This window comes from Ursus americanus, chromosome 1 (assembly GCF_024610735.1).
Source record: "Ursus americanus isolate L20-20 chromosome 1, mUrsAme1.1.p, whole genome shotgun sequence".
In the NCBI taxonomy this organism is placed as follows: Eukaryota; Metazoa; Chordata; class Mammalia; order Carnivora; family Ursidae; genus Ursus; species Ursus americanus.
The window spans coordinates 91673820-91962177 of NC_142127.1; the positions used below are offsets into that span (position 1 = coordinate 91673820).

The 288358-nt window shown below is 41.3% G+C and overlaps 2 protein-coding genes across 4 annotated transcripts; both read right to left on the reverse strand.

Annotated features, from left to right (window-relative positions):
- Positions 1-31506: 31506 nt before the first annotated feature.
- Positions 31507-173757, reverse strand: EPHA4 (EPH receptor A4). Of its 3 annotated transcripts, none has more exons than XM_087863885.1 (18): positions 173621-173757; positions 170452-170519; positions 165636-166299; positions 107841-107996; positions 91323-91661; positions 66588-66712; positions 65398-65557; positions 64135-64246; positions 55627-55685; positions 53678-53791; positions 53234-53419; positions 48832-48893; positions 48173-48382; positions 46203-46352; positions 42576-42769; positions 39170-39325; positions 37909-38841; positions 31507-34003 (listed from the first exon to the last, which is right to left on the reverse strand). In XM_087863885.1, the coding sequence occupies exons 1-17, from the start codon at positions 173709-173711 to the stop codon at positions 38727-38729; spliced, it is 2961 nt and encodes a 986-aa protein (XP_087720011.1). In that variant the 5' UTR covers positions 173712-173757; the 3' UTR covers positions 31507-34003; positions 37909-38726. The 3 variants fall into 3 exon arrangements, with proteins under 3 accessions (XP_087720011.1, XP_087720017.1, XP_045631287.1); XM_087863891.1 differs by lacking the exon at positions 31507-34003 and adding an exon at positions 34011-36834; XM_045775331.2 differs by lacking the exon at positions 31507-34003 and having other exon boundaries at positions 38747-38841; positions 39141-39325.
- Positions 173758-177340: 3583 nt separating this feature from the next.
- On the reverse strand, positions 177341-177785 carry LOC123778104 (large ribosomal subunit protein eL31). Its single transcript, XM_045775309.2, has one exon. The coding sequence runs from the start codon at positions 177765-177767 to the stop codon at positions 177390-177392; it is 378 nt and encodes a 125-aa protein (XP_045631265.1). The 5' UTR covers positions 177768-177785; the 3' UTR covers positions 177341-177389.
- Between the last annotated feature and the right edge of the window lie 110573 nt (positions 177786-288358).

Consider the following 288358-nt stretch of genomic DNA (forward strand, 5'->3'; position numbering starts at 1 on the left):
TTTGTGACTATTACATGTGGATTTCATTGTGGTGACCCAGCCCTGCCTTTTGCACATTCAGGCTTTGATAAGCACTCTCTCAGTTGATGTGCCCATTGCTTAATTTCAAATTCCATTTAATGTCCTCCCAAGGTGTTTTCAAAAGCAATAAACTGAGTTTCATTTAACTATAACTTGAGCTTTTAAAGTGTTTAAAATCGAATTTGTCATAACATAAATGAAGATCTCTGGCTGAGCTAAATGTTCTGTCTGGGGCTCCACACACATTTTTCGGTGAAACACCAGAGTAGGAAATATTTTTGGCTTTGTGTGCTACATGGCGTCTGTCACGTCTACTCACCTCTGCCACTGCACCATGAAATATACATGATAATATATAAATCAGTAGGTGTGGCTCTGTTCCAATAAAACTTTATTTACAAAAACAGGCAGCCAGCCCAGGGTCGCAGGTTGTTGACTTCTAGTCTAGGTCTTTATATGCTGCCACAGATATCTTTGTTTTGTGATGTCGTTGTGTTCCTAACAATGGCACCTGCTTTTGGCGGTGACGCATGAGTAGAGAAGAGACAGCAGATTTCAGAAAATGAGCGCCGAGCCATTAGAACTGAAATGCCTAGCTCTGTACAAGAACATTACATTCTAAACAAACAACAAACAGCTATTTTCATAAACAGACACTCTTCCATGTTAAGAAAAAAAAAAATCACAAAGGGCAAACTCTCGGTATGAAGAATGTAAAATAAAGATCAGGTAAATCTGTAGCCTAATTATAAAGGTGTATCCATACCCACGGTGAAAGGATGACGTCATACCAAAATGATAAAGGAATTACCTTATTATGTAGATTGATGAATATTTGAAATGCATGGTTTCAGAAAGTCCTATCTCACCATGAAAGCAACAAAGCTGTCTCTTGATTGCTGATTAAGCCCATAAATTCTCGGGAATGATAGGCATGAACAGCTAGGGCCAAAGAGAGAAGCAAAATAAAAGGAGCCTGCCTCCCTCGGCCCTGGTGTCTAGCCACGGCAGCCCCGCTCAAGGCTCTAAAAGGTAGGGACGCACACTTGCCTATGGAAAGCAGCTGACGGGTTTTCACTAGCAAATGTCATTTCCAAAGATAATATGTTGATTTAAACCTTCAACTTTCCTCAGGAAATATTTTTTATAGGCCCACATTTTAGAAAAACCTCTTTTTCAAGCAATGAATATGCAAGGGGGGAAATGTGGCTTCCCTGTGGTTTCTGTCATAATATAAACACCAGTCCCTCCTGTCATTCTCAGTTCCACAGATCAGAAAACGAGTTTTATTCAAACTTGAAAAATAAAGTGACACATTCCTGGTAGCTTATCTCGGTATTCTGTAGTGTCTGTGGCTTCTTTGTGCAGCTAGAAAGAAATCCTTTTGCACTGGTTTCTTTGGTAAAAATTACACTTAAGATCTAAACAAAGAGTGGTTCATGTTAGATATTCTGTCCTGCCCATCTTCTTAGCACTTTTTTTGAAATTTAATTTTTAGTTAACATACGGTAAAATTGACTCATTTGGCTGTAGAGTTCTGTGAATTTTAACACATCTATAGATTTATGTAAATAAGACAACAGACCTTTCCAGGGAGCCCCCAAATTCCCTCATGGTATCCCTGCGTGTCCACTCCTCTCTCCGCCTCTGTTCCCTGCCAACCTTTGATCTGTACTCCGTCACTATAGTTTTGTCTTTTCGAGACATTTCATCTAAAACAAAGCATGTAAAAAAAAAATCGTGTAATATGTAATCTTTTGAAACTACCTTCTCTCTTTTTTTTTTAAGGATTCTTTTTTTTTTAATGTTTTTTTATTATATTATGTTAGTCACCATACAGTACATCCCCGGTTTCCGATGTAAAGTTCGATGATTCATTAGTTGCGTATAACTTCTCTTACGTAGCATAACGCTATCGAGATCCAGCCAACCTGTCCCATGGGTCGATAGCTCTTTTCTTTTTATTGCCAATGAGTTTTCCATTTATTGATGTACCATGGATTGTACACTTTCATGCATCGAAAGACATTTCATTTTTTTCAGCTTTTGGTGATGCTGAATGGAACCCTGTAAATATTTATGTACAGGTTTTTGTGTGAACATAAGTTCTAACTTCACTTAGGTAAATACCTAAGAATGGGATGCCAATTGATAAGTGTATTTTTAACTTTATTAGAAACCACAAACTGCCTTCCAAAGCAGCCGTAAGGTACCATTTTGCATTCCCATCAGCAATGAATGAGTTCCTATTGTTCCTCATCATCACCAGCATCTGATATTTTCAGTATTTTTGTTTGTTTTTAGTTGTTCTAATGGATATGTAATAGTGTCCTTCTTTAAAAAAAAATAGTGTCTGCTTTCTTAGCATTTCTATTTTATACTCTTACTAAAAACTTTGCCTTCTGACTCCCTATTTTGTTCTAGCTCTAAAGAATCTATGCTTTAAGAAAGATCACTCTCATTCCTTTAACATCTTTCTTCCCTTTTCCCCATTCTTAGTGGTTCTGAGCTATTTGTGGATGCAATTCTTATTTCAGAAGGAGTAGTGAGTAAGTGGCTAATAGACAGTGAATCACCTACTTTGGACCAACACCCTATTTACCAGGGATTGGCCATGTTGATTCAGGTGTGTGTATATTATTTTTTAAGAAGCAGAACTGGATTGCCCCAGTAAGGCAATGCACCTACGAATTGTCATACATATCCAGGCTTGCCATCTAAAGGAGATTCCTAACAAATACAATATAGCTTCACATATGTTGACAATCTATTCTATAACATGGTTACATAAATAGCTAAACACTAGAAGGCCAAACTTGACTGTGTATATCAGATTTGGGGACTGAACTCGTGTGCACTAACTATCAGAGGAAATGACAAGAGGGTATAACTGGAGGTTTCAGTGCAAGGATTCATTCTGAAAACTGCCAAGGTAGAGAGGATAGAGGGAAGAAGAGTGACCAGGTGGAAGAGGGACCAGCTGGGGAATGACTAAACACAGTTCTGGATCCAGTTCCTTGGTTATACATTTGTTTAAAGTGGATGGACTTGGGGAAGGCTACAAATGGGCCAAGGACAACTGGGAGGTGAACTTTGCAGAAGTGTGGTGGTGAGAACTCACATGGGGTGGTGTAGAGAAAGTGTGTGCTCTTTACTCATTGGAGGTCATCAAGACTGCAAATAAAATGCAATTAAAAAATTATTTTAAAGAGGGATAGCTTCACAGCCCAGGATAACATGAAAAGTGTAAGACAAAAAGAAAGGAAACTAGTTGGAAGACTCAAAATAACCTTGGCCCGAAACTCTTAATGTAGACCCTGCTTTTTTTCTCTTTTTCCATCAGTGTCAAATTCCTCTCTATTCTCTTCTTTTACATTAATATCAATCCCACCTCAACTACCACCGTGATACTGCAATCTTGGGTTACTTATGGTTCCATGTTTCCTATGTTATTCCCTCCCAGAGAATGTTTGGAACAATTATCTCATGTAGCCAGCATACATATGGATACCATTTAGACAGTGAAGGGGCAGTGGTTTAAAAGTTTTTCTTAATATTTTCAGTGTAAACTTTTTGTTTCATACTTTGTTATTTCCCAGTTAAAGAGAGATTCAAGTTCAGTGTGATGTGAGTCAGCAAAGCCCCTCAAGCACTCCTGTCTGCTGGGGAAGCAGGCTGCTGATGCCACCTTGACCCCCCACACACATCCCCAAAATCCTTGGAATAGACCAAGCACCTTTCTCAGGGTTACTTTTTCCTGATGGATTTAAAGAGAGAAAGCTGGACTAGAATCTGGACATTCCCTGGATCAGGATCCCAAGAACTGTATAAACAAAGTCCACAAAATGACTAGACTCAAAATTCCTGGTACGTTGGAAAATGTAGCACAGGGCCTTATACGTAGTCATTACCTAATGCGTGCTTACTGAACTGAATTGGATCTCACCATTTTATTTGATGTAGCCCTTTTCTCTGCTCCATTTTTCCTTGCTATAAGAACAAGTGAACATGAGTAGTTGGAAGAAAAGGGCTTTTGAAAGAGAAAAACACTACACCAACTACATGTAGAAATTTAAAATAACTGTAGAACTCATGGCTTGTGGAGACACAATTGTCATGGACCCACATGCGAAGGCACTGCGCGGTGTGTGTATACAGTTCCCTGGGTGGTAAGTGTGTTGACGCACAATGTGTTTTTATTTAAAGTTCAAAGGGAAATTTTTCATTAGAAAATATTCTGATTGGCTGCCATTGTCAAGTCATTCCTTCACTCTTATTTTCCGTCTCTAAGTAGCTAGAGGCAACACACAAGAAAGAAGCATTTGAGGGGAGCCTGGGTGGCTCAGTCGGTTAAGGGTCTGACTCTTGGTTTTGGCTTAGGTCATGATTTCGGTCAGGCTCTGAGCTCAGAGGGGGCATCTGCTTGAAGATTTTCTCTCTCTCTTTCCTCTCCCTCTGCCCCTCCCCCTTCAAATAATAAATAAATCTTTAAAACAAACAAAAAGAAACATTTGGAAACAAATCCCGAATCAGCTTCTCTTCATTAGGCCATGCTTAATGATATACCCTTGGTCAACAATTTGTTGAATAAGACCACCAGAAATTCAGGTGATGTTCATGCTACTTTGTTAGTATTACTCAGCAGTAAGTACTAACATTCTCCCAGTCAATGACTCCCGTAGTCCTTGACTTCATCATTCTACAGTTTCTGGATGAATCTGCCACCTAGCTGCTTACAAACCAAGGAAGCTTAATCAATGTATTAACATCCAATAAGAAATGTGTTGTGTTAGCATGGCCTTTTAAAAATATCTGAAAGTAAAACTAATCTCACCATTTTGGAGGTAGGATGGAAGACTTCCTTTTTTTTTTTTTTTTAAATAAGATTATGTAAGATGAGTGAGCTAGATATTACAATAAGGAATACATTACATGCATCCGCAGTTCATCTCTCTATCTGGAGCGGATATCATATGCAGTGCTTCCCTACAAGATAACCTAACCACGACCAGACTGCCCTGGACAGCCCACATCGGCAATGATATCTAGTTTTCTTACTTACTAGGGAGTATGTTTTTAATTGACCACATTTTTAAAAGCTTCTACAGCATCAGTTCTATCATTTTCAGTGTGATGACTACAAAAAAAAATTTTAAAGGCTCTTTTTTGGAAAGCCACAGCATTTCTCATTTTGTTTCCGTTGTTAGAATCTGAGTGACATTTCAGAGGAGTTGCAAAGAACTATTCCCCACTCATTTTCCCCGTTTCTTTATCCCATTCGCCTCATGTAATTGTATATGTGCATATAATCTATCAAAAAGATTACCAGATATAACCCCGGGAAAAGCCAGGGTAGATGCCCTTCCACAAATATTTACAGGCTTTGTGTCTGAGGCGTTGTACATAGACATTTCCCATTTTCATTTGTGCCAAGTTTGAGTATGTCGACATTATCAGATGCTAAAAGAAGAATTAAACAGACATGGATTCTGAGTGACTTTGGGCAAAAACTTCCTGAATCCCAGTTTCTGTTTCTATAAACCTTGAGGTGGGAGGGAAATAGCTCTGCTACGCAGTCTTCAAGGCTCCCTGCCTTAGCTGTAGTCTGAGACTCCAAAGACAAATTTCTTTCTGTTGTCGACCGATTGGTAATTATTACCCGTTAATTGGTAATAAGTACTGATTGGTAATTAATTACCTGTAATTATTTACATGTGCAGCAAACAAGCCAAGACAGTTACACACACAGCTTCGTGGCACTATTCTTTCACTTGCGCGCCAGCTCCTGGTGTCTCTGCATAATTTCCAAGCCTAGTTCGTCAACCATAAGATGGCTCCCTCGACAAAATCCTGTGCTTAGCTCTAAGTCTGTTGAATTCATGCTTTTCTTTCCCCCTCTGCCTCCATCTCATAACCTTGAAAATAGCCAGGTGGCCTACTCTAAATCACCCAGGGTTAATTAGTCACTGTTTATTTGTAAGCGTCGGTCCTCTCTGCTCCCAACATCTGCTTCTTGTACTCAATGTTTAGCATCTATCATGCTCATCGTTACCTCTGATGAGGCTGGTTGGTCACTGGGGCAAAGTTTCAGCCAAACTTTAAGTGAGTTTTCTTCATGTTGGCACATTGAACAAATATTTGTTGAATAATGACTGATTTGGTTAGGGAGAAATACAGGCTCATGTAAAGTCCATGGTTTCCACTAAATTGAGTGTAAATTTCATCTGTTGATGTTATTCACAACCACTGTGTTGACATAATAGTGGTAAAGAAAGATAATACAGTATTATGGAGTTCTTTTATTATCAGCTGGAGTGAATGAGTACTGAAGAGTTGGGTCCTCTTACCTTGACATAAACCTGAGAGAAAACTGTGGACTGGACCTTCTAAAGATTTGTATCCTGGGACAAGACACACCTCCCACCCCTCTCCAAAGAGTTCTTGATGGGCCTGTGAGGCATCTTGGCTGCACACTGGATGGGGGAGTGTCTCATCCAGTTTCCCAAGAATACTTTAGTTAAGGTGTTCTCCAACAGGCACCTGGAGGGATGTGAAACTTCAAGAAACTTCAGTTCTGCCCATCATAAATATGGCTCAAAGTGGCAATCCAAAAGGATTTTGCTCTCTACTCCCAAGAAATGTGGAGCTAGAGTCCTCCCATGAGGAGAGAGTGGGAGAGAAAACAAATACTTCATGTATTTCTAACACTACAAATTTTTTTAATTGGTGACTGACGATGTGTCCTCCACTCCATCCTCCCAGAATTATAAAACCATTTACCAAAAATTGCAGGACTTTTGATTTGTTCTGTTATGGGTTATTCGAAGTCTTAACTCCAGAGAATCAAGTCTGAACTAGTAGCCAACAGTGATTCCATGCTCCCTTCCCATCAGCCTCAGCCACGACCCAGGAATTCAAACACAAGTGGGAGCGGAACTCCGCTTGTCTCAACATCAGTGAACATGTCTTTATGAAAGACAAGACTTGTTTGCCAGACCAATGAGGAAAACATATCTGTTTTGTGTCCTGCAGACAACTGGTCCATGGACGGTGTCACTAGTTGAAGGCAGAGGCCTGTCATGCCACAAAGAAAGACCTCATGAGTATCAGCTCCTTGGCCATTGGAGGGCTGCCTGATTGCGCCAAATGCTCTCAGCTGCTACCCTTCAAAAGATTAACCTTTTTCTTTTTTTTTTAAATCTACTGATGTTTGTCCCTTTTTAACTGGTCTTGAAACTTGTTTCAGTTTTGCCAGCCACAATCCTGGGGGTTGATACCAAATCAACACAGGCTGATTGATGCCAGTTTGGAGTTTATACAAAGTAGGAAGTGTACATAAGTTTTCCATATGATTTTTGACAGAAAAACATCTGACCCCGACTATGTTAATTTCTCAGTGAATTCTTGAGATAGATTTATTTATTTACTTACTTATTTACTTATATATGTCTGTCAGTTCTTGGAAGAGGAAGAAAGAGGAGAGAGAAGCTGATTGCCTTTGCAACATGAATTTCACAGAAACTCTCCAAAATGGAGTAAAATGAGTTGTTTCAAAAAATCACAATGTGTATGTTGTTGAACTATCAAAAACTGTGTATGTTGTTAAGCTATCTTGCTAAGGTTAGTTGGCTGGGATAAGAGAAAAAATCATTTAATTAGGAAAAGGAACTAAGAAATTGCATTAATTTAGCGACCGAAGTATGAACATTAAGGTAAAAAAAAAAAAAAAGTACATCATCCAGGTGCGTTTTCCTAGTCAAGAAATGTCCCATTGTCTTGTTTTCCCTTTTGGCATTTTGGAGAGTTCCAGGAGCTAAGTGGGAAGGACTGATCTTTGTAGAAGTGAGAGCCTAAGTCAGGCAGGCGCATTGGGCTGATTTTTCTGCCCTGTTGCTCTATATTCCCTGCTTTGAAATTCAACTATTCTGTATTTCATTTCTTTCATTACAGGCATGAAAAACGGACACCAGATCTCTGAACTTCAGATAGCAATCATGTGTCTGTCCCATCTTGCAACATAAGTTGTTCCAGTCGGCTAGTACAGTAGAGTGGAACAGTTAGGCCTCCGAAGCACAAAACCCTAATTTAAATTCTGGCTCAAGCACTACTCTGGATGAACTCAGGAAAAATGTTTTCAGCTACCAAGTGGGAGTAAGAATTCCCATCTCAGGAGGCTGTTAGGAGGACTAAACAAAGCTCGGTTCGGTCACTTGTGAGCTGTTCCCCAGGACCCGGCACATGAGCTAGGCTCTGAGTTTGGCAACGATGGTGGAGTGTGTATTCTTTTATGTCATTCCAGATAGGAGGAAATCAGAGACTCTACTAATCCCTTCTTTTCCGTAATACTAGTCTACATATCCGCGCTTCTCTTCTAGCTATCGTTGAGAAGCAAACAGGGAAAGCTCGCTCCCATAGGCATGAAAAAACTGAGATCTGTCATTGGAGGAGCCGTGGAGAAGCAACCTGAATGTAGTACATATAGTAATGGTCGAAATAGGACTAATCAAAACAAGAATGTATTTTTTTCCTTTGTTCCAACTTAAAGTAATGGGAAAAAAACAGAAGCAGATTTCTCATGAAGACAGAGATACTCAATTTCTGAGCCCTTCCTTCCTAAACCCTTCCTAAATCAACATTGATTTACAGGCCTAATTTTGCATTATGTTCCTCAAGGAGGGCCCTCAACATCGTATCCCCATCAGCCTACACAGCACCCAGCTCCACCCCTGCGCAAGTTGTCGTCAGTTAATTTGCCTCATGTTATTCCTGCTCCTGTTCCATACTGAGCTTTCGACGGAAATTCTGAATCTGAAATTTGGAATCTGATGTGCAACACAAACAAAAGGAAAGTGATCGTCTGATTAATTGGCAAAATCCTCGCGCTCAAGAAACACTGAGCCCTGGCATATGTTCACTCAGCAGTGTAACAATGCGTCACATGTGGGTGTTTCTTGCTCAATTATCAAGCACCAGTTTAAATCATTCGAATTGACGAACAGCATACATACAGAAGAGTGCACAGATTATAAGCGAATAGCTGGGCAAATCTTAGAAATCAAAGACGTCCTTGCAACAATCCCCCATGTCTAAATATACGACATTACTGACTTTCTAGAAAGCCCTTCTGTGCTCCATCATTTGTTTTCTCCAAATTTTTTTTTGTGAGACTTCAAACCTTCAAAAAAGTGAAATAATACAGTAAACACAAACACCCCTTTTAGCTAGATTCATTGATTAACATTTGCTCTGCTCTTATACCGCCTTCCCACTCGCTCCTTTGTGTAACCATTTGAGGATTGTCATAACACCTGACTCCTAAAAATCGATGTATTCCCTGAAAGCAAGACATTCTCCTGGTATTCACAATACCATTATCACAATAAACGACATGTCAATTCAGTGACATCACCTAATATCAAATCCATATTCAAATTTGTTCCCCAAATGTTCTTTATGATTTTCTTCCCACCCAAGACTCAATCCGTGTTTCTGTATTACTTATATCTGTCATGTATCTTTAGTCTGCTTTATTCTGTCACGGTCTCAGCACCATTTTTGCCTTCGGTATATTGAAAACACAAACAATATGTCTTCCAGAGTGTCCCAGAGCCAGGTTTTGAAACTGGGTCTTCTGACTGTTTTTCTTTGTTGTTGTGTTTGTTTGTTTCTACTCCGGAGGGTGGCTACCTCAAATGTCACAGACAAGACCAGCTACATAATTTATGGAACCTGTGCAAAATGAAAATGCAGGGCCTCTTTTTCTAAAAGCAGAGGAGAAAATGCTGTTTAAGAGAGGAAAATAATAAGTTTTTATCTTTAAAATTATTTTATTCCTGTGAAACACAGTGGAGTAGCAGTAATATGTCAGTAACAATGCCAACTTAGAAAACGCAAAAAAAAAAAAAAGGCCTTTGGCATTATATTTTATATAAGAAATAATAATCCTAATAAAGTCAAAACTTTATTAAGTACTTATATGATATCTTGAGTGATCATAAAAATTTTTCTGGCCTTCTTCATTTATTCATTTTATTAGATCAATCAAACTTTTAGCAACTTCATTTTCAATCAATATAATTGAAAGTAATCATTCTCGGCAAATGAAAGGTAGCAAACGATAGTTGAGCTTTTTTAACTTTAAGAAAGATCTTTATGCTGATGCAAGTGTTACTATAGTTAAGGACATTTTATAGACTGTGACAATATTGGGAGACATTTTTGATGTTATTTTGAAATACAAATTTTTGTACATTTAGAGCTAATGATTCTTGAGAAACAATTTTTCTAAAAAGATTTAACTCTTCATACAAATCAGTTTTGTGTAAGTTTGAGTTTAATTGTAAGTGTAAATTTATACAATAGCACTTTAATGTTTCCTCTGACATTTTACGTAACTTGTAGAGGTCATACAAGAAACTGAAAGCGGCTTCACGGTTTGTGTGTAATTCAAGTGCCTGTATATGCATCGTATCACTGTATCTTCAATTACAAGGAAAGATTCATCTTAAAATTGTTTCCTTGGTAAATCCAAAGCTTCGTATGAAAATAGTATTCTTTTTCATTCAATGTGATAATTTTTTAATTTAATTTCAGTTTCTAAGCCTGTAAGTATTTGCTTTGCAATGGTGCCACGGGTTTCAAATCCAGAGATTCTTAACTCTTTTAAGAGTAATTCCTTGATACGTTTTATTGCAATGTCCATGCATATGCTATTATTTTGTAGTAATTTACTGACAAAGTTTGCTGAGTGCACGCCAGTAGTCCCTGTGCTGGTATATAGCTTCAAGATGGCTGTTTATGCATTCTGTTGCTTCCTTGGGGATCCATGGTGCCCCGACTGCCCCAGGCATGCACATGTGCACTGGGCAGCCAAGCCAACTGCTCAGCGTGCATGCTGCCTGCTACTCTTCTATGCCCATCAGCCTGAGTCCATGCTTGCTGCCAACTGGTGGATTTCCTCTGCTCACACACATGTTCAGTTTTCCCATCGCACTTCACTTACCAAACATGAATTCAAAGATAAAATGATTAAGAATTTCAAGACAGAATAGCAAAGCATTGAACCAGACTCAAGCCTCTCCTAAGAGTAGGGCCATGTGACTGCATGGGTCACACACCCATGAAGCTGGCTGGCCCCAGGGACTGACTAAGAAATTGCCCCCTAGAAGGTCAAGGGTAAGAGAGTATGTGTACACACAGTATTTCCACAACAGGGTTAGTGGCAAGCTGGAACATCAAAGACCAGTGGGAAGATGCCTGCTCCCAAGGAAATCCTAGAGGGCTGCCACAGGGCAGAGGTCCTCAGCCATGGTGTACAGCAGAATGACCGAAGGGTCATGAATATCACAGTGTTTCTGACTGAGCAGGTCTGGGAGGACCCATGAATTTGCATTTCTAACAAGTTTCTAGGTGCTGCTGGTGCTGCTGGGACCCCAAGCATACTCTGAGAACCACTGCCATAGGGTACGGTAGGACCAGTTTGCTTGACAGTCCATGTTTGTAAGGGAAAGCAAAAATCCAGATTTTATGTAAAATATTCCAATTTTTACAAAAAAATATTTACTTGAAAGTTATCGAACACCAAACAAAACATTTATAGGTTGAGTTTGACCTGAGTGTTCTTGGTTTATAACTCTCCTACTAAGAAATTATGCTAAATTAGAGGGAAATAGCGCTCAAAACCTTAATGTTTAAAAGTCTAGTAGGAAACTGAGTCAGGGATACAATTCTTAAAAAGCCATAACCAGTGGAAGTATTACTTGTTTATTATTTATTATTTACTTTACTTATTTTAGATAAAATTGCATTATTTTCCCTCAGACCCTTAAACACACACACACACACACACACACACACACACACACACAGTATGATGGGTAAATGCATGGATACCTTCAGACTTACATTATCAAATTAAAAGGAAAACACACCTCACAAATCAGGTAAGGAATTTCCCATCGTGGGTAGGAGTTACAAGGCAAAATGGAGGTGCATTGTCTTGGTCTCGTTTTTATCTGAAATGTGAAGTGCCGAGGATTAAGCCATCTCTCTCCCGCACCTTTGCCTTCCTTTCCTTCCAACTCTCAGACTTCTCTTTATCACCAATACTGTACATTTGGCTTCACAAATCCAATACTCAACAGTTATAATTAGAATAGGGAGAAAAGAATGAAGGCATCTTTTTCTTACAGTGAAAACCTACAGCTGAATTCATTTTACTTAGCAGCAATTAAAACACATTTGTGAATTTATAAATATTTTGTAGCATGGTTCTGCAAGTGTTTCTAATTTGAGCAATGACAGGTGTTTGTTGTTTAAAATAAATAGTGATCCTGGGGTCTTTTACTTAGGATTCAAAATATGTCATTGTGGAAGAACAAAATTGAATGCCGACTAAATTTTCTTCAATAACAAGTTGTGATGAGCTCTGCTTAGTTCACTTAGTTGACATATGTCAGACTAGCATGTGAAGTGCCTACTATGTGCCAGGTGCTACTTCAACTACTGGCGTGTAATTTTCAGAACAATTCTGAGACCTAGGTCTTAGTAGCCCCATGTTATGGATGAGAAAGCTGAGCTCAGAGAGCATAAGTGACTCAGTCAAGATCACACTGTCAAGGAGTGGTGGAGATGGTACTGAAACACAAAGTCTGAATCTTACCCCGGGGACTGGTCGCTGGGGATGATCTTTGTCTTCAGCTCAGCTCAGGATCCCTGAGCTGAAGAATACCTGCAGGCAGCATCACACTGGAGAAATGCCAGTCTTACATGCAGCTTCGGGGAGGACGCCCAGTGGGCTTCGAGTGAATGGTGTCCAAATGCATTTTCAGGGGGCAATTGAAAAATGAAATCCTAGACTCTGAAGTCAAAATGTTTGTATTCAAATCCTATCTCTGTAACTTAGTTTATGAACTTTGGCAAGTTGCTTGCCTGCCCAAAGCCTCATTGGCCCACTGCCCCCCCCCCCCCCCGCCTTGGTAAAATGAGGGTGATAACAGCACCTATCCCTTGGAACTGCATTGAGGATAAAAATAGATGAGTAGTACTCAGCACAATGTGAGCATAGTACTCGGCACATTGTGAATGCTCAATAAATCTTTGGCATTGTAATACTGCTTAATTTAAGGGGATCTTTGGGAACACTCCCACTCCCAAATATCTTATCTGCCCAAGAGTCACATCTGAAACCCCAGCAGGACAAACTCAGTCTTAGAGGCCACTAACTCCTCCTCCTATTTCAACAATCAGTTCAGGTGTTTGTTTGTTTTTATCTCCCAGGAAACTTTCCCAAACGTCCCGTACACATTTGCCTAGCATTCTGCCTATAAGATTACATGCCATGTGAAATTGTATTATACTATATTACGATGTATACTATATCTGTTTGACCTTTGCCCTACCAGATTGTGTGCTCTCTGAGGGCAAGAATGTCTTTCTATCTTACCCACCTTTGAGTATATCTATGAGGGCTGGCTCTTGCTCTAATCTGCTGGCATAGACACCTACCTTTGCAAAACACCCCCTCCTGTTGCAAAGCATTTCTTTGAATCACTAACAAGTTCAGTCTGTCAGGTAGGCAACTTGGACCTACTAATGTCCGTGGAGATACCTGGCCCTCCCTCTGGGTACCACTTCCTCTGTCCCCCACAGTCACTCCCTGCCAGGCTCTGCTAGAACCTTCTGAGTAGCAAAATTGAGCAGTGGTCTGTGAACAAATGGGAACCTTCCTCTCTCTGTCTGCATTTTGCCTTGTTATATCTTTCCCAAAGTAGTAGGGGAGTAGGAATGGAGGGAAAATGGCAGGGGTCCCCCTTCAGAGAAGGCAATACAGGGATGTACTCCCTGTGGAGAATTAAAGAGAATTAAAAACAAAACCGTCTAAAAGTCAACCGGCTTTTTACTATTGCTGCACACTGACAGTCCTAACAATGAAAAACTACTCCTCCCTTTAGTGCATCTAAGTTCTAAACAACCGCTGCAGTTTTTGTTGAGTTTTAATAATAGTAATAGCAAAACAACAGTGGCAATAACACAGACGTCAAATTAGCAAGTTTTGTCACTTGTCTTTGAATAAGCGTGGCATTCCACATGAACGTTAACGCAGAGAACGCCCAGTTATACAGTCACCCTCAGAATACACAAACTCAGCTACATGATTTCATTTGAAGAGTAAAGAATCATTTGAAATCAATCCAGCTCCCTGTGGGTGCAGTTTGTGTCTTCAATTTCCTAAATACTTCATATTTCTGCATTTAAACAGTAGGTTCAAATTAATGACAACATGGTGGTTGGAAAGATGAAGAGATAGGACTTGAGTTGCTTCAGCTCCGTCATTCTATCTGATCTCTTGGACTTTTTGGGGTTCGAAATTTAAAAACAATGAAATATAGCGCAAATAGCAAGCTTTGCTGGGTAAGTGCAAATTTCAGTTCATAGATTAAATAATTTATTGAATTTTAATACTATCATTAAGGTGAAGTTTCTTTTTCAATTGTTTGTCAATTAAAGAAAGAATTGAGAAAATAATGAGTATTGTTATTATATGATTATTACAGAAGATAATTTTGTTGAACTGGAGAGGATTAATAAGTGATCTGCTCCAGGTGTCAAATATGTTAGGAATGCCATAAAAAGTTGTGCTGCCCGGGCCATGATATTTTACAAAGAATGATCTTTCAGATACTACTGAAAGTCAAAAATCCACATTACAGAATATACATATATGTAAATATGTATATATACATATGTATACATATTTATATATGTGTGTATATATGTACATAGAGAGAGAGAAAGCCATGTTACTGAACATACATATTACTGAAACATATCATGTAAGATATGTGATATTATTAAAATCCAGACCAGATGCAACAAAGTCTAAGTTGGAGACAGAGGTCAAAACCTTTGTTTCTAGGTGAAGCTTGTCCTGCTCCCATCTTCCTCCATTCCCAAGTTTTTCTGGGGCTTTTTTGCAAAGACTCCTGAAGAGCCTGCCCCACCGGTTCTCCCAGGTGCTCAGATATGTGGACACATGGCCATTCATGCAGCTAAGGCTCAGACTGGAACCCCTCCACCTTTGTAACCAGGTTAAGTATAGAGCCCAGAGCGAGCAGGTGTACCATAAATTTTAAATGGATAAATGAAAGAATGAAGTGCGTGAAATTAAACCACATTGACATGATCCCATTTATTCAGGGCTGTTTTTCCTCCTGGCTGGATAGGGAAAGGGAAAGGAGGACAGGAGGGTGTCGGAGGTGGTCGAAGGGTCAAGACTAATGCAAGACACTGCGGGACTGGAGCTCACTTCTCGGGCTGGCCAGGCTGGAGCCTGAGCGGGCTCACGTTTCAAGAGCTGTTCTACCGAGCGCTGGAGTTGAGCAACCAACAAGGAGAGTCCCGTTATTGTTGCTTTTCTGTTTCCATAGCACTTTAGGTTTCATGCTTTACAACCATTAATTATTTATTCCGCAAGACACTCCAGAGAGATTATAGACTAGGAAACACGCAGAGCAAGATTGAGTGCCTTGCCAGGCCTGCGGAGCACTTCAGTGAGAGTGAGGAAGACTGCCTCATGGTTTCCACTCCTGTACTCAGGTCCCCACGGCCCTTCCACCAGCCTTTTCTGCCAGAGGGAAAAAAAGCACAGTCTGGCTTCCAGAAGCCGTTCGAAAAGTTGAATCCACTCACTTTTGTTTCATCATAATTAAGACTTTCAGGAAAATGACTTTCGCTTTTGAAACTAATTTAAAAGGGAACTAATTAAGAGGAAAAACAAACAGTTCAGTATAAAGTATTGAGCCTTGACTCGATTTTCCATTCCTTATCAAGTAATGACCAGCGGTGAAGCAGGAATTTATTGAGCTCCAGTATTTGAACCCTAAGGATGTGTGGTATTTTGATCTATCAACAGGGCAGGCAGTTAGTACTCAGCAAATAATAATTTCAGCAAGACTTCCGGAGTTCTGTGGAGACCTCCAACAGTGGGCATCCTGTTGTTTGGACTGTGGCACCACTGGCTGCCTCCAGAGCATCTCCTGTAACCCCTGCACCAGCCTCAGGGGGGATTCAGCAAGTCCCATGAAGCTCCTTGCACTCCTGGTAAGATGGCCTCTCCTGCAGCCACGCCACTACCCGCCTCACCCCTACAAACTGACCAAGAACAAATCTAAGAAAAGACTAGAAGAGTTTATTAGTTACCTTCATCAAAAAGGCCATCACAGCTAATCTGACCACACTTTAAATCTCTGCCTACCTCAACCACTTCCAGAAGTTTAGGGCTTCCCATCATCACCTGGGTTTTTATGCTTCTGTAGCCTCATAACCTCCTAATCTGACACAGCCTCCTACCACTTCTCTGCCTTCCACTCTAACATCTGGAATTTAGAGTGTATTGTGAGCTAAATTCCCTTTAATCACAACATTTCCTCTGGGGGGGGTCTCTTTCTTTGTCTAAGTGGAATCTGGCTATTGTCTGACAGCTCTACTTCCCCAAAAGCCCTCACCAACCATGACAATGTTTTTCTATGGCTCCCTAGCACCCTAGGGCCTGGACATGCAGCATTATCATCCCTGTTCCTCTTGGCTGTTTCCACATAATTTCTCATCCCTTCTTCCTCAAACGCACAGGCTCCTTTGAGCCACATCAATCAGGCAACACTCTCAACTACCCCTCCTTATTTTACTCATCTAACAGTATTCAATTAGGCTTCCATATTTATTGAAAATATTAGCACCCAGCTCACTGCCTTTGTTGCCAAAATTAATCCTGTCTCCGTCATCACTCTTGGCAGCTTCAACATCTAACAAAATAGTCCATCCATCACTCTAGCCTTTCATTGCCAATAGTCTTTCCTCCAGTTCACCTTAGCCATCAAGTCTCATGATCTCAACAACCTAGATCTCACAATCGCCATATCCATAACTATATTACTTCCACTATCCTGATTGCACTCTCTGACCATCAGCTCTGTCTTTCTAACTCACAATTCTAACAAGCCCCCTCCCATTCCAACAATTCTTTGATCTTCATTGGGACTTCCAATCTATTGACTCTAACACACCTATCAGTCCCCCTAACGGGCTTATATTCTTTTTTACTCAACTCAGATTCTGTGGATCACACAGTTTCTATGGATCACAATCCAAGAGAAGCGGGGTATTTCTGCCTCAGAGTCTTTCATGAAGGTGTTATCAAGATATCGGCCAAGACTATGGTCATCTGAAGGCTTGACTGGGGCTGGAGGGTCTGCTTCCAAGTTGGTTCAATCACATGGCTACTGACAAGAGTCTTCAGTTCCTCCCCATGTGAATCTCTCCATGGCACTATTTGAGTGTCTTCACCGCAGGCCAAATGACTTCACCCAAAGCAAAGAATCTAAGAATGAGAGAAAGAGGAAGCCACAACACTTTTGGTGACCTAGTCTTAGAAGTCACACACCACTACTTCCACCATATTCCTTCAGAAAACAAGTCACTAAGCCCACTGTACACTGAAGAGGAGGAAAATTATACTCTACCTTTTGAAGGGAGAAGTATCAGAGAATCTGTATACATATTTTAGAATAATTGTTCCATTTTACAGATGAGGAAATTGATGTGCATGGTGGACAAATAGCTTGCCTGTGATCATACAGTCTCAAACATGAAAACATTCTATTTCTCACTCACGTGAAGTCTCCATCAGTGGGTTCTTCTCCAAGTGGTAGCTCCAAGATCTAGTACCCTTCCATTTTACAGCTCCACCATCTTCAACACATGGCTTCCAACGTTAATATTTGTGTCTTCATCAAGCCCTGGAAGGCAAAGTTATATGAAAAATCAAACATGAGAGGTTTTTGTGAATCAGTCCTTAGAGTGACATAACATCATTTCTGCTCCTATTCCATTAGCAAGAACTTGGTCACATGGCCACAACTACCAGCAAGGAACTGGTGAAATGTTATTTAACTTGTATAGGAGTAAGAGGAAATGGAGTTAGTAAGAAGTTAGAAGTCTCTGCCACACCCAAATCCCATGCTCATCCTGTATGCACTGTGTTGTGACAATGTCCATATGGGGTTACAGCAGGGTAGTAGGTTTCACAAATAGTCTATTTCACAAATAGAAAAGATGAAATTGAAAAACTACATTGTATATTGTATCCCTTCAAATTGTTTCCGTTATTATTTTTATTTTTTTATTTTATCTTTTTATTATTTATTTGTCTATTTATTTATTTTAACAAGGGAGGTGGGGAGGGGCAGAGGGAGAGGGAGAGAGAGAATTTTTAAGTAGGCTCCATGCCCAGTGCAGAGCCCAACACAGAGCTTGATTATCACAACCCTGAGATCATGATCTGAGCCGAAATCAAGAGTTGGCCACTTAACTGACTGACCCACCCAGGCGCTCCAATTGTTTCCATGTTTTAAAATTGTTTGTTCGATTGTTTGTTGACTGAAACCACCAGTGGATCCACATATCCATTCCATTGTATGTCTAAATATAAGCTTTCTAGGCTGTCTGATATATAAACATGTAGCTCCAGGCCAGACATGTTCTTTTCATCTTTACAATATAGATAGGACTTATTTGGAGCTCTATTTTAGGATTATCTGGAAAACGCCTCCAATCTCTCATTTCATCTATGGAACACAATGTTCAAAGGCGGTGAATACAAATTAATCTGTACCAATTATCCTGCCTGTTCAGGAGTTAAGCACCCCTGAAATTCTCCCACAGGTATTTTTTTTTTTTAGATTCCCCAGGGGTAAGTAGCATCTCACATGTGCTCAGCAACAAGGTCGTTCCTGGTCTGCTGCTCCAACATCTTGCCCAGGCACCTGGCCCCTGACTGTAGGCAGGAGGCCCCAAGAGAAATACTGCTTCTCCATGCTCATCAGTGCTCCACTGATGGCCGCTCTAAATGCTGGGAGTACCAAAGCTGCAGGAGGGTCCACGGCACTGTTTGGACCCTGACACTCATAAGTATTTCATGAACACACGTCCTTTACTTTCTGGCCTTACAACTTGTGGTAGATGATGATATTGTTCAGGAAATATGTCCTCACTTCCCCCTGCCTCATCACAGGAGAATATACCCCTACCCACTGATGTTTGCCCTAGCCGTGTGACTCGCTTTGACCTCGTGGTGGATGGAATGTACTTCCTTACCCCTTGATCTTGAACTCAGCCATGTAACTTGGTTTTTGCCAATAGGATATTAGTGTGTATGACATACATAGAAGCTTGAAATGCAAGTAGCATTTTAGGATGACATGTACGCAGATTTTATGTGGCAAGAGCCAACTTCTAGCCTCTTCTGTGATCTCAAAGTTAGTCCCTCAGTCTAAGTCAGGGGAGTCAACACCAATCCATCCATTCCAGTGTGTTTCCACCTGTTCTGTTCCCTTCAGACACTCCAGGACCAAACTAATCAAAAGGAAAGATGGACCTAAATCCAGTCTGGGACTCAACTCAGATATCTTGGTACATTTGACTAACACTTACCTGTCCATGTTCTTCATGAATCCACTTGTAGGATTGCTTTAAAATCACATTTGGAAATAAAACCAGAACAACTTTTCACTACCACCTTAAAAAAAGCAGGCTTACCATTTCCTATAGAGAGAAGTTTACTAGACTTTTCTCAGTTTAATTAGGCTCTCATGCATCATAGGTCTTTCATATACATGACCTCACCCTGCAAGGTTAGTGGTATCTTTCCTGGCAAACATTTTACAAAGAGGGCATTTGTTTTGGAAATACACATTTAATTTAGATGAATTTTTATAGCCACAGTGCTTGATTCTGATGAAAATGTTTACGAGCAGCATTTCTGCTCTGGAAACATTTGTTTCTATTATTCTGACAGAAACAAAATTTGGTTGGTTGTTGTTTGGGATGTGAAGTGGTTTTGTAAGCATTTCAGTTTGAGGCCCAGGCAGGCAGTCACAATAATTCTTCTCCAAATAAATGGGAACCACTGTTTTTGTATTCATTACTTCAATAAGAAAAGTTTAACCAGTGAAAGGATTTGCAAAACATCACATCACAAAAAGCCTAAAGTGAATCCCAACAAAAGTTAGCACATTGTAAATATTTTGCAAAGGTTTGAGCAATCTTTTCTTTCAATAAATAGTTGTCTACACAGTAAAGGAAAGAAAAGTCGAAAGAGGAAAGTGTGTTGTCTCTTTTATAGTTGTGAACAGCAAATATTCCTGAATTCAGCAGAACGTTATTGTGTGCCTTACGGGTTATACATAAGGAGGAAGAGTGGAGTAAATTTCATGCCAACATATTAAGTGAGATAGAAGTGACTTCTGTAATTAAATCATTTTTTAATCATCAAAATTGAAAATAAGAGAAAACAACTTCTGAAGAAGTCCAGGGTCAATCAGCTAAATAAACTAAAGTCATTCAGTCAACTAACATTGATTGGATTTTAGCAAGATGAAATTGACTTTGCTCCAACTCCACCCACTTCACAAACTAATTAAAAGAGCACATCAGCAACATCTTCAATCAGCTAAGCAAGATAAGTGGGCTTCAAAGCAATCAACTCCAAAACTCTGTCAAGAATAGCAAGAGATCCTCAAAGAACCTCCCAGAGCTTTCTGAAAGTTACTCGTGTCAATCAGAAGAACAAAAACTCAGAGCCATGTGGTTCTGATTTGGGGGGACCTTTTTGGACAAGGTGGCTGACATATAAAAAAGAAAATCACACACTGGCAGGGCATATGCTCGTATGCAAGATCTCCCTCAACTTCAGCCCTCCTAAATTTCCATCAAGCAAGAGTAATAACAGTGCTTAGATCAGAAGGGCTTGCAGGGTCATTGGGTAAATCATTTAAAATGTCTAGAAACGTACAAACTCCTATAGTCCTTAAATGGAATAGAGGATTATTAGATTACCTTTTGCAAGGAACACTAGCTGTGGATCAGTGAAAAACCTTGCATTGTAAGCATCCCATTCTCTCTACCATTCAAAGCACCACAGAACATTTCGTTCATTTCAGAATAGAGCAAAGAATAAAAGAAGCACTTTGAGTTCACTTAATGGCACAAGCAATGTTTTTTCTTCTTTCCATGTGTTTCCGTTCTCAAAGTACCAGAAATCTAATTTTTTAATAAAAGATATCTAACTATTCAAAGCTCTGTTCTATTGACAAGCCTAGGTAAAAAAAAAAAATTCAGGAAAAATCTGAAAACAGAAATTTCTTTCCTTTAACTCTTGGATGAAAATAAGAAAGGAAAAAGGAAGGAAGGAATAAAAAGAAAGAAAAGACACAGAATGACATAGGAGACCATCCATGTCTAGTATGGTGTTAGGTTTTCTGGTCAACTTCATTGATCCTTCATGGTAATCCTTTCTTTTCTCTCTGGCTTGCTCTCTTTCTATCCTTTGTGTCCTTTTTTTTTTTTTTTTTTTTTTTTTTAGGGCCCGTGTCTCTATTCAGAATTTTTATTGCTTTAGATGCATGAAAATATTCTTAAGCCTTTCAAAAAATAAATTTCTATGAAATGCATGGATTCAGTGATTGCAGGGCTGCATGGGGAATAATTAGAAGAGCCAGGGTAACAGGGACCACTCAGGGTGCTTCAGAACACAAACCGTGCACCAAGTAGCTTGAAAATACTTATATATCATCACAGCTGCTACGGCGGGACCAGAACATACCTGGTAAATATCAGTGCTGCCTCTTTTCTGTGACTGCATATAAACCTTCTTGCATTCAGAAGCTCATACCTAGGAACCAAGAAATTTAAAGCATATGTTGAATTTTTGAGCTGAAAGATAGTAGAGATTAGGGAGCCCGAGTCCTGGTTTTAGAACAAGAAGTCATGAGTGACATATTCCCACTCACAAAGCTCTTTGTAGCAGAGTTCAGGCTAGATCTAGTATCTTCTAAACTGTATGGTATTATTTTCCAATGACATCAAGCAGAGAGTACCTATTACACTAAGTAGATTTCCTATCACACTGGTGTATAGCTGGGGGAAATCAATTTCAGGTCATCGACCAGAGAATTCAAAGTCTTACTTAAGACGTGAAATTTTACTGCTTCTCATGAAAACACAAATTTCCCCATATCCCAGTCCTCCATCAAGACGTTTGGACAGATAACAATAATGGGCAACTTATACCAAAGGGACTGCTAAAATGACGGGGAAGCAATACTCCGTGTGGAGATGCTACAGGAAGTTAACCAGTGAACCACATTCTTCTCCAGCTCTTCTTCATCCTTCAAGAAGCCTGATGGTATTGTAGGAAGAGCATCATCTTCGGAGGCAGTTGGATCTGATCTCTTTCCAGCCAAGTCCTGGCAAATAGCCTTCTCAAAGGTTTCTGAGTGTTTCCCAGCATTCCTGCCTCCCATAGAGTCTGGAACAAATCTGTCAGGTTCCCCTTGGTTTTTCTCCTATGCCGCTGACAATCTTCATGAGAGCAGTCTCTTCCAGGCAGCTATTTTTCATTACAAGCCCTTACTCCCTTCTCCCTGATTTTACCGTGAGCTTACTGCTTAACCCGATTCCCCACATCACAGTTGGGAACGGATTAAGGAAGACGTGGTTTACCCTAAATTTAATTGAAGTTTAGGGTTACAGGGAATAAATTACAACTGCTAACATCCTGCCTACCCAGGTTCCTCATTAGATCTCCTTATTAGGTCAACACCCTGCCTATCTCTAGCCTACTTCTTTGTGTAGAGACCCAATAGTTCTCACCACTGGAAATGCTCCTGACACTCCCATGGCTCAACTTTACTTTGCCATCTGAGGCCCTACAGAAGAAAATATCCTCTCTACTAGTCCAAGAGCAACATTCTGTTCAGCCCTAGAGAATCCTCCTTTCAGGTTGATTGACCATGATTAACCTTCCATCCAGGGCAAAATTGTCACCTGTTGTATGTGACCTGGCATCATGACTCAGACTTGACATTCACAAGAGTCAATGGGATATTTCCCAAAGTCTGACATATTCGATCTTAACACCACATAAAGGATAAGAGTTACTCAGTCCAAGTTGCTAAGACCAACCCAGTTGATTTTTTTTTCTCTAACCGAAGTATGTCTTCCAAATTAAAATATGAAAAGATGACAGTTTTTACATTGTTCCTATCATGGTCTGGTCTCACATTCTGATTTCCTAGGAGCAAGTTTCAATGGCATGCACATGCACACGTAGGACTTAATAAAAAGGGAAAGAATGGGAGGGATTCAAAGACAAATCATAGCCAACCCTAAAAATAAGAAACTTCTTAGAAACCTGTGAGTGACAGGGTTTCAGCTTGGAAAAAAAAAAAATGTTTTGCCTCTAATCCCCATGGGGATATATAGTAATATTCATGGCTGTTGTTAGTCATCATTGGATTCATAGGATCCAAAACTAGTTTGAAATATTCAAACAAAGCAAATGGAAGTCAGATTCTAAATCTTAGGTGATAGTTCTCAGGAAAAAATAATGCAAAATATGGTTAAGATTGTAGGACATGAAGGTAAAGAGTTAACCATTTCTTAACTATCTATTACCATGCACCTGACCATTTACCAATCATTTACTTTCACACAGCAACCTTAAATGGTAGACACCATTCCCATTTTACATATGAGGAAAGCATGCAATTTGTCTAAGAAGACCCAGGCAGTGAATGGCAGGACTAGAACTCATGTCCCATCTATTTGATAAATAAGCCAAGGATCTTTCTAATATCCCTCAACACACTCATCCACTTGCCTGATACCTGGGCGGACAACACATGGTGATAATGATGTTGATACTAAAGATGAGAAAAATGAAGAAGGGAGAAGTCAAGGAGTTTTGATGGCATTATGATGATTCACATATTTAGTATAAGGATATGTACTAAGGGTAATGACAGAGTATTTCTTCTTTCCTTGAATTTCAATGCAGTTAAAACAAATCACGAGGATTTACTTATTCATCCATTCAAGTAACTCAGCCAGCATTGGTTGGGAACCTATAATATGGCAGCCATGTCTATATCCATGAAGAGGTAGACAAGGAAAATGAAAGATTTCTAAGATTTTTAAGATGCTGTTGATTTTAGAGTCTAGCAGGAGAATCAACAAGAAAATCAATAGTACTCTCCATTGCTAAAAGCACTCCAGACAAAGTAGGCACAGGGTGATATGAGAAGGGACTTAGTGACTCAGACTAAGAGGATAATGAAGAACTCCATGAGGCACTGACTCAAGATCCTGAAAAACAAGTAGGCATTAACTAGGTGGACACGGTATATAAGAAGAGGAAGGAGCATAGGTGAGGCGTGGAAAGGCTTAGTATATCTGGAAAATTGTAAATAGGTCTCTTTGAAACTTGGGTAAGTAACACTTGTACTCTAAGGTTTGATCTCTCCATGTGCGTTAGAAATAATCAAAGTACCTTCTTTGTAGAAGTGGATGGTTCCTTGGTGCAAAGCAGATCACACTTAGCACAGTTCTTGGTCCTTGGCGAAGGCTTCATTAATGTTAGCTTTGTTATGGAGAACTTCGCAGGCCATGACTGATATGGTTAATTGTCACAGAAATCATCTGGGTCAAACTGACTTAAACAATAAAGGAGATTTCTAGGTTTCCGATATTAAAAGTGCAGAAGCAAACCAAGCTCCAGGCATGATTCAGAGGCATGGCTAGTGCAAAGCCAGGAAATGTTTACCACACAGCTCTGGGGGCAGAGCGAGGAGGAGGAGGAGGAAGGGGAGGAGGAAATAGAGCGGAGGAAAAGAAGCAGCAGCCCGGACTTCTAGCATTTGCCCATGTCCAAGGTATAAATACTCCCAACTGTGGCCAATTGCCGCTCCCAACATGATGTTAAGCAGCTCACAAGCATCCTACAACTTTAACAATCAGCTCTCGAGAGCTGGTTGGTACAAACAGGCTCTGTTTCTTCAAGGTTCTCTTCATCTATGTGTGTGTCACCTTCACCCTGAGGCTAACTTTTCTCATGATCCAAAATGGCTGCCAGAGCAAATGGCGCCTTTTGTTCATGTAGGGGGCAGGGCAGAGTTCAAGAAAGATTGCTTCCTATGCTATGCAAAAGAAGTCTCAAGTTTCACTCTGTTTGGACCTCCTTTGAATCAGTCATTGGTTCAGAGGTTTGCTCTGGTTTGGACCCACTAGCACAACTCCAGATGGAGATGGGTCAGTCCCACCCAAGTGACATAAAGAGAGAACGTGGATCCTTTACTGAAATCTGTTAAGTGCTATGAGGAAGAGCACCAAGGGGGAGTGGATGTTGTGTGAGCTACCAGCAAAAGCCCAAGACACAGCCTGGGAGGCTTATACCTTATCGAGAGGGTGAGGCAGAGATCCTGGGAGGCAAATGATTGGAAAATTAGTCTCTTCACATCAGATGCCAATCCTTATTTAACCAGCTAGTTCTGCTTTTACTATCATGGCAGATGACATCAGGGAAAAAATGTGTATTATGTTAGCTCAAGTTTTAACTTCATATATTTTACAAACAGTCGGGACCTAACTTATAAAGAGGTAATTTACAAGGATCTTCTCGTTTTGCAAATGAGAATTTGTTTTGATTCTCTCAGTTCCTGGCCATTTTGAGGAGGGGAAAAAAAAAGATGAACTCAATTAAAACCTTAACTGAATGGTAAATGAGGTGGTGACGCTATTATGTCACCCACGAGATAATGCATAAGCAAGAGCAACCTACGGGGCAATTAGCCCCCTGAGAGCTTCTAATATTTCAATAAGTCACAGAAATAAATTCTGAGCAATTTAAAGACTAAGAACTCTATTAATTGTAATGTTCTTTTGCCCGTATAAAAAAAATTGTTGTGCGTGTGTGTCTTTTTGCCATTTCCTATCAAGTCTTTCTTGAACTTCCTTGCAACTTTTCAGCCCTACGCATTTGCCTCTGGCTGATTTTAAATTATGCTAATTGGAAGAGGGAAAAATGCTGGTAATGGAATAAAATGGAATGCCATTTCTTATAGCATCTGGTGCAATCTGAGCCATTTAAAAGTGCATCTTATGGAATAGGGCTCTGAATAAGCAATGCCAGTCTGATTACAAACAACATGGGTCTCATTAGAATCCGTCAATCTGATTGCTAGGTAGTGATACAGTGCAGATTACTAGGCCATAATTGCCTCTTACATATTATGTGTATAATATATAGTTTCTCTGGTGTATGTTTAAGCCACTTTCTCTCATGGCTATCTTTTCCAGCTCTACACAAAGCAATGTCTATGTTCTACTAAGTTGATTTTAACTGGGTCCTTAGGTCCTAATTCTATTTTCTTCTAAGTATTCATCAAGTTTTCTACAACAGTGCTGTAAACAAAGAATTATGTTCAGGGCAATTGCCAGAAATAAGATATGTCGGGGGTCTATTACCCATTCAACCGGGAACAGTCAAGGGCCCAAGGCACTTCCTCCGAAGGGAAGGGGAAAATGACGGAGGCCGAAGCCCTCAATATAGCTACGAGTCTTAATGAGGTTGTTGATTTAAGTGTGGGGTGCATTTTTGCATTGTCAAAATCTATTTGGTTCTTTACGAGGACTAGAAGAATTCAGACATCTTAGCCCTGGACTTTGGCTCACATGGTTCAGTTCGTGAATTAAAGCCTGCGATATGGGCTCTGAAATCAGGACTTGAGATTCATACTTCCGAGTAGCATAATCTCTCCCACCCCTGCTTCCCACCTCACATGCTCCATCCCCAAACAGTACTTGCAGCCACAAGGCCGAGGCCGTGCTGGAGAAAAGTCAAATCTCCACGCAGCCGCAAAGCTAGAGAAGTACTTGGAAAATGCCTGGGGTTGTGAAGGTAGAATGCCTTGTGGGCGGTGGATCAGGATACTTAAGCTAAACATTGTACAACAGTTGTTTGCCTATCTCCTTCAGTTTCCTCATACGAAACTCCAAAGGGTAGACTGAGAGCTTTCATTCCATGGAGATGTGAACAGGGTTTCATTTTCAAGTGTCTTTGGAAAATGCTAGGGTAAATGGGCAAAACTGGTTTCCTTACTGCAGGATTTCTCAGAGCCTTTAATACACCAATGTGCTGTATGAATCTCCAAAAGGGAATAATAGAATGCATCATGGTTTTCTCATCTTATTTGGCTGTAGAACACTTCTTGCCCCAACCTACCATCTACTGAATAATATTTATTAACATCTGATCAATCTAATGTTTTATCAAAATCTTTATGTGTTTTCTGCTGTGCTACATTTGGACAGTTACACTCGTTCACATAGCCTTAACTGGCTCCTTAGACATCCGTGTTTGCAGCTCCTGCTTTCTGGTTCGGACCCACTAGTATAACTCCAGATGGGGATGGGTCAGTCCCACACAAATGAATTGATTACACTGAATTCTTACAAGACCCTGACAAAGTAGGGAATTCTTACTTTCCTTTTAAAGGTGAGTAAACTTTGTTTCAGGAAGGTTAAGTGAATTGCCCAAGGTCACATAGGTAGTAAGTACCGAGGGCAGGGTTCACATTAAATTGGTGTACTTTTTATTACGTGATCCTCAGACTCCACTTCAGTGAATTTTTCTTTTGTCCTTGGACCCATCCTTTGTTTCTGTTTGGTTAATGACTAGCCTCTCTGTCACAAGCCATCATCGAAGTGAAGAATGGCACTTGAGAAGTTTCATCCGTGACTCTTATACTTAGGATACAAATGTGATGACTAAACGAAAATCACTACTTCCTCCCCCACTCTACATCAGATGGTAGTATTTGAGTGATAATAGATTACACTCAGCTTTTAAGTGAAAAGTAGACTTTGGAAATTAATTCTTACATAACGCAGCGTGTAAGGTCGACGTTGTATGTAAGTTACAGTTTCTCTCACTAGAGCTTCCCAAAAACAATCAGCAGGACTCACCGATCGAAAATGAGCCACCTGGCAACAGAAGAGGCAAGCAGTGTTTAAGGAAGAACGTCCTGGCATGTATACCTCCTACCAATGGCTTCAACATGAAATTGGAACATACCCACCTGGCAAAATGTTTCATCAGATTGAGTTTATCACACGCACGGCGTGGCGGGGGCTGCAGAACTTACAAGCAAATTGTTGGAGTGCAGCTACTTGTGTTTAAATCCCAACTTCCAACCCTTTTTAGCAAGGTGGCCTTGAACTAATTGTCTAAGCAATCTGTACTTTAGTTGTTTTCATCCAGACAGTGAACATATGAGGACTTACGCCACAGACACGGGCTGCTGCGTGTACATAAACAGAGCGTAATACATGTCTGGCGTGTCGTTAAGTGTTCAAAAATGCTAAAGAGAAGGAAACCCCATAAGCCTGAGCTTTAGCTCCAGTTCTTCTGATGCTTCAGACAGAACAAGACTTTAATTAAGGTCTTGCCCATCTCACAGATGGCAAAGGGCTAAGGTGGTTTGGTTTTCACATTCTAGTTGTATCCTGATTCGGAGGAAAAGTACTGCTTGAAATCTCATGCCTGGGATTAGGGTTTTTTTCTATGCTCCCCACTCCCTTCCCCCGTCCTAGGAATACTGAGTAGCTAAGGCCATTTAAGCCTGAAGAGGCAGCACTTTTGTATATAAACAGAAGCTTGTGGCTACAGAAAGCATAGAGGTCTGTGATGCGGGAAGGAAAATGTTATCTCTGAAGCATCTGGGTAGACAAGGATGAGGATGCAAATAGTATAGCAAGTCTGAACACTGCTCGTGCTTCTCTGCATCTCTGGGAAAAGCATTAGACACATTAGTGGGAGGAGATCAAACGAAGCTTAGAGATGCATTTGACTTGCACAAGAAGCTTTCCCTGACCTCCCCTTGGTGCACGGGGCTCCTTGTCCTTGTGGTAGAGACTGGATAGCTGCTCGACAGATTTAATTCATCTTCCCATGCACACAAGACTCTATTTGCCACCCTCCAAAAAGCTTAGGCCATGCAATAGGTTCTGACCAATAAAATAAGGGAGGAAGAATACAAGCCCTTCCCCAGTCTGGCCATAAAGCCTTCAGCACAATCACCCACATTCTCTTAGGTGGTGGCCATAGATGCCACCTGTTGACAATGACAGCCTCACAGGAGGGAAGGAGCTTGGATCCTGGTCACTGCTTGCCAAGTTGCCAGAAAGAGCCTCTGGATCTTCATCCGGCCATGATGTTCGCTAAAAACAACACTTTAGTGTGTTGAACCCTGAAAACATGGGGCCTTTTATTGCAGAAGCTAGCCTTCATTACCCTAAATAATACAAAACCTCATATTACGCTACACTGAAATCAATCTCAAAATTATTGTTAAGATTATGCGTGGCAATTTTGATACCACTCTGCCAGCTCATTCTAGAAAATGGGGGGGGGGACTACTTCCCTGGTCAATGTGATGGTTAATTTCGTGTGAACCTGACTGGCATGGGGTGCCCAGATTAAACATTATTCCTGGGTGTGTCTGTGAGGGTGTCTCTGGATGAGATCAGCATTTAAATTAGTGGATTCAGTAGAATGCCCTCCCCAGCGTGGGTGGGCATCATCCAATATATTGAGGGCCTGAATAGAATGATAGGTGGAGAAAGGCGGAATTCCCCTCTTTTGTTCCCTGCTTAACTCTCCGAGCTAGAACATCTCATCTTATCCTGCCCACAGACTGGGACTTCCGCCATTGGCATGGCCGGTGCTTAGGCCATTGCATTTGAACCGAACCACACCACCGACTTTCCTGGGTCCCTGGCTTGCAGATCATGGGACTTCTCAGCTTTTGTAAATGCATGACACAATTTCTCATAAAAAGTCCGTATCTATATTTCTATAATATAGATTTATCTCTAATACAGTTGACTTTCTTTCTAAACAAGTGGGACAGAAAATGCCAAGCCTAGTCTGCCTCAAACCATAAATATCTCATCAATGACTCAATTAATAGAGCTGATTCTAGAGAGGTATTTAAGAAATAAACACAAAATAACCAGATGTAACCCAGATTCTTTTTATTCCAAGGTCTATGTTTTAAAAGATCTCTGGTAACACTAAACAGCCTGCTCTCATTCTCTGAAGCCAGCTGCTCCTAAGGGCTTTAGTTCATGCACTGTAGTAAGTCTTGAGACTGATTTTCAATTCACAGGGGCTCAGTCAATTGACAGTTTGCTTAATGAAATGGTGTAATGATGGGAGCATTCATCCTTAAAACTATGGCTCTTATTATTTTTGTATCCCACACTCATTATAATTTGCTGAAATTTAGGAACTTTCTCTCCATCAAAACCCATATATATAATCATTGACATTTACACCATGTTTTAGGGACACTCTTAGACCTCTTGGAGCCCCAATGCACTCTCAAGAGTCCAACAATCCAGGATTGAAAGCTTTTGGTAAGGATGGGTGGCCCGTCACTAGCAAAGATGTTCAAGGGAGTATAGAACTGGGGATGTTGGAGAAGACAGGTTGATCACTGAAAATGCTCCTGAGAATACTGTAGTCCCCTCTTATCCACAGGAAATACATTCTAAGACCCCCCAGGGGACACCCAAAACCACAGATAATATCAAATTCCATATATAGTATGTTTTTTTTCCCCCAACGTGTATCTACCAATGAAAAAGCTTAATTTATAAATTAGGCACAGTAAGATGTTAACAATAACTAATAGTAAAATAGAATAATATAACAATACACCATAAGAAAAGTTATGTGGGTATGGTCTCTCACTTCTTCAAAATATCTTATTGTATTCACCCTTCTTGTGATGATATGTAGATGATAAAATACCGAGGTGATGAAGTGAGGCGAATGACATAGGCACTGTGACATAACGTTAGGTTACTATTGACCTCCTGATGCTATAGGAGAAGATGGGTCATCTGCTTCCAGACCGTGGTTGACTGTGGGTAACTGAGACCATTGATAAGAGGGAGGAAACAACTGTAGTTACCATTTGCTGAGTTCTGGCTAGATGTTAGACACCCTGCTACAGCTCTAATATATTTAGTCTTTATAAAAGTTTGTGGGGGGCTTAGTTAACTGTTTGACTCCATTTCGGCTCAGGTCATGACCTCAGGGTTGGGAGACTGAGCCCCCTGTTGGGCTCTGTGCTCACCCTGGAGTCTGCTGGAGATTCTCTCTCTCAGTCTCCCCCTGCCCCTCCCCACTGCTCACACGTGCTTGCTCAAATAAATACATAATTTTTTTTAAGTCTATGGTGTTATTATTGCCATTGTACAAACAAGGAAACGGGCACAGGGAAGTTAAGAACCTCGCCCTAAATTGCATTATCAGTAGTAAGTGGGGAGCCTAGATTCCAACCAAAGATCATAGTCTTAATTACACTGGGCTGCATTCAGGATCTCATAGAACCTAAGTCTGATTTGCTAATGTGTTGTTTTCAAGGGCAAGGGCTACTTAGAAGTCAATGCTTTTTATCCTCTAACTAAGCACACTCAATTAGAACTTAAGATTTTATGTTCTCGCCAAATGACAACCTAGAATTAATTTAGAAACAGCAGGCATATGGAAAAATTATTGAAAAGAGACAACTGGATTCCAGGTCTGTATACGGCAACTACTTTATTATTTTCAAATGCAAACTCTTTGCATTTAGTTTGCTATTTTACAATTTTACAAACTAGGTATAAAAGACCATAAATAAATGACATAAGTTATGTGTACCTAAAGTTCATGAAGGGAAGAAAAATACCTTGACAAAATAAAACAAAATAGAAAATCTATGTCTAACTCAAGAGATCGCTCAAATTTCGGAACATGTCGGAACCAAGCAAAGTTCTGTTAATTTCCTTTTCGGTATGAACTAAATTATAATATGCCTTATACATTCTAATTTTAACCACAGTCCTTGCATATTCCAACATACTTGGAGTGATACAAAAAATAAATGCACTCTTCAGTGTGTATCAATGCTTGATGTTGTTTGGAGAATGTTAAATAAGTGAAAATATTGCTTCTAGAACTTTCCTTTACTGGTCAGAATTTGAGTGTCTTCAGACAAATACTGAGGCTATAAGCGTGTATGGATTAATACACATATCCTTCACAGATTGAATACAAGAGTTCTCAAAACACACACACCAGCAGTGTAGTGAGCACAACCTGTCTTGAAAATAACTTTTTCAACACACCAGAACATCTCACCCATGACTGTTAAAAATAACTTGGGGCCGGCAGACACATGGTGAAGCTACTTGATTTGGTGCAGGGGAGCAGCTTAATGCTGCCTAATGGAAGATCTGAGCAAGATTGAGCATCCGAACTCACTAGGCCAGCACGTGCTTACGGGGCTAGATACAGTCCCTGAAGTTGGCCTCCTGCCCTGACCCCTGGGGAAAGATGACCAGCTCAGAGATTCAACCTCATTTCTTTATACATATTTTTCAGGCATCAATGCATAGGCACATCCCTTTAAAAATATATTAAAGTCCCCAAAAAGGGGTGAATTAACTTTGTCACTCTGGCATAGCTATGAGAGTACAATGCCACACACCCTGTCAGAATATAATAAGTATTTATTGACGATTTTCTCTACTTAATTCAACGACATAGGGTTCAGAATCTTTTTTCCCATTTTTTCCCTGATTTGATGTTAGAGCTTATGTAAATGGCCACGGTTTCTGCAACCATAGCTTAGAATAAGCAAGGCAGCCACTCAGATGATGAAAAATGGCAGTACGTTGGCTGGAGTTTGGTATACATATCCTATCAGAACTGAATCTTCACACACCGGACCTCAGATCCTAGAAGGCTAAGGGCCATCAGAGTCAGCTGCACATTGGTAACTGTAGAACTCTTCCTGTAAATTGGGAACCTGAAATTGCTTGAGGACATTTAATCCCAACTATGCTAACCTCAAGAGTCACTGGCATGTATTTTTCTGTGACATTGAGAGACAAAGTATTAATCCAGGACACATCATCTCAAAGCTGACACACGCGTCTACGTTCATCTCCGGAAGTATATGAATTGCATATATTTTGTTCGCACTCAACGAGTCCATTTATGCAGGAAAACAAAGGCTACTTCTATTCCATTTGGGGTTACCAGACAAATCCCACGCCCTTCTCTCTCTCCATCAAGAAACTGGTGATTCAGGTGAGAAGTTCAATCGGAATTAGTGATTTTGATGATGGGTTGTCACCTGAATGGATTTATACTCTCAAATGACCCCACCGCTAAGGTGAAAATGCCTCCATCCAAAGCTGTAGACCTACTTATTAAGGTTAGTGTGGCAGCTACAAAATACACTTCTAAGATACAGGACATCGAACATTTCCGGGCTGTCTTTCTAAGGGGACGGGTGCGGTCTTCCAGGCCCACCAACTCATGGGGCTCTTCCTCTCCGAACTGGCGAGAAACCAGAACTCTCCAGGTGTCGCATTCCACAACATTCACAGGCAGTTCTCAGCAAGAGGCTCTACACTCACACGCACATACACCCGCGGACACGCACAGGCACACCTATGTACACACATCAAAAGAGATAGTCAGCTCATAGTTAGTCTAGGAAAAAAAATATATTTATATCACGGCAATGGCACACCCTGGGTAAAATGTTACTTCAGCAATGCATATCATAGGCAGCTCATGGGAACTGGCTTTGTTCTGTGTGATGGCACCGAACCTGGTGTCCATGGTACAGCCTGTAGCCTTGGGTCACTCGCTGTCGCGCCAAGGCAGCGGTGACGTACAGGAGCGAGAGATGGAAATACATATAAATAAAACCACAAGGAGTTTAGGAACAAGGGCTCTGCAGAGCTGGTGCTGCGAGACAGTACATCCCTCAATGCAACCGGAGAAGCTGTGCAGAAACTCGCACGGTCGCCGTTTCTTTCACTGGGCAAGGAGATGCGGACGTCACACATGTATTCTTCTCGGGTAAGGGTGTTGTTTCATCAGTGTCTTTGCTCCAGAACGGGCGTCGCAGAAGCAGAAGAAATGCATTTCGGAGGGACTAAGGAAGGCGTGTTCTGTTTTCTTCTGTGGGCTTTGTAATCACAGGAAGGGCTGTGAGGCCAAGATAGCAGAGTCTACTCCCTGTAGAGAAAGGAACAAGAGTTTAGACAAAACAGCAGCCAGTATGGCCAGCCCGTTGTCAGCCAGTATTGCAAGAAAGACGAGAAGCACGTAGAAGTTGGTATGGCTCAGTGAGGAGTAGTTCAGGAGGGAGAGTGCTGAGCTCTTGCTTTCCTCCTCGGAAAAATGACCATCAGCGTAGCAACAGGCATGTCTGTTAATAGCTTGATTGCACAACTCGAGGAAGGCACCGGTCTTCCCCTATCATAGGGATGAGGCCGTCGAATCAGAGCAAAGTTGAACTCCCTGCTCAGGGTCACGTCCTACGTTGTGAAGGAGCAGAGCTGGGATGAGAACCCACACAGTGTGGAGTCTATGAGCCATGCCTTAACCACTGTGTGAACAGTCTCTCTGTGGAAACGAAAAATCTGACCTGGGAATTGTGCAAGAGGAGAAAGGCTTAGAGTTGGTAAAAGGATGTGAAAGGAAACTGTAGTACCGGAAATGCCCCAGCTCCTTAGCACCCAGCCTTTCCAGAAAGGGAAATTATGTATCTAGGGATCAAATCTGGAAACAACACAATCCGCCCTTATTCAACACTATGATTGAAAAAATGCAAAGCAAGAAATAAAAAGTACTGGGTTTTTTTCTTAAAAAGTAACTTCTAATGAAGGAGAGTACCTAGTAAAGGATTCATACATGCTGCATTTAACAGGCACAGGGAGGGAGTGCTGGGGCTTTGGCACTGGGAGACGTCTGGTACGCCAGTGAGAAAGGTTTCGGAGGTTTGAGCCCACCAAGAACTAATCAGTCTCAACTGTCCCATCAGTCTAGAAGAGAACAAGATCAGTCCGACACAACAGAATCACTGTGGCTCCTCATTGTCCTCTCAATAATCAACACGGACCACAGTAAATAATTTCTCCTCTTTCCTTTGTGACAACTGACCACCAAGACTGCTTCAGACACTGTGTCTCCCACCGCAATGGCTGTGTTTGGCAGTGGATGACCTCAGGTGGAGAGCAAAGGATTAAGACCAGAATGTATCCTCACAGACAATTTTGCTTATTTTCTTAAACCAATTCTTTATTTGCTTGTTTTGTACATTGTGAGCTATAAATCAAATTTAGTTCTTTGAGGTAAATAACCATTAATTAGTCTTGTAGGAAACAAGAAGCCACTTGTCAACATCATTCATTTTGACAATTATGAGGAAAATGAAAGAAAAGGACCCAGAACTACTTTTCTAGCTGCGTCTTCTCTGGAGATCAGTAAGTCTATCAAATGTGCAGAGCTTGCACTGGCAGGCATGGATTTACTCAGTCATGAGAGGACAAGAGAACATGAGTATGACCTTAAGACTGACGCAGTACAACCACCACCATATGGATATGCCCACTTTTTGAAGGTGATTTTGCTTTGCTGCCAGAAATTCCATTCTTAGAGGAGACAAAGGACTTCCCAAAACATGTCTGTCCCATGTCAGTTCACCAACACTCTTCTTCAATAATTTGCTATAGGAAGTAGGCTATTGGGGGACTCAGCGTGTATGTCAGAAGGGTTGGACTTTTGAAGTGGCAAGTGTGGGAATGTGAAGGCTTGTATCTAGTTGATGCCAGAATACTCTAGAACAGAGAAAAGGAAACCTCTGCTCCTTTGAATTCAGACAACTCCTTATTTGCGGGGAAGTGCTTGAACAAAGACCAAAGCATGTGGTCTGCGTGGTGTCATGAGGGAAAGATGTAACTTTTGTTGTGACTAAATAAACAAAACATGGTTCCTTTGAATCCCTTACAAAGACCTCAAGATGTCTTTACCATCCATTTCATTACAACAGCATCTTGCTTGTGCATTTCACCCTTTTCCATTGTGAAATAACAATGTCATGGATGTCGAGACTAAATGATAGAGGAGTGTCGGGTAGGTCTGCCACCTTTTGTATCAAACCCTCATAAATCCACTCAAGGTGAAGCGGCCTTATCTGCATGGCTCCTACCAGCGAACTTCATTTCACCCCACTCTCGCATGTCGCAATACAACATTTGGGTTCGAGAATGAAAGATGGATGAGTAACACTTGGAAAACATTGGCGGAAGAATATACCTTCCTTCTGTGAAGTTCAGCGTGTTCTACATAAGAGCATTTCATATACACTTACAACAACGCCACGTGTTAGGAAAGGTGTTATTATTAAAGTATCATTATCTCTAATTTACAGGTGGAGGGACTGAGTTATAAAGAAACATGGAGTGAATTTCTCAGTGTCAACATCTCAGTTGGCTTTAGAATCCATAGCTGTCTAAATGCCAGAGCCTGGCTCCATGCCCTGGGAAACAATGGAACATTCCTATTGTCCTCCTCTTTCTCTTCAAAAATGTGTAACTTCACGGAAGCAGTAGAGTTTCACTTCGACTATTACTGGATATTATTTTAGGCACTTAGAAAGCCCTTTTTTGGCTTTTCCATTAGCCTGACTCTAATTCACACAATGTGTTAAAATTAAGATCCAGAATCAACCTTCGAATGTAGTAAGATTTCGAGCCTTGCCTCATTATTCTGCACATACAGAAAATATGCACTGAGAAGTAAAACCACGACCTTGGCATAGTGTCCGACATTAACTTGGTAGGATATCTTACAACTGACACACTCTCTCTCTTGAAATGTTCTGCTTTGGTATGTTCAGTGTGTAGAGAAATACCTCATCTCACGTTATCGCCTTGAAGAAAGCAAGACTTCTAATTATTCAATGTATGCAAGGAAACACTCTTTTGACTTCCAAGATAATGCCATCATGCTCCCTTATTTGAACTGGTCCGTGGAGATTGAAAACAAAATACTCCACAGCTTTCCTGAAGGAAAAAAATACATAATTTTTTTTTACAGCAAGCAGAAAAACCCACCTCTATTTGTCACCTTTGAACATGAATATCCAGAACTCTTAGGGTTCAGCAAAAGTGGTGATAAGACAAAAACAGTTGGAGTAGTTTTTAAAAAAAAAGAAATTTCACGTTCCTTCTGAACAGAAAAGCTTTTACAACCAGTGTTGCAAAAAGGTTTTTACTAAACTGTCATGATTTGACAGCATCAAATTGAACATGCCTTGCTCTGTAAGAAATAGCTCTCAGCATAAAACCAAGGGGGGGGGGAAGGTCATTAAAATCAGCCAAACTCATGTTTAAAAGTGGTGAAAATGGAAGAGTTTAAGAAGTTAAAATTTGTCCAGTCAAAAAAGTTAGGCTGTTCGTTTCTAGGAATAAACAAAGCCATTTAATTCACATTTCAAGAAGAAAATTCTGGGATTAAAATGGAAGCATCTAAGGCTAATGGTCTTGATGGATGAGAAGCATGTTTTCCAGGAGGTCACATTCTGATAATGGGATGTCAAGGTGAATTCTAAGTCTCACTATTGACTTCTAGGTAAATCCTCCCTGACTGACCCTGTTTGGTGCTGGGGTTACTGGAGCAGGACAGAAAGTGAGAATAATGGATGGATCTTCCAGTACTTCTCAATTGCAGCAAAGTCTCCAAAGAGTGAGGCATGACCCAAGGTTAGCGGTACCCAACAGATACCTAGTAAATATTTGTGGCATGAATGGAGGGCACCAAAGGGCAAGAGGAACTCTGTGTGAGAGAAAGCAAAGCGAGCGAGGCTCTGGGTGCCATGTCTCCAAACCTGCCTTCATATATCTCCTAACTCACTTCTTCCCAGAACAGCAGGGAAGCCATACTGGTTTCCACACTGGTCTCTTCTCCCATTGTCAAGAGAGGACTGAAATCTTGAAAGAACCCCAAACTAAATGATAGACATCAAAGAATATTTATTGGTCAGTGTTTCAAATTAGATCAAGTTAAGAAAAAAGTTTTCATTGGAGAAAGATTCATTGCTGTTTTTTTTTTTTTTTCTTTTTTCTTTTTTGCCTTACCTTGTAGGTTCGGGTTTGCTTCTTTAAAGGAGGGAAGTGTGAAAGTTCCCTACTCAAGATTGTCACGGTCCGCTATCCATAAGGTAGTTACAGTAAGTTTGTAGAGTCCCAAAATACGATTTCATATGGCACAGCCTTAGGCCCAAAGAAGCAGACCTTGTTTGTCCAGTGAGGGGGAGGTGCTTGGGTTTTATTATTAATTATTATTATTATTATTTGAAATCCACTTTCCTTCTTTCCAGCCCCTTATGTCATCGTAGGCCACCAGGTGGCCTGAGCACTGAAGGAGCAACACTGATGAGCCATGTGGTTTTCACCTAGGTTGTTTCCCACGGTATGAACCAAGCCTTAAAAGCTACAACTGAGTCCTTCCAGAATGTTCCTGGGCATGGTATCCATTCCAGTGAAAGCAGGATGACGGTCATTTACGCCACAAACAAAATACTGCAGTTGTAATTCCCAATGGAGAGAGGATCAAGGATGTCTCAGAGAAGCTCAGTGTCTGGCAGCAAATGTGGCATCAAAACTCGGAGGTGGTGTTCTATTTATATAGGGACATGTATTTTACAAACTGGTGATGGACGGAGTACTTCTGAGAAACACTTTGTTCCAGGTCTCATTTCAAACGACGGCTGTCATCTCGGCGAAGCCCCACAGGTTCGGTGATCTGTACACCAAGCAACACTGCAGGTGTTCGATTTTCTTTTCCTTAATTTCAGAGGGCGAAGACGAAGTAAAAAAAGTGCAGTTCTTCAATTAAAGTGCATGGATGAGGTAAACTAATTTTTCAAGAGTTTCGAGTTTATTCAGTAACTGGCTCAGACAGGAACCATTCTGCCGTGGATCTGTTGCATTTGGGTTCTCATCGCCTGGACGCTGCTCAAAATCTTATTCTGGTGTGTGACGGCTGTGATGCCGATTCTTGCCAGGTCACTGTAGGTACGGGGAGAAAAAAGAGGGAGAGCAAAAGTTACGAGGGCGGAGAACCTCGTTTCCGGGCTTCATGCAGACACACATTTGAAATCAGCCACAATTCATAGAGCACGACAAGGCAGGTGTATTAAAATGTTTAATTAAGCAATTGAATGCAACAATGTAGGTGCTTTAGAGGCGCTGTACAATTATACTCAACAAAATGAAAGGCATTCCGGTTTTTCTTTTTTTTTTTAATGAGGAGGATGATAATGCAGCTCAAAGCAAAAAAAGAAAAATACTATTAAATCTAGATTTACCCTTTGGTGTTACATCGCTGAGTACTTACTCCTGGTTCATGTGCACTACAGCCTCTAGTGTGGTATAACCAGCAGCCGTGAAGTTATCCTTATACCGGTCCATTTTAATGGCCTGGAGCCAATCGCCCACTGATACCACGGCGGAGAATTCAGGGGAGCTTGGATCCAACAACGCAGTGTTAGGTCTGGTAAGGGAATGAGGAAGTGGAGACAGACAGGACTTATCAGTGAGACAGGACAGACTCAGGAGTCAGATTGCCTAAGATAGGCACTGAAATGCCGAGGACAAGCTTTTTAGAGGGACTACCTATCATCAAACGGCATCACGTGGTTTTTTTGCCCCTAATTTCAAAAAATTGCAAAAAGCATGTATCCAGCACCTTATCTGTTCTTAATTCCACTTCCTGCATTTGTTTTATGTGGACCTCTTAGTACATTAACGATCATACAGGTCTTTCAATATCCCCGACTGGGGTAAAGATTGCGAGAGACCTTGTGGCGGAAACTGGTTCAGTCTTCGCAGGAAGAGTGAAGTATTACATACTTCGGCACAGCGACTTTGGAAACCCTAGTGAAGTATGAGTAAGGAAAACTGTGAGCTTGCAACCTGGCAGACTTGGTGAAGCGGAGAAAACAGCAAGAGTTCAAGTCCAGCACGCTCCCAGCCAGGTTCGTAGGCAGGCTCAGTGCCTTGAAACAAACTTGGGACAGCAGGGGGTTAATGCCCTCTTTAATAAACCCATTCCTGACCAGCACGGGTGCCAAGATGGGAAGGAAGAAGGGCCACTTTGATCACCGCTTGGGTTGTGGAATGTGCTTCTCATGTTCCCTCTTAGATCATTTCAACGAATTCTAAGCACTTTTTATGAAGTTATTTATTAGTTTACGCATTTCTCAGCCCAGGTGTTTTATGTTAGGACATCGTCAAGAGCGACAACAGTTGAAGGCAGGAATTTTGCCATTCCTCGTGGTACTGATATACAATAAAACATCTATCTATGGAAGCATTTACTAAGAGAAGTATAGTCATCTTCAACATCAAACTACTTAATAATTGTTGGGTGGACCTTCTCAGGGTATTTTATACTGCCTTTACTTTAAGCACCTGGATAGCGACAGGCTACTTGTTTAGTTTAATTTCCTTGAACTCCTATTTCCCTAGAAATTGTAGAATGCGGCTGATCTTAACATTTGACCTAATTTTCATCCTGAGACTGTGCTGCTTGAATATAAACACTAAATCAGAATATCATCATTACTGAATTTTTAGCCAAAAAATTATTTTCCTCTGAAAACAAAATTAAGTCAGTGTAATGCCTTGATTAATTTTCTACCTAGCAGAATTAATCCAATTCCATTGTTTGTTTTGTAATTTTAACCTGTGACTTTGACCCGCATTACTTCTTTCTTATGTGACTATTTTACCAAAGACTTGTTTTATCAGTTTTGTGTCCAAATAGTAGCTTGCCTTTGTGACCTTTTATGTACATTACTTCAATGAATTTTCTGAGTAAAATCCTGTAAATTTTTATGGCAAGAATAATCAGGATTTAATTCTTCCCCCAATAACAAGTATCACCACAGAGGATTTTAGACATTAATATTAAGGTTTATAAATAATATTCGTCATTAGAGAAAGACCAATAGTTTGCATTTCTAACTTTAAGCCAAGAGCATTAATGGGTCGGTCCACATGTAGGCTCTAGGTACCTGACTAGGTCAAAATGACCCGAGGATGAAAATAGCCTCAGTCAGTATCAGTGAACTGCAAGGGTCATTCTCAGGCTTGTTCTTAAAGTCTCTGTGCTCTCTGTGGAACACCATGACATGTGCCCAATTTTGTGCTGAATCACATGCAATGTTATATTACATCCCATTATCAGCAAGCAGTAATAAGCATCAAAGCTACTGAAGTACCATCAGTGAGAAAATTGAGAAGAGTATATCCAGTAACTCAATTTGTTCTCAATTTGTTCTGCCTAAATGGCACAAAACACACATTATGCAATATTAGTAAACTGGAGAGCTTCCGCCGGCAGGAGAAGCACCAAGTACCAATGAACCAGCCTTAGGATGCTCAAAATTGATGGGATCCGGAGCTGGAGCCCCAGAAGCTGAAGGAAGATCACCTTGGAATAGAAGAGGCCAGCTACACCTCTCAGAGAACGGAAGAACAAAAAATAGTCCAGAAATGCCAGGAGGTTTTTTTTTTTTTTTTTTAAGTCACTTGGCTATCAAGTGGCCGAAGTAAGATGTGATATGAATTCAGCCCAGTGTGATTTCAGAAGACAGAAGAGCTTGATCATGAAGCTCCCGGGACTGTGGCCAGTGCTTAAGGGATCTGAAAGCCTAAAAGAATAGAGTGTATCTCTGCTGTCTGATCCAGACTCTTTTCTTCATGCATTGTAACAATCAGTATATACCTTCTCTTCCACAATCATTGGGCTGTCTTCAGAAGACAGGAGGAGATGCTCATAGCACTGTGGAAGGTCTTGGCTATCGTGGCAAAAACATTCTCCTGTTTTTGACTCATGTTGAAAGAGAGTCATGATGAAAGAGAACCTTGGAGAAGTACAGATTTGGAGGTGAAGCAGCTGGTCGTAACAGCAATGGTGGTCTATACCCTTCCGGATGGGACAGGTATGGAGGGATCCTGACCCTTACACTAGTGAGGTCCAGTCCCCAGGTAGAGAAGTTCCTATTGAGTTATAGGACTTGCAGTATCCTTACCTCCTTTCTGGGCTGATAATGCTTCTCCCTTTTGCTCTTTCCAATGAAATAGCTAACCTCTTTCACAGGTGGTTCAATCTATTCATTTTTTAAAACCCCTCTCAAACATTCATCCGCATGCTTTGTAACCTGATCAGTTTCTGTTTTGGTCCTGTTTCCTTCTACCGGTGAAAGACTCAAAACAAGAGAAACTTTAAGAACTGAAACCGAATGAATTTCTTGCTTGAAAGCCTATAAGCACCTACAACACTTTATAAGTCAACTTAAAACTACAGTGCATGGAGAGCTGTCCTCGACTCCTTATTTTTTCCTAACCCTGTGTCCTTTCCCTTCCCCCAATATAGCATCTGGTGATCTGCATGTCTTCCCAAAGTCCTTTTCATCTCTCTTCTCAGGTCTAGAATCATCAAATAAGCACCTTTGTTCTTTCTTTGTTGCTGGTTTGTTTTTGTTGTTATTTTGGGCCTTTTTTTTTTTTTAATTTATTTTTCTTATGACTGTTTGAGGCCTGACAGGTGCTAGGCTCTTCCATGTGGTGAACAAAACCATCACACGTACTCCATTAACTGAGAAACAAGCCACCCTGGTTGCAGAAGAGTTGTGCAGTGACCTCTGACAAATAGGCAGGAATTCCAGGGAGCCAGCGCTCGCCTGCCACCTCTAATGTACCCTTTCATACATCACTGTTAAGCAAGCATGGCCGACCTGGAGCTCTCAGTCCCCGTCCTCTTCAAGCTGTTGGGGTTGCGGATAAGTTTGTCCAACATGTTGACAATCTGCCCGAATTTCGGCCTGTCACTCCGCTCCTTCTGCCAGCAGTCTAGCATCAGCTGATGGAGTGCAATGGGGCAGTCCATGGGAGGGGGTAGCCGATAGCCTTCCTCAATGGCTTTAATCACCTACCAAAAACGAGAGAATGATACGGAAACTGTCAGGGAAGGGGCCGTTGGAGATCCGCCCTCCTGACCGCCAAGTTCTCCGTGCATCCAGCTGCCAGCAAGCCTGAGCATGAGAACAGCACCCATGTCTTCACAGAAGCCACAGCTGGACCTGAGTATTGCTGGCAACAGGCAGGGAAGCCAGCTGCTGCTACCTGGTGTTCTCAGATGGCAGCCAATGCCAAGCTGACGTTCTAAAGGGAAGATGCATCAATGTTCCCCAGTGGTTAGAACACAATCAGATCAATAACCTATCTGGTGGCAGCCTGGCCCTCGGAGATCATGTGGCAATGACCCTCCCCCTTCCGCTAGCCAGCATCAGCCAAACCCTCGTAGCCAAAGAGACTCTAACCTGCTGTTAAAGACCTTCCTTAAGAAGCTTTAATGGTTGCGTCCAAGATGGAAGTCCCTTTGTATCATTTTAAGCCTCTGTCCTCTTGCTCAGACAGCTCATGGGTCAAATACAGGAGCCCACCTTCCAGATTTCCCAATCCAGAAGACACTACCTCTCTCTAAAATAGCACTCGCCCCCAACCCTCCAGATGCCCAACAATTTTTACTTTTGGAAGACCACAATATGCCAATATGCCAATTCTGTATCTCATTCTTGGTTTCAGCTGGCTGTCAACTGACCCTGTTAAAAGGTGTTAGTAAGGAGATTTGAAAAAAAGTGTTAGCAAAGAAAATTAAACAAACAAATTTCTTTCAGGGCGTTCACATTTTGAAGGGGACCCTTACACATCAAGGAAACAAGTTATAATGGTAATGATAATTGTCTTATTGCCCAGGGTTCTCCCTGCTTAATAAGACATCAGTAGACCATTCAACAGTCTGTCTTCTCATCCTAAATTTTCCAATCTGTCTTCACAGGTATTATGGTATTTTTATTATTGGCATTTTGCTAAGCCCCCCTTCTTCAGGGCATGAATCCCAGTAATGTAATATCGTATGACTCATGCCAAATTTAAGGAGGGGAATTATTTCCTAACTTCTTGGCTACTCATCAGCAGTATTTACGGGGATCCTATGAAATTCTGGACGTGCTTTTGCTTGGAGAATTTTTAGAAGTTTTATTTGTTTTAAATCAGTTTTTTTTTTTCTCTCTCTCTCTACCAAAATGGTAACTGCTAGTGACAACAGAGCTGTAGCCATCTCAATGACTGTGCTGGATTCACCCTGCCATGGGGTTTATTTACTGCCCAACAATTGGTCTTCAACAGAAAACGGTTAATTCCCAGTTTCTATGTATCAGTATGACTATTGTCTTTTTAGCCAGCACACAGTTTAACCATCATCTTGTGACTTATTAAGCCCTCTGATCCTTTTTTCTCCCACGTATCTTTGCCAACATCCTGTTGTATGAGTACTATTTACCACTCCTTGTAGTGTAGACTTCTATATGCTATCTTACTAAACATTATTCTATTTCTTTCTAGCAATTACATTAAGTCATTTTGATCTGACTTTCTTTTATCTTTCCAGGTGCATGGTGTTGACTCTAGACTTGATGAAAACATTTCACATTGAATTGATGAGAATGAGAGCAATACTGGGCTAATGCCAGGGTAACACAATTTGTTATAAACCCTCAGACTGCTTAATACTCTTTCGTTAGCTCCCTCTCCACTGCCAGCTTGGAAGATGGCTTGTGGGTTAACAAAGCATATTTTCTCAGTTTGCTGCTGAATGTTTTGGGGGGAGCTGAAGAGCAAAACAAACAAAAAACTTGGTAAGTTTGCCATATTTTCAACAGCTATTTTGATTCTATTCACCATATGCCAAATGAATTCTGATGAAAGTAATTCCCCAGTTACATTTCCTATTGATCCCTGTTCTACACAGAACCCAACAGAGACAAATACACGTGAATGACTGATCAATATTACTTGTGGGAGAGAAATGGCTTCAGATGTTCTTCATGGATAAAGCCAGACAACTGAAAGTTAAAAACAATAAAAACTGTTTTCATGTAATATAGAAACTGTCAAAGCTACGGGCCTGAAAATATTTAGGACAGGAAAATGGACAGCATCTTTAGATCCTCTGCTTTTATGAGCATTTGGTCATGACTCTCCACTGAAATAAAGTTGAAGTATCAAATCATTCAATGAGTATACATATGCACTACGGGCTCACGCAGGTTGCTTTTGTCCCTCTGAAAGTCTCTAATCTGAAACCAAATGTTGCTACAAGATAGGACCTGGAAGGTGTCTGTGACATAATCACACCAAACAACAGATTACACACCACTCACCTCTACAGTTTTCCCAGCCTGCAATTACCTATCGGTTATGCTAGCTGCTGGCTTTCTTCCTATCTGCTATGAACCTTTCTTTGTAACTTACAGATAACACAATGTCAACACTATCATTCCTTTTAATCTGGTTAGAGAATTCTTTTTGCCCCAGTAGACACGAGTACATTAGCTTCTCTATTGCTCTGAACAGTCTTTTATTGATAAGGCAGCCAGCATCCTATTTCCTGAATGCACCTGCTTCTTCATTTAATTGTCAAGCCTTTGCAGCTTCCTGTTGGTCCAGGACAAGGCAGATGGGCACGGGGCATTCCACATAGAGAGAATTTTCTAAAAGAAGGTTTTTTTCCCAAACTATAATTTTTATCAATGAATTGAATACCATGCCTTTGTAATCACTCTCTGCTACTTCATGTTTTACTTCACATACGTAAGTAACTAACAAGTGCTCTGGGAAGATCCCCTGGTGTAAGATTTTTGTTTTTGTTTTTGTTTTTTTTTTCCCCTTTTGCACCGGAGATGTTTGTAATTAAATTCTATTACTCTGGAATCTTATTAGTGTCATTATCGAATGCTTTTCTGAAATTGCAGGCATTGTGGATACTCCCTTCCGAACTAGTCCAGATGGCACATTTAAAGGGATGTGCATAATTTACAAAGGGTCATTTAATGAAGCTTTATTTTAGAGTCCTCAAGGGGCAAGCTCTAATTACAACTAGGCCAGCTTTAAAATACTCACTAGTTTTCTTCCAACAAAGCTTTGGTGTCAATTTTTTCACACGTGAAATTTGAGTTTTTCATATATCCTTGTATTTTCTTATGATTCAAAGTTGAATTTTGTTTCAGTATGGATTTGAGCATTGATCAAGTACAATACAGTTCCTTATCACTCCTCTGTCCATCTGTGCATCTATCTATAAATCTATTGAATCTGTCTCCCATACTATTCCATGTAAGCTATGTAATTTTGGGCCTTGAAATCCATGACCATAAGGCTTAACGAGATTATTACATGTGTTTGTGTTGAGAATCTTGCATTTCATGTATCATTTCAAGCTCAGCGCTCACTCCATCATACGCTGACGCGATCCTTCCTGAATCTCAATGCAAAGACATATATTTTAGAACGTAAAGACTCACGTCTTGATTGGACATATCCCAATAGGGTCTCTCTCCATACGACATCACTTCCCACATAACGATTCCATAGCTCCATACATCACTCGCTGATGTGAATTTACGATAGGCAATTGCTTCTGGCGCGGTCCACCGGATAGGAATCTTGCCACCCTGTGAACATTCAAGCCGTAAGTTATTCCCTAAGTACATCACTGATGTGCCATTTCAGTCACTGAATGTTGTTACTGTTTGCCTAGCAGGACAACAGCATTCCTGAGTTAGCTCTCTAAACAATAAGAGACTTGTTTATTTTAACTAGTCTTCTAGGTTGAAACACTTCTCCTCGTATGTTTTCTTTAGTCACAGGAAGTGAATAAGTAATCTGTTTAATTATTTTTAAAAAGTCTACCTACTATCTGAGCTCTGCTTCAGGCAATACTGTAGGAGAAAGGGAATCGCAGCTTTTACAAAATGCGTATGTCATCACGGTGTACCCATGGACATGCTACAGATACTCACTTTGACTTCTTGTTGGATTCTCTCGCTCAACAGCACAGAGGCAGTATTTAATATTGCTTCTAAAATCAGGAACTAAGGAAGTTAGATATGAACATTTCTACCCACCACACTCATCCTACTTTACATAGCATGAGAAACATGTTTAACGTGGTTAGAAGATACTACATTCCATAGGTTCTTAGCAGAAGCCAAATACCAGATGTTAGAGCTGTTATTGTCTTTAATGGAGTGAGGGCACCTGCAAAAATGGTAAAGCAATTGAATATCCAGGAAAAAGTTTAAAATACTGTTTTCTTGTTTGGTTTTGGGTTTTTTGTTTGTTTTGCCTCAAATATCTGTTGTTTGATTACACTTATGTGAAAGGTGTTTTTAATTGAGTTTCACATTTCTTAAGGTTCCATCTGGGGAAATTAATTCAACTTAAATTCAGACCCTCAAGCTCATTTGAAAGTTTGCCTTACTGAGGCTACTAGAGAAGACAATGACTTGTACTAGAAATTGCATTGATTCAAGGGAGTTTACTCTGAAAACCCAGTGTGTTACATTTCTACTTGTTCCATACATAAGGACACTTGTGTTGCCTTCTACCTTCCTTATTTGGCTAAGGTTTTATCTATGCAAATGTATCATTCTAGAAGCCTCCTTTAACTTTCCTCTCTCCAAATACTAGAAAAAGAATTAAAGATCTTTAGGATTCACGAAGATGCATTCTTTCCCAAGTGAATGGAATTAGAATTCAAAAGTGGATATATGTGTAAGAATCAAAACTAGAGCCAAAGAAACCATACACTATAAGGAAAAAAAAAACCAACCAACCAAACACAATGTTTAGGATTGCTAATGCAGAATGAGCATCAAAGGGGGAAAACGGCTGGTAACTATCTGCTTCCCACTTATTTTAGCGGTGCCAGCCCTGATGGCCAATAACTTTTATGATTCTGTTTATTCCTTTAGTGTCTTATATTCAGATTGTCCAGCCAAGATAGATAGCCAGTAACTGAATACTGATAACTCTGAACTGTGCCCTAATCCAGCGTATCTACCAGGAGTAAAATGAAGGCCAATTAGATACTAAAAATTCTTGCCCAGTGTAAATGTTTTATAAATCCTCTATCTACATTCTCAGATTCAGTAGCCAACCAACTAGAAACATTGCTCTGTCTTCTCGAAAATAAGAAAATTTTTTAATAATAGAAAAGAACTGAAGAGAAAATCGAAAGAAGGAAGGAAGGAAAAATTAAGTGTAAAAAATGCAGTAAGTAAAGCTCTAGTTTGCAGATTTTAAAGTAGTCACACATCTTGAGGCGGTTTCAAAATCCCTCAGAAACATGGCTTAAAAATGAACACATGGAAACGAAGAGGCTCTGAATGATGAGGAAACTTACAAAAACATGAAGGGTTTAAACATCAAAGTGAGAAAAGAGGAACAGTTTCATCAGAGTCAAAACCCAGAGGTCACAAATCCTCCTTACCCTGGTGGTGTAAGCTGCTTCCGGATCATCCTCAAGCACTCGTGACATGCCAAAATCAGATACTTTGCAGACCAGGTTGCTATTTACCAGAATATTCCGTGCAGCTAGATCTCGATGCACATAGCTCATATCAGATAAGTACTTCATCCCGGACCCGATGCCACGAAGCATGCCCACCAGCTGAATGACAGTAAATCTGCCATCATTCTTCTGTGTAGGAAAGGAATGAGAAACAATCTCATTAGCATTAGGCCAAATTAATTTTCACCAAGCATTTATTACTTGAATCTTTTTTGATATCTGTATCGAGTAGGCAATGAAACTCAACATTATTTCCGGGCCTTTCTGATGAAAAGTCACTAATTCTTTGGTAGAGTGTATCCTAGGAACTGGGTTTGCTTCCTGTAGTAGATGGAAATTATCCAACTGTAATGAATCTACGGCTCAAACAGCCCCACAATGCAAGAATAAATCTAATACTACCTCCGTTGAACACGGATTATTTAATAGCCTTTAAAAATCACATCGTTCTCTATGTCTTCTCTTCTTCCCTCGCCCCATTACAAAAGTCCATGAATACAACCAGAGTGGACACAAGGAGTCTGTGAGAGTCTTCTAAATACCAACATTCTTGGGTTTAATATGAAGTAGTCACGTACCCTGAGGAATGCATCCAAGGAGCCATTCTCCATGTACTCTGTTATGATCATTACTGGTTTACCTAGAGTTTTCAGAAAGAAAAACACAAACCCTTGATGAGCACTGCAGTTAATGAGATAAAAATGGGCTGTGCACAATTTTACTGCCAAGACACCTGTCTTGCGCGATCTAATTTAATTAAAACAAGCCAAGCTTATGCCTCAGCTGTGGGGAGCTAGGAATGAAATATTAAAAGGACGGGTAGGTTTAAATTCCATCTGGAAGGTTAACCCTTTGGGTGGCTTGTTGACAAGGTCTTTAACTAAAGTGGCCTCCGGTATCCAGGGAGCACATGAACGGATAATTGCTCTCTCAAGCAAAAGGGGAAGAAGATAAATGGGCAGGCCTGTGTAAAGGCGAAAAAAATCTTTAGGATAATTAATTTATTTTGTCCCCAGAAGAGCCACTTGTGTGATGCTAAAGCAATCAATGGACAGAGGAACTTTTTTACTTATTTAGAGAAACCCAAGTTTCTGAGAGCAGTGACTACGTCAAATACTCCTTTACTCAGACACATCTTTTTTTTTCCCCAGAGCTAGCTAGCTAGATATTTATTTATTTATTTATTTTTATAATGTTATGTTAGTCGCCATACAGTACTTCATTAGTTTTTTTTATAATAATTTTTTATTATATTATGTTAGTCACCATACAGTACATCCCTAGGTTTTTATGTAAAGTTTGATGATTCATTAGTTGCGTATAACACCCAGTGCACCATGCAATACATGCCCTCCTTACTACCCATCACCAGCCTATCCCATCGCCCCACCCCCTTCCCCTCTGAAGCCCTCAGTTTGTTTCCCAGAATCCACAGTCTCTCATGGTTCATTCCCTCTTCTGTTTACCGCCCCCTTCTTCTTCCCTTCCTTCTCCTACCGATCTTCCTACTTCTTATGTTCCATAAATGAGTGAAACCGTATGATAATTGTCTTTCTCTGCTTGACTCAGACACATCTTAACGCTCAAGCGTGCACAATATTAAGCACCCCCTTCCCCGCTCTGCTCAGGTCAGGAGTTGTACCCTTTCTTTTCCCTTTCCTTTCTACTACAAACACTTTATTCTATTTGCTCCCTTAAGCTGACAACCTCAGCAACAACAAACAACAACAATCAGAGTAAATGTTTGGTAAATTATTTCATCTGAGACAGCAAGTTAATTCGGTACTAGAATATTCTTGCTCCCCCTCACCTGCTCCCCCCACCCCCACAAAGAGAAGAAAATTATTTTAAAATTTGGGAGAAGTAGGAGAAAACAATACTCTCATTTCACTTTGGTTTTCTTTCTGAGAAAACTTAGGAAGTAAGAACCATTCTTAGTTTCTTAATTGCTGGCAATGGGCTCAAGGTCTGAGATTCCTTCTTTCTAAATGTATTTGTCAGAGGGGTAGGAGTGGAAGCATAAATCCTCCATATGTTACGAAAGGATGGGTTAAAGCAGAGAGACCATAGAAGATTCCCCGGGAGGAAAATAAAATGCTAATTTGATAAATAAAAAGACTCACTTTCATTGCCATACTTGGGGAATGTTTGGACTTAGACATTCAGCTAGGGAGAATGACTAGGATATGTCACTGCTGAAAAGTTCCTGCTATTATTCTAAACTGATACCTTTCCCACCCAGAATAGACTCTGTTCTGATGTGGGGAGAGGGGAAATATCTTCATTTCAGAGGGAAAAGTTAGGAAGAACAGACGTTTTCCATTTCAAAGCTGTCCAAGTTACCATTTTCCCCCCACTGTGTGTTCGGTGTCATGTCTAAGAAATCTTTCCAAGGTAAAACTTTTGGATGAGGAAACAATACCATGGAGACTATTTTCAGTGATGAACAAAAGCTGGCAGAGAAACCGGGAAGTGTGATGTAGGTCAAAGGATGAACAAACACCACTTCCGGTCTCTCCCCTTGGCTGGAGGGAGTGGTCTCTCTACACCTTTTCTGTCCTCCCTCAACATAATGCACAGGAAGCTCTTAATTTTAGATTCGTTTACCCTCTACGTCTGTGGCCACAGACAGAGCAAATGCATCTAAATGAGTTTTAATGAACCCGCCTCAATCAAAAGATACTTTGTCAACTAATGAGAAAGGTTGACTCTCTTGCATTAACACCTACTCCAATTTCACCCGAGCCCTCTGGAGGTGTGGATAATAAGAGAAGATCCAAAAGTTGGGGGGGGGGGGTAGTGGAGAGAACGTACAGTCTCCCCGTCAATTTAAAAAGTTACTCAAGTAACTGCTGGTAATGAATTCACACGCTTCCACGTCACCTTTGCACCCTCACACCTCCCTCCTCTGACGGTAGGCACTGTCTTTACAATTTTTCTGCATTCCTTCTTCTGTTTTTATGAAAAGTATCCATTTGTCAGAATCTTTATGAGCTCTCCAAGAGAAATAAAGATGAATGTCTCCATAAGCAGAGGGGCTTATAAAATGGGTCTCAGCTGGGCTCATGGATGGACGTGGCTCCCTGCTACCCGCCGCCCCCCCCCAAAACAGGCAGGGGTGCAGTGGGGGAGGCCAGAGTGGGGGGAGGGGGACAACTCCTCTGGTGGAAATTTTAAATCATTTTAATTCAGTGACAACTGCATTATGCAAATGCATCCAGTCGTTTATAACAGTTACAGCTGTAATAGCTACGGGTTTTAGAGGCGCGGTGGGACTTTAATACAAAGATCCCCTGTTTCTTCTCTCTTCTGCAGAGGTGCTATGAAAATCACTGTCTGCAGCAGGAAAAACACCCCAAGCTGAACAGAGCCTCCTTTTGAGAAAATGGACCTGCAGAAGTATTTAAACAGAATGTTATCTTTCAATTAAAGTAGCGGAGGGCTTTGGGCGGCCCTGAAGGCCACGGGCAACAGAAAAATATCCTGTCTGTAAAACTAATCTTAAAAGGCAAATAGAGCTATTCTATGCTAATTACAGCCTTTGCCTTAGGTAGAAAATTATATACCCTTAGCACCGAGGTTCCGTTTCTGAAGGATTTGAAGGATTCTGAAGATGGAGAAAGATGTACTTCTTAGGACCTCATAATACGAGTTAACACTTAGGGAAGTTTTTTGTTGTCGTTGTTTCCAATTTGCCAAGCATTATACTAAATACGGAAATACTTCATCCAAAATAACCATCTAAGTTCTATTTTGATCTCTATTGTACAGAAGAGGAAAGTGACAGTTTGAGCCACGCGTCAAGGCCATGTGTGCCTTAGGAGCAGGAGTGTGGACAGGCACGTCTCTGGTCACGGGGCCAAGGGGTCTCTCCGTCTGGTCCCAGGAACCGCAGCTCTGGTTTATCTCCCCGCCCCACCCCACCTGCCGAATCAAACCGGAGGATGTGGTCCAGGAAGCCGTTTTAACAAGTTTTCCAGAATTGTATGTTCGAGGACCTCTGAATGAACGTACACTTTCTCTCACTTTTTAGTAACCTCCTTATTTTCTCTCTGTAAAGGTCACGGACCCTTGTGTCTCACTTTCTGCTCTGCCCAGACCGCCATGTCCTAAGTTGGCTGGTTAACCTCCCCTTCCCTCCCCCCTCCGCACATGCTGACTGGGGATGCTTCCCACAGGCACCTTGGATCAAGTTAGAGGCACCCCGGCCTTCCAGGAGACATAGCCCCGGGGCTTACAAGATCCTTAACTTGTAGTCAAGTCATAGGTCCCGCGGCTCCTGGAACAGAGCCACGTTCAATAGCAACCGGTTTGGCTGAACTGTCCATGTGGTGCTTTATAAATTGGTCTTAGCCAGCCTTACAGATGTATTCGGGGTTTGCTTCACAAAGTGCATCTGTTGAGCTGTGTCGTATTTTAACTGAAGCGTGGTTCACAGGCTCGGCGAATGCTAATGGCCTAAAAAAAGGGAAGGTTCATCCAGGTGTTACCGTGAATAAGGTGCTGAATAGCAACAGCCATAAATCAGGCAGAGCAGACAAGCAAATCCCCCAATATAATAAAGATTTCCAAGATTCACTCCTTGCATCTGGAACTGAAGCTTCAAGCACAAGGTGTGGCGAGGTTTTGTTGTGGTTTATATGAAAAGTACTTAAATTTTATTTTGCCTACCATCTGCTTGCGCCTACCCTGTGACAATCAGTTTGGTCTAGCGAAGGTTTGGAAGATGGCGAGGCATACCAAAAATCTGCAATATTAATTTCCCTAAAATCTCACACAAGCTGCCTTGGAAATAGGGAATCAGCCTAAACCGTAGACCCATTGAGAGCTGACTACAAGATTAATGACTTGTCCTGCACTGATTTCCTCCTATTAGCAATCAGTGGGTCCGCTCCATCTGTCATTTCCCTGGAAAGAAAATGTGTGTTTAATTTGCCAGGAACTTCTAACTCGGCTTTGTAAAGGGAGCGACCCGCGTACATTTGGTAACAACGCCTTCCAGGTGAATTATGTTCGGGTGGTCGAACTGTCCCATGATGCTGGCCTCACTCAGGAAGTCTCTCCTCTGTTTGTCTGTATACCCAGCTTTCAGGGTCTTGATGGCCACACAGATCTCTCTCTTGCCAGGCACTTTGAGACGCCCGCTGCATACCTCGCCAAATTCACCTTTGGAAGAGAAAATGAATCAACTATGGGCCAGAAACACGTTCAAGATGAAAGAGTAATCGCTAACATTTGTTGAGTGCCTCTTACAGGCTGGGCACTGCGTTCATGTTTTACATAGATCAAGGAACTCTCATGTAACAGATCCTTGCATATATACAGGCATATACAACATGTTCATACACATTTGTAGAATCCACATATGTATATTTAATATCTACAAAGAAAATAGGCTTATTCCAGAGACATTCAGATACTTACCAACTCCTATGACTTTTTCGATCTTAATGCAGGATGCGTCGATTTCTTTGGCAAATTCTCGAACTGCTTGGTTGGGATCTTCATATGTAAAGGGATCCACGTACGTTCTAACACCTAAGAAATAAACATGGGATAGGATGGCTGAACACTTCTCAAAGACCACCAATAAACTTAAGTTGTCCAGGTCTAAAAATACTCAGTACAGAAAGTGTTCTTAGCATGACAAAAATACTTAGCATCGACATACGAAAATGTTTCAATTCTTGGTCTGGTTTTCATTAGTGAGTAAACAAAGAATCGTTAGCTACTTAAGAGGTTACAGCTCTACTGACTTCCTGGAATGTCTTCACACTTCAAGGATGAAATCTGAAAACCACCCATCCCATGGAGGAAAAGAGAATCTCTGCAAGAAAAGTGGGAATGTGTTGGCTGAATCCTGTTGTCCAGATCAGTTGCCTGTGTCCTACCTACATCTCCAGCTATCCTTTCTTAGGGAAGATAATTGGAACGTTCTTTCTCAACTGGCCATGTCTACACTGAGCCCCCTTTTGCCCAATAGCTGGACCGATTAAGCATGTGACCAATGATTAACCAATGAAGATTAAAGCCAGGTTAAAATAGGTAAGAGGGATAACACCAGCTAGCACATTTGAGAGTATCATAAACTCTGTATTGGACCTGCACTTTTATTCTGCGTTGCAAAGAAGGTGCTATTAGTAAAGACGCTGAAGTTCACCTGGAAGCTTCAGCTAGAGAAAACGTTGTTGGCTCATTGTGAATGGTTTGAATACCAGGAAGTGTAATTCGGCCAAACCCCACAGTCAACTTGCAGCCTAAATTCAGAATCTGAGCCCTGAGCCCAGAGATTACTAGGACAAGAAGCGTTAGTAATTACTGGGAACGCTCCTTTCCCTGCTAGAGCTCCTAGGGTTTGGGGTACAAAGGGTGTAGGGCACTGGTTGACTTAATCCCCTTGATTCTTCAGAACTGTCAGTCTTGTCCTCAGCTCAAAAACAAAACAAAACAAAACTCATTTGTTTTTGAAAATACATACCACATGCAAATTTTTAAAATATGGTTTTGGAAAGAAAACCAGGTGAATAAATAGAAGGTTGTCAGATATCCCATATCCTTTAGCCCTTTACATGCTGTAGCCAAGACACTCTTTCTCAAGATGATTCTTCCTACCCCTCGTCTCTCTCTTCCTTCTACCTCCCTGTGTTGTCCAATAGGGTAGCTATTACCCATAAGTTGCTATTTAAATGTAAATTAGTTAAAATTAAATAAATAAATTATTTCGATTAAATTATTTCAATTAAATTTAAAATTCACCTTCTCCTTCACACTTGCTACTTTTCAAATACTGAATAGTGCACATGGCTCTCGGCTAACGAATGGGATGACGCAGACAGACCACCGCCATTTCAGGAGGGTTACTGGATCGTACTCCTCTGGGAAAGGCATCAACCACCGTCCATTTGAGAGTCTTCTATCTTGCTCAAGTCATTCTAGGGCCAGTTCTTCAAATTTATTCTTCAACCCCCAAATAATCAGAGTATACTGAAGAAATATTAGTGGTCCTGAATGCCGTAGCAAATATTCTTGGGGTAGAGCAATTACTGTTCATTCCTAGAAGTTCTTTCCTCCCCCCCCCCCCCGCCCAATTTTGTAACATGAGAAAGACTGTGACCTGTTAAGCCTTGCCACCCAGCTACAAAAATGAGCCAGCAAGACCAATACTTTTTCAGGGTGGGGAATAAAATAAGGCAAAAGAAGAATCTAAAGGAGTTTCTCCAACCCCATCTTTAATCTCACTTGAAACAATCCCAAATCACTATTTAGATAATTCTGTGGAAGGACTATAATATTAATAGTCAGATGAATTTAATTTAGGCATTTCTAAACTGAAAACATGAGACATGCTCTAAAATTTAATCCAATTTTCGTACCTTGATTCAAATGTTTCTCTTCATCTGCTTCTTGTTTAGCTTTACTGTATTTACTCCGTCTATTAAAGATTAAGAAAAAAAACACACAATTATTTTCAAAAGTTGTACACCGGTTATGTTCTTTGCTACCATACTGTAAGTCAGGCAAATAACACTGTGCACATTTCACAGATGAGTAAAACTGAGGTTTATGGGAAGTAAAATAATAAGGTGAGTAACTGTCACTTTGGTGGCGAACACTGGTTTCAAGCACAAGCAGTCAGAATCCAGAGTCTCGGCTCTTAACCACGATACTAAACTGAGGCGATAAAGCAAGTATTTTATAATATAATTTCAAGTCTCTAGAATACATTTATCTTACTGAAGACAGATTGTAAGTTTCTTGGCTAATTTTCCCATACATATACTGAGTTGAAATAAGTTTCCATGGGCAAATTCTGCAGAAATCAGATGGTGACAGTATTCACTACATGATAGGTAACAGTCAGTCCTGTTGCTGTAACCACAATAACCACTACCACAGAAGACTCATTATCATATTATATGATATTCTTAAAATAATAGTTTTGTGGTTATTGGTTTCAGCTGCTGCTTACAAACTCCTAAATTATTAATGAAAATTTAAAAGGTAAATATTTGCTTTTTTTACTGGATTACATTCCTTAAGAGTTTGTAGAAAACTTGCAAGAGTAAAAATGAGAAGTTTCCACTTGCAGCAGGATTCTCTTTCCAAAGAAATGGTGTATGGTCTCAGCATCGGCATTCTGTTCTAAATGTCCTACAGAAATGAGATTTGGGGGGGGCGGGGGGGGGGGCTGGCTCACCGGCTGAGTGGCTAAGCCTATGACTCTTGATTTCGGCTCAGGCCATGATCTCAAGCCTGTTGTCAGGTTCCATGCTCCCTGGGGAGTCTACTTAAGATTCTCTCTGCCTCTCGCTCCGCCCCTCCCCTCCCCGACCTAGTTCACACTCACCCTCTCTCTCCGAAACAAACAAACAAACAAACAACAACAACAAAAAAAAACTGAGATTTGGGTGTTATGAAAGTCTTGGGAATCAGAAATCTTATAAATGTTAAATCAATAATTTTCATACATGACATATGTATGCATGTGTGTGTGTATGTGTGTGTGTGTATGTCACTTATGTGAAACAAAAAATAACTTGGTACTACAGCTTTCTGAAGTTCGGGAAGATGAGGACAAATAAGTGAATAAAATGTGCACATTTATGTTTCTGTCCAAAATGTGAAGATCACATTGGAGTTCCTCTTGTGTTTTCTAGTGAATAAGCCAAGGCTCTCGCAGATGAGGAAGCTGACCCAAGATCCCCGCCAGCCCACAGAACATCTCGGCAGTGCGGCCCCATCAGATTCTGAAAACCTGAACCCTTGGACTCCAAACAAGCAGAGAAGGGTGTTATGATCTCATGCAGAAGAGAGAACAGCAGGGAAACTGACAGGGCTGCCCAGGGAGACCGGAGAGGAGCCCCAGCGCAATCCCCATCCCTCTGGCCTGTCTGCAGGTGTCCCTCCAAGTCATAATACCTCGCACTTTCACACTGCATTTAACTTTACAAGCTGGTCTGGACACATTCTCGTGCCCTCCCCGGACCATTGACGAAGCAGGAACCAGCTCGATAAACGGAGACTCAGTCACTCGAGTTAGCTGCCAAGCGTGTGGAATGCAGTCCCAAATAATAGCTTGCCTTTTTAACTTTTTAAAGAGCCATCATGTCTATTATTTAATTGCATCTTCCCAGCAAGCCCAGAGAAGTAGACAGACACACACACACACACTCAGTTTCACTGTACAGGTGAGGCAGGGTGGGGGTGGGGGGCGGTTTCCCCCAGGACCCTCTTTACAAGGAGAGGGGTGCGCCTGCCCTGATCTACTCACAATCTCACATGCCTCTCATAGTACAGATGAACTTACATCAAGATCTCTGATGAGAGTTATTGTAAGTAATACTACATTTTATGTCAGTAAATCCACTTAAACTAGATGCCACTGCTTTCAGAATCCATTGCTTCATCAAAGAAACCAAACACGTTGAAATGTCCTGAAACCAAACATTTGTATGAAAGATGTAGTCCCCTCCACCCCTCCCTGCTCCCTCTCCTTTTAAAGGAAATACAAGAATGTAAGGTCAGGAACTATGAAAACAAGATTTTATGTCAGGGAAACGCATGGCTGGGTCCCAGGGGTGTGATAGGGTCCTGCCAGCCCGAGCGATTGTATCTTATCAGAGCTCCTAAAAGCATTATCTAAAATTACAAGTATATCTCTTGAACCACTTTAGATCTCCAATACTGATTTCGAACGTCTTTCCTTTGGAGAAGCGAAACAATGCACTGAGCAGGAGAGCTTTGGTACCAACTTGAAAATGCCAGTGAGTTCGTCAAAAACCCAGTAGAAACAAGGGCCTCCCTCGGCCCAGGAGGGCAGTTATCTGCTTCACATCAAGCACAGCCATTAACTGTGTGCGAAGCCATGGAAATGCAAAGTGGCAGGGATCATTAATTATAAGGCTGACACGCCCAGCCCCTCCTCAAACTTCTAAACGCAGGAGGAGGAATTAAACAGGGGGTGAAGGTGTATTTTTAAAGAAACGTCTTGACTTGCAGTATTACGTGGGGGAGAGGACCCTCCAGGAGTACAGAAAATGCTGGAAAAGAAACACAAGGAATCACTGTTCAAATGCTAATGGTAGCCTATTAGCTTTTTCAGAAGACATTGGAAATGAAAATGCTGAAGTCAGGCTCTACCTTTGTCACCTGACGACCCTTTCTCCTTGGCTCAGGGGAGGACAATGTGTCTGTTATTGTCCCAAGAAAGAAAGCCCATTGAGGCTGGCCAGCCAGGCTGGAGGCAGCCCCACAGCCTGCAGAAGTGCTAACTCTAAACTGACCTCCACGGGGGCATCACCTGAATGGCAGAGGAAACCTTTGTGGGAGATTTTCTAATTACTGGGACTCGGGCAAGCTGATTAAAGACAGGGTGGGAGGGGAGTGGTTCGTTAGTGAATGCTCCAGGGACCTTTCATCTGCAGGACTGAGAGGGAAGAGCTGCGCCTGCAGGTGAAGCGAGAGTGGGAGCTGAGCCCTCCCCAGCCCCGGTCAAAGGGGGACGGAATCCGGGTATTAGGAGGCATTGTGGAGGAACAGCGTGAGCCCGGAGAGCTGCCCTCCCAACCAATGTGTCCTTCTGGCACCTTGACTATTCAAAAAAAAACAAACAAAACACTGGAGGGGGAGCGTGGCAGGGGCCCAGCACAAACCCCGCTTTTATTAAAATACTAACTTCCCGTGATCAAGTGGATGGATTTGATTGATGTGGTTCACTGTTCCAAACTAATTAGTAAAAGGTAAGTAATTTATTCGGCTAAAGTGCAGATTAAAGAAGATAAAGCAGTGTAATAACTAGCACGGCTCCAGGAGGACCCTCTCCAGCGTTTAATGGCATCACCCATGAAGATTCATGGAAGCCATCCTTCTTTTCCCCTTCCTTAAGCTGTCATTGTTCTCACACCAAATGATGTCTAAATGCTCTACACCAGCAACATTTTGAAACGGGTGGAATGGAACTGTACAATTGCACGCAAGTTGTTTAGAAATGTTCCCGCAGTACCATCTGCCCCCTAATTGTATGAATTTACATGACTTCATCAGAGCCAATTTAGGCCAACATTTGAGTGTATTCATTCTTATGTGATCATAATATTCCAATTAGGACACCAGCGAAGATGGATCCAGCCTGAATGGTAACTGTTTTTGCATTATGTGAACAGTCAGCTCCGAAGTGGAAAAGCTTAGGCTTCAGATGAAGACAAAACCAACGCACAAAGTCCGACGTCACAGTGTGCAGTAGCCCGGCACGGTAACTCACAGATCACACAGGCTGCCAACAGCACCGACGAGACCCCTGAAATTTTCGTCGGCTAGGACGGTCAGTGTGGGCTTTCGACGGAGGTCCGTTTTTTTCAGTCCAGAAGACATGAGAATCATCCGTGCCAGTACTGGAAGTCAGGTAAGATGGACTCCTGTCCCAATCAGGCAAATAACTAGCCGTGTGACCTTGGTTTAGTCATTGTTTCACCTGCTCTCCAGTATAGAAGGTTTCCAGTATAGAAGGTGTCAGTGTTAGAATGAGGCAGTTTCGTGTACCCGGGTCGTTTGTGTACTTCTTCACAACTTTTTACCACAACCACCTCATTTTTTTCCTTAAAATCAATTCACTTCTTTTTCTTTAATTTTAGTAAAATGGGTACAATATACCCTAACATAAACGCACATAACAAAAACCCAGTAGCGATCCTCTATGCCTGGTTATCAGGCAATACTTGCCTCTCATCACCAAACTGTGCTTTAGAATGAGATACTCGTCTTAAATTCTAGTCCTTTCAAAAGTTTCTTTTGCACAATAAAATGGTATTTGAGGAAGACACACTGGCCTCCAGCAACCAGGATTCATAGTATTTGGGACAACCTGATGAAATCATTTATAATGGGGCAGGGGACCAGGGAAATGTAACACATTCGATCATTAGTCCTGGAGGTTGTGACCCTATCATTTCATTTTATGATGTCATTGTTAACACTCCTTTCAAAAATCACTTTAGAAAGCAGTGAAGTGGTTACATGGTGGAGACCACAAACAGATACAGGAGTATGGGCACATGGTGCCACATGCTACTGAGTGGTTTGGGATAAACTTTCCAGGGACAGCAACGCCTAAGTACAAGGCACGCAACACCTGAACCACCCCACAGCAGTACAACTGCGTGCTCGGAAAGCTGACGTAATACTTGAATTACACATCAAGGGATAAAGGGCACTCTGATGGTAGATGCTTGTAAAAAAAGTAAGTGAATTTGTTGGGGCGCCTGGGTGCCTCATTCGGTTAAGCAGCTGCCTTCAGCTCAGGTCATGATCCCAGGGTCCTGGGATCGAGTCCCGCATCGAGCTCCCTGCTCAGAGGGAGAGCCTAATTCGCCCTCTGCCCCTCCCCCCGCTCATTCTCTCTCTCTCTCTCAAAAAAAAAAATTAATTAAAAAAATAGTAAGTGAATTTGCTTAACATAATGTGGGTGGTAAAAACATACAATGGGTCTTAAGTCAACTTACCTTGTAAATCATTTTAAATACATAAATAAAATTGATAAATGTGGGAGTTTGATTCTTTTACTTAGATCCCTAAATGTTTACAACACATCCAAGCTGGCCAAAAGGAAAAAGCGATCTCATTGAAAAAAATGGAGATTACCCTGGCTTGCCTAAGGCTCAGGCTTCCCAGTATAAAGAAGAAATAATGAAATAAATGAAACAATTACTCTCAAAAAAAAAAAAAAAATCTAGCAAGATACCAGCTGTGAGCCTGAGGCTGTTTCCTCTTTCCTAAATGACAAATTAGCACCAGACAGATTTTTCTTTGAGGTAATCAGGAGGGTTGAAACTTTTCTGTGTGGGTCCCTGTCCTCTACTTCTGAAAGAAATCTCACATGCCATCACCTGGTGGGACTCGGCTGGAGGGAATCACCTTATAAGGGATCCCTCTGTCTCTAGCACTGACACCGCCACCAACATTCTGGGGCTCTACAGGGCGAGAAGCAGCCCTATCATTTCCCGGGCCAGGCTGTTCCATTTGCTGCCTTCCCAGAGGGCTGGCAAGATTATTCGGGGGGTGCTGTTCACCACCGGGGACTAGACTTTTGTCCGCACCACTGTCTCCTCTCTCTTCACCTGTTCTTGTCGCATTGAAACATCTGTAGTCCAATGTGACAGAGCACACAGCCTGCGTGCGGGGAAAAATCAGCTGAGTGTGCAGCAGCCTCCGCGAAGCCTGTCAGCTACCTGGCTCCAGGCAGCCTTTCCCATGACAGCTTTATGGCCGACACTAAAGAAGAATCAATAGGAGGGCAAGGGGTTGACATTTCATTTTCTAAAAAGTGATCCATTGAGGACCAATCACCAAGCAGTGTTTATCAGCCTTGGGAAGTGACATTTTTTTTTTTAATGGGGGAGAAGGGACAAGAATCATCGCTAGGTAACTCGACAGGCTCAATTCTCTAAGGTGGGGACTCATAATTGGAAATTCGATGCATCCTCCTATCAATTCTGCCTTAAAGAATAAAGTGATCAATAAAAGCAGAAAGGAAAAATTAAGTCATCAAGTGTGCGATCCTATTTCCTATAGCTACAAGCTTTTAATAAGCTCATCTTCCTGCATTACATTTTCTGGTGCTTTTGCTTTCTTTTCGTCAAAGCAGAACGTCCAAAAGAAACTTATAATGAGGTGACTTAATCCTAATTATTCTGATTTCACTGGTATATTTAAAGTAAGTTGGGGGGAAAAAAAAGGTAACTCTAAAGAAAAGCTGGACAAGTAGACAAAGCTTCCCTTCAACATCAAAAAGAAGGTTGAGATACAATATGAGACCCACTGTCCGCAAAGGGGTGTTCCCTCAAATGGTTCCAAGCATCCCATGGTACTGAATTTTAGCCAAAGATCATTTTGACGTGGAGGTAATTAAGAATTTTTTTTCTAGTTTTAGACTTTTAAACATCTTTTGTGATAAAATTTTATTGATATATATACTATAAAATTTTCACATGTAGAAAGACATTAATAATGAAAACAAAAGCCCAAGTAATTTCTACAAAGTCTCCCATCCCACCCCTGCCCCCCACTATGGGATGGATATGTATTATTGCATCCCGTTCCCCTGGGTTTGTGTGCCCAGCATGTGTACGTATGCAGAACCACAAGGCAATGGACAAGAAGGAGGTCCATCCTGATTGACTTCCAAAATCAAATGCCAGAAAAGGAAAGAACACTTGAGATTCAAATTCTGTTTAAGCCAAATTAGAGTTTCCTAGGACGGAGCTCTAATAATACACAGGATACAGTGGGTATGTCTATGTATGCTCTACGGGTGCAGTCCAGTGACAGGGAGAAGTGTTCGCGGTGGACTTCGCTTCTTCAGGATGGAACTCACTGCTCTAATCACACACACAGTGATAGACTTCGCACCAAAAAGAACACACACAATGACCAATGTAGGTGGGGTCTGCACATAATGAGCTCTTGTTGCATACTGCATTAGAGTGACCGAGATGGATTTCTATAATACCAGCACATTTTGGAGCATGGGAGTGGGGAGGCATGATATTAACAGATACATGTGACAACTGAGACCATCCCGGCAAATAAGGATATACAGTCGTCACCCTAATTATAATGTACCACAAAGTGAGCAAAGAGCATGATGGCTTGCTCAGGCCGGGGGCAAGAGCCAGAGGCATTGTAGTGACACCAATGAAATCACCAACAGGAGGGGCAGAGAGAGAGGACACAGCAGACGCTGGCCAGGGAGCTGAGCATGCTCCTGGGTGCCCAGTAGTAGCTCTCCCACGAAGGCCAACTAATGACCCGAGACAAGGACTACGTCTTCCTGAGTATCAAGTTCCTCTTCTGTAACGGGAAAAGGTTTATACCGAAGAGGATCATTCTGATGTCCCCAGGTTCTGCCCTTCTTTTGCCAAAAGCCCCACCTTGTGATATAGTTATGGCACAGGGGAGTGAAAGCTGAAGAAACCTCGATCTGGGCACATATGGGACACGAGTGGCTGTCCCTCCTCCACCCCATTCCTCTGGAGCCTCTCAGTAGTGTTAAAAAGCAGATGGGGGCAATAATAATAAGGAAAACTGGTTCAAAAAAATAAGCTGCCAAGCCATTTTTATTTCTCTCTTTCTTTCCTAGATTGGTTCTCAAGTATCAGGGTAGACTGTAGACTTTCACAGAATTAAGTACTCTGCTGTTTTAGATTCATTTCCAAGAACAATGTCATGCCCACAGCGTGCTTAATGGAAACTCTCTAGAAATGGCGATGGCCTCTCCTGAAAGATGACTAAACACAGTGCCCGATTATTGGCTTTGGTTGCGATTATTATTCACCAAACTCAAGCTGAGCCACCTGCTGTTGTGCTGGATTCGCTACTTCACCTATCAAACTTCTCCTGTCGGTAACTCTTCAAGGCAGATCTTCTGCGATCCTCTAACCCTATTTTATAAAAGGGTGAAAAAAAGGCTCAAGCGTTTAAGTAATGTAGCTGACAAATGGCAGAGCTTACATTTTGGACCCAAGTTTTATGTGGCTTCTTTTTTGCCTCTGGCAGTAAGTCCAAGCTTAAGAGAGGTATAAATGTAGCACCTTACAGCTTAGAGAATGTAGACATCTCTCCCTGGCTTGCTTTTCGGCTGCGTTTCCAGGAAATAGCTGGGTCTTTCCAGGACTCTCAGCTGTGAGGGCTGCCACCAGGGCCCAGCCAGCAGCTCCAGGAGGGGTGTGGGGAGATCAAAGCCAAGAGGAAGGAGCTGGCCATGCACATGCCCTGTTTATGATGCTAATCAAAAGCCTAAGCTTTTTGGGGAGGAGACAAAAAGCTCCCTCATAAAAACTGGGATTGGGGGTGGGTGGGTGGGCAGTGAGTGGCTTTTAAGTGCTTACCTCCTGCTGATGACAAAAGCTGCGATGAGAATGACCACCAGCACCACACTGCCTGAGACGGAGACCAGAAGGACGGTGGAGTTGGCCCCATCTCCAATGATCCGGGAAGGCACTGGCAAAGACAGTTACACAAGGATCACCTCTGGGAAGTCCTAAAGCTAGAACTTCTGACTGGGTCACAAACGTCAACGTTCTGGAGCCACCGAGAAGGCTCACGGCCTCTTTTGGCTTTTGATTAAGTATTTATGTGACAGCATTTCTACGACAGCCTTAATGAGATTTAGAAATCTCTTTTATATGTTTGTATGAAGAACTTCAACCAGACGACTCTTACTAAAGCCTCTGGTAAACCTTACCGCTCATTGCTTTTTCTTCTTTTCATTTCTAGTTTTAGCCCTAACACTTATTTAATGATCTGATGTGTTCCTTAGTGAGAAAGACACTTAATTTCAAAAAAGACAAGCAGTTTTGAATACCTACCGATGCCCCACCCCAAATCTGTCAAAAACCTGCTCATTATTGACTGCATCAGAAGCTACTTCCCCCTTGAAGCCTTCCTGGAATATCCCCCCAAAATGTCAAACCGCATCAGATTCAATCCTAGAGTACTTTCTTTTCTGCTTTTTCATTCTTACTTTATTTAGTAATTCATGAAGAAAATGACTTTCTAAAATTGATGTTGAAGATTCTTCTCCACTATCTCCTTATTGGGTAAGCTTTGTTAATTATATAGGTGGAGTCATCTTATGTAACCCACTTATTCAATGGGCATGTCCTTTGTTAACATTTTCAAGTCAATCAATCAGTCCAACTCACAGGGTCAAGAATTGATATGTTTGTCCGAGGAGTCATTTAAAAAAAACTGATCTGACTTGACTTGAACAGATTCCTAGAAATAAATAAAAGAAAATAAATTTGGTCCCTTCTTTACTCTTCCCAGGGAGAAAACTTCCTACCTTCTTTAAGATAGCTATGCAACCCTCAATTTACCTACTTATCAATCCCCTTTTCCATGACCAACAGAAGACTCAAAATAAGAAAAAGAAGAGAACATTTTCTAATCACATGAAAAGACGGGTTCGATAATATGAAAAGTGATCTTCTCCAAAGAGCATGAGCTTTTCTAAGTTACAGACATCGTCATTTCAAGCCGTGTTCATCGCCAGCAGAATGTTCGCCTAACCAGAAATTAGGTACAGCTCCTTGGATTTCAATGTAATAGCATTTCACCTGGACCGTAAAAAGGGCCTCAGAAGTTGGTACCTGTGTTGGTTGTGACCTCCAGGGGCTCACTGAAGTCTCCATAGCCAGCTGCTGTCCTGGCTCGGACATGGAACACATAGGAAGTCAGAGGATTCAGGCCTTTGATGTCCGTGTTCCTGGCAGCCGTCCGGACGATCCGGTAGCTCCGCTCATTCTGATCCTGCATCATGGGACGATAAAATCAGGCAAGGTGGCAAAAGAGAATCCCCCACTTACTCTAGGCCCATAGTTAAAGGAACCAAGCCAGTGTACTCAGAAGTTAAAAGTTACTAGAGTTGGATAAACTCGAAACCTCCTATTCTCTTTCATGTTGGAAGTACCACTGTAACATCTCGGACCCTGAAGGCCATGTGGAGTTTAGGTGTGATCCCTGTTGACACCGACCATATGCAGATCTTCACTTATGATCTTTTTTGAAAAGAACTCAGAGGACGGTTGGTGGCTTTTCCCACTCCACAGCCAGCAATTTAACAGAAATAACCACAAGAAGGTCTCTCATCTTTTTCTATTTTCCGTCTAGAAAATGTCAAAAATGTTGTAATCTGGTTTCAGTGAAAAATAAATCCTGTCCCCTTTCTGCTTTTAATAAGGAAGCCAATAAGTGATTATCTTTAAAAAGAAAGAGAAGTCAATTGTTCATTTTCTAGACAATCTTGAATGCAAATAGCTCTCTTCAGAATTCTGTCCTTTAAGAGAGACAAGTTATTTGTAAAAATAATGTCTTTCTATAACTTTAAGAGGCTGAAAAATGTAATTTTCCTTCCCTGATTTTCTATTAAAAGTCATCAAAACCCACACCTTGATTCTGAATAGCAGTGATCTACTTAAACAGATCATTATTTCGACTTTTATGAGTCACTCTCACTGATAGAAGGCTTATATATAAGAACCTCTTAGTTATCTTGATTTCCGTTACTAGAAAGAAAAAATGGTTATATTAGAATACAGTGCATTTTTCCTATTTTTCAAGATAACCAACTTAATACATAAAATCCATAATTGGATTCGATTGGGGAACAAAATACATTTGGTTTTGAGATTCGCTGGTATTCTGGATTTATAACTGGCTAAAAACTAAAGAGAAAAAGGATGGACGGATGGAGAGAAAGAAGGATGGAAGGGACGACAGGGGCGGGGGCAGGGAGGAAGGAAAAGAAAGGAGGAAGGAAGCTTGCTCATTCAAGCAATACCTTCTCATAATACTTGACTTCATACTCCAAGATCACCCCATTGGGCCTATCTGGTTCCAGCCAAGCCAGAGCAACACTGTATCTTGTAACTTCTTTTGCCTGGACCAAAGCAATGGATGACGGTGCTATTGGGAAAAACAACAAAAAAACAAAAGGGGAAAAGACATTGGTGGTACCAATCGATAATTTCATTTTACTTAAGAAAAATGTGAAGGATTGTCTTGTCTTGCCCAGATTTCCATGTCAGTCTTCCCCAGTACACAAGCATACCATTTTTATGGTTCTCTCCAATATGTTGGTATATGGTTTGTCTTAGAAAAATAATCTTTGAGGTAAAAGCCTGTATACAGCATCACCTCCACAGCACCCGCGGCCATTCCTCACAAAATCTATAGAAAATGCTACCGTCTTCTTTATTTTTTTTGCAAGCCTTGAAATCCACTGGAAGACCGCCTTTTACGTTCAGTAACACTGCGTCTCCTCCTACCTTCCAAGTTTACAAGTGGTCATCTTACTGGTCTTTAATTTTATACAAGCAGGAGAATTTGCGACTCTTCCCGGGGGACTGTAGGAAATGCACACAATTTCTATCCTTTCTAATATAAATAAAAGTACTGCTTAATTGGAGCTAAATTTCTGGTTTGACACAGTGATGCAAATAACGAAGAACAGGAATAGAACAATGATGCTCTCTCTGGACATGGGTGACGTCGTGCAGCTATTTTTACAAAGGCTGAAATATTGCTTTTGCCTGTGGAGTAGCAAACTTTCTTCTTTCCACGAAGAAAGACGCAAAAGCAGTCCTGTAGTGGCTGTGTTCTCAGGGGTCCTGAGATTTATAAAACCAGGCTGCCCTCTTCTTCACTGTGACGGTCCCGTCTCCAGCTGTTGTAAGCTCTGCTGGGACTGACAAGGACACAAATGTGCCATCTCCGGGGAAGAGAGGAGCATTCGTGAAATCCGTAATCTTACCTAACAGAGCTGGTCTGCAGAACTAGAGATTAGGGGGCCTGCCTCAATTGAATGTATATTCCCGTTTGTTACCAAATTGTGGACGTAGGTGAAAACATCACAAAATGGCCACTGAGGAACAACAGCATGGTGTCAGGCCATCCTCCTTTTCTTTCCCAACACACACACCACTGCCAAACCCTAACTCAGAGGAAAAAAGAGAAAAGTAAACTAAATTGTCACTGAAAACGGGCTGGGACTAACTTCAAACATGCTTGACCATATCTGACAGGTGTACTGATGGAAAGGAAAGCAACCAGACACACCACAGTCACACAGGGAATCCTCCAGCTGAAGTGAATCCAGCAGGGAGCACCTCTCGGACATGGTTATTTGACAGCCTGGCGTCTCCGTCGGGGGCACTTCAAGATGGCATGTGCGCATGCGCGTGCGCGCACACCCCCTGCCCTACTTCTCTCTCCCACTCTTTTTCCCCCAAAGCTATTCCAGATTGAATCTCAGGCATACACACAAGTGAAAGATACAGTGGATACACATGTCCTCCATCAAAGGCAACCCCAAGGTTAGTAATACCAAACTGGGTGAACGGAGCTGCATGCAGACATATGGAAGCCACTGAACATCTGAGGAAAATGAAAAACGGAAATGTGCTCATTAGCTGCATTAAGGCTTCCCTCCCCCACCACACACACACACACACACACACACACGCACACATTTTCTCTCTCTCTTTCCTTACCGGTTGACACCGAACCATCGTCCAGCAAAATGTAAGGAGTGACTCGTAAATACAGAGACAGCAAGAAGGCTAAGCAAGCTGCCTGGCTGTGAAAAGCTATTTCACTCCAGGTAATAAATATATTGTCTAACACAGCACTTGAGCATACACTCCATAAGAAGGGGCTCTTTAAACTCTGCTGTTCAGGATTGGGAAGTGAAATAGAAAAGTGAGGATTTTTGAAAGAAAGCGGCGGCGGGGGCAGGGGGATCATAAAGTTATAAAACGGACTTTCTCTCAGAAATGGTCTGGGTCAGATCCTGATAATCAATAGATTCCTCGGGAAAGACCTGCCTGGCTGCCCTTGGGGCGCACTGCGTAACGAAGCTTGTTTCTCTCTGGTTGGTTCATCACGAAACTGCTGCACACGGGCAATGAATCTGGTTTTAGAAACTGGAGCAGCAGTGTTCCCCATGCCCATTCGAGGGGAATAGGAATGCAACTGAAGGGCTCAAAACATCGCAGCCAGGGTGTCCACCATAGAATCGTGGTAACTGATAGACTCTTTCTAAGGCAGCCCTACTTGGAAAAATCCATATGCACCAGTGTGTAAATAAACCAACCGTGTGTGCTGACTCGGCCGTCAGTAAAAGGGAAGAACGTGAGATGAGAGAGTCAAGTAGAATAGTTCTAATTCCCGCAAGGTGTTACGGTGTGTGGCTGTCATGTCTGAATTCTTTCTGGACAGATGTCTTTCAGAAAAGCATTTTTATCAGGCTACAGTGACAAAAGCAACCCATGACCAAGTGAGATGGAGAAATAGACCTACTACAACACGCAACTGCACTGTAGTCTATCATGGCAGCCATTCCTCCCCCTGCGGAGAGCGTCTTACCTTCTCTGGTACAAAGAACACCAGTTTAGAAAAAAAACTGAGCTTTACAGCCACTCTGGAGGGAAGAGGCAACTGGATGTGTGCTCCACAATATAAGCCACATAGGGGTTCTTCCCTCGTCCTTCCTACCCTGCTTCCAACCCAGCCAGCCTCCAAGTCCACATCTGGAAGCCATCACTCTGCCACGTGTCCCCAGCTGCGGCTCGCTTCCCCAGATGAGGCATTTGGCAATGGCATTTCTCAATCATTCTCCTACCCCAAAGGTTCCCAAGCTTGTCTTCTCATGCCATTCATGTAATTGCTGCCACATCCCTCTGCATCTTGTGCTATGATCTCAGTAGAAGTTTTCTTGAACTCACATGCTATATTGACTTGAGTTATATTTATATGAAAAAACTCCCCATTACTGATGTAAATAAAACCCCGTTAACAGCAGGTAACCCTAAAAATGAATATGTGAATAAACAATGCTATTAATGTTTGCTGGACAATCTTGCCTCTTCCTACTTTATCCAAGATAGAGATTAGTCAGTGTGAGAGACGCAGCAAGGATAATTCGAGCACCAACTTAAGATTCTGGCCTTGGAGTAACTGCAAGAACTGAGAGAGAATTGCAAAGACTCTTGAATTTTCACATAGGGCAATTCAGTATTATAGGACGTTCCACATGGGTCTTCACTGAAATCGTCTCTGATGTCACCATTGTTAGGTTTCCACATTTTGGTAAAGACTACCAAGCCTTTCTCAATTTAGAAATGTTTTGGCTCCTGAGTCCCAATACCCCAGGGCTCTGCCCTTTGCTAACAAAATTACAAGATAATAGACAAACAGAAGGACAGATTGAACACTCTCGTCCCTAAAATATGGTTCAGAAGGAGCTATGACAAATCAGTGCCTTAGTTCAAAAGAGGGCTTCTCACCATAGTGGAAATTTTAGTCAACAGAAAAAGACCAAGCAGAGAAAAGGTCCTGCTTGTCTCTCAGTTCTCTAACGTACATTCTGAAACCTGTGGAGACATAGCTTTTCCTCAGGACTGACTCATCCACTAAGCACATACTTCACGAGCACCCGTGGAATAAGGCAAAGATGGGAAAGTGCAGACAGAGCTAAATCAAATACAGCCTTGGTCTCAAAGGAAGACCCATCTTATCCTTCAGCCTTTTCTGAATGAACAACAACAAAATAGATGAGGAAATTTTTCTAATAGTCTTACAGAGAAGACACCCATTTTCTAGAACTCAAGAGGGGGCAGTTCCTGCTAACCCTCTTCTTACCCAGATTCTCTCGTGGTGATGGGGGGAAGGATGGGGTGGGCGCTTCCTTATTCTACTGTGCGATTACACATGCAATACACCTGTCAAAGGTGAGAGGAGAAGCCAGGAGGAAGATGAAGGTTGACTCACTGTAAGAAAGAGACACATCTTAGATTGGAAACATTCCTACCTACCCACAGACTTTCTTCGTAAAAGAGGTATTTGCTTTAAGGAAAGTTTTGTGCCCCTGGACATAAGCAGGCATTCTTCGGTGGCTAGAATTTTGGCATAACACACAACAAGGAGAGCTGGCCGTGCTAGTCGACAGTAGTACGGTTGAGAAAGATGACTGATGGACATAAAAATCACAAAGGCAAGAACTACTAGAGGGTAGTTTTAAAGAAAATTTTGTGACTTCATTTAATTAAGTCCTTAATTTTCAAATGTTAGAAGCAGTATTTCCAAGGACTGACAGATGTCCATTTTCCTATCCTGAGATATTGTTATCTGAGACCACATCCTATGACTCTCAAGGGTAGTTTAATAGTTTTAATCCAAACCATGTTCTCGATTTCCTTTTCTCTTCACTTATAAATCACGCTGACGTACCCGTTCAATCACTCAACAAATGCCCCGTAAGCCTCTGCTCCAGGAACTTAAAATCCAAAGTAGAGCTAAAAAGATATTTATGTTGAAACAGTTAAATATTTGGCTAAATAAAGATAGTGGCTGAGATAAGGAGCCAGAATAGGGAGGAGGGCATTGTAAATTGCAGAAAGAACCGTGGAAGGATTTGGAGTAAGGCTAGTGAAGTAAGGTCAAGATTTACAGTGACAAACAGGAGGCAGAAAGGTGAAAGATGGCCGAACACAGGTGCACCTGCCCCAAGTATCACTGGGATTTTCAAGAAATTACTAGTATTCTAACTCTGTGAGCGTCGAGGGCTCAGCTAGGACATGTGAAATGAGGTAAAGATGAAAACATATTTGACTCATATACTTAAAGTATTTTCTACTTTACTAATTAGGTGGGAAGATCAGTAACTGTTAGAAGGATTTGGGATGTAATTCTGGGTTTGAAATTTACCAGTTGCCATCTTGGCCAAGTCACTCAATCTTCTTGCCTCCATTCTCCCATTTGTAAAACACCTTCCTTCCAGATACAAGCATGTGAGCTATCAGAAGGTACGCTCCATAAAAGTAGGGCTTTCCCTTGTCCATATCGATACCCGAACTATTCAAGATCATGTCTGGCACATAATGAGCACTTAATAAATTTGTCAAACAAGTAACTAAATGTTAAAATAGACTTAAAGAAATCTTTGTAGACATTGAGACATTTTCTAAATATAAAGTACCGAAAATAAGTCATCCCTAAAACAACTTTTTTATCTGCACCTGTTTCAGATGACCTTCTGTGGGTTTGGTTTTGCTATTTAGGTTAACTAAGATATTGACAATTAGGAGTAAAGTAAATGACAATTCTAATTATAAATGGAGTCTCTGTTTTCTAAGAGATATGAGAGGCTTCTGAGCTTTTCTTTTCAAAGACACAGGTTGTAAAATGTCATTCAAATGTGAATTAACATTAAAACTAGTTTTCACTGCACCTGTTACAGACAGCATTTTGAGGGGCTGCTCTTTTGGCTGACGGAGGTGTTGACAATCCTCTCAGCATTTCACCTCTGTATCTGGAGGGTATGTAAATAGTTCTCCTCATCACAAAGGTATAGTGGCATTGAAATCCCCCCCCCCATGTCATGATCCTAAATCCAGAAAGGGCCCTAAGCAGCTCTCTTGTTTTATAAGACCAGAGTTATCTCCAAAGATGCGTTAATGGAAACAAGTCAGTAACTGCCAGGAGAAGCATGTATCCCTGAAATCCCACCAAAAGGACATCATTGATGAAGTGTTGAGGGTAACAGAGTGCAGAGCCCTTTGCGGTCAAGGTTGGGACAGCAAGATGAAAACACGTGGAAGATATCTTTTTCCACACACACTGGAAACAAGTAAAATGGTAGCAGAGTATCATTTTCTGAAGGTGGAGCAAACACCATAGAGGACGAAAGAAAAAAACTTACCAAAGCTTGAAGGCTGAATGATCTGAGCTTTCTACTGGAAAGCCAAGACAAATGATCCCCCCTTCAAATAGTTCCGTATTCAAAATTCCACATATCCCTGAGAAACTGAGAATGCTTTCTGAATAGAATCCCCATTTGCTATGTACCTGTGGTTACATTTGGTGGGCAATCTGGCCACATGCATGCAGAAGGCACATGTGGGTTTTATCTCTGTGTGTGTTTCCGATAAACAGAAACAGCACAGATTAGGGGCTCGATCATGACTCTCTGACAGTGGTACATTTCACAACGAAGAATAACAGGAGATGCTTTGATGTCAAACAGAGGAGGCTCCTTTTAAGAAAATGGTAAATTTAACTTTCTTTGGTTCAAAGCTCAGCAGTTCTCCTTGCTCCCCACCGATTCAAGTGCTACAATTTTCTTTTATTCGCTTCCTCAATGACTCGCCATTAAACACCTACAAGTCATTTTACTGCAGCAGTTTGGCACTTGCGACACCCAAACAGGATGGAAAGGAGGAAAAAAAAAGATACGGAGCCAAGAAAGGCAGGAAGGAGTCTCAGCAAATCACTGCAGGCTATCAAACTGTTTGCTTGGGTCCAGCATCACGAGCAATGAATTAGAAACAGTTTGGGAGACCCTGAGTGAGGGAAGGAATGCCGCCAACGAACAGATCGACTACATTTCACTACTGGCTCAAATTAGGAGGGCGGGGGGAGAAGGCAGGCAATAAGCAGATGCAAGGAAAGCTCTCCAGCCTGCAGGCGAGGAAGAGTGGAAACAGCCCTTTATGAAAGTCAAGAAAGCTGGGGATGTCAGTGGTACAACAATGCCCACTGCTTGGAGGGAAGAGGGCTTCTTAACCACAGCGGGGTGCCCCCTCCCCAGGATCTGAATTTAAAGAAACAGTGTTTACTCAAGGGGGTCTTTCACTGATAGGAAAAATAACCCCACAGTTTATACATATCTCTGCTTCATGCAAACGGTATATTTAAATTTAATTACTTGGGGCTTAAGGTGGTTTTTGTTTCTTCTTTCTTTCTCATTTCAACACCGCAGCTCTGATTTGCTCTTTATCAAAGGTTTGTGCATTTTAAAATGCTGTCAGGCATCAAAATTAAATGCTTCAGAGCACTAATGATATCCTTGTGATTAAGGGTTTTGCCGTCACAGAAATGCTAAGAACGCCGGTGCTAATATTAATTGCTTTCTTCCACATCCCACCAAAGGGGGGAAGGATTTCTCCTCTGAGCTTTGCACTACCTATGGCACTAAAACACCAGTGAGTAATTTATTTTTTTTTTTACTATTATCATCATGGTATTTTATAGTACTCAACAGTGTGAAGTGTTTTCATAGACATATGATGTCGTTTGTACTACATTCAACCAGCTGGCTTAACCCTCTGCTATTTTTTAGGTAAAAATCATTAAAAGACTCAAGCCCCATCCACCCTCCCTTACACTGGTGATACATCACCAATGTTAACAACTCTTCTTTGCACCCCCCAGCGTTTAGCTGCCGTATCATGGATAAGCACCTAAGCACATTTTATCAGAGTCAAGAAAAAAAAAATTGTAAAACTGTCAAAAAAAAAAAAAGAAAAGGTACAGAAAAAGTTGATTATTCCGAAACAGATACAGAATTACTTCCCTACTCAACAAAAGACAGAGAACCAAATACTCAATTAAAACCTTTAGAAGACTGAATTCAAGGAAGTTCATTTATATTTAAATATGGATATATTAATATTAATTAAGTGTACAGTTAAAATATAGAAGGGATGCGTTTTTTCCCCCCAGAAAGTGATTTCTTTCCAAGGTCAGGACACAGAGTTGATTTTAAACAAATACTATAAAATAAAGCAGGGCACAGTAACACTTAACCAAAGGATTCAAAAAGACCCACGCTTCCAGTGGTTTTCAGAATCTGACTGTGGACACTAATGGTGACCCAAGAGCAAGTCTTTACAAAGCATTAAACTCAGACTCCTCTTTTTCCAGAGAAATGGGTGGCAGATAAATTTTAGAGAAATCTTTTTCTCGAGAGCTGTTAACCACATTTTAAATAATGGAACGTGACGTTATCCTTGGTCTTCATGGGACGTGTTGGCACAAGCAAGGGAAAGGTGCTGGGATTAGCCTCTGGGGCTAAGTGTCCGAAGATGTGAGCACCCCTCCCCGAAATGACTGTTTCTGGGCTGGAGAAGCTCAGACAAGGACACGTTTCCTTTGCATGTGGGAGGGTTCATATGACTGAATTCTGGACAATGGGGTGTAGGTTTAAGTGATTATTCCTTTTCTAGACCCAACACACAAATAGTGTCCTTGGGTCTTTCCATCCTCTCCAACCTACACTCGTCAGCTGGATGTTGACGCCCAGGCCCACATGTCCCCTCATCACCACCAAATGGCTACAACTGGGGCAAGGAACAACTTTCTATTGTGTTAACTGACATTTGCGGTTACAGTAGGTACTCATTCAGGTAAAGGGGAGCCATTCAGCAACAAAGAGGCCTTTTGCACGTAACATTTTCATATGATAACTAATGGAAGTGTAGTAGTAAGGGGGCTCCAGAAGATTGGATGTGGTCCAAGCTGCCTGAATGGCCTTCAGATTCCCTCGGGGCACTCTGGCCCCAGCAGGGGTAGGGTGAGCAGAATCCACTCATTTGCGCCAGAGACTGGGGAGCGCTGCCCTGCAGTCAGTAATGCCAGGAGCAGATGGTGCAGCTCTGCACGGACACAGGCGGCCGCAGGTCTTCTCCCAGCGAAGGAATTCAGAACAATCACAAGTTACTGGGCTCAAAGACTCCACTGAGCTTGTCTTAATGTTCAATGGGAAAAAGACAGGGGGGTTCTCAAAATGGCTTCGGTGAATTTTCTTTTCAGAAAAGAGTTGGTCTCCACTGCCTAGTTAACAGCTGCCACAGTTGAAGGCTTGGGCTATGTCAGTCAGAGGAAAACCGAGAAGAATGGGCAGGTGAGCAAATCTGACCTCCGGAAGGCGCTGCCATACACTGACCGCCATTTTGACTGAGCAACTCTCTGAGGTACTTACAGTTATCACCTTTGAATTCATATTTGCAAACTTAGGCAACTACAGAAGGTAAATAATTGGGCTGGAGCTATAAAATGAGACTGTAAACCCAAGTCTGCCTGACTCAAAAGTATACAATCCTCTTACCATACCTCCTACCTATAAACACACACTCACTAAATTAGCATTTACTGAGGAACTACCGTGTGCCAAGCACCGTTTTAAATGTCTTGCATGAATTAATCCATATAATCCTCACAACAATCCTATGAGGCAGGTACTACTATTGTTCTCATTTTATAGATAAAGAAACTAAGGTACAGAGAGTTTGAATAACTTGCCCCAAGTTACAGCATGTAAGTGGTGAATTCACAAGTCAAGTCCTGGAGCCCACATTTTCAACCACACTGAACCATAAGAAGCCTCTAGTCTCTCCCCTCCTTACACTGGTAGGAAATGAGAGATCTGAGCATTAAATGGCTTGCTCTCCCGAAGCACCAGCAGTATTAGGAACAGCAAATGCTATGTCTGCTATATGTTACTTAGGTATAGGACTGTCCCTGTACATTCTAGGTTGCCAATAACTTAGGCATGACCTTTGTTCATAGACAAACCTTAAAGCTTTCAGAGATGAATCACCTCACAAGAGAACTACTTAAAGAGCTAAGAAGATAATGATCTAAAACAGAAGAATTCAATCATGAAAGAAAATGATAGTATTTGAAGTTAGGGAAGGGGTAGGGGGTATAGGGCAAGCTTCTGGAAGATCGGTGATGTTCTACTCTTTGCTCTGGTTTATGGTTACACAGGTGTTTGCTTTGAGATAATTCACTGTACATTTGTGGCGTATCCACTTTTCTGTGTATATTTCATAATCAAAAGGCTAAAAGTCAAAGAAAAATGTTAACTAAGGGTATTAAGGATGGAATAGGAAAAGTAGTATTAGAAAGACCCATCCAAAATTTTTAGTTAACCCTCTGAGTAAAGGTCTAAAGGTGTCATGAAAGATCCAAGCTTTTGCAAATTAGGACTTTTGTAACTATTTAACTGCTCTGTTTCATATCTGAGCCATATAGCAATCCCTGCTCTCTGCAGTAAAGAAAATATATTACTTAAATGCTTGTTTTACTTTTTAAAAACTACTACCTTAAATTAGCATTACTACATATGTATAGCTGTACCGTTAGTTATAGAATTACAAGTGAGTGACAGCTCAGACTTGGAACCGAGGCTCATGTCCCCCAGAAGTAACTGGGGATGACTTTGGGCACCAAGTGTCTCTGATATAGGATGTCTTCTGTTTCATCTGACAGCTGCTTGTTTTACTTTCTATTTGCTTCCTAAGAAACTGATTGGTAGGTTCCAAGCAAGGGTAGCCCAATATTTGCCAACAGAAACATTGCAGGATTCAGGGTGTATTTCCTGGTAAGTAAGAATGCCAGTTTGAGGCAAATAGGAAAACAAGTCTTTCGACTGGAAGGCAATTTATAAGAATTTGCCTGAGAAAGACAACCGTTTTAAATGGGCAAAGTTAGCAAGAATAAATAAATTGGCTAATTTTTTTTCTTCTCTGAATGCCTCTAGGAAGATGAGCCTTTCCATTGCACCTCCATAGGTCAAAAAGTATCTAGGATAAACTCTTGGCTGAAATTATTTTATATGCATCTTGATCGGAGAGGATGACGCGCCTTGGGCCAAGTGAGCCCCTCCATGACCGCCGATGCCTACCAAAATTATTGTGGGATTCGGAGGATGGTATCAAGGAAAGGTTCTCCTCTGCTGAGCAGAAATACAGCATAGGGAGTGGAAACGGATTAGCTGCTGTGAATCGAGGCTTCTATTCCTTTAGCTGTCAGCTCCACTGGAGAGCTTGAGGCATTCCAAATCTGGAAAATAAAAGCCGTGCTGTGGGCTTCAGGTTCTCTTTGTTACTCAGACAGCTGCTAATCGTCCTGCTGTGTTTGGAACCAAGGAGACAATGCTATAACATTTAGCTTTTTGACATCCGAAGCATCTAGATCAGTCCCCTATTAAAGATGAATTAATCACAAAGACTCTAAAAGCCAGGAAGATAGATGTACCTAGTAAATCTCTGCGCTTGCCTTTTACTTCCCACACTCTACGTTTCTACGTTTACAGGCAGAAATGCTTAACAGCCTGTTCCAGAAACTGACCGATAAAAAGCCTTGTTCATTACTTTATATCAGATGCTTGACGATTTCCTACACCCCCTGGAAAAGCCTTTCAGAAGGAGGTAAGATGTTGATCTGCTAAAAGAGCCTGTCTGTGTCAATAAATATATCCACTGTGACTGTTGTCATCTGGACTTTTTAAGTGTGATAACTAATTCAGGAGTGTGGCTTTGCCACTTGCTACAGGGACATCCAGATCATCTGCGTAGTTAAAAAAAAAAAAAAAGCCATTAGATAAACCTGGGAAACTTTAGAGAGCAAAATATTACTACTAGTAGTACTACTAGTACTAATTAGCATCACAAATACTAATACTAGTGCTACTAATGATACTAATGATACTTGGCCTCCAAGTCAGGCCACATTATCCCCTCAAGTCATGGCCCCAAGTGAGAGTGAATAAATGGGAGCTTATTCTGGGTTTGGACACCTGGAAAAATGGAAAGAGTGCGCGCTGGATGAAGCCTCGGAATTCTGTGCACCGAAATTTAGGTTAATAAAAAGGTCTCAGAGTTATTTCTTCACATTCGTCTTCATTTCACAAGAGCATTGAAGAGGGACATCAAATTCTCCATCAAAGAGCAGACCGCCCACAGCATCTGTTATGAATGGGTGCCCGGGTCATGAACCCCCAAACAAAGAAAAAATTAAAAAATAAAAGCAGACAGCCTGACTGATATTATCACGGAGGCCCAGAATCCAATTTTCTTTTTTCCTTCCTTCCATATACTCTTCATAGGAGGCATCTAATCACCATAACACAAGATGAAGAGAAAGTCTCAACACAAGGAGGATCCTATTAAAATACTACAGAAAAGCAGCATTAACCATTCTGAGTTATTGGAAATCTTTTGAAATCAGATTGCTATTTTTTATTTCCCAAGCTAATGGAACCAGTAAGAGGCTAGTACAGTATCTGCAAGGTGCCAGGCTGGTGCCAGCTCAAGGCGCTGAATTCCTTGGCTTTCGATGGAGTCTGAATATATCATGACTAACTCCTTCCCCGTCACTGTCTCAGTGACAGTCCACCGTCTTCCAAATTGAAAGAGTAGGAAGTCAATTAGTGTCACTTATGATGTGAACACCTGTCGACTAAGACCTGGACTGAGACCAATTTCATTACCATAGCCACTCAATGGCTGCCAGATGGCCAGGCCTTGGACCACTTATGATATAGTCCAGATTCAAGGAGGTGACCTAAAGACAGAAAGGTCTAGAGTCCCATTAGTCATCTCCTGAGCCATCCAATTCCCCATCACATATACAATTGCAATAGGATACCTATTTTTCCTAATGGTCATTTAAAAAGACCACAGAAGCTGCTAAAAAAAAAAAAAAATAAAGTTATGGTGACCAGAAATTGAGGATATTAGCTCCTTAAGTGATAAGCAATTTTATCACCCATTGTTATTTTTAAATCTGAAACTCCTTTTTAATAACTCAACTTTCTCTTTATTGCATTTGAAAACACGTGGACAGAATGGAAAAAAAACACAGAAATGAAAAATATCAGACAAAGAATAAAGAGGAGCATGAAATTATAGGCTACAGATTATCACTGACAGGATAAGACAGACAAGCAGAGGGTACATTTCAATACAATTTTGGTTGCAAATCTATGTGTTCTATGCTAGCTGGAATGTTTCCAAGTCCAAACGTTGCTTGGCTTAAAGAACAATGGCTATGCTGAGAAATGATGGCCATAGATGGTAAAGTAGAGTGCTGCAGGTTGAAGGGGTGGGGGGGAGAGACAGACAGAAACAGGAAGAAGACCAATGCTGAGACTCTCCCTCGTATTCCCAGTTGGTTTCACTACATGGAAATTTGGGAAAGTTCTGAACACAGGGAAATCAAATATTCAAGGGGCAATATGTATGAGCCATAGAACAAACGCTGAGGAGCTGATTTTTCAGTAATACCTAAGGAAGCCTTCGTTTTACTTGGAGTCAAATCTTTCCCTCCCAGTTTCTTGCTTGCTACAAAGACAAGCACAGAGTGACTGTTAAGTGGAGAGAAGTGATGGAGACCTTTGGGTTAAATTACAACCAGCACTTTTTGCAAATGCTTCATATACAAATGGTCACCACATGCTATGCTCTCAAAAATGTGTCCATGAAATGATAGTCTTGAAGCCCTCATATCTGAAACTCTATCTTTTTGGCAATTGTCATAAAAGCTATGATCAAGGTTAGAGAAAGGAGCATAATTTATGAGAAGGAATTTTAAGCTTGGGAATTTGCAATGATAGAATTAATTTGTTTTTAATATTGGGGTATCAGCCAGAAACGAAATGTATGTGCCAGATAGTTTAAACTCCTACAGGCATTACAAGTCTGAAGCTGAAACAACCGAGCTATTAAATTTTAAAATGTTATTAAGGCCAATAGATGTCTCCAACTGGATCTGTGTTTGAAGATCCAAGATAACTTTTGTACGCATAAAGAATAACAAAATCTGGGAAATCTGTAATTGTTTTAGGACTTAAATTTTCTTTTTTCTTTTCTTTTCTTTTTTCTTCTCTTTTTCAACTAGGAGGTTCACAGCATCTCACTGGGGCCCCTCTTTTAACACAACCTGCTGAAATGTGAAATGCAGTACTCCTGGCTCCGCCCAGAAGTCAATCTGTAAATACCGGGAAGGACCTCAATCGAAAAACACATTGCCTAGAAATAGTCCCACAGCATGGTCTCCAAGAAAGACATCGGAGCGGGGCTCCCGCACACTACAGGCAGTTAATGGGAGTATTTCGTGTGTGTTCTGAAATATGAAGAGAAGAAAAACTGGAGGGAAAGTGAAAAAGCCATCATCCAAAGCCCACATGGAATGAAGGTTATATTCTTGAAGAGTTGACAGGAAGATTTAAAGGGCTTCTCATCTACCACTCTTCCCCAGACAATACCCTTTGATATTACACAAAGATTCCTTAAATATATCACCAGTCTCTTAGAGCCACACCTGAATTAGATGACTACTCAGCACGGGTGTCTGCAATGAGGACAGTGAACACAATATATGCTTTTTAAGTCCTATGACCTGTGCTCTGATTACAAGACACTAATTTTCATAGGCTGATATCCTGCCATATTTGTACTCTCTGCTTGCAGTGGAAAACAAAGCAACAAGAGCCCCGACTATATACTGTAATGATAACCATGCCCCTATTTTAAAATGGGGAGAAACAAGATGACTTTAGCTTCAAGAATTCCCAAGCCTCCCAAAGCAACCTCCTAGAAAGATTCCTAAATCACACTCTCCTAGAGCCTTGTAGGATTCAGTGGGTTTCAGTGCAAACAAGGGCTACACCGACAACTCGTAAGATCATCTAAAATTTTCAGATTAAAAAAAAAAGTCTTTGAGTATCTTGGAAAGTGGAAGGAACACTTGATGAAGCTTAGTTGCATATTCAAAATCCCTGGCCCGTCTCTATGCGTGTCCATGGCTTTGATAAAGGAACACGGAGTAAGCTGTGCTCTTGCCCATCTTTACACTTTCTATGCTCAAAATACATACTTGTTTTGCTAAAAAAAGAAAAAAAAAATTAGGGTTGATTCAAGAGGCAGATTTCCAGCTTGCAGTACCTTATCTAGAGAACCGCCACCTCTCCAGGGAGCCATCGTGAGCTTGCCCCTCTCAGTGTTCGTGCTAATGGATGGATCTCCTTACATGCACTGAACCTGTTGGTGGCAGGTCCCTAGTTAATACCCACTGAGAAGCTGGGGCGCCTGGGTGGCGCAGCGGTTAAGCGTCTGCCTTCGGCTCAGGGCGTGATCCTGGCGTTGTGGGATGGAGCCCCACATCAGGCTCCTCCGCTATGAGCCTGCTTCTTCCTCTCCCACTCCCCCTGCTTGTGTTCCCTCTCTCGCTGGCTGTCTCTATCTCTGTCAAATAAATAAATAAAATCTTAAAAAAAAAAAAATACCCACTGAGAAGCTGAAGCTACTATTTGTCTTGTTTGTGTCACCGTCAAAAGGTCCCGAGATAAGGATTTTCTTAAAAATCATCTGCCCCAGAATCTTCATTAAAATGGTCTTTTTGACAGTGAGGACCAAACTGCCTGAGAAATTCATAGACAAAGGTTCTCAATGGAAGGTGCCAGGCAAAAAGGAGGCCCACTCTTCCCTTCTTCGCTCTCCCTCTCCTTGCAAGAGTGATCACAAAATAGGACAAATATTTCAAATCACTGTCATTTTACCCATAAGATCTTCTAGATGGATTATGTTTTGGTAAGTAACCCTTTGCTTTGTCATAAAATAAAATAACATAACATAAAATAAAATCAGGTAAGACAAAATTAAATTTAATTTTAAAAAAAAAGATGGTTCAGGAGAGCCACAAAGAGCCCCTTTAGAACAAGCTGACCAATTAATCAGAATAGAAGAAGAAGGAATTTAATTAACATTTGTTTCTTCAGCACTGTGCCTGAATTGACAGCCATTTTGCCGACTGTTCAGCCAAATTCCCACCGTACTCCGGGTACCCACCTTCCCATGTGAGACCAAATCATGAGTGACGTTCTCCAATGAAGCCATGGTGTTCACCAGGCAGGCGACCACACTGATGTCTGGCACCACCTTTCTTTTCTGTTATTGTAGTTCTAGGGAAGCCTATGGAATCTTTTTCATTTTTCTGACACAGCCAAAGGAGGAAAAAGTATGCCTTTGTTGGGGGCGGGGGGTTGGCAAAAGGTGGTTGCTGGGGGTTAAGACATTAAAAGAGCTGTTTTTAATACTGATGGATAGAGCTTAGGCTTGCTTATCTTAACAGATTAAAATGTAAAAACTAAAAAAAAAAAAAAAAAAAAAAAAATCCTCCCAAGTCTTTACCTGAAGACAACATATGGAATGCTCTCTTACTGTATACCCACATGGAAACAGCACGCAGACGCTGGCGTGCAGAGAAGGCTCTGTACATTGGGCATGACGTGGACACGCACTTTAATGAGTCCCTGTAGATTTAAGATCTCTCAATGCAGGATTAGTCCTGCAGCACGGCTCTTGGTTTTCCTGGTGTTTAAAGGGAAAGAACTCTCTAAAGACATTAGTAGGAGGTTAATGGGAGGTTTGATAAAGTTTCTCTGGATCTTTTTATTAATGCTCAGTGCAAACGACTTCCAGAGCCTCTCCTGGCTCCTCGAAGGAGGTAGTCATTGATTTAGCCAGTTGGACTGATAACGAATCAAGGTAGAAGCCCGTCTAAAACTTTCGCTAGTCTTGCACTGTTCATGTCTCATCTCAGCCAGGCACTTCTCAAATCTCTTGATGGCTTCTCCAGAGGGTGCAGACTCAGTGTTAGTGTCCGAAGTAACGAGCACAGCACTGAGAAATGAAAAATGAATCAGAAATAGACTGTCAAGTGTTTGGGAGTGAAAGCTGGTGAATTAATTACCCTTCTCACCAAAAAAAAAAAAGTGTACATGATATGTACATTTATGTAAGAGTGAAGGGATAGGAGTGGAAACCAGTGTCCTCAGTCTTGGGTGCAAATGAACTTTGATTCTCTTAGACAGAAAAACAGTTGACTATCGAACAGCATGGGTTTGAACTGGACAGGTTCACTTATGCATGGATTTTTTCCAATACAATACTGTCCTGTAAATACATCTTCTCTTCCTCAAGAATCCCTTAATAATACTTGCTTTTCTGTAGCTTACTTTAAGAATACAGTATATAATATTCATAACATATAAAATATGTGTTCGTCGATTGTTCATGTTATCAGTGAGGCTTCTGGTCAACAACAGTAGGCTATCAGTAGTTAAGTTTTGGGGAATCAAAAGTTATACGTGGATTTTTGACAGTATAGGGTAGGTGCCCTTAACCCCTGCATTGTTTGAGGGTCAATCGTATTAACATCTTTTTAAAAATGAGAAGGAATTTTTATCTATATATAATAATTACTAATACGCCCTATACACACACTATTTATCTATGCTACTCAGTCGGCCTTGAAGCTGGATAATTTAGTAGGTTCTTCAATTTTTTTCTCCTCCCTAGGACTTGAAGCACCCATACTGAATACAAATTCATAGATCCCAGTGCCACAAACAAGAGGCTGTGTACTACTGTACATCTCCCAGTTTATTTTCTTAATTATGATCATAATTAGTGAGTATGCTTAATAATTACAGAGGTGGCAACAATATTCAATAGACATGAAATTATTTTATGGATAATGTTAGAATCAAGAGACTATTCCCTTTTTCAAAAAAAATATACTCCATGTTTTCAAATGTATATTTCCTAGGCATTATGAACTAAACCAGGAGCCCATAGCTGGATTGGGGCTGTTAATGAGAAAATCGCCGCCTGGCTTCTCTGAAGCCCATTGTGTGCTTGTCTGGGTCTGTAATTACTCAGGCACAGAAAGGACTCTCCAACCAGCTTCCACTGACAGCTACTCATGATCACATACCAACCACTAGGGATGCGAGAACAACTTCCCACCAAAATCTCTGGACACAATCGCCCTACAATTTGTTTAAAGAATTTTAAAATGTGTCTTTAGAAAGATATCCGACTTACATTGAAGTAGTTTCATTGTGTGTCTTTCCTTTAACTTTCTTAGGAGTAAGAAAAATACAACATATTTACTTGAGATGAAAGGCAAACGAGAAATCATCTCAGTGAGGGGACAATGTCAAAGAGCAGTGCCTACGATTATTTAAGGAGAAAATTGCTGCCAGCATCCAGCCAGCCTACAACACTGCTCAGAATGCACGTTTTTAAGAGAACTGAACGCTGCCTTATCAGAACACTCAAGCATGTTCCACGTTATATTTAAACCTGTCACTGGGAAAAGATCTGCGGTACAAGGCAGCGAAGACGTGCATGAAATTCGACTTGATTCCCTGAAACCGTGTTTAGGTAGTCAAAACCTCTAAAAAAGGCATCTTGCCAAATATTAAAATTGTTTCGAGGGGCGCCTGGGTGGCTTAGTCAGTTAAGCGTCTGCCTTCGGCTCAGGTCATGATCCCAGGGTGCTGGGATGGAGCCCCACATCAGGCTCCCCTGCTCGGCAGGGAGTCTGCTTCTCCTCCTCCCTCTGCTACTCCCCCTGCTTGTGTTCTTTCTCTCAGTCAAATAAATAAAATCTTTGAAAAAAGATGTTAGTCCACCACAATCTTCCCCAGTGTGGTTTCTGACAAATGACCCCAGCACCTCAACATCTTCTCAACCTCCTTTCTGACTCGTGTTCTTTCTCAATTTAGTACTCCAGAACAGGGATCGGCAAACCTTTTCCACAAGGGGTGAGGTGGTGACTATGTTTGCTGTGCAGGACGTTCACGCCCTGAGCTGCTCCACTCTGCTGCTGTCCCGTGGAAGCACTCTCAGATCACACACCGACGACAGAGTGGGGCTGCGTCCCTGTGGAACTTCTCCACGGACACGGAAAATTGAGTTTTCTAGAATTTCCAAATGGCGCAAAATGTTATTCTTCTCTGGGTTACTGTCAACCCTTGTGAAATAGAGAAACCGTTTCTAGTGGGTGGTACCCCACCTGGTAGAGGATCAAGATTTGGCCCCGGGGTTACAGTTTGCCAACCTCTGCCCCAGGGCACTCAGAAGTCAGGTATTCGTGCTTTAGAAGTATCAACAGAGCTTCCCCCCTTGCTCCCCTTCCTTTTCAAGCTTCAGATGCGGCCCCATCTTATTTGGGTTCCTATTCTACGACCATTCTCAAAATGACCAGGACTGTGCTTTCTGCCTGTTAATCTGATCACGAACCACACTTGAGGCCACTGTGGGGCTGCCTGTCACACTCAGCTGTGGTTCAGACCACTCCAGGATGACCTTGCTCTTCAAGGCCTTTCACACCAGGCCAAACCGGACCTCCAGACATCCCCCTCTCCTTCCTGTTCCTTTCCACCCCTAGGTATACAATTACACGACAGCCCTGTTACCCGACAACGGCATTCACTTCAGTCTCATCAGAGGCAGAATTATACACACTGAAGCTAAAGAAGTTAGCACAGGCCCTTTCTGAAGCTCTTTCCCTCATCTGATATTTATAACTTTGTAGGATTTTTTTTGAAATCACACAAAAATTGCCTAAGCTTTACACCCCACAAAATCCGGTGCCACCATGCCCAGAGCACATTGCCTAACTCAACTGCTCTAAGATGTTTCCCTTTCTCCCACCGTCTCCCTGAAGCTTTCCTCTTACCAAGTACAAGACAGGTAGCAATTATACCCAGTGGGGATGAGAATTCCCACTGTTCTCCATTATCCTACTCAAATAACATAATATGTCTAATTAAAAGATGACAGAGAAAGAGAGAATGGGAACCTACCAGTTGAGTAATAAAAGACAGTCTGCCTCCTGTACTTAGTTATTTTCCTTTCTGTACTCATTATTTTGGTTTTATTAAATTTATCGCTACTTGAGAAAGAGTCCACTGATTGTTTTTACTATAAATAAATGTGTTGATCGACAAACAGATATTGAGTACTATGGACTGTGCAGTGGCATTCCATCGAAGTGTTCTGTCACTTCATCGTTGATGTAATATTTTCTTTCAGTCTTCATTAAGAGCAGTGTTGGGAGCATTCTGTTCCCAGCATGCAGCAGTGAAACCAAGCGAAGGCAGGATCTTGATGCAACCCTTGGAAGGCTGGCATTTCTATGAAGTCATGAAATCTGTTTATCAAACGTATCACTAGAGCAGAGTTTCTCAATCTTGGCACGATGGCCATTTCAAACCACATGATTCTTTGTCGTGAGGGCTGTCCTGTGCATGGTAAGATGTTTAGCAGCGTCCCTGGCTTTCACCCACTAGATGTAACAGTGCTCCCAGCTGAGATAACCCAAAATATCTCCAGACATTGACAAATATCTGGGGAGGCACGTTGAACAGCTAACTATACCCAAGATTTAGCTGGCTTACTGTTTCGCCTTTCAAAGGACATACCTTGGCAGGTGTGGGTTTGGACACGTAGAGAGGAGGCAGGATTCAGGTGCGTTCTGCTAACTCTGCAGGAGTATTTACTGGAATTTTCCCCACCCTTGACATTGCCGTTAGAGCCCATTTCTTAACATCCTATGGAAATAAGCCCTACTTCTTCATGCTCATCGCTCATGACTATATTCTTGGAATTACAGACTTTTAGAATTAGAAAAGATCGTAGAGCTCAGCCAGGTTCACATGACTATGTAATCCACCAAGTATCTATCTGAACTTCAGACTCTGTGTTAACAAATGTTTGTCACTAGGATGCTGCAGCTGTGCCAAAGAGAGATCACCAGATGCCATCCCATTGTCAAGTATCTAGACTATGACCTCACGCAACATAAAAATCGAAAGTGTGATCATCGGGGCGACTGGCTGCCTCAGTTGGTAGAGCATGTGACTCTTGATCTAGGGGTCATGAGTTTGAGCCCTGTGCTGGGTGTAGAGTTTACGTACATACATACATATGTAATCATTGTACCAGGTGCAACTCAGGGTTATTAGGGAATACAACCCGTGGCAGTTCATAATGATTTAAAACCAACAAAACAACCTTGCGTATGATTCGGGCCCAGAGCTGGAAGACGGGGGGCGGGAAACGTGCAACTGGCTCGGTGATATTAACATCTACTGCTGGCTGCCATCTCAGCATTTTTAGCAAAACTATTCACAGTTCTGTTGCTTGGCCAGGAAAACCTTGTTTCATTTAGACAGCATTTCTCTGTCCCAGTGACACATCCTGTATTCATTTACCCGAGATGGTCCACTTAAGTAAAAGTAAACCAAAGAAAAGCCATTTAGAAAACAAATCACCCAGCAGTCTGCTTATTCATTTTTCATAAACACCAGAACCATCTCCTCCTGAACGAAAAACACAACAGTCACTGGAGGATGTCAGATGGGGGAGGGGAAACATTTCTTGAGGAACCTCGCTTTGCTCCTTTTGGAAGATAACGCAGGAAAGTGACAGGGTAGGGAGGAATTGCCTTTTCCTCGTCTGTTCTTTTCCTAGGGTGACTTCTGGAGTGTCCCACCCTCACTCTCTTCCCGCTGCTCCTTCCCACTCCTGGCATCGAGGTGAGGCACAGGGGTGGGGGTGGGAGCAGTCCTATGCCCTCTCTGCCCCCACACCTGCCAACCTGTCCAGAATGGACAACTTTGGTAGCACAGGCTTTATCCTTGCAGGGAGCCTGCAGTCAGCCAGCTGAGCTAGAATCTGGGTGACACCGGGCAAGTGTCATTAGAGCCAGCCCTTTTGGCCACAGAAATAAAGCTCCCATCCTTCAATCAGATGGCCAGCAATAAAGCTGACATCCTGAGTTCCCTTTGTCTTGGCTCCAGTGTCAATTGGGTTTGAACTCGGAGGGGGAGGAAAAGCATGTTATTTACCTCTTAAGACCTTAACAATAAGATTTGGGTTAGAATGGTTTAAATAACCATGTGAGAACACCGGCCCATTCACACCACATTCCAGAACTAAATGATCAAAGCCTCGTCAAATGTCCATTTCCGTGCCCAGATACTCAAAGTCTGGTTTCACCAATGAGGCGCATGCCAAGCTGGATGCGGGGATGCTACTAATTATCCAATCAGTGTAAAAGAAAGCAACTTTGTCCTTTTGGGAGCGGGGAGGAGGGTGCTGCCTAGTTTCAGGTACTGGCCCAGACATTAGCTTGGGTGAGTCAAGTCACCTTCACGAACCTGTCCAGCCGTGGGAGTCTCAGAGGTGGTGGTGATAAAACCAGGTATCCCAGGAGGGTTTGTGTCTGTTTGTTAAATAAGTTACTGATGACAGAAAGAACCCTGTGAAAACAGGGCAAAACCAGAGAGCCATGGGGGGCGCCTGGGTGGCTCAGTCATTAAGCGTCTGCTTTCAGCTCAGGGCATGATCCCAGCGTTCTGGGATCGAGCCCCGCATCAGGCTCCTCCGCTGGAAGCCTGCTTCTTCCTCTCCCACTCCACTCCCTGCTTGTGTTCCCTCTCTCGCTGGCTGTCTCTCTGTCAAATAAATAAATAAAATCTAAAACAAAAAACAAAACAAAAAAGAAACCCAAACAACAACAACAACAACAAAAAAAAAACAGGGAGCCATGAAACCGTGGCTCTCAGGTGGTAATGTTAACCACCATTTATGCTACGTCTTCCTTCCAGAGAGTGAGCCATCGCTGTCTACCGAAGTCCCTAAGGAATTTAGTTTAATGAAATGATAGGAACGACTTCAATTAGAATATAATTGTGTGTATGTAAATATGCTTAGGGGAGCTTTGGCAGAGTTTATCGTTGCTACATTCACCCAGAATTTGGGCCTATGTTATTAATTTGCCCTACCATGAAGAAAGGGCTGTTCATCACAGATGAACTATTCCGCTGATACTGAATTAGGGAACTCCAAGTCGTAGTAGGGTAATGAGGCAGTGTTACGCACATATACAGCTCTCTGCGAAGCGAAAGCTTTCTGGCTGGCCACATCGGAGGTCTCCTTATTGAAAGACTTATTTTTAATTTTGAACAGCTTCCCAGCATTACCCTTCATGAAAATTAAAACAGGGAGCTGGAATTTTGTCCTGTTCAGCAAACCTCCTAGCAGGGCGCTCGCCATGGCAGAGAAAACCTCATTGCGTCAGAGGAATTCCCCGTCCACCTTTCCGTTAGATCTCAAAGAATTGCACCTACATTTTTTAATAAAACTTGGGACTTTTTTCCTGCCTCTCTCATCATGTTTTTGCACATTTTCTTCCTTTGGAAGATTTTTTAGCCTGTGTTCTTTGTGCTCCTTGGGCCTTCTGGCCTGGTAGAAACTGACATAATCCCTTGGCTCTATTTCTTACGTATAAAGAGAGTCACAGCCGTTCTCTCCCTCCCCCGCCCAAATCTGGGGGAGCCAAGCCTGTCCTCAGCACGTCTCTCAGAGGCTATTCTCTGCCAAGGAGAATGACTTCACCTTGTACAGCCTCAAAAGGTCCCTTCCTACTTTTAAATCAGTTAAGAACACGAAGTAGTGATGTGTTTGAGGATAAGTACATCAGGCTGGACGTAAGAATATTGACCGAATCATAAACCAGATTCCCCCAGCGGGTGCAGAGAGGTTGGCTCCGTCTAACTCAGAGACACCAGTAGCACCAATATGTCTCCCAAGATCTATGGGCAATATTTCCAAAAAAGAACTACGAAAAAGCTGGCAAAGTCAGAGTACTTGTGATGCTATCAGAACCTCCTAAATCACACTAGTCTTTGTAGAAAACTGAAACCGATTACCACGAACAGTGCTTACCGCCTATTAAGCGCAGAAATAAAAGACAAAAGCATAACCAGATGATCTGTTCACACCGCGTATTTTAAAAGACTGGTCGTATTTGTGGAGTTGAAGCTGCCCTCCAGTCACATTTGCCATCCTAGCTCCCGCTTAAAATCTTGCCTGTGTTGTAACTTTGTATTTATTCTAGAGAGTTCAGGGCAAAGCAGAAAAATAATGACTTTGCATTGGGACACTGGAATACTTTTCACTATAGGATCAATTAATACGGATATATTTAACTATGGAGTGCACTTACTGAAACATTCATTTAAGAGAGAAGTGCAGTAAGAGGGGACAAGGCTGAGGGCAATTTATAATCCTTTTCCAGCGAAGTGTGTTGTTCTGAAGAGCCTCATGAACGAGTAAACCACAGTGCTTTTCTCCTACTCCCCTTGAACTCGCCAGAAATAAATAACAGGGAGCCAGCAATGTGAGGCAGAGATTCAGGAAGGAAAAAAAGCTCGAGAAAGTGTGGAAACGTTTTCAGGGGAGCACCCGGAATGAGGGGGTCAGGAGCGGGAGCCTAGAAATGCAGACTGTGATTTGCACTTTGAAATATCTGATACCCAAGACTTTGTTAACAGTTCTGCAACTAACTCAGCAGAAACTCTCTTGAACAGAGGTTTTCACGTCTACGGAATTAGAACAGGAAAGCGATGCCGGAAATGGGGTAAATTAACTCTCCTCCCCCACATGTCAATTATGGATTCAACTATGAAAGTGGCTGCAAAACCAGTACTTGTTTTCAGGAAAATATTGTCAAACCGCACAGAACACCCATTAAACTATTCACTGTTCACAGATTTCCATGATGATTCTAGTAGAGGACTTTATACATTTTTTAAATTCTAAAATACCAAACAAGATCAAAAGATAGCCACTGATGCTTTGGTTGGAAAGGGCAGCAAATGCCGATACAGCACTCTGCATTGGTAAAAATCAATTTTACAATCCAAAATAATCTTTTAAATGCTCTGATGTCTAACCATGGACCTTGTGATTAAAATGGCTGATACGAATCCCTTACAAGAAAAGTCCAACATGGAGTGACCCAGCTCACTAAACTGTCATCCCCTTCCAATCAGATACTGTCTTCCATCTCACTGAATCACCACCACTTAGTATAGGTCATGCTATGCAGTTGGTGCCCAAAAAAATATTTACTGAACGAATGAACATTCTCCTAAGTATCTTTTGTATTACAAAGCAGCACACGGGTTTATAATTAGATCCATGTGGTTCTACTTCGATTGTAGAACTTTAATATCATTCATGGATACCAACAGAGAAGCCCTTTCTCTCTCTAGATTCGTATTGTACAACAAAGGAGATCTGATTCCTACCTGCTTGGTTGGTTGTCACAGTGACGGACACTGACTGGTCCGGGCTGGGGTTATACTTGGACACTCCATTCACCGCCCAGATTTCAAATGTGTAATTGGTGTGAGCCAGGAGGTCAGTGATGGAAACTTTGGTTGTCTTCAGGCCATTCTGCTGTGGCGTATAGTGGACCCCACTTCCACAGGGTCGGCACTTGCTGAAATCACCAGCTCCACATTTCTTGCACACCACATTGTAGGAAATATCCTGGCGGCCACCTGTGTTCTGGGGACTGCTCCATTCCAAGTTCACCGAAGTCTCATTGACATTCGAGATCAAGTTGAGGGGAGCAGATGGTGGGCCTAGAAAAAGAAAAAAGAAAAAAAAAGAAAAAAAGACACACACATTATCACCCCAAGAACTTAAACTATCCTTTTGGAATCGCTCAGAGTTTATATTATTCTCTGCAGTAAGGTGGGCCCATGTAGCAAAGAAAGCCAAAAGCAAATCAAGCCAGCAAAAACAGATCTTTTCAAAGAACCACATGAAAGACGGCTGCCTGTATGTCATTCTCAATCCTGTGCAAACAGCAGCAGTGCTGACTGCCACTCGGAGACGTCGTGCATTTCGACATCAAATGGGCTTCGAGTGCAGGCTTCTCTTTGAAGCAGCAGGAAAATACCAGAACTTATCTAGTTTTTATCTCATCATCTGAAAACAGGCATATGAATGTGATTCTAGTTCCCAGGGCCACGGTGGGCCTGGGGTAAAGTAATAGTTAGGTACCACTTTTGAAGCTACAGCATGTCCTCAAGCTGGAATCAAATTAATTGAATTGTATTGCTATGCCTCTTCGGTTCAACACAGCAGTTGAGAGTTCAGCTTTTTATAGGTAATTTTTAGGAACTGGTGTGACCTGGTTGCAGAGATGTCAAAGGTACAGTCACTGGGAGATCCCAACTTGAGGCAGAGATTGCGCAAAGGCTCCCAGACCCCGCGACCTGCCCTTCCGCGACCCAAGGCTGCACCGGGCCCTTTGAAGCATACTCATTCCCACTGACATCAAAGAGTTTATGAAACACGAATGATGCTGGTGGATGTTTTGACACAGAACAATTGACTGCAAACAACATAGTGGTTGGTTTTAAAGATAGTTTAAAAAACAGAACAAAACAAAACAAAAAACCCCAGAGAGCCATGCCGAACCCTCCTGCTTCTTGCTGTTGCTTCATCTTCACATGCCAAGAAGTTGTCATGCCTTCAAGGAGAAGAATCAGGATGGGAGACGGGAGGGAATGCTCCTGGTCTGAGCCACCGCCAAAGGTTGTAAAGACACTTGCCACACTCTCATGAAAAATACCTACTCAACGGAACACATGGAAAGCCCTCTCTTTTCTTTCCTCTTTCCCTTGTGGGTCTTTCAAGAAAAGAACCAGAGTGAGTGTTAATGAAAATCTGAGGTTTCTTGCTCACTGTATCTATTCGATTTTTAATTTACCTGCAATGGACTGCTTTGAGGGAAATGTTTTGTGTTCGTTAGGAAAAGGAAGTGAACTGGAGGCCTGTAGGAACTGGGAAGAAGCTTTAGCTGGTCAACCATAATGGAATGTGCTGTTCCAAAGTAGCCATTGAGAGGGAATTGAAAGAGGTAACCTATTAATCAGGAGTCATACTCAATATTTATGACTTCGCTCACACTGATGAATGGTGAAAGGATTTTGGTGGTAATGCTGAAAAAGGGTAATCCACCCTCCATTTCTCTTCACAGAGCTTACTTGAAGACTGTCACAAAGCTGGCAGGAACTCCCAATCTCCCCTTGAGACTAATTACCAACAATCTCTCTTAGTTTTGAGATCTGCTCCCCATCCAGGGCTGTAAAATGTGTGTTTCAAAGTAAGATTACCCCCCACAGAAGTCTGCAGGAAGAAAATGCAGATTTCTTTCTTGTTTAGATTTCAAATTTATAGCTATGGTCCTTAGCTCACTGACTGGACTATAATAAAGATAAATAAATGGTTTCTGACTAAACGAACACAGTTATTTAAAAATCACAGTGTCCTAGAGCCAGACAGGATGTTAAAGATCATTTGGTCCAATAAGCTCATTTTAAAGATGAGGGAATTGAGATCTAGTAAGTGGATCTGCTAATACTGAAATTTCATGCAATTTAATTAGTGACAAAATCGGACTAAGATCCAAACGTACTAACTCCCACTCTGGGGTCATTTCCACTCCCTTACGGGAGCCCCATTAAAGGTATATAGCAACCAAATCCATAGTTTCAGCCAAAGTTTGCGACATAAAGGTAGGAAAAAGGGAAGGTGTATTTTCAGTTCTGCTCAAATTCTAGTGATGCTCGCCACCACGGTGAAATTCATTAGTCATCTGCCGCTAAAGCTGACCACAGCCTGGTTTATAAAATGCGTCAGCCACTGGTTCTTATTTTGCTGTGACTTCCAGGGTTAAATACGAGTGACTCTTAAATCCATTAACCTCCTTGCCAAGGTTCCTGGTCCACTTTCACATGGGAAAATGTGACACAATGAATCAAGCAATGCAGAAGCAGAAAGTCAGTAATTAGTATGTAGGACGGGGCACAGCAGTGTCTAAACAGGGAAGAAATGGAGCAGAAAAGGAAATGGTCACAGGACTCCAGAGATAGAACACTGCCCCATGGAAAAAAAAAAAAAAAAGATGCTGCAGGATTTCAAAATGGAAGGCTGGACCAAAACAAGGGGTAACCTGGAAGAGCCTTCTTCCTTCGGGCAGTGATTCTTCGAGAGGACCCTGGGGTCGATGCTAAAGGGAAGACAGAGAACAGGACGAGGCAAGTTCAGATCCAGTGATGCCTCCGTGAGCGGTCTGGTGAATTGCACTGCACGTGTTTTGTGTGTTGCTGCCGCAGGAGTGATATTATATGGGCTTCAAAACTGGACAAGGGCAGAGTTTTGTCTTGTGGGTTTTGGGGGTGGGGGCAGAGGTAAAAATGCCCACCCAGTATGATTATAACGGCGTTCTGCCAAGGCCTGGGAAAGAGCTCATGCTTTATAAATTAGAATCATTATGGCGGTTGTATTTTGTTTACGGGACCGTGGTTTTCTTTCTTCTTCTTTTTTTTTTTTTAAACTCGTGTCAATTAAAAGATGATAGTATATTTCCATTTATAAAAAGGGGCCATCTTTTCCTCAGAAAAGACAGTATTCTCCAGACAAGGAGAAGTCCAGCCAGACCCAGCAGTCATACTTAAATATTAATAGCAGCACCTTAAAACCATTTCCTATAGAAACGGCTATCAGGAAAAGAAAACAGTGTTCTGCATAACCTGGGCTCTCTCAGTAAATACAAGGCATCCAGGAAGGAAAAACTTAACTCTCCAATTATCCTGTCTTCTGTTTACGTAAGTAGTGTATCTGGATATTTCGGAACAAGTAAATTTCTGACAAGTGATTACGCCTTTCTCGTCAGAAATCTGTCCACCCGCAAGTACTTCTCCAATTACAATAGGAGATCTAGAACAAAATGGGTTAATCATGCCATTTGTTTAAATTTTCTAGTCGCCATATTGAGATCGTATCTACTGACCATACAGTGTCAGGGAGCTTACAGGACACATGCGAGGCAGGATTCTGTCCTTCCCAAAACTCCTCACTACTAGCCCATATACAGGACTGGCAGCAATCCTGCTTATGGTATTGTCCCGCGATTCAGGTCATCTTTCTTTCTGTCTTACTCTGGAACATGCAATGCGGGGGTCTCGTTATTCAGACATACACTGCGCATCTGTCTATATCACCAGTCTATGTGCTCCGTAAGAGAGTTGTGTCTTCACCATTTCCCAGTGTCTCCCCTGATTCCCCGTTCAGAGCAAGCTCAACACACGTTTGAGGAGTCGACAAATGAATGACTAGACAGAAAACTAAGAAAGTCCTGTAGCGCATCTGAGGCCCACTACCTACAGTGTGTGAATTAATACAGCCTTCCCTGAGCTAAAGCTGCAATAGTCAGCTCTTCCCAGAGAGACGCATGAGCACTAAGCCCTGTAAAGGAGTATCTCAATGCACCCAGTTTAAGTCAAGTTCCCCTTTTCTAGAATTTAAAAACACTTTGGAAAAAGTCAGTAGGGCTGTATGTCCTATCTTAGTGGTTAGTCCTGTTGGGAGGGACTTGTGGACTCTCCATTTATTCAACAAGGTCTTACTGAGTATTTGTCACCTGCTTTAGAAGATGGAGGGAAAAAGAAATCTGATCCCTTTTGACGCTTTCCTGGATAAGCAAAGCAGCAGAGGGCAGGAAATCGTGGGGGAGGGGAGAAAAGAATAAAGGAAGCTAAATATGGGGGGCACCGGAGGCGCAGAGCAGGCTCTCTGCCCAGTCTCATCATTCTTTAGCTCCCTTACCAGCCAGTGTGGCTGGGAGAGTAAAATGTGGGCTCCGTGGGGCGCTTGGCTGGCTCAGTTGGTAGAGTCTGACTCCTGATCCCAGGCTTGTAAGTTAGAGCCCCGTGTTGGGTGTAGAGACTCCTTAAAAATAAAATCTTAAAGGGGCACCTGGGTGGCTCAGTCTGTGAAGCATCTGCCTTCAGGTCAGGTCATGATCCCAGTGTCCCAGGATCGAGCCCTGCATTGGGCTCCCTGCTCCTTGGGGAGGCTGCTTCTCCATCTCTCTCTGTCCCTGCCCCCCATATGCACTCTCTCTCCCTCTCTCTGTCTTCTGTCAAATAAATACAAAAAAATCCAAAATCTTAAAAATAAATAAATAAAATGAAAAAAAAATGTGAGCTCCGTCAATCAAAGTTTTGATAATTTAGGACTGGTTATGACTTTCTTTCCCCATCTTGGTTCCAGGTGATGGTCTATTCGGGTTTGAAGCTGTGGAAAACTTCGGATCTGAAGAAAAGTTAATTTTCACATTTTCAAAGGCAGGCTGGTATTTTTCTTATTATAGCCTTTGTAGAACCCACTTTTCCTTTACATTTACATTTTATTTTTATCATCAAAATCAAGACATTTTTAAATAGAAATCAATCAAATGCTGAAGTGTATGTAAGGAGAAAAAAATGTCCTTCCTTTACATTTTTTTTTTCACTTCCTTGGAATTCCCATGTTAAAATCCCTCTCTGGCTCCAAGAATAGGGCTAGAATGTTAAACTCTTTTAAATTTCCCATGTTTAGAATGCCCTTCATATTTTAAATATAATTTAGTGACACAGAGAATAATAGCTCTGCTCCCAGAACCAAAAGCCAAGCACCATAATCCTTAACCTACGAATCGGTAACAGCAGGATTCAACAGAATTTTCTCTGTGAAGGGCCTGATGGAGAGTCAGTATTTCAGGCTTTATCGGCCATTCGTTCCCTGCAGCCACTATTCCCCTCTTCACTGTCCCTCGAAAGCAGCCAGAGACAACACGGAAACAAATGGACGTGTCTGTGTCCCCAAGAAAATTTTATTTGCCAAAACCGGGGCCAGTGGAATTTGGCATTCGGACTATAGCTTGCCAACCCCAGCTACAGAGAAGTCGTTGGGAGCAATGTACCCTCCCCTCAAAAAGATGCTCAGATGAAGCCTCCTAATTCGGCACATTAATTCTAGAGAGTTCCAGCACATCCCCGCACCTGTCTAGGCAGCTCCATCCAAGAACCCCTGATTTACACCTTCATACGGCCCTGGCTTCTGAGCTGGAAGTTACATCTACCTTCACTGACTCAGGAAGAAATAAAATATGTGAAATATTATAGCCCATTTCTTGAGTTTCTCAGTGCTCTGAAAGAAATGGGCGCTGTATTCCTGCCACTGTGGATAAATTGAATGAACATCCATTTGCTTCACTGGTGTGAAATACTTTCTCTCTGGCACAGCAGGTACTGGTGAAAGGTGCTACAATGGGTAATTATTATTTTCTGCTGGGATGTCAAGTTGCATTCACTTGACAGGAGTTTGACAGCATGAAGTCCCCAAGAAGCTGTAGCCAAATTACAGCAAAAGCAAAGGGCTATCATATCATATAATAAAATATCATATCATGGGATATCATAAAAAGAAGGCTGATCTTCCCTAACCCATCATGTGCTCTCTTCTGGGAAAAAGACAACCTTCCAGAAATAAAGCACACACTATCTGGAGAAGCTGAGTGAATGTGATATTTAAGAAGGACGATATTCCAAGTATAAAAGAAAATTCTAGTAATTCTACAAATCTTAGTTCTTCTCTCCTGTGTATTGGACTAAAGTATCATTCCTGAGTAGTTCAGAGAACACACTTACTGGCTTATGTCAGGATTTAAAGTAGCCCCATGCAGGAGAACCAGTGTTAACACAACCACATGAAATCTCTATGAGCCTTACTTATATAATAAGGTCATTGGAAAGGGACTCAGCCAACACCGAACCTAAAGTCCTAAATGCCTCCAATGTGAAGGAGGACTTTGGTATGAACCGTTCCATGGAAAGTCAAGGTTAAACTAAGTGCTCCCTATGTACCCCACCCCCAACCCACAAGTCTGATTAAACACATTTTTTCGTTCTTACAGAAAGCAACTAGAACTTCAGCAAAAGACAGAAAGCAAAAAGGGGGACACTGTGATCACTGCAGCTAGAAGTGGGTTCTGCCAAAGGGTTTAAATCCAAATGGACACATGGTCTAATAATATGCCACATCAGCCTGAAATCACTATTTCTTATAGCAACTGTGAAAGTGCTAACAGACTCTAGAGCCAAGGGGAAAAAGAAAAGTTGAAAGTACCCATTATTGGGGCACCTGGGTGGCTCAGTGGGTTAAGCCTCTGATTCTTGATTTCAGCTCAGGTCATGATCTCAGGGTTGTGAGATCAAGCCCCATATGGGGCTTCAAGCTCAGCCCCGAGTCGGCTTGGAATTCTCTCTCCCCTTTACCCCTCCCCCCACTCACGCATGCGCTCTCTCTAAATAAATACATAAATAAAATCTTTTAATAAAAGAGCACAACTCTAGACATGCAACTCATAGATTTTAGACTTGGTAGTTCTGCCAGGAATTCTCTTCCCTGACTTTTCAACACCTGCCTCCTTACTCCTTGGGGGGGGGGGGGGTCTCAGCTCAGATCCTCTCTCCTCCCTCTTGACTACTCCATGCAAAATGAAATGCTCCCCTTTCCTCCATTGTGTGCTACCCCATCATCTTGTCTTTTTTCCTTCTTGTGGGAATTTTACATCATCTTATTTATTATTTATATTCCCATTAGAACAGAAATACTATTTCCTGGTTCATGAAAGTACCCCTGGCCCTTAGGAAGATGCCAAACATACAATAGATACTCACTAAGTACCTGCTGGATAAATAAATGAATTAATGATGATCCCTTACCCAGTCCAGCTCATTCCTCAGGAGCATTACCACTATAGCACTTGTGTATGTTGTGAAAGTGTATTCGAAAAAAAAAAAAAAAAAAAGACAATCACAGGCTAGAAAGTTGAAAAAATTCAAGGCTGCAACCAAAACAATGAGATAGTTGAGAGGAAAACATAGTAGCCGGGCTCCTGTAAAGACTGGTTTCCAGAGCTATCACAGACATTTAATATGTAACGGATTTTTAATCACCATTTTAAAATTCAATGTCTGAGCCATGAAATTAATTCTGGATGTGGAAAGAAACATTCCCCAAGAGCATGGGCAGAAACCTGACTCTTAAATGATCAATTTCTTCAAATGCTACTACTGTCACCCTACAAAAACACTAAGGCAACCAGTACAAGACGGATCTTCTGAGGAAGAGGCGCCATGGGTCTCAAGTTCCACTTCCTATGGCTTCATTAATCATGTACGACTTTGGGATTGTCAGTAATACTTCAGTGCCTCCACTGTAAAACCCCCCGACCCTCCAGATAAGCCTATGTTAATCTCTCTCCAGCTGAAAGACAGGCTGTAAGGCAGAGTCAACAGTCGGGGTGTGTACGTTTTGACGGAAATGAAGCCCACGCTTCCTCCCCGGACAGCTGTATATGTTGCCCCCATTAAATTGCTTTCTCTCTCCTCGCTGCTGTGGGTCGGTTTACATAAAGACTGCTGTTCGGGGACACCTCTCCTGAGATCGATGGACAGTGCATAACCTTTGCTCATGGCAGTTTGTGTGTTTTAATGATGAAGAGAGTCAGAGCATAACTGCCTATTATTAAAAAACAAAACCATTTTGGATGCATCAATCACTTATCACTCCATGAAAAGCTCTTGGCTTCCAATCAGGGTAACTCCTTGCTGCCATTTTGCCACTACCTATTTTTCTGGTGCATCTATTTTAACACCCTCCTCTCCAGGAACCTTTGTCCTTCCTGGGTTAATGGAGGTTTTGGTTTATTTATTTTAAAATGACTAGTTTATGGCTGAAGTACTTTTAAAAGTAAACTCCCAGTTAGCCATGAGGAAGCTGTAATGTGAAAGACTGAGAAAAGTGATTTTTTTTTTTTCAAAATGAGCTTTAGAATTAGTTAGCCTGTGAATTAATTGACATTTCTTGCAAAGCGGTTTTTCCTACATTATCTTATTTAATCCTCATAATAAAATCTGACAAAAAGTATTTATTAGCCTCAGCCATCTGATGACCAAAACGAAGAAACCTTATGCACGTTGCCCCAATTACCACCACCCAAACGTGCAAAGCTATTATGATCAGAATGCCTGATTCTGAGGCTATAATGGCCCCTGTCAGAATGATGTAAGCAATCCGAAGGGAAAAAAAAAAGAAAACACAACTATGATTTTTTTGTGGAACATTCCTCACTTTCTCACTTCACCCCCGAGTCACCAGTTCTTCTAGCTTCCCTGTCCTTCATGCTGAAGCTTGCTGGCATGACTTCCTGGATGGCGCACTTATCCTAGATGAGTTACCCTCTTTCTCTGGGAACTTCTCTGTCTCTAAATTCCACTGAAGAGGGTAATCATGAGTTTCTGTTAAAGGCTCTTTCCCGGGGGGTAGGGGTCACAGGAGGGTGGGGGGGGCAACCGTATCTATGCAATGAGACTCTTCTCTCAGTTTGTCTTCTGCTGGGCTGTAGATAGCATCTATAGCTGAGCTGTAGATAGAACAAGAGTCAACTCTGGGAAGAAAATGAAAATGCTGATAGCAAAGAAGGTAACCAGTGCTCACCCCATGGGATGGCAGCAAAATGTGTAACCAACCCTGTTTCACAGAAGCATGCTATGCACAACCACTGTATGACTTCCATGAACAGTGTCAAAAATGCTACCCAGAAATGATAGTGCTTAGTTGATAACAAGCCACTCGTAATTATTCATGGTGGAAAAACTGCAACGACCTGACTAAATGGCATTGGCAGATTATTCAAGCCTTTCACATGGGAGGTTCCTCAAACCTATGGATTTTCTAGTTTAATCCACATTATACTATGAATCCCTATAAAATGTCCACATTGGACTATTTATCTGTATAAAATGAGAAATAGGTTGGAGGGTAAAGAGAAGGCTAGAATAGCATTGTTTTAAAACAAGTAATTTGGGGGGCCTGGGTGGCTCAAACAGTTAAGTGGCTGACTCTTGATTTTGACTCAGATCACAATCTGAGGGTCCCAGGATCGAGCCCCAAGTCAGCCCGCTCAGCAGGGAGTCTGCTTGAGGTTCTTTCTCTCCCTCTCCCTCTGCCCCCACTTGTGCATGCTCTTGCTCTCAAATAAATAAATAAACCTTTAAAAAATACATAAATAAAACAAATAATTCCATGAAATGATACTTGATTCTTATTAAATATCCTGACGCTTTTTAAAAATTTTACGAACAACCAAATGGCAAGTCATGAGCCTGGGATCCATCCAGTTCCTTCCAGGAAGCCTCCCTGGTGATCTTTCCCCCTGTAGCCCTGTCTCTGGACAAGAGTCATGCACTTGGGTTCTCTAGAGGTGCTTTTTTTCTATTAGTCAAAATACTGAAAGGCAATCAGAAAGGAAAAGACAAGGATGTGGGTTACTCACTAGCTGATGTCAGACTCTTAACTACTGAGATCTAACCAAAGAAGCACCTAAAAATGAAACCTGTTGAGGACCGCATATGAATCATCAAAATCTTTGGTTGTTCGTATCTGTTTGGTATGGTCCAGGGGCAGGCACATTAATTGGCTTATCAATGGATTACCAGACAGCAAGACCATACATTCTGAACCAAAAACCCTGTCACAGAATCTGGCAATGAGGGAGCTGGTGTTTCAATCTGAGTTTTTATCCCATGACAAATGGAATGTAGTATGAAATCATACTCTCATTATCACAAATTTGATAAACGATATGAAATAACAAATTTCCCTATAAATCTCGGATCCAAAAATTTTCATAAAAATATGTTCACAAAAATGACTGATTACATGGATGATAAAATGTAATATGGTTAGAGATCAACCAATGGACCTTCTGAAACACCTGGATTAACAAAACTTTAGGAATCGTTGGCCTTTGTTCTCACTCTTAAACCGACTAGTCTTCCACTAGAGCTAACTATGCTCTCACTGACCAATTTCACAGAGCGTCCTTCCTCCCATCATTATATTATTAGTTACTTGAAGCTCTAGAGCAAAGAGATATATGCTTTGGGGTGGGAAAAAAAATGTAATTTACTTGAAACCAAAGGCTGCCTTTTATGCTATGGTTTATACATCAAAGACTCATGGTAGACATCCCTCCCCAAATCCCTTAGCCAGACTGTAAAGCACATAGATCTTTGGGGCAGAGAATTGAATCGAACATCAGTGGCACCTTCAAGGGCTTGCTTGAAAATGGATGTGAGATTTCCAAAATTAAAGTACTTAAAAAAAAAAGTGTCTCTCTTCTCCTGACCTTGGAAACAAGTAAGGACGATATTATTTTAATTTGCATTCAAATTTTAACAACACAGTCACACAGCACCACTGGGACCCACATTGGGTTTCCACTGAAGATTGCTCATCATTTCATTATGGTTCATTATGTTGATAACTGTCAGAAAGCATTAGAAGTGAGGGCTTTGAGTAATAGAACTGAAATGGTAATTTTAAAACAATACACTTTCTGGAGGAACTACAGTGGCGCACTAAATTCAATTAGAAAAGGCAAATGTAAAGACAAAGTAAGTGGTGTCTGCTGTTTGGAGCTAAGCTATTTCAATTTCTCCATAACCCAAACCTGCAGAAAGCTTTTTCAAATCAGGACCTTTTGTCATAGATCTTGGTAAATTTGCCCTCATTAGCTCCAAGCTTCTCCGGTATGAATTGTCTTAAAAGCTGCAAATTTGGAATATTTTAGGCCATGCCTAAGTATCAATCAATCACTCTTTGTTTGTTTGGCACAGCTGACTGAATTATTCAAGGCCGTTTACTTGGAGACAGATTTGTGAAGGCCCTTCAAGTTGGCAATCTAAAATAATAATCTCTTATTTACGGAGGGCTCCAATCAGGAGGTTCTAATAAGTTTCATCAAACAAGTTAAATAAAGAGTACCCAAAAGCACAAGGACAGATTTCCAATTGAAAAATACAGAAAACCATCCTGGTAAATGGCGCTCGGAAGTAAAGGTGGTGAAATAGCAAATTAGCTATTTCTCTCCAGATATGCAAGGCCAATTTACTTCTTCTGTAAGGCATTTTTTTTCCTAGTGCATTCTGAAGCACAATAAGGGGTTACAATGTTCCCTTAACTGTAATATTGGTTCGGTCTCCCCAGTGGGGGGAACAAAGACCTTTCTCACCATCATCACTGAGCAAGCAACTCAATAACTAAGGTAATCAAAGTTTTCCTGCACAGGCATGTGGCTGACTTCTCCCAACACTGCTGACTGTCGGACAGACCACATTCCTGACTACCAAGAAAGGTAAGCAGAAGGTGAAGGAGATCCGGAGGGGAGGGGCTGGGTCTCCGTAGAGCTAAAAGACAATGATTTCATTAATAAAAATCACATTCGAATTCCTTCTAAGAAATGATTCAAGACATCAAAATGTCTTCATCAGCTTAAACGGAAGCCTTGTGTGTAGAGAGGTCTCGGTGTCTGCCTCGTTGGCAGTGCCACAAAACCACCGTCACCTTTCTTGGTGGACACACGTGTCTCAGGCAGTAACTTGGTGGAGACTCGAGAAGAAAATACAAACAAACAAAGCTCCACGGTGAGTGTTTTTGATTATGTAATTCCGAACCGGGTTGGGTTTTCTTCTGGGAGACAAAGGAAGTATTCCATTTCCATCAAGGGAGAATGTTCACGACCCTTGAAATTATATTCCCAGAGTCACCGCTGAGCTGAACCACAGCCATGGAAAAAGGGCCTCTGTCTCCTGCCATCCAGCAGGAAGCCTTACCACCTGAACACCGTCCACTGACCAGCAGTATCAGCAACATCCAGGAACGTGTCAGAAATGCAGAAGCCCAGGCCTGACTTCTACTAACCCCCAGGTGACTCCCAAGAGATGTCTACACCCATTCATACGTAACGAAGCATTTTTCTGACTCTATTCTAACACGTGTGGATTCACTTCTTGCAAATACTCAAGGATGCTTCTACGGAAGCAGTGCCTAATCCACAGGCAGCCATTTTTGTGAACCTTAACCAGAAGCTCCAAGAGAAGTCTTCTTCAAAATCAAGATTATTTACCATTCAATGCTTTGAAGTTCTCTAGCAGTATGGATGGTATGAAGAACTTCTTAAGGGTTTCCTCCCAAATTAGCCAATGCCGCTTGTATTCACCTGGTCTAATCGTTCTCCAAGTGAACAAAAACCTGATTTTACAAACCAGTGGAGCGGAGTCTTTCTTTGGCTAGAAGAATGAGTCTCAGAGAGTGTGTTTTATTTCTTCATTAGTGTGCCGTCACAGTGAGCGATCACTAAATGTGGGGCTGCATAAGAATGCTGGGGTTAAAGATAGCATAATGAACAAAGAAGGTGCCTGATTATCATGGCTGTCAGCACAAGGGAATTGGCTTTGTCACCTGGCTTAACCAACTGGTAAGAACTGATTAAAGGCTGGAATCAGTTTGAAAGGATCCCTGATGTTTATGTTCCTTTCCATCCCCACATCTTGTCAAAAGAATCCGATAAAGCTCGGGGTGAGGCATGGGGGAAGGGCTTCATTCTGTTGGGTTATTTGAACAACAGTTTCTTTGAGAAACTCCCACTGGCTTCTCTATCGAAATGCCTACTAAGCTCTGTCCCACAGAACTTTCTGCGCTGGCAGAAATACTCTGTGACTGCCCAGTATGGTCACCACTAGCCACATGTAGCTATCGAGCCCTTGGAATATGGCAAGTTAAGCGAGACACTGAATTTTAAACTTGACATTAATAATTTTAAATTTAAAGAGCCACATGTGTCTAGTGGCCACAGTCATGGACAGTGCAGGAAGAGAGAAATCTAGAGTGAGCCATAAACTAGAATAGATTATTCTGTTGCTTAACTTACTAGTATACCTATTAGCAAAATATGGTCACCTCCTTAATGATCCCTGTCTCAAAAGAGGTCTTAAGAGTCTTCTGTAGTTAATGTTTATTAAATTAAAAAATGAAAAAGAACTTAAAAATAAACTGTGCAGAAGTGGTCTCAACTTTGCCTTTACAGTACAATTTACGGGCACAACTTTTAAAAGTGCCGATGCCCGAGTCCTATCCCCAGAGACTCTGGAGTGCTGTGCAGCCACTGGGTAATTCGATTGCACAGTCAGGTGAGAAAAGCAGCGTAGAAAGGCAGTCAGACGCACTGGCAAGGTGCTCTGGAGCTAGTCTGGCGGAGGCAGTGACCAACTGGAGATAAAAGAAGAGAACAAACATTTGCTAGATTCCTACCATGTGCCAGACCTTTACAAATATTTTCTTATTCAACTCTTAAAACAACCCCACAGGTAAGACTCTGAGAATCCCATCTGACAAATGAGTAAGCTGGGGTTTGGAGCAGTTTAACCACCTTGGAACCTGGTGGTGTTAACAGCACTGTGTTCTTCCTCTTCACTCAATAAACATTAGAATAACGCAAAGCGCTTGAGTCAGTGACGTGTAGGTGGCGTTCCAAGGGGATGGAGCGGGAGAAAAAAAGATCACGTATTGCTTTGGTATTTTCATGGAACTTTTATCAATGACACAAAGAGCCCCCAGTCTTCCTCTCTTAATGTCACTGAAAGCAATCTGTGAAAAATGCAAAAGCTACTTTTGTTCTTACACTTTTTGGTACCCCCAATCGCTGAAATCCGTATTTCCCTTTCCTCATTTGTAATCTCAAGATAAAGCCAACAATTGATTCCTACACAAATGTAAGAATCCCAAGGACTCAGCTACCACACTTAGACACACAAGGCAAAGCATTCCAGTAACTCAGGCAGGTGGTGACCTTTGGGGTCTCCCGAAACTCCCACGTAGCAAAGCTGCAATAGTTATGTGATTGGTCCATGGTCCTAGAAGACTGCATGACAGATCTGAATCATGAGACTAAATACCTGGGAGCAAGACCCAGGCCATCTTGCCATCAAAGATGAATCTTAGGAGGTTCATAACACAGTCAGCCCCAACCTGGGAAGGCTCTCTCTGTATGAAAAGTAGGTGGTGGACTGCATGCTGTAAGTTAAAGGCAACCATCACATTGTCCACCCCCTGTACTGCCCTTTGAGTTGGCTGCTGTGCCCTAAAATCCCACACCTGGTCAACTGTTGGCAGCCAGAGGAGGAGAGTTTACCATTACCCTAATCACACATCGTGGAACTCAGGATGAGGATACTTGGAAAAGAAAAAGTCTGGGACTTGAGCTCGTCAAACATCCATGGCTATCCAGAGAAAGTACTTAGTCTAGGGAAGCAAGAGAAAAGGAAAATGAGAAAATCCGTGCCTGGTATTCTGGGCTGGCTCTAGTTTACTCCTTCCTTCTGGAGGAAGTATGTGTTTGATCTGGGGCAGTGGGCAAGAGAGCCTGCCAGTGACCCGAACTATTGAGTCTTCTGGTCATGCGGCTCTATCATCAGGCTGGCGTGGAGCTTTGGGTGTGTTCCTTAACATCTCTGAGCTGGCAGTTACCTTGTCTATAAAATGAAGATAATGTCTGTTTTGTAGATTTATTTTAATATGAGCCCTGTGATAAGGTTTCCTGAAAGTGCCTGATACCTTACCTGGGCCATCATTATAAAACGGTTCTTACTGCTGCTGTCGTGGCCATTTCTGGCTAGAAATGAAACTCTGGGGGCACATGGGTGGCTCAGTTGGTTAAGCGTCTGCTTTAGGCTCAGGTCATGATCTCAGGATCCTGGGATTGAGCCCTACGTTGGGCTCCCTGCTCAGTGGGGAGCCTGCTTCTCCCTCTGCCTCTCCACTCATGCTCTCTCTCGCTATCTCTGTCTCTCCCTCAAATAAGTAGAATCTTAAAAAAAAAAAAAAAAAAAGGAAATGTCCAACCTCAGCACAATTGGAATGGATCTGAAATCTCTTCCCACTCCCTTTACAGGTGATACTTGACTGAATTAAGACAATGGCCTCACAGCCAGCCCAAACCAGAAAATGCTTCTGTTTGGAGGGATGCTGGCTCCAGGGCAGCCATGATGGAATTTATAATAGGCAACAAAACGGTATTCGTCATAAAACACAGAAGAAGCTAAAATACATTGAGCACCATCGCTTTACGCTTTTATACACTACGTCACCAACATGGGGGCGCTGAATACCAAAGACCTTAGTGGAGGTACTGTTATTAACTCCATTCTACAGATGAGGAAACAGGAGGCTGAAATTTAAGAGACTGAACAGTCAATCAGCTCCGAACTGGGCGGGCTGGAAAACAAAGCCCAAACCTGTGGGAATCCTGTGTGCCTGGCCCTCGGCTCCATCCCTCCATCCACTGACTCACCCAATCGGGACACCATGGGTAGAACCGCCTGGGCCCACCACTCCCTGCTCTGGTCAAGGTCACAGCCATCGCAGTGTCTGTGAAGCCCACGGTGCACATGAAAAAAATGGCAACACTACGAGCACTGTCCATAGAAAGTGTGAGAACAGATTTCCCTGCTCCTCTGCATACCAAGGTGCCAACCCCATCCATTCATTAGCCCAGCACTTACTGAGTGCCTATCATTAAACAGGCGTCTGTTAGGATCCGGGCCTAAATGTTATGAACACAGAACTATGAGGAAAGAAGGAAGAAGGGTAATGACAACGCAAGCCATGACGTCAGTGCCCAGGACTGAAACCACAGCCCACACGTGATCCCATCCCCGGAACCCTGCCCTGTACCGGTTTCCCCCATAGCTGTCAGGCGTCCCCAAGAATCCTGGAGGAGACGGGAGAGCCATGTAGAAATTCCAATCTCAGCTCTAATTACACTGTCAGACAACCTCTGAATGCTTCACCTCTGCTCCAGAAAGTAGTCTGTGGGCAGCTGTGCGTTTCAAAGGCAACCAGAACAGCGAGAGGAGCCTTGCTTCTCATAAGCACCTCCCCTGCTAGGATTAAGAAAAGATTCATATTTGATCTAATTTGCCCCCTGCGCGGTTATCCTGGGAGAAGGCCTGGCAGTGCCCTGCTAGGTGTTAACGAAAGCCGTTGGCATCGAAGAAACAGGACAGAGGCACACAACTTACGGGTGCAGGGCATAGAGGCTGCATCGTTGTCGGCTCTGAAAAAGCCTCGGTCACAGGTGCATGACGTGGCTCCTTCCCAGACCGAGTAGCTGTGGGGTGGGCACTTGGCACAGGTCGCATCCGTGGAGAGGGCCTTGTAATATCCAATTTTGCAGGCTACAGGAAAGGAGGAAAAAAAAAACCAATAAAACCACTGCTCACAGAAGAAAGCAAAATGTCATCTCTTTGATTAAGAAGGGAGACATTTCTGTTAACCGCCAGTGATCACCTGGCTTCAGAGGCTGGTAAAGCAACTGGAAACATTAATCAATTATAGTCACTCTAAATCGTTACATTCCTGATCAGGTGGCGAGGAGCCCTATAGAGGAAATGTTCTTAAAACCAGTAGTATCAATAAAATTACAGCTACGTTTACGGAGTGCTTCCTATGTGCAGGTACCCTGCTTATATGCACAATGCTGTCCCATCCCTACAGCACCTTTCGCACAGGCACTGGGATAAGCTCTACCTTAGAAATAAGGAAGACCAGGGGCACCTGCGTGGCTCAGTCGTTAAGCGTCTGCCTTTGGCTCAGGGCGTGATCCCGGGGTCCTGGGATCGAGCCCCACATCAGGCTCCTCCGCTGGGAGCCTGCTTCTTCCTCTCCCACTCCCCCTGCCTGTGTTCCCTCTCTCGCTGGCTGTCTCTCTGTGTCAAATAAATACATAAAATCTTAAAAAAAAAAAGAAAGAAAGAAAGAAAGAAAGAAATGAGGAAGACCAGCTTGGAACAAGACATTCTTGGTACTGGACCATGCATCCAGGAATGCCAGGATCCAGCTTTGAGCCAAATGTTCTGCCCCCAAAGCCTATACTCTTGGCCACATGCTATGGAATCTGAGAGCCTGGTCTTAAACCAACAGTTGGAAGTGTATCCAAGTCCTAACAAAAAATTATTGCTGATTATTTCCTAATTGCAGGTACAGAGGGAACCAAAGCAAAGACCAACAAAGGCAACCAAGCATAAAAAAAAAAAAAAGAGTTGGTAAGACATGGGTCATAATTTCAGGGGAAAGTCATATAAAGTCCCAACTGCTGATTCTGAAATATAATATGCTAAGATTTTTTAAGATCAGCAGATATTTTATGTTGATTTTCCAATTAATAAAACCCTCCTGTTTTTCCCTCTCTCGATTTTTTCAACATCCCCCCTTCCTCCCTATGTACGCACACCCTAAGAGCCTGCTGCAGAGAACATGGGCCATATAGTTCTTTACCCACCTGACGTGCTTTCCATGACTTCATCTTTGCAAACATCACACTGACACCAAGAACTGCTTTTACTAATGTGGAAAATCTCAATAATTCTGTGAAACCTCACAATAAAAAATAATTAATAGGACCTTGCTCGCTCCTTTTTCTCCCCTATGCCCTTCACCATCACCTCCCAAATCTGTCTCAACCTGAAATAAAAATTGACCAACACCATCAATATTAAACCCACAGTGACAAGGCCATCCAAAATCACGTTTTTTCATAAGACCAGCGGTTAAAAAAAAAAAAAAAAAAAAAAGGTGACAGCTACCCACAATTTTTCCAGTATGATTTGCTTTCAATTTTCTCCAAGTATCTCATCCTTAAGATGTTCCTTAACTAACAAAAAAACACCAGCTGGGAGAAGAACCCATCAGGCATTTTCCATCAGCTTGACCACAAAAGGAGACCCACCATGCCAGCAACCCAGCAGATTTTACTCAACTGAGTAGATTAAAAAAAAAAAAAAAAAAAAAAAGAGCTCCACGAAACTGCTTGATTCTCTGAGATGTGGCCACTTGGCTTGTCTCATGACTCATCCATCAAGCATCTGTATGGCTTCCAGTAGAAGTCTGTTCCTCCCTCTTGCACATCCTGCTGGTATTTTCTTAATCACGCTCGTGTAATGGCAAGCGGAAAGGGAGTTGAGCAGAAGCTCCAGAAAGGTACACAGTTACTTCACGATGATTAACTAAAAGTTGTTTATGGAATTTCCTTTAACGAGCCAAAACTTTATGACGTGTGGAGCGCCAACAATAAAATGCACCAGGAGATCAATCTCTCCCTTATTTGCTTTCGTCTTTCACTGGACCGGAGAATCTTAGAAAAACAAGTTGCTCCAATGACTGAGATTTATGTGTCTCAAGCTTATACACATCACATAATTAGGAATGGTTCAATATGCAAGGCGCTCTTTGGTCATGCTCAAGATGGCCCTAGGGTTTCCATTAAAATCAGCAACGCCAGCTTGGGGAGGAAGATACACGGAGGGTCAAGCTTGTTCTTCCCACATCAAACACAACAGGTCCCTGAACTCAGAAACAAACCCACTGGGACCTGTGTGTCACTCAGTCACAGCCAACAAAGGCAAGCTGTAGAAACCTGGCACTGAGTCTGGTGGTGCTAGGACTGCTAGGAAGACAGGAATTGCTTCTTATTTTTTCACATCTGGACATTGGATGAAAATTCTCCACATTCCTGATAATCCTTATGTACCTCCCTTCCATCAGGCATCAAAATCTAACATCTCACCATGGAAGTGGAAGACTGACAAGAAAAACTGGCCCATGGTAGATTCACTGCCACGTGAAAAAAAGAGCACATTCAAAAAGTGGTAAGGAAGAGAAAAACAGAGTATTGCTATTTCCTCAACTTCTACGCTGATCAGACTACTTCCATTTAAAAAAATCAAATTCATCATTCACAAAAGTCAAATTACAGGATGTTTTGAATTGTTTGAAGTTCAAAAATGAGTTGTATGTTTATGTTAATTTAAGGAAAAAACGAGATCGCGACTTTATACTTTTTCTCTGTGTCCTTGAGGCTGGCATGAATGTATTAGCGAGAATAAGTATATGTGAATTCATCTGGGGAATACGGAGTTTTATACCTATTTGGAAAATTGAAGGCTGCCCTTCTTTAAACACCCTGACTATTTTTACTCACTTTTCCTCCAGTTTTTACCAGCGCAGGCAAAAGTACAAAATTGTCATTGTGCTATTCTCGGCAACCTTGCTGCCCTTAACACATTCCTTTGTCTTCAACTACATCAAGATCATCTTATTAATATTTCAGGATTCTTAGAAAGGATCTCTCAAAATATAGTAGTGGTTTTTCATGCACACGGCCATTTTGCTGCCTACATTCAAAATGACCTACTAAATTGATGGCTGAGTACATTTCTTCGCTCTCGTGGTTCACAGCCTCCCAACCTTTGGTGCATGAATGTGTAAGAACATCCCATATTTATTTATTCACCACTTATTTGCATCCTGAAATTTTCACTACATCTTTCATTCTAAACAAAATCCCCATGAAAGGTGTGTTTGGTATAGCAAGCATTGACACATGTTGTGATTTTCCATCACTCTCCTGTAGGTGAGAACTATTACACTGTGTTTTGGAATGGTAATGGCTTGGTAAGCGAGTCAGGAGTGAGTCAAATTGTATACCCAAGAGTCCCTGCACTTCCTTCTGCCCCCTGGCTGGAGTTACACTATGAAGGGGCGCCTTATTTGGCCTTTCAGATATATCATTGTGGGAAGATTAGTTCACATGTGCAGTGCAAACTTTGAGTTCCTTTGCTGTAGCTTTGCCTTAATTAGTTCTTTCTGCTGACTTTAAATAAAAGAAGAAGATAAATGAGGACAAGAAGAGGAAGAAAAACTCTGTTCTTTTCTTTCATTGGCTCACCCAGTACCATAACGAGTTGTATTTTAGGACAGTATTCTATAGAAGTTTCCCTATGGAATACTTAAACATAATAATTTCTGGTTAAACAAAACCAAAAATCTTCTGAAGGTAATGAAGCATCTTCAGGATTTCTTGGTGCATAGATGATTTACATGCAATGCCCAATTTGAGCAGCTAGTTAAACCTACTCCTTAAAAAGATTATATATCGATGTTATGGTCATTTTCCTCCTTTTTTGCAGAAATAAAAAAAGACTGTCTTTATAGTTCATCTTTAAGCAATTTTGATTTGTAAAAATTGTTAATAACAGCAACAGTGATGACATGTCAAGCATTTTTGAGCATTTATGGTGTTAATGTGCATTATTTTATTTAATCTCCACAACAACCCGGTGAGCCTGAGGCTTTATCGGTATTCCCATTTTGCAAGTGAAGAAATTGAGGGTTTTACGTAACTTGCCCCAGGGCACACAATTAAGTAGTAGCGTCACCACCTAACCCCAGCTCATGTTTTTCTAAAGTTTTTCTGTAGTTACATGGGGTTAACACTGACCTTCAGCAAAAATGTGACACTGATATAACTGAGTACAAAAGAACTGAGGACGGTCCCAACTTTCATTTGTCCCCGCTGTCCATCCCGTGGTCGTCTTCACCAGCCACGCTTTGCAATCTGCGAACCAGTTTCCAATTCAAGGCTCCCAGAGCTGCGATGGCCATTAAGATGGCTAATTTATGCCATAGGCAGCTGCTGACCACTTGAAATGTGGCTGGTCCAAACTGAGACAGGCTTTAAGTGTGAAATACACCCTGGATTTCAAAGAGTTGGTATTGCAAAAGGAAATGTCCTATTGATAATTTTTATATTGATTATATATTGAAGCAATAACACAGTGGCTTTATCAAGTTAAAAACTGTATCATTAATTTCACCCTTTAGAGCTTACCTTTTTTTTTAATGTGGCTACTAAACTTAGAATTATCTGAGTGGCTTGCATTGTATTTCTGCCGGGCAGAACTCCTCTCCAGTTGGCCATATTGTCGCGACTGGATGCGCGCATGCGCACAGGGACTCCCGCAAATGCTCGGTGCCAAAAGTGCTGGGGCTTGTATCACAATCACCTGAGTCCCTAATAAAGGTTAGCCTAGTCCACTTCAGAGAATCTGATTTGTTTCTACTTAAGGGCGGCTCTCAGCCACCCAGCTAATTTGAAAAACCTAATTTGGGCTAAAGTACTAACAAATAGACACAAATGGGTTAAAAATTACCTTCCTAGGTAACAAATTTGCATTTTACTACAGAGTCCCCTGAAGGTCAAAGCTGAAATTCCAGCAGTGGCTCTCTAGGGGAAAGCTGAAACTTTTATGCAAACTAGTCTCTAGGTAACTTTTGGCTCATGGGAGCCTCTGGGTCCCTCCAAGCTCTTCATGTAGGTATGGTATTAGGCACGCACTTCCAAACGGGTTCTATGGGAACTCTGCCTCGTGTGTACTAGCTACACTGTAGATTCGGTAGGTTTAGGAATCTGCTTTGGAAATATCAGAGTCACTTTTAAAGGGCATTATCGAATCAGTTCTCTGATTAATTGTTCACTTGCTAGACTATTTTTTTTTTAAAGATTTTATTTATTCGACAGAGACAGCCAGTGAGAGAGGTAACACAAGCAGGGGGAGTGGGAGAGGAAGAAGCAGGCTCATAGCGGAGGAGCCTGATGTGGGGCTCGATCCCATAACACTGGGATCACTCCCTGAGCTGAAGGCAGACGCTTAACCGCTGTGCCACCCAGGCACCCCCACTTGCTAGACTATTATATGAATAATTTAAGAAAAACTGATGGGAAAGGGAAACATCTGTCACATAAGTTTCCGCTTTGAGGTTTTTATAACAACACACAAGCCCCAGCCATCTTTGGGGAAGCTGTGGACATGAACAGATTTCCCATATATAGAAGGGAAAACAGGGGCAAAGAAAATGGAAGAATTTGCCCCAGGCAGGGTTGGTTTTCTAACCCAGACAGTGTGGCCTGAATTACTATGCTCATGGGTGAAGATGGGTAGGGAAATTGTTCAGAGGGAAACAAGGGCTCTACTTTCGGGTCCTTCTGATTATACTCCACACCCAAATAGCAAAACATGACCAAGCGCTGGCAAGTCCACATGGCCCAATTCTTCTGTACTCCACAACTGGTTTTACTGATGATATGTGTTGAGAATGTCTGAACACTGAGTCTCTGATGGAACCTTAAAAATCATCTAGCCCAGGAACTGGCACACAGTTCTGTAAAGAGCCAGAGAGTTAAAGAATTTAGGCTTAAGAGTTACACCAAGAATATTAAGAAGGTGCTTACTTATAAGATAAAATTCTAACAAATTTTCTTTAATTTCTTTTATCGATGGAATTCAAAATATAATAGTAATAACGAAGTCCTTTTTTTAAAAAAATACAGGTTTACTAATGATAAGAATGAAATTCTTATCTAGAGAGATAACATTTCACTTAGTTAGCTTTCAAAGAAAATGTTCCATATTATCAAATTGACTGCAAATGCCGTCTGTAAAAAACATTCTTAGCTCTCAGACCATACAAAAACAGGTGGCAGGCCTGAGGGCCATACTTTGCTGACACTTGATCTAGTCCAACATACTCCTTTTCGAGATGAATGACTTGCCAGCAGTTCCTTCTAGAGCATTCCAGGACTAAGTCTGGAATCCAAGGTTCTGTAGTCTCTGTTACCTTGCAAGGCCTCCCTTCGTTTTGAACAGTGAAGCTTAACAAAAAAACACCTTCTTACCATTGCTGCAAGAGTAAACTTTCCATCAACCACCATCCTGGAAACTGATTTGACTCAGTACTATTATTAAGTAAATCAACTTTTAAGTTGATTTTCTTGGTTAAATGATGTACCCTGATTTGGGGGATATCCCTTCTCCATTTTGGGGGCAATACCTCTTAGACTGTTTGAATTTTCACAATCAGTCATTACGATTGATTTTAACTTTACATAGTTTTCAAGGTCAGGTTAAGGTTTTATTTCCTGGGAATCCTGACCTTGGCTTGTTTTTCTATATACAGTTAAAGAATGACGTTGATTTTTGCTTTCTGGGCCACTAAAATCATGGAACACCCAGAAGAGCAGTGGATACACTTTGCATTTATGACACCTGTGAACAAATGTTGCCTTAACCTTCTGCCAGTGGAGATGGGTTTACTCCCCACCCAACTCAAGGATATGCATAGGCCAGAGGAGTGTTCAAGCACTTTGAAAGATTTATCAGTTTCTCAGGTCATTCTTACTGAAGCCTAAGCTCTAGTTTGGGACACCAGTTGATTTAAAAGGAGACATCAACGTGAAGACGACCTGAGCCCAAATTCGGCTGGGAGGTTGAGCTTCTATTCCCCATAGCCATCACTCTCAGACTTTAACATACATCAGAATGATTTGGACGACTTGTATAAAGACCAGTTGCTGGATTCCAATCCGAGTTTTGAATTGTCTGACCAGGCCTGAGAACTTGCAATCCTTACATATGTCCAGGTTGATGACAGTGCACCACACTTTGAGAACTCCTGCCCAAGAGTAAACAGACCCATCTCAAAGTAAAAATGTCAAAGAACACTACATTTCAAATTATGTCAAAGTATCTCATCCTTTTCCAGTACCCAGTTGCTACAGGGAATGAAAAGAGGGCCTAATTATTATGAGGGGGGTTGTAACTAGTTTTGGAGATGGGAGAGAATATCCCAGAAATTTGAAATTTTTTGAAATTTAAAGAATGAATGATTATGAATGATTTCCTTATGAAATTGAAATTATTCTTCAAACCAGTATAACTGCAGCTTGTAGTAACCCGTTCTAGAACAGAGCCTGCTGTGAAATGTCTTTATAAAAATGGATTAATCTGGCACGCCTGGCTCGCTCAGTCGGTAGAGTGTGTGACTTTTTTTTTTTTTTTTAAGATTTTATTTATTTATCTGACAGAGAGAGAGAGAGAGAGAGTGCGCATGCACACAAGCAGGGGGAGCAGGAGAGGAAGAAGCAGGCTTTCCGCAGAGCAGGGTGCCCCATGCGGGGCTTGATTCCAGACCCTGAAATCATGACCTGAGCTGAAGGCAGAGGCTTAACTGACTGTGCTACCCAGGCGCCCCAGAGTGTGTGACTCTTGACCCTGGGGTTGTGAGTTCCAGCCCCACATTGGGGGTAGAGATTACTTAAAAATAAAAACAATAGGGGCGCCTGAATGGCCCAATGGGTTAAGCATCTGCTTCTGTTCAGGTCCCGATCTCAGGGTCCTGTGATCAAGACCCAAACCTGCTTCTCCCTCTGCCCTTCCCCCTGCTCATGCTTTGTCTATCTCCCTCAAATAAATAAAGTCTTAAAAAAATAAATTTAGAAAATGGATTAATCCAAAATCCCAAGGAAACTTGCTAAACTCGCACAATCTCAAATAAGTAGTTTTCCTCTGCTATCAGTACTATGAACCGATCACTGTTTCTTTTGCCACTGTGCTTCAGATCTATTAAATGGAATTTTTAATTCTTGTTTATTAGATTTAAGAACACTTGTTATCTGGATAGTAAGTTCAGGATGGTAAAAACAGGTGTTTGGGGTTTTTTTAAATTATTAAATAGTGGAATAATTATTTAGAGATTTTTTTTTTTTTTACATACTCTGGAGAAAATATTTTCTGCAAGACTGTTGTTCTGGTTCTGAAAGACCATAAAATCAGGTTTATCCCATGCATGCCACTGCCTCTACCAAACTGAGTAATACATGAGAGATATTGTCATGAAGGTTTTGCCCTGATGCTGGTGACTTTCGATCTTCAGTCTCCTCAGAATATGATTTTTTTTTAAGATTTTATTTATTTATTTGACAGAGAGAGAGAGAGAGACAGCCAGTGAGAGAGGGAACACAAGCAGGGGGAGTGGGAGAGGAAGAATCAGTCTCCCAGCCGAGCAGGGAGCCCAATGCGGGGCTTGATCCCAGGACCCTGGGATCACGCCCTGAGCCGAAGGCAGACGCTTAACGACTGAGCCACCCAGGCGCCCCAGAATATGATTTTTGAAGTGGCTTCTGGGGAGATGGTGAAAACAAAGTTTCAGCTAAAATGAAAATATTTCATTGCATACTCACCAACAACGAGATCGTAAGTGAACGTGAAGGATGACAATGGCAAAAAGTAAAGCAGAAACAAATCACTGGTTATTTTTCTAGGTCACATTTCTCCTCACTGTCTGATTTCTTTTTAGAGTGTGTCATAATTTATAGCGGGGCAGCAGGGGAAGGTATGGGAAAGGCCCACACTTCGGTCCTGAGTCGTACAGACCTGGATTTGGTTCTTGGTCCTGCCATTTATTGGATATGTGAACTAGAAGAAAGTTTACCTACTGACGTCGACGTTCTCCTCTGCAGGGCTGGCGTGAGGAGGAAAGAAGACACCACAGAAGAGTGAAGCTGGGTTCCTGGCCTGTATCAGCTCCTCCCTAAAAGGGGCACGTGTTATTGCTACAGTCTCCTGTAGGGGGCCTGCACCAGATCAGAGTGTGGATAATCCACGTATCTTATGTACATAGTACTGTATCTCAGCTCTAGAACACTGCACGACAACTTACCCATATTATTTCATTCCCCCTGCTAACACGTTGTAGCAAACTTTCGAGTGAGTTCTCATTCATAGCACCTGCAGCTTATTTCATGATGACACATAAGATAGGTTATTGGGTAAATTTTTAGAATGAAATCAACGATTGGGTTGGGTTTTTGAGGTTTCGTCTTTTTACTGATCGTTTATGATCCAGACCATCTCTTCCAGAAAGCCACAATTCTATCCTACTCTCTATATTCCATCTCCTTCTATTGTTTCCACTCTTACTTGGGAGCTAGCTTTCAAAAAAACAGACAAAGGGAAAAAAAATGACCGAAAAAAATCTATGCTGAAAATTGACTTGCTCTTTCAAGAACAGAATGCAGCATAATCCCATAAATAGGTGGGTAATTCTAAAATGTCAGATGTAGACGGTTTCCACATAAGATGCAGTAAATCCTCTGGAAGGAAGTTCACATAAAGCTTGCTCAATTTAAATTAACTCCATAAAAATTATTGAACACAAACAAGAAGAATGCAAGGGAGAAATAACTTATTATTTTCCCTGCTTGCCTGGAAAACAGACAATCTAATTATGCAAGGAGCTATTCCTCTTTGGTGAATTTGGAGGGAGTCAACTTGAATAGCAGGAAGGTCCAAAGTAGACAAAAGTTTAATTAAACATGGAATTAATTAGTAGACTCCACGCATGAACAAGACCTCATTCTATTGTCAGAAACTGCGCGGCCCTCCTCCGTATCATGTAAAGGTACTGATGGGAATGAAGATTGTTGGTTGCCATCTTTGTACCTGCAACTTTGGGCTGGTACGCCTGGGGCTCTCCCTCATGGGGAATTTTTAAGGGCTCCAGCAAAGGCAATCAGCCTTCCAAATACAGATGTAAGTCACTTGGGTGATAGATAAAGTGAAGGGCGGCTTTGGGATTTTGGGAAAAGACATAATCTCTGCTGTTAGTTCTAAAGCCCAGAGGTTGCTACCAGGTTTGATCGTGGTGCGGTCAGAAACTTTTACTTAGTTTGATCATGACAATTCTATCTAAGATGAAGTTACTATAACTTCGTAATGCATCACAACAGAGCCTTGTTAGACACAAATTATTTCAGCTTGATAAAGGATGACAATTTTTAAATAGAAGGCAGCACAGCAAATTACTACTTGTGATTATTATTGTAATCACAATAATTTCTCTTTTAATAATTTATCTTTTCTTTTCTAGTTTGTTCAATAAAGATTCCTCTAAGCCTTGTTCTTATTCTCCCACCAAGGGCACTGACAATTTTCTACGTAAAAAAAAAAAAAAAAAGACAGATTTTAATATTGCCTTGAAAAACAATATTCAGGGAAACATTCTAATCCCTAGATAAACTACAAATTTTTATTTTCCGTCTTTATCTCATACCTAAATTTCACATATCAATGACCCCGACTTTTTTTAGTAAATGTTGTGATTAAGGAAATGTTAATTTAACTTTTGTTTTCAATGTATGGATCCTACTGAAGATATAAATTCAAGTATATTGAGCAGAACTTAACTGAATGACTTACAATAATATCTTAAGGTTATGACAAACTTTAAGCTTGTCGGCTTTTCTAACACATTAAAGTTTATATTAAGAAAGTGCTAAAAACACAAATGACCACACTATAAAGAAAAACAATCAAGAAAAACTAATACTTTAAGATGAGCTAAATGCAGAAAGTGTTTAATCATGTTTTTAAAAACACCTAATCCTCTGCCTTGAATCTGAGTATAAAATTACTGAAAATAGAAGGGAATACTTTTGCAAGATTTAAATAAGCCCGGCCATATAAACTATCAATCCTCACCACGGACAGTACAACATTCACAGCGAAGACATGCAAATCTGAAGCCATTAGCACAGAACTTGATTACCCGTGACATTTCAGAGAGCGCCAGGCTTTTTGATGAGTTCTTATTGTCTTCTTCACCCTTCGGTATTTGGGGTCCATAAAGACTAAGCGGCTCATTACATATCCACTGATTACAAATACCAGGTCAAGGCACTGAGTAAGGAAAGCAGCTGGTCTTCCCTCTCACACCTAACACTACCCCATGTGCACTTAATACAGTCTGTGTGATCACCTATCATGTAAAAGTTCCCCCAATAGGAGGTATGCGTATTTATTCATTCACTTGGCCACTCATGTTTTAGCAAACATTTATTAAGCCTTCACATAGTAACAGTGAAAGTAACAATGATAGTGAATATTTACTGAGCACGTACTAAGCGCTAAAAGGCGAGGAATGTGTTCCTGCTTTCAGGGACAGAAGAGTCCATTGCTCACCCTCACATCTTTGGGAATGTTCTCTGGCAGACGTGTCTGTAGACTATTATGGGGTCCTTCCTTGTGCACCTGCTAGTAGAAGGAATGGACTAGAAAAATGGTACCTGAAAGACTAAGTGAGCCCTGTGTGGAATACTCCTGGAGAAAAAAGAGTGTAGACAGGAAGCTCCCCCTTCCACCCCAGAAATTGAAATGACAGTGATTGCCAACTGGCAGCAAATCGATGTGGGGAGCACTCCAGGCATCCAGCGAGCCGATTTAGACAAGGACCCTCTTTCTAGGGAGATCACAGCCCGCCTGGAGAGGGAAGTGGTTTCCTCATTAACTGCACACACATCCTATACTTGCTCATTTTCTCCATTTGAAAGTAAAGGTGGTAAAGAACACTGGGAAAGAATGAAATATGTTCTGAAGGCAGGGCCAGATCAAGAGAAACACGTGTTAAATAATTATTTGATTAACTCCAGCAGCGTCGCTAGTCATTGTCATCCAAAGGACTTTATAGCCCGAGTTGTCACAAATCATGATTTACGCTGGCTGCAGTAATAACTGCTTGGCGCCCCTTCTTCTTTTTTGTTATGTTGATGGGGACTGAGGATCTCAAAAAAAAAAAAAAAAAGCAGTTTTAAAAGACCAACTTCCCCCATGTTAGTTATTAGCAATGCATTACGATTCTCTGCTGAGGTTTTTGATCATGGGTCCCTTTGCTGTTTACTCTTTGAAAATTATTGTATTAAGATTTTTTTTTTAAAGATTTTATTTATTTATTCGACAGAGATAGAGACAGCCAGCGAGAGAGGGAACACAAGCAGGGGGAGTGAGAGAGGAAGAAGCAGGCTCATAGCGGAGGAGCCTGATGTGGGGCTCGATCCCGTAACGCCAGGATCACACCCTGAGCCGAAGGCAGACGCCCCACCGCTGTGCCACCCAGGTGCCCCAAGATTTTTTTTTTAAAGAGGATTTTAAGATTCTGAGTACCCCTAATAAAAAGAAAGTGATTTATGCTTCACAGGTAGGACCAGGTTAAACATCTGTTTTTGGCATTCCATGCAGTGGATTAATGATTTTTTTTTTAGAACTACCTGCCAGCATTTAATATTCTATGTGTTTGACTATTCCAACCCTGCTTAAGTCTGAGGAGAACAAAATAAAAATTCCCAAGGAGCTCCCAGAAGAGTCCTCGTCTAGACCAAGTGAAATTTATGGGCAATCTTGCACTGTCTGTTTTTGGTGCAGTCTAGTAGGGACCTCAGAGATCAGAGCAAGACCCAGCCGACCAGACACGAAATAACAGGGATGACTTTGCTGTTACACAAAGTAGTGTAGCACCAACCCACTCTCTCCCACTGACTCAGTACACTCGTGCAGGTGAGGGAGGATTTGATCACTGATTTAATGCAATTCTGAAGGCATCAGGTCGGCAGACCAGTGCCCTAAGAAATCAGGTTCAGCTGCTGGCAGGATTGAGCAGTGTGGTGCAGACAGCCCACAGGCACCTGCCTGGACAAGGATAACCTAGGAAGTTCGAAGACAGGGCTTACCGGTGAGCTTCCTAAAGACCCACACGGACAAAAGAGGGGAGCCGGGGAGCCGCACCTTCACAGATCTGAACTCCATGGCACTATGAGAACATCCTTGCCTTCATTTGATCTCCTGTGGTAAAGCATAAAGGGCCAGTCTCTAGATCCTCCCGATGGCAGGGCAGGTCGGGCTGGTCCCACCCTTAGGGGCTCTGGGAGGTTCTCCTGCGGAAAGTGCTCTGGCAGCCTCGGCTTTCTCTGTCATCAGTCTGGATCCGTGGGAAAGAGTAAGATGCCAAAAGTGCTTGCAGGTGAATTCTTTGTCCCTTTCAAGTGCATCTGACTTACACTGATGACTTACAAGTGTGTTTATCTTTTGTTGGGAAGGATTATCAGTTCAGTTGGTAGATCTTTCCCAGGTATAATTTCTAAATCACGAACAGGGACGCTGGGGGAAATACCAAGTCACAATCTGCTCCTGTGTCTGTGTCTCATCCCCAATATCAAACACGAGCAATCCCGATGAAAACTGGTGTGAATACAAACAAAAACGAGACCATGATGGTGACATGTTCCCACAGGCCTGGGTCATGAAGGAAGAAAAAGTGCAACTCCTCCCATTTGAAGAAAGCAGGGGAACAAATCAGGTTTATTAATAAACACGAAAAAACTGCATATCACCAACATAGCCTAAATTCATCTCGACGGAAAAAGAAAGCAAAAAATCCAAAAAACCCTTTACTTACCCAAAACCAACTTCTAGACCAAACTTCAAAAATGACAATGAACAGTACAGGAAATTGAAAACCTTTTCTAGGATTCTATTTAAAGACCTGGCTTACCTACATGTAGGAAACCGGCTTAATCTCTTTGCTAATTACTCTTCCTTTCTATACAGCACAAAGCAATGAAAAATCATTAGCAAGTCCTTCCAACCAGCCATCAAAAGTAGATCACTTTGTGTCTGGAAAGCTGAGACCAAGAGAAGACCTGCATTTTATTTATTAGAATATGAAACTTTTTTCCTAGCCCTGAGGCTGAATCATTCTGAAAGAGGCTTGGATTTGAAGGGGAAAAAAAAAAAAAAAAGGAAAGAAAGATGAAGTCATAAATCTTCCCCCGGGGCGGGGGGGGGGGGCATTAAAAAAATTTGGCAGGGAGACGATCATCGGCATGAACAAAATGAAGGTTTTTTTCCCTCAAGGCTATGTCAAGGTTACACTTGGTATGTCAAAAACACAACCAAGAATCCATTCCACGCCGATGCGGAAGGGCAGGAAGTGAGCTCAGACAGCAGGCTTGCCAGGAGGCCACGCTCCACGGGGTCCAGACCCGGAGTCCAGTCCCAACATTTACCAACTTAAGATCTCTGGGCCTCTGTGTCCTCCAAGGACACCAGACTAAATTTCTACGATCTACCTCTAACCCGTTCTGTGACCTGACAGACTCGATTCTGAAGTGGCCAAAGATGTTTTAATAAACACTGAAGTCATTTATAATTTGGTTCAAATGCCATTCATCAGATCAGTTGAGTATGTTTATCTTCCGCCTTCCGGAACTGGTATGGCCTCATGCATGGAACTCAGGTTCTAAGCTCTGCCATCTACCAGCTGTGGAACCACGAACAAGGGACTGACCTGACTGGCTTTACATAAACAGCTCTTTCCTTCCAAGAAATTCATCACTTCAAACTCTTTATTGAACTCTCTCTTTACCCGTCTTAGCAGAGATTTCTGAGTGCCCCCTATTTCCTTTCAGCCATTTACTAAAATCAAAAAAAAGAGAACAAAGGAAAGAAATGTCTTTATGGTGTCCCAGTTCCCTTGATCTCCATGTATTGTGGACACATACACCTGCCTGGCAAAGGAGAAGGACGGACAAGGTCTGTGCTTTCAAAAAGCACACATTCTAGTGGCAGGGTGTCAGTCCACACAACAAACCTTGTGATGGGGAAGATACTGAGGGGGATGGGGGAGCAGCTTAGAGCAGGCGCTTAGGAACCGCCTTTCAGAGGGGACTCATGAGTTGGGCCCTGAGCTAAAAACAGGCCAGCAAATGTGAAAATTGACATGGAAAAGCATTCAAGGAAAAAGAGAAAGTTGCAAAGGCCCTGTGGTGAGTGTGTATTAGAGGAACGGAAAGAATAGTACTGTGTGGGGGGAATGCTTCAAGAGAAATGCTAAGACCAAGCTCAGAGTCCAGCAGTGTTCTCATTATAAGACCTAAACTCAATGAACAGTTTAAAGTTTATTCTCAATAGGGCGATGGGATTTGCTAGAGATTTTTGAAACATCATTTTGGCCACCAGTGGAACACGGATGGTATAAGTACCAATAGAAGCAGGGTGACCAGTGGGAGGCTGCGGAGGCCAGGGAGAGGTGGTGCTCACCTGGGGCTGGGGCAGCCAGTAGAGCTGGGGTTCATGGTTGGGTTCCAAGTAAGTGACACAGGTGCTCACGCTGCTCTCCCCATGGTCACAAGATGTCCCTTTCGGTGGACATCAGATACCAAACAAGTGACATAAGGAAAAAAACTTAGATTTCCCCCTCGGCTCTGTCCCTCGAAATGAGTCATGTCTAGATCGAACTAAGCAGACGGGGCCATCACTTCCACCGCTGATTACAGAACAACTCTTGCATCTGCTAGCACAACAGGCTTTAGGAGGCCGGTGCCCAGGCCCCGGATTTCGCCACACCTCGGTGGCAGCCACCTGACAGCACCCCCTGACATCAGCCAGCCGAGGGGCCGGATTCCTGAGTGTGATACAAACTGGAACTGAGAGTGCCGCTGACAAGAATTTGTCAACAGCAGCAAAAGTTATTAGGTTTCCAGTTGACATCAGGTAGCTGTTGGTGTGGGCCGTGCGCTGCTGTTTTGCAAGCGACAGCTTCCCTTTCCTGTTTCCAGACAGAACCAACGTTGACCTAATGGGGAGACTACAGAGAGCTTGCTGGTTACCAGGAAAACTGAAAAATGAAAGTAGATTTATTCGGACCTGGCACCATCCATGCCCATTTTTTTTGATTGCCTCTGTGGTCATAGAGCTCAGTCCTTATCCTTCAGTGTAAAATAGTCTATGTCTCTAGATTGTCAGAAACAAGGAAACTTCTCCAACACCCACACTCGCCACAAGGAAGTCTCTCTCCTATAGACTCTTACAGAGCCTCTCTCTACCCCCTCCTTCTGCATAATTGTGATTAAGTCATGAACCGTATGTTTGGAGATTTACTGCCCATTTCCCCCATAGAACACATCTTCCCCGGTGCCTACCCCATTTACTACGAAGCTCTAACAGTGAGTACAGGATCTTGTGACGCTAGCAGCTCAGTATATGTTTGCTGAGTGAATAAATGGATGACCAAATGATGCCTTTAGCATCTGAACTCCGATGACCATCTCAAGAAGTTTAGACACAGGGGACGCCTGGGTGGCTCAATCAGTTAAGCAGCTGCCATCAGCTCAGGTCATGATCCTGGAGTCCTGGGATCGGGACCCCACATCAGGCTCCCTGCTTAAAGGGCAGTCTGCTTCTCCCTCTCCTTCTGCTCCTCCCCCAGCTCATGCTCCCTCCCTCTTTCTCAAATAAATAAAATCTTTAAAAAAAAAGAGAGAGAGAAGTTTGGACACGGAGGGTAACTCAGACCACTTTTGGCTGTGACTTTACAGAGATCATTCCGGGTTCACTTTCCTGTTTCTGTATTTCTTGGCCGTCGGGGTTTCGATTTCCCTTCAAACAGCCCGGCAACATTACAGGCTCTGCTGAAAGTTGCCAACAGGGAAATAAGACAATCCTTACACAAGCAAGCAAGAAGGTCTGCAGCTAATCCTTAAATGTAGAGGAGTAGGGGAGGCAGGATTTTCAAGCTTTCTGTTGGTGAGTACCTGCCACTCAGAGAAGTAGGAAAGCTGTGGTTCAGATCACCCAACAGAAAATGAATCCAGAGAGCAGATTAGTTTTGAAAAGCCAAAATATTTAGATATGAATAATTTGGGGAGGAATGATAGCAGTAAAGGTCTGAGGGGTTGGGGCTCGTGGAGGAAGAAAGAAGTCCTATCAAAGGCAGCCTGGAGAGCTTAGGCAGATAGAATAAGAGATAAGTCCCTTCGCTAAGTTAGTCACACTCTCCCACATACAATTCTCTTGGCAAAAGCTTCTTGCTAACAAAGCAAGCACATACTTTAAACATAACACAGTGCAGTATAACAGCTAGGGTGCCTGTAAATGTAGTTTTAAATACATTTTTAAAAGCATCAAAGGAGGGGCGCCTGGGTGGCTCAATCAGGTAAGGTGTCCAACTCTTGATTTTGGCTCAGGTCATGATCTCAGGGTCACGGGATCGCGCCCTGTGTCTTGCTCCATGCTCCGCACGGAACCTGCTTATCCCTTACCTTCTGCTCATCCCCTTCCCTCTGCTCCACCCCCGACTTGCCCACACTCTCTCTCTCTAATAAATAAACAAATATAATCTTTTTTAAAAAAGCATCAAAGGAGTGGAAAACCAAACAAGACCCACGGTTTGAGAATACTAGAATACTACGATTCCCCGGGTCCTGTGGCCACAAAGGCAATCGGGTTTCCTCACTGCACTTGAAGTAAGCATAGTTTCTGAAAAGCAGTGTGTGGACCTTGAGTCCCAGACAGCTGAGCTGGGGCTAATCCCGATGCACTAGGAGGTGGAATACAGCTGGTGATTCAAAGCGGGACTCCGAGGGAAAGACAGGAGAGAAGAGGAAGGGTCAATTGACAGGGAGAAAACTCATTCCCTTTTCTGCAGCTCTTCAGGCAAATCCAACAGGACCTCTCCTGTCAGCTCTAAACACATCCTACCCGGGAGGCTCTGGTCCCCGATGGTATTAATGCTGCTGGCACTGCCATTCAAAGCTAATCTTACAGCGCTCCCTTAGGAAGGGAGTCTGTCAAGTTTTATGGCTAAAAGAACATTAAAGACCTGTGCATCGTGGGAGAACCACCACATTAACCTCTCAAATGTAAGGCAAAGGTAACATTCTAAACTCGCAGTGTAAATACACAACAGCAGGTTACCTCCAACACGATCTGGAGTTCCAGCCATGCCTTCTCTATCTCTTGGCAGATTGTTTTTCTTCCTCTGTAATTGCTCCGTTTTTGTCTCTCTCCCCTTAACTCTTTTGTTTCCTCTCCCATTGCCTTCACTGGCCATTAGCGAGAGTGAAGGCTAATTTTTAAATACTCATTTTATGTAATAGATAAAATATAATGCCCATGCTGAGGGTGCCAAGCCTGTTTAAAACCTTTCACGTGCCCCATTGTGTATACCATGAAATTCAAATGGAAGAGTACAGAAACCCAAGGTCCCCCATATGCAGCCCTAATTTGTCCCTCAAACATCCTACGCTCAATCAAACCAGACTGCATACCATTTGATCTTACTTGGGTGGTCCACACATTCCCAATCACTTACAAATAATAAAACCTTAACCTTTCTTCAAAGCCTAAAATCAGGGGCACCTGGGTGGCTCCATCGGTTAAGCATCTGATTCTTGATTTCGGCTCAGGTCATGATCTCAGCTCCTAAGATGGATTCTTGCTTCAGCACCCCCCCTCACCTCACCCAGGCATGAAGCCTGCTTAAGATTCTCTCTCTCCCTCTCTTTCTGCCTCTCCCTTCCCCCCTCCACTATTCCCCACCCCACTCTCTCTCTAAAAAAATAAAACAAAAAACCAAAATCTAAACCAACCACCTCCTCTTCTATCAAGCATTACTACCTTCAGGAATCAGAACTCAAGTTTATGTTTGTGTATACAACATTTGTACCTTGATGCTGATTTTCACATTTATTTTTTCCCCTTATTATCCGGCAAGCAACCGGTAAAGTCAGAAGACAACACTTATCCTAGACACAGTCACGTCTCACGCACACACACACACACACACACACACACACACACACATAGAGCGTAGTATCTTACCTTGAATATAATAAATATATCTTTAGGAAGTGAGAATTTGAAACTCACTATTCAAGTGTTTCAAGGTTTTCAATTCCAATTTCTCTCCCCCAAACCTTATTATGAAAGCTCATGTAATCTCTGATTTTTTTTTCCTATGTATTGGTGACTGAACAAATAAAAATAAAGTCAATCATCCTTGAAATCCATGTTTCATAACGACATCATAACATTCTGACAGTTGCACTTACAGTATGCAGTATTTGAAATATTACACAATGACAAAAAGTTACTACTACACATTCAGTAACTCTTTAAAATGTATTTGCATTTTACTAGCCATAGTGGTATCTGCATGTAGAGACTCTGAGTTACCACCCAGAGCAAGGTTTGGCTTGGTCCACAGCATTAGCCCAAGGACACCTTGCAATAATTCCCTCCCTATTCTCGTCCCCTCAGACTGTGACCTACTACTGTGAATGTCAGTCAAGCAGCTATTGCTTGGCCTAACTTCAAACAGCCAACATCACTTCCAAACTTGCCCTTGAATGCAAAAAGGAATAAAGCTCTATCAAGACCAAACCAACAGCAGGACCTCACTTCTGATTAGATGTTTCAGAATATAGAAGTGTGATTGAAACTGGCTTTAAGGTTTCCAGGCCAACTACCTGAGAGAGTAGAGATCTTATAACCAAAATAGGGCCTAGAGGAAGAGGAGTCAGATTTGGAAGGGCATGAGGTCAGTTTGGCAGTCACTGACTCTGAGATTTTGTATTGAGATGTTCGGGAAGCAACTGGAAATACAGGTATGGAGGTCAGCATGACCAAGGATGGAGATCTGAAAAACATCTGCAAAGAGCACAGGAGTCACAGGAGTGGAAGAGCTGAAGATTCAGAAAAAGTTCCAGAAGGAATTGGAAATAACCATATTTCAAAGGCAACTGGAGAAAAAGTAATAAATAAGGCAGGGCAGACAAGAGAACATAGAGTAAAAAGGGAACTAGAATTTACTGAGCACCACCAGGGACAAGGGCAGACACTTTACTCTCACCATTTGCTCTGGTCGTGGCCATTGTCAGTTATACCCACTGTGCATACAGAGGACCTGAGAATTCTGGTGCCCACTGCCACAGATCAAAGGCTATATTCATCATGGAGGAACCAGGAGAGTTCATGAAGAAAGTCAGATCAGAATTTCAAACAGTCAAGGAAGGTGTCAGGGAGGATGAGGCTTAGGAAGAGACCGGGATTGTTAAAGTCGAAGGTGTCTGTAACCTTTGAGAACAGTAACAGAGGAGTGGTGTGGGGGAGGTTAATGGCAGGAATGGTCCAGTTGGTAAGTCACAGTGAATCAAAAGAGTTGGCTAACAACACCTATGCAAGGACCAATCGAGCAATTCTATAAAGACAACAGACTGCTATTAAACAAAGCTCCTATGACCAGAATTTAAACCCAATAAACACCCATCCCAGAACATGGCTCAAGGAGGGTCCCCACACTTCATTTGTGTTCCATTTTCAGGAATTTTACCTTCTGAGAATTCAATCACATTCTTAATCATTCAAAAGCCAATACCCTTTGCTATAAATTAAAGGTGATAAAAAAATGTAAGGATTTAGTTTTTATTAACTGTCCATGACCATCTAGAATTTGAGAATCTGGCTCATAGCCTGAGTAATAAGAACGACAAGTAGTTACTGGGACTCACTATGCACTCTTGTATTACTTTAAACGATCCTCCCAAACTCTGAGAAGTATGAGCTATTATTTACTTAACCAATTTATTCCACAAATACTTTTACACACCTGGTATGTGTCAGTTAGTGTTCTAGGTGGCAGGGATAAAGCGATATTCCTTGACAAATTGGTGGGGAAAGAGAATAATACATACAATTAAATTAAATGACATTAAATTAAATGACATTAAATTAAATGACAAATATATTTTTAAAAAGTGGTAGGTGGTGAGAAGTGTTTTGAAAGGGCAATAAAAAAAATAAGATATATTTCAATTGAGAAAAATGAGGCACCCAAGCAATGTTTGACCTGTAGAGGGCAGTGAAATGTTTACTGCATGGCGGACTCTGTGGTGGACTGGAGGTCAGATGCAGAGAGAATGACTGGACCAAAGGCTTCTGGACACTCCTGCGTGCTGTGCTGCCTCCCGCCAATGCCACCCTCACTCCTGAGCACCGGAGCGCCACAACCCACAGGTCAGCATGAAACCCATCAGATGCTGCCCAAGTGACATCCAGTGCTAGGCTTCTGGATAGAAGAATGAAAAATAAAACTTGAGAAACTGAGGAAAGCCTAATCCCGCATCTACTACAGTCAGTAAGGCAAGGTTAAATGATCCTTCCGCTATACCTCTGCAGGCATTTTTGCCAAACTGAAATTGAGCATGTAGGGCAAGGGTTAGTCCGTGTTAATTCCTGGTGTATCCAGAAGTCATTATGACCCACTGAGTTAACCTTATAACCAGTCTTATCTGAGGGTGAACATTAGCTGGGACGTACAATTGTCACTGCCTGTATCAAATGGAAAGGCAAACTAGAAAAGGTAAGAAAAGATCATCCTACATGCTTACCTTTCAGAATTGCCCAAACGCTACATAAACCTTAAATATAGTTGAGCCTTGAACAATGTGGGAGTTAGGGGCACGAGCTCCCACCTTCATGCAAGCAAAAAAACCTGTGTCTTGGGGCGCCTGGGTGGCTCACTTGGTTAAGCATCTGATTTGATTTTGGCTCAGGTCATGATCTCAGGGTTCTGAGATCAAGCCTGCAATTGGGCTCTGCACTGGGCATGAAGCCTGCTTAAGAGTCTCTCTCTCTCTTTCTCTCTGCTCCTCCCCTCTCCAAAAAAAAAAGGGGGGGGGAATCCTGGGTGGCTCAGTCATTAAGCATCTGCCTTCGGCTCAGGGCGTGATCCCGGCGGTCTGGGATCCAGCCCCAAGTCAGGCTCCTCTGCTAGGAGCCTGCTTCTTCCTCTCCCACTCCCCCTGCTTGTTCCCCCTTGTTCCCCCTCTCACTGCCTCTCTCTCTCTCTCTCTCTCTGTCAAAATCTTAAAAAAAAAAAAAAAATCTGTGTATTACTTTTCACTCTCCCCAAAACTTAACTGCTAATATCCCACTGTTGACTGGTAGCCTTACCAAGAACACAAAGGTCAGTAACACATATGCTGTATGTTATATGTATTGTACTGTATTCTTCGAATAAAGTGAGCTAGTCAAAACACAATGTTGTTAAGAAACTCATAAAGAAGGGGCGCCAGGGTGGCTCAGTTAGTTAAGCATCTGCCTTCTGCTCAGGTTGTGATCTCAGGGTCCTGGGATCCAGCCCCATGTCACTGTACTGAATTCACTGAAAAAACTCCACGTGTAAGTGGACCCACGCAGTTCAAACCCATATTGTTTAAAGATCAATGTATATCTTAATGACTTTACTTAAGATAAGAAGATACAATATGTAAGAAATTTGTACTTGGGAGTGCCTGAGCGGCTCAGTCAGTTGAGAGGCTGACTCTTGGTTTCAGCTCAGGTCATGATCTCGGGGTCATGAGATAGAGTTCTGGGCCTGCTGGGAGTTTGCTTGAGATTCTCTCTCCCTCTCTCCCTCTCCCCCTCCCCCAGCTTGCACATCCTCTCTCTCCCCCTCTTTCTCTATATAAGTAAGTAAAAATATAAATAAGATAAAATAACAATCGTATTTTTATAATTCTTTAAGTTCCCAAAAGTGTGCTATCTTGTCTCATTTACTGGGATAAACGGTAGGGAAAGACAAAAAAAAAAAAAAGAGGACAAATTTCCTGTCAATAAATATGTAATTTTATAACCTTCTGAAAGAGCTTACTATTTTCAATACTCACCAAATTACATGCCCACGGTAGAAATTTCTATTTCATAAGAGAATGCGATAAAAATTGATGATGTAAACTAGCCCAATCTGTCAAGTAACCTGGCATTCACCACGGCCTCAGGGCAAAGCGGCTGCAAACCACCCGACCCCTGCCCTGTGTAACCCGAGGGGACGTTCATTATACTGCGTGAAATTTACCATTTAGGCAGATGAAAATGGGGACTAGACTCAATGTGCAATGTATATATTAAGTTAAAAGGTTAATTTTCTGACTCATGGTCTGGATATTAGAGCTGTGAAGGAAAGCGAGTCATCGTATGCTCCCTAAATTAGCTTTCAGTGAAACAAGACGCGGGATGGGAGAAAGGGATATGTCTCCTGTTTAGGTCCATTAGTTCCAGCAGCAGGGATGCTCCCGGTCACACCTGTGCCGCCTGTCAGGGGTGGAGGCGCGGCGGCCAGGCTCCTGCCTGGATGTCAGGCTGGGATGGAATGACCGAGCTGCCACACACAGCGAGGTGGGACACCTGACCCTCAGCTGTGGCTCCGTCCATGAAATGGGGACATTATGTGAAGAGCAATGAGAAATGGGCCACAAAGGACTTGGCTGGGCACTCAAAATATGCTGCCATTCAGTGGCCCTGAGGTCTTCCCCAGGAGACGTAAACTTAGAGCCTATATCCTCCATGTAGAAGGGTTTCCTCCCCCTGAAAGAAGATCCCCTGAGAAAATGTTGCCAAGAAACAGGCTAGGAGCAGACAAGGGAGAAAAATCCTACGGAGTATTTTTAGGCCCTGTGTCCCCATTAGTGCTGGATATTGCCTACGATCCTATTGTAACTCCGAATCGGATGCTATACTGTATTTCCTATTTTCTGGATTACAAAACAAAGGTTTGGCAAAGATGCCAACTAGTTCAACAACCAGAGTGGGGGTCAGATTGAGGTTTATCACATTCCAAATATAATTCCAACTAATATTTAGTGTATGGTTATAGCTCAGCACTTTTCATAATCTTACTAAATACTTAAGATGATCTTACAAATAAGGAAATACATTCTATTTTAGACTAGGGAAACTGAGGCAAGCAGAGTTCATCAGCTGCTTGAGAACACTTGGCTGCTAAGTTTTGGAGTCAGTTTGAACAAAGCGGTATAATTCCAGAACCACGGCATAAAATACACACATGCCTCCCAAGGACCCGTCTTTCCCCTAGGTGCTCAGGGAAGAGGGTCCACAGTCAAGAAAAATTCACACACACACACACACACACACGTACATGTTTAGATTGAGTGAAAAGAGGTATTGAAGTCCCAGTCTACTCATTTGTCTTAGAACAACATAAAAGAATAAATTAGAATGGTGTGGAAATCAAGTACATTCAACATGTCCCATTTCTCCCGCTTCAGAAGATTTTTATTAAAAAATATGTTTGACTCCTCAGTAACAAGTGTCTGATTAACATCCATGTGCACCTGCCCAGTAGCTCACGGGAAACAGAAAGAGAAAGGGAACAGAAAGGGAGAAAGACAAAACCCTGCAAAGAGGCAGCAGAAATGAATAGACATTTTCCCCCAGAAGCCCCCTGGACAGACCTTTATGGTCTCCAGATTCAGGACAATGACTCGGCCTCACAGGACGGAGGGGTCATCCGCTGACGTGAAGCCCTGACCTCTACCCTCATTCCCCACCTGGATATGTACAGCCAGGTGTGGTGGCCTCCAGCCTGAAGAAGAGATCCTCATGGGTCTGCTCAACACTCAGGTGTGCTCAGAGACAGTACCTGGAAGCCTGTTCCTTCTGAGGACCACCTTCACAAACCCTCCATAAGGATTCAGCGCCAAGGAGGCCTGGATCGGTCCTGAAGACACTCGTGGCCATGAATGTCTTACAATTACTCCACAACAGCCCAATGTGGTAGATACGATTATTATTACCTTTTTTGCCAAAGAGAAAATGGAAGCACCACAGAGATAAGGTCACCTGGCTAACTAATGGGTGGGGCAGGGCTGAGACTGAGGCCCTCTAACTCCAGAGCTCACAGTGTTGCCCTGCAAACACCTTCTTCCAATATTCCTCCAGTTTCTGAGGCTCAAGAGCAGAGACAAATTCTCTCACACGTTAAAGTTGTCTCTGTATCCTTCCCAGGCCTCACCTCCACTCAACTACTCCCTATTTCCCCTCCCCCTCCCTTCCCCACAGAGAAGACAAACCTTATCTGTGGTTTAAAACACAAATCTGGGCCTGTCCTGTTCACTCTTGTGTAAATGCAGCAAGATTCCTGATACAGTGGCCTGTAATCCCTAGTAAAAGTCTGATAAGAGTCTCTTAGGTGAAGAGAGTAAACATATTAGCTTTACAGGAGAATGTACTCATCGAGTTAAAAATACACAGACTGAAGAAGAGTGGCTAGCCTAAAATAGCAACTAAAATAATCCCAATTTCAGGCTGGATGACCACCTTCACAGAAAGCATACAGAAACCACTGGATGCATTAACAACCACAGAGAAATCAAATAGCCAATTAAACCGTTTTACCCGCCCGCTCACCCAGATCTGCCAGCCACCTTTGCTCACGTTATCCTTACTCCCTCTGAATCCCCAAGGTCAAGCCTGGGATCCTTTTTCATTTAATATTAATATTATATTTAAATATAATTTTATTTATATTTTTATTATATTTATTTTATAATGATTTATTGTATTTATTTTATAAATAAAAATAAGATTTAATATTATCATCTGCTTCTTGCAGCGCTGATCTGCAGATCATTTTCACCAACAGCACCTCATTTCATAAACTGAATCATCAACTTAACCTGGAGAAGTAAGAGTTCTCCCATTTCCCAGATTAGGAAACTGAGCTTCAGGGAGGTTACCCAGCCAGCAGAGCAGGAACCTGAGCTGACTGGAAATGAGGTGCCACTCCCGTTCCGCCATTTTCAACCCCTCTGAGGTGGCAGCAGGCCGCCTCTCACACCCTTCTTTTTCGACCCTAGCCTTCTGGTCCCGTGCTCTTCTGTGCCATCACCAAACGTGCGACACCCCAGAATTTAAAATAGTTCTCAGTCACGCAACTAAAGGCAGGCTCTCAGCCTCTGTCAGATACGCCCCTCTGATACAACCAGATAAAGAATCAAATTAGAATGTGCAGCCTCAAATACACTAAAAGCAGAGAGTATTAAAAAAAATTCTATCCATATGCCAAAAAAAGGAAAAGAAAAGGAGAAAGAGATACCCCAAGAATATGCACAATATATTAATAGTGGTTCTCTCTGAGTGATAGAATCGTGGGTAATTTTTCTCACTCTGGTACTGTCTTTCTAAATTTTCTGTAATTAGTATATATTATCCTGTTTGACATGGGGAAAATGATGTGAAAAGCGATAAGCAAGGAAAACACTGCAGTGAGGAGTCCCCTGAGGAAGGAAGGAAGGAAAGGGACAGGCGGCCATGGTGGTGGGGGGGTGGATTTTGCCGGGTCCTGAGGAGGCTGTGCGGACGTGGGGGTGAAGGCGGCCACCCCCGTTCCCAGAGCACGGGCGACCCTGAGTCGAAGGCTCCCTCTCCCCCTCAGGAACTGTGACTTCTGGGAAACAGCCACCCCTCCCTCCCTGAGGGCTGCCAACCCTTTCCACATCCACACACGCTGACTTGTCCCAACAGAGAATGCCTATCCTCTAAACAAGTCTGCGGATGGCTCGGATCTGGGCTGGGGAGGAGCTGATTATTCTGCAGGCAGAGCTAATTATGGTGACCTGATGCTTGGAGATCCCCTGGTATCAAACGTCTGACTCAAATTCACCTCCAAGGTCATCCCACACGGTCTTTAATCCTAGTCTTAGAGCAAAATGCAAGTTTTCGTAGCTTTGCGGTCACAGCGCTAAATGGCTGAAGTTGGCATGGGCTGTACAGGTTTCTAGGCACGACTCTTGGAGCTTTTAGACCCAAACCCAGAGCTCTGTTTTCCTTCATGGGGGCAAACCCTCGAGTATATTTCCCTCAACGTGAAGACAGAACACTGGAAACAGGAAAGGTGTTTTAATGGGAGTGTTGTTTTCCTACGAGGAAATCCGACCTACCACAAAACCAACTCATGAAAAGGGAGAAAAACGGATTCAGAAAGTGAAATGATTTCAAGTGTTATGTTAACTGAATATCAAAATAATAAACACCCAAAGCAAGCAGGCCAGTAGGAGCAGGTAATAAATCAAAATACTTGTGGGAATGGGACCTCATTAGGCTTGGAAAAAGGAACAGTGTTGCACAAACTGGTTATTAGCACAGGGTTCTCGCTCCCTCCCTCTTTTTCTTTTTTCCTCTTTAAAAAAAAAAAATGGGACAAAGTCCAATTCTTTTAATACGTAATTTCTTTCCTTATTGTACATGTCTCAGCAAGCTGCCATCAGCTGTTATTTGTTGTTAAGGATTCGTGTAAACATTAAGGCCAGGAGACTGACTCACCCATCAGAGCAGGAAGAGAAAGGATGTGATCACACTGTTACTTTCAACCGCCCTCACGGTCAGCATTGTCCATTACAGGAGACGGCAGTTACCCTTCCCTAACGTGTATTTGAGCACAGTCGGAAGCAAACTCTAGAAGGAACAACGCAGCAGCAGGTACCCACGGTGGGCTGGTGCGCTCAGGTCTGGCCACGTGCACTAGAGGTGGCTCTGCGACACGGCAGAAGCAGCCTGTGGGGCTCCCGGGGACACGTGGACACCGGACATCCTTCTCAGGGGCAGAGCAACCACCAGGAAAAGCTGCTCCCCTAGGAATCCTTGCATATGTGGGCTGAGCGCTTGGTGTGTCTGATTCGGGAGTGGGACACAGAAGGAATGCTGTTTTCCAGCTCCACTGGGCGTATCCACAGCCCCGTGGAGCCAGGAAGGGGGGAAGTACAGCAGGACATTGTGGTCTGCAGGCAGGCAGTTCCTTTTGTTGTCAAAAAGTTGTATTTCCTCCACTCGGCAGAGTCCCCTACCTCCACTGTACGATGGGTAAATGCGATTCTTAGATTTTTTTTTTTTTTTTTTTTTGAGAGAGAGAGCACCCAAGCAAGAGAGCACAAGCAGGGGGAGTGCCAGAGGGAGAGGGAGAAGCAGACTCCCTGCAGAGCAGGGAGCCCAAGGCGCGGCTTGATCCCAAGACCCCAGGATCATGACCTGAGCCAAAGGCAGATGCTTAACTGACTGAGCCACCCAGGCGCCCTGGTAAATGTGATTTTTTAAGCACTGCCCCCGGCCACCAAGTACCCTGGAAGGCCTTCAAATACCAGCCATAAGTGGCGGAAGGCCGAGTCCACACCTCAAGGGCCTGGGAGTTCACTTACGAAGGCTAATTTAGAATCACTTGATCACCCCAGCGCACCCAGCTACAATCGAGTTAAGAATCAGATGTTCACTGGACTTACTGGGGTGATCATTTCGCAATACATACAAACAGCAAATCATTGCATCGTGTATCTGAAACTAATATAACGTTATGTCACCTAGACCTCAATAAGAAAATCATTTAAAAAAAGAGAAAAGAATCAGTGAAGGTACAACTGCTCCAACTGCAGCAAACAGCTGTTCTAAGACCACCGGAGAAACCAAGGTCAAGCAAGAATTACCAGAAACGTCCAACAAGGGCTTCTTAACCATGCTTAGTACTGAAAGTGAAAAATTAGAAATGCTTTTAAACTTTCTCTCTGAGATAAACTGAACACGAAAATCTAGTTAGAAAATGTTTATGCGGGCGGGTTTATTACTCTAGTATAGATTATAATAGATTAACCACTTCAATGCTTCTGACATGCTGATCATTTCTTACATTCCTCAAAGCATTAGACCTGTTTCTGCTTGCAGAAGCCATCTGTACTTCTTGAGCTCAGAGTCAATTTGCCTGGGACTCAAAATCATCTTTCAACTAACTTTTGCTTTGTATAATTTATACAAAATTCCTGGCAGTCCTCAGGCAGGAATTTCATAGCAAACACAAACGGAAGCAGAAAAACAAGAGATACTCTAATTCAAGATTGAACTGTGATAGAAAGGGAAAAATGTGCAAATGTACTTCCTCTATAAATAAGGCCTTTTGCCTTCCAACTCAGGGCTGATTCTGGAGGATATCTCCTTTTTCTTCACTGATGTATGTGAAAAGCTTTTTTTTTTTTTTTTTCAATTTAAGAACAAAAGTAATATAAATAGGGTGGCAATTATATCTATCTCTCTGTGTCATACCAAATCTGGACTAAACAATTTCTGTGTTTCTAGATATAGACAAAAACATTTTATCCAAATGTCTATTTTATTTTTTACATTACAGCTCCTCAAATTCAAACAGAATCTTCTATTTAGGTAAAGGCCATGGCTCAATTTTCCTCTCAGCAAAGCAGAGACTTTAAATACAAATAAAGAAGGGAGAAATGTACGAAGAGATACCACGTGCAGAATTTCCCAATGAAAACATGTCAGGAGCGAGCACTTCTATGTCACTGAGCTTCTCCCTTAACAAGGGAGTGACCAGCACTCTTTCAAAGGGGGGCTGGCTGAGACAAACCAAATACGTTGGTTTTTGCAAAGGAAATTTCAAACATGGATCAACTGTCACCAAGATATTTCAATTTGTGCCATTGAAAGGTTAGAAAAACTGATCAGTTGAGATTTAATAATCTAGTTCTGATTGCTGGCCTCTTTAATTCAGCAAGTAGGCACATGAATTAACCAAATCCCTTATCATTAGAAGGACAGAGTATTCACTTCCAGTTCCTGCTCAAGGAACCACTTCTGAGCCATTTTACGAGCCTCCAGGGGATGAGCAAAAATTCAAAGTAGTCATGTCAAAATTGTCCAATTTCGCTGAGCCATCCAAACGGCCCTGGCATAGGAACTGTTACAAAGTTACACTGAACAATGTGCAGGCAGTATCATAAACCCATTATCTATCCAATCATCTCCATCTCCAAACACTGGCATCTTTTTGTTCAAAACGTGTTACAACAAATCATAAGCCTGGTCTGTCATCTTTTGACTTGGTTTCTCTATTTCTGTGTGTGGCTCTTTGGTAAAGTTAGAATGAGGACATGGAGGGCGGTGGGAGTCACGACTCCTTCCAGGACCTCACGTGTATCAATGAGGGATACAGATGTGCGTATGACAAGGGGGGTGATGACTGAGGGAGGAGGAAAGCTGTGTTCAAAGCATAAATTCAAAGGACTGTCCCTGAAAGAAAAATGTTGAAACCCTGGCCTACACCCATCTGTGACTCCTAAAGTCAACACAGCTCCCAGACACACATTAGAACACTCTGGATGAGTTCCAGTTTATGGAGTTTCCAGAAATACGTAATAATGATGGTACCTGGAGCTCTGCCTCTTCAAAAAAAAAAAAAAAAAATCAGTATGATTTGATTCCAAGTATCAATCCAACGACTTCTCTTAAAGGGTATCAACAGAGACCATTTTAACTGGTATCTTTTTTTTTTTAATAAAGATTTTATTTATTTATTTGCCAGAGAGAGAGAGAGGACGCAAGCAGGGGGAGCAGCAGGCAGAGGGAGAAGGAGACTCTCCGCTGAGAAAGGAACCCAATGTGGGGCTCGATCCCAGGACTCTGGGATCATGACTTGAGCCGAAGGCAGATGCTCAACCGACTGAGCCACCCGGGCGCCCCTAATTGATGTCTTTAAAAGGATAACTAAAAGGAAGCTTTGAGAGTGGCCCACAAGGAAAATAAACTGTATCCTGCTTACTAAAGAATGAACTGATGCGAAACAGACATCTAAGAAATCAATAAATCATTGGTGTTCCAGCCAGCCACAAGTCATGTGGGAAATTTCTCTGCCCGGGGCCTAAGCCCCGATGCTGGCCTTAATTCTATTTCCATTTGTTGGTCTTCCTGGCTAATCCACACCCTGCTCTAAACAAGTTTTCTTTTTAACCAAATGCTTGGGTTAAGTCCAGAAAATTCTGGAGTTAACTTTTCTCTGCAAAAGCTCCCGAGTTCTAACACTGGGAAGGCCCTCCCTCGTGGAATACTTGCATCTTGCAGGTGCCCGATAGTCTGAAATGACCTTCCCCGGTCTGGCAACAGTGTGTGGATGGGTGGCAGAGGGATTTCCCTACTTTTTAGAAGGAAGAGAACAAACAACGGGCGGGCTGTGATTATCCCTGGAACCCAGGTCAATTTAGTGGCTCTGTCTACAGGTCTTAGTGGCTGGTAATTTCTGATGGGTTCTTCTTTGCTCTCCTAGTGCTGCCACATTTAGTTTTATGCCTATAACCCAACTGAAGAGCCTTTTACTTCTACGTAGCTGTACGTCACATTACTGCCCCCCAAAAGTTTCCATAGAAAAGAAGCACTCATACCTCTCCAGTAGATGGGATTGCTTCTCACTTAGGCATCTATATAATTTAATATTATTATTATCATCATCATCATCACTGTTTTTGTTAACCCAAAGGAACATTATTCAGAGCATCCAATCTAAACATACGTGGAATTGGCTAATTTCTACCCGGCAGGGATTGATTGACCTGGTAAGCCTACATGGGTGACTTTCCTGGATCCACAGGCCTTTCTCTTCCTACCAAGTTTTTTTTTTTTTTTTTTTTTTTTTAAATTTATTTGACAGAGACAGAGACAGCCAGCAAGAGAGGGAACACAAGCAGGGGGAGTGGGAGAGGAAGAAGCAGGCTCATAGCAGAGGAGCCTGATGTGGGGCTCGATCCCACAACGCCGGGATCACGCCCTGAGCCGAAGGCAGACGCCCAACCGCTGTGCCACCCAGGCGCCCCTCTTCCTACCAAGTTAAAGAGAAACGAACAGCACTATTACCTCCCTCCCATCTTGTACTTAGCAAGGGGACCAGCAAATCACTTTCAGGTCTGGGTCAGCCAGTTTTCTCCGTGTGGGCAGCAGAGGTCCCAGCCGCATCCAAATGCTATTCCCTCAACCTACCAGAACCACCTGGGAGCTTGTGAAAAATTCAGATCATAGGGGTGCCTAGGTGGCTCAGGTCATGATCCCCGGTCCTGGGTCCTGGCACCTGCTCGGGAGAGGAGGGGAGGGAAACCTGCTTCTCCCTCTTCCTCTGCTGCTGGCCCTGCTTGTGCTTTCTCTCTGTTAAATAAATAAATAAAAATCTTAAAGAAAAGAAAGAAAGAAAGAAAGAAAGAAAGAAAGAAAGAAAGAAAGAAAGAAAGAAAGAAAGAAAGAAAGAAATTCAGATCACAAACTCAAAACTTCTGGGATGTATTCTTAAAAATGAGTATTGGTAGCAAACACCCAAAATGATTCTAAAGTACAAAACAAGGGTTCATTTTGGGGACCCTCAGTGTTCACCGTCAGAGGGAAAGCCCAGAAAGCAATCATTTTCCAGGCACATCTATTATGCCATTCTTAGACCTACAAAAAGTAACCACCAGGTGTTGACCTTCTCAAAGGGTTCCAAATTCCGAATCTAAATAAACATCATCACCATTTGTTTAGTGCCCTAAACTCCCCATCTACAAGGTAATAAAGCATCAATCATCCCAAATCAAGAGCACTTTTTTTTTTTTTTTTGGCTCTTCAAACAACTGATTTGTTGTTTTCTCCTTTTGTTGAAATGAAGCCGATCATCCTTTAAATATAACCTTTATGTCAACTTTACTCTGAGGCTTTCCTTATCTTTCTGCTGCATACCTGAAGTGGTAGAACAAAGATTTTGGTAAACATGACGAATCTTGCTATCAATGGCACATTCCCCCTGGTTAGATGAAGTATCTAGACTCTTCCAAGATCAATGGCTCTCAATGGCCAGCAGATAGCAGGCAATCAATGACTATCTGAGGAATGAGCCAGAGGAGGAGAACAAGTCCTTCTTGTGGCTCTGCCCTTCAAAACCTTCCCCAAATCCAGTCTCAGGCTCTGGGTGAGATACCCCTGCTACCAGCTCGTGGACACCCATTCCTCTCCTCCTTCCTGTATTTATCCACATTTAATCAGGTTCCTCTCTCCGGCTTCGGAGCCTTCCCAGATAACTCCAGTCAACATGGACGGTTCTTTTCAATCTCCAGGCAAGCAGCACTGATGATCCTCTCACACATTTGGACATTTAAGAGCTAAAAGGCATTGACGGGTGACTTATCCAGCTAATTATTGTCTAGATGAGGAAACTGACGTGAGAAAGCTAAGCAATTTGTCTGTGATCACATAATTGGATATTTTCAAAAGAAATTAGGAACCCAAAGTCTTTCCACCCTCAAGTACTCTTTCTCAAGAAGATTATAGGCCTTCTGGGGGATGAAACAGTATTATTTTCATTTTTTTTTTTTTTTTTTTTTTGAGAGAGAGTGAGTGAGCCAGCACAAGCAGGGGAAAGGTAGATGGAGAGGAAGAGGGAGAATCTTAAGGGAGCCTCCATCACACAACCCAGATCATGACCCGAGCCAAAATCAAGAGTGGGATGCTTAACCGACTGAACCACCCAGACACCCCAGATGAAAAATTATTACTATTATTTTTTAAAGATTTTATTTATTTATTTATTTGATAGAGAGACAGACGGCGAGAGTGAGAGAGGGAACACAAGCAGGGGGAGTCTGACAGGGAGAAGCAGACTCCCTGCTGAGCAGGGAGCCCGATGCAGGGCTCAATCCCAGGACCCTGGGATCATGACCTGAGCCAAAGGCAGATGTTTAACAGCTGAGCCACCCAGGCGCCCCATGAAAAATTATTTTTAATAAATGTCCTAGAGCTTACTCTTCCACTGAAGTCTGATCATCAGAGTACTTGCCTCGGGATGGTCTGCAACAGAGCTGTGACATTCTCGAAAGTTGTATCCCCAAATCTCCACTAATTCTGAAATTAGAACATCCCTCCATAAACCATAATTTGGCTAATTCCCTTATCTCCAAAAGGGGGTTATTATATCCCCAGTTTAGGATGACTGAAATGTGAGAACATGTATCAAATCAGACAAACAGAGACACACAGAAAGGAAGCAAAGAACCTTGGTTAAGGTGCAGTCAGTAGCCAGACCTCTCAGGTTCAATCCCGACTCTTCATTTCCGCTCTGTGACTTTGGACAAATTGCTTTGCTTCTCTGAGCCTGAGTTTCCACATCTTTAAGGAGAGGATAAAGACAGTCACTCCTTCACCAGGTTGTGGTGCTACAAAGAAATACGGAAAGTAAACTGCCCAGCACAGAGCCAAATTCTGGCCAGGTATGTGCACAATGGCCTTGAGACAGATGATTTAAATTAATGCCAAAAAGTAAAAAAGATAAACCACTCTATGCCATGGGCCTTGGCACCCATAAAACTCATTCATGCATGCTTTCATTCACTCATCGATTCATTTCAATGCCAACTATGTGACAGGCTCAGCTCGAGGTTCTGAGGATTCAGGAGGACCCAAAGAGGGCCCCCCAGGTTCATGCACGTGGCTCTGTGGTTGACAGAGAAATCCCCGAATGCTGGAGACCTACCCCATCCTTATTCCACTAATGTCACCAGCATTCCAAATACTTCTTTTGAAGCTGCATTCAAAGCAAGTTAAAAGTCAATCATGAAAAGAGTTTGTTACTTTGCAATCACTCATTGTTCTTGACTCAAAAGCAAGATTACACAGCATGCTTGATCTTTTCATTTATCAACAAACTTGTCTTTGGATTATCTGATTTCCAAAAATTAAATCCACCTTAAAGGACAAACTGCCCAATACTAAGCACGTTTGAAAAGGGGGCATCAGATATTTTGAAAAAGGCAATTCAAAAAAGTTCCAAAGTCGTGGAGGCATTGTCGTAATTCTATAAAGCCGTCAAGGTGACCACTTTCAAGGATTCATTTGTGGCAAAGTCTCTGCTTTTGCTCTTAAAAAGTCGTGTTGCACTCCGGAGTTACACAGACTTTTGTGTAAGTACACTGCTCGGCAAAACTGAGGGCTGGGCATATAGCAAGCACAAAATGAGTAATTTATTGGATTGAACCAAGAGCCTAAAACATACTGGCATGAAATAGATGTGGGGTAGGGTTATAAGTCTTCCCTTCTAAGACACAAATGAAAATCTCCTTAGGGATACAGCTCTACCTGTAATTTATCTCTACATTATTCTTGTGTGTAATATTATTTTTGGCATGTTAATGCATTGTCAAAGAATTCCAATCTAGTGACATGACAAAAGCTGTATTTCATTTTGGAATATAAAAAGTGTGAAAATCAATTGAATTATATTATCAATGACATGCAATAAGGACAAACAGTATATTCTGGGTAATGTCACTTTTCCAGAATGATTAGCAGCCTAGAGCTATTAGATTAATTACTAGAGTTTTATTCTTACTATTATAATCAGTTGGATTTGCTGAAGGGAGATAAAGGCTCAAAGCTCTCCCCCCACCAAAAAAAAAAAAAAAAAAGAGAGAGAGAGAGAGAGTGATTTGCCAGAATCCACATAATTCAGATGATTAACTTCCTTTCTTGGCACTTGACTAAACCCATGAGTTTATGCTGGCAAATAAAACAAGTACTGAAAGTTGAAGTCACTCTTTGATCTAGTAAATAAACCCACAGAAAATTCAGCCTCAATAACACTCTTTAAATTTATGACATAACCAATATTGTAACAAGATGGTGACAAATCCTGGTTTCTTACTGAGAATACACGATACATCCTATGAGTGTGCTTCAAAAATCAATGGGCTGTTTATAAATAAACAAAATCACAGCAACATTTGTCTTTTTGCATTCGTTTACTCATTCATTCCAATCATCACATATGGAGTGCCTGGACCAAATAGGAGCCTACATACTATATTGTTTCAGGCACTGTAGGGGACGCAAAGATAAATGGAATATAGACTTAGCCCTGGAAGAACAAAGATTCTGGCACTGAACTCCATATACAGTTGTATCAGTTGTTCACTGAACAACTCAAGGGGAAAATGCAACTTAACTAAAATGCAACCTCAACCCTTCTCACCTAACTCAGGGCCACAACAATCCAATAACAGTAAGAGTAAGAGTATAAGCTAATATTTTTTGAGTGACTACTATGTTCCAGGCATGGTTCACAGGCTTTACAAGTATTTACATGTCTAATCCACACAACAACCTGATAGAGTAGGTACTATTACTACCTACATTTTATAAATGAGTGAACTAAAGCACAGAGAAACAAACTGACTTGCCTGAGGGCAAACAGTTAATAAGCTGTAGGGAGGTCATTCACTAAAGAATACTCTGTGCCCTGAAGAGTAAGAATGGGTCCATAGGAAATATAAGTGACATTAGGGAATGTAATTGAAATTCCCACCAAGTTCCAAGGGAGAAGAGAAGTGCTGCTTTAACAATGCCTTGAAGAACGTGTACCATTGAGACAGGCAGGATGTGGGACAGCTTGAACTGTGGACGAAAGCCCAGCAGCTGGATGCAGTAAAGGAACACTTTAGAAAGAGCTTGGACCACCTTTCCCTGAAGAGCCATATGTAAAAACTGCGAGTCGTTTCAGAGTAGGTGTGTGTGATCAACACTCAGGTTTAGGAAAATTCATAATCCTGGTGTGTGTGTGTGTGTGTGTACATATACAAATACATACACACACATACCGTATTATAATTACATATCCAGCCTATATAAGGAAGGCTGGGTAGGTTTGGAGAGCAGGGAAGCAGGTAGAAGAGGAGAGATTTGTCATCATGCCCAAATACTACTTCATTTATTAGCACTTGTCCATTTTTACAAGACAATTTTCTTAATTAGTTCAATAAATCCTCTCTATTCAGAGCAAAACATTCAGCTGCCGCTCTTGTGATTACTTAAGTTTCTATGTGCAAGGCAAAACAAATACACATCCACTATGGATACCTTGAGCCAGTGAATCAAGTCAGTTTCCTCAGTTGTCTTAACATCTGACAGATGTAAACAGGATCAACATGCAATTTACGTGGCCAGTGCGACTGAAGTTACCAAACAGGCGATTTTTGATCAATTCAGTATCTTTCCTCTTTTTGTTACTGATCTCACTTTTTTTAAAATTTGATTTTCTACTCGATGGGCATACCACAAAGCCTTCTGTACCAACTAGTCCTCCCAGCACACGATGGGGGAAATGGTGAGAGAGTTTTTATTGAATCCGTGAGTGGGAGGGGCAATTACTATTGAATTATAATAATCTTAAAATTAGAAGGGACCAGAATTAATTACTCCCGTCTTTCTTTCCAGTGAGGGATACTTGCTGAAGCTCCTCTTACCGAGAAGATTCCCTCGATCTGCTTAAACACTTTCCACGGCAGAGAGCTCACTGCTTATCTTTGATGGGTTGGCTGCCAGGCATGTAGAAACCTCACTGACACAGGTAACAGAGGGAGATAGGGAATAACTGGAATCCAGAGGAACTAGGTCTACAGAAACAGACATAGGGCCAAATTCATGCCCCAAATGTTGTGCAAAGCTAGGTAATTTGGGACAATGTCAAACTCTCAGGACTTTGAGCCACAAGGCAGAGAACAGAAGCAGCTAGGGGGGCTCAAGAAGAGACCATAGTGTAGGTCCGGTAGGCAATCCACATTCAAGACGATGATTCAGAGTAAGATTCTGTGAGATTGAGAAACAGGGTGGCAGCAGCCTTGGGGAAGGGAACGGCAGGCTCATTCACAGAGGATTTCGGGAATACAGCCAAAGGTGCTGGTCCCAGGGGGGAACTGGAATGCTGAGCTGGAAAGAGACAGGAGTAGTTATAGTTTCTGGGCCAATAAAGTGTGTGGAAAGCTGTAACACCACAGGCATGTCGATGCCAATATTCACCCCAAGCAAGACAGGAATGCAGTCTGCAACAGCAAAACGCATCTCTACCCAGCAAGTGGGTGATTCTAAGGTTACCACTGAACCACTTCCTTGGTCTGCACTGGCAGTGGAGAGGAAAAGACAAGTCCCACCACGTAAGCAGAATAAATATTTCTGTTTTTAGACATGTCCAGCAAGAAGCCAGAGAGGATAGGTACCAGGAATATTCCCAAATACGACTTCAAGTTGACTTTGTGTGTGAAAGTCTTTCTCTGTGTTTTCAAAATGCTCTACAAGGAACGGTATTAGTTTCATGAATAAAATGTGTTCACTCATTTAAGAGAAAAAATAGAAATACGGCTTTATATTTCATATGGCTAAGAGGTTAGCTACAGAAAGCAGAATGAATGTGTTAGGTCTGAAGAGATGCATGGTCTCACTGACTCGACCCTATTTCCAAATGACAAGTTCCTCCAGATTAAGGCCAATGTGTGTGGGATTCTTTCACTGAGAAAGAGGGAGCCAAGAGGATCAGGAGAAGGTGGGAAAGAAAAGATGAAGCAGTTTTCCTTTTTCCATCCGTGCAATTGAAAAAAATAACTTGCAAGATGCTTAGCTTGTTTGTAAGTGGGGAAGGTGCAAAACTGAACTGGATAATTAATATTCCATGGTGAAAAAGTGGGTCCCCAGAGATAACTGCAGGAATGCTCGTATAGGCACTTGGATGACCTAGTTTAAAGGTGCTAAGGCTCTGAAGTGTAACAAGATGAATTTTAAGGTCACAGAAACAATTGATTACATAGCAATCAATGCATTTAACTCATAAACAAGGAGAATCAGCCAATCCTACAGGGATTTGAACTCCTGGTTTTAATGTGTGTATTTTAAAGTCCATGCACTGTCCATGAAGTCATTTTCCTTTCCAGCTGCAGAAACCCTGAAGGCTTTCTGTAAAACTGTAAGACAACAGTGTCTAAGCGATTATATAAAGACAATCAGCCCCATCAAGCTAACTTTAACAATGTCTTTTTGAAAGGCAGCATTTCTCTGGGTTTTAAGAGCAATGATGCTCCTTGGATAGGAGGAGGAAAAACTTACAGTAGATTTAGAGGCCATAATTTACATCAGGTGACTAAACCATATAATCCTTCATATTAAAGGTTATCCTTTACATTAAAGGGGAGCTGCCAACAGCTACCACAGGCAGCCAAAGAATCCCTACATTTGTTTAAAACAAGCAGAAGAATGAATTGATTTTTAGCATGAAAAGGCAGGCTTAATTGGCAAAAACCTTGAGAAGGTAAATCCTTAAAAGAGGTTTCCTCACAAGCAAATGCAGTAAGTAAAACCACCTCAGCTTCAGAGTTCATTTGGTTGATGAGTACTGCATGGAAATTAACACATAACGTCCCTGGAGGTACACGATTTCTCCTTGTCTGTTTCAAGCTCCTTTAAAACTGCGTATGTTTCAAACCAACAATTACTAGCAAATAATTAAGGCTATATTTTGAGATTCTGCTGTGATGATATTCAGGGCACTGTTATTAAAAGCACCAAACCGAAACCATGTGTCCAATTCAATAGGAGAGGGCTGAAGAAACTGTCATATACCCAAGCAGGAGAACACTCTTATTTATTGATCTGGAAAGATTTTGTGATCATGGTGTATGATCTATAACTCTTAGTGTATGTGTATTGTATGTGTATATATATATTTAAAAAAGAAGTCTGAAAGCATAGAAAACAAATGCTAAGCATGACTCTCATTATGTGGTAACATGATAGACGATTTTGCCAGTCTTTTTTTTTTTACTTGCTTATGTTACTGCATTTTTCTACACACAACTTCTAAATTTCTTGTGTGTGTGTGTGTGTGTGTGTGTGTTTCCTGAACTTGATAACCCGTCATTCATCAGTTTCCTTGAATGTGGCTTAAAACCATATTTAGATACCCCAGTTAAACAGGGTTTTCCACGCTACACCTGGCAGCCATGCACATAAGGAAGCCAGAATATACGTAATGAGAAGGCTGTGCTATAGTCTAGGAAGTACTAACCAGCTAAAAATTTAAAAAATTACTATCTTCTTTAACCAAAGATGTCATAAATGTATAAATAAATGTAACACTATATACAGATCTTATGAATTACACTGCAGAATTCTAAGTTAACTAATAGTCTCTCCATTTCACAGATGAGTACTACAAGGGCTCAGAGGGATCACACGACTTGTAAAAGATCCACACTCAACAGAAGAGCCCTGGTCACCAGGCCCCAAGCTCCAGGCTCCTTAGACACATTGCTTTCATGAGAAACCCACACAGGCACAGATCAATATATACAATAAACTCTGAGACAGGAAGACAGAAACCTTCATACAAAGGCTAAATTGTAACAACCTGCCACATAGTTACATTTTTTTTTATAGAACAAAGAGAGAGGCATCTTTCGTCTCCTGTGACGGAATGAAATGTATCCCTCTAAGAATTCATATGTGGAAGCCCAAACCCCCCGTGTGACTATATTTGCACATCAGACCTCTAGGGAGGTAATTAGGGTTAACTGAGGTCATAAGGGCGAGGCCCTAATCCCACAGGACTAGTGTCCTTTAAGAGGATCTCTTGCTCCACACACACACACACACACACACACAAGGCCATGTGAGGACACAAAGAGAAGGCAACTGTCTACAAGCCACGAGGAGAACCTTCACCAAAACTAACCCTGATGGCACCTTCACCTTGGACTTCTGGCCTCTCACACCATAAGAAATTAAAGTTCTGCTGGTTAAGCCACCTAGTTTATGGTACTCTCTATGGCAGTCCAAGCAGAGGAAGGTATTTTCCAAAGAATATCAAACAAAAGCCTCTCAAAAGTTGTTCTTCTACAAAGCCAAATTCAGAATTGAAAAATAAATAAGAATGTGATGAGTCTCCTCCCTGGACCAGCACTCTCACCCACTCAGACACTCACGAGTATCGACTGAATTAACCCTTCACCCTGCCACACCAAACCACCATCCCTTAAAAATTACCACATGCTCTATGGTTTTTTAAACATAAGAATGAAATCACCATGCACTCATGGACCAAAGCTAAAACTTAGAAGTTACTCAAAACTTTCCCTTTCACATATCCCCTTGTTCCCATTGGTCGCAGTATCCATGCTTGGGTTTCATGCCGTATGCCATTTCTGCCTCCCATTGACCAGACACAGTAGATGCTTAAGAAACATTTAGGGCTGAAGTCAGCTGCTGTTCAATACTTGTTTAATTTTCCAAAAGCATTCCTTCACACCTCATCTGAAATGATATTCAAAGTATTTCCCTCCTCCAGGTCCTCACCTGAGCTTACTTCACTTCTCAGATACTATAAACAGTTTTACAAAGCTTCCTGCTCCCTTAGACTGTGAACTCTTTGCAAAGGAACTTTTCTGCCAAAAAAAAAAAAAAAAAAAAGTGGTGCAGGGAAAGCATGAAGGATTCACTACATACCGATGTAGACAGAGAGAGGCATAATATATCCAAGGAGTTCAAGTTTATATGAGGGAGAATGGTTTACTGAAACCCCAATGAATGCAATCAAGGACCAAGGTATAGACTTAGGTATAGGGCACTAAGTTCCCTGAGGTCAACTTCAAAGACACGCAGATACTACTTTGCCTTGGCTGCCCACATCTTTTCTGGGCTTTTCCTGCCTTTAGCAGGATCAAAATGACAGGATTCTACAATTCCTGACTTCAGGAAGCAGTGCTTACTCATTTATTATACGCATTATTAATTTGAGCCTCAGTTTCTTCATCTATAAAATGAGAAGTATGATCTAACTAGAGGATTCCTGGGGCCCTACCAGCTTGAACATTCTCCACTCTTAAAGAAGACAGACGTCCCACTTCACCAAGCAACAGTATGGAACCGGTTTCCTTTTGCCTCTCTCACTACAGAACCCAAACTAGTCCATCTTGCCACCAGGATGAAAAGAGAGTGAAAAGAGCCATCCAAGATGTTTCTATTGTATATAGGATTATAAAGAAATCTTTCGGAAGGGCAACTACTCAGCCTGGGCAAACACATTATGTTTTCTATGCACAATGTTTGTGTAGAGAAAACTAGTTTGCAAGTTAAAGTAATTGCCGTGTTAAAGTAATGACCTTCTTTATTAATTAGGATTGCATCACAAGCAACAGAAAACCAGATTCTAAATGGTTTAATCTAAAAAAAAAAAAAAAGAAGAAACTTAAAAAAAAGGAATTTTTGTGATTTACAAAACACTTCAGGATAGAACTGTTTTTAGGTGCTGAAAAGGTGAGCCATTTCCAGGGAAGCCACAAGGTAGCACCCAGTGGGGGAAGGGTAGAATGGATGTGGGGGGGTGGCTAAAAGCAACTGACATCTACAGCAGTCTCCCCTCATCCCCGGGTTCACTTTCTGTGGTTTCAGTTACCCACAGTCAACCACAATACAGAAGCAGATTATCTCCCTTCTGACTGTCATCAGATGGTCAAGAGCAGCCAATTGCCAAATCGCAATGCCTACGTCATTCCTCTCCCTTCATCTCCTCTCCGGAGGCATTTTATCATCTCACATCATCACAAGAAGAAAGGTGAGTACAGTACATGAAGATTTTGGGAGACAGACCACATTCCCAGAACTTTTATTATGGTTTATTGTGATAACTGTTTCATTTTATTACTAATTATATGGTTAATCTCTTACTGAGCCTAATTTATAAATTAAATTTTGTCATAGGTAGGGATGTATGGAAAAAAACATAGTATATACAGGGCTGGGTACTATTTGTGGTTTCAGGCATCCATTGGGAGTCTTGGAATGTATCCAAGAGAGGAACATATCCACGATAAAGTGGAGGGAGGGAACATTATACCACCATTTGCAATTGTTTACCCATGTTTTTTCTCTTTCCCCCTTATTATAGAAATGTATTACCTTCCAAATGAGTTCACTGCCATTTTTTTTTTTTTTCTGCACACATCTGCAAGTAAATACTCTGCTTGAATCAGCTTAAATGCACAGGCCCAACATTTAGATGATTAAAAGTTCACCCTCCTTTTCAGATTGATTTTCCTTCTAAATCTCTCTGTATTTACTAAACAACGTGTGAGAAATCAAAAAGTTCTCATTCGCTTAGGCTGTCCTCCTGTTAAAAGGAGATGATGCTCTGTCTTATGTAAACTTGGGTCTATGTTTGTAACCTTCCTCTCCGCTGTGATACCTAGTCAACATAAGAATAATTTGCTCAGGAACACACTCTAGGACAAGGTCTTCAGCCTTAATAATTGCCAAGTCACAATCTGCTCTTTGCAAGGCCATTCGAAATAACACAAAGGCCAGCCATTGGCAGATGAATGTTTGACAAATCTTGGGAATAAACACAGGGCACTGTTGACATAGGTCTATAACTCAGGCATTTTAAATATTCTTCTTACCTTGTAAGAATAGAAGGTGATCCCATATTGTTAACTTGGAAACAGTTTCCTTCTTTTCTAACCGCTCTTACCCAGGCAAAGTAGGCTATACAAGTAGCAAGTGGGGAGGCTGCAGCCAGTCTATCCGGTTCCAAATCTTCTTGGGGAGTCTACGTGACCTTAGGCACCTCTCCATGCCTCAACTTTCCCAACTGTAAAATGGAGATCATAGGAGTAACATCTGGTCTGTTACAGGGACTAGAGGAGGCCACAGGCATTTCGTGACCAGGGACTACTCAGGATTCTAAACGCTTTGTAACATGTCGGCACCGTGTGCACGAGAGGGATCTGCCACGCTTGCTGGAGTCCTTGAGTCAAGAATCGCCCTGCCCAGAATGACAGCAGCGTCCCCTCTGAGAAACACAGGGTCTCCAATCTCTAACTCATTAGATGCCCTGGGGTCATCCAGCCAGTGCGAACACGTTCCAACTATGTGGGGCTCCCGGCCTCCCAGGGCATCGCACTATTTCAAAATCCTGGACCGTTCCTCCTTACACTGAGGTAATTATCTGTCCTCTGGTATTCGTTCTGCCTGCTGTAGCCTACGAAATAATTCGTCTATTCAGCTAAATGAAAACTGAAATTTGCCATTCCTCAAAACCAATATAAAATATTTACAAATTATTATGTCAGCGTCAGGGCTCTAAGGAGCACCAGATGTTTCTATTAACAGTAGATCTGTCATTTCATGCTCTGTCTTTCTCTCTCCATAAGAAAGGGGAGTAAAGCACCACAGCTCAGAGGGGCTGCATCCACACTGACCCGCAGTGAAACGCAGCTTTCTCTGATGGGATATTAAGTATTTCCCCAACTAGCTTCTCATTACCAACCAGGCTCCTGATTAATGAGTAGCTCGACCATGCCAATGCTCTAACTCCAGGTCCAATGATCCTGTTACCTTTACCCTGTATGTTCACGGTCTGCATAAGTAACCCAAAATCTCGGTAGCGGAATTATGGATGAGAGCAATATGACACCTTTGCTTTTTCCCTCAACTCAGCAGAGACCAAGAAAGGCCCAAATCAGAGTCGAAGAGCACGTCTACTGTTAGGGTTGAAAATTTGTGTGATCTCGGGGCGCCTGGGTGGCGCAGTCGTTAAGCGTCTGCCTTCGGCTCAGGGCGTGATCCCCGCGTTCTGGGATCGAGCCCCACATCAGGCTCCTCCGCTAGGAGCCTGCTTCTTCCTCTCCCACTCCCCCTGCTTGTGTTCCCTCTCTCGCTGGCTGTCTCTATCTCTGTCAAATAAATAAATAAAATCTTAAAAAAAAAAAAAAAAAAAAAAAAAAAAAAAGAAAATTTGTGTGATCTGAAAAACCACCAACCACAGTGGCAGGGCCAGCTTCCTTTATGGGGCTTTTGTACTTTTTACTGAATTCTAGCAAACAGACAGAAAAATGCCCAAATCATAAGTGCACAGTCCAAAGCCAGTTTTAACGGTGACTCCTTCAAACTTGCAGAGAAAAGCCAGTTCCCCTGCACAATAACTTTCTGCAGTGTTCGTTAAAAATGGAAAACTATCGGGACACCTGGGCGGCTCAGTCGGTTAAGCGTCTGCCTTTGGCTCAGGTCATGATCCCTGCATCTTAGCATCAAGCTCCTAGGATCAAGCCCCAAGTCCTGCTCCCTGCTCAGCGGGCAGCCTGCTTCTCCCCCTGCCTGCCACTCCCCCTGCTTGTGCTCACTCTCTCTCTCTCTGACAAATAAATAAATAAATAAGTCTTTAAAAAAAAAAAAAGGAAACTACCTGAATTAACTTTATGAATTGACCATAATACCAAAACCTTCTAAGAACAGGATTAGAGAGAGCGAGAGAAAGACATACAGTTGGAAAGCAAAAAAGAGAAACGGAGAAAGAGAATATATTGGCTAATATCAGTTGAATAATTTTTAAAGACTCATGATAAAATAACACAATTTCCACATTTTACTGACCACTAAATAGATGCCACTTCCCAAGTGAAACTTATGTACGTTATGTTCATTATTTATCATAAGTCTATTCATGGGGTAGGTATCATTATTCCCATATTACAGAGGAGAAAACTAAAGTAACTAGCCTATCATCACACTGTAAGTTATAAAGCTGAGATTAAAATTAAATTTTTATCCCAAAGCTTTGGCTCTTATCCACTATCTTCAACAACAACAAAAAAAAAACAGAATTCAAGAAGCTGTTTATAAAAATTTACTGCCAACTAATAGTGGGGTTTTTTTCCCCACAAATGCAAAGAGAATTTATGGATCATTTTCCAAAAAATTTAACATATTTAATATTATAAATATAAAAAGTCAGAAAGGTCACATAACTAAAAGCAGTACTTGAAATAATTTATTTTTTTTAAAGATTTTTATTTATTTATTTGACAGAGACAGCCAGCGAGAGAGGGAACACAAGCAGGGGGAGTGGGAGAGGAAGAAGCAGTTTCCCAGCAAAGGAGCCTGATGTGGGGCTCGATCCCATGAGCCTGGGATCACGCCCTTAGCCGAAGGCAGACGCTTAAGGACTGAGCCACCCAGGTGCCCCAGTACTTGAAATAATTTAACAGAATTTAAAATTTAAAATTCCTTCTCTCTGAGAAATGTTTAGGAACTGGAAATATGATCTTAGGAAAAAAATATCTCATAGCATACTTAAACTATGCTCACTAAAACTCAGCCTAAAATAAAGATGTTCACATCTTATTATTACTGGTCTGAAAATTTTGACCAGTGTTGTAAGACAGAAATCAGAAATAAGAGGTCTAATTTTTAGAAAGAAAGGAAAAATATATATATAATTGCATGCAGTCAAAACTATTAGTTCTCTAGAAAACTCTGGAGAATTAACTGAAAACCTATTAGTATTCACAAGACAGTTCAATAAAAAGATTGGATGCAAGATAAACATACAAAAATCAATAGCTGTCCTGTAGATCAGTGATAACCAGCTAGAAGACCTAATGGAAAATATTGGAAAAACTCAGTAAGTTTGTGTCTTTCAGTCATTAACTGCAGTAGAAGTCAACAATCCTTTCTTCAGGGAGGGGTTCTTTTTAGGATAACCATTTTTTAAAGTTACGAGAATAGTTGCGATGTTTATAAGATCAGACATTACTTTCAAAAAACAACTTTTTATTTCCCTAGAAGAAGAAATGGAAAGATCTAACAATGAATTTTTAAAAACCCGTTTCAGTACAATTGTTGAAATCAGAGTGCAGGATTCTTACTGTATCAAGTACCTATTTAAAAATTACTGAAATAGGGGCGCCTGGGTGGCTCAGTCCTTAGGCATTTGCCTTCAGCCCAGGGCATTATCCCAGAGTCCTGGCATTGAGCCCCACATCAGGCTCCTCTGCTGTGAGCCTGCTTCTTCCTCTCCCACACCCCCTGCTTGTGTTCCCTTTCTCGCTGGCTGTCTTTCTCTCTCGGTCAAATAAATAAATAAAATCTTAAAAAAAAAATTACTGAAATAGTTATAGTTACAATGTGCTGTGAATGAGGATCCCAGAGTCCTTCATAAAAGCTAGAATAAATTAGGGACTTGGTTTATTTTAGCTAAATACAATCAGCATTTTTGCCCTGTGGAGGAGAACTTTTAAAATCTAAGACCTTTGAGACCTTCTGGTGGCATATTTCAAAACTTTTTTTAAAAATACTTCTTTTCATTCATGCAAAGATAACGTTCTAATTTTTCCATCAACGTGGGCTCCTTTCATATAATTCCATCCACCATGCTTTTATATTGGTTTACTGCAGTCTTGCACGAGCATTAATTTAGAACTCTAGGATACAGAACTGCTGAATAACTATATGGTAAACCTGGAACTAATAAAACACCGTATGTTCAAATAAATAAATAAGATAAAAATGAAAAACAAAAACAAACAATGAAAAATCTAGGATACAGGGAGGCAGTTCCTAAAAAAACGTTGCAAACGGAAGCCTGAATGCTGAAATATGACTTTCGGCTTCGCTTCTTTGTTGGCACCTCCTTAGAAAACAGAGTAATGAAATCTCAATTTCTCCCATTAGTTAATTAGCCACCTTTGCATCTTAAGTACTGGAAGCATTATGCTGTTAATTACCTACAAGTCCACTCTCAAAAATCAGTGACTGGTTTTTTTTTTTTCCTTATGCACGGATTTGCACAACCCTTCGAGAAAAAAACAAAAACCTATAAAATACTCTACACACAGGCTAAATGTTACAAAATGAAGTGCTCTAACAGCAAAAGGTGAGTTCAGTCAACCAGTGCCCTTCTATTGATCTCTTATTTCAATCCCAACACCTTTCTTCTAATCCTCTCCATAATTCCATGAACTGCTACAGCGTTCCCGAAGCTGTCAATGCCTCCAGCGTCCGTTTTCAAATGACCAGCGAAGACGCAGTCTGGGCACTAGATCAAACTGTCGATGTTCCCAACTCAGCAATGAACAATCCTCTCGGAATCTCCTGGCACATCTGTCTAGGGCCTCCTAGGGTTCTTCAAAACTCTCCCCCCTCGGAAGAGAGTAAGAAGGATGGAGGGGCCAGAAAGGTATTGATCCATTCTTTTAACATGCTAATTTGCCTGGGGGCGGCTATAGTCATTGCCCAGCTGGACACTTCAAAAGCAAACTGTTTTTTCAAAGTGGGGATGTCTTTTTCAAACACTTAGAACTGAAAACAAATGAACCCACGCCTCAAGTTCACAGGGCAACTGTGAAGGAGGCTGGCCAACTAGAAATGGGAGCGCTCATGTATGGAAAGGGTATCTAAAATTAATTGATGGTAGCCAGAAGTGTGAAAGTTTGAAAACTATTTTAAACTTCTTCGAAAGCCTGTGTGTGCCTCATAACCAGGTAGGAAAGAGTCTATTGGAGAGCCTGCATTAATTCTGGGGAGAAAAAATTAAGACTTATGTAATTAAACTGATGTAAAACATTCATAACTCTGGTATAGATGAATGCTTGGACATCTCCATAAATGACAAAAATGGAAAATAAAATGGATTGTTCGCTTAATTACACCTCTAACTGGCAACACACCATTAACACGAGACAAGGAAAAGGTGGAGGGAGCAGTAGCACCATTATTAAAAGTATCTTTGTCTACTGCCTTTGTCATCAGTTTATTTATTTCATCAACGAAACATACAGTGCAGATAAGACTACAAGACACAATTAAGTGTGCAACGATGGCGAAGAGTAACCATATTAAGTTTGTAAAGTTAATTCATACAAAGCAATGATCTGCTCATCCTTTTCAGGTCGTGTATTTCTGGGGATATCCCGTGAGTCGTGAATGGTTAGCAATGGAAAATGCCGTATCAAAGAAGCAGCGGTGCTCCTAATGAAGGATGGGCTTGTGGCAAATGATAGCTGGGAAGCTTGGCGTATTAAATCGGGGAAGTTCTTAAGGACAAAAGCCCATGAGAACTGCATTCCTCCCTGAGCTGTGTCTTAACCGATCATGAGGTTGGCCCATATTTACCTGCCATGGTATTATGGGAGGAAATCAGTATTCTGTTAACCTCTGACCCCTGGGATCTGAAGCAGACAAAGGACCAATCTGGAGTCCTGGGAGAACAGAGCCAAATGTCAAACAGCAGGGAAGCGATTGTTACGGAAACATTTGGCGTGGGCACAGCCAGCTTCATTGGGGCAAACTGCTATTCATGGAAACAAGCCATGAAGAGATAACGCCATAAAATATGAACAAAATGGAACTTTTTCTGCCTTGCCTCTAAATTGTTAGCTTTATGGGACATCATGCTGAACAGTATGAAAAAAATCCAATTTGCTTTGAAGCGCATTAGTCTGTCTAACATCCTAATTATTGTTTACATTGCCATTTGCCTTCTATTAAGAATTGAATAATTACCCAGCACTTCATAGTTTAAAAATACAAGCAAACAGGATTATCTGGGTAATTAAGAAACTGTACTTTGGCTTTGTACTGCTGCAGAAAATATCTGTACACATAGGGGAAATGATAATTATCAATCAACTTACTTCAAATGGTATTTTAAGGATTTTGAGCAATTTGAGATCTGTAACTTATTAAGAAGAGGTTAGTAAGATCACCTTTGAGAAGTGTGGGTCTGTGTAAATCCATCCTTAGAAACAAGAGCCAGATAAGCAGCTGAATTTTCTCATCCACTAATGACACCAGAGAACACACCAAGTACAGAGCCTTCTGCTGTTCTTTAATCCCTAATAATCCATCCCAAATGGACTTTGAACAGCATCATCAAACTTTGTCAGACCATGTGGAGCTAAACCAAAGCTCTTCCACATTTCGATGTTGTTTTAGCTGACCCTGCCTCCACTTAATTACACTGCAAAGTCTGGCTATGCCCGTGTTCTGCCCTGTGAAATTAGCCTGAACCCAAAACTAATTGAACTTCAAAAACATTTCATGCAAAGTCCTCTTCTTCTGCTTTATAGAATGCATATGATCCTGGCCTTCTGAAGATAGCGCTGTGGCCAAGGAGGGTGAAGTCTGTGGTGTTACATATGCAGTGTGCTTGCATTTCCATTCTAGGGGAATAAAGCAGAAGTCGAGTCAATTTGGAGACACTGGGTGGGATGCGAAGAAAGGACTCAAAAGGCGACGTTCAACCCAAAATGAATACACATACGGAAGAAGAAACAGAATTATAGTCGATACGCCTTTTAAAAAAATTTATCTGGGACATAAGCGAAGATAAGGGCTTTTAATTGTGAATCTAGGTACAAAGACTGATGTACTCATTCATCCATGTAGGAACAGATGAAAATACCAACGGTGATCTTAAGTTATATGCTTTCAGTATCTATTTGTTGAAGGAATGAATGGATTCCAGCCCACTAGTGACCTGAAGCCTATTTTCGGAACTTCCTGAGGTCTGACAATTCCTTTTCAAAGAATTTTATCTTTTTGCTTTGCCATTTTTTTAAGCCCTTTGTTGGGACACTTCTAAACATTCCTCGCATAATCTGAATAGTGCCATCTCCTCCCATCAGAAAGAACTGCAAGATCCCAGCTAGAAGCTGTCACTGAACAGACAAGCCAAAGGATTCACCAAAACTAGGTTACTTTCCAAAGGTCAAAATAAAATGAGCAGCGGGAGCTTGGGTTGTTTTGCAAGGGGCAAGGGGCCAGGGAGTGACAACCAGCCACTCCGGGGGTTGGGGTGGGGGTGCACAAAAAGAGCCCAGTGCAAACAGTCCACTCTACGCCCCCGCCCCCAACCTCTGTAAGCATTCAAATCAAAACCGAATTAATTTGCATGGTGTCTAAATCATCGGGTTCTGCATAAACAGAAGGAGATTTTGGCTGGAGTTTCCAAAGGAAGCCCTCATTGCCTTTGTGCGAGGGGGGAAATGGGTGTGCTGTTTTGCATGCGAGCGCATACAGAATATGCAAATGAAGACTCCGCAGCCTGGAAATGCAACCCTAGGCAGACAGCTGACGACCCGCATTCACCCAGAAAACGCTCGGCGTCTCCAAAGGGAGTTGTAAGCGGTTCCGACAGGATTGTTTCCCAAGAAGCCGAAACAGACCCTGAATATTCATAAAATGTCCATTTAGTCATGGGACTATTAATTACCCCTCGGATCAAGAAACGGAGTGACCTCACCTGCTCTCCTCCCCAAAAACAGCTCAGAGGTACCAGCTGTAAAGCACACAATGAAAAAGGTTTTGTGCTCGACGTGAAAAAGATACAGTCTCTCAGGGTCCAGGGGACAGCTGAGACCTTCTTTAATCATGCCTTCTCACAAGGACAATAAAAACTCAAAAGCGCCGAGCCACCTTCTTGGACACAGATAAACAGCTTTAAAAGGCTAAAAGCTACAAATTGGTGTTTAAGTTTATAGAAACATCTAAAGGGGGCCATTCTTCTAGGCTACTTTCATCTCCCAGATTCTGAAAGTTCTCAGAACTTTCTGATTTCATGTTCATTTTTAACGTGTCTACAGCAAGACGGAGGAGTGCACCCTGCCTACCTGCTAGAGAAACTAAAAGTGCTGATGGTCTCATGACCCCTTAATGGTCTCATCACCCCTTCACACTTTAAAAAATATTGAGGATGCCAAAATGCTTCTGTTTATCTGACTTACAGCTCTCCATATTTACCATTAGAAATGGAAATTGAGAAGTTTTTGAAGTACTTATTACTAACGAATTTTAAAAATCAATGGTTTTTAAACCATCACATATTTAAACAAATAACATCCGTTCAAGAAAAAGTAACTATAGTTTCCCAAAATACAATTCATGGTAAGAGTGACACTCTTTTACTTCTTTTTTTTTTTTTTTTTTTTTTTTGCAAATCTCTTTAATGTTTGTTTTAATAGAGGACAGCTGGACTCTCCTATTTGCTTCTGCATTCAATTTGACGAGATATCACCCATCAGGAAGCCCCTAGAAAACTCCACTCATGAAAAAAAGAGGGGTAATAGGCAAACGATAGCTAAGTATTACTTAAGAAAAGTTTTGACCTTGCAGACCACAACAAAGGGTTGTGGGGAACCCAGACAGAACACACTTTGAGAACCACTGCACTGGGGCAGGCAGTAACATGGTGAACAGAAGATCTAATCAATGCGTGTAAGATCAGCCATTTCAAATCACCTCCTACCCTCGCTTATGTTAACTTCATTCCCCCCCCCGCCCTGCCCCCCAAACAAAAACAAAACAAAAAAAACCCTACTTTGGAAGCTAAATGAACTGCTTTCATTGTTGGACAGACACTGGTCCAATAACCCATACCGTTAACATATTTCTACCTAACAACAATAAAAGTAACAATAACCACTTCCACTTACTAAGTGCTTACTGACTCCAGACACTGTGCTAAACCCTTTTCTCCAAACATACATGCTTATGTGTGTGTATCATACGTAACATACTATTACCACCAATTTGCACCTGTGAACTTGAGGGTTAAGTTAGTGTCCATGATCACACAACTGGTTAAGTAGCACAAGTAGAAATTGAACCTAAGCCGCAAACTCCAAGAACAGGTCTTGGCCATTTTATACTAATAATTCTGTTCACCCATGCACTGCGGAGATTTCTGAAAGGTTCAGGCATAGAGATGATTCATAAACATGATGAAAAGAGTTAAGACCCAACTGAAGAAGGAATTATAAACCTCGTTAATACATCAGTCACACACACAGATTTTGATATATCATCTTGACTCCGTGAAACATTACTCCACCAACTAAATGTTAAACAGGCCACAGTTCCTTATGCATTTATTTATTCATTCATTCAATGAACATTTAATGAGACCCCGCTATGCTCTGTAATCGTCGCTGGGGTTACTTGTCTGATTATACCACATTGCCCTTCTTCACATACGTGCTCACGGTAAGACAGTTTGCTAAATTCACTTGTCCAAGATAAAGATAAGAAAGTCACAGGGTAAGGCTAATCATCTGATTTTTAAGCTAACTTGTATATGTTGGATTTATAAATTAAAGTGTTTGTTTAAAAATATTGCCGGGAAAAACTAAGAAACCTAAATATCCACCATGGAGGGAAAAACTATATAAAGTACGATACATTCAGACTACAGAATATTAATTATCCATTATGAAGGATGAAGAAGAGGGGTATCTTCTAACACAGATGATGTCCATGATAAATAGTCAAGCATCATAAAAACGAGATGATAATTAAGAGGATGATTCTATTTCTGTTAATTTCTAAAATACATGTTACAGAGCATATTTGAGTTGTCTGCCAAATTACAAAGAGTGGTAACTCATAAAAAGTTGAAGAGTTTGAAGCATGCCGTTCTTTGGTAATGTGAAATTCATCAGTTAAATGGAGGAGGGGAACAACAATCTAAACCCAAAGTAGTCAAGTTCAATGATAGGAAAGTCAAACTTCTATCATGACCAGTTCTGGTTTGCATAGTAAGCAGTAACTGAAAAGCCATTTACTCAGTCTTTTTTCCAAAGACTTCAAGTCTTCACAGAATAATGATGTCTTAATTCGTTTTTGGAAGGTACGAGGAAGCCCAGTTAAGACTAAAATAAGTCATCAAATCTTAAGTACCATATTCACAAAGGCCCTCACAGAGATCATTCCTAAGTGATGCTTTGGGGCCCCCAAAATAGAGACCACTCCATGATTCACACTCACAAAAGAACCCTGGTCACATGAAAAAGGGGGGGGAAATAGACCAGAAAAAGCACAATAATTAAACTCTGCTCTTCTTGTGTATAAAGAATTGCGTCTTTCAGTGATCACAGCCAGGCTTCAAAGCTGGAGATAAAAGCAGCCATGTGATTCAAGCAATTGCTTCTTAAAGACATGATTCAAAGGTAGAAGAAAAATTTCAAAGGTGGAAAGGATATGAAGCAGCATCTCTCTGAAGTATATTTTAAATGCTTCCGTCCCAGTACTTCTTTCTCCTAACGTCTTTCTAGAGTAGAGTGGGAAAAACAAAGTAATTTCTCTCTCTCTTTTTTTTTTAAAAAAACATAACTCTTCCTCTTTTCGAGCACAAATTTCAAAATTTCTGTTATGGCCATCAAAGCATTTTTATCTTGTTCTTTCTCCTAAGAGCTTTTACCCATACTTTTGCCGATCTGAAGGCATCCTCTATTAACGATATATAATATAGGTCCTGGATATGTATGCCCCAAACAATCTACAGCAACAATGTATCTTTCAGGAAGGCTTGATCCCTATGGAGCTTGACTTTATCACAGTTGTGATTCTTTGGCTTGAAGAGTGACTCCAGAAGAATGCCTTCTTTCTATTAGTATCATTTTATGTATACGCTCTAAAATAGTGCTTATTAATATTTCACGAAGAGTAAATCTGTGACTTTCCTTTCATTTTTCAGCTTTTTAATTAAGCAGAAAACATGTTAATAAAGTACCTTTTCCTCTCTTCGTCTGTTTAATCTTTCTGAAGTAATGAAAACAACCTCCTAAAACATCTGGACTAGTGCCTCCCTGGGGGGGTACAGGTGGGGGGCTGGGGGGTGGTGGCGGGGTCTGAGGTGTATTTTCACTTTCTTCCAACCATCTGAGGAGACCTGGTCATGAGACCAACCAGAGCAGTGACTTCTCTGCAGCCAATCACTGGGCAAGTTCAAACCACGGCTGAGGCCAGCCAGCCATGCATCCTCCTGGAGAAGACAGCTGAGCGGCTATTACCACTCTCTGTGATCCTGAGGAGACGGAGCCAGATCATTTCAGAAAATGTTATTCAAGAGCAGAATGAACTTGCAGCTGCTTCGGGGGGCAAGCCCGCCATCACCTCTTGACACTTCTGACGGAGCCCTCCATCCTTCGCCTCCATTAGCATGTACCGCTTGGAGGTAAGAACGCCAAGAGGAAGTGTCGTTCTGTCCCCAAGGTCCCTTGAGGACTCCAGCAGCTGACGAGGGTTAGATTCAAACAACAGCACACCCCAGGCCCCCACCCACCCTGGCCATTTTTGCCCAAGGATCCTTTGTCACACATGTAAGATCTTAATCCATCTTCACTCTGACCTCCCAGACCCCAAGGAAGATGGATGAGGAAGTGGGTGACCTTTCACCTGTTCTATTCGGCCTGCAACAGTAGGCCCACTGAAAAGACAATTGGGGAGGAACCGGCTGCCACAGTTCTGAAGACTTGCCAGTTCCCCTTTATATCCCTTCTTAAGCTCTCTTTGCGCCCTGGTCTTTCTTGTCCCGCCCCCAAATCTCTTTTCTCTCACTCAAAGGAAAGTTCGCTTTCCGACAGGGGAGAAATAAAATGACTCTCTCCAAATATCATTTTCAACATGAAGTGTGAAAATAGACATTATTCTTTGTTAGGGCAAGGGCAATGCTTCCGTCCTATCTTTAGCCTTGACTTCCAAGAGGGGCTGGGAGACAGATGAACTTCTCTTTTGCTTGTTCAACTCAACACCCTTAAAAGTCCACAGCTATGACTGTGGGAAGAACAGAGTAATCAAAGAATTGCTAGCATTAACACCGGGTTAATGCTTTAGGATCTGAAAGGCGACTTGTATTAATCTTACATCACTGTGCCCTCGTAAGTCCTTACTTGGACTGTAACCTAAATACAATTATTTTCAACCCATTTTATAGATGAAGAAACCAAGCTACAGACCTTAAGAAACACGCTGAAGGTCACAGAGTTATGTGAGCACATGGAGACACATCTCCATGTTCTTTCTGCTCTACCTGGGTGCTTCCCAGTAATGATGTCAAGGATGGAGATGACCATTTTTATTGCTCCTAAGATTTTTACAGTCTTGAGTCATCTTTAAAAAGTCTCACTGAGGTTTGGAGTTGGAGAATCTTGCCATTCAAGTTTTTCCTTCCTCCCTAAATTCATCAGTGATGCTTACCTGTTACTATTAAAACAAACAAATAAACAAAGGGCAAGATTTTGTTCAAAAAATGCCTTCTTGAAAGAGTTAATCCTTTCATGAGCAGCGAAGAAGAAAATACCTGGGTAGCCAGAGTGAGAACAATGAAGATGTTAAAAAACAGCCTCAATCAACCTCCCCTTCCATTAAGTATGCAGCCTTGTGTTAGGAATAGTTTGCTGAGAAACGGACTGAATCTAAAACATGGAGTCCCACCCCTTCCACGAACCATATGATTAACTGGATTCCCAAGATTATTTCCATAAAGCAAACCACTAAAATGTTCAATTGGCTTTACATTCACTTCCCCCTCCATCTTTTTCTCTTCTTCTTCTAATTTGGGTTGTAAAAATGTCAAGGAGTTTCACAGTGTAGCAATGTATGAGTTAGTGGGCTCTGCAAAAATTGAAAATCAATGACATTAGATACAGAGATAGACTAATGCCAGAGCAGGAAGGAAATGGGAGACAATAGTGTTTTTTTTTTAAATACATATAAGAATCTTGACATGTGAAGACGTGCAAGTCCTCCCTTACAAAGATGGAAAAGGCAGAATAATTTACTCTAAAATATGGTGCAGTGTCATCGCCCCGTTCCTGTCGCTGTACCTGCTATGATGATTGCGATTTAGGTGCCAATAACAACGCACTCACCTACGTTCCAGTACTCATATCAGCATGTTTCAGAGTTTCAATTCTGTACAGCTTATGCAGTAGTTACTAAGTCAAGAGCTAACACAATGATCAAGAAATTAATCTTCGCAAACAACAACAAAAAAACAGCCTTACATTCAAATGTTAAAATTTTCAAATTTACAGGTTCACCTTTTTTACTCTGAGTCAACAGAAAAGGTAGCCCGCCTTTATTGTTTCATCTGCAATGAACTTACAACATTCCCTGTTAGCTACTCCTGGAATTAACTAGCAAATCAGGAATGACACTTTAAAAGCGTATAAACTATAAAAGGGAAAAATGCATAACCTATGACATGAAATTACCAAAAATGCAACTTTCTTCAGGTTATAACTGTTGATTTCCAGTCAGTCCAGTAGATTGTCCCACAGTGAATCCCGCCCTGTCATTAAGATGGTTGAAATGCCAGACAAATTGTGTGGCAGTCAGTTATTTCGGGGTCTTTAATCACCAAATCAGACGAACCATGTGGCAATCAGTCTACAGTTCAACAATCAACCTGAGAAAAGATTAATCGGGTCTGTCCCATAGTCGGGATCAGAGTTACCCTGTTTAGCCATAACCATAGTAAGACTGGCAGCAGCCAACTATTGATAAGCACTAAAAATAAACACCAAGCGAAAATAACAACCCTGGGATAACTGATTTTTTTTTAAGCCTCAATCCACACACAACACAAGCAATCCATGTAAATACGAACTCTTCTCATCTCTTGCTCGGAAGCAAAGCTGCTCCAAAGGAAAGTATTTAGCAACTCCCCAGAAAGGAGAAACAAGGGAGGAAAGAATTGCATACACTGAACTACAGGGAAGAAAGAAAAAAATCACCTCAGTAATGTGATAAGTAGTAATTAACATGACACAAAAGTCTAGATTTCTTCAAAAACTCAATAACCAAAATGGATGGCAATTTACTACTGCCTCTGACCACCCAGATCAAGTAAGACTCTCACTAGCTTTTTATCACCTCCTCAGGGAAATCAAGAGGTCTTTCATCAAGATTAATGTCACTAGAAGACCTTATCAATGGGTGCTCAGTGGAACAGAATGCCCTTGAAACTCCGTCACTCCACTTCGTTTGGCCACGTCTACACTGGTCCATGAGGCAGGAAAAACGGTACTTTTTTTACACAGCTCGATTTTCATCAGCCGGCGGGATTTGCAAGAATAGAGTCCTCATTTCACATTTAAGTCGTTCATGTACATATATACACACCACAAGAGATATTTACCATCTTCGCCATGGTACCAGGTTTCCAGCCAGGGAAAACTGGGGTTCAAAAATGTGTCTGCCCTCTTTAAGGAAGGAGCAATCAAGTCTGTTTCTTCAGCTCGTTCACTTACATTTCAGAGGGCACATCAAGCCGGTGGAGATCTAAGTGCCTGTTAGCAAATGTGTTTGGTCTTCTGCTGATTACACAGCGTCATTTATTTTGTCAGTATTAGAACCGTCTTAGCCTTGCCACCTGGAGCCATAGCACTCACTCATTAGACCCCTCTGTCCCACCACATCCCACAGGGGCTGCTAATTACTGGCTTTACTCCATTTAGTCTCATCTCTGATTTAATTACGTGCACTAAGCCCTAATGAAAAGTACAATATGGCTCTCCTTACCTTGGCATTCTCCATTCCGCTCTTCATGCCCAGCATTGCATAGGCAGTTGCCAATGGGTACCAGCCATTCACCATCTGCCCCACAGTACATTTTTGGCACATCCTTCTCTTCTGAGTTGTTGACACAGGAGCCTCGAACTTCCACCAGGGAAGATGTATCAGCCCCTGTGATGGTGTCTGGAAACTGGGCCAGATTGCGAACGGTGAGCGGACACTTCTTATAGAACACACGGACTGAGACCAGGGCAATGCAGGCCCCCACATCCTGAAAAGCCAGATAAAACCCCTTTTTGCTCAGTGGCCCTACATCCCGGATCTCGGTGTTCAGCTTCATGATTCTGTCACCAATGTCCACTTGGGTGAAGCTCTCGTCGGCCGCAATGGTGTCAATCTTGGCAAACTGGCTCTCTCGGATAAAACGCTCTTTGTCGTTGTCTGATTCGTAGTAGTAAAGGTTAAACGTCTCCTTGCAAGTCCCCATGACACCTGGAAGACTGTTGCAGTCTCTCAAGGTGAACTTGATCTCAATATACACCCTCTGGGCCCCCTCTCGGGTGATCCAATCAGTTCGTAGCCAGTTATTCTGGTTGGGTTCCATCACGTTGCACACTTGGTAGGTTCGGATTGGTGTATTTTTTTCATCCATTATACTCACTTCCTCCCACTGCAAAGATCCAAAGGAAATGTATCCATTACAAAATGTCATCATACAGTGACTTGTCAATTCTACTGTACCCTTCCAGGACAGTGACAATTTTTGTTTCAGGGAGGAAGAAAATGACTGAGAACCAACCCTCACTAACAAAACATCTTATGGGAGATAAGACAATATTTTATTGAAAATGTGGTGTTTTGGGGGTCTGGTTTGGTTTGGTTTTGTGGTTGTTTCCTTCTTTTGCCTAAAATCCAGAGGCCTGCCAAGATCTGTTGCTTCTGAGTTCCCAGCAGTTCCTTGTGGTGGTCTAACAACCTCAGATTCACCTATTACAACAGCTACAATTTCAAGTGGCAACAGTTCAAATTTACTCATAAATGAAAAACTAGTATGTGCACTGTTTCAACAACTGAGCAGAGACCTGCAAATTAAGAGCAGGAAGAAAGAAGCTTGCCAAAGGAAGACAATTATCAGCTAATTAGTGGTGCTCCTGTCAGAACTTTGCTCTCTAATACCTAAAAAAAAGTCAATTTTTTTTTTTTTTTTTTGGCACTGTCACTGTTCTTTAAAGGGGTAAAGAAAATCTCACTCTTCTGGTTTTGGTAATCCTGAGAAGACAGAGAGTAAACTTTATGGTTGGATTTCTCAAATCCACTGTCATTTATAACAATGAAACACTTTTCCAGAGCAACGTATTCAAAGTCTGTATATTATTTTTAAAACATATACCCGTAAGTAAACGAGGACGCAACACACGCTTTGCTTCTAAATCATTTGTGGATATTGAAAATAAAATAGTAGGTGGTATTTATGATTGAAAGCCCAAGAAAATTAGAGGAGGATGGTAGGGTTTTCTTTACGATCTCTTTCCAACATAAAGATTTTCACTGTGGGACAATCTGAACTCACTGTGACTGGAGTAGTAAAAACTCTCTCTCTTGACACAGCTTTTAAAAATAATCCTAAAAGCAGCAAGATTGTTTGGGGGGCTCCTCTAAATCTCCTAGGCAGCCTCCAATTCTTCACAAGTATCTACAGTAATGCACTTATATAGATCTGGTATAAATCAGTTTAAGTATCTAACACCTGAATATAATTAGAAGAAAAAAGATAGTTTAAAAAAATTCATATTCTGTAATAGCTCCACTTAAAGTTCCATTCAATCCAATGAAGTACATAGAACCATAATGTATCTTTTAACGGGTTTTCCATCTGTGCATTGGAAAACTATTAATGGATGGAAACGTTACTACGTGAAGGGCCATACTGCATAAAATTCTGTATCCCTTTCATCTGCTACCATTATGAAAGTTGGAACTGGGAGGGATAAGTGCCCTGTGGTGATTAAAATTTCTTTTTATCCGCTAAGCAATAAATCACCAGTAATTTACTTATTTGGGGGAAATTCATGTAAATCCAAAAATAGATCTCCACCTTCAAAAAAACCCCTACTCAGCATGCTTCTCATCTCAGAACAAAGGGAATATGGAAAAACACATTTATCAATGTAAATGAAAGCACACAGGGATATCTCCACAGAGTTCATACAGGAGAGTTTGGGTCTAATGTGAATTTTCCAGCCTGAACTTAATTGTCTAAACACATTGATCAATTTGCCAGAACAATGACAAATCTCCCCTTAGTTTTTGTATTTTACAATCAGCATCAGAAACTCAATATACTCCTTTAAATGAACGCTGCCAAGAAATTAGGTTTTTTGGTACAATGTTGCCATTAGGAGCCATTACTTCCTATTATTCTTATGTTCTTAGTTGTTCTTACAGAAAAACAGAGAACAGCGAGTTGTCTCTGACTGTATTTCATATTTTACTTTGTGGTATTGTCAAGTAAATTCTCTTTTTCTCTTTAAAGGCAACAATAACAACAAATAAATATCATTATTTATTGACAAAACCATGACCCCAAGTTTCCAGCCAAGAAAGATGTGAACCATCCTAACTCTAAGTAGAAATTTCAGAAAATCACCAAAAGATACAAATGTGTTTTTATCTTCGGCTAGAAAGAACTTTTTAAAGCCAATCTATCCACACTTTCAGATAATCTAATTCATCCCTTCATTCTAAACGAGAAAAAGTCTCCTTTAATTACAAGATCTACAGATTAATGAAACTTTATAATCTGGCACATAATTTCTCAATGGCTACTATATATTTTGGAATGACTAACTGTATTATATATAAATAACGTTTCATTTCTCACCCCTCACAGTGAGTCCCTAAAATGTTACAGCCATCATATTTAAGGAAAGAAAGATGCTACCTTCTGCGTCTACATTCAGTCCACAGGAAAGTTCTGGGTTGGACACATCAGCTATCTATGCATGGTATCATTTTAAGAGACCTCAAGACGAAAGAAGTTTTGTGTTTAGAAAAAGTGAGCAGGTGTTCTTTCAGCAGTTTGGAGGTCGGTGCGGGATATGGGATGTCTACAGCATATTAAATTGCAGTAAAAGCTTTCCAGAAACTAGATAGACTATAGATTGTACTCAAAAATGTGTCATTCCCTGCTTTTAAAGAGGTCCCAAATCATACTGGACGCATTCTCCCTTCAAACTTGAAAGCAGGCAGTAAGAAATAAGAAAAATAAGACTCATTAAATTTTTAAAGTACTGATGCCTTCCATCTTCAATGTTGCTGGCAGTTCTAATACATTGGACCTACAGAGCTTTACATCCTGGTGTAGCCTGGGAAAGCCTCCCTGAATCAGTGACCTTTCCAGGGTATAGGATTAACAAGAGTCTGACTCTCACGAGATAAAGCTGTACCTTTCTTCGCATTCAAAGGACGAGGGCAATTGCCTGCAATCAGCAGTGAATACAGCCTGTCTACACCGCCAGAGGCCTGCCAATCACTCTCGCTCCCTGTAAAAAATGGTTTTGAGGGCCGACTAGAATTTTTCAGCAGAGATCCAACCAACTGCAGTCAAGTTCAGGCAGAAAAACAGGAAGGCAAGGCAAATCTCCATTTAATTTCACACGGATCACAAGACGTGTTTTGGAAAAAGACGGCCTAACATTCTCCATCTTTATGACAACTTTCTTGCCTTATTTTTAAAACCCTTCCTCTTTTGTAACAGTTCCTGTGCATCTTTACTGTTCTGATCCCTTATTGTTGATTCCGCAGACAGGGGCGAAGCACTGTACTGGGTGCTGGTATTACAGTTTTCCCTGTGTCTTTCACCTCCATTGCACTTAATCAACTGATTCGTTCATAGATCATCCAGCATATAAAGGCAGAATTATCTTAATTTTTAAAGGATCTGAAAGTTCCTTAAATTTGGCAGGAGTCAGAGTAACATGTTATTCTGATTTCTTTCCAAAGCTGATTCACTCTGACTTGTTACGAAGGGCGGTGGGGGAGAACATGGCCACTGACCTGTATTCTCTGAATCTTGAGGAGGAGGCCGTGATGGCACATTTCAGAAGAGATGAACAGTGATGGGCTCTCAAACTTTCTATTCTAGCTTCCCCTTTCCCAAAGACTCAAGATTCCAAATACTTAAAAACTTTTTTACATTCAGCACCAACAGTACTAAAGCTTGCGGGTTTTCTGTATACACACTGCGCCCCTGGCACAAGTTCATAGGGGTTCCTCTCGGTGTGCAAGAGAGCTGCAGTTGATTAAGGTCGGGAGATTTAAGGTTGTGAGAGGTGAGGATGCACCGGACCCCCCCCTCCACTGCCTGTGCAGGGAACTAAACTTGTGCCCGGTACAATCAGAAATGTTCTCTCCCCTGGTATCTTTATTTATTCATTTTCCTCATCTGGAAACAGAACAATTGTTCTGAAATTAACCCTGTCAGGTCTTCACGGCCATCACAGTAATAGGCACACATTCTAATTTGGTCCTTGGATCGTATTTCTTGTCGGTATTTTAGTTTTAAATAGGCATCTAAGTCTATGCCTCCACCAATCTCCTAATTTTGAAACCCCTTTCTGCCCTTTTGGTTTCTAGTTCTTCCATGACAGAGCTATCCAAAGGGAGTATAGGATTTCTCCAACAAAGCGTAATTCACTTCATAGGCCACGGCGGAAATCTGACCCCCTCACCACAATCAACAAGAATCAAGCCATTAGGACTCTCAGAAAGTTGCTAATCACTCCTTTTTACCCTCTGGATCAGAGAGCAACTCGGAACTTACCCCTCCTTCCAGAGGGCTTGCTATCCACCCAAGTTCTCCCTGAACAGATCTGGAATCCAATAAGGTAACTGCAAGAAAACAAAGAAAAATGGATTAATTTCCAATTGCACAAAAAGCCAATACTACAAAAACCATTTGCCTGAGCGTTTCCATATGTGCTGGGGGTGTGCATATCCAACTCTGATCAAAACTAAACTCGGTCTCACTTATGTAAATAATCATTACTTACTTGATCTTCTCCCCTCTTTAAATCTGCACGTTCTTATTTATTTAACTTGCTTAGCATTTAAAATTCCATCCCAGGACTGAGCTGATTCATTTTCTAAAAAGGATGAATAGAGAATCTCAAGTACAATTCAAAAAATAAATATATCTATGTAGGGCAGTTACACGCCAGAGCAAAATCAGCATTCATCTCTGTCTGGTATCTACGAGAGTTATTTGTTTTTGCAAGTTTCAGATGACCACATAACTCATCATCATGGTGACAGAACCACAAGTGAATTCTAACAGAGAGTACTCAAAGGGTCATGAAAAGGCTCTCTCCTCTACAATTTCTTTTTTCCCTCCCCCACCAAATAAAGAGGCCCTGGATGTGGTTTCTGTTGCTTTTTTTTAAATATCAAAGTTTTAGAAACTGGTAATGGCAGACCTATAGAATTCTCTTAGAATGCCAACACACTGGAATATTCTCTTCCCCAGGTCTTTTGGAGGCCAACCAGAGACGCAGTCCTCAGCTTAGGAGGAAATCACTGGTTTGAATTTTAGGTGAAGGAGTGCTGCCTAACAGATTTCGTGTTAGTGCTGCATCTAAGCGTGGGTGTCAGAGCTCAGGGAACAGGGAGGACAGCTACAGAGCTGCTATCCCCCACCCAGGCTGGAACTGTCCTAGGCACCGAGGACACTGAAAAGGACATAATGGATTCCTAACCTCTCCACATTCCCTTTCCCACCGACATCTACAGGCCTGGGGGTCGAAAGGCCCATCTCAAAGGAACCACTGGGTTATTAATTTGATCAGTGAGGCTGGCTCTTTAGGCTGGGGGAGGGGTGGGAATGGGGAGCCCTCATCCTTGCTCCTGGGCACTCAGACTCTCCATCTCACCGCTAGGCCCCTAAATTCTGCCCACCTTCCCTCATTTCATGCCCAAGCCAAAGGAGTTAAAAACAGCCGCTTTCTCCTGGTTTTCCCGGGGATCCTGAATTCCTAGGGTCTCTTAATTATTTTAAAATGTAGAGCCTTCCCTGGGTTGCTCCCGCCCGGAGTTGCGCCCCCCTCTCCTCATTCCCTCTTCTCGGTCCCTAGAGAAAAGCCCGCTACATCCATTTGGATTTATGTAAGGTGGATTAGGGACACAAAGGGAACAATAAGACCCAATTTACAAAAAAAGGGAGGGAGTAGAAAGGGAGGGTAAAAGGGAGAAAAGGAAACGTGATGGGAATAAAAAGCAACAAAATGAATTAATTTTTAGGGGGGAGGAGGGGCCGGAGGGGGGGAGACACCCCCCCTTCGTTCTATATCAGCCTACAGCTCCATCAACACCGTTTTTGTCTAACGCTCCCAAGTTTTCCTTCCAAAAGAAAAGGCAAGAAAGGGGAGGGGGGAAAAAAGGAAAGAAAAGAAGAAAGAAAGGAAAAGAAAAAAAAAAATCTCCGTTAAGTCTGGTACCAGAGAGGTCTTGAGGGACGTCCTAACAAGTGTGAGAAGTAGTCAGGAGAAATCGAGATCCATGATTCCACTAAAAGAAATGACCCTGGGGACCGAGGGACCGCAGCGACCGAGGTGGCACCAGAAGCCAGTTAGAAGGAAGGGATCAAGGGGGTGGGAGAGCGCCCCTTTCCTCCCAGTGTCTGCCGGCAGGTGTGTGAATCTCTCCCAGCCTCCGTCTGGCGAGCTCCGGGTACCGGCTGCCCAGCCAAGGCTAAGTTGGTTTTTGGCTCCCTCCTTCGGAACAGGGAAAATGATAGATTGCGCAGGGATGCATGGACGGATTCTGGAGAGATGGACGCCTGAATAGATGGATGGATGGATAGATGAATAGGGGAGGGAGCGGGGCGGGGGGGCTGCTGTGAAAGACTCGACGAGAGGGGTGCAAGGCTACATGCACGCTGACTTGGGCACAAGGAGCACCGAACACAGGCGCACACAATCAGGGCACTCACGCATAGGCAGGCACACAATCGTCCGCGTCCACGCGGGCACCCGCGCACCCACATACAAGCATTTGCGCGCGCGCGTACATACACAGATTCACACACACACACACACACATTCAATTCGCCTTTCTCTGAGATCATCAGAAACTAAATGATCAACACGCGCCTCCTCTACACAGAAACACCACACACAATCTTTCTAGCACGTCCGAAGAGAGGCGCAGAAAACAGCACCCAGAAGGGTCCGGTCGGTCCGCGCGTTCCATCCAAACTAACCAAGTGTATAGTTCTGGGGACAAAAAGCAACAACTACTACGTTCAACTTGGCAGCGGGCCCCAGGTCTGCGGGGTGATCAGAAGAGAGTGGGGCCCCGTAGGCCGGCGTTCGCACACCCGGAGCGCGCGGCTCGGCGGGGAGAAAGGTGTCTGACGCCGGGTGCTACAGAAACCAGGTCACTGGCGACCTGCGAGCGGCGCCACGACCGCTGTGCGGCTGAGGCCCCGCAGCCGGGTCCCAGGAAGCCCAGGGCTCGGGAAACTTCGCAGAAACCTGAGCTCCAAGGCTTTCGCATGAACCCGGGAGCACCAACAAGCACTCACTTAGCTCCAGGCTTCCGTTCCCCCCCTTGACCGGGGCTGGGTTGGGAGCTGTGGTAGGGAGAGCTAGTTCCAAATATATATATATGTATGTATTTTTTAATCCTGGCGTTGGCTCTCGTGTATCCCCTGGGGCGCCCGGAGCTGGCCTCGCCGGAGGATGCTGATAAACTTTGTCCTTTTGCTACAAACTTGGGTAGCCCTGCCGAATGCACGGTCACCTCCGGGGAAGGCTGCCCGGAAGCTTCCCCACTCCCCTTCGCGGATACCCTCGTTCCGGCCCCCTTCTCCGGAATCGGGGCGCACCGCTCACGCCGGGATCCCCTCATAATCTCCGGCTTCGCAGTCCCGGGGACCATTCACCCGCAGATCCACCTCTCTGCCCGGGACCGCAGAAGGACCGCCTCGTTCTTACCTTCATTTGCGGGGTACACCCTGGAACCGGTGACAGCGTCGCAAATCCCAAAGAGAAACGAAAAGAGGACGAAATAGAAAATCCCAGCCATGGTTCGTCGGTGCCAACGCTGCTCCTGCCGCTTCTATCCCAGTGGAATAAATGCTTAAGTTAGGAGTGCAGCAGGCTGAAGACATTGCCAAAGGGGTGGGCCCAGCCCGTGACGTTCACCCGCCAGTCCGGCGCCCGCGGCCAATAGTGGCGCAGACGGGACGGCCCCGCCCCGCCCCACTGAGCAGAGCCCGCCCCTAGGCCCCGCCCCCTCCGGGCTCTGTGGGGCGCGCCGTCTCCCCGCGCCTCTGGGGCACAGCTCTGCGGGGTTCCCGCCCCCGCCAGAGGGAGACGGCGTGGTCCCCGGACCTCACCACAGGGGTCCAGCCCTTGGGCAGCGGAAGGAGCTTCGAAGACTGAATTGACTGGGGGGAATCCGAGGAAGATTGGCAACCCCCTCAACAACCCCCCCGCCCCGGCCACGGGCGATTTGAGATGGAGGAAAAGGTTCTTTTACTGCAATAAAATAAGTATAAAGTTGACCTGCCTCTTTGCTGTTGCTCTTTTCTGAGGGTCGAAGCGTTGGCGTCTCGCGCGCCCGAGCTGGCGCACAGCCTCTGCCTCCCTCAGCTACCTTGCCCTGTTTGTGTCTTGATGGCGCATCTCCAAATGAAACGCTCTTTGGGGGAGTTCTGTGGTTTGATTATGTCTTTCTTCCCTGGCTCCCCAGCTGCCTGGAGAGCAGGGACCTAATCGGTCCCCAAAGTCCAGGGCAGCTCCCGGCAGGAGGGAAGCCTCAGTCACCGTCTCCAGAGACGGAACCAGTGACTTTCTAGCAACGGAGAAGAGCACTCTGGTTGCACCTCGCGTTCACGCAGCGCGTCTTTCCCAGGCCCCGGGACAGGACTTCCCATCGCGCCAAGACTCCCCGACAAGGCCCGGCCTGAGCTGCAGGGAACCGACTGCGTGTTTCCCGGGGGTCGTCGCAGGAACCTGGCCTGGTCAATCCCGGGCGCCGGGGCAGAAGCGAAGGGCGTTAAGCGGGAGCGGGGATACCTGCTGCTGCCCAGACCCCTCAGGTGCGGACTCGGAGGCTGCCCGGCGCGGTTGCTGCAGCTCTGCGCTCCGACGGCTCCCGGGCGCTGCTGGAGACCGCTCTCCGCGCACTGGGCGCGGTGGCGGACGGCAGAAGCGGCAGAAATCCTCGTAGCTGCCCCCACCCAGGCGCCGAGAGTGTCACTGTCAACCTCCGAGGACGTAGGCCCCACTGGGCCTTGGTCTGTCCCCAGATGTCCCGGCTGCGAGAGCAGCCACCTGAGCGCTGCCCGGCGACTGTAACGCTGCTGGAGTCCCGGGGACCGACACCGGACGCTCCTCGGAGCGTTTCTCCCGACGTTGAAAGGGGCCTGATTCCTGACTTGGCCTCCCCCTTCCTTCCCCCCCACCCCAGGCCGCCCCTCCTCTCTCTCCCTCCAGGGTAGGACCGGGTTTTTCTCCGGAGCCAGGATCCCAGCGGGTGGGCGACCGCGGGGAGAGGAAGCGTCTTTCCCGCTCCTGGGGCGGCTCATCGTGAGGCAACCGCGCCACCTGCCGGCTAGACGGGGGAGTGAGCGGCCCCTGACGAAGGGCGAGCGGACAAAGGCTGCAACCCGCAACCCGCAGAGCGAAGGTGTCCCTGGGGCATCTTTTCATCCGCCCTCCCACGACCCGCACACCCTAGCCACTCCTGCGGGGAGTGGCGGGCGGTGGTGCAGAGAACCCAAGAGTCGTGCTTCTAGCCAGCTGGGTTACAGAAAATGGAACCAGAACGGGTTTCAAGGAGAAACTCATAGTCAACATCCCCAGGGCTGCCTGAGTAGCCGCTGTCCCGACGCGGGGGGTGGGGGTGGGGGATCCTAGATAAAACAAGAGGGGTAGGGCGGTGTAGAGGAGAGAGTGGATTGGGGCCACGGTTTCAGGTCCTTGGTCCCCGCAGCCCATCGTGCCTCCTGCGTGGCTGGAGAGCCGCACCCTAGCAAACCCGAAACCCGGCAACTTTGATTAGAGAGCACTTGGCCAGGCTGAGCTGTAGCTGTGTGAGTCCGGTGGCCTGGGGGACAGCTTGTGCGGGGAGCCCCAAGTGTTTTGGCTTCTCAGCGAAAGACTTCCTAAAATGTCACAGTCTGAGGAGGTGGATTTCAGTTATTGTAGCTACTGTTTTCACACAAGTAAAAAGGGGGGAAATCACACGGGGGGGGGATTTATATGTATGTGTATGTATCAATTATTTAAGTAACTGCACTAAGTCCCTTTAAGGGATTCACTTCTAGCTTCTTTTCGTGTGTCTTTCCTGAGCTTTATCGGAAAAGACGATGAAATATTGGTCCCCGTCATTTGGCACAACGACTGGGGAGAGGAAAGAGAAATTTGAATTCTGTCTAAAACAATTTTAAAACAATAGGTACAGGTTCCCTCTCTGCACGTGTTTGAGTTGTATGTGGTGGAATGGGAAATTGACTGCCCGCCTCCTTAAAAACAGTGAAATTTCTAGAACATGTACCATGTTTCCCCTCCTGGGATATGCACGCTGAATATTAAAGTCTTTGCAGCCACAGCGGCCTGAGAGCAAGGCTTCATTGGCTAGGGTACATTCAGTGACTCCCCCTTTTTGCTTCCCATTTCCCTTTTCAGACCCCAAAGCAACACAATAACCTGGAGAACCAAAAGGCAAGAAATGCGAACTTGGAAAACTGAACTGTAACTTCCTCTTTAAAGAATTTCTGAGATGAATATCAGAAATGAACTACTGAAAATTCTGTCCACTGTAACTACCTAGAGGAAAAGTTCTCTGACCTAACAGGCATGGTTCCTCTCCAAAACAGGGCAAAGTGAAAAAATAAAGATGGCGGCCAGTCCATCGTCAGTGTAGAACTCCCCCACCCCCACTTTACTGGAAAACACCTAAGAATTTCCAAGCATTTGAGAGAATTTACAACACATCAATAACTCACTGGTGTCATGAGCATACAATAGAATCCCATAATCTCAAAAAGTACCTAAAACCACCTTCTTTTAAAATAAATTAGCGTGGCTCCATCAGTTAAGCATCTGCCTTCAGCTCAGGTCATGATCCCAGGGTCCTCGGATCGAGTCCCACATCTGGCTCCCTGCTTAGCGGGGGGCCTGCTTCTCCCTCTTCCTCTGCCCCGCCCCCAGCTTGTGCTCTCTCTGGCTCACTCTCTCTCTCAAATAAATAAATAAAATCTCATTAAAAAAAGAAATAAAATAAATTAGCTTGACTCCAGAGTAAAACACCCTAAATGCTGTGAGAATTCGAGACTATTTTGAATCCCTTAAGAGATGTGTCAAAATATATGCGCTTATAAGCTTAATGAAAATAGTAATCCAATATCTCAAAAATTTGGATAGGTTTTTTTTCCTTTGTGTACAGTGCCTACCACAAAGACTGGGCTTCCAAGTACATCTTAAATGCTAAGTTGAATTAAGGTTGATTTTCAGAGATCTATTTAATTTTAAAATAGCACCAAGTATCCAAGAGTTTCTGCCTCTCAGTGGAGGGCCAGTTTCACCAAAGTGGTGAGAAGAGGACCTTTGACCTGTGGACAAGTAAGCAATGACAGAATTCTTCAAAGACCAGGATAACAACAAGAGGACGAATCCACACTGCCTTTTCCTGAACACTCTGCTCGATTTTTTTTTTTTTTTTAGCGGTTTTATACCTTTATTTGACCATCAGCAATTAGTTCTCGTCCACATTAACTGTCTGTAGATTTTTAAAAGTGGTGACAGGTACATAGGTAACCAGTGTGTAGAGCTTGTTTGGTGAATCTTCATCCTCATTACGTTTTCTAGACAACCGCACACGGATACGGTATGGAACATTCCTTATTCCTTTGGCCCAGACGGCTTTGTTGAGCCTGGTGTCGATGCGCACATCAGGAGTTCCCATCTCCTTCATGGCAAATTTCCGGATCTCTTTGAGTGCCCGAGGGGCACGCTTCTTGAAACCCACTCCATGGATACGCTTGTGAATGTTGATGGTGTATTCTCTGGTCACTACTTCGTTGATGGCAGAACGGCCCTTCTTCTTCTCGCCACCCTTCTTCGCGGGAGCCATTCTGCCGGGGCCTGGTTGGAAAGCTCTGCTCGATTTTTTGAGCGAGTTTAGCTGGACTTCCCTGGACATAAGTCTTGTTATCAATGAATGGAACCCCCAACAGTACTGCAAGGACTCTACCATTGCCAGGAGCAGGAATTTCAAGACAGACATCTAGCTGGTCTTTTACCAGCTGTGTGTCTTTGGGTGAGTTATTTAACCTCTCTGAGATATGGTTTCCTCATGTGTGAATTGTAGTTACGTGATTCTTCTAAAACTTGAATGAATTTTGTAGAGCACCTGGTGTCGTGCCTGGCACGTGGTAGGAAGTTATCACTCTCAAATAATATTCCACTAATAACTATGTAACAGTTAATCGCTTAGTATTAATCATTTAATATCACCAATTTCATATCAATAATTGAATGTTATTAAGTGAGAAATCGTGTGTTGAGCTTGAAGCTTCCTTTCCACGAGGAAACTGGGCACTGGGATTTATGTCTTGTGCCCCATGAGAGGAGGATGCTTTATTTTACCAACTCCTAGAGTCAGGAGGGAAGTAAATTCCAGATTCTTCCCTTCTTTCATTGCTGATTTGTCACAGCTTACCCTCAACTCATATCCCTAGATGGTACAGTTGGATTTGAACCTGGAGGTAGTACTTCTCTCCAAATTTAATAGTTTCAAAAAACGATTAAGTGAAACAAGGTGCAGAGAACCCAAAATCCCACAGCTAAATCAAAATGTTGGTGGTCAGGAATGACCAAAGCTCTGTCTGTTGAATGACATAGTTACCTTGGTCAGGAAGAAACTCCTGACCCGAAGCCACCTGAAATATTGTAACCTGAAACAACATTTGGTGAGCCTCCTAAAGCTTCCAGAAAAACTTTTTGGAGACTTCATCCTTTGATGTCCAGGCTTTGATGCTATTTCTGGTGCAAATAAGAAGCAGGACTCTTGCTAGCCCTTGACAACTGAGCAGAAAAATGGCCACAGAGCTCAGGTCCTGACGAGTCAGAAGAGTGAGGGCAAGACACAGGAAAAAAGCCTTCCCGAGTCACTGAGATGGAAAAGGACAAAGAGTTCTCCAGGAAGAAGGCTTTTCTAAAACTTTGGCTTTGTACCTGAGTTTCAATTCAGTTCTAGCAAACATTTGTCAAGCTCCTACTGTATACCAAACACCACATGTTTAATGTGTCAAAAGTTTCTTCTCAGCCCTGACCATGCATGACACCTACCCCCCCGGGGATGTGGGGGCTGAGCAGAAATCATTGGGAACATTCTGTCATCCTTGGGGCCGTCAAGAGGGAGCTAGAGAGAGAGGAAGACACTCAGCTCAGGCCTGGGGCAACTCTAGACCCCCAAAACTAAACATTTTGTAGAGACAATGGACCTTTCTTCAAGAGAATTTGAAGGAGGTCATTTGCATCTGGGTCTTGGCTGCATTGGGAACATGAGTTAAATATTGAAACTATTTTATTTCGTAGGCATGAAAGAAAATGCTGTTTACTTGGAACCCTTCAATACGACACCTATAAAATACTGTTCACTTGCTCTAACTCAGAATACCAACATAAGGCTTCAAGTTACGGCGATTAAATACTTTACTATTTAATAGCCATATTGATTTATGACCTTTAAAAAAACTTTTGGAATGATAGTTGTTTTATAATGAAAAACTAATATTTTATAATGTATATGTGAAAAACAAACTGGTATAACTTTTTTAGCCATTTTTAGAAGAGAAATAATTATCTGGTTAGAGAACTAATTTATTTATTTATTTATTTATTTTAAAGATTTTATTTATTTATTTGACAGAGATAGAGACAGCCAGCGAGAGAGGGAACACAGGCAGGGGGAGTGGGAGAGGAGGAAGCAGCCTCCCAGCGGAGGAGCCTGATGTGGGGCTCGATCCCATAACGCTGGGATTACGCCCTGAGCCGAAGGCAGACGCTTAACCGCTGTGCCACCCAGGAGCCCTGAGAACTAATTTATAGAATTGCAAGAACCCTCTTTTTTTTTTTTTCCTGATAAACAATGTGTAATCTCAATGAAAGGCTGTAAGAAAAAGAACATAACCATGAACATACTTTCCGATTTAATGTGTAATGAGAATGTAAGTTTGGGAAACCTAACTTTTCTTTTCCCCATCGTGGCCTAAAGCATTTAGCAAGTCTTTATGTCCCAAGCACTTGTTTTGTAATTTCAAAAGCTCTCCGAATATTCTAACGATGTCTAAAATGACAGATAATGTATTTCCTTGTGTACAACATATGTCCTGTAAATGCTTGTTTAAATAATGGTAACTTATAAGTGTATTTACAGTGGAAATGTTACTTTGGAAATTACATTTATATATTATTTCTGTAACCTAATCATTTATGCCATGTAGTAAATAGGAAAAGCCTTTTCTCTGCAAAAGATTATATCTCTTGACTCCAATCAAAGAGGCTAAGAGGAACCTCAGTCAAAACCCTGAGAAACCTAAGGACACCCCTTCCTGGATCACGTACTACTTGGCTTACATTGTAAATTAATGAAACCTTATTGAAATCAATTGAACATAAATAAAGTCCCTCTATAAAGAAATACCAAAGTGAGATTCATGAACATTGTTTAGTTAGAACTAGTGTTATTGGGGGAGCATTCTGAATGTATGACGTGGAAAAACAATGAAGAATTTCTATAAAAAAATGCTAATCCAGGAGCGTATGCATAACGTGCTATACGATGCAGGAAAACATATACTATCTTCCACTAAGTTATACGTAGAATCACTTTTTCTTAGACCTTGACTATCTGCACAAATGAACTGGTGTGAATTCAGGCAAACAATGAGTTATTTGAAGTAGGGAGGTAAAAGAATTCAGTTAGTAACAGATCATTTGGCTGAAAGTGGCATTTAAAGTCTATCAATTCAGGGGCGCCTGGGTGGCACAGCGGTTAAGCGTCTGCCTTCGGCTCAGAGCGTGATCCCGGTGTTATGGGATCGAGCCCCACATCAGGCTCCTCGGCTATGAGCCTGCTTCTTCCTCTCCCACTCCCCCTGCTTGTGTTTCCTCTCTCGCTGGCTGTCTCTATCTCTGTCGAATAAATAAAGAAAATCTTTAAAAAAAAATAAAAATAAAATAAAATGGTGACTCTGTACGCAAGCAGCTTTCTGAAAACAGCACCCTTAACCATCTCTAGCTGGATTGGGGATGGAGTTGGTGCCAATTTGGAATAGATCTTCTGTATAGAACATCAGTACATTGTAAATATGATAGGGTTTATCGCCTGAGATTTGATGCTTCACTCTGATATTCAGGATTAACATGTGGGATAATTAATACATATCGTCATTTTTTATATGTCATCACTTTTAAGTATGCCACCTTTATCTCTTGCAGCTCTGAATTAAAACCAATTTGAATCAAAACATGCACAGGTGATTATGAGAAAGATTCCAACATACATTAACTTTAAGAGTAAGGTCCCATTGCTGCAACTTCAACCTGCCTATTTATATTGCATTAGACACCTATCAGAGGTAATTGAACATTGGCAGGATATTAATCAAGTCTGTTCCATTAAATGGTCAGTTGACTTCAGCTCAGTAAAGCTGGGCCCCATTTCCTCTCTGTGTCTCATTATGTTCTCATCTGAAACTTTTATAGTTTTCAGTCCGATTGTTATCATTTAAAGTACTTTGATAAATGCCTTCTTGGACCCATACTGCTTAGCAGGCCACCCTGGTTAAGTTACTCACAGAACTTAATTCGCAAATGCAGAAATCACCGCAAAGCTAATAAGAAAATTTAGGATGCTTTGGGCCTTTCCACTTACAGTTGTCTTTAGCAATAGACTTCTTGTGCCACTTTACAATATGTATATATGTGTTACAGATTTACTTATAAACCTGGGTGCTGTTTTAAAAACCTGGCTTCGATTAAAAATAAGATTAGCTGGTTTTAAAGCTCCTAAAGCCTTCTAAGACTGGACAGGCCTGTGATTTAGAACCTTCCTCTTGCTGTGTTCCGATTGAATCTGCTCGGCTCTCTGTTTTTTTTCATGTCCACCTACACGCAGCTGTCCATCTTCCTGCAAAACCTTTTTGCTGTCAGTCAAGTGACAGCCTTGGATAGAAGCTTTGTGTACCAAGGCCTCCTGAGGCCCAGCACCACATTTAGATGGAAAAGTGTAGGGGGATATAACCAATTCTTCTCGGAGAGCTGGGGGTGGGAGGGTACCGGTGGGGGAGTTTAGGTCCACAGCCCTTCAGAAACTGCTTTCTCAAACACACCCAAAAATGCAAACACGTATACCAAACCCCCACATCTGTAGCCCAGCACCAACGTGATGTAAAAATCACCCCGGGAGGGCAGCATTCCAAGGCTTGCGGATACAAAGAATAAAGCACCCAATTTATGGGGGGGGGGGTTGGAATCCAAGAATAGACAGTGTCTCTCCTAGTGTGAGTGATCACATGTGTCTAGCTTCCCGTTTCTTGGACTGACTGATTCTTAGCTGACTTGTAAGTACCAACATCTCTTCATCAAAATTGCCTGGGAATATTTGTTTTTGCTAATGGGAGAGTAACTGGAGGGATGTTCTGCTTATGACTCTGTGCGGCTTGCATCTGTACAATTTAATGTCTTCGTATTGGAAGGAGGTCGTATCCGATAATATGAAGCCACACTATGGAGACATTTCTGTTTGTACAGTAGATTACTTCCCTGAAAAGTCAGATAGATCATTAGCATAAATTGAAACGTTGATCTCTAGAAAGACAGCCTGAATTAAGATGTAGGCCTTATTTTAATTACTTTGTTTTTATTTGGTGCCATCTGCATTCTGATTGTAAGAGTCTCTTAAATTTGACATTACTTTCCTGATCCGCTAAAACTGCAGGATCTTTAAACAAAATGTTCCAGGTTTATGTTAAAACCACTGGGAGCCCTGATAGTCTCTAAAAATAAGCAGATTAATTTTCACCTTGTCTTGGGAAATGAAATATAGTTGTCTGTGTTTCAGTTAAGGTGCATGTCACCCAAAGATTGTATATGTTATACTGTCATAATGTATTGTACTTTACTTGTTGTATTAGCTACATTCAAGTTTTACTGTGTTCTGATTTTTATTTTTTGTTTTATTGGAGGGAAGAAGATATAAAAGTAAAAAAAGTGTGAATGATATAAATGTGAATATTCTAGTTTAATGTCCTATGCATAAATTGTTTTGCTGTCTGGGAGCATTGTTGCTTGTAACAATTGGGGTTCTCTTCTACCAGGCAAGAGTATAGCCAATAAACCTGAGTAAATAACTTTATAACCCTGGAGTTTATTTGGGATGTGAACACAGATGCTTGGCAAATCCATGGGGAATGCTCGGCAAATGTTTGATTCACCAGTGCCTTAAACCTGTTGAGTGTAAAGCTAATAATTGCCAAGAAAATAATTTTGTGATTCTTTTTTTTGTCTAAACATAGTTAATCTTTAAAAACAGTCCTTCCTCTGGCATGTGTATAAAACATAGAACAAGTTTAAATGTAAAGAATTCTGGGATATTATGCACACACAAAGACCTGAAGAGTAGCAAAGATAGCAGCCTTTAACTTTGAAAATTAAAGCCCTATTATTGATTATTCTCAGTTTACATAGATCTTTTTCAAAGATAATGTACCTGTGTGTAATTCTGTAATATGTTCTGTACCTCAGGTCCCGATAAAATACACATGCATAATTTAAATCTAATATCACTTAGAGTTCAACTTTTTTGACAGTTGATTAATTTTCAGAATGATGAAATTGGTGAGAACAAATGAAGTAATACTGGGAATTAATATTTTAAAGCTCTGAGAAGCCCCAATAAATTACACGTGGTTGTAGATGGAAAGAAAGCTTTTAGTAAATTGTCTTCCTAGTATGATAATGCCAAAAATAATATTGTTCTTTAGAACTCAATTTGGGTTGATTTGGTATATTTCAATACAAAGTGTACCTGGAGATTATCTGTACACGTATGACACACATACACGCACATGCGTAGGCGCAAACTCGCACAAACCCGGAAATACTCTAGGTACGCCACTGAGGTTCATGATCTCTAAAGAATATACCTTCATGTAATACCATCTCACCTTCTAACTCAGAATAAAAACAATTTATATGGGGACGTGGGGGAGGGATGGTTGAGTGTTAAAGAAAAAAATAAACTCCTTAAACATCGACATCTGTATAAAATCGCCTCTTTAAACCTCAAAATAAGTTATTGATTTTCTCTTTTAAGTCCCTAATATTGAATTTCTCCTTAATTCTTTTTTCACCATAGAACACATACATTTTTCCTTTTATGTTCGGTGTATTTAATTTGGAAATAATAACCATAAAAGATGAATTTCAGTAGGTAGTCATACTGTGCATGGAGGGGTGTTTTCTTATACGGGTATTCATAACGAAATCAGGGTGTAATTAATTTATGAAATAAAATTGAGCCAGCTGATGGTAAACATTTTCCTGAAACTTTTGAAGCTTTACTTCTTCTTTGTGACCCCATAAGATTTGCATTGACTCTCTTTATGAGGCCCGTTCATTACGGCCATTTGGGGAATAGATGTAGATTTTCACACAATTAGTTGCTTGCTGCCAAACCAAAGTGAATGGCCTTATGTTGTACCATATTGGACAAATGTGCCCACTTCTGTAAACAGAGGATCTAATTACATTCCCCATTGTCTCCACAGTCAACTTGGTGATTTCAGGAGCTTGAAGGCTGTCCCCAAAAGCCACTGACATTGGCTTTTTTGCTAGCTGATTATTTGCTCCCAACAAAGAGAGGAATAAAACCCCAACACACACAAATAGCTTAGCTGGTTAGTTGTTAGTGCGCTTAGAAGCTCGATGGCTTAGAAAGTTCAAATTGGTGATTAAAATGAGACTTAGAGAAACGAATGCTTTAAAATCATTTCCCCTTGTTCCCACTTTTTTTCAGGAATCAAAGGTAACTCAGAATTTGTTGACCTTTTGAAACTATTGTCAGAATTAAGCATTGTACAAAATCTGTCTCCGTGGTAAGGCAGAGTAGACCCACATACAGATTCAACATGCAAGGTTCCGACCATTTGAGAGTAACCTTGACTAACAATGGCGTGTGATTTCTAACTTCACTGAGACACAAATTTAAATTATGCACTTTCTAGCTAAAGCAGGAGAAGGTGCCATTTACTTAAAGGACACTAACTGTCCCTCTGGCGTTCAGCATCAGGTCAGTTCTCATGTTTTCTGTTCCTCATCTCAAACCCAATCATTGTCTTTATGTTTATCACATTCTAGGAGAGAAATGCCTGCCCTAGTGAGAGTCTCAGTCTCTTCATCTGTAAAATGGAGCTAATAAAAAAAAAGAGCTAATAACAGTGTCTGCTTCGGGATTGTTACAGGGATGAAGTGAGATATTCTACATACTGCCATAAACAGAGGTCTGACACAAAATAATTGTTTGTTGTTAAAAGTATTGTATCTCAACTTGGTGTTCAGTGACTGAGGTGCTAGACATTTGTGGTAAGCCATTTTTTAAAATTCCGCTGTATTTTTATCATTGAATTTAATTGTCTAGATGTTTTTAAAGAGCCTCACAAGTACTTCTCTGCCAGTGATTCCTATTTCAATTGGTTATCAGTCTTAAATTCAGAGTTGGACTTACTTTGAGTCCACCATGAATTGTCTTCCTCCCATGTACCAGCTCTTGCCGGGATTAATCCGTTTTTATATTTAGATAATTTATATGTTAGGCTTCCTCTGTTGCAGTATGTGTTTGCACGAGTACAAACTGCTTTTTTGCTTTACTATTACAAAGGGTGAGCCATAACTTTTTTTCCTATACCTGAAATTTACATCGAAATGCAGCTCTCAGTCAAAAGTGCTCTCTCTCAAACACAGATGACCAAATCTTAATTAGTAGACTGTGGAATCTGTTTTTAATATACACAAAACAGACCATGGAAATCAAACAATTTAGCCCAGGGGGCTACAAACACATGTCAAACAATGAATGGAATGCCATCTTAGAAAGCGAGAATCCTGGATTGTTTGACATTGGATAAGCATCGTCTCTCTGGAAGCCTCAGTTTCCAATCTAGATCACCGTGATGGTTCCTTTAAACTCTAAAATAATATAATCCTAGTTCTGGCAACTTTCATACTTTTTCTTTGGGGAAGAATAAAGCTTCATATTCAATCACTTCAAAATAATTACCTACTATTCATAAACAAAGCAAGCATCCAGTGGGTTACATGCAACTGGATGTTTTGGGTGTAAATCCTTTTATTTTTTGTAAAAATTCCGTAAGGAGAATAGTTAAAACCTATTTTGTGGTTTACATAAAAAAAGCTGTGGTTTCCAAAATTACATAATTCAAAACTCAACCATATGAGAGAAAGACATGAAATGCTCCATATAGTTAACTTCTGTTATCATGTTAACCTTTATTGTGTTTATGAATGCAGGCTTATGAATCCATAACTCTCACAGTTAGAGGGTCTTCATAAATAAAACAACCCACTTAGAGCTGCATGTTTCAAAAAGCAAGGCAACAAGCAAGCCAACAGATGGATGCATTTTTAATTAGTCAATCCACTGCTATCTTTTGGTTAGAAAATTTTCTTGCAGGTTGTACAAAATCTTTCATTGGGTGCAAAAATAAGGACAATCTTGGAATGACACGTTTCCTGAAAGAATTATAAATTTCAATACTTTGATAACCTATTCAGATAGTGTATAGGGATAAATTAAACTAAATTATTGGTGGAGAAACAAATCAAACAAAATAATTTGAGGTTATTGTAAATCTGAGACATGAATAAAATTAACAGCAATATCCAGTTTCTTTTATGTTTTTACTGATTTTAACTGAGTTAAGTAAACCAGTATAATCCGATTCAATTCAAGGCTGTTTTTGCCATGTTATAAAGAAAGAAGCTACAATATTATGCTCCAATTTTTAATTTGCATTATCCTGACAAATAATTTTGGAAAAAGATGCTCTTTGTTTTTGAAAAATTGCTACAAAAATGAGAAGATAATATTTATCAAAAGAAGCCAGATGCAAAATTGTGCAAGGTTTTCAGCGATTATATTGGATGATTCCCAATTTTAAATGCTGTCTTTTCTAAGAAGAAAAAAAAAAAAAGTCTATCAGATTATCTCTTCATATGCACAAAGTAAAAAGGAATGGAGAAATAAAGTAATTATTTCCATAATTCGGGCACTTAAAACTTTCTCCTAAAATACCCAAATGATTGATATGATAATTTTGACTGAATCAGTCAAATTACTCTTTCAGAGTTTGCCTTCTCATTTCATGAGTAGATACAATCTAAGTGTGGATGTAACATTTATAAATGCAGAACCCTAAACTCATAGGTTACAGTAACTTTCAAGATTCAACCAATTACATATAATCATTTACCTTTTGGCAACATAGATAGTGACAATTAATCAATCTTCTTCTTCAAAAGCACCTATTGAGAACTTTTCCTCTGGGACTTTGGAGCATCGTCATACAAAAGAGTTCCACCTACGACATTAGACCCTTATCACCATACAGCTATTGTCAACCACTGTGGAGTGTCCATATACAAAATATAGGTGGCGAGGTAAACATTGAGCTTGGAATTAAATGAATGAATCATGAGTTTAATAATATTTTATTGGTCCTTTCAATAAAATGCGTTAATGCCAAGAGATAATATGCTTCTGCAGAAGCTACAAAAAATAAAAAATGGAAAAATAAAGGATCAGTCCTACCTTGGAAATTTAATTGATTGTTTCTATAGAAATCTGATGACAATTTTTGTAAATTGTCCATTTTAATTGGCTACATTTTTACATCTTTGTAAGTTAGCATCATAGTACGAAAGGGGAAGACAAGTATACAAAATCTCCAAATGAACCTCTAGTAAACCCAGATCTAGAAACCAAGAGAGCCTCCTGGAATCTAGGGTCCTTATCTTCATGAAAATTACACGTATAAAACAAAAAAAAGAGGGGTGCCTTTTGCCTTTGGAAAAGGGACAAGGGACTGATCTGTTGATCATGTCTGAGGAAAGATGCTTGAATATTAATAATAAAAGAGAAGACAGAAGACCTATTTAGCTTAATTTTCCTTCTTCTTCACTGAAATGAAGAGCTAGGCTTTCAAAATGGAAAAGGAAGGAAAAAAGATTGAAAATTTAAGCAGTCAACAACTAAGCCCTGGGTTAGATGCTAGGCCACCGTGGTAATGAATGCAGATAGTTTCCCCAGGACGAGGGAAGAGATGAAAAGAGAGAGCAGCTTTAAGTAACTGTACATCTTCAAGTACAATTCAGTTCTCTCTCTGGAAAATAAAATCACTTGGAGGTATAATTGAGAACTCATGGTTGATAATCTTTAAGACACCCTGATAATGAGTGGAATATGGAAAAAAGTGGCAAGCGACAGGTGGCATTCTGTTATTTGCAAAGCGAAAAGGTTGGACTCTAGAAATTATAAACCAGTCAGATTAACAATGATCTCTGGCTAAATGTCCTAAAAGTCCTAAGAAATTGTTAAAAATACTGTTTGGGAACATATAATGATAGAAGAGGTCAGCACTAAGCAGAAGAATTGTTTCACTAAACTCAAATCCTACCTCAGTGCCTAGACAATGTCTGGCACATAGTAGGCACACAATAAATCATGTTGATGGCTCTGCTTTTCTGATGGAATAATTTGATCAGATAACACCACAGTGTATCTTAATTTCAGAAAGACAGTTAATAAGATTTCTTATGTCGTAAGGGACAAGATGGCTCTGTCCAGTTCAACCCATTTATCAGTGATTAAGATGAAATCCAAAGCAAGCTTTTCGTGTCTCTGACTGGTACACAACTGACAAGAACAGCTAATTTACTGAGCAGGTATCAGGTTTTAAATGATCTTGGTATACTGGAACAGTAGAATAAAGCCCTTGCAAAGTGAAATTTTGCTGAGATAAACGTCAAGTCTTGGGTTTAGAATTTTTTAAAAATCAAATTCTGTAAGTCTGGGATAAAGAAGCTATGACTTCATGCCAGTTTATGCGAAGAAAGATCTGTTAGTTTTAGCGGATGAAAAGCTCAACTTGTGTCCGCCACGTCATAGAGAAGATGACAAAACAAATGTGGTCTTGGGCTAAATAAGCCAAGCTCTGTATCTGGATACGAGATGCAACTATCCTACTGTCCTGTACATGGCGTGTCCAGCCACATCTGGAGCTGGATGTCCTTCTTGGGATTCCACATTCTTACAGGGACAGTGACAAATGACAAAAATCCGGAGGAGGGCAACAAGGATGGTTGAGCCTTGAGGCCATGACTTAGGAGAAACTGTTGAGGAGAGTGGGTAATGTTTAACAAAGAGAAGCTCAGCTTCGCAGACTACGACAGCTGTCTTCAAGGAAATGGAGGGCTGTCGTGTGGAAGAGGAGAACCCTTACTCTATTTTGTTCCAGGGGCAGAACTAAGATCAGCAGGTAGCTTTTATAAGGAAAGAGATTTCTTGTCGATGTAAGGGGGAAAAAAAACTTTCTTACAATTGTTTTTTTTTGTTTTGTTTTGTTTTCTTCTATCTGATGTTCTGTGAAGTAGTGATCCAAGAGGAAAGACTCAAGCGACCCTGGTTAACCATTTATCAGGACTGCTTTAAGAGGAAATTCCTGTGTTGATGAGAAAATAGAATTCCTTTACTTCTAAGAGTATTTATGAAATGTTGGCTGAAATGAGTAAATTGCTTGGCAATCCAGAAAGAATTAGGGGTGGAAACTCTGCTTTGGGTGACAGCTATTGTAAATTCTCTGAAGATAAGAAGGCAGTACTTATCAGCAGGAAGACCGGGAAGAGGGATCTATCATCAAGGACAGTACTGTCCGTAAAAATAGAATGTGGAACATATATGTGGGACCAATCTGTTATTTTAAATGTTTTAGTAACCATCTTCTAAAAATAGAAAGACTAGGTAAAATTAACTTTAATAATATTCTTTATGTAACCCCCATATATTTGAAATAATTCCATTTCAATATGTATTCAAAATTCAGAAGTTTATTGAGCTAATTACACTTTTTTTTTCATAATAAGTCTTTGAAGACCTTTGTGTATATTACACCTACGGCACACCTCAATTCTTACTAATCCCGTTTCAAGGGCTCAATGGCTACATGTAGCCAAGGGCTCCCACACTGGAGAGCACAGACCAGAAGCTGGAGTCCCCACGCATGGCAAGTTAAGATAAAGGGAGGTCTTAGTAAAACCAGGCAGAACTGTACAGGTTACCAAGAAATTCTGGAGACAGAGCCAAAATAAAGAGGGTAAAGCTGCGGAATGTTTTCATTCTGGCAACCATAAGAGTGATAAGAGCCAGGAATACAGGTGGAGTTTGACCAAACGGAGCCGAGAATCCATTTGAGGCTGAACTGCACCTGCCCCACTCCTGGTTGCTCTGGCAACCGGACTCCCTCCCCATGCTAATGACATTATAATGAGAACATCCACATGCAAATGAATTAAGCAGTAATTACAGGCAGATCCTCACTTGTTCTACTAGCTCCACTTAAGGGGGTGGTGGTTGAGAGAGGAACTGGGGAGAGTTGGATACCGCACAGAGGGGATCGCAAAAGGGGAGAATTCAAATTGCAAAATAAAATGTCTATCTGGAGCTGGTACACCAGGCGATAAAGTCATGTAGCTACATATCCATGTGGTCCCATCTGTTCTGCGCTCCCTGCTCCTACCATCCCTCCTGGGAGAGAGACCACCCAGGGGAAGGAGACGAAAGGATGGGATGACAGCAGCAACTCTGCAAGGCAGGCTCTGGGTTTAGGGGAGAAACGCAGATTCTCCCACCCCCACCAATTTCAAAATAAATTACTCAAGAATCGCTCCACCTTCCAACCCACCCAATGGGGAGATACACAGCAAAACATTGAAACTCTGGGAAAAGATAAAAAGGAGAAAGCAAGCCTGTCCTTTATTCTTGGGTCTGGTTTGCTCTTAATTGCTCTTTACGGTTTCCCGAGTAGATCAGAGCCCCATAGTAATTAATAGAGAACAAGTTGAACACTGAACTTCAGATACTTGATAACTTTGGCCACACAGAGAACTTCACCGATATGGGAATAGTGCGTATATTGCACTTTTTTTTTTTTTTGCATCATGTAGGCATTTTCAGGTTTCTAGAATCTTTTAGGGCCTCTCAGAAAAACAATATGCATAAATATCCGGGGGATGATATCTCCAGAAAATACTTAGCAACTGAGCAAACAATTTAGTTCATTGGAGGGTGCGTCACTTTGGCTGACACCAGTAGGCACAGTAATATTAACACCATGCATCAGTAATGGCCTTCACCTACGGGCTTATAAAGGAAATAATATAGTGCTCTCTTCTTTTGGAATAATAGGGAATAATTGCCTAGTGCTTAGTAGATACTGGGACTATTCTAAATTCCATGGCAGCCCTATGCGGTAAGCATTTTTGTTAGCCTATTTTACAGGTGAGGAAATATGTCCAACTAGTAAGTGGCATGTAACTTGCTTAACCTACTAAGTGGCAGAGATAAGAACTGATTCCAGGTACCTTGGCTCCAGAATCCTTAGATCTATTCTGAGATGTCTGGGATAGAAACTTCCAAACGATGAACCAGTTTTCAATGATTAACTAATCAACTATTTTGCTTTCTAATAGAACCACTAATATCATGGAATTATTTAACCGGTTATGACATTTAGAGCAAAAGTGGAATCATGAGCAGACCAATTTGGCTGGAATGGAAGGTTCACAGAGGGCATAGAGGAAGGGCAGGAAGGGCCCAACTGTCAAAGAATCCTAGAACAGGGAGGTTCCAGAAAGATGCCATTGAACCTGTTTGATGTGAGGAAAACAGTATTTGAGGGCATTTAATTTAGCAGCCGTGTGTAAAGGTAGGAGGGAAAAGAAACTTGAACTATTAAGACCAAGGAAACATGTGTATTTTTACCCAGGTGCGTGCATACAATGATGGTGGTAATAGGATTGAAGAAAATGATCAATGGACAAAAATTTCCAAGGAAAACCCCAAGTGCAATTCTGTCTATTAAATGAAGTGGGAAACATGAAGAAAACAGAAAAGAAGGACAACAACCCAGGATTAAATCCAATTCGTCCTGCCAGAGGGACTTGGCAGAAATGGGGAAGTGTCAGTAGAGGAGGACAAGGTTTTAGCTTGGCCATTATTCATATTGGGGGCCAGACGACTCTCTCTCGTGGGGCTGTCCTGTGTGTTGCAGGATGGTTAGCATGAGCCGTGGTCTCTACCCACTAAAGGCCAGCAGCACCCCTCCACAGTGCGATGGTGTCCCCAGACATCGCTGAAGGTCCCCGGAGGCACGCTGGGGAGGGGTGAATGGAGAGGGGAGGTGGGGCAGCTGCAAGATGGAGAAGCACTAGTTTAAGAAACAGAACAGGAGGTTAGTGGACTTTGTGGTAGTAGTGGGACAACCAGGTAAAGTACCAAGGAGCCCTGGGGAATGCCATCACTGAAATTCCAGAGAGAGAGATAAGAGCCCGAAAGGAGATTTTTGTATTATCTTGAAGCGATAGTGGATGGGATGTCTGACGAGTTTAGAACAAAGAATGAATGAATGAATGAATGAATGGGAAATAAAATAAAAGGCAGAGAGCTCTAGAATCAACAAAAAGGGAAAGAAGACAAAATACAATCAACAAAAAGGAAAGGAAGTCAGCAGTATCCTGAGGCCAGGAGAGGAAGCCAGGTTGGGCAGTAAGAGCCTCCCCAAGGAAAGAGCTGTGTGGAGGGAGTGAGGGAGGGGTCTGGGGAGCTGCCAGCATGATAGACAGACACTGTTGGTTAGGATGACACGCAGGTCATAGTGATCCCAGAAAGAGCAATTACACTGCAGTGTGTGTGTGTGTGTGTGTGTGTGTGTGTGTGTCTATGGGGCATGTGTGTGGGGGGTGGAGGTTGTGGTATAGAAATGAGATTTCACAAAACCAAGGAGTGAGTACAGGGTGGTGGAGACCTGGTGGCGATGAATGTAGATTAGTATATGAAAAGCTGTGGCACTGACGACTCCAGGAGAACTAGTGCCCCCGGGAGAAAGGCGAGGTCAATGGAAGAATTTTCCTTTTAGGATTTGAAATGATAAAGTGAAATAAGTCAAGCAGAGAAAGACAACTATCATATGATTTCTCTCATCTATGGAACATAAGAACTAGGATGATCGGTAGGGGAAGAAAGGGATAAAGAAAGGGGGGGTAATCAGAAGGGGGAATGAAACATGAGAGACTATGGACTATGAGAAACAAACTGAGGGTTTCAGAGGGGAGGGGGGTGGGGGAATGGGATAGGCTGGTGATGGGTAGTAAGGAGGGCACGTATTGCATGGTGCACTGGGTGTTATACGCAACTAATGAATCATCGAGCCTTACATCGGAAACCGGGGATGTACTGTATGGTGACTAACATAATATAATAAAAAATCATTAAAGAAAAAAGAAAAATTTCAATCAGGCAGTCAGATAGGAGCACTGAATACAATGGAGAGGCCAATGTTGGGGGAAAAAAATCACCACCACCTCCTACCCCCCCACCCCCATTTGATCCTTCCCTTCTGGGATGAACATTGCTCCATAAGCACCTCTTCCTGGAAACTCCAAACAGCGAGATGTAGAAAAGAAAACAATAAGCCACACTGACTTCTCGGTGAAACTGGGAAACCAACTCCAAATAACTTTGTGAGGGAAGGAGGCTGTTTGCTTTATACCTTTGGGACTTTTTGATGTTTGACTCATGCAAATGTATATTCATTTTTGCAAAGAATTAAATAATTTTGCTTAAAGAAAGGCAAGAGCTAGAAAATTAAATGCCATGTGTTTTTGGTCTTCCTTCAGAGAGAGAATTCTAGAATGACGTTGTGCACAATTTCTAGAACACGTTATCCTTGGGTTTGGGACTGTGTAAATTTCGTCTTTTGCCAGTTGTCGGAGTTACTTGTTTGGTTGTTGAAGTCATACAACTATGGTCATAAGCCGAAGGGGACTATCTCAGACAACTGGTAAGAAGCGTATATTCTTAAGTTTTTGGAATCGTCCGGCTGGGTTTGTTTTGTTGTTGTTTTGTTTTGTTTTGTTTTAGTTTGTCTGAAGTATCCTCTCAAGTCGGCTAGAGGAAAGACTTTTCAACAACTAAAATCTTTTATTTTGGAATTGACTTCCTGTTTTTCTCAACTTGGTTTCATTTCATTGATTTTACGGGCCTTTATTTCTTGAGTCAGGGAATAATACCTTGAGGATTTCAGAAATTTTAATCATAAAGCTTTACTATGTTTTGTCTATCACCTTCTTTCTCACTCCCTGTTCATTTGCCCTATGAAAAAGTACTTATTGAAAATGATTCACTGAAAAAGATTATTTGTGCAATGCATACTAAAATGCTCTGTGTAAAGCACTCAATTGGAGAAATACTTTATACTACAACTGACATTCTAAGATCGTAATTACACACATGCGTAGCCTTCTTGGTGTTCTTCTTTTATCTGCTTCCAAAAGAACACGGGTATTTTATACATATTCAAATGTTTGCACATACTTTTTTGAGCGCCAGGCATTAGGCAAAGTGGTAGGAATGCTGGAGGGACCAAGGCAGCAAAGTCCCTGTCCTGCTAGAGATAAACCAGTGGAGGGGAGGGAGCATTAGGCAAACGTGCAAATCACGTAATGTAATAAGTGATCAAGGTCATCGCAGCCAAAAGTGAGGGAGCTTGGCCAATACGAGCATAAGATGTCAGCGAAGGCCACTCAGAAGAGTTGATACACGCATAGATGGAATATTCTCTCACTTTACATGTAATGAATAGGTTACAGTTTTATATATGGCTTTATGCTGAGCTAAAACAAACCTTTAGTCATCAAACCTAGAAGGTCAGTCTCCAAGAGCCCGATCACACGGAACAGATATTTAAAGTACGGATTGATTTCTTTTAGCATAATCTCTTGCTTCCATTTAATCTAGTTACCAACAATTTAAATCTAACAAGAAAATGCTATTTACAGGAAATCTACATTAGGTAAATCCTTACTGTCTTCAGGTTTCTATTTTTTGTTTGACTTGGAGTTTAAGAATTGGGTTAGACACACTATCTTCATTGTGTTAAATAACATCAACTTGTTCTTAATAATTACTAATAAGCATGCACTTGATTTTGTTCTCTCACTTCTCCCAACCCACATTTTGGTCCACAATTTATAAATTGGAACTCAGTGGAAAGTTTCCACCAAACAGAGTAAGAATCTGTCGTTCCCATCAGGTCATCTCTACCATGAGTACACGTGATAAATATGAAATATTTTGTATTGCAGCAATGCCCAAAATAAAAGTTGTTTCAGGATGCAATACAATATTAAAATGGTACCAAGCTATGGAACTCAAACAAAGGAGTATATTCCAGAATGGATACAATTACTTGGCCACAATATAAATGAACTTTTTGCATGTGTGGTTAACATTCACACAATGTTAGAAGAAACAAGAATAGATAAGACCTAGGAAGAAGTAATTAAGTGAGCATATTCAAGGGATATTGGAATAGAGATGAAAACAGTACACAATGCCTAGATTGCATGGATTTCCCCAGATAAACGTGAAGTGCCAGCTTCGGGATATGGTTGCTATTATCCTAGGGTTATTTCCCAACACTACACGCATTCAGTCAACAAGAGTCCCAATGTCCCAATTATTTTAAACTCAAACAAGTTATTGCTCTGGAGAACTGTCCTTTATTTGTAGTTTTTATGGATCTCTATGAATTAGTAACAGAGTCACCTAGATGCACCTGCAAGTGGGCTGTTTATGCTGTGGCATTAACAAGCCGAGAGCATCAAGTGTCGGCACGATTTTTAGGATATTAACCTGTAAAATCGTTCCGAACGAGCCTAGAATTTCAGGCTACTAATATCCTCCACTCCAGTGATAAAATTTAACAGCTTAGCTTTATATTCCTTTAATACGGTCCAAGTTAATAATTTCCAACCTTGTTTTTTTTCACTCCGCACGTTGTCTTCCGTTTTCTTGGATAGCCTTTGGAAATATTAGGAACAAATGCAAAAACAAACCCTTTTAAAACCAACTGGCCAGTCATCCGGCAACGAGTATGCGTTTAATATTGACTTAGGTCTTGGGAGGGCCAAAGAGCACCACTACCCATGGCCCCTGTCATTTTGTTGGGAAGATGAGATCAAAACGAATAGTATACAGAAGTTAAAACGAGAGAACATAATACAAATTTAATTACAACTCGTTCTAATGTTAAGTGTGTGTGTGTGTGTGTGTGTGTGTCTATGTGCCATGTGTTACTTTAAAATTAAAGAGCAACACTGGGATGTGAGTGACAGGTTGCTATCACACAGTGATATGAAAACATAGCTTATATATTTTTCTTGCTTGTCTTCACCCAATCTGAATTTGATATTTCGAGATAAAGACTTGAAAGTCAGCCCTATAAGGAAAAACTGAAAGAGGTGGATGGAATCTTCGGCCTCATCTCTGTGTCTCTGAGCAGCTGCCCGCATGGGAGCTTCCGAGCGGCCGGGCGTCCCCGCTGGGACCGCGTAGCTCTGACCCTCTTGGAACAGCGTGGTGGTGCGAACCCATTTTATGAGCTTCGGCAACATCTGGCGGTGTTGGCATTCTCGTTCAGCTCTGATTGTCACTCCCTGTCACCGGATGAATGTGCCCCGAGCGCCGGTTGGGGTGCGTGATAATAAAGCCTGCATTAGCAAACGATGGGGTGGGGGCAGGCGGAGGCATTCTTGGGCCTCCCCATGCAGGGGCAAGATTCACAAAAGTGCTGATGTCAGAAGGCCTGACACGCCGCAGGCGGTACGTGACATCTCGTGGCTTTGGGCTGTTGTTGGGTGTGATGTATGTCACGGGCATGATGGATGACTTTCAGATCTTTCCCATTATATCATATCTGTAAGAAATCCCCTCTTCCTCAAATGCCTTTTTGTTTCCCCGCCCCCGAGCTGCAGATGGCACCTACCCACGCACTCCCATTGTGTGAAACCCACAGGGAACGCCACCATTCTTCAGGGACCCTGGCTCATGGTTCAGTTGCTAGCATTCAGTGAAGACTTGAAATTATGTCTTTGGGCAGTTTGACCTCTTTTAACACAGAGGAATGGTAGCTACTGTGGCCGTTGAGCTATTTGCCATTGGTATATTTCATGAAGGTCTGAGAGGATAGAATCAGTGGACAAAATAAAAGCGATTGTTTTTTCCTACCCACTTCAGAATGAAATTATTCTCCAGAAAGAAAAAACGTATCCTCTTTGTGAGTAAACCATTTGTACACATGCATGAACTCCTAGCAAAATGGGAAGTGATCTCTCAATTGCAAAATCCAGCCTAACGATATTCATATTAGATGCAGAGGTTAAACATACACGAGTTGATAGTAGGCCCAAGTAATAGCTTCTTCTTTCTTTCTTTCTTTAGCTCAATGACAGAGACTGCATGTCTGATTTATGCAGCAATTTTTTTTTTTTTCTTAAGAGAGGCTGAGATGATGAGTAATGTGGAAAGGAGCAGATTGGTTATACAGTCTTTCCTGTTCCTTTCTTAGGGTTATACCAAGCATTCTATAAAAGAGAATATAAGCTATAGTTATGGATAAGTCAGTGAATGAGCACAGGGACGTCTTCCGAATTATAGAAAGAAATCAATATATCATCTGGGTGCTCTCATATCCCCATGATGTGTGCAATGTGTGGGCGGTTTGGACCTCTCAAAAGGAACACTCCAACAATTCGTGGGTTGAAGTAACATTCATTACAGAGGGTGAAAGCCACATGGATGCCTGGAACTTGCAGATTAATTTTAAATCATCAGTCTCAGACTCCAGTTTTCAGGTAAACTGGGTCTAGAGAGTAGGATCAAGGAGCATCGACCCTGAGAGTTATCAACGGAATGCTAGAACTCCCAGCAACAGCTCCTGTGGCCACAGATAGAGAATGAAATGACTCTTGGGAAAGTTGGTATCAGGAGGGACATTCAGCTAAAAGAAGAGAGAAGATAGGAACCAAAATAGGAGAGTTAATGAAAAAGAGATAGGAATTTGGTCAAACACCTGAGTAAAAAGATGCAGGGAGTCATGGATGTAATCAAGACAAGGCTCTGGGCCAGTGGCTGAGAAAGCTAATGGCTTTAGAAGACTGACCTTTCGAAACGCTATTTCTTATCTACACTGATCGTGACAAGGGAAAACAATAGTGTCTAAGGTTTAATTAAGAGCTTAATACGTGCCAGACACTTTCCTAAGTATTCTGTATGTATCATACAACCTTTTGAAGAGTAGCTAACTACTTGATCTATTCATAATTTAATAGAGTGTCTCTTGTGGTCTCCATATACGTGCATTCTCCTGAGGCGCAGTTTTCCAAATTACCAAATCGTCTGACTCCCTGCGTGCTATTGAAGAATACAGGCTCCTAGGGTCCTGCCACAGAGGTCTTGGTTGAGCTAAGTGTCTTTTTTTAAAATAAACAATTTATTGTAATTTTTATGCTGAGGACAATTTGGAAAGCACTGACTTGGGGAAAAATAAAGAGATTCCTAGTTTTGTTGTTGTTGCTTTACTTTTAGGAGAATACTTCCACATTCAGGGGTAAGCCTAGCAGAAATGTATACTTTCCGTATATATGAGACAGTGGGCCCTCAATATGTATCTTTGAAAAATTGTATGAAAACCTTGGATTGTAGGATATTACTAAAGAATTGTAGCCTAAAGTTCAAAGGTAGCTTGGCAATTCGTAAAGGAAATTTTCAAGTAAAAGTCTTGCCTGATCTGTTTTAATTGGGATTCTTAGAAATAAATGACTTGTAATGAATACATTGCGTGTTACTAAATGACCTCATGACTTACTGTACCGTGGATCCTGTCACAGTGTGTGGATCAATGTTGGTTTCTGAGACAATAATGGCGTCCGGTGCATTTCTTTCACTGAAGTATGAAACATCTAGAAGAAGGTGTTGCATTCTAATGGGATAGCTGCACAGATAAGCTCCAAGCCTCTTTCTTTATCAACTCCAAATCATCTAGAAATCTGAGTCAAACTAGCAGGACACTACAAGTCAAGAAGACTAGCAAGGAGGATATTATTATTATTATTATCATTAGTTAAAAAGACTTATTTATTTATTTGAGAGAGAGGAAGAGCATGAGTGGGGGGAAGGGACAGAGAGAGAGGAAGAGAGGGAAGCCGACTGGGTGCTGAGCAGGGAGCCAGCGCACTGGACTTGATCTCAGGACCCTGAGTTCATGACGTGAGCCAAAACCAAGAGTTGGATGCTCAACCGACTGAGCCACCCGGGCATCTTGAGGATATCATTTCTTTATTTATTTTGGAAATTCCCACCATAGCACGTCTCTTATTCAAGAAAACTGTTCAAGGGGTGCCTGGGTGGCTTAGTCGAGTAAGCGTCTGCCTTGGGCTCAGATCGTGATCCCGGGGTCCTAGGATCGAGCCCCAGGTAAGTCTCCCTGCTCAGTGGGGAGACTGCTTCTCCCTCTCTCTCTCTGCCCCCTGCTCATGTTCTCGTTCTCTCTCTATCTCAAATAAATAAATAAAATCTTAAAACAAAAAAGAAAGAAAGAAAGAAAGAGAAGAAAGAAAGAAAGAAAGAAAGAAAGAAAGAAAGAAAGAAAGAAAGAAAGAAAGAAAAAGAAAGAAGGAAAGGAAGGAAAGAAAAAAAAAACTGTTCAAGCTTTCTGAGAAAATCGCCAGAAGTCTACCTTTGTGTTACAGGAGAAAATGGGCTCCAAAGATGGTTGAAAATCACTTCTTCTTCTTTTTTTTTTTTTTGGTAAAGGTTATAATTTGTAAAAATCAATTAATTTCCAAGGTAATCATGTATCTTGTATCAAAAGTTCCCACACAAAGAAAAATGTGGAAGTGTTGTCTGCAGAGCTACCAAAAGCCATTTCTGGGCATCACAAAGAGGGTGCAAAAGAGAAACAACTGTGTAGAGATTTACTTCATCGCAACAAAAGGTTTAGGCTTAAGCCAGGTTGCTAAATTTTGGACTCAAAATTCAAGCTGAATATTTATCAAACTTTAAAATTTCCACGCATGAACTTGAGGCCTCATGAGCATCATTGCTGTAAATGGATGTGAATATGTGATTGTTGCCCAAGAAAAATTGTGATTTGGTGATCCTTCAAGAAGATACAAACTTCATCTCTTGGTAAAAATGTTCCCATGAAATCAAAGGGCAAGTGGTGGGAAATGCTTTGCAGTAAGTTGCACATTATCTCTGCTCTACTTACCTGATGCTACTAGCACTCCTACTCTATCGCGACCATCAAAAATGCCTCCAAGCATTGCCACGTGTCCCCTGGTAAGGGAGGGAAGATCCCCCCTGGTTGAGAACCACTGCTGTGATGTGAGCATCACCCAGAGGAAGGCTCTTCCATTTTACGGGACTGTTTTGCCGCTTGTTAGGAAAAATGGGCCCAAATGATCAATGGTAATGCAACACTGTACTTTTTGGCTGTGGGACAGTGTCCTTTTTTTTTTTTTTTTTCCAATCTTATTCTGGCATTTCTAAAGTCCCTGACAACGGTGTCAATCAATTAAAGTCAATCAGTTAAATCCTCCAAAGCAGCCTACCCATAGCTCCATTAACACAGATTGGCGGGGGGGGGGGGGAGCAGGGGGGGCAGTTCTCTGAGAAATTCCAGATGCTTGTAGGAAGAATGCTCATTTCATCTGTAGTACGCTCTTACTCTTCCAACACATAGTGCAGGATTATTTGCTATTGAAAAGTGACTTCCTTTCTCTGGACAATTTTGTTTGTTTCACCATACCTCGGGCTAAGAAGACATAAGCCCCGGTGTCCCTCCACGTTTACTTACGTCTTGTTTTCCCTCTCACATAGAGTCCCTTGCATATGCTACTAAGCAGAGCGGTAGCTTTCTTCTACTTCTCACTGCGATGGAAAGCGTGTGGTAAGAATCCCATGTCCTTGAACAGCGCTTCATTTGAGGCAGGTGAAGGCTGCAGGTGAGGTAAGCCCAGGAAATGAGCTTCTGAAGCATGGAAAGACTTTTGGTCAGAATAAAAGTCAGATAATGCTCAGGATCTAGAATGATATGAAAAATACTGCCCTCCACAATAATACTACAATGTAAGAAATTCAAAAGAACTCAAAATGAATTCTGTTGGGAACATAAGCCTCACAGAAATACATTGCCCCAAATTTGCTTTTTTTTAAAAAAAAAAAGGGGGGGGTGTCTGGCTAGCAGACATGTGGTCTGGATCTCAGGGGCATTAAGTTCAAGACCCGCATTGGGTGTCGAGTGTATTTAAAGAAATATTTGCAATTAATATATTTATTTTCTAAGAGTAAAAACATATGCACATCTTAATGTACATATTTAAGGCTAATTATCATTAGGAAATGTATTGCTTCCTGAATGTTTTTTTGTTTTGTTTTTGTTTTTTTGCTTTAAAGAATCAAGTTCGGAAAACTTATTTTCAGCGCTAACATATCTGACCAAAGTTTACCTTGAATCATAAATTTGTCTTCTCCCTAGTAGGCTAAATGGAATCATGGATTATTAATTTGCTATTTCTCCTCTATGTGCAGGTATGAGTTTGCATTTCTGATAACTATCTGCTCTCTTTCATTCTTTGACGCTCCCTCTGCCCCTTTCTCCAGCAGTCTGCGTTCCTGGAGAGCGTAGAAAAGGGTTAGTTCATTGAGGTAAATGAGATGAAAGTTCTCGAAGGTCAGGGACAGAGACACATTTTTAAAAGACTGAATTACTTAAAATGAAGTACATGCAATAAGACACCGAAAGACTAGCGTCTAAGAATCCTGAGAATTTTTTTTTCCCCAAGAAATCAGCAAACGTTATTTAGTGTAGAGTGCTACTTAATATTCACTTCAATCAATGTCCCATCTCTAATGATTGCTTTCCTGAGTGGCATCCACCAGGGCTCCAGTGATAAATATTTAATAAAGGGAACTCCCCCTACCTTTTTTTTCTTTTTCCCATATGCATTAAATTAATTACTCCATTTTCACAAGCAAAGCGGCTCTCTGGAATGTTACTACCTCAATATTTCACACTCTTGAAAACTCTCCATATCAGGCTGATTTACAGTGAAACACTTTTAAAGATTGAAGTTTGGGGAGTGGATTTCATCAGGAAAAAAAACAAAAAACAAAAAACCCACGAAACATAAAAGATGCTTAGCCCACGAAATGGAAAGTTTCTGATATGCTTCCCTCCTCCAGATTTGGTGAACATTGCTCCATATTTGGTCATTTCAGTGAAATGACATAGAAATTTTGCTTACTGCAAAGGGAAAAATAAAGACATTTTATTTGCTTTGTGGAGGGCTTGATTTCCCAGAGACTTTTCTCCCTATTTTCTTCCCCACCCCCACCCCTTTTTTGGTAGAACTCTCTGTGTGCTGAAGACATTCTGGTGAGCTCGGCACTTCTTATCCATGGCAATTACGCTCACGTCTTTGATCTTGGATGAGATCTCTTGTGCATATTTTGTTCTATTTATGTCTTTGATCTGGTTTCTTGTGATTTTTTTTTAAGGTTGTGTTTTTACTCGAAAGACATTCCGCTTACAATATTTAAAAAGGAAAAAGAGGTGAAATTTAGTTCATCCATATGACATTGTCTTTTTAGGCATATGAATAAATTAGACTGTCTCTGTACCTCTCAGCTTCTTCTTCCAATATACCGATAATTTGTGGTTTTCAGCTGTCACAACAGTGGAAAGCTCAACAATCAGATGGATCGCAACATGGTTGATCAAATTCAGCTCAACATTTTTGCAATCTTGGTATTCCATTTGTCATAAAAGAATCAAACTGGTCTTCCAATGATACAGACGGGGAGGTAGCTAGAGAATAGTAAGGGAGTGAATTCACCAAGCTCCTGCTTATGGATGGCTTAAGGAGTCTTATTTATTTGTTATTATCATTCTAATGTTATCTAATAGGAATTTATTTTCTTGTTTATGTAACATATCATTTATACGCAGGTTTCAAGAATTCACCCAGGTAGCTTAAAGGTGATATGTATTACTAAGGGGGGATTAGATAATAAGACAGCAGCTAGCGGTCGCTGTAGTGATGGCAAAGTGCTATGAATAAGGAGGCCGCACGGGACCTGGGAATGTACATGACAAAAATTGGTCACCATGGCAACATTTGAACAGTGGGAGACAGGAGCTGAACTGAGCAACGCAGAACTGCAGTGGCCTGATTGAAAAGAACTGCCTATAATTTAGCTTGACTGACTTGTTATGTAATATGTTTTCTGTTCTATGCAAATGACTATAGAAATGTGAGAATCCAAAACAGTCTATAAATTCAGACTGCAATAAAGGACATACACCTTTCTTCGGGGGTAAGGTTAGGAATTCCAATTTGTAGGCAGCCAGAGAGCTCTTTGTTCCTAACAATATTTGACTGTGAGCATTAGCTCAGGTATTTCTCTAGAAAGCTGCCTCTCCAAGCAAGATTTCCATATTTTCGAGGTCGGTTTATGCAAACACTAAATATCATTTTATGAAAGTGAGTAAAACCAGAATTAGAAGGCAAAGAAAAGTGGGCCCGAATATAAGAAATTGCTAAGTCGAACAGCTCCATGGTGAGCTGTATCATAGAAAATGTAATTCAATAAAGTTTTTCTTTATTTCCAGCAAGTGTTTGCTCTTTAAATTATGTGGATAACTGTCCTTGCTTTTCTTTTCAATTCGTTTGTGTGGCACAGAGTTGCAGAGACATAAGGAGCCTCAAACAACCATATGATTTGGTAAACAAAGGCTAAATGGCATTTTTCAGTTTTGTATTTGCATACTAGGACAGGGGACCTCTAAAGGGCACTCACAACATATGTGTAGATAAGGACAATCAGGATAGCTTATTAAAAGTGTTTTAAGAACAATGATATCTTGGTTAATAAATCTTCAAATATGAAGTCTCTTCCTAAGATTCAGTGATGTCGAGCATACGAGCACTTTATAAATCATATAAAGCAGAATTAGGAAGAATCATGTAGTTTAATGGTAATACCTCTCCTGAACTGTGCACATGTTAATAATAATAATAAAATTTTAGCAATTATAGAAATAACGAGACCTTAAATTTACTGAGCATTATGTGTATGCCAGGTGCTCTGTGGTGTCATTAATCCTCCCCAAATCACTGCAAGGTGGAAACAAACATTCTCCCGTTTCGCAAACAGAGTCTTAGAGAGGTAATTTGGGGGCGCTTGGGTGGTGCAGTCGTCAAGCGTCTGCCTTCGGCTCAGGGCGTGATCCCAGTGTTCTGGGATCAAACCGTACATCAGGCTCCTCCGCTAGGAGCCTGCTTCTTCCTCTCCCACTCCCCCTGCTTGTGTTCTCTCTCTCTCGCTGGCTGTCTCTGTCAAATAAATAAATAAAATCTTTAAAAAAAAAAAAAAAGAGAGGTAATTTGCCCCAAGTTACACAGATAGGAAATTGCTCTGATTTGAACCTAGGGCTGTCTAGTTCCAAAACCTAGTTTTCCAAACACAGTTTCTTTCTGCCGTGTATCTAGATTACTGCTTTTTTTTTTAATAGATTTTATTTATTTATTTTAGAGAGAGTGAGCTAGTGGGGGTGGGGGAGGGGCAGAGAATCTCAAGCAGACTCTGTGCTGAGTGCAGAGCCTGACTCGGGTCCATGACCCTGAGATCATGACCTGAGCCAAAACCAAGAATGGGATGCTTAACTGACTGAGCCACCCAGGCGCCCCCAGATTACTTCTTAGTAAGAGCTTTCTTCTCTATTCCTATTATTAACACTTTTCTCTGCCCATTTCATCTCCTATCAGTCAATTGCAACCCTTCCTTGATGAGTCCCAGCTTCCAGTCATGCACTGAGACGCTGCAAACTTTCTTTGTTTTGTAATCTGAAACTCACGCATTTGTCTCTTTGAAATTTTCTACGTATAAAGTTTTTCTCCTTTCTGATCATGTATCAGTTAACCTTTCCTTCTATTTTAATTGGCTAACCTAGATTAAGAAGAAGAATATGTCTTTGTTTAAGTCCTGAATGTCCTCATTCCAGTTGTGTTTAAGTGTTGATGTCACAAGGGATCAGGAAGCAAACAGAGAAGAACGGGCCCGGATTTGCTAGAACGCAGAATTCACGGAGGCTAGAAGCACTAAGTCAGAGATTTTCTCTACAGCTAGGTGGCTTAAACCACAAGAATTTGTTTTCTCACGATTCCAGAGGCTACAAGTCTGAGATCAAGGTATCAGCAGAGTTTTTTCCTCCGGAGGCCTCCTTCCGTTGCTTACAGATGTACATGGCCATCTTCTCCCTGTGTCTTCATGTGGTCTTCCCTCTCTCTGTGTCTGACCTCGTTTTAACTTAACACCTTTAGAGATCCTATCTGTAAATATAGTCACATTCTGCAGTACTAGCGATTAAGATTTCAGTATTAGAATTTGAAGGACACAGTTCAGACCATAACAGGTGTGGAAGGCAGATTAGTTGACTGTGGGGGTGTAAATATCTACACACATGAAGCTTAACCAAAGATAAAGGAAGTTTTATGAGAAATTTCTAGGCTAGCAGTTTTCAACTGGACTATTTATTTTTGACAACCTTTTTCATTTTTTAAAATTAATTTAAATTTCCAGAGAGTGACATCAACAAGAGGGCCAAGTAAGACATCTCTCACTCATGTCCTGCCCTTAACAACAGTAATTTGGCATCAATCCATGGACAAACGTGCTTTTGTGAGAGCTGAGGAATCCAGGAAGGAGACGGGGAAAGCTGGTACAGTCCACAAATGAGCAAGGCTGTTTTAAGAAGACAGGTCTGCACTTAGGTGGCTGACTTGCCAATTGTGGCCCCAGCAATAGACCACGAAATAGCTCTGTACCTCTGAGGACTGGGCTACAGCCCCATTTGGCTTTTCTTCTGTCACCAGTCCATATATCAAGGGACCCGGGAGGATTCTCACCCACATATGCATCAGGTAGTAGGCAAACAGACCTCAGTCTTGGCTGTGGACCCAAAGTGCCCCAGGGACTGGCTCCAGCCCCTCTCAACTGTGGTCTGGGAGTCCCTGGAGACCACTGTCTTAGATAATCACTCACAGATGAGAGAAACTTTGTAGAAGTCTCCAAGTCCACAGAAAAAAAAGAGAGAGAGAGAAAGAGAGAGAGAGAGAGAGATCAGATGTATTGGAGAGGGTGAGAGGAAATGTTTGACTTTTCCTGCATTGCCCTTCCCCCGGGAAGTAGAGCGTGGTGCCAAGAGATCCTTGCTTGGCTTTTGATTTCCCCTGTGGGGAAAAGTGAGAGCATGTGAGCGAGTGCCTGGCTTCCCTAGCTTTGTGGGATCCTGCCAAAGAGGCTCATCTCTCTCTTGCCGCATCCAGGGTACTGAGTCATGAGCTGCATGACTGTGGGACGCAGGCAGCTGGGAGGACAGCAGCCGGGACTGAGAACAAAACATATCAAGGGGCCGTGGACCCTTCTAAGCACATCAGGGACTCAATCAGGAGGGCTGTCCATGAGCCACTGGGGATGTCTTGCCTACAGATCCCCCCATCTGGCCCACTGGTGCTCACAGCACTCCATGTACCTCATCCATACACCTGGCCTAACCCTGTGGTGGGCAGGTGTGGTGGGACGACTACCTGTGTGTGATCCAGACAGTAGCAAGAGTGAGCTTTTGCAGATTGCTAATAACCATGTACAGAAAGCCAGTCTGAATCTGTGGACCTGGGAGAGACCACCCTTGAGAAAACAAAACAGAGGGTATGATCACACAGCATGGCTTTGCAGGATATAGAGAAGGCATGCAAGCTTAAGAATTCTGCCACAGGAAAGGGCAAGAAGTGTGGAGACGGTATATCCATCCATAGAAGGTCTGAGACAGCCTCAGAATCCCTAGCAGTACTGATGGAAGGTGCGTCTATCCTGAATTCAGTCAGTAAAGACCGGAGGAGATGACTGCTACTTCAAAAGTGAAGATACAAGACTTCAAGGAACATAAAATATCAAGGAAACATAACACTATAAAAGGAACACAATAATTTTCTAGTAACCAACTCTAACAACATGGAGATCTAGGATTTACCCCATAAAGGATTCAAAATAGCTCAATGGTCTATAAGAAAACAGAGCAAGACTATTAAATGAAATCAGGAGAAGAGCACATGAAAAAAATGAGAAGTTTAACAAAAAGGTAGAAATTGGAAAAAAAAGATCAAACAGAAATTCTGGAGCTGAAGATGACAATGAGCAAAACGAGGAGTGCAACGGGCAGCATCAGCTGTAGCATGGTTCAAACAGAAGGAAGAATCTGTGAATTAGAAGACAGGGCCTTTAAACTTATCCAAGAAAAGAACAAAGAGAAAAGAATGAAAAAGGAGTGAGGGAAGTATCCGTGACCTGCAGGACACCATCTAAAGAAATAATCTGCAAATTATTGGAGTCCCAGGAGAGAGACAAGGAGGGACTTATTTAAAGATAAAATGGCTATGAATTTCCCAAATCTGGAGAGAGATTTGAATATTCCAGTTCATGAAGCTCATACATTCACAAACAAACTCAACTCAAAGAGATCTTCTCCAAGATACATTATAACAAATATGTCAAAAATCAAAGACAAAGAGACCATCTTAAAAGAAGCAAGAGAAAAAGAAGCTTGTAACTTACAAAAGCACCTTCGTAAAGCTATCAGCAGATTTCTCAGCAGAAACCTGATGGTAGTAAGGGTAAGTGTATCATCAAATTCAGAATACTTTAATATTACAATATGATGGTGTGCAAGCTACTTGAGTATAAAGATAAAAGGACAAAAGTATTAAAAATAACTATAGTAACAATAACTTTTAAGTGAGTAGGTGATACAAGAGGAAGTAAATTGTGACATAAAATAAATGAAAGAATGGAGTGAATGGGTAGTGTATTTGCTTTGTTTTGTTTTGTTTTTGTATGTGATCAAAGTTATTATCCACATAGAATAGAGAGCTGTATCTATAAGGTGTTTTACTCATGGTAACCACAAAGCAAAAAACCATAGTGGATACACAAAAGATAAAAGAAGAGAATCAAAGCATATTACCATGGAAGTTAGGAATTCTCAAAGGAAGACATCAATACAGGAAGGAAAGAACATGAACTGGAAAACAGTAAGATCACACTGGTAAGCCCATACCTATCAACAATTATTCTAAATGTAAATGGTTTGAATTTTCCAATCACTTTAGCTTCAAGGACACAAACATAGGCTCAAAGTGAAACAGTAGAAAAGATATGATATGCATCCAATAGCAGTGGAGTACATATTCTTCCCAAGTGCAAGGAACATTCTCTAGAATAGACTATATGTTAGGTCACAAAACAACGGTTAGCAAATTTAAGATTAAAATCAAACCGAGTATCTTTTCTGACCACAGTGGTATGAAAGTAGAAATCAATAACAGCAGGAAAACTGGAAATGTCATGACAGGTGGAAATTAAACAATACACTCTTACACAACCAATGGGTCTAAGAAGAAATCAAAAGGGGGGGCGCCTGGGTGGCGCAGTCGTTGGGGCGTCTGCCTTCGGCTCAGGGCGTGATCCTGGCGATCCGGGATCGAGTCCCACATCGGGCTCCTCCGCTGGGAGCCTGCTTCTTCCTCTCCCGCTCCCCCTGCTGTGTTCCCTCTCTCGCTGGCTGTTTCTCTGTCACATAAATAAATAAAATCTTTAAAAAAAAAAAAAAAAAAAAAGAAGAAATCAAAAGGGAAATCAAAATATATCTGGAAACACACAAAAGTGAAAACACAAATACCAAAACTTATGGGATACGGCAAAAGCAGTTCTAAGAAGGAAGTTACGGTGATAAACACCTCCATTAAGAATACTATTCAGCCATAAAAGGAAGGAAATCCTGCCATTTGTGACAACAGTGAGAGACAAATACTGTATGATCTCACTTACAGGTGGGATCTAAAAATCCAAACTCAGAAACAGACAGTAGAATGGTGGCCAGGGTGGCATGGTGGGGGAAATCAGGAGATGTTGGCCATAGGGGTCAACCTTCCAGTTATAACGTGAATAAGGTCTGGGGGTCTAATGTATGGCATATGCAGTGTAGTGGTTATAGCTAACAGTACTGTATTAGAGACCTGAAAATTGCTGAGAGTAAACCTTAAATGTTTTTATCACACACACACACACACACACACACACACACACACACACAGTGTGAGTGATGGAGGAGTTATCTAACCTTATGGTGGTACTAATTTCACAATAAATACGTGTGTCAAGTTACCACACATACACCTTAAACTAACACAATGTTATACATCATTAGATTTCAATAAAGTTAGAGAAAAAGTTTCCAATAGTTGCAAAGTTTCTCCCTTCCCTTGTGAACTTGGTGGCTGAGTGTTTGTGAAAATGACTCCCCTACCCCGATTCTCACTTACTCACGGAGGCTCTTTTGTTGTATGGTACCTATCACCAAGCATGACAGCGGTCCTATGGGGAAGTGCATTGCTAATGCCAAGGTGAATACCAGGAATATTCCGATTCTTTACTGCAGGCCTCAAAGTGAGAGCAGAGGTTTCTTTTCATACCATTCAACTTGCATGTGTTGGTTGTAGGCCTGAAGCTACTGGGGTTGAGGCTAAAGTTCCTACGGCCAGACAAAGAAGATCCACAGCTTGGGGCAAGAACTGCTTATGCTCTGAATATAGAACCAGGGTAGGAACTCTGGAATGGGGCATGTAGTAAGGCGGGCACACTGAGACACTGCGACCAGGCACAGGGGATCAGAGACTGGGAGAAGGAGGGACTGCTGTGGTAGACAGGTGGGACGGCTGGGATGGGGACAGTGGTTCATGGCTGTGATGGTGGGAATAGGGCCGACTGTGCCCCTCCTTTGCCTTCATCACTCTGCCTCCCCTCTCTTATCATCGGCAAGTTGGTAAGAAGGGTATTTGGAGCAGCAGAGGGCATATAAGGGCGAGGAAGGAAAGACAACAGTAAGGTTTGCAGTAGAAGGAAAGAGAAGCTGGTGGGAAGTGGGGCAAATGGACAGATTCTCTAGCAGTGCCGCCGGAGCCGTGGCCCCGGGCAGACCTCAATGCAAGCTCCAGCTCCCATGCTCGCCAGAGTAAACTCCCATCATCTTTTCATCATTTGCACCTTTGTGTTTTGTTTTTATCCTCAGCCATCATAGCGATGTGGTTCTTTCCCACCAACGCCCCATTGAAAAATAAATAAACGATATCACAAATAAGAGCTGAACTCACTTAGTTAAATTTATATTTATCTAGAAATTATGAGACTCAAATCTTCTTCTGGAAACTCCCCATCTTATAATTAGTTCTGGAGAAGCACGTACTTTCATTTGACATACAAATTAAAAATTACAGAAATGAAAGAATTAATTTTTCTGGGAATATTCGTTTTGCACACTGGATATTACATGAAAAGAGCATGGCGTCATTCAGATATAAAAGCATTTGGATTTGCTCTGTGTGTGGACATTTGTCGCACTTGCTATCTCTCCGTATACATACTGTGTATGTTGTCAAAACAGCTTCCCCTGTGCACAGGGCCACGTTCCCGCTAGCGCCATTACCTACATATGGCGCAATGTCATAATTCTAAACAAAGAACTAAAGCGTTGCCTACTCTCTCTTCTGTTTCCTCATTTCTATTGTCTCTCAGTATCTCTGCCAAATGCTTACTGAGAGAAAAGCACCATGCTAGCAGCGATGAGGTTTTACCTGGACCGAGGAAATGCTCTTTTGCCCTTCAGCAATTTAGGAACTAAGTGGGGTGACAGCCATCCCAATTCCCAGCCCATATGTCAGGGGAGAGGGCTGTCATATGGCTACATAATGACGATCACTCTGTAGAGGTTCTCTCCTCTGTAGGCACAGAACACTGTGGCCTGTTGACTCCACATATATTAGATTTGCTGCCTGGAAAATTGGTGCCATCTGGGACCGGGTGGGATGGGCCAAGAGGACCACTGGTGGTGTAGTTCCTGTGTGTTTTCAAGCAGCTGGGCAGCAAAGCCGCGTAGGGTTGAAGAGTCCACTGTAACAAGGGTCTTAATGCATATGGAGTTGGAGGTGGGAGGAAAAAGTGGTTTTTTTAATCGGAGAAGTTCAGAGGGAAGGTAAGTTGAAGCTCACGGAATAGGAGATACACTGTGGGGGTGGGGCAGGGAAAGAAGCACATTCTTATAAATTAGCCATGGTGCATATTTACAATGCGGAGTCAAGGTGGGAGTAAAGCAGGAGGGATGGTAAATCTGTTCCTTGTTCACATTCTTCTAAATAATTCATTCAAGAAAGACTTAGAGTGTCTGGTGTGTCCTAGGCACTATCCTGCATTCTGGAAAGACAATCAAGAGGAAAACAAGCAAATCCTCTGCTTTTGTGAAGTTCATGTTTTAATGGAGAGAGATACAAAGCAAGAAAAATGAAAAAAAAAAAGGATGTATCATGTACTATCTTAGAAGGTGACACGTGCTTGGGAAAAAAATAAAGCAGGCTTAAGAGGATGGAGGATTACAGGAAAGAATGACATTTGAGTAGAACCTTGAAAGAAATGAAGGTGGTAAGCCATCCATATAACTGGACAGAAGAAACAAGAAGTGCAAAGGCCCTGCGGTGACAGCAAGGAAAGTAGAGTGAGTAGAGGGGAGAGCAGAGGGTGAGCCAGAAAGGACATGAGAGCCAGTCTACGTTGGGACATGGGGGCCCTGCTGAAGACTTTGGCTTTTTTATTCTGAGTCAAGAGGACGGTCAGGGGGGCATTTGGGCAGCAGAATAGGTTCATGCATTCAAATATTCACTGAGCCTGTGTTCAGATCCAGTGTTGTGCCGAGTACTGAAGATAGACTGGTGAATGTGAAACAGTCATTGCCCTCAGCAATTCAGAGCTTTTGGAAAATTTGGCCCCTGATGCCATCTAATGAAGGGATCTGGCAGGCTGGGAGCTGATGTAGCAGAGAAAACGTACGGTTGGCCAAAAATCTTAGATGTGCGCAGGAGCTTGGTCGCATGCCTTCAGAAGTATAAGGAAGATGATCCAAGACTCAGCTTCAGTGACCACCCTTCACCCCAACCTTTACAGACTACCTTCTAGAAACAACATCCCCTGGGGTGGGTTTCCCACTCTCAGAAGCCTGAAATATTGACAGGTGTAGTTCATGTATGTCCTATACCAAAATCAAGTGCTTTTGCGAAGAGGAAGTGTGGTCTTCATCTTAACAGTAACCATACCCTAGCGAACACAGTTTGGATCCTTTCTTTTGAATAAGTTTTGAATGGGAAAAAGGGGGAGGGTCTGAAGTGACTAAATGTTTGAGGTGGAATGAGGGTGGGAAACGGCGTGCCAGAGACTTATAATCCTAGGGGTTAATGACATGAAAGGTAAACTGATCCCAAGGGACAGAATAGTAGGACAGGGACTGTGTGACTGAGTAAAGACAATAGGGTTAAACAGGTGTAAAGAGGGTAAGCCAGATAGTGACCAAAGCTATGGAAGAAATTCGCAGGGAAATGAGTGACTTTGGGCAACAGTATGGAACCAAACCATTACTAATTCGTAATACACCTGATCAGAAGTGTGCAGACAGGATCTCCTCTTTGGCACAGAGCTTACTGAATATCTTAGTAAATGAACTGTACCAGCACACTGATTTCTTCAGGAATGCCCCAAAGTTTCAATTTTTCCTTTAGGTTTTGATTCTCACTGGGATTTCCTTTGGGATTCCCTTTAGGAAACAACCTGGCATTATAAATCATTCAAACAACAACTAAATATTTGATTGTTTTTGTGCAAGAAGCAAAGAAAAGAAGGAAGGAAGGAAGGAAGGAAGGGAGGAAGGAAGGAAGGCAGGCAGGCAAGTGAGCTTCTATCTTATTTCTGTTTTCTTTTTAAGGGATAACATATCTAAATATTTTATGCATTCCACGAGGGGTTGGCAAACATTTTCTGTATAGTACGAATAATAACTATTTGGGGCTTTGAGGACCATGCATTCTCTGTCGCGGCTCCTAAGGTCTGCCATTAGAGCGCAAAAGCAACCACTGACAGTATGCAAACAGAGGAGTGTGGCTGAGTTTCAATAAAACTTTATTTATGAAAGCAGGTAGTGGGCTGGATTTGGCCCAGGAGCCATAGTTGGCCCATCCCTGAGTTTCATTGCCATGTTTAAAATCTGAGTCTGGGGGCGCCTGGGTGGCACAGCGGTTAAGCGTCTGCCTTCGGCTCAGGGCGTGATCCCGGCGTTATGGGATCGAGCCCCACATCAGGCTCCTCCGCTAGGAGCCTGCTTCTTCCTCTCCCACTCCCCCTGCTTGTGTTCCCTCTCTCGCTGGCTGTCTCTATCTCTGTCAAATAAATAAATTCTTTAAAAAAAATAAATAAAAATAAAATAAAATAAAATAAAATCTGAGTCTGTTGTCGATTTTTTGCTGTTGAGGTGCTGTGATTCATCTTCATTCCTACTTTATACCTTGTTTTACACCCAAATCTAATGATTTTAATAGCAAACTTTGATACGGTTAAGATTTTTCATATTTTTCCTTCTTTCTTTTTTCTTTTCTTTCTTTTTCTTCCCCCCCTCCCAAATTTCAGTCTTCTGTGAACTTTTAGGATGGATACAGGGAGTAGTAAAGCTTTTCATTGTCCGCTTTCTTTTCCCCGAAGGAAATAAAACGCATAATTTCTTGTGTCATTTTTATGCTACAGCCGCTATGCCATCAGTAGATTTCCATTGCAAATGTCATAAAAAAAGCGAAAATTAATTTTCTATCGTTTGAATCAAAGTGTCCCAAGGCCTCGATATGGTGCTAAAAGTAAAACTGTAAAGTTAATGGAATATTATAATCTGCAAGATGCTCTTTTGTTGAAGAAAGAAAATTGGCTCATCCTCCATGGTTTGAAAGGTTTATAGCAACAGGACCAACGAAATCAGCAATTAACAGCAAAAATAACAGATGAAAACGATCACTCTCATCCTATTTTACCCAAAGATTAGACATTCTTATCGAAATACTCTTTTTTTTTCTGTCTCATTTTTAATGCTAAGGTAAACAAACGCCTTTGCTTCTAAATCTTGCATTGGACCAAAAAATCAAAAAATTAAAAAAGAGCTGTCTTAAAAAAGAGCAGCTTTTTTTTTTTTTTTTTTGCCTGCAGATGAAGTGATTAAAACGTTGACAGCATACCAGCGTCCCCGGGCTTCGGGACAGCTGCCACTTCTACAGAGCACGACGATAGAGCGAGGGCAGGATTTATTGGTAAACTGCTCTGCTGGACCCGGGACGCTCTGCTTCCATTGCCCACCAGCACCTGGTGTCGTGCTCTTAGGGTTTACTTCACCAACTTTGACAGAGGCATTCGCTCCTGCGACAGAGCCCCGCTCCGTCAGTTTTCCAAGACGGAGACCCTACGCTTTTGTTCCCAGAAACTGACGCATTGTGCCTGCATTTTGTTAACAGCAAACACATTGTCACTTCTTGTACAATCTACGTTAAGGACATGGCAATGGCACTGAGTTACAGATTTCCTTTTGGCAGAACAGAGAATAATCGTTGCGATCAAGCCTCGCCAAATGGGACTTGCGACATCTTTGAAGCATTTTCAGTGTGTCCCAGTTAGTGGAGGGAGCAGCCCTGGTCCCACGTCATCCCTGATGACAACGGCTTCCAGTGTGGCTGTGGCAATGCTCTGGAGATATCCATTTAAAAAGAGAAGCACGTAAAAATCCAGATTTGAAATTCAATAAGGAATTCAGAGAAAAGTCTAGTTTTCAGGCCATCTCCTAGCTAAATGAGCAAGTGAATAGACAAACTATTGCGGGCGGAGGGGAAAATCTAGAAGGCCACCAAAGGAAGTCTTGCTCACTAATGTCTGAAAATAGCCCTGTCTGGAAAGGTATGCTTTTAGACTGAGAAAGCAGAAAAAACTAATTAGACGAGAAGCAGCCGTGAACAAACATGTTAGCAGAATCGATAACTGGAACTGATCGGCTATTTCTTTAATTGTACCAGCTGGGCGGCCGCGAAGTGCTTAGCAGAACATAATTACCAGTTTCCATCTCGTAGCCAAGATCTTTTCTTTTCTTTTTCTTCCTTTTACATAAATACTGGGCATATGCCATTTAATAATAATGATAACGAGAGTAAGAGTAATAATAATCCTATTTTTTTAAAAAAATGAAAAATTGAATGGAAAACGAGATGTCTCATGTAAGATGACATTTCATGAATAATTAGAAGGAGGCCAAGTAAGTACGCCAATCGTGCTAATAAGAATGTGAGCTATCAAGGAAATGTAACTAATTTCTTAATTTAAAGGCCATTATGTGCTCCACATGCAAAGCTGCATTATTAAAAGTGGGGACAATTTGCTTTGCTATTTTAGCATGCGTTCTATAGTTTGTTCTCATTTGGAGAGCTATGATTGATTTGAGCCCAAAGCATTGTGCCTCCTGCAACTTGAAGGACCCTGTAATACAGTTGGCTGGCACCATTAGGAGGAATTAAGACACTACGAGTCGTGTAAGTAAAAGGAATAGAGAAGAAAAAGGTTTCACTAGTTAATTCAAAGAAAAAAAAACAATCCCGGCCCAATTGATTTGTACACTTTTTTCCCCCCCGAGTGACAGCAAAACAAAGGTTTGTAAGCATGTAATAGACTGGAAAGCCCTGTGTTTAAAAGTCCTGGTTTAGCCGTGTGTAACCACAAAAAGCTTATCGTTTCTGACATATTGCTGTGGGAAACTGGCCTCTTAAGGGCGGTTGTCACCTGGAAAAGTGACATGTTAAAGAAAATATGTACATAGGGAGTGAAGGGCAAACCAGAAAATACTGGAAGATTCTGATAAAAGTAAGGATTTTCTGATGCTTATTCAAAACTTAAATTTACCTAAGATGTCTTTATCTAGACATCTAGAAAATATTTCCTCCGGTTGTTTTGAACAAAATGAAAGAATCCATTATAATAAATGCTTTGACACATTTGCTCCCAGATATAAAGAATTTATTAGTAAAACAAAAACAAAAACAGTAAAATAAATTTTCAAGTGACAAAGGGTCCTAAGTTCTTCTTTTTTTTTTAAAGGTTTTATTTATTTATTTGTCAGAGAGAGAGAGAGCGCGAGCACAAGCAGGGGGAGTGGCAGGCAGAGGGAGAAGCAGGCTCCCCCCTGAGCAAGGAGCCTGATGCTGGACCCGATCCCAGGACCCTGGGATCCTGACCTGAGCTGAAGGCAGATGCTTAACCACCTGAGCCACCCAGCCGTCCCGAGGGGTTCTAAGTTATTTTAGCTTTTCTTCCTTTCTCTTTCTCCCTTTTTCTTTCTTTCTTTCTTTCTTTCTTTCTTTCTTTCTTTCTTTCTTTCTTTCTTTTTCTTTCTTTCTTTCTTTCTTTCTTTCTTTCTTTCTTTCTTTCTTTCTTTCTTCTTTCTTTCTTTCTCTTTCTTTCTTTCTTTCTTTCTTTCTTTCTTTCTTTCTTTCTTCTTTCATGTTCCATTGTTACATATGAAATTAGAAATAGGAATTGCTTTACTCAACAGGCATAACTCACTATAGCTGTAAACACTGTAGCTGCTTTGGGCCTGTGGGTACCTGGGTTCTACCATCTCTGGAGAAGTGATTGCGTTTTCACTCACGATGTACAGGAAGGGGAGTCCCTATACGACCTGTCTCCACACCAACAATTTAGTTCAGTTTAGTTTAACTCCACAAATCTTTATTGTGCAACTACCATGCACCAGCCCATTGTGAGGCACTTGTCCCCAGAGAGACCCATTGTCTTTCAGTCCCAGAAAAAATCATGCATTTCCTTTTTCCCAGGCTCTCTGGAGGCAGAGTAAAACCAGGCTATTTCTACTTGACAGCAAAGAAGAAATACTGACCCTAGGAGCTTTCAACTGTGGGGTAGCCAGCTACCTTGGCTGTGACACAGGTGACATGAGAGCCCATTTGTCACATCACTCATTTGTTTTATGACTTTGCATTGGTTATTTGATTTCTCTGGGGGGGAGTGAGTCTTATCTGTGAAATGGGGATTACAATATTTATCTATCTCATAATATTTCTTTTTTAGAGGGAAAATTTAAAAATAACAGAGTAGTACTAAAAAGAATACATCAAATAGCTAGGTTTTTAACCAGAATTGACAACGGTTTATGTTTTATAGTATTTGCTTTTAATTCATGTATGTATTTTTAACATTTAAAAAATAATGAGTAATGCATGTGTGAACACCAGCTGGAAAATGGAAAGATAGGTATTCTAAGTTTATTAGGCTCTTTCAGGTTGAAGGTAAGAGACACCTCAGGTGACCAGAAGATGAGACTGTATCCTGAGATGCCAGAAGTGGTAGCTTCGCCAGCACACAGCTCCCCTGGGTCCCCAGGCTCTGGTCTCCTCATAGAAAAATCGCCTTTGGCATCAAATCTTGCAGATAGATGCTGCGTAGTTAATTTCATTAGTCCACATGGTGAGGAATAGGAAGAAACAAGAGGCTCAGAGAAACCTATAAAGATATATTGCATACTGTAGAATTTTAAGAAAGAAAAGCACATATGGAGTCTTATTTGGGAGGAAGAGTACCTGAGATTCAATTTCCCCTTTTCAGTGATGCTGCATGAGGGAAATGGTCTATACCGGCTCTATCCAATATGAGAAAAAATGAACCACGTGTGACTATTGAGTGCTTGAAACATAGTTGGTGTAATGGAGGACCTGATTTTTAAATTTTATTTAATTTTAATTAATTTAAATTTGATTTAGATAGCCACACATAGCTCACAGCTTCCATATTGGATGGCACAGCTCTAAGCCAACCACTCTGTCTGGATTTAGATCCCAGGTCACTACCCGATGTTTGACTTGGAGCAAGTCACTTAATCTCACCATTTCAATATTCCCTTTACCATGCAATAGTAGTTTCTGATGATTTAATGAGTTAAGATAAAATGTTTAGAATGGAGGTTGGCATACAGTAAATGCTGTAGGAGTGCTTTTTTTACTTTTATTAATGGAAGTGAACATTTGTATGTTTATTTGGCCATTTAGATTTCTTATTCTGTGATTTTTTTTTTTGCATATAACCTTTGCCCATTTTACTACCTGATCATTTGTCTTTATTTTGTTGATTCACTCCAAATTAATTTGATTTTTAAAAACTATCTGATAAAAAATTTTAAAGTGACCATATTGAAGAGGCTTAAAGAGAGAAGCACAGGAATGACATCCACCAAAAATACAGCATTTTCTAGGATACTCTGATACAATTTTTTAAAAGAGAGAGAGAATGTGGAAGAATAAGAACTGAGAATTTTCCAGAATTAAAAAAAGAATCTCAGAACAAAGGGTACCTTGAATATTAAACAGGATAAATGAAGATAAATCCACACCCAGAAACATGATACTGAAGCTGAAGAACAAGAAGGGGGAAAAAAGCCCAATCTACCAATCTCCTGTTGGTTTTTCTTTCCTCCATTTTTAATCTTTTTTTTAAAGATTTTATTTATTTATTTGAGACAGAGAGAGAGAGAGAGAGAGAACAAGTCTGAGGATGAGCAGAGGAGGGAGAGGGAGAGTGAATTTCAAGCAGACTCTGTGCTGAGCACCAAGCCGGAGATCGTGACCTGAGCCAAAACCATGAGTTGGTTGCTTAACCAACTGAGCCACCCATGTACCCCTCTTTCTCCACTTTTTCACTAAGCTAAGTTTTTTTTTTCCTGCTGAAATAAATCATACTTGATTAATAAGTATTTTGGTAGGGATCTGTAGGTGGAAAATTCTCATAGCTTTTGTACATTACAGAGCACTTCCTTTTTTTCTCTCTTGAATGACGATCTAGCAGAATAGAAAACTCTACGTTGGCCATTTTTTCCCTTTGGCGCTGTGAAGATATTAGTTCATTGTCTTCTGGTCTGTATCATGGCTCACAAGAATTCTTTGTCAACTTAATCATCATTCACTTAAGGTAGTAACTAATAGTAGTAACTAATTTAAAATGTTATGTTTAAAGTCTAATGCACAATAGTAACAGAAGCTGTAAGGTACCTAAATGTAAAAAAAGAAAATTGTACAAGGTGTTTTTGAAGAAAATTACAAAATATTTACAGAAAGACCTGCATAGCTTCATATATAGTCCAGCTTCATGGATATGTACATGCATACTTACGCATGGATATGTGTAATAAAGATATAAATTCTTTCTAAATTCCATTCTATCCCAATAAGTATCCCAACATTTTTTTTAATGGAATAAGATAAACTTATCTAATAAGTATGATGGAAGAGCTAAGGTCAAAACTAAGATGATTTTGAAGAAGAATAGTAAGAGATAGAGAGCTTGTCCTATATGGTAAAAAAAAAAAATATATATATATATATATATATATATATATATATATATGTGTGTGTGTGTACATATATATATATATATATATATATATATATATATATATATGGTAAAGCATATAATTAAAAGAGTATGATATTAGCAAAGGGATATACTGAGAAACTCATGGAACAGAATAGAAAACTACTACTGGTAATACTACTGTCTGCCTTTCCTAGCATTAGCTTTCTCCTTAGGCATGAAAGTTTGCTTTGCAAGTTCATTTTGAAGGAAATTTTGGTTTCTGTTTTAGTTTTATTTTTCTATTTCTTTCTTTATCAGTCTCGTAATCTTGAGTTTCCTGCACTGAGGTCCTTTGCTTCTGATTTAGAAATGTGTCTTAAAATACAATTAGGGGTACCTGCTCTGCAGTGATATCAAGATATCACAGATCCAGTGCTGAGCTGCCTCATTGCTGGTGATGTAAATGTCAGGACACAGCTTCTTTTAAAGCCCTAGTCCCAGATCTCAGTTGAGCAGCTATTTTTTCCCCCTCAGTCTATTTTAACAAGCTTGCATGCCTCACCCAGCTCTTATCTTTGAGCACTGAGTTCCAATTCTCCATTTTGTAATTTTATTTTTTTTTTAAGATTTTTTTAAATTTATTTATTTGACAGAGATAGAGACAGCCAGCAAGAGAGGGAACACAAGCAGGGGGAGTGGGAGAGGAAGAAGCAGGCTCATAGCAGAAGAGCCTGATGTGGGGCTCGATCCCACAACGCCGGGATCACGCCCTGAGCTGAAGGCAGACGCTTAACCGCTGTGCCACCCAGGTGCCCCCCATTTTGTAATTTTAGTCCCACTACTCTTCATAAGTTGGACTCACAGCTACTACTATTAGCTTCTAGCAATTGAGCCAATCAGGCCAGGGGTTTCAGCTCTATTCGTTGCCACCCACAAGCCCCTTTTCTGCTTTCTGTTGATCTTTGTGAAGTGTTTGGAACCAAGGGGATGAGTTCAAATTGTGAACTCGAGAGCCATCTTGGTAGAGGTCCTTTGGATTACCATTAATTCTTTTGATAATTTACTCCCAATGAAGTAAGAGAATTTGTGTCTCTGCTATTTAAGAAAAAAAAAAAGTCTGCTTTGAGTAGAAATAAATCATGTCTAAGTAACAGTCTAAGTTGAATTCTAAACAAATTCAACAAATTCCACTCTTGGTGTCTTTGCATATGAATGTTTTCAATGAAAATAAAAGGTATATACTCATGAAACCATCAAAAATGCAGTGTCTGCCCACTCCCTCCTCCTGCCTGTCCCCCAACTGACCAACACAGAAAAGTAGTAATTGTCCTCGACCTAGAGCAGTTTTCAGACTGTTCTATAAAGTCCATAGAGGCCAAGTTGAGGAGCTGTCTTTTTGTTTCATTTTGGGGTTCCATGTACATTTCATTTTAGAGAAAGTTCCACTGCTATAAATGTGTTTCAAAAGGTATGGTCTACGGCAGAGTCAATCTATCAGTTGCTAACTACAATAAAACCTTCACAGTCTTCAGAATTATATCCTGAGATCTTCACGAGTCTCAAAGCCGTATTTGCAAATAATCACTACACAATTATTGTTCTCAGTTTTCTCTTCTTCAAAGTGTTCCCAATCATGATTATGTCACAGGTGGTTGTGGGAGTTAAATGAAGTCGTATATTGAAAAAAGAGACTACCATGCCGCATTGAAAGGAAAGCTGATTGATGAGCAAATCTCTCTTTAGCTAAGCGACTTTCTTTCATATAACAGCCTTGAAACACTTGCAACTCTAGTTCATGCTAAGGGGGAAAGGATTATTATAAACTGTGGAATTTGGTTTATCAATAGATAATCAGAACTACAAATATCCAATTGAAAATGGTGGGGGCCCTTGAAATTAGAGGCCTCACAGCCCTCACAACACCAAGATCTGAGATCTCTTCACCTTTGTTGGAGATACCTGTAAGGCTAGACTAGCAAACCACCCCCTGGTACAGCCTACCTCAAAAAGACACTTCCATTTTTAGTAAATAAACTATCCACAGAGTCTGAATTACTCCAATAATAGGAATCAATGTAGAAGTCAGTACTAAATATTTATGGAGCACGGTGTGGTGTTTGCGCTATCCCCAAGAAATGTAGAAAGCAAGATTTATAGCATACATCTGAAATGTTATTTAACCAGACAAGAATCCTCAGTGGAAGTCCAGAGGAACAGATCACCGCTGCAGAAGTTCTGTGGCAGGTGAGCTCATGGTGGTGGCTCAGGGCGGGTCAAGGAGGCTGCACAGAAGCCATGAGACTCTAGTAGTTGCCTCTGGTGTCGGGCAGGTGGCACAGGGGCAGCACGGGTTAGTGGGTGAAAGCTTGGGCTTGGGATCCAGGCTTTCTGAGTATAAATCCTGATCCTGGCTTTTCCTATGTTCATGATCTTGGGCAAATCATTTAACCTCTCTCTGTCTCTGTTTTCTCATCAAAATGGACTTGATAATAGTACCTGTTCTAACAGGGCTATTGTGAAGATAAAAATTTCGGTTTTTCAAGTGCTCACAGCAGTGCCAGTGTTTGCTAAACAAATTAAATAAGGCTCTTCGAGGGCCTGACTTGACCCATATAGGAACCTGCTCTTTCAGAGCTCAATTCAAAACGCTCAGTGATGGAAAAGGGGAGCTTTTTTGAGTCTCCAGAACAGATGGGCTTGATTTTTCCTCCTGCTAAGATTGTTGGACTATTTCGAGACACATATGAAAACAGTGAACTATAGAATGGTCTTGAAACTCGTGTTGCTTGCTCAGTGCTTTATGCAAGTTAAATTCTTGTAGATGGAACAGAAAGCAAATTTAGAATAATGCAGTATTTGAAAAAGCCCAATTCCTTTCCACGAGCCTGGTCCTCTGTGGGGTGAGCTGAGCTCACTGGTCTTTGATAATAATTGTTCTCTTCTGGTGAGAGGAATAGCTCTCCCAGGGCCCCAGGGTGTCACTGAATATGTTACCTTTCCCAATTAGGAGCTCTGAAAGAAGTTGTAGTTTTCGGGTCCTATGATTTAAAATGTTCTGCTCCCTTGTACCAAACATAATTTGGCATAAGTAGAATTAGACAAGCTCCCTTGTCTGCCTAAATTGCTATCACCCAAGTGCTGATTTGAAAGAGCACCTAAAGAGGAAGAGAATGTAAGTCAGCCACGGAAGTGTGAGGGCCGCAGCTCTGAGGTAGGGCGACTTAAAGCCTTGTAATGTCAGCTAAGACAACAAAGCTCTTTGAAGGGTTTCTTTCTAGCACCAAATTACAGACTGTCCAAACAGAGAAAATTAAATTAGACTGCTTATAAATTAAACGTCTTCCACTAGCAAGATCGCACTGCCCTGAAGGAAGTGTTGCTCTCAGGCAATCAGCAGCTTCGATAACATGACAGCTGGATCTGTCACAGAATTTATAAAGCCATTCAAAAAGGTCGTCCTCTTCTCTCTGCCTGGCTCCCACCTCACTCACAGAGAATGAAATTGGCACCAGCAGACTGTTTGGAATTACAGTTGGTACAGACCCATCTGGGTATCAGATGTTTGGCTTGTTCATCCTTTCAGAGGCGGGATTACAAGCTTGGTCTCCCATATTCGTAGGAGGCCGCAGTCACGACGTGGTAGTAGGAGCACCGTCCAAAGATTGCCAAATTCCAAAATGTCTTCCCCACTGTGTTGGGGTCAGACCGGAAATGCCATCCTGGAAGATCTGTTCTGTGAGTTAGGTTAGGAAAGGGGTCCACGGACTTTTCCTGTAGAGGGCCAGGTTGTAACTAGTTTAGGTTTTGGGGACCGTTGCACCTTAGAGCATGTGAAAGCAGCCATAGACGATCTGGAAATGAACGGTCGTGGCTGGGTCCCAGTAAAACTATTTACGGAAAGAAGCAGCTGGCCACATCTGGTCATCTTTGTAGCCAGAAAACAAAGCCAAAACCAAACAAACAAAAAAACAAAGAAAAGAAAAAAAGCTGACTTACATAAAAAAGAAAATTAGAAACATGTCGGATTTCTTTGTTGTAAACCTGGAAGCTAAGAAGATGGTGGAATGATGTGCACCCACTTGTGAATCCCAAGATTTCTGTAACCAGTGAAGCTATCCTTCACCTGTGGGGGAAGGGAGACTATTTTCAGATACGTGGAACTTCAGAAAGTATACCACCAAAGAACTCTTGCTGAAGACCTTAGGGATTACTTCAGCCAAATGAAAATTAAGTCAGATCAAGAACTCAAGATGGGGAAAGACAACGTAAGAAAAAATGATGAATAATGACCTGCAAAACCTAGAGTAAAATCTAACTGAATAATGATAATAAATCCTATGTTAAAAATGAATCTTTGAAAAGACTAGCTTTACTTTACAAGAAAACTTAATAATATCCTGCATTAAACACAACCATAACCAAAAGAGTTCGATACTGCCATATTATCAGCAAAATACTGCATTGAAATCTAGATATGGTTAGATATCACTGAAATCTAAGGCACAAAATGAAAGGCAAGTTCAGATTGAGACATCCGAATAAAGCTAGCACTACAAGCCTATGGGTAAATGATGGATAATTCAATACAGCATGGAAACAACTGGCTAGCTATTCGAGAGACTAACGAAGGACTTTTGTCTCATCATATACACAAAAATAGCTTACAGAAGGTCTGAATACCTGTGTAAATTCAAAATATCAGAGGACCATATAGGCAAATATTTGTTCAACTCTGAGGGAGAGGAGTCCCCCCTAAACAAGATAAGAAATTTAGTATGTTTTTATTAGAAGATGAATAGGTTTGAATCTATGGAAAGATAAAATTTACATGGAAACAGCTCAAATAAAAGATAGAGTGAGAGCAAATATTCAGAAGAGTGTCCCCAGATGAGCTCAGAATGCAACAAAAACATGAGGGAAATAAAACCGTTTTAATAGGTCCTGACAGGTCTGCCTATAACCGTAGGATCATTTCTTCCATGCGTGTAACTTACACTCTGATTCAAAGAGCTGACTGCACTTGTAAACAAGCAAGAAGGTGTGATACCAAACAACAGCACATAGTGCATATGCAGACGTTCCTCTTCTCCTTAAGCGAGCATCAACGGGGCTCTTCTGGGGTCCTGCAGACTCTATGAAAGAAACCATCCAAGCTCCCAGAATTGCACCTGTAAAGACAACCCCGCCACACGCTGATACTCTCTCTCTCTCTCTCTCTCTCTCTCTCCCTGGCATAAGTTAATAATGCAGAAAATAAATCACCAGACGTGAAAAAGCTCTGAAGGACCCACCTGAGGAACGAGATTAAATGTCTCTCTGTGGAAACAACTAATAAGAAAGAGAAACCAAGCTCTTGAAATGATCGAATACGTAGGATCAATATAATTCCTTAGGATCCTATGTAATAAAAGGGGGGCGAAGTAAGATCAGAGAAGACTGGATTTCCATAGAAGTTTAATTTTGAAGTGGAGGCAGTGGAGAGCAGACTGACTAGTACAGAAAAACAGCTCAGGTATCAGAAAATCAAATCAAGAGAGTCTCGTATTCTGAGACAAGCAAGCACTGAGAAAACGCAGTACCCACATACCTTTCCTCATTAAATTCGGTGACGAAATACTACTGCTGAATGATAAGTTAATAAAAATGACTCACTAAAGAATAAGGAAGGTATATAAAATGATGACGAGAAAGTCAATAAATCATGATTTCCGTACAAGTAATGGTTGAAAAAAAATGGTTATAAAACCTAGCGAAAACATTAAAATTTTTGGAATTTTACATTTTCTTGACATTTTGGAGTAAGAAGGAATGAAATGTGTTTATGTATATATACATCGTGATCTGTTTATTCCTATAAAATGGTTGGTAAGTTCGGGAGACAGGGGAATTAAATTTTTTCTAAGTGTATGAGCCTTTGTGGAAAACATTAGAAGATTCTATTTCTCATTTTTAAATAAGCCTAGATTTTTTAAAATTATTTTATTATTTTTTAAAGATTTTATTTATTTATTTGTCAGAGAGAGAGAGTGTGTGTACAAGCAGGGGGAGTGACAGGCAGAGGGAAAAGCAGGCTCCCCGCTGAGCAAGGAGCCCGATTCGGGACTCTATCCCAGGACCCTGGGGTCCTGACCTAAGCCTAAGGCAGACGCTTAACCAACGGAGCCACCCAGCACCCCAAGAAGTGTAGATTTTTCTGAAGATGGCTAGCAGAAAAAAAAAATGTATTCTTCCATATCGGAGACTGCATTTTTTCCAAATAAAGCTTGAGTGATATAATAAATAAGATGAAAAGGGAAAACATAATCGAAAATGCACAGAAAACAACAAAGAGATGGACAGCAAATAAGGGTGAGAGAAATGGGTGAACTTAATATTTTTGTTCAAACAAATTTATAAAATAAGCTAATTTTAAGAAGAAAACAGACAATATATGTTTGGTTATTAAAATCAATGGGTGTCGGCCACACTTTCTAATTTAAAAACAAAAATTTTAGATCACTTTAAGATGCACACACCTACAATAAAATGACTTACAATCATACTTCAATTAAAAAAAAACAAACAAGGCTTGAAAAGTTAAAATAAAAGAGAGAGCCAAACACATGTGGAATAGAAAGAAACCAAAAAGAATTTGTCTACAAAAGATTCCCTGTTATTAAAAATTTATCACCCCAATTTGGAAGCAACCTGATATCCAGCTGCAAGGGACTGGATAAATAATTTCTGGCACATTCATATGGTGGGAGGCTAAAGGTTATGTTGACATTTAGTGTTAAGTTAATAAAGAGGATCACAAAACAAAGTTATACTGACACCGATGTGAATGACATTTCGAAAATGGACATCTTCCGCAGATCCTGCATTTCGGAGAAAAGCAGCTTGAATTGGTTCTTTGCATAGGAAATTGCCTGATGGGAGTGGACCCAGTCATGTCACTCTTTCCCCAGCTGATGGAAGGCTCCACACAAGAGCCAGATAAATGGACACAGGCTGGGTATGAAAGAAGACAGAAGCGTGGAGGTGGCTTGAAATGAACTTCACCTGAAAGTGATGGAGAAATGTTCCACTTGGAGGGCACCAAACAAACCCAATTAAATCTCTAATGCTAAAAGCATTTACTGAACTGGGCTCAGAGATGCAAAGAGAAAGACCCAGTCTGCTTCTCCACTTGGCCTTCCAAGTACTTGGATCTGTAATGACTACACCGCTGGTGAAACACCTTCCCTTGTCATTCACATCCCTGTGTACCCCTGAAACAAGTCTGCAATGTTTGTTCTTTGAGACTTTACAGATTTTGATATATATGTATGCAAAATATAATCTCATTGTTTATATGCATAAAGAAAGATCTGGAAGTCTATGCGGTTCGATGTTGTGTGGTTAACTCTATGCTAGAGTTGTTCATGCTCTTTATTTCCTTCTTGTTGCATATCTATACTGCCTAATTTTTCTATAATGAATATACTGCATCTACAACAGGACAATAATAAAAGTTACTTTGAAATTAAATTAAATTTAAAGGCAAACTAATGTTATAAGCCAACAACATGCTTTCTATGCAATTTGGTAATGTGCATATATAAACTTTCAAATTGTTCATAGTCTTTGACCTAGTCATTCTGTTTGTGGGAATCTACCCTAAGAAAATTTGATCCAGAAAAAGCTTTATGTACAAAGCTGTTTATCAAAGCATTATTTATAATAGTTCAGAACCAGAAGCAACTGAAATATTCACCAAATAAAGTTTGGAAATGCCTCTTAATTGAATATCATGGAGTAAAAGATAATGCAAAAGGTTTGTAATAAAATAGAAAACTATTTATGGAAGGGTGAAAAATCACAACTAGAGTTAAGTACTATTTGTATAAGAAATAGTATAAATTACATATTTAAAAAATGAAAAGGAAAGAAAGAGAAGTAATAGGCATCCAAGTCTTTCTTTCCCCTTGATGACATTTGACTGGAACAGCTCTCTTCCCCAGTGGTGAGATCAGATAAACCTTGAGGTACTTAATAAACACACTCAGCCACTGATCAAGTGTTTGCACAGAAACACAAAGTCTCCTGAGCAAACACCATACCCTTGCAATGCCCAGTTCAGCCACATTGACTAGTGGACACTACTGGTAAATGTCCAGTGCTCTTTAGGAATAGGTAAGAGAGAACAAGGGGAAGAAAAAAAGTAAAATCCCCTAGTGACGGTGTGCCATCTTTCCCCAAAGCTCAAGAATGCTACCCACATGGAGTGAGGAAAGTAGTAGAGGCTTATTTAACTGGTCATTTTGGGGACTTACTCCCCAGGTATCCTTAAACTCCTGTGTCCAGTTCTGTTCATAAATATTCATTAAGTAATCATTCATTCAGTCAGTCACTTATTCAGCTATACTTGACTATCTACTACGTGGCATACATCTTGGTAGGCTGATTGTTCCTGTCGTCTGAATGATGAGAAATCAAAACTTAAATCAAGATCTTATACAACAGGGTTGCCTGGGTGGCTCAGTCAGTTAAGCATCTGCCTTTGGCTCAGGTCAGGATCCTGAAGTCCCTGGATCCAGTGGGGCATCAGACTCCCTGCTGAGTGGGGAGTCTGCTTCTCCCTCTGCCCCTCACCCTGCTCGTACGCTTTTTCTTGCTCTCTCTCTTTCTCTCAAATAAATAAATAAAATCTTTAAAAAAAAAGATCTTATACAATATTTGAACAGTGACAGAATATTTGATAATTTTAAGAAACTCATTAATTTTTGGCAGTGAGAGTATGAAAATATTTCGTGGATTTTTTTTTTAATAAAGAGTCCTTATTTTCCAGAGGTATAGACTAAGGTCTTTACGGGTAGAATATGATATCTGGGGAGGAAGTAGGACAGTATAAAGGATAGAAAAGATAAAAGGTGCATATGTTGTTAATTGTTAAAGAAGGAAGAGGAGATGAGGGTTGGTTATATTTTCTCTACTTTGTGCATGCTTCAAAAATTCCATAATAAAATGTTTTTTTATGAGCACCAAGAAAACTAGATGCCATTAAACAAAAATAATTGCCCAGACACATGAAATGTTATGAACTGAGATGAGTATTTTGAAGGAAAGGAACACAAAATTAGGAAAATGAATAGCGGGGACCTTCGCCTAGATTGAGGTATGAAGACTTGAATTAGAACTCCTGAACTCACACAAGGAGGAAGAACTGATAATCTGGTGAAATAATGGAGGGGGTGAAACATTCCAAGCAGTGAGACCTGCTAGTGTCCAGACCTCTGGGTGGAGGACTGCATGTAATGTTCTAGACTGAAAGAAACCTGGAATATGAAAAACAATGGCACATACTGAATGAGATTACCTGTAGTGGTCAGACACAGCCAGACCATGAAGGGAGGGCTTTAGAACAACCAAGGATATGAGTTCTTGTCTTAAGAACAATAAGAAACCATTAAAGTTTGGGGAATAAGATCCAATTTGCATTTTGCAAAGATGATTACCTTGGCTACAATAAAGAGAATAAATGAGAGTGGTGGGCTAGGGGAAGGGGTGTGCTACTGCACACAGGAGGGCCAGTAAGAAGCTATTCTAATAGTGCAGATAAGAGATGATTATAGCTTTGTGGTTTGGATGGAGATGGACAGAGGGAGGTGGTGCTGAAAAATGCTTGGGAGTAATAGCCACAGAATTTAGTGATGGATTACATATGGAAGACTAGGGAGAAGGAGAGTTTCAAGAATGACTGGCCTGTGGAGCGCCTGGGTGGCTCATTTGGTTAAGTTATCAGTTTGGCTCTTTGATCTTGATTTTGACTCAGGTCATGATCTCAGAGTCATGGAATCAAGCCCTGCATCAGGCTCCCAGCTGGGTGTAGAGCTTGCATGGGATTCTCTCTTTCCTTCTCCCTCTACCTCTCCTCCCCCCATTAAAAAAAAAAAAGAAAAGAATGACTAGCCTAGCACTTTATGCTACAAAGACGAGTGACAGAAGATTCTATCTTAAGCGATTTTAGAGCCAAGGGGTGGGGGAAATAAGCAGTTCTGACCTAATATGGTAAGTGCTAAGATAGAAGTAAGTCCTGAGCTCCTATGGGAGCAGAGACGCTAGGAGCAAACTTGCACAACCTGGGGGCCAGGGAATGTGCAGTTCAGCCAAATCTAAAATATATGGATGAGTATTGGTAGGAAAAGGAAGATAGAAGTGGTATTCCAGCAAAGGCAACAGTACGAGCCAAGAAAGGGAACACATAGCACCACATGAACTGCCCGGTGGGGATTCTTTGAGGAAGGAAACAAGTGAGATTCCTAAGGCACAGCATTTATGGAGGTGCACTTAAACGATCCCAAGAGTCAGAACCTCCTAAATTCCTACCCTAACGATGGGTCTACTTCCCAGTGCATGGGTCTAAGGTGGAGAGTCTAGGAGGTAAGGGAGCAGAGGTGGGATAATTGTGTACTAGAAACCTCAGACTTCATTCTGCAAGAACAGAACATCAAAAGGCATCATGCATGGGAGTTAAAGGTCAGTTTTTCAGCTTTGATAAATCTCGCTGATGTAGAATGGACGAGGACAAGAGACTGAGCCAAGACCGGGAGATGTGCTCAGGCGCTATTGTCTCATAATCCAGGGGCAGATCGTAATGGCTTGTTGAGCATGACAATATGAGAGAGAAGTTTACATATTCCAGGGACGTTTCGGAACATTTGGAAAAGGATGAGTCAAAAGTAACTCAGGTTTTGCAGTTCGATGAATGAATAGATGATGATACCACTTAATTGAGATTCTCCATATGCCTGTGCGCGCACGTTCATATGCTCAGAAAGCCACTGTACTAAGCATTCAACCATCATATTCACACACACACGTTCATATGCTCAGAAAGCCACTGAACTAAGCATTCAACCGTCATATTCACACACGTTCATATGCTCAGAAAGCCACTGAACTAAGCATTCAACCATCATATGCACACACGTTCATATGCTCAGAAAGCCACTGAACTAAACATTCAACCATCATATGCACACACGTTCATATGCTCAGAAAGCCACTGTACTAAGCATTCAACCATCATATGCACACACGTTCATATGCTCAGAAAGCCACTGTACTAAGCATTCAACCATCATATGCACACACGTTCATATGCTCAGAAAGCCACTGTACTAAGCATTCAACCATCATATGCACACACACGTTCATATGCTCAGAAAGCCACTGTACTAGGCATTCAACCATCATATGCACACACACGTTCATATGCTCAGAAAGCCACTGTACTAAGCATTCAACCATCATATGCACACACGTTCATATGCTCAGAAAGCCACTGTACTAAGCATTCAACCATCATATGCACACACGTTCATATGCTCAGAAAGCCACTGAACTAAGCATTCAACCATCATATGCACACACACGTTCATATGCTCAGAAAGCCACTGTACTAAGCATTCAACCATCATATGCACACACACGTTCATATGCTCAGAAAGCCACTGTACTAAGCATTCAACCATCATATTCACTGATTATACTGCTCCAATTTTCAGAAAACAAAATAAAAACAAAACCCCCAAGCTCCACACATTGTCTAGTTTCTGAACCATAACTTTTTCCTGAAATATTATGACCGCGAATACTTCCAAGACTTGAGTTGAATTTTAAAAGCAGTGGATGGTGGAGGGTAATTATTTTCAACATGAAAGAATTATTTTTCTTCCTTTTTTAAAATTTATTTATTATTATTTTTCTCTTTAACACAAAGAATGATAGGTTCATGACTATAAGCTCTGGGAGATCAGGTAGCATGTCCATTTTATTTACAACCATTTTCCCGGAAGTTCCTGGTATGGAGGAGGTACTCATGTATTTATGGAATAAAAGAAGAGTATTTAAAGTTAGTAGGATCAGTTAGGCTTTCTGTAAAACTAGTTGACCCAAAATTCAGTGGTTAACAACAACCTAGAAGGAACTCTGCAGTTGTCATTTTCTTACTCCTGGCAGTGTCAAGCACAGGGCACTCTGCAGAAGCACTTGAATGATGTTCGTTTCATTGCTCTTATGCCTTGAAGACATGATGCTATATCTGTATTATTTTTGTTCACATTCCTATAGGTCAGTCAGGTCAATTGATTGACACTGGATTCAAGTGGGGTTTGTGCCAAGGCTTGGACAGCATTCTGGTCATCAGCACAAACATATTTCAGGCCTCCGTGTCATATTTGTGAATACCCCACTGGCTAAAGAAAGTCAGATATTCAAGGCCAAAGACAGGAGCACAGGGAATCCTTTGAAAGAGTAACAAAGTCATGTGGCAATGTGGATGCAGAGGGGAGTGAAGAGCTGGAGCTAATCATTTAACCTACTACTGTCCACACTCTTGGTCACAACTGTCCATGTCCCTCCTACTTGAAAAATACACTCACCCCCATCCCAAGACCTCCAAACTCTTATCCAATCGTGGCATCAAGCTCCAAGTCCAGGATCTTATTATCTACATCAGGTCTGATTTATTTTCTTTTCATCTACAGATAATTTCTTTTCATTTTTTTTAAGTTTTATTTTAAGATATTTTGAGGTATTTCATTTTTTATTTTAATTTGTTTTGTTTTGTTTGGGGATTATAATTGTTAATTTTATATGTCAACTTGATTAGACCATGAGGTACTCAGATATTCGGTCAAATATTTTTCTGGGTATTTCCTTGAGTGTGCTTTTGGATGAGATTAACATTTGAATTTGAGTAAAGCCGATTGCCCTCTCTAACGTGGGTGGGCCTTATCCAATCAGCTGAAGGCCAGAATAGACTAAAAATGCTGAGAGAACACTCCTTCTGCCTGACTGCCTTTGAACTGAAATATCAGCTCTCCCTCAGTCTCAAGGCTGCCAGTCTTCACAGTGGGACTACACCATCTGCTCTCCTGGGTCTCCATTTTGCTGACTCACCCTGTAGCTCTTCACAGCAGTGTGATGTGCCAACGGTGCCTGAAATCACACAGAGAAAATTCTGCATCTCCTGAGAGCACCCATTCCAGTCAATGGTAAGTAATTTTTAAATTGATTTTGACATTAATACAGCATGGATAGATTATGGAGTAGAACGTGATATGTATTTTTTTAACCTAAAGCAATACTGCAAAGATATGCCATGCCCACTGCAGTCATTTGGGGTCACACGTGCAGATCCTCTGAATTACAGAATAATCTTTTCTGCCCTCCAAGGTGTGTTGGTCAAGACTTTGAGAAATATCACTAGTTACCACCATGTCTGCTATTCTCCATCTCCTGTTCATGGCATTCTGTGAGGCCAGGACTTTGCAGCTGCGATTTTATTATTCCTCACAGTGGCTAGCACAGGGCGTTCCACTGATTCTGGTTGAATTGCACTGTGCTGGGCTGATATCGTCCTATCTGGATTCCTGATAAAAGAGTCAGACAAACCTCAATTGAATCCTGACTCTGTCCCTCATAGTAATGCGACCTGGAGCAAACTATTTAACTTCTCTGAGATTCCATTTCCTTATCTGTAAAATCTAGGATATAATACTAATTACATGGAGTTATTGTAAGATTTAAAAGAAATACTGTATAAAGAACCCACTACAATTTGTACTATAAAGTAGGTACTCAAATAATGAGAGCTATTACTGTCGTCATGATGACACAGGGGACATTGATGATGTTGGCTTAACCTTACCAGCTGGAAGAAATAATGAAAGCTGTAAAGAAACTAACAATAATGATTGGAGGGGAAGGCTTTCTAAAAAATAAATACTTATTTGCTCAACATCAAATCTCTATTTTATTCCACGCGGTAGAAAGGGTAAAGCAAAACTCACGTCTGCTCTAAGTTCACTAACATATACTCACATAAGCAAACGAAATCAATATTCTCTTTCCTAAATGTAAATATTAAATAGAAATCTCAAGCCTTGCTCATATTTTCTAACTTAATTATGAATCCATATAATCAATGATGTTATAGGGAAAACACTAAAAATAAAAACAAATGTGTCTAGGGGGAAAAGGCTTTAAACAGAGCCGTGAGAAATGAAAACCACTGGAGTCATTTTTCCTGTCCTTTTTGGTGAGAGCATTTTAAGATGCTTTTTTGTAAGGCTTATTATTATAGAAGAGTGATAACATGGAAAAAAAATCTCTCAGACCCAGGACATCTAATGAAAACATACACCGTCTGCTGTCATTACAGCGAGGACGTCTGCAGCCATGTCCTGGAAAAGTGTGGTTCTCTGTCACCCTTTGTATCTGTTTTGCCCGAGAGAATATCACACCCACCCCAGCCTATTAATGAGGGCCACAAGCCCCACATCACCAGACCCATCCAGGCTTCAATCAGAAACTTTCATTCCCCAGTGGCTCGTGTCTGTGAGTAGACTGTCACTGGACAATGACTTCAAATGTACCTTTAAGCCCTGTGCTTCCTAATAATTTAGGGCCATGATCCTGACAGCTGGGACATATTTCTGCACCTGTCCAGCACCTGCTCCTGGAAAGGACTGTCCACTGAGAAGATACCCACAATTTTCCAGGATGGAATAGCACAGGACATTCCTAATAAAACAAATTCATGGGTCTTAATGAATGTCAAACATGACCTATTTGGGAAACTTGGCCATAAATAGCACTGATGTTTTCCCATCTGAATTCTGAATCAAGTACGGGGTTTGTGACATGCCTCAGGGAAGGAGAAACAATGGGCTCCCTGATACTGAAAAGCCAAGTTAGACTCATCCCCTCGGGCTCAGGCTGGGCAGGCCCTCCCGAGGCGTCCTCAGGCCCTGAACTATGAAGTTTGTGGTGTGGAGGTGGAGAGCAGAAGCTTGTGAGCTGTTCATTCTCAAAACCAAGAGTCCAGGGCCTGACAGATTCCCTGGGGAATTCTACCAAACACTCGAAGAAGAAATAATACCTATTCTCCTGAAGATGTTTCAAAAAATAGAAACAGAAGGAAAACTACCAAACTCATTCTATGAGGCCAGTATTACCTTGATCCCCAAACCAGGTGAAGACCCCATCAAAAAGGAGAATTACAGACCGATATCCCTGATGAATATGGACACCAAAATTCTCAACAAGATCCTAGTTAATAGGATCCAACAGTACATTAAAAGGATTAACCATCAAGACCAAGTGGGATTCATCCCTGGGATGCAAGGTTGGCTCAACATTTGCAAATCGATCGGTGTGATAGATCATATCAACAAGAAAAGAGTCAAGAACCATATGATCCTCTCAACCGATGCAGAAAAAGCACTTGACAAAATATAGCATCCCTTCCTGATTAAAACTCTTCAGAGTGTAGGGATAGAGGGTACATTCCTCAATTTCATAAAAACCATCTATGAAAAGCCTACAGCGAATATCATTCTCAATGGGGAAAAGCTGAAAGCCTTTCCCTTAAGATCAGGAACACGACAAGGATGCCCACTCTCACCAATATTATTCATTCTCAAAAGGAACTGGGTGAGGAAGGGCTGGTCTTCGCATTCCCAGGTCCTCAGCCAGGTCTCACCCACCTGAGCAATCACTCACTCCCCTGTGTGTGGGAGTGGAGTGAGGTCTTGGGTGTTAAGCTGATGGGACTACCTCCAGTGGAAAGAAAATCTAAGGAGTGAGAAACACCTTTGTCCATCTTGCCAGGACTTCTCAACCTCAGCATTATTGGCAATTGGGACCAGATTCACCTTTGCTGTGGGACTGTCCTGAACGTTGTGCAATATTTAACAGCATCCTTAGATACTAATAACACACAACCTCCCCACTCTGCGTTGAAACAACTAATAAGACATAGTCAAATTCCAGACATGGTCAAATTCCCCCTTTAGGGGTGGGAGCAAAATTGGCCTTGGCTGAGAACTACTGGCCTGGACTCCAATTCTATTTGCTGTTAATTGGTTCCTTCTGAGCTCTTCTGTTGAGCACTCACAATGGGCTAGGCTGAGGGGAAAGGCAAAGAAGATCTGGTTCTAGCCTTAAATAGCTGTGTCTAGTTGACTCACAGAGATGTGTGTAAGGAGAAATTTGATGGTACACACGAATGTTTAACCATTCCCCAGCAATCCTGGCCTAGGATCAGGAAAACCCAGTTTGACCGTGTGGACGTTGATCTGTCATACCTTCCATGACAAACTGCCTCTTAGGAAAGCAGATATTTCTCATCAGGTCCTTCAATTTCTGTTTGGAGAATGACTACTGTATCTGGCTTGACATTCAGAATGTATGCCTACAGCCCATGAAATTTGTTTTCTTCCTGAGTAATGGGGCTCTTCCACCCTCTGTCTCCATGGCATCTGTGAGATCAAAATCATTTATTTCATGACAAATATTAAGGCCCAGGCAACTTAATCTTGACAGAAGGCAGAATCTCTAGGGGAAAATGCAGAGAGTTTAAACAAAAATAACACACTAATGCCTTCATACCAGTACTTGTGACTTTTATATACCAAATATTGAACTGATATGATTGCTATACTTAGGATGTCACTTCAAGTAGTCATTTTTAAGGAAGTAACTTCCTATTTCCATGATTCAAATTTCATGGCAAATGAGGGTGGCCTCAATGTAAAACCTCACAAGGAAATGTTTTCCAGTATCTTTTTCACAAAAGGTGTCAGATATCTAGTTTTGGATAGGGGTGTTGAATAAGGGTGTTTGGGTCCAACTTTTTCAAAAATTATTTTAGAAGAATAGAAAGGAAAATGTCTTTTTCTAATAGAAGCTCTCATATTTTCTTGGGGACAAGCCATTTTCATGAAAGATTTCCCTTGAGCCTTCCTACTTTTTGATACATAGAAACATCACCAGGAAAAATGGGAATATGGCTCTTATTTTTAACAGGATACTGAATCAGAGAAAGGGAAGGACAAGAGACTCAACAGGAATCGGGATGCCTGAGCTGTAGAACCAGGTCTACTTCTGTCTGTGAGATGATCTTTCAAGCACAGTTGACCTTTGAACAACACAGGTTTGAACTGTCCAGGTCCAGTTATGTGGGGATTTTTTTCAATACATACAGTACAGTACTGTAAATGCATTTTCCCTTATGGTTTTCTTAATAGAATTTGCTTTTCTCTAGTTTACTTTACTGTTAGACTACAGTGTATCATACATATAACATATAAAATATGTGTTAATCAACTGTTTATGTTATTGGCAAGGCTTCTGGTCAACAGTAGGCTATTAGTAGTTAAGTTTTATGGAAGTCAAAAGTTATATGTGAATTTTCGACTGCACATGGCATTGGCACCATTATCCCCCCAGTTGTTCAGGGTCAACTGTAATTTCCTGTTACAATATTAAGGCCTAGAAACAAGATTCTTTCTCTAAAGTAGGGGTGTGTGTGTGTGTGTGTGTGTGTGTGTGTGTGTTTACTTTAAAATAAAGGGTTTGGGCAAGATAAATTCTAAGTTTTCTTGAATTCCTGAAATTCTATGACTTTAAGAAAATAACATTTAAAAATATTATTACTAATATTGAATAATTTTATTCATTCAATGACATTTATTGATTATCTACTCTGCACGATGCTTAATTTCAGGCACTAGGGCTACAACTAAAGGGAATTGCTTATTTAGGCATGAAAATACATATAGATACTTTCTCATGACAAATATCAAAGCTTTAAAAGACTTTTTAAAGACTCTCTTAATGGTATCTGCTTTTTTAATAATCTCCATATTTAAAGGAAAGTTTAGAAACTTACCCATAACTCTTAGGTATCTTGAAATATGGAAATAGGTCTCTTCCTCAACCTTAATAGTAGAGCTACTAGAATGAGCTAGAAAAAACTCTGGAAGGCAGAGTGATGGAGCAGGGTACAGGCAAGCCTATACCAGCCTGGGATGCCCCAGCACTCACTACCCCTTTTCACCCTCATCCTCCCAACACTCACTCTGTGTATTCATCTAAGGAATACTGAAAATCTCTCCACCGACAGAAGACGTGAACAGACATTTTTCCGAAGAAGAAAGACACACGGCCAAAGACACATGAAAAGATGCTCAATATCACTCATCATCAGGGAAACGCGAATCAAAACCATAATGAGATATCACCTCACACCTGTCAGAATGGCTAAAATCAAAAACACAAGAAACAAAAGGTGTTGGAGAGGATGTGGTAAAAGGGGAACCCTCTAGTGCTGTTGGTGGGAATGCAAACTGGCGCAGCCACTCTGGAGAACAGTACGGAGTTTCCTTGAAAAGTTAAAAATAGAATCACCCTATGATCCAGAAATCACACTACTGGTCTTTACCCAAAGAACACAAAATTACTAATTCAAAGGGCTATATGCATCCTGATGTTTATAGCGGCATTATTTACAAAAGCCAAATTATGGAAACTGTCCAGGCGTCCATCAATTGATGAATGGATAAAGAAGATGTGGTATGTATGTGTGTGTGTATATATATATATATATATATATATATATATATATATATATATATATGTAATAGGATATTATTCAGTCATTAAAAAGAATAAAGTCTTGCCATTGGCAACAACATGGATGGAGCTACAGAATATTATGCTAGTGAAATAAGACAGTCCATGAAAGACAAATACCATATGATCTTACTCATATGTGGAATTTAAGAAACAAAACAAATGAGCAAAGGGAAGAAAAAGAGGGGAGGGCAAGCCAAGAAACAGACTCTTAACTATAGGGAACAAACTGGTGGGTACCAGGGGGAGGGGTATGGGTGAAACAGGTGATGGGGATTAAGGGGTGTACTTGTCCTGTATGTATGTATGGAAGTGTTGAATCACTATATTGTACACCTGACATTAATATTACACTGTATATTAATTAACTGGAACTTAAATACAAACTTTTAAAAATTTATTTATAAAAAGAAAAAATAAAATCTCCCCACTAAACATCTACACACACACACACACACACACACACACACACACACACACCGCTCCACCCGCATACACACATGGGCCTGAGCTCCCGAAATTGGCTACTAAATCACAAAGAAAATTAAAGAGAAGGCATCGCTTTTCTGAACTCCAAAGACTGAATTTCACTGAATATACAGGGCAAACATTTGAAATCCCAAACTCCAATTGCCCTGATATGGAAAGCCTGGTATACTTAGCATAAAAAAAAATAGTAAAAATTATTCCTAGTCAATAATAGTGAATCTTTCTTGGAAGTCTTGGTTGATATTTGGCTTATTAGGCAATCCTGAAATTTAACATGCTATTTGGTATTGAGTTCAACATTTTCGAGTAATGACTAAAGTTGATCTTTCCTGTTGAACAACAGGAGATTGGTGGCCAAGATGGGAGAAAAAAGTTATTAGCTATAGGGTTTTACTTGTAATATAAATTAGTCTCCTTTTGAATGCTAAGATCCTTGAATGCCCTCTTAAGAGGCGTTTATTAAATGATCTTTATCATATCCAGGGGATAGTACTATGGGTATGTGTTTCTTTCTAGTGGAAGGAGACAGGAAAAGAAGGGCAAAAAAGAGTTTATTTCTCCCCATCAATACTCCCAAAAGAGATTCCTAGAGATGTCAGAATAAAGACAGGAAAAATCCATTTACTTTTCAGTGAAGACTGGGTATAATTTATTTTTTGAGGTTTTGCTTAATTCGAACCCCTAACTCCATTGTTAATCCCTGTCAGTTTCCCCTGTAATTACAATCTGTTGAAATGTCAAACAGATGGGAGGCAGTAAAATCCTTTTAAATTCTCTTGGTAGGCTAGCTTTTATTCAGGCAATCAGGAATTTCACCAAGAGGCAGAAAGATAGAGGAAAGGAATCAAATAGACCAGACACGGAGTGAGAATACAACTGGGAGAAATCCACAGGCCAACATGGCCAACATGGCATTCCTGAGATCTACTTGCTACTTCTCCTCCCTCCTGTGCTCAGAGATCCTAAGCGCAGTTTCAGAATCCTTCTCAGCCCAGGAAGCCCAAACCACTCGATAATCCTGGGCACTAGAGATGAAACCCATTTCTCATTTTTTGGGGGGGTGGATAGGATTTATGGGACAAAAGATGAGAAATCATGGACAACTGAATCAGATATATTTCTGAATAGTCACTAAGCAGGTGGCTTAGAAGGCCTGATTTGAAAAATGCCTTAAACATAAATTTTACAAATGAGGAAGCTAAGTTTCAGAAGCCTGTTCCTTGACAAACACCAACATAATTGATGACAACCATAAATAGCATGTTTCAATGGCATCACATGTCTGCCATCCCACCCATCAATCAGAAGCATGCATCTGCATTTTAAAATATGCTTATAATTGCTTATTATTCAAGTTTACTGTTGCAAAAGCACTCATGGTCCGATATACTGTGAGTAATTGAGTCTCTACTATATATTGTTACATGATTTGCATGATCTGGACCCCAAGGTCCTAGCATGACATTTCCCTCTTTTCTCATTACGGACTATTCACAGCATCCAAAGACATGACAGAGGCCCGAACGGTGATGCCTTGATCACTGCCAGGCTGCAGGCATTGAAGCCATGCTTGCTGCAATTCTCCTTGGCTAAGTTAGACACATGCTAAAATGGATACAAGGATCCCAAAGCAATTGCCTTCTAGGACACTTAAATGAAGGCAAGTGAACACAAGGTGGACAAGGGAAAGCTTTCAAGAACCTTGAAATTGAATTTGGAGTCACTAATACAGCTGGGAAATGATAGCACTGAATGTCTCAAGGTCACTTGCTACAGAGAAGGGGCCTTTATTTCAAAGAAATTGCCTTGTCTGCCAAGATAAAAGGGAGACATATACACAGCAAAGAAAAGGAACAGCTGCTACAGAGCGCTACCAAGGGAGAGGCTGCAAAACAAATCACCAATGGGAAAGGGAATGAGGAACGCCACACATTTCTTCCCTCATTGGGCAAGAAGAGCTCTTCTTCTAACTCGGCGGACGAAAAGTAGGCTGGCTCCAAATGGCCGTTTAGGCCCAGTAGGGCCATTTGCACGAATAGGAAAAGCTAGAGAATAATACGATTTTCTCCAGTGTGCCAAATCAATGGCCATATTGCACCTGCTGCAGCTGGATCGTAAGGGCTGAAGCCTTCTGGAACCATTTTAGACCACATGGTCCCCATAGGCAGGAGGTACTCACAGAAACACCATTTCTTTTTACCTGTGGATAAGACATCCAGCAAATTCCAGGAGGCAATATAAATAGACTAAAACCTCCCTTGTTTCTGGAGTGGATATGAAGACACTGCAGAACCAGTATTTTCTCCTCTGCTTTCTTCTTGAACTTTTATAGTTTTAGGTTCCACACTGAGTCTATGAACTGGGTTTGGTTTTTTTTTCTTTTTTAAGATTTATTTATTTTTGAGAAAGAGTACAAGCAAATTGGGGTAGGGACAGAGGGAAAGAATCTCAGGCAAACTCCCCACTGAGCAGGGAGCCTGGCTCAGGGCTCCATCCCACAATCCACGACATCATGACCTGAGCTGAAACCAAGAGCTGGCCACTTAACCGACTGAGCCACCCAGGTGCCCTGAGTCTAATGATTTGTTTCGAGTATATTTTTTACATAGAGATAAGATCTGGATCACAGTTTGAATTTGGACATGGATATCCATTTGTTCCAGCTTTGTCTGCAGAAAAGACTATCCTTTTTCCATTGAATTGCCTTTTCAACTTTGAAAGGAGTCTATTAATCCATATATGGGTGCCCATTTCTGGATTCCATTCCGTTCCTCTGATCTCTACTGTTATCCTTCTGCTGTTAATACACGGCTTGATTACTGTGGCTTACGGTAAGTCTTGAAATCAAGTAATGTGAGTTGTCCAGCTTTGTTTTTTTTATTCAAAATTGTTCTATTTTTAGATTTTGTCTTACCATATGCATTTTAGAATTATCAATTCCCACAAAAAAAATTCTGCTGGGATTTTTGGGTGGACTATATTGAATTCAATTCCAATTCGAATTGAAAACCATAGTTTTTTACTTAACCCTCCTTGGAAATGTTTATTTTTTTTTCTTCCATACCAGTGGCCTGGTTCTCTTGGACATGGAATATGATAGAATTAAAACATTCCATAATTATTCATTACTTTTATTCCACATTACACACATAATCTCTAAGAATGCTCATACTACCACCAGCAGTATAATTATTGGTTACAATTAAAAACTTTTTGCTTGTCTCTCTGTTCTTCTTCCATTTTTATCATGCACTGTATCTATGTTTTCTGAACATATCCATATTCTTCCCATCATAAACGCTCTCCCTTAATTAAGAATATTTTTTCCTTAAAGGCACATTTAAAATCCATTTATTCAACTTAGTTACACTTTGAGTCCTCCAAAAATGATTTTAAGCTGCTTTAAAGAAACACAGTTAAGAAAAAACGGAGACAAATACGCTGACCAGAGTGTAAATGTGTGCTGTAATTAAGCACAATATTTGGGTCTACGCATCCTAACAGGCAAGCTGAAGATGGAAATGTGACCAATTATATAAATTGGGGGTTGTCTTTAGAAAATCTTTATTTTATTTTGCTTTTATCCCTCCAATTCAATGCCAAAAATATATTTTTTCATATTGCATTAATAATAGGAGACACATTTGCAGTGTATAATAACATTCTCAACGAGGGTTTCACAGAAACGCAAAAGTGAAATTTATATGGAAAAAAAGTTCAAAACATAATACTGAAGTGCAAAGTAGTAAGACTGAGTGATCTTTTAAGGAAAGATCTTTTCTTGTACTCCGGTTTTAAACACCTTGCTAGGGGTGCCTGGGTGGCACAGCCATTAAGTGTCTGCCTTCGGCTCAGGGCGTGATCCCGGCGTTCTGGGATCGAGCCCCACATCGGGTTCCTCTGCTAGGAGCCTGCTTCTTCCTCTCCCACTCCCCCTGCTTGTGTTCCCTCTCTCGCTGGCTGTCTCTCTCTCTGTCAAATAAATAAATAAATAAATAAATAAATAAATAAATAACCTTGCTAGGTACTTGATGTAGCTGTTGCTATCTCTCCCCTTCCCCTTTCCATATCCTACTCTCTCTATATTATGTGTATATATTATAATTATACAGAGAACTATAATATTATATATTTGCTTTCATATTTAATTTTTATATTTATACAAATATACACATATAATAACTGTATACAGAACTTCTTAGTTTCCTAACTAGAAAGAACATCCCTGCTATCAGTAATAGCACCCAGAACGTTAGTTGACTCTTTGAATCAAGAACAGGCATTTGAAAATTATAATGAGGCACCCCTTAGAAACTGCCACAGGTACTTTGCTGCCATGTTTATGCCCTGTTAAAGCAAACCTGACGTCAACTTCAGGGGCAAGGTAGAGGGAGAAAACATTAGATGTGGATATAATTATATGAAAAAAGGAGCCAAAAAATGAGAAAGCATCAACAAGGCATGTGACTAGTGGGTGGGCAGTGGGAGAAGCGATGGAGAGTAATAGGGCCTCTTGGGGACCAGGCCAGGAAAGGAAGAACACAGAGACATTGGTGGCCCATTGTCAAATTCCAGCGGGACCTACAGGGAATGGGTGTGGCTTGGGGAAGCCTGAATTTGTTAAGAGGACAATGGCTTCATGCACAGTAAATGACAGGATTACTGGAAAAGATCATCTGAATAGGAGTAGGGTCAAAGATCCAAGATTAAAGTCTCCTGCGTTCTCTCAGAGTGAAAACTCCATTTTATAAGAATTCTATTACAAAAATATTTTCCATATTGAACCACACTTCATGATATGCTATATGAAATAGCATTTCATCTGCTTGAAGGGGATAGCTTGCTGATATTCAGCTAACTAAATTCTTATTACCACTTGAGAGCAGGTGGGTTCTGTCAAAAACCTTCTGCTTATACAGCGTGGACGGTCCCACATTTTTACGCCAATTTCTCTATTTTCCTCTTGTGACTCTGTATTTTATTGCAGCACTGTAAGGACATTCTGACCTCTTAGTTCCCTGAGGGCTACGATTGACTAGAAATACTCTCAACTGCTGAGGGAAGGGAATAGGAATTCTTGGTAGGTCTTTGGTCAATCACTTAAGAACATCTATTTCATATAAGTCATTCCTGGAAATTTTTTGTATTGCTTAAATATGTTGTGCACCTTTTTGCTTCCCTGTCGTGATGTAAGGACACACGGGTTAATGTGAAGGAAGCTTATCTATTTGCTAAAGAAATCAAGCCTTTTAAGGGACAGATATATGGGTTAGTTGTAATATTAACACTGATTCTTCAGCTCTTTCCTTATGACACCGATGTAATGTATTATTTACACTCACAAATTATTGAAATTTTATATGATTCTTGATAAAAGGTCCTCATTAGGAGAAAAAAAAATCCTACCCACAGGAAACAAGGGTTTCACCTGAAAAGTACAGACGATATATTCCCTTAGTAAAGCTGGATAGAAAGTCTGGTATATTGGACAGAACACTGAACTTAGGGCTAAAGGCATGGACTCAAACCTTAGGTCTATAGCAAGTCGTATTACAAGTTGTCTAATATTGGATGAGTCATTGAGTAGGTTTGCGTCCTGATTTCTTTCTCTAGTTTACAAGTAGAGATAATAATAACAATTACCCTCATGGGATTGTAGTCATGATCAAATGAAATAACATATGAAAAATTTATTGGGACATGCTAGAGTATTCTGTAGCTGTAATCTATCTTTGTGTGTGTTTGTTTATAATAGTCTAGGTCTACTCTGTTTGTTTAAAAAAAAAAATCCCCATTCAGATTATTTTGGTGGGAAACCTGCCTTCACGCTGCCATATTTCCCCAAACAGCTATATTTGGTCATTAGATGGCGTCATTCCTCCCACCAGGTGAGAAGGACTGGCTTGTGAATGACCCCCTCTAGGCCCTCCAGGGAGAAGAAGCCATTGAACTGTGTGGAGAGTGAGTGACACTGACCCCAGAGTCAGCACAGTGTGTTCCCCATCCCAGCCCATAATCGCTTCCAACTCCAAAGATCATCAAGCCAACTATTCTTTTCATTTTCAGGGCAAGTTGTTGGCTGCTTTAAGATTATGGGTGTTATTTATATGGTTGAGAGCATAAATGATTATATACACTAATATATTTTCATCAGCTTTTGAAAGAGACCCCTCCGTCCACACCCTCTCCCTGACATACACCCGCTGGTTATGCCCTGAAACATGCCATTAAAGAATAAGTTTTTCTTTTTGCTGACAAACAAAATCAGGTGCTAATCAGTAGGAATTCAGTTGGCAGAGATGTCTCGCTCATCAGTGAAATTACATCTGGATCTTGTTGGCTTGGTAGGAAACTCTTCTGATGGGAAACTAAAATGAAAAAAAAATGTCCTCCGTCACTTACCATTAAAAAACAATATAAACAACCACAACACCTCGTCAATCAAGCAAACAAACAAAATCCCGCCAGTCATTAGGGTGTTGCCAACCAATTTTATGACTCTGTGCCCCCTTCCCACAAAAATATGAGTCAATAAGATGTAATGATTAGGTTTGCTTATTCAAAATTTTAATTGATTACTCTCGAAAACAGTTGGGGTTCAGCAAGCCTGTCCTGTTGTTTCTGTGAGCACTTAAACAAAACTGTGTCAGTCAGAACTGCCCCATTCAGTCCTATTACATGAGGTTACTACCAAGCTCTGTAGCTATTGTTTACCCTTTAAAGGAAACACATGAAGCATTAGCATTTACGAACAATAAGTCTCCCCAGATGGTCTCACTTAGGTAGACGTGCTTCATCCATCGGTGAAGATCTATCAGCCAAGTCATAGAACTAGGTTGGCAGAGACACTTTTGTTCTTAACCAGGCTCTTGGCACATGAAAACGAAGTTGCTTACCCCCCTTCTGTCCACCAAATATGCAAAGACAAGAGAGTAAGGAGGGGAAAAAAAAAAAAAAAACAGGACCAAAAACCATAAGCACAGTATGTAACAGAATGACCATTAACCAGGATATAGTAGTTCTGTCAGAAATAGTCTCATCTCACTATAAAGAGTTTTGATGCCTTTAGATATATACCCAGAATTGGTACTGCTGAATCACATGGTAGCTCATATTTTTAATTTCTTGATGATCCTCCATATTGATTTCCATGGTGGCTGCCCCCATGTACAATCCCATTCACACAAGGGTTCCCTTTAATCCACATCCTCGTGAAAAATTGTTCTCTCTTGTCTTTTTGATAATTGCTATCTTAACAGGTGTGAGGTGATATCTCATTGCGGTTTCGGTGTGCATTTTCCTGATGATTAATGATGTTGAATACCTTTCCATGTCCCTGTTGGCCATCCATATGCCTTCTTCTGAGAAATACTTATTCAAGTTCTTTGCCCACTTATTAATTGTATTCTGTTTTGTTTTGGTTTTGCTATGAATTTGTATGAGTTCTTTCTATATTTTGGATATTAACGCCTTATCAGATATTTGGTTTGCAAATATTTTCTCCCAATCAATAGATGGCCTTTTCATCTTAATGGCTTCCTTTGCTGAGCAGAAGCTTTTTAGTTTGATATAGACATTACCTCAAAGAAATATCTGTGCTCTTGGGGCATCTGTGTGGCTTAGTCAGTTAAGCTGTAAGCATCTGATTCTTGGGTTCAGCTCAGGTTGTGATCTCAGGGTCGTGGGATCAAGCCCTGTGTTGGGCTCTACACTCAGCAGGGAGTCTGCTGGAGATTCTCTCCCTCTCTCTCCTTCTGGTCCTCCCCCAACTCAATCACTCTTCCTCTCTCAAAATAAATAAATAAATCTTTAAAAAAAAAGAGAGAGAGAGAGAAAGAAATATCTGTACTCTCATGTTTGTTGCAGTATTACTCACAATAGCCAAGGTATGGAAGTAACCTAAGTGTCCATCAATGGATGAACGGACGAAAGAGATGTGATGTATGTGTAATGGAATATTATTCAGCCTTAAAAAAGAAGAAAATCCTGTCATTTCTGGCAACATGAACTGGAGAACAGTATGCTAAATGAAATAAGTCAGATAAGGAACGATAAATACTGTACGGTACAATTTAAATGTGGAATTTTTTTTTTTTTAGTTGCATTTACAGGGGTGCCTGGGTGGCTCAGCCAGCTAAGTGCCAAACTCTTGATCTCAGCTCAGGTCTTGATCTCAGGGTTGTGAGTTCAAGCCCTAAAAAAAACATTGGGGGTGCCTGGGTGGTTCAGTCGGTAAGCTTCTCACCCTTGAATTCAGCTCAGGTCATGATATCAGGGTTGTGAGACCGAGCCCAGCATCAGGCTCTGAGCTAGACATGGAGCCTGCTTAAGATTCTCTCTCTCCCCCTTCCTCTGCAGCTCCTCTTCCTTCTCTCTCTCTTAAAAAAAAATTGCATTTGCAAACACTAGAAAAGTGTTTGGCAGGGACTTGGGGGTGGGGGAAATGGCAAGAGGCTGGTAAAAGGGCTATAACATGAATAAAGTCTAAGGATCTAATGTACAACGTGGTGGCTGTAATTGATAACCCTGTGTTGTGTAATTGCATTTTACTAAGAAAGTAGAATTTAAACATTCTCACCAAGAAAGAAAGAAAGAAAGAAAGAAAGAAAGAAAGAAAGAAAGAAAGAAAGAGAAAGAAAAAGAAAAAGAAAAAGAAAGAAAGGAAGGAAGGAAGGAAGGAAGGAAGGAAGGAAGGAAGGAAAGAAGGAAGGAAAGAAGGAAGGAAAGAAAGAAAGGAAGGAAGGAAGAGGAATAAAACAAGTAAATATGTGAGGCGATGGATGTATCAAGGTGTTAATTAACTTGAAGTGGAGGATCCTTTCACAAGGGGTACGTATATCCCGTCATCACATTGAATGCTTTAAATATAACTTGGTTTGTCGATTATACCTCAATAAAGCTGAAAAAGAGTGTTTTGAATTGGTCATGCCTTTAACATAGAATATTGAACCCCCTGGGCTCCTTCCTTCCTTTCTAGCTGTAAAATCTCCAAATGTTTTCACATATATCAATTTATCTTGCCTCCATAGAAATCCTAAGAAGTAAGACCGCTAGAATGATCCTTGGGTATTATAAATAAGATTCATGACTTTGTCAAGGTCAACCATCTAAGAGTTGATACATCTGAGATTCGAACTCATGTTTCCTAACATCTGATGTGGGCTTTTGTCCCCCCAGTATTTCTCACCACCCAACTGCTATTTAATTTAGCTAGTAGAAGTCTGTTGGTCAATCTAAACCTTATGGACGCATCCGATAGAATCGGTTATAAGCATGAAAGTCCAAGCAAGCAAAAAAGCATATAGAAAACAGTTTCAAAATTCTCAGAGAACTACTAAAAATATCAACAAGAATAAGCATTTTCTAGCTTAATCCTTCACATAAATAGATACTACTGCTGACAGTGTTTCTTCTCGAGCTGGACTTCCCACTGTCAGCAAGACGCACGCTGAGATATTTACAGTGATTGTGTTTTACATCACGCCAGCACCATCCTTCCTGGCTTTTTCTGCGTTCTCTGAGCAGGGTGGGATAGAAGGCTGGGATCCTGTAGCCATGACCTCAAAAGCCCTGGGCTGGGCACTGTCAATGATGGCAGCTTTCAGTTCTTTGACTCCCCACCTTGACAACCAGAGGGATGGCTATGCACTTGAAAGTGCATTTTAGCTCCCCATGGTAAACCGACTACCTCTCTAATTTCTTCTAGATAAGGGTAGAGGACTCACATCAAAACTGAGTTTCCAACTGTCCTCACTCTGCACACTCAGTGTTGATTATCAACTTGCCTGGAACAAAACGGGAAGGGCCACCACTATGGCTCACCTGAATGTTCGAGTAATTTAGATTCACTTTGATACCATCAAGTTGTGTGTGTGTGTGTGTGTGTGTGTGTGTGTGTGTGTGTTGGGGCGGGTAGTTGTATGAATACTTTCAGGAACCTGAACTGTGAGCATATAAAAATCACTTCCTAGGGCACCTGGGGGTCTCAGTTGGTTAAGGGTCTGCCTTTGGCTCAGGTCATGACCCCAGGGTCCTGGGATTGAGTCCCACATCAGGCTTCCTGCTCAGCGGGGAGCCTGCTTCTCCCTCTGCCCCTCCCCACTGCTTGTGATCTCTCTCTCTCATGCTTTCTCTCTCTAAAAATAAAATAAATAAAATATTTAAAAAAAAAATTCCTAGGAAGGAGAAGTAGTGAAAGGGAAAGGAAAGCAAAGGGCACTACCAGATTGGGCCAGATGATTGCTTTAGCACAAGAGTTAAGAAATTTTAACAATTTCTTTCTACGAAGTCTGACATTTCTCCTGGACCCTTCTATTTCCATTCTTCCTCTTGCTTCTTTTGAAGTTCAGTTCCTCTGCGAAAACTTTCACCTGTTCGGTATCCCCAAAATCTTCCCTTAGCAACAGCTGTATTGAAACTCACTTCCAACGGTGAGCTGGCCAAGCACTGAAGGCTGCCTTTCTGCTCTCCAGACTGACGCCGAAGCAAATTTCTCTTTGTGTTTGCATTTATCGCAACCTCCACTCTCCACTCTTCTGTGAATGTCTCCAAATCTTGACGGCTCCTTCTGTGCCTCCAACACCCTGAGTTTATGCTTCTTTCCTAGCATTCATTTGTTTCAGAAATGTTTTACAGGTAGGACAGTGATGTGGACATAATATAGCTCTGAAATTTCTTATAGTGATTCTTAGTAGGGCAATTGTGTCTCCTGCCCTAGAGAAAAGACAGGGGTGGGATCGGCCATGTTGAGAAACATTTTTCCTTGGCAAAACTTTGGGGGGTGTTGCTTCTAGCATCTAGTGGGTAGAGGCCAAGGATTCTGCTAAACGTCCTACAATGCCCAGGATAGCTTTCTACTACAAAGAGGTATCCACCCCAAAATATCAATAGTGTTGAGGTTGAAATTCCTTACTAACAGAACAACCTCTCATCCCCAAATAAATCCGTGTGTATGCCTTCAAAAGCACTGTTTTTCTTAGGAAGATCTGACCAATACAGCTGTCAGCAGTAGCATCTTTATCTAACCAATAACATTTCCAGCGCATACTGTCTTCTTTCCCCAGGAATTAACTCATGTACCATCTATAACCCTTTGGGAAGCCTATCAGGTAAATGTTATTAATCCCATTTTAAGGAAATTGGGACTGAGAAGAGTTAAGTGATCTGTAAAGGTCTCGTCCTATGACGTTGGTAGCAGAATTTGAATCTAGAACTTCTGGCTCCATAGCCAGGAGAAAAAGAATAAGTAAAGACATGAAGACAGAAAAACTCAGGGCATGTCGAGACACCAACCAGCAGTAAGATGCTTCTAAATCCTATTGTATAATAAGGTGTAATGTCCCCTTAAGCTAAGTAAAGTAAAATTGGCTTGGGGTCAGATGTTTGAGGCTCCCAAATGCCCTTGCAGGCCATGAATTTAGTAGAAGTGGAGGGCTGGGGGTAGATACTGGAGTAGCTGGTTAGAAATTTTCTTTAGAAGGTTCAATCTGGCAGTAAATGGGCCAACTGGAGAAGTGGAGATTATTTAAAAGATGACTGCAGCTTTTCAGGACCTACCTCTCATCACTAGGGATGGATGACAGAAAGTGAAGACATCCACTCAGAATTTGTTAGAAGCTGCCGTAGTCCACTCCAGATAATGTCAAAGTATTTGGGGCAGTAAATAAATACCCCCTGGAGGTCTTTGAATACATTTTGGGTCTATGCTACCGCACACTGAACTAGCCACAAATTCTCAGACTTTATTGCTCAGATCAAAAACCTGGACGTATACATCCTAGACCTACATATTCTTGATACGAGGTGAATAAAGAATTAACCCATTTCCAGAACTCAAAAGCAACATTGCAAAACGTCTCTCCACTTCAGCCACCCGAGCCTTTATTAACAAAGTGGACCCACCATTGTCTTTTAGAGTATGAGGATTTAGAAAACATATTACAGATGAAGGGTATGGTAAAGCTTCTTCTCGATAAATCTGAGCTTGATTTTGAGTTTTGAGATGAAAAATATGCTAAGCAGCTAGAATTTCAGGGAGCGTACACATGTTCTCAAAAGAATAATGCAAAACATAGCCCAGAAGCCTCCCACCAGTTACACCTGGAGTGAAGTGTATTCTTCTGTGAATGTCTTCCTTAACCTCCCACAGATGGAAGGGAAGCCAGTGTCACCTGTGATCTATTTCTCCTATAGCTAGTGGTGGCAGCTTGTTTTGCATTTTTTTTTGCCTTCTTTTTAAACATCAGACTAATCCATCATGAACAGAGACTGCTTTCATTGTATAGGCTTTTGAATTTCAGAATGCCTGATTTGTTTATTTAAATGAAAAGAGTTTCCAAAAGAAAGCAGAAAAGCTAGGAAGAGGTTCAGCTTCTCATTTCCAACCAAATATTCATTTTGCCTCTGGGATCACCATCTTAAGAGTTGTCAAGGCACAAATACTCTGCCCAAAACCTTATCAGAGGGAGCATCTCCATCGAAGTGTCCAGAAAACTTGTACGCAGGGCACAGCCCTTCTGCCCTTCCTGCCCTTTGGCCATTTCCATGGCACAGCATAGTTAATGACTTCGTGAGGATTTTCTCCCCAAACCTGGTAATAATTGAGCAAGTATTTACCCCATGTATCATTGCTGTGGTTCTGTGGTACTCAGGATAGAATTGGAAATAATCTTAGGCAAAAGAGATGATATTCATCAACGAGTATGCTCTCTCTTTTGAGTTACAGAAGATCTCAGCTCTCCTATATTGTTCTTCAATATTGCCCTGTCAGGGAGAAAATTTCCCCTAGGCATGTCTTTGTGGAAATATCAGAAGAATGTTCCAGAACACTGGACAGCGAAATTCCTGTCCATGAGTGCTTCTCTCCAGGAAAACATTCTTTCTGCTCTAATACAAAATTTCAGAAAGGCTTCTGTGAGGATACATTTTGCATACTGAGGAGACTCAATTATATTAGTCCAAATTATGGATCCGTGGGCTGTACGTTAAGCATTAAGAACTTACTGAGTTCTGGGGAGCCTCGGTGTTAAGCAGGCTGCCTTTGGCTCAGGTCATGGTCCCAGGTTCTGGGATGGAGCCCCACATGGGGCTCCCTGCTCTGCAGGGAGTCTGCTTCTCCCTCTTCTTCTGCCCCTCCCCTCCTGCTCACGCTCTCTCTCACAAGCTCTCTCAAATAAATAAAATCTGAAAAAAAAACAGAAAAAAAAATAACTTACTCAGTTCCTGGTAAGTATCCTTTCCTGTGAAGGTTACATTCAAGTGTGGTATGTAGTTATATCGTCCTTGAGGAGTTTAAGGGGTGGTTGGAAGGCAATGTTAATTTAAAAGTGACTGCAGAGAGCAAAACAATAGTGTCCAATCAAGGGAGAGGAGTCCTTTGGTGTGGATGTTAAGTGTGCTCTTAAAATTCAGAGGAGATAAATGAAGGTTGGCACACTCCGAGACTACCTCCTTGTGGAGATAACATTTGAACTGGATTTTAAGCCTTAGCATTTGAATATATCACAATGCAGAGATGAAATGTCAAATCTGGAGAGAAACACAAATAAATAAAAAGTTGGCATGACCCACTAGGATAAGGATAGGAACGTGGCAGCATAAACAGAAGGTCTTTCGGACAAGACATAGGTTGTTAGTGTAGGGGCATCAAAAATAGGACTGGAGGAGTATCATGAGAACAGACTGAAGGACCTTGAAAACTTAACAGAAGAATTTGGCCTTGATGCCACAGACCATAGAGTTATTGTAGGTTCTGGGGAAGAAAGCTCATGGTGAAAACCATGATGAACTGATGAAGCGGGGCATAGGTTGGGGGAAAGTTAGAGAAATGTAGGACACAGCAACAAGGACTTGCATTCATGATCCCTGAAGAGGAGGGAGAAAGGCACAGATAAATCTGAGAGTCCTCCTAAAGTCCTGGTGACTGAGGGCTTGGGGAGGGGGCATCAGTGAAGGCGATTCCAAGACTGGAGGTGGGATGGTTATAACCCACTGAAGGAAGTCTTCAGAAGATTTAGGAAGGACCTTACAGTCTCTTTCCCCAGCAGAGGTTCCCTTTAGGTCTTCCCTAAAGAGCACCTGGAATGGAAAAACAAATACAAGAACAAAACCCAGCTTTCATTCTCTCAAAGCTGGTAGAAGACTAAATGGTATTTCTGAAGAATAAGTCCTTTCAAATATGAAAAGTTATTGATTTGATGAAGGGCCTGATTTGTTCCATTTTTTTACTTCATTACAGCAACACCGGTGTGTATATTTTTTGAGAAATAAAATCAATAGAGAGGAAAACGTAGAACCATCCTGTGGTTCTGTGTTCTCATAAGAGCCTATTGATGGTATAAGGACCTCAGACCTCTCCCTTGCAGCCACAGCCTTCATCCACCTTTTACACCCTTCTCATTCCTGATCAGGGGTGCAAAACCCTCTTCTACATGGTGCACTGTGACTCAGACAGGCTTCCTCTGCCTTTCCAATGACTGCTCTCAGCTCCTTGCTTTCCTACCAAGAACTCCACCCTGTCCTCTCAACCCCACCAGGACAATCAGGTTAACCAGAAAGTTAAGTTAACACATTCAGAATCTTGGTGTGCTTTCTCTTAATTCTTTTCACTCTAAGTCAAGGAATCCATCTAGCTAAAGGAGTGGGAATAATATGCTTGGAACCTACACTAGTCTGATCTCTAAAATAATATAAAGCAGTGGAAATTACTTTGAAAATAGGTACCACCTTATACATATAATAGGTCATATTTAAATCTTTGCATGGTTCTACTAATTTCTTATTTTTAACGTTATGCTGAAATTTCACATCTATCACATGGCTCTAATGATCTCATATAGAACCTTTTAAAGGAATGCCTTGACTGCAATGAGTTTTAACTTCTGGGCTTTTAAATCAAATTAATAACTTTCCTAATAGGAAAAGAAGGAGCAGAAGTGAATAGTGTAGAGAAAGAGCATTGGGTTTGGTGCAGAGATTGATTCCAAGAGAATCAGGATAGTTAGGATAATTCCGATTTGTATTGATGATACTCTCACCGGCATCTCTTCCCTTAGCAATGGTCTCTTTTTGATTTAGTTGTAGATAAAACTGTTCTTAAATGTGTGGACACAATCCAGTCTGTAGACACTGCAGCTAAGCTTCTTCCCCACGCAAATGTCACTATCCTTTTGCTCAAATAGACCTGATTTTCAACTACTGAATGCTGAGATGGAAGCCACAGGAGAAAAGCTCAGAATATGGTCTCTGGGACTGGTTGGGAAGACCACACAGGTTTGAATCTTGTTTTTGCCATTTACCAGATTTGTGACCTTAGTGAAGTCACTTAATATTCTGAACCTTGATTTTTTGATAATATAAGAATAATAATAACTAATTGGTTGTTGTAAGAATTAAATAAGAATGTGTATGAAGGGCTTAGCAAGCACCTAATAAAATATTTAGCACTGAATAAAATATTATTATTTGTCACCGTGTCCTATGATAGCTCTATGAGCCTGAAGGACATCTTTTTATCGATGAAGTGTAAATATCTAAGTTTGTTCTGTATAAAAGAGAACTTGCATTATTTTTCAAAAAGCTCCTCTTCTCATTGTCCTTAGCTTGATTAATAAGATCATCAATCTCCCAACTGAAATCTCCCAACTGAAAAATGGGAAGTATTGGACTTTTAGTGTTTTTTCCCCCAATCCTTTAGACTCCACATCCTCGAACCCAGTTAATCAAACCTCTATCACTGCCAGTTTTTTCCTTTAAAACAATGGTAGTCCACCTTTTTGTAGTTTACAGACTCTTTGGGGAATTTGTGAAACCACGAATCTTCCCCATGGAATAACGCACCCAATGTACAAATTTTATAGAATATTTTTAGGATAAAAAGACCCCGCAGGTCCCTAGGTGTCTAGGGACTCAAGATGAGAACCCAGCTTCAAAATATTTTTCCAATCTAGATGTTTCTTTCCATTTCTCTGGCCTCCATGCTAGTTTCAACCCTCTTTACCTCTTGCCTAATACAACTCGTCCTCCAGATTCCAGTATGTTCTTTCTTCCACTTAGATTCCATAGGTTCACAGAATCTCTTTTCTCTAAAATAACATCTTTTACTCAAATTCTCTTGAAATTTTTTATTATCGATACACCGATTCTCAAACTTTACTATGCAGAGTGAGCCAGAGAGATTCTGAATGTAAACCTGGCATGGATTCCCGAGATTTATATACTTTTAACAAATTGGCTAGGTGATTCAAACACTAGTGTGTTCAAAATCCCTTTGAGAAACACTATCCTGAGATGGTCCCTTGAGGCTAATTTCCTCGTTCATGGTTTTGTTTAACCTCCCCTTTGTACTCTCACAAACTGAACATGTTTAGAACTTGTCCTTTGCTTTTACTTGCCCTTCAAGCTAGGAAATTCTCTTTACTCTCTCAACTTCATTGAAAAAACTGCTTAGTTTTTATTGCTCAATGCTGCCACTAACTCTTCCATAGATTCTTTCCTCACCAGTTCCCCTAATAAGAATGTCTTCACACACGGTTGCCATGTGCTCCATTATACAACATTGTAGATTTTTCCTGCATTATCGTTGATTGTGTGTATGCCTCTTACCTTCACTAGATTGTACAACTCTTGAAAGCCAACCAGTTCCTACTTACTCCTTCTTCCATCACAGGGCTCAACACAGAATCATGGACGTTGTAGATACTCTTTAAATGTTTGCTGCATGGTCGAATTTGTATCTATGTGCCACATTTCTTGAAACACCGCATCTTGTCCTGAGAACAGCAGAACTTGCAGCTAGGGTACAGAGTTGTCTCATTTGTAACAGTGAAGTGGCAAGCTGTTGTGCTAAGCTAGCTTATACTGACTTAGAAGAACCACTCGTGTGTATTTCGTCCCAACTTTGAGTTCAGTGACATCTTTTTGGTAAGCTTGAAACCAATCACAGTGATAGTATTTACACCCCAGAGATTGGCAAATATTACAAATCTTTTTTTTTTTTTTGCAAATGATTTGCTGCTATACCATTGCCAATAGCAAAAATAGTCATAGAATTCCTGTGCACCTTCAAAGAATCCAATCTAATAGGAAAACCACATTTAGCAATCTTGAGAGCCACCATTTGTAAGTAAAACGCACAGATCAAAGCCCGGAAACCTTCACTGTCCAGAATGGCATAGCGAAAAATATACCAAAACACCAAGATCTAGGGTTTTCCTTGGTCTTCCATTTGCAAGCTATGAGATTTAAGCAAATTGCTTGGATCTCTTCTGGGCCTTAATATCATCACCTATACAGTAGAAAACTCAATGCCTTCCCCCACCTCTCTCAAGAGCCACTGAAGAGCAAAATGAGGGACGCCATGTGTGCAGAAGCATTTTTAAAATTGTAAACTGCTATCAAAATACGTTCTTCTTTCTACCATTGAGATCCTAGGTTCAGTTTTATGAAGGAGACCCCAGCCACTAAGAGAGTGGCAGTTGTTCATTTACCTTCACTAATCAATTTAAATTCATGAAGTCAGTGCATGTTTTAAACACTGCATGTACCACCTTTTTCCTACCTGCTACAATGCCAACCAGGTTCTGGATTTTACCTCTTCTCTCTTAATTTGCACGGAATCCTCCCTCTGCCCCGACAGTAAACCCTAAATTAATCTGATTTTTATCACAAAATTTATTGAAATAGAGACATACCGTGTAATGACCCTCCCTACTCCCCATCACACAAAAATAAATGGAATTGATTAGTGATTGACTTCAAAGTGAGTAATTGAGTTTTAATGGGTTTATAAAACAGATTGGAATCAAGGCAATAAATTAAAAGCAAAACAAAAGAATAACAAGAAAGGATGTTTTACAACTTAGTTCCATTACAGTCTATGCTAACCAGATTAAAAAGTAATTGGCATGTCAAGTAAAATTATAGTGGCCACGCAAATGAAAGAGCAGCGGGCTCTTTTTGTGTGGAGGGTGTAAAATAGACAAAAAGAAGGGAAGGAAGTAGAGGGAGTGGGGAGAGGGCAGACTGCTTTTTCCTGGTGGTCCTTATGCTTTCACTTTCCAAGATGTCTTCATAGAAATAGACGTTATCATCAACACATGGTAATGAGCTGCCTGGGTTCAACTGAACCCTTTCATGTCCTCTATTATCTTTGTATAACATATCAGAGGATATTTATGACTGTGTGGTTTACCCATTTTAAATGTCTCTAAATCAATGACAGTGAGAAGACAGACTATTCTCAATAATTCAGGAGGCTTTTTTTAATAGACTATTTTTTTTTAATAAAGAGGGTCACATATGATGTAAAATAAGAGGCACTGGTAATGGGAGAATCAAAAGCCACCATAAAATAGGGAGATCCTGTAAGTAAATTGGACGTAACCATCGTCCCTAGGAGCCTTGACCATACGTCATGGGCACTTAAGGAATTGAATCCACAGAACCACAGTTCATTATCCCTGAGAATTCATGGGTGGCTGGTGAGAAGCCTAAAGAGAGGGAAAGGGCAGATGTAGCAGCAATTTTTAAAACAGCTGTCTCTAGAATCTCCACAGTCTGAGAACCTATTGTTAACAGCTGAAAAGTCATTAAGCGTGGAGATTCAGGACAGAGTGTCTGTTGATGAATCTGCCGAGCAAAGCCGCTGTGCTTCCAGTGTATGCGGGGGGTTGGGCTGGGTGCAGTGTCGATGGCAGAGGATGGATGGGAGTTAGCCAAACCTCCCCACAGACACATCTATCCATTAGCTGGGGTTTTCAAGGTAGACCGGGAGCGCTCGCATTGGATGCCTGGGAAAGTCAAAGTGGCCAAACGAGGAATCTTTTAGGAGATAATAAGAATGCTTTCCAGCGGGGCTGAGATCAGCTCTTCAACAGCCAGAGAATCCTGAGTGCTCACAAAGTCTTACGTATCACCGACAAAAAGCAGCCATGCCCATCGAAAGAGAGAACAAACTTGTTTATCACATAGGAAATGAGGACAAACTGGTATTTATCATGCATTTACTTTAAGAATCTGTAGTCCTGGCTAGATTCAGGTCAAGAAGATAAATAGGCAAATGTCCAGATAATTACACAAAGTAATCACCCCCATAAAGATCAGTCACTCAGTTAATACAGCGTGAACTTAATATTCCTTTAACAAACTCTTCATTGAGCAGATCTAGGATGGAGATGACGTGTTGATTAAACTCAGAAGATCAATTGTTATCCACGTTATACAATAGAGAGGGAGTACAAAAGTGCCTCTTCTTTCTTTTTCTAGCTTTCCTGTAAAAAAAAAAATCTTTAAATGCATTTAATACATTTTTCTTTCTTCAAGCTGTGCTTTAAAAAGCCTGTGACCACAAAAGAGGAGGCACGGTTCAAATTGATTTAAAAACTCGAAAAGAATTTTATGTCAAGTTGAAGAATTGTTTATCTTCATTTCCATAATGCTCTTGTTTTTAGTTTGAGTTATTTTAAGCAAGTTTGCTCAGGCAAGTTAGCCCAATTGCTTAGAGCTATTGCAGGACAGAAACAACAATGCACAGACTTCTTAATTTTGCAGATGTTACAAAACAAAATATTGATTTAAAAAAGATCGGGGATTTAATTCAAGATGGAATATTCGATGACCTGGCCAAAAAACCAAAAAACCCCACAAAAAACAAAAACAAAAAATGGTCCTTATACATGCTAATGGTTGCCTGAATTCACTAAAGATAAAATAAAAGCACAGCAAAAAATATACCAGATATCCTTTTTCCACACATCACAGTGGACAAAATTTCCAAAGTTTAATAGCACAGTTCGGTTGTAAAATTGTCGGCAAACAGAACCACAGAGATATTTGGCAATATCTAGAAAAAGAAGACAGTGCGTAAGCCTCACAAGGTTTATACTCTAGATATACTCATGCAGAGTAATAGATATTTTTAAGGTAATTCATGTGTCATGGTTGCAAAAGCCAAAGAAGTCAAACAATGTGAATGGCCATCAAGAAGAGTACTGATAAATTAGATGGATTCATAAAATGGACTAGTTTGAGGCTGGGAAAAAAGAGCGAAAGAGGGAAAGAATGAAACTGATCTCCAGAACAGACCGAGAAGAGCAAAAAAAGCAACATGCTGAACAGTTTGTATAACAAGATCTCTTTTGTGTACAACGAGCAGGAATAAAACTATATATTCGTATTTGCTTGCATACACCTAGAAGCTTCCGGAAGGATCCACACAGGTCAACAGCCGTGAGTTGACCAGGCAGAAGCAGCAGGTTAGAAGAACGTGCCTGATTGATCCAAGGAAGCATACTTGACAACCACAAATCATTTTGCTATTTTTCCTATGATAATTGGAAGGCAGAAATTTGGGTGCCATTTTGGAACTAATATTACCTTCTTCATTCTGAAGCTATCAGAATTTGGTATTTTGCTAAATTCAAACTTAGAGACTTCATTTGTTTCCAAATGTATTTGACTCATTCATTGCAGGTTCAAAGGGCTGCAGAGCTGAATTCCAGCCCTTTATTAGACTCTCATGAAGTCAATTGACTGCTCTTTATATACCAGTACCTGTTTAGTTAGATATGGTAGACACATGCCTTTTTTGGGGAGGGTGTGTTCAGGAGACCTGTTGAATTCCTACCTTTGCAAGTGTTGAATGACCTGCTTGGCCTCAGGGGCTTGCTTCTGGGTCACAGTTCCCGTAAGGGCCTCCCAGGTCCTACACAAAACAATGACCTTTCCAACTTCTGGTAAATGCTTATCTCTTCCATTATGAATACTTTTCATTTTTAAACTAGCTTCTGCATTAAAACCTTCTAGCACCTTCTACGTTTCCTTACTAGCACTTCCACACCCGAAGTCATTTCTGCATTTATTTGTTTAATGATAATCCCTGGCCCTAAATGTAAATCCCAGGACTGCAGAGAATGTGTCTACGTTGGTCTCTGCTGTAACCTCCGGGCCTAGCCCAAGGTAGGTCAATCAATACGGGTGGAATTAGTGAAACATTGTTCTAAATACACCCGATTGTAATTGTCATTTTTTTCTAAATAAACCTACTATTTTTATCATTAGCTAGTACGTAACAATGCACAGAAGACAACAAAATGCCTTCCGGGCTTGCATTTCAGGCCGATCTGAATTAGTTTTAGTTAGCATTGACATTCATTAGTCGTTTGCCCTTAGACAATGTATTTGATTTTTCGAATCCTCAATTGTTTTCTCCGCAAAACAGGAAAAAAATCATAATCAGTATCTAACCTACAGGGTCATTCTGAAGATTGAATGAAATCAAGAATGCAAAAGATTGAGCACAAGGTCTGGTCCAGGACAAGAACTCTACAAGGACCAGTAACTTGTCGCCACCATCGTTCCCGGGGCTGCACGGCTTGGCGGTTAGCTGTACTCACTCAGTAGCTGACTCAAGGCTCCCCAGGCAGCAGCAGCAGGTTTCTGCGATTCGAATATATGACACAGCAAACTGACAAACTCTCCAGGCCTCTGAGCCTCCCCCCAAATTACCAAAACCAAGAGAGTATTAAGTCCATAGGCACGAAGGGTTGACTGTCACCCGTTCAGCTTCCCGGGCCTCGCTCTCTAACTTGCTGGGTGATTATATCTTAAGATACGTGATTTGGAAATGAATGTTTGAATCTCTAGGGGGAGAACTTTCTGTGAGGAAAGAATCCTTCCTCTGTAAGAGCTCGAGGCCATGTATTTCCTTTATTCAGGTCTAATTATAGTATTTCAGAAGTAAATATTTGATATAATTCTTCATCGGAGTAAATAAAAATAGACCGTGATTTTACTAGTATTTGCGTTGACCCTTTCCAGGAAATCATAAAAACTGTGTCAATAAAAGAAAAGGAAAAAAAAAAAAACCCACACACGGCCCTACGTTGTTGAGTCTGAATTTTCTTTTGCACACATTTGCGCTCAGGACGCAAGACACAACCACAGCTGGTAACGCATGAAGATAAGGTTTAATGTGGTGGTTAAATCAGGGACTCCGCTCAGACTACTTAACCTCGGCTCCACCAACGCCTCCTTCTAGCTGCATGGCCTTGAGCAAGCTTTTTTAAAACAGCTTTTCTGTGCCTCAGTTTCTTTATCTGTAAAGTGGAGAAGATCCGGAGCGCCCTGGATTGTTGGTGAAGCCATGCAAAGCGCCTGGAAGGGTGCCCCGAGGTGGAAATGCTGGGTGCCGGTTGTCATTGTTTCCTGCGACGAAGGTACTCTCCGCTTCCCTGTTTCTAGAGACCAAATACTGAAACCCGGTTTACATCTGGCATGGGGTCTCCTCTCCTGCCTGCTGAAAACACAAATTCAGAGCTGCTCCCCGTACCCCTTGGTCTCATGCTCCCCACCGCGGTTAGAAAGTCCAGGGCGGGGGCCTGTGAATCAGCAAGAGCGCGAGGCTGCCGATGACTTCTGTCTGTCTGCAGCCGCTCCCACACAGCACACAGATCGGGGCCACCCTTCACTCCGCCCGCGACGGACCCCCTCCTCTCCTAGTTGATGTCTGATGAAGGCTGCAAGCCTGGGTCCCTGCCATGGGACCAGGTGTTCCAGCATCGCCCTTCAGTGAATTTGATGGGTTTCCTTATTTTTAAAAAGGGAAACGATTTTGAGCAATGTGTCGTGTGAAGAACTTCACCCCTGGAATAGCAGAGGAGAGATGTCAAACAACAAATGCTCTGCCAAAGCTTGAGCTGCCATCATTTTTCTCTTCCGCTTTGCAAACGCTTTATGTGAAAGTGTTTACAAAAGTTAAATTCTGTGAAAAAGTCCATGTCTATTTAAAAAGAAGAGCATCTGGGCTGCCTGAGTGGCTGGGTGGCTCAGTCCCTTACGCCACCCGCGGACTCCTGATTTGAGCTCCAGTCCTGATCTCAAGGTCGTGAGATCGAGCCCCATGCTAGGCTCTGCCCTCCGCACTCAGTGGAGAGTTTGCTGGAGATTTTCTCTCTGCCCTTCCCCTCGCTTGCACGCTTAGTTGCTTTCTCTCTCTCTCAAATAAATAAATAAAATCTTTAAAAAAAAAAAAAAAAGAGCACCTGTATTGTGGGGCCAAGGGGTAGCCGCAGGGAACCCCCAAGCAATGAGGAGGTACTGGTTGCCTCTTCCCAGGGACAAGCCCAAGCTGGAGACCCAGGAGCGTGGGTTTAAATCACAGCTCAGCCATAACCACCTGGGAGCTATGGGCAAAGTCCCTTCACCTCACCCAGCCTCAGTTTCTTCGTCTGGGAAGGGAAGGCATTAAACAGGAGGGTTTCTAAAGCGCCAAATAAATCTAAATTCTCTGTTCACTGAAATTCATCATTAAAGGCCATGGGGCAGGTGTATTTCTGATCGGAGAGGAGACCCACCCAATTAATCAGAGAGAGAGAGAGAAGACATTCTTTTTAGTAAGGCACAAAATTATCAGCTATTTTTCTTCTTTTGAGCTTTCACAGACGGGAGGAACTTAAGAATAGAGAGTTGCAGAGAGTGCTGGCATAGCCGGAAGAGAAGGATTTCCTCTCAGTCACTGAAAGCCAGTCGGGACCCCGGTGGGTAGTGAAGAGACCTGGACACATCGCTGGCTGGAAGGAGGGCTGGAGGGGCCAGGCCCACGCAGATTTCAGAGCCATGCCTATGCTGCGGAAAGATCTGGGTTTGGGGGGTTTTCTTTTTTGTTGTTGTTTTTTTCTCCATCCGCGCTTGCTGGAGGGCTCAAAATGTTTTCCCACATTGGCTAAACCAGCTCTCAGCATCCCTGAGGCCAATTCTCATGTTAAAAAAAATTAATATATATATTCGGTACTATGTGTTAGGAAAAACTGCTTTCTCTAGAGACCAGATATATTTTTCCCTTATAAGAAATGGAAAATTATGTAACTGATCCTATTTCCTCCCAGGCTTTATCCACCAGGAAGATAGGAGCCCGTACGGTGTCCCAACATCAGGTCCTTTGTTTTCAAATTCTCATTGCCCTGGATGCTGCCTTCCCTTACCCAAACCCCAGCCCTCTTCTGGGGCGGGATCCCAAGTCCCAGAAGAGCGTCCCCCACCTGCTGGCTGGAGAGAGCACGTGAAAGCTTTCACCTGTATCCTCTTCTGCTCATCTTTGTAACGTAACTCATTTTCCCTCCTTGCATCTTCCTGCCACTTCTAGCCACAATAGTGTACTCAATTCTGTGTTTACCCTTCCATTTGGTTTAGCGATCCATGATTTTTATCTGCTTGTAGTTTCCCATCTTACACTAGTAGCTTATTAGCCACTGGAAAACGAGGGATCAAAACTACACAAAAATTTAAAATATATTTTAACTTCTCATGAAGGCAAATTTCAAATATATTTATAAAAGTAGACCCCCCTGTGCCCAAACCCATATTCACAATCAGGAATTTAGGTTTGATTTTGTTTTATCAACATTCTAACCACTGCACAACATTCTCCTACTTCGCGTTATTTGGAAGCAAATTCCGTTTATCATACCATTTTGCTTGTAAATACTTTAGTACATATCTCTACAAGAGAATGATTTTTTAAAGTATTTTTTTTAAACAGGAAGTTGAAAATTGTTGGATAAAGGGAGAATTATAGGTGGGGCTTTTGCTTCAAAAGTAACTAGTGATTCCAGAACTACAAACCAAAACACAGATATACTCCAGATAAAAAGGAAATCCCAGGGTGAATTCCTTGCTCACGAAACAGGGAGATGATGGGATCTTGCGAAGCAGTGATTAGCAACACTTAAAGTTTGGTTTTGTAGCAAGGTAGAGAAAATTTAGCTACCTTAATGGCTAGCATCAAAATTTCTCCTCAAACCGCAATGTGAAACCATGACACACCCACTAAAATAACCAGAATTGGGGTCCCTGGGTGGCTCAGTGGGTTAAGTGTCTGCCTCTGTCTCAGGTCATGATCCCGGGGTTCCGGGATCGAGTCCCACATAGGGCTCCCTGCTCAGCAGGAGCCTGCTTCTCCCTCTACCTCTGCCTGCTGCTCCCCCTGCTTGTGCTCTCTCTCTCTGACAAATAAATAAAATCTTTTTTAAAAGATGAATAAAATAACCAGAATTAAAAAGCCTGACAATGCTAAGTGCTGGTGAGGATATGCTATAGTTAGCCTCTCTTAGATTGCTGGTATGAGTGTACAATGATAAAACCATTTTGCAACCCTGCTGGGCAGTTTCTTATAAAATTAAATATCTACCTGCCCTAGAGACGAACAATGGTACTCCTATGTATTTATCCAAGAGAGATAAAACCATGTCTATGGAAGGAATTGTTCAAGAATGTTCAGATCAGTTTCTTCATAACAATGAAAACCTAAAAACCACCTGAATGTCCAAGTGCAGAATGGATAACCTGTCCATTCCATGAAATTCTACTTAATAATAGGAAGGAATCAACTACTGATACCCGTTGAGTAACCGTGTGGTGGTTTCTCAAGTACTATCAGATCATTTGTCAAATTCCATCACACTGTATGCGGAAGATCAGTGCATTTTAAAGACTATAAAATATACCTCAATAAAAAATGCTCTTAAAGAGAAAACCGGTTTATCTGGGAAAATGCATAGGTAGACAGTGAACCTTTCTCCTTCCCTGTACTCCACCCACCTTCCACCTGCTGCCCTAGGAGAGGCATTGGGGTCAGTGCACCAAAGGTTGAGAATGGGCTTCATGTAATAGGCTTCGCATCCAAGGTGGGAGAAGAGAAGAGGCGAAAAAGAAGAGAGGTGGAATATGAAGCAAAGAGCAAGGCTGAGGGGCTGAAAATATGCCTCCCCTAGTCCCCTTTAAGATGTTTGGTAAAATTCGCTGAACAGAGAAGTCTTTGCAAGGGATTTTGTTATTGCTATTGGTGGTGAGGCTAGATGGCTGATGGTGGGGATACCCTCAAGGAAGGTAGAAGGAGGAAGAGAAACAGCTTAAGAGGGGAGCAGAGTCTTGGAGGCAGAGGTGTCGGGGAGCATATATGTGGGGAACCAGTACAGGGCTCAGACTTTTAGGGGCTGTGCAATTGGTAGGGCACAGCAATTTCAAGAGGATCTCATGAGGCATGGAGGCCTCTCAGGGGGGCTGAGGGTGAATGCATGATGCCTAATTGTATCTAGCTTTTCTTAGTTCTTCGAATCACTTTTTTTGTGGCTTTAAACTATGTTCTTCAAGGGTTTTGCTCAATTGTTTTATTTTTTTTCGTAATAATATTTTTATCATATTATGTTATTCACCATACAGTACATCCCTGGTTTTTGATGTAAAGTTCGATGATTCATTAGTTGCGTAAAACACCCAGTGCACCATGCAATACGTGCCCTCCTCACTACCCATCACCAGCCTATGCCATTCCCCCACCCACCTCCCCTCTGAAGCCCTCAGTTTGTTGCTCAATTGTTTAAATAACGAGTGTTCTCCTCTTTCTTCTTGGCTTGATGAAGATTACGTATACATTGGATTCTCTAAATTAATTCCCTATTTTGGCATCAACTATCATAACCAAAGCTGAACGTCCCATAAACAGAAGGCTTATGCTAACTAAAAGCTAAGTACCTATAAAAAATAGTTCTCTCTTTCAGTGTCATGAAATGAAAGTCCGTAAAAGTGCACAATACTCCCATTTTCAGAAGACTAATTGACCCTTGAACAACACGGGTTTGAGCTGCGCATTTCCACTTACACGCAGAGTTTTTTCAATAAATACAGTACAGTACTGTAAATGTATTTTCTATTCCTTATGATTTTTTAAATAACATTTCCTTTTCTCTGGTTTCCCTTATCGTGAGAATACCAGACATAATACTTATACAGCACGCATGTTAGTTGACTGTTTATGTTATTGGTAAGGCTTCTAGTCAACAGTAGGCTATTAGTAATAGTTATGATTATGGGGAGTCAAAAGTTACAGCAGATTATTAACTGTGCAGGGGCTGGCACCCCACCTAAACCCTGTGTTGCTCAAGGGTTGACTGTATACGGACTGTATGATCCAAGTAAGTTTGAATGGGGAGATGCTCAGTAGAGTAAGTAGCCACAAAATAGTGAGGAAAGGGGCCTCAAGGATTCATCCCGGCCAAACCCATATGGACTTAATATGACTCTTGTCTTTGGGTGCAGAGAATAGAATTAGAATTCTTGGTGTTTTTTTCAACTTTATTGGGGTATACTTAATATACAAAAAGTTTCACATATTTACTGTGTACATTGTGATAAGTTTGGACGTATGCATACACCTGTGATACCATCATTACAAAATAAGGTAATAGACATACGCATCACTGCCCCAAAAAACTTTTTCTTGTGTTCTCCTGCTGTGTGTGTGTGTGTGTGTGTGTGTGTGTGTGTGTGGTAAGGACACATGGTCTGAGATCTACCCTCTTAAGTTTCTAAGTACACAACACTGCGTCATTAACTATAGGCTTTCTGTTGGAGAGCACATCTCTAGAACTTACCCATCTTGTGTAACTGTAACTTTATACCCATTGAACAACTCCCCGTGTCCCCCTCACATCTCCTGGCAACCGTCATTGTATTCTCTGCTTTTATGAGTCTGACAATTGTAGATACCTCCTATAAGTGGAATGATCTCTGTATTTTCTTTAAAATTGCCTCCCTTTTACTTCTCATTTTTTAGCTTTCATTTTTTTAGCTTCTTAGAGTCTGATACCATGAGACAGCCTGGCTTGGACCTGAATCTCTCACTCGAAGGCATTTGCACTCATTTAATTAATTGACCTGGCAAGTGCTACTCAAAAAACACAGAACGACTCTCACTTTTCTATTAGATAATTGCACAGTGCCACAATGACACGGCAGAGTTCATCATTCGCAAGATTATATATTAAGAGGTGGAAACTCACAATCAATAATGATCTATACCCTTAGAACCCACTTATCTTCATATCACTTGAAAACACAAAGAAGTGCCAAAAAACAGTCTTTTCCTGCCCACGGTCACCATTCTCTGACCTGTTGGTTCATTCCTCCCATAAAGGAGCCATTTATGACGGTGAGCCCAGGAACCCATGGGAGTTTTATGTTGGAGGGAGCCTCATAAGCCTTTCATACTTGAATTTAGCATTACTGGGGGGCATATTAACAACTGTAAATCTTGGCCCCAGGGACTTCATGGCATCTCAATAAAAGAGTATAAAAGACTTTTTTTATCCAAATGCAAGTAAAAACTGATCAAAGACCATTAAAGACAAATTCCACCATCACCACTTTTGGGCTGTGTCTTAAGCTCTTCTCTTGGCATGTTAACCATTAACAAAATGAGATCATTTCAAATGCTAGACGATTCTCTTCACACCAAAGAGTTTGTTCTTACATAAAGCTTAAATTGAAATCATCTTATGTTTAATAGAAACAGACATGTATTTAAAATGAGAAGTGGTAGGAGCAGAAAACCTATAAAAATGGATTTTATTTTTATAGGAAATAGAAGTAGTAAGAAGTCATTTTTGCAGAAATTACCTAATTGATGGGCCTCTGGGTGATTTTATGTACTTCTTTACACTTATCTGAATTGTCCAATTTTCTTCCAATAAATAGTTTACTCTCATAATAAGGACAAAATGTCTAAGAATAGGCAAATCACGGTAAGTTTATTTAATGAAGGTGGAGTTGAGGCAGTGTGGTTTACTGTGTGAGTCAGAACTCTCTTCTCATCTGGTTGGGATGAAGCCTAACAAAAACATCCCTCAGAGACTGGTCAGCTCTGGACCCTTCCTGAGCCTCAGTTTCCACACATGTAAAATGAGGGGAATGAGAGCTCCGATCTGATAGCATTGTGGGTATTAAACCATGATCCGTGCAAAGCATTCAGCATAAGGCCCGGCATATTGTAGACACCCACCATAGCTCAGTGGTTACTAGTAATTCCACCAATAAGGCCAAAGGCTGTTTATTCCTCCTGCTCTAGTTTAGAAAACTTTCTACCTTGAGGGGAGGTTTATAGATAGCCAATCTTGTTTGCAACTCTTTCTAGGTTACAGAATTCTTTGCTTAGAGTTGTGTAGACCTTCTATACAAGAAAATACACACCAAATGCACAGACAGAACACACTTCTGCACAAAAGTAATTCCCTGCGGGAAGCACAAGTCCGGAACGGGGCTGCTAGGGGTTCAAGGACAAGAGGCTGACCAGCAACCATGACACGGCTGCTCATGGAGCATATGAATGGCAACTACCTCCTCACTGAGCTGGGAAGGACTCAGGTCACCGCAGGTGGACAGGGCAGGCAATGTGGAAAAGGAGTGAATGGAAAGCAGAGGAGAGTGGAAATCAACAGGGACCTACATCTTGAACCCTGGTGATGCGGATGACCTGTAGAAGAAGCTTGAGACCTTCGCCAAGGAGCTGCACACGCCGTCTGGCCCGGGCCCGGAGAAGCTGAGGGGATTCAGGGAGGCATCGTCCCTACAGCTAGTCCCATAGTTGCTGGCCCCTGCCGGCAAGGCGGGCCAACATATGCCACAACATGCAGGGGCTTTGACAACACCCGACACCCTCCCTGGACCTTCAGAGAGTGATGGCTGCTGGTTTTTCTTGTGGCCTGCCCGAACCCACAGCCATTCCAGGAAAGGGGGTCCTGGATACAGGGTTCCAGTCTGGCTAAGCTGACAGTGTAAAAAAACCACCTCCTGAGGTGGTCCCAAGGGCCTTCTGTTTAAATGCAGATGCTTGTAGATACAATGCTGATTTTGACCCCAGCTCCTCTGATTTCTAAAACCATTGGCTCAGAACGTAAGTGGCAAGATGGAAAAACTAGTCTTCTTTTCAGGGGAACACTATCAGGACTCACTGAAATCGACCTGAAATGTATCACATCGTTCTGAAATCAGCAGAGAGAAGTTCAGCATATGGAAAAATGATTGAAGGGCAGTCAGTTCTCTCATTCCCTCTTATCAGTGGCTCTTAAACTGAATCACTCAGAGGCGGTTGCCAGTCCCCATAACAGAGTTTCTAACCTATAGTTCTGGAGCATGGACCAAGAATTCATATTTCTAATAAGTCCCCAGGTAATGCTGATGTGGGAGCACAGGGAAAACCACTGCTCCCAACAGTGGTTAAGAACCATTTCAGGCTCACCTAGAAAACTTTCTAAAAATTCAAATAATCATGCCCATTGTACATCACTGAATCAGTATCTCGGTTTGGGGCGGAGGGGGGGTATTTTCTTTTTGAAAAAGTTTTACAAGTGCTTGTGATATGCACATCTATTTAGAAACTACAGTTCGGAAATTTTCAGCTTCTTCTCAGCATGTTAGTACCTGTTATAAGTTGTTAATAGCTTGTTCTAAGGACGTCCACAGCTAGCAAGTGGGAAAGCCAGTTTAAAGCCCAGGCACTTGGGCTCTGGATACCATGCTATACCGATTTACCCAAACTCCTAGCAGCTCACATGCACTGAGAATCTCTAATACCGTTCATTCTTTCTCACACTTGTTTGATTTTGCCCCATTTCCCCCATCCCCATTTTCTTCTACAGGAGCTTTGGAACTCCTGTTCCTGGAAACCATTCTGGGAAATACTGCTTTTACAAACTCTAAAATCCATTCTTGGATTAAGCAAGAATTATCTAAATATTGGTCATTTAGGCCAAAACACATCAGTCTCGTATATAACTTACTTACCTAATAATTAGACTCTGATGAGGAGCCATTAACTAATATTATGAGCTACCATAAAAACATAACCCCGTGGAAATCATAGTTGTGCTCGTTGCAAGAACATGATTTTTTGTTTTTGTTTCTGTTTTTTTTTACATCTTACTGTGTCCTGATTGTGTGGTCCAGGCTTGGTAGCAGGAATAGATGTAACTTTTCAAACCAGAACAACTGGTTTTCTAAATTTTTTTTCTTTTTTCCTTTCTTCTTTCTTTCTTTCTTTCTTTCTTTCTTTCTTTCTTTCTTTCTTTCTTTCTTTCTTTCTTTCTTTCTTTCTCTTTCTTTCTTTCTTTCTTTCTTTCTTTCTTTCTTTCTTTCTTTCTTTTTAAATCTCAGGCATACTATGAATCATATGTCTGGTCGTGTTTTGCTCCTGGATTCTGCTACAGGAAAATACAGCTCCACTCTTAAAGCACATATATGCACTTATGATAGCAATAATTAATACTAAAAAAGAACCTTTTAGATCAAAGACCAAAATTTTCTAGTAAATGACTATGGTGACTGAGTAGCGGTGGGGGATGGGAGAATGTCAGGGGTCCAGAGGATGGATAGAAATTTCTTCTCAAAAAATGAAATTAAAATTATTGTAAACGCGTATTTTCTCAAATATTTAACACACTTCGAAACAAGGCACTAACTTATCAAACAGAAAACAAGTCTTGTGTTAATTATTTGGCACTCTTCTCTGATAAAATTATATAGTAGCTTCGTAAGACATCTTTCACATTTGACTTTCATAGTAAGATATAGAAGGTCATTTCTGTAGAAATATTCAAGAGCTTCATTGATTTTCCCAAGGGTCTTTCTTAATCCTTTGATATTCAAATCTTTTGCTTTTGAAGTCTCTACCAATGGGGTCTTCCTCGTCCATTTTCCCTTATTTAGTTGTTAACTAACCTAACTGCCAGAGCCTCATTTGCCACAGGCTTGTGCTCCAAGCTGGTATTCTGTCTGACTTGCACCTGCTTCACGAAGCCCTGCAGCTTTTTGAAGATGTGCAAGTTCGCTCTGGGATGCCCTACGTTTCCATTGTACAAGGGCAACAATCAGGGAGAGATCGCTAGAAGACAAACTGGTGGAATGGATGCTGTGGTTAAGGAAGATCATTCTCAGAGTCATTAGTGAATGTCTCCGGGAAGCCTTTGCTTTTCTTATGCAGCTCTCGTAACTTCTGGAACTCCTCAGATGAATTCAGATCATACCAACCAATCCCCTTTATGTAAAATGTCACGGTGTGCACATCTGTACATGGACTTCATCCATGCCTTCATTTATGACCTGAGTCTGTATTCTTTTTGTTTTACCTTTCTCAAATGATTTTGTGTCATTTTGCTCTTTTTTTTTTTTTTTGCATCTCGGTAAACAAAAGCATAACACTTTGCAGAAGGAGCGAAAGTGGAATGAGAGGGCGAAGCAACTAAATGTTACACATTTTCTAGGGTCTCTTCCTTCACAATGTTGTTTGGTGTCCAAGGGTTTGACTGACACCTGTCAGGTTGCACTGCCTTTGAACTGAGCCGTACGATCGGGCACCATTCAAGTTTTATATCTGCAGTTCAACCTCATGACACTTGGTTTCAGAACCTGGGTGAACTCTCATCCTTCTGCTTCTGTTTTCCAAATATTTACATGGATCTCTATATTATTTAAATGCAAGATAGGTCCAGCTGTCAGCAATTGGGACATCCAGATCCAGAGGAAATGAAGTATAAAATGACTCACTCCGGCTCTTTGTCCAAAAGGCAAGTGAGAAACATTTTAACAAATATATGTAATCCTCACAGCTAATTATGATTTTTCTCATTGCAATTTTAATTATTTTTTTAAAACCCACACTCTCTTTCATCCCTCATGGCAGTTTCATTGTCATTAAAAGTACCGCTCTATTGTGTACATTCTCTATTCATATTCATGAGGTCAGGACCATTCAACCACAGTAATTGAGCGGTCTGATTGGCGGAATGTCCCACAGTGGTTTAGAGTGATACTGATTAACAAAAGGCACCAAAGCCTCTGCCATGATAGAAAGTATAATTAAGTAGGACCCTAAATGGGGACTCCAATCATCTGACAATGCCCATTGGACTCACATAATATTAGTGTGTTATCTATCATCCCACTATGATTAAGTAGTATTTAAGTATTCTTTTTTATGGGGATTATCCCCCGTAAATATGTCTTATGCCTACCAACTTAACACAACTTCTTTTCTGGATTTTCTAAAGAGGATTTTTTAAATCTAATATAGAAGTCAGACATGAGCGTATCTAAAATGGCTATCCCCCAAACTGGTAAGATACTGGCAGGCACATACCGGTACATAACCATCGTATTGAATTGTGTATAGATTGTTTTACTGTAGGCGAGATAAAGTATGGCTGTCTTTTGTCTTCCGGCTCCTTTCTTTGAGCTCCAGGGGAGATTCCTTCTGATATTTCTTCCAATACTCTGGAGCCATGTAACCTTTGACAGAACATTTAATCTCTCTGGATTTCTGATTCTTCATCTGTAAAACAGGAGAGGTTGGGGAAAATGGTTCAGAAGCTTTCTTCCAGCTTTAGAATTCTGTGATTTTATGTAAATGAATGTCTATTCTACTTCATGCATGGAAGTATTGTCAGAATTCCATAGTCTGCGTGGTGGCTCAGACAGTTGTTTCAAAGTGGAGTCTGTGGACCATAGGAGGCATATACAGCCATTTCCAGGAGGATGGGGAGAACTCATTAGAACTTTATTTATTTACATTTATTTTTAAATTACCTTTAAAGATTTCCTATTATATATTTATGTTTTATATTCATTAAGTTTTACGAGCACTTAATATGTGCCAGGCACTAGTCTAAGTGCTTTAAAATTATTAGTATTATTTAATCCTTACAGGAACTCTATGAGGGAGATACTCTCACTATATTGATTTTAATGATGAGGAAGTTGAGACACAAAGGTTATGAAAATGACCTGAGATCATACAAAGTTGGAGATTTTGAAGCTGAGACTTGAACCCAGACGTGAGTTAACCTCTTAACCACTTACTATTCAATAGAATACAGCTACAGGATCCAAAATAAGCAAGCACACAAATGAATCAATCCTTATAATATAGAAGGCATGGCAGATAGGCTTGGTAAGATGATTCTCCCCACCCCCTGTGATTCCCAGTTCCTGACATTCCTAGGTTTGTATAATCCTCTCTCTTTCAGTATGGGCAGAACCTATGACTTGCTTTCAGTGAATGGAATATGCCCAAAGTGAGGGGTTACCACTCTCAGCCTATTTACTAACAGATTTCTTCTAATAGATTTTCTCCTTTGGTGGCTCTGAAGAAGCAAGCTGCCATATTGTGAACTGCCTATGGAGACAGCCACATGGAAGAGAACTGTGGATGTCATCTAGTAGTCGAGGGTGACTTCCAGTCAATGGCCAGCAAAAAAACTGAAGCTCTCCTTCCTACAACCACGAGGAACTGAATGCACTGACCGCTGCCAACAAAATCGTGAGTGAGGAAGTGGATCCTTCTGCAGACAAAGCTTGAATGAGACTGAGCCCCAGCCAACATTTCAATTGCTGCTTGCAGAAGACCCAGCAAGGCTGCACCCAGACTCCTGACCCATAGAAATTAGGAGATAATAAATGTATGTTGTTTTAAGTCTTTGAGTTTGTGCTAATCTGTTACATAGCAATAGAAACTAATATAGGAAGTGCCTGCTCATGTTTCTAGCCTAAACCAGTGAGCCATAAAAAAATATATACCACTTTAGGGCCTCCCTCTAACCCATCAGATGGAAGTAGAAAATGTGGTTTTGGTCACACTGGAGTCTTGCTATCCTCAGGAACACTATTCCCAGCCAATATGTGAGTACCAGTGTCAACAATATCCATGCACTGAATAGGCAGCTAGCGGAACATCAGAGAGAGCTTTCTCTCCAGTAAGCTGGGTTGCTCATGGGAAAGGAGGTTCAGGAATTTATTTATTAAAGAATGCATTTAGAGAAAAAAAAATTAAGAAATGGTGCCAGCTAAGGGCGCCTAGGTGGCTCAGTCGCTTCAGCATCAACCCTTGCTTTGGCTCAGGTCATGATCTCAGGGTGGTGAGATCTCAGGGTGGTGAGCTCCATGCTCAGTGGGGAGTCAGCTTGAGATTTTCTCCCTCAGCCCCTCCCCCCCCCTTGCACACACACACACTCTCTCTCTCTCTAAATAAATAATTTTTTGAAAAGAAAAAGAAATGTTGTCAGCCATATAGATGAAAATAAAACTGGACCCCAGTCAGACACCATAAAACAATAAATTCTAGATATTTGTATGATGGAGAAAATGACATATAGAGATACACACCATAAGGCTATTTATGACTTCAGAGAGGCAGGAGTAGAGGAAATTGCCTTTCTGTCTTTGAATGGCATGGAATAACTCATTAAGCATATTCCAAATTTTAGTTTAAATACATTTCATTAAAAAATTTATTTTATTTTATTTTATTTTATTTATTCATTTGGTTTGTTTCAAGTTTTTTATTTAAATTCCAGTTAGACAACACACAGTGTAGTATTAGTTTCAGGAGTAGAATTTAGTGATTCATCACTTACATGTAACACCCAGGGCTCATCACAAGTGCCTTCCTTGGTACTAATGCAAATTTTAAATAAAAAATAGAGAAAGGTTTATTTTGCTTTCTTACTTGAAAGACACATATGTGTTTTTCTTTTCATTTTGTGCATATTGTTTTTATTCATTGTATTAGGAGTTTTGAATTGTACAAGTAATGCTTAGTCCTGGTAACAAGTTAATCTATGTAAAGATGTTCACTTCCTTTTTCCAGTCTCCTCGCTGCCCACCCCCCCTACTCCATTATCATTGCAAACTCATTGGCATTTTTTTTTTTTCAAATTTCTCTATATCCATACAAGCAAAGAACAATGGGGGAAAGCATTTGGAAAGCAAGATCTCGACAATTAGTGTACTCGTTCCTATTGAGCGTTACTACTTCTTGGGCCCTTTCGATGGATAGGGCTAAGAATTAAAAGTTATAAATCATGAATTCATACTGATAATTTCAGATGCAGCTTAATAGGATTCTTTCTTATTTTTCTCCATTCCACATTTATAGCTCCTTCTCCAATGCTGATTTTTTTTTTAAGAGAGAGAGAAAGAGTGGGAGCACATGAACAACTGGGGGGAGGGTGGACAGAGGGAGAGGGAGGGAGGGGATCTCAAGCAGGCTCCACGCCCAGTGAGGAGCCCAAGGTAGGGCTCCATCTCACAACCCTGAGATCATGACCTGAGCTGAAGTCAAGAGTTGGACATTTAACTGACTGAGCCACTCAGGTGCCCCAGAATGCTGATTTCTAACATCAATATTTGTACTCATTTGTTTTGTCATATAATACATGCAAAATTGTTTCAGATTTACCACTCCAATACCATTATCAAAAAAGAACTTTCTAACTAAACTTCAAAGTTCTCTGTAGTTCCTTTTAACCTTAGACTATAACTCATTAAGGGTATACAATTAGATTATTGTGTGTAAAAATTATAAAAGTTAATTATTTTATCTGTATGGTCACATTATCAGTTGAACATAGCTCCATTTGTTTCTGTATATATTAAATTTTATATCTTTTTTATTTACTAGAAGTATGTTAATTACTGTAATTTTTGAAATTGTAAAACACTTTCAAATTTTGAATGTCAAAACTATATAAAAACATATACTGGCGATATTTCACTACAATCCCTAACCCTTCCTCCATGTGGCTACCTAACCCCATAGTTAAAACCACTTTTAATTAGGATTTGAATTAGTCTTCCTATATTTCTTCTGCCTGCACACACACAGACTTATTTATGCATTTCAATTTTTTTCTTCTTTCTTACATAAAACATAGTATAATATGTATATACTATACACATAGTATAATATATGTGTGTTCTTTTGTACCTTGTTCTTTTATTCAACAACATATTCTAGAAATAATTCTATATCAGTTCACAATGATTTTCCTCATTTTCACAGTATCATGTGGAGGCAGCATAGATAATACACATTCATTCATACATCTATCAGCTGAATTCAAATGAAGAGAAATTGTAAAGTGCTAGAAAGGCAGAGAATATTGAATACTAGGATACCAGAATGACTAGCGAGTGTAGTTACACTGCAGCTGCATTGGGGACGAGCATGCTGGTGAGAACCACAGGAATTTGAGTCTACGGACATGAGTTTTTTTTGCCTACAGATCATGGGTCAGTGTGAGGCAGAGAGTCAGCACTTAAACTCCCCACATAAAGCCAAGATCCTCAAAGAATTGGACCCTTCATGGAAGAACAGACCAGAAAAAAGTTGCCCATTGGCTTATGTAGACAACAAGAAACATTGTTTATGTCTACCTAGTTATTATATACCCTCATGGTCTGATAAATCTTGAATTAAGAATGTAACATAAAAATTGATCCTTGGACAGTAATATCCAAGGGAGGCCCTGAAAGAAGTACTATAAAACTCTTCTCAAGGTATAATCCCACAAAATGTTCATGAAGCGTATTTCAGAGGAAGGGCTATATTCTGATAGAAATCATGACAAAGCCAACTCAAGAGCAAGACTAGAACCTCATGAACATGAAACAATCACAGGGTAGTATCAAATAAGCTGTTTATTTATTTTTTTAAAGATTTTATTTATTTATTTGAGAGAGAACATGAGCAGGAGGGAGGGGCGGAGCTAGGAGCAGACTCCCCTTTGAATATGAGCCAGATCCCAGGACCCCAAGATCATGACCTGAGCCGAAGGTAGATGCTTAACCCACTGAGACACCCAGGCAACCCTCAAATAAGCATGTTTAAAATGGTTAAATACAGAAAAAAAAATTAAAAAATAAAAAACCTAATGAGGCACTGTAAGCAAAAGACCAAATGAGACTTCTAGAAATAATAATAATAATAAAAAAGCAAAGTCTATGGAATAAAAAGCTCAGTAAATAGGTTAAGCAGAGTACCAGACAAACTTACAAAAGCAATGGTTAATAGATGTGACAGTTTCACAGAAGAGAGATAAAGGAATGGAAATTATTTTTTTAAAAAAAGAAATTAAGATATGTGTGGGACAGAATAAGAAAGTGTAGTATCCAGTAACAGTGTTTCTGAAAAAAAAAAAAGGGAGAACAGAGAGTGAGAAAGGTGATTTTCAAAGATAAGAATGAAAGATTTCCAATTTAACCAAAGAAATTAATCCTCGGGTGAAGGAAGCAAAATAATTCTTCTGAAGGACAAACAACTAGTAATCCATACCAAGACTTACAGTAAAAGTCCAAAATACCAGAGGTGAAGGTCAATCTTAAAGAAGAAGATAAAGAAGATAGAGCACTTTTAGATGAAAAACTTCAAATGAAGATGGCCTTAAAGAAAAAGCATTACCATTTTCAAAAAACAGAAGAGACCTAGGAGAGCAATGCACAATGCTAAGGAAATCCTCAATTCATATGCATCTAACAACATAGACTCAAAAAAAATTAAGAAAAATGGAGAGAATCACAAAAAGAGATGGAAAGATCCATGCTCACAGTGGACGATTTTAACAGACATTTTTTTAGTAATAGGTAAAGCTAAATTAAATATTGGTGTTATTTAGTAATACAATTTATAGACCTGTCAATAAATGTTTATCAATTTACCTATAATGATTAGAGAACGCATATTTTTTAAAGCCCACCTGGAACATACCTAAAAATAGAACACACATTGTACCCCAAAGCAAGTGTCAAAAATGTTGAAGAATTGATACCTTATAGACAACACTCTCTCTTTAAAAAGAAGCAAAAATAAATGAATCAAGACATATAAAGAAATAAGAGTGAAAGAGAGAGAAAGCATGCATGCACAACCTTTGAATGCAAGTTATCCAGATAAAAAGAGAAGATAAAGAAAGGGGGGTAATCAGAAGGGGGAGTGAAGCATGGGAGACTATGGACTCTGAGAAACAAACTGAGGGCTTCAGAGGGGAGGGGGTGGGGGAATGGGATAGACCGGTGATGGTAGTAAGGAGGGCACGTATTGCATGGTGCACTGGGTGTTGTACGCAACTAATGAATCATCGAACCTTGCATCAGAAACCAGGGTTGTATTGTATGGTGACTAACATAATATAATAAAAAAACATTAAAAAAAAAAGAGAGAGAAGAGGTGGGATGGGGTTAGAGGTTACAGAGACACTGTTCTAGGTCTAGAGAGGAGCTTTGGTGGATCTCCTTACGGGGGAAGGGGCTTTGGTATATTTGAGTGAAAGAGGAGCAGGGTGGCTAGAATTCACTAGAGGAGGAAAAGTAGAATAACACGGGGCTGAAAAGATAATCAGGAGCTAGACCAAGCAACTGTCTGTGGATCATGTTTTTTTATGAAGCAAGGTTTTGGGTTTTATCTGAAAACAAGAGGAAGGCACTAAAATGTTGAAGAAAAGAAGCAGATATGATCAGATTTGGATGAGGAAAACTTGCACTTACCTACTGCATGGAAGTCGGACAGAATCCGACAAGAGTCTCCACTCAGAGATCAGTGAGGAAGCAAAGCTGTAGTTCAGACAACAGATGCTGGGGCTTTGAACCAGGATGGGGGCAGGAGAAAAGGTGGAGGTGAAAATGAATGGCCTGATGCCAGAGATATTGAGGTGATACTTAGAAGATTCAGTGATACCTTGCTGGGGGGTAGGAAGGAGAGCAGGGAGTGTTTAATTGGTTGAAATAAAAAATGATAGTACCAATAAGAAGAGAGCCAACTGTCATATTTCACAAACAAAATAATGTTTTTTCTTTCCTCTGAGCCATTTTTTGGGGGTGAATGCCTAACTCCTTGCTTTTATTTTAAATATACCACGCATATCCTGCAAAGCCTGGAGGATGTTTGATTTCTTCCATTCATGGGAATTTATATTCCTACAGCACCATCTGCCCTTTACAGTTTCACTTAATTATTGCAGGAATAGACCCACACAGGGCTGAAGGTCTCCTAGTGGGAAAGGACGCTCAGCAGTGTGACCCTGGAGACCGAGCTTTGACTCACCCTAAGCACTCAGAAACATACGGAATTCACTGGGGGGGTTTCTGGCTACTTGAGTCTAGCAAGAAGGCACACATGGAACCAGAGTGTCCAGAAACACTGAGAAAGAGCTAGAGATTATAAAACCTCTGTTAAAATGACAAAGCCTCTCAAAGGACCTGTGGGTTCCTTTCCCTAAGTGGTAGTAACAGCAGCTTCTGGGCACCTTCTGTGGAAAGCTGCCCGATCACCTGCTCTGTGCAGCAGCCATCTGTGCAAACTCAATTCATTTGTTTACTCATATTAAAGGAGCTCATATTCTTTTTGTGTCTTTTGATATTTTACGGTTTTAGCTGGTGTTAAAAAAAAAGAGCTGAGGGATTTATTCATGTGCAATCAAAACTTCGCAACTGTTTGCGTCTTAAAACCATTTGGGTCTCTTTTTATTTATCCGACTGATTAGTGAATCTTCCTTCCTCTTCCAAATCTATTACATTTGATAGTCTATCTTTTCTGTTGTTGTTGCTATGTTGCTGTCTTTCTGCGATAACAGGAGTGATTCATTAATCAGATAATATCACGCCCAGCCTCAGACCTCTCCCAGTGGTTTCCCATCGTACTTGGAATAATAATGATGAACTACGAGAACCTACTCGAGCTGCCCCTTGACAGCTTCTTCAAACTCATCTCTCGTTCTCTTAACTTCCTGTATTTCAGCTGCATTGCCTACCTTCAGCGAACACAAGCACACGCACACCTCAGGGCCTTTGCAATTTCTGTCTCCTTTCCTTGAAGACTCTTCCTCCAAATACTGACATAGCTTACTTTTTAGAGTGCACATCACAAATGACCACTAATCTCTGGTTTTCTTTGAGTAATCCTCAGAGAGGATTACTTTCATGATAGGTCAATGACATGTAAACACAAGGGACATGTAATTTCTAAGTGAATGGTTTAGTTGAATCTAATTGTGTTGCTTGACTCTGCAATCCCTCTGCTCTCTTGTTGTCCTGAGCAGGAAGGCCACGTGCTCCAGATGGCACAGCTACAAGATGGCAGAGCCCTTGTTGGCCGGGATTACGGCATGATGGCTGCATAGTCCTCACCAGCCCATGTTGGATATCAGTGTGAGTGAGAAACGAATTCTGCATTGTCACTGTAAGCCACTGACGTTTTGTGGCTGTTGGTTACTCCAGCATAACCTAGACTCTTCTAAATGACACATCTAAGTCTTTGCTCAAATGTCACCTCATCCAAGAGGTCTTCTCTGACCACCTTATCCAAAATAGTAGCCCTCTCCCAGTTTCTTCTGTGTCCCAACTGGACTTTATTTTTCTTCATTGGATCTATTTTCCTCAATAGAATGGAAGTTCTGTGAAGGTAGAAACTTTGATTTGTTCATTAGTATACCAATTAGCATCAAGTATAGTCCCTTGTCATTGTAGATGATCAAGAGCTATTTGTTCGATACATGATTATTCATTATAAAAATCGAAATCTTACAGATTTGTATAATTTAGAAAGCAAAAGCCCATGCAATTCCTTCTCCAAGGAATAATTACTATTGTTTATAATTTTTTTCTAAATTGTGTTGTTTATATACTAACTTATGTATAAATACATTGCATGTATTGTTTTCTTCTTTTTCACTAAAGGAATATTCCCTCCTAAATGAATTATTCTGTAGCTTGTTTTCCCATATAACAATTACTCATGGAAAGTTTCAATGTCAATGTTTACTTATACTGATGTGTCAGGTTTTTTAAATATATGATAGTATTTACCTTCTTAATAATTATGAGTTTTTTCTGAAACTTATTATTCATCCATTCCAGTAACGTTTGCTGCATGCCTGCCATTCCAAACTCTGGAGATTTGGCAGCAATCAAAAAGACAAGGTTCTTTCTTTCTTTTTTTTTTTAAGATTATATTTTTTTATTTGACAAAGAGAGAGAGGGAGAGGGAGCTCAAGCAGGGGGAGCAGCAGGCAGAGGCAGAGGGAGAAGCAGTCTACCCCCTGAGCAGGGAGCCCAATGCGGGGCTCAATCCCAGGACCCTGGGATCATGACCTGAGCCGAAGGCAGATGCTCAACCGACTGAGCCACCCAGGCACTCCAAAAAGATAAGGTTCTTTCACTTAAGGAGTTTATGTTAAAGTTGTAAGAAACAGATAAATAAAATAAACCCAAAATATTTCAGATGATGATCAAGGAACATACAAATAAACATGGTAATGAGATGGGAAGTGACCTGGAATAGAGGGGGTCACAGAAGACGTCTGGAGGGACTTTTGAGCTCAGCCCAAAGGCGACAGGAACTAGTTCTACATGCATTTGGGGGAGGAGAGTGCCAAGCAGAGGGCACTTATGGGGCAAGTTTGCCATGTCCGAAGAAGAGAAAAATGTGGTCTGCGAAGAGGGGTGTCATATAGAATGAGGTGAACGAGGAAGGCTCTGATGATGTGGAATACATACTAGGGAGTCAAAGATGTAATGGATCGGGTCTTTGTTAACAGCAATAATATGATTTCAAAGGCAAAACTAATAAATGAGCAGAATGGGAAAATTTTCTCATTTCAGTTTCTACTGATTCCATAAGATATTTTGAATCCAAAGGCTGAGCAGAGCCCTAGAATGTTTTGGCTCTTTTATAAGGCACCATTAAGATGGCCATAAAATGTTTAGCCCTTAAAAACACATTCTACAGCTCAGCAGTATGTCTGAGATAACTTTAAATGTTAATGAAATGTTCCATAAGTCCACTGTTTTTAAGGCTGTTAGGAGTCTAAGGAATTTCTTAAATACCATCTCATAAAAAAAAATAATCTAACTTAAGATTAACTTACATACAGAAATATGTCACAGAAGGCCTGGTATATGACTTGAATTCAATGATTATTTTCTTCTGAGAAGGAAACAGGATTGATTCTGTACCGGCCTCAAGTAGGTTCTTGGAAAGATCTATTCCTTTCCAAATGAAAATATATTAGTGGGAATAAAATTCTTTATAGCTTGTAATTCAGAAGTGAACTTCTATGAAACACTTTGGCACTGTGGAATATGTCCAGTGGAATCATGTATAACTGAAAGATCTAGATTGTTTAGTTTCTGGGGAGCCATTAAGATAAACTTTGGAGCAGCGGAAACCGTATTTCCGGAGACAGCTCCCATCCTACTTTAGACAGGTGAGGGGAAAGAAGCGCATGATGCCCTGTGGGCACATTTGTTTTGTGTTGTTTTGCTTCTGCTAATTATTTTGTGAATGTATTTTTCAATCCCCAGTAGTGACAGCAGTCCGAAGTGACCCTAAAGAAACAGCTAGGGAAGAAGTTGCAGACATCCAATCAGGGCACGAAAGGAGAGGAGCTCTTCGAAATTAAATACCCTCACCTTCAATTTACAAAGATCTTTCATTTCTCCGTGAGAAGTTACATATGGGTATGCCTTGTTCAATTAACTTCTTTCAATACACTTTACATCTCTCACACTGAGAGATATGTGTGAGCTAAATCAAAGCAGCATGACAGTATTTTTGTCACTGCTGGAAAAGCAAATTGCTCCTTTCAATTACCCAACCCCTTTCTCGCTGGACCGATACACACCATCAAGTTAAAACTTACAGGAGACGTAAATGCCATTTCTTCTGCCCCAAAGGATATTGTGACCGAGAACCCCTCCTTCCCTTTGGGTTTGGTTTGGTTTTGCTGCTACCACTGAAGTAATGAAAGCGACATTCATTGTCCCTTACCATTTAATGGAAATAATAATTGCCAGCCAGCGTGGACTGTGATGCTAAAATCAAGAAAAAGCCTTTTCAATCATGGCCCCTGCATTTCCATCCAAGCCCCCGCTGTAGAACACTAGAGAACAAGGTGTAAATCAGTTTAAGAACATAGTTCTGCATTCAAGGCATTGTGGTTTACAGCTCCCAAATGACCTCCATCTATCTCCCTTAGCTGTAGAGGTGTATAATTGAACTAAAGAGAGTCTTGAGTAATGAGGTTGAGAGTGGCAGCTCCATTGCTGTGGCTTAATAGTGTAACAGCGACATGCTTTTTTATCCCCTAAAATGTAACAAAATAGTCTAGTAGGCCCAATTCTTCAGGGTGACACTTGCCGAGAGTCTATCTTTTAAAATAGAAATAGGTTTTTATAAGCAAAAAACTATAAATCTCTCTCTACAAGAGGGTTCTCAAAACACAATTATACAAGCCATTTTCAGCTGGAGCAGAAACTAATATGAACGCATGCAACAACCTGTACTTCTTTTTGTGGGGAAATCACTGTTAAGCCTTTATTCTTCTAACGCAACCAACAGCTGCTTTTTCGGTCTCCAAAGGGGCCAAGGAGTGATAGCTTTCTCAACTCGTGTGCTGCTGGGAGTTATAGCCAGAGGACCCATGTTATTTCAAGTTTTCTTTTCTTTTTTGAAAAATTTTGTTTGGTTTGTTCAGTGAAATTCAGGAGATCCTGCCGTTAGAGAATTCTTTTTTCCAAGGATCGGTTTGCTTGCAAATGAACGTTTCTCTTTTAAGGATCCATAGTTCAGATGTACTTATCAGGCCTTGACCATATGCAAATTGCTGGGTGAGCAATTTAGTAGAGCATGAAAACTGAACAAAGACATAACTACCTCCTCGTGAATTCTCTGGGAGTATAGTATCGGCCGAACATTAAGAATGAGCTTATTAACACAGTCATTTAATATGAGTAATTAGAACTACATGGATGACTTCAGGGGCTCTGAAACCTCTATCCTTCCCAAAAACAAGATCCTAAAAGAAAAAGAAAAAAAAATAATAACCTGCTTGCTGACAGTGCTTGAAATTCCATATTGGACATTCAACACTATTGCACAAGATATTTCTGGCTAACATACAAATCTCACTAACGAGGAGTAAATTATTAAATAATACCGATGACAACAACTAACATTTCCTGATAGCTTACAACATTCATAAGTCTTCTAGGCACTTTATATGATTTAATTCATTCAGTCCCGTCCCCCCCCCATCAACCTACTGATTGCTCCCATTTTACAAATTCAAAACCTGAGGCAGGAGCAGAGAAGTTGATTTGCCCGAGGTTATAGTTTATATGACACTGCCAAGGTTGTCTGACTTTAGAATGCTTGGTTTTGTTTTGTTTCGTTTTTTAATTAATTTATTTATTTGAGAGAGAGAGCATATGTGAGCAAGCTTGGAGGGGAATGCAGAGGGAAAGAGAGATTCTCAAGGAGACACTCCCCTTGAGTACAGAGCCCAACACAGGGCTCAATCGCATGACCCAGGGCTAAAATCAAGAATCTCGCCCTTAACTGATGGAGCCACCTGGGTGCGCCCCAGAACATTGGGTCTTAACCACTCTGTTCTTGTGGATAAGTTTATTAGATTCATTAGTGAGACGAGAGAACTGGGAAAGTTGAGAGAGATGAATTATGCACTATGAGGAGCCTCCTTTCAGAATCCACATCTCCTCCTGGGACCAATAGTAGAGGCAGTCTGTTTCTGTAGATTTGGTGATGCTACCGAGTTATCTTTAAAACCAATACCACATCATTTACGCTATTGCTGTGCCACAGAAAGGTATCAAGGTCAACATTGCTTTCACAATAACATGCATTATTTACCTTTTCCACTTTGCTGGCATCTGCAATGATGGTACAAAAGCAAATGGTGGTTAAGATGACCGGTAACTCAGATGAATTAAGGCAATGGCGTCAGACGTTGAATTCTCTGCCACACACTTGCAGTGAACATATGCCAGTTCCATTCAGGAATGGCTTTGACAAAGCAGTAAAAATTATTAATTTTACTAAATGTGACCCTAAGTATATGCACTTTTTAAATATTCTCTTTAATAAAATAGGGAGTACGCATAAGCACTTCTGCTGCGTACCCAAAGTATGATGGTTGCCTCAAGGAAAAGCCCTTACGTGATTATTTAATTTACAAGTTAAACTGGACACATCTTTCATGGACTACTAGTTTTTACTTGAAAGAATGACTGACAGACAAACTGCAGTATTGGGTAGATAGGTTATCTAAGTCAGCCTACCATGCCAAGGAAACCAACTGACTCCCGCAACTAATGATAGTGTTACCATTACCTATTTGCAGAAGAAATCTGTGGAAGTCTCTCTATAGCTCCACACCCCTTCTTCTTACAAGAGGTATCTTTCCCTGCCCCTGACCAACTTGATTGGGTTGAGGTGGGTGCCTGACCCAAGCGGGGTCAATAAGCCCAAAGCTACAGCATGTAAAACTCATGACTATGCGGGTCACTGCATCCCTGCCAAACAGAGAGGTATGAGGCCACCATTCTGGGAGGAAAGAGAAAAGAATGAGGTGGCCATGATGCTTAAGGAATGATTTCTCATTGTTTCTGAGGCTCACAGGTCCCCATGAGCTCTCTGTAATTTGGGCAATCCGTGAAATAAATTACCTGGTATACTTCCATTGGCTTCTTTCTGCTAGCACTCGTTTAATTTGGATTTCTATCACATGCACTCAAAAGAATCATGACCAAACTTTATTTGGCTCCGTTTCCTACTGTATGCCTCTATGTACCTTCTGTTCCACTCACATTAAATGACTTCACAGACCCTAAACAGAAGTGTTCCTGCATTTTCACATGCTTTTGCCTTCTTCTAAGATGTTATTCCACTACAGAATTATTTTTCTTTCCATCAAAATCCTTTCATTTCTCAAGCCTCAGGTCCAATACCACCTACTCAACTAAACTTTCCCTGGTTCACCCAGCCGACTGCACATTTTATAGTGTCTCTGTGTTGTGCTGTGTATTCCTCTATTGGTTTTCTCGTTCAGCTCTGTATGATAGTTATTTTACCACCTGTCTCTCTCACTAGATTTGATTTCCCTGTGGGAAGGCTCACATCATTCTCTGATGCTTTAAGCCTTAGTACCTCAGTCACGGCACTTAGTTGGGCTCAATAAGGGTTTGTGCAATGTGTAATTCCGGTGAGATGGTCTCGTAAAAGAACTTGTCATTCACGTCTCTCTAAAGCTGCAGGGTGAATGTCTTCTTTCTTGTGATATCTCCTCTTGACAATCTCTCTATTCTTTGTATCAATGCCCTATTTTTCTGATTTGTCATTATTCTTACCCTGTCTTGGACAATTTTTTTCTCATTATAAAAACATTCTGTTTCAGAGCCAGATGGTCCATTTACTGAAGTAACACCTTATCTAGATAATGTGATTTTTCACCATCGCTTGTTTCTCATGTTATTGTCAGACCTTCCATTTGCACTATTCAAGGTTTGTATTTTTTTTAAAGATATGATCAACCTGCATGTTATATTTATCTTAGCATAAATATATGTGAAGTCAATATGTGGATTCTTTTGCATTTATATCTTTTTATTCCTTCTCATTTTGTATTTTATGCCACAAAAGCTGAGAATGGGAGATTGTGTGGAGAGGATAGGCTCACCCACCATCCATGTATCAGCTCAATAGAGCAGTTTGCAATCAATGAAGATACCATAATCTCATTATAATTATGTTTCACTAAAGACCGATCATGAATCTTGGGTCAAGGTAGCCAAAAATATAATTCAGAAAGACTTATAGGGGGGAGCCTGGGTAGCGCAGTCGTTAAGTGTCTGCCTTCGGCTCCCACATCGGGCTCCTCCGCTGGGAGCCTGCTTCTTCCTCTCCCACTCCCCTGCTGTGTTCCCTGTCTCGCTGTCTCTCTGTCACATAAATAAAATCTAAGAAAGAAAGAAAGAAAGAAAGAAAGAAAGAAAGAAAGAAAGAAAGAAAGAAAGAAAGAAAGAAAGAAAGACTTATAGGGGTTTTGAAAACAAAAGACACTTAGGTATCAGAACTGAGTTCCAATCTGGAGTTGCCTTACTTACTAGCTGTAGGACATCATATCACGGATCGTGCATCGTCATAAATACTCAAGCAAGGGCTTGCATATCTGAGATAAAGTACCTCAGAGAGATTTAACTACACAAAAAGTTAACTGTCAAAAAGCCCCATTAATAAGTAAATAAGAGAAATTTGAATATAGCAGTACATATTTATTTATTTTAAGGTTTTTATTTGAAATATACTTGACATACAATATTAAATTTGTTTTGGAGGTATGACATAATGGTTCGACAATTATATATGTTACAAAATGCTCACCATGATAAGTGGACTATAATTGATTATTGACTGTATTCTCTAAGTGGTACTTTTCACTCCTGTGACTTATTTATTTAATAACTAGGAGTTTGTACCTCTTAATCCCCTTCACCCATTTTGCTCATCCCTCCACCCTTTCCCCTTTGGCTATCACCAGTTTGCTCTCTATATTCATGAGTGTGTTTCTCTCTTTTGTTTTTTGTTTGTTTCATTTTTTAGATTCCACATATAAATGAAATTGAAATCGTATGGTATTTTTGTCTTTCTCTGTCTGGCTTATGTCATTTATTCCACTCTAGATCCATCCATGTTGTCACAATTAGCAATATTTCATTCTTTATTTTTTTAAAGATTTATTGTATTTTACTTTTATTTGAGAGACAGAGAGAGAGAGAGAGCGTGCACAAGTAGGGGGGAGGGGTAGAGGGAGAGAGAGAAGCAGACTCTCCACTGAGCAGGGAGCCCAAGGCGGGACTGAATCCCAGGACCCTGGGATCATGACCTGAGCCAAAGGCAGACGCTTAACCGACTGAGCCCCCCAGGTGCCCCTTTCTTATGACTGAGTGGTATTCCATTGTGTATACATAAACCACGTCTTCTTTATCCATTCATCTATCAATGGATGCTTAGGTTGCTTCCATATTTTGGGTGGATATATACTTCATTTTTAATTGTGTAAATATATGGAAAAGATTAATTACAAGTTAATTAAAAAAAAGATGAAGCCCTGGACAGAAAAGTGGGCAAACAATACAAATAAACAATTCACAAAGATAAACATACACATTGTCAACAAACGTGTGAAAAATTTTCAAATTCACTAGAGATAGAGGTACATGAGTTAAATTGTAAAAAAAGACAAAATATCTTACAATAATTCATTGTACAAGATAATCCTATCTTAGACTGCCAGAAGTCAGAAGCGATAACAGCCTCAGATGGGGCGAGAATGGGGATTCTTACACGTCGGTGGGGCGTAGTTACAGCTTTTCTGGAGGCTAATCGGGACTAAAAGCAACGTGCATACTTTATATTTTTGACCTAGGGATTTCACTGCTGTGGATGAACGCTAAAGAAATGACGGAACAAGTGTACACGAGGCAGGGTTTTGTTTGTTTGTTTTAATGGCAGAAGATCAGGAACAGTCTCAACAACCAACCAGGAGAAAAAGATGTAAATTAGAGCTGTTATTTAGCACTTCCGTAGAGTGGAATGCTGTTCAACCCCATCAAAAAGTGGCAAGAAGAATATTTCTCAACATGAAAATATATATTGGAGATAGAAAAATGTTTATTGAAAAAAGAAGCTGTGAAATGTGAGAGTAGAAGAAAAAAACATGCCTAGTTAGAAGGATGTTAGGACGTTGGCCAATGGCTTTCCTCTGGTGGTGAGGTAATGGGTGGTTATGATGGAAACAAAATCTTTGTCTTTTTGGTGCTTTCCAAATTCCTACGTGAAGCATCAATCCAACATCTCTATGACCCACCGGGACTCCTCATTCAAACCACGGCAGCGGTGCTGGACTGTCTTTTGCGGAGTTTCTCCACGTGTCCGGCAGCAGGTGGCACAGGCAGCCCTTAACCAGTGCGGCCGGAGCCCGTAGAGGAATCCTCCAACCCTGCCCCCCCCCCCCCCGCCATGAACAATGCGGAGGTGCATTTTTAGGGCCCCTCAGCCGGTCTCAGCAACTGACACTCTGCTCTTCACCGCAGAAACCGGGTCCTGGCAGAGTTTGGGGACCCCAGCGCCTCACAGACTTTTCTATCAGTCCTTTCTCCCTCGGTCTCACCTTTCCCAGCCCTTCCCTCCTCCTCCGGAATACACCATCTCTCTGCAAGCAAACCTGGTCTCAGGCTCTACACGCATATGTTCATTCCGTCACAATAAAATGCAGTAACACTGAAAGCATGCTATTACTTTAGTACAAAGAATGACAAGCCCCAAGTTGTGAGGCACATGGGTAACACTGCCACCAGCATCAGAGGGGCTATTGTTGATGAGGAGGACTTCTGGGCTCCCAAAGCCACAGGGGAGCTCTCTGCTGGCCAGTAAGTAGGCAAGCTGAATGGGACGCAATGCTTTCCCTTGCCTCTTGGTTCAAACCAGTCCTTAGAATCTATAGGAGCTGCACTGCTGCTAGAAATAGTGCGAGGACCATGGAACAAATGACACGTGTCACACCTCCAGGGGTGGAATCTCCCTGCCTGGAGGATAGCAAAGAGCGTAACAGTGGCTGGCATCAGAGGCGGCAATCCCAAGACGCCAGCATACCGCACGGTCGGCAGGTGTCAGGGCACCAAGAAAGACATGACTCACACAGGCACTGGATGAAACAATGGTCCAGACACAGATCAGCTTCGACAGTGGCTGTCTTCGGTGGCCGGAGCTCTCA

Bases quoted from the DNA above. Each gene is read 5' to 3' on its own strand.
- EPHA4 (XM_087863885.1), bottom strand. From the start codon at position 173,711: ATGGCTGGGATTTTCTATTTCGTCCTCTTTTCGTTTCTCTTTGGGATT. The intron at 53,792-55,626 runs GTACGAAAATTG...TTTATTTCTTAG, and splicing joins AGAGAAACATTTGAATCAAG to GTGTTAGAACGTACGTGGAT. The intron at 42,770-46,202 runs GTGAGTCTTTAC...CGTTTTTGGTAG, and splicing joins GGGATATGTCCAATCAAGAC to GTGATTAAAGCCATTGAGGA.
- LOC123778104 (XM_045775309.2), bottom strand. From the start codon at position 177,767: ATGGCTCCCGCGAAGAAGGGTGGCGAGAAGAAGAAGGGCCGTTCTGCC.